Source organism: Kogia breviceps, chromosome 6 (genome assembly GCF_026419965.1).
Source record: "Kogia breviceps isolate mKogBre1 chromosome 6, mKogBre1 haplotype 1, whole genome shotgun sequence".
Classification (NCBI taxonomy): Eukaryota; Metazoa; Chordata; class Mammalia; order Artiodactyla; family Physeteridae; genus Kogia; species Kogia breviceps.
This window is the reverse complement of record NC_081315.1, coordinates 9,373,810-9,608,254: the sequence shown is the minus strand read 5'-3', so window position 1 is coordinate 9,608,254 and position 234,445 is coordinate 9,373,810. Positions and strand designations below refer to the sequence as shown.

Genomic DNA, 234,445 nt, shown 5'->3' with positions numbered 1-234,445 from the left:
GAAAGAAAAAGGAGAAGTAACAACTGACACTGCAGAAATACAAAGGATCATGAGAGACTACTGTAAGCAACTATATGCCAGTAAAATGGACAACCTGGAAGAAATGGACTAATTCTTAGAAAAGCACAACCTTTCGAGACTGAGCCAGGAAGAAATAGACAATATAAACAGACCAATCACAAGCACTGAATTTGACACTGTGATGAAAAATCTTCCAAGAAAGAAAAGCCCAGGACCAGATGGCTTCACAGGCGAATTCTATCAAACATTTGGAGAAGAGCTAACACCTATCCTTCTCAAACACTTCCAAAATATTGCAGAGGGAGGAACACTGCCAAACTCATTCTATGAGGCCACCATCACCCTGATACCAAAACCAAACAAAGATGTCACAAGAGAAGAAAACTACAGGCCAATCTCACTGATGAACATAGATGCAAAAATCCTCAACAAAATACTAGCAAATAGAATCCAACAGCACATTAAAAGGATCATACACCATGATCAAGTGGGGTTTACCCTAGGAATGCAAGGATTCTTCGATATTTGCAAATCAATCAATTTGATACACCATATTAACAAATTGAAGGATAAAAACCATATGATCATCTCAATAGATGCAGAAAAACTTTTGACTAAATTCAGCACCCATTTATGGTAAAAACTCTCCAGAAAGTAGGCATAGAGGGAACCTACCTCGACATAATAAAGGCCACATATGACAAACCCACAGCAAACATCATCCTTAATGGTCTGAAACCATTTTCTCTAAGATCAGGAACAAGACCCAGTTGCCCACTCTGACCACTATTATTCAACATAGTTTTGGAAGTTTTCTCCCCAGCAATTGGAGAAGAATAAGAGATAAAAGGAATTGAAATTGGAAAAGAAGTAAAAATGTTACTGTTTGAAGATGACATGATACTATACATAGAGAATCCTAAAGATGCCACCAAAAAACTACTAGAGCTAATCAATGAATTTGGTAAAGTAGCAGGGTACAAAATTAATGCACAGAAATTACTTGCAGTCCTATACACTAATGATGAAAAATCTGAAAGAGAAACTAAGGAAATATTCCCATTTACCATTGCAACAAAAAGAATAAAATACCTAGGATTAAACCTACCTTAGAAGACAAAAGATTTGTATGCAGAAAACTATAAGTCACTGATGAAAGAAATTAAAGATGATACAAACAGATGGAGAGATATACCCTGTTCTTGGATTGGAAGAATCAACATTGTGACAATGACTGTATGACCCAAAGCAATCAACAGATTCAATGCAATCCCTATCAAACTACCAAAGGCATTTTTTCACAGCTCTAGAACAAAAAAGTTCACAATTTGTATGGAAACAGAAAAGACCCCAAATAGCTAAAGCAATCTTGAGAAAGAAAAATGGATCTGGAGGAATCAGCCTCCCTTACTTCAGGCTATACTATAAAGCTACAGTAATCAGGACAGTATGACAAATACTGTATGCTAATGCATATATATGGAATCTAAAAAACAAACTAAAAGATGGCCATGAAGAACCTAGGGGCAAGATGGAAATAAAGACGTAGGCCTACTAGAGAATGGACTTGAGGATACAGGGAGGGGGAAGGGTAAGCTGGGACAAAGTGAGAGAGTGGCATGGACATATATACACTACCAAATGTAAAATAGATAGCTAGTGGGAAGCAGCCACATAGCACAGGGAGATCAGCTCGTTGCTTTGTGACCACCTAGAGGGGGGTGATAGGGAGTGTGGGAGGGAGATGCAAGAGGGAGGGGATATGGGGATATATGTGTATGTATAGCTGATTCACTTTGTTATACAGCAGAAACTAACACAGCATTGTAAAGCAATTATACTCCAATAATGTTTAAAAAATGAATAGATAAGGGAATACCTTGCCAAGTACTATATATATTATACGCAATGGAATATTATTTAGCCATAAAAAGGAAGGGAATCCTGCCATTTGTGACAATGTGGAATGACTCTAAGTGTATTATACTAAGTGAAATAAGTCAAACAGAGAGAGACAAATACTGTATGATCTCACTTATTTGTGGAATCTAAAAAAAAAAAAAAACAAACAAAAAAACAACTAAACCAAACCAAACCCTGAACTCAGAGAGAAAGAACAGACTGGCGATTGCCAGAGGTGGGGGATGGGAGGGGCATAACATAGTTGAAGGGTATAAAAGGTACAAACTTCCATTATAAAATAAGTAGTTCTAGGGATATTATGTTCAACTTGGTGACTATAGTTAATAATACTGTATTGTATATTTGAAATTTGCTAAGAGAGATCTTAAAAGTCCTTATCACAAGAAAAAATATTGTAACTGCATGTGGTCACAGATGTTAACTAGACTTACTGTGTTGGCTGTGTCACAATATTTACATACATTGAATCATTATGTTGTACACCTGAAACTAATACAAGGTTATGTCAGTTATATCTCAATAAAAATAAAACAGAAACAATAGAGTAAATCAAAAAAGAAAAGACATCTTACATTCACCGTAGGCAACTTTGAGAGACCCAAAACAGCTTTAACATTCTTGTCTCAAGCCTTCATTAAAAAAAAAAGAGAAGACGTGCAACTCATTCATACATACAGAAGCATTTACACAAAATGAGAACACTTGCGTTTACAGTTAGAAAGAAATCATTTTAACAAAATAAGTACATCTAGCAGTAATTCTCAAGTTTTGAAGATATCTTATGTCATAACTAGAAAACAGCCACATTACCTTAGATCCTTTAATATCTTCGAATAAACAATTCCTAAACTTAAGAAATACGTTACAAATGCATTTGCTTCAACTTTACAAATGCAGTTTTGCCAGATTGGAATTTAAACTTTAACTAGACATTAGCACACACACCAATAAAATTAAGAAACTGTCTCCATTGGCAGTTACAGTTCATTGCTTAGCTTAGAGTATGCACATCTGTGTATCGCTGGTTAAACTGAAGAAATAAGAAAGGGAATTATCCATTCAAAACATTCCTATGACTATAGGCAAAGGGACTCTGGATTTGCGTTGAAGCAGTCAAGAAATGACTTTCCCTTAAGTTTATCAGCACTTCTGCTCCTAAATCCCCGTAGATAAATCTCTCTTCCAAAAATATCTGCCCTAACAAAGCACATAGTTTTTCTCATATTTTCATGGACCCCTTCTCTCCAAATTCTTTAACTATTTCTTTTAGAACCATAGGCAGTGCAGTGTAGAAAGAAGGCAGCGTGGCGAATAATCTCAGATTGGAACGTGAGATCTTCTTTCTCATCCTTGCTCTGTCGTGGACTGCTGGTATGATTTTAGACATGTCCCTTGATCCTGCTAAGCTTCAGTTATCTCATCTGTCTTCTCCTTCCTATGATTGCATGGGTCAGTGCACATGAGACTTTTTATAAAATGTAAAGTAATATACAGGTCAAAGTTGGGCTGTTACTATATCAAGAAACCAGAGCTATATTTTATCAACCCTATGCTTAATTTCCATTATATTCTCTCTACTCTTGACAAAGTAAGAGCTTCGACCCGCCTATTCGTGAATTCCTTTGATCTTCACGGAAGGATTCTTTTTACTCAGAGCACCAGAAAGCCTTCTGTGTGGTTCATCTGTTTTATAAATGTTTGTTGGACACATAAATTTTGTTTTTCCTTCTTATGCCAATAGAAAGATTAACAATGACTTAACTTCTGATCATTATAATAATTGTTAGCTTAGTACACACCGACTCTGTGCTACGCATTATCTTAAGCGGCACATAAACTGTGTTGTTTTATTTCTCTAACAACCCCTGATATGTGACTCATAATCCGCATTTTACCAAGAAGTCAAGTAACCGCCCAAGGCATGGCAGCTGAAAAGTGACAGAACCGCCATTTGAACCCAGGTCCTTTAACTCTGAGGCTTTGCCCTCTTTCCAGGTTACCCTGATCTCATGTATTAAGTTAGATTCTTAGTTTTTGTTGACACACAGAGGTCAATTTCTGTTATATTAGAAAACTGCTTTAAATAGTTAACACAGCACTTGGTTTCAAAACAAAAGAAAGCAGTCAAATTTGCAAATGCACCCAAGGTCCTTCTCCAAGGTTTCTATATCCAGAGCAATCAGAATATCTGAAAAATTAAAGCAGCAACATTCTATTGTCTGAAAGATGAACAGTTTCACAGTACGAAGTCTATTGATTTAGTAGTTGATTTAGTCTATCAGTTAAAGAAATAGCTAAATAATTGTGCCATAAGCAATAATAACAGTTTTCAACATAAATGCTTTTTTTCATATGTTTTCATATATATTGTTAATTTCTGCCAAAAGGTTTTTCTCTACACAAGCTCCTACTGGATTATGATAAATGCCACATATTTTAAAGGAAAATTAATGCTTAAAAAATAAATTTATTATATGTTCCACAAATACTAACACTATTAATACTTAAAATAGACCTGTAATCTCATTAGAGGCAACAGTAGCAAACTTCTGTTTAAAAAAAAATTCTTTCAAGCAGAATGTTAATTTAAAAAAAAAAATCCTTGGAAGCTCTTACCTTAAAATTCTTTGCCCAGGGATATAAACTAGATGGAAGCATGTGGAAACCTCTGTTGGCCTCTTTGTAGGCTGTTTCCAAATAGTCACTTATTTTCAGAACCAGAGAAACAGGAGCTTAAGAAGGGCAAGGGGGAAAACACCCTTACAAAAGCCCTGCCATTATTCTTTCTTTGAGCGCCTAGCAACGGAAGCCCAGAGAGGGAGCAACTAAGATGCCTGAGGGCACTGACCCCTAGCCTGCCTCCCCGTCCTTTCAGTGTTGATGTGAGCCTAAGGCTCTTACTAAAAAGTATTATCCAACCTGGAGGTTTAGCCACTGCGATGCAAGTGTTCTTACTAATGCAAGGCTAAGAGAGTTTTCTCAAAAATCTTGATGGCATTATATTTTGTTAATTAATAATATTTAAGCCAATACTGAAAACAGACATAATATAGAAATCTTATTTATTAAGATTTAGACTTAATTCTACCAGATTTGGAAACAAGAAAAAAAAAAAATGGTGGAAGCTAGGGTAACCTGTTCTAGCTTTTTGTTGACACCATTACTGCAGACCTGGTTTGCATTAGTGAGAGCATTTCACAGTCAGCACCACCTCACTGATAAAATCTGCTCTAACTCTTTGCTAAGGTATTCTATAGTTTCTCACCCAGCTCCAGAGAGTGGATGGAAAATGAGTTCCTGGGAGTCTGCATCTCTGACAGAATTTTTCTAGAGCGTGGAGAAGTTTCAGGCAGCTGAATCTCTTTACACTTAGCTTCTGCCTCTGTTTCAGCATTTGTAGCATTTCTTCTGTTGAGTAAATAGAGTTTCCTCTGCAAGCTGGTGGAAAGGGCCCTGTGCTTTGCTGTCTTTTGAAATTCTCAGGCCCAGTCATGCACATGATTGCTGATCAGTAAATAATGTGTAGTTCCCTTCTGTAGCTCGGAAGCTTTGACATAAGTTTGAGTTCATTCCCATGTATATTTTGATCCCTTGAAGATTTTTCTCTCTCTGATCAGCTGAGACTCCCCAACCAAGAGCTTTACTGTTGAAAAGGTCTACAGATTAGAGCACACGTAGGTCTCTGTCTAAAACACTTTTGAAAGTTTAAAGGCATATAGATGGAAGTGTACCTAAATTGCAGTGAGTTTTCAATGTTCTGCTTTTGAGACACACACACAAAACGTCTGTTGAGCAATAAACAAACAAAACAACAAAAAAACCCAACTAGAACAGTGTTCTTTTTTAAATTTAAATTCCATTTATAGTTCAAATATTTTCATGTCCAAAAATTGTTTATACCTTTTGAAAAGAAAACAAATGGTGTTCTTTTTTCTTTAATGATGTAAGCATTCCAATAGCTACCTGACTATTATGAAATGGGTAGAACCATAACAAAGTATCATAAATCTCTCATGTGAAATAATGCAAAATTCATTCACAGATTTTATGAAAGTACAACATCTAAAAGAGCACTGCATTCAGCTCTACATTCCACTAACCTATCCTATTTAGAGTCAATCTAGAAAACTTCTGAATTGCTTTATAGGTATCTATCACAAATAGAATGAATTAAATAATAATTAATCATAGGTAAAGGAAAATATTTTTGCCTTGACACTAACATTTGACTTGAACTTATATTTTAAAATAAGAAATTATGCTTGATTAGACACATATTTTCACATAAAGTTGAAAAAGATGAAGATATTTAAAATAATAATTGTTGGAACTTCCCTGGTGGTCCAGTGGTTGACTCCAAACTTCCAGTGCAGGGGGCTCAGGTTCAATCACTGGCCAGGGACCTAAGATCCCATATGCCACGTGGCATGGCCCAAAAATGCATAAATAAATAAATTAAATAATAATTTATTAAAATAAAAATATGAAATTATTTTTATAAAAACATAACACAAGTTTGTGAATTCAGAGAATATCCTGTGGGTTTGATATACAGTATTGGGCATGACAAAATTAAGATTACACTGTAAATTATTCTAGTAAAAATATTTTTACTCAAATATTTTAAAAACATGAAAACTATATTAATGCATAATTTAGCATAAGCATATTATAAATAACATCTATGTAGTATTACATATACTATATACAGTATCTATACTGCATATACATAATATATACACATATATACATAATATACACATACAGCATGTAGTATATATACATAATTTAGTATATATAGAGATAGTGAGTGTGTGTTTGTATCCCAAATAACTCTAATCCAAGGAAAAAGAATGACATTTTTAAAAAAGCAAAAATAAATAAATGAAGAGCTATGGGAGTTATTCAGAGATTACTTTTCTTCCATTCATTATTATAAATTCGTGTTTGTGCATAGAGAGAGTGATAGAGATAGAAAAGAGAATCTCTTTATGAAAAATTAAACTTCATGAGGCAAGAGATTTTGTCTTTTTATCTCATCACTGTATCTCTAGAGTGTGGCATATTTATGTGTTTATTAAATACTTGTTGAAAGCAGTTCTCAAAAGTAATGTCAAGTTTTCTGAAGTCTTTTTAATCCCTAAATATCACTTTCTCTACTATAGCCAGAGGTAACTTATGTACAGTGTTAATCATATCATGTACGCTTTCATGGGCGTTAAATCATTGTCTTCCGTTGTGCCTAGAATATCACCCAGATTCTCAGGCACTGAATGATCTTCTTACCACTCCAATCTCATCTCACACCACTCTCTTCTTTGCTGCTGTGTCCCAGTCAAGCAGGTGCTCTCGTAGTCTCAAACTTGTCACTTTGTCATTGAACTTTTTTTTTTAGACCCCTTGCTTAGAAATCTGTCTTCCTGTTCTTCCAGAGGCTGCTTCCTTCTCAGAATTAATTCTCAGCTCATGTAGTTCTCTCTTTCCTATGAACATCTCTTTCGATATATATTTCACAATTAGTCATTCATTTACTGTTTATTTCCTTTCTACCACATGTCACTATTAGCTGTTAGTTCACTTATTTACTTGTTTTCAGTCATTCTCCCAAATGAGTCACTAAATTCCGTGATGGCAAAGGAACACACCGTCACATTCATTTGTTTTATCCTATTGCCTAGCATGGTATCTAACATACAGTAGGCGCTTAATAAGAATCGTAAATGAGTGGATTAAAATTACCCTCTGAAAACCCATCCCTCTTCATTTGTATTTCTCTTTAAACACTTAATTCTTCCAACCTTATGTTAGAGTTCTTTGGAGTGTAACTGGAAGGTAAGGTCCTCATTTTTCCAGGGCAAAATGTGTTTTGTATTTCCTATTTTGTACTCCACAGCGCAGATGCTGCTAGCAGTCTGCTATGGTAGATGCTGTGATGTACCACCCAGGCCCCTTTTCAGGAATGGAGAATTTTCTCCCAACTGCTGGAAGCCAGCCCTCAACTGTCAGTCTTCTTTGGGAATGTTCTCAGCTGAAGAGAACTGTCTTGCCCAATACATACTTCCCGGCAACAGCCTGCAGCAAATGACCAAAGTTGAGATATAAAGACCGACCACTCCCCCTCACTCCAGCTATGGACAGCTCTGAGTGGGATTGGCTTAAGTCTTTGTTGGGACTGAAGAGCAGCTCAGCTTCTCCCTCTATCCACAGCCATTCCCTTCCCCAACCTTCCGTAAAGTGTTGATCCCAGGAACACTCTCTAATAAACTCCTTTGGAAATAATCTTCATCTCAGATTATGCTTCCCAGGGAACTTGAACTGCAACATCTGAAAATATTTATTTCCCTCTTTTCCATAGTAATAGAACACCTTATTTTTAGCTGTATCACCCAGAATGAAGGATCACATCCTCATTTTCCCTGCAGTCAGTCACGGCCATGTGACTAAGTTCAGTGTGTTGTAAGCAGAAATTGTGTGCCCAACTGCCAGAAAATATCTTAAAGGAAAGAAATGCACTTGCGTCTTTCTTCACCTCTCCCTCCTTCCTGCTGGATGGAACATCTGGAGATCTGACAATCACCTGTTGTCATGAAAGTAGCGAGAGATCAAAACTCACACAGGGCAAAACGTTAGGATGGACACACCTGGGTCCCGGACATCATGATTATCATTCCAATGCGAGGCTGACCATATCCAGACTTCCTGAGTAAGAGAGAGAAGTAAACTTCTATCCAGTTTAATTCGCAGTTAATGAGAATTTCCAGTGATGGGCATCCAACTCAAATGCCAACTAACATAGTAACTGACACAGAGCTTCAAACATTGTAGACTGTCTTTGAAAATAATTTTGAAGGCTGACTCAATCAATAAATAAGTAATTATGGAAAAGTTACTATTTTATATAAATTTTTTTTTTTTCCAGTACCTGGGCCTCTCACTGTTGTGGCCTCTCCAGTTGCGGAGCACAGGCTCCGGATGCGCAGGCTCAGTGGCCATGGCTCACGGGCCCAGCCGCTCCGCGGCATGTGGGATCCTCCCGGACCGGGGCTCGAACCCGTGTCCCCTGCATCGGCAGGCGGACTCTCAACCACTGCACCACCAGGGAAGCCCAAAAAGTTACTATTTTTAAGGCAAGTTTTTACTATGATCATGACTAAAAGATAACAGTACAAAAGAAGGCAAAAATATCTTAATAATGAGAATGTTTCTTGAATGGCACCTGAACAATTTATGGTTGAAGACAGAAAAAAACATCAAATATTATGCTTTGGTTTAAATGACCTTGACTAGGACTCTAAAAATATGCATCCTCTTCCAAGTGCCACAGTTTCCCTCTTTGCTTGTGTCTCTATTATAGATATAATTTCATACCTTCTTAGATATATTTGGTAAAGTCTAAGAAAAATGGAGGGTTCTATACAATCCTCTATTAGAATTAGTCAGCTTCAAAAAGAATAAATCACGCTAAAAACTTGACATTTCTCTCTGCACTTGGTGAAAGTCAGCTGGCTCCTAAGAAACTAGTGTAATAATAGAATATAACTCAAATTTAATTTTTCATCTTATAATGGGAAAAAAATAAGATTTAGTACTCTAAAAGTTATTTATATCAGAAATGTCATCAAGATAAAATGTCATTATTCAAGGGAAGAAAGAATAGTCATGGGTGTTGAGTCTGGAATCAGTCAAATCTGAGGTCAACTGACTCTCATTTATTTGCTGTATCTAAGGCAAACTACTCAGGTACTTCTGTCTCAGTTTCCTTACCTCTTACATGGGGTGTACATAATAATGCTTTCTTCACACATCGTAGCCTGTACTAAGTTGACGTGGATCTTTCAGTCTTTTCTGATTCATGGTATTGATTGGCATAACCCATCTTACCAACTTTATTTATGTCTTCTCCGTAGTCAACCTAGTCTATTCAGTATCTCCCCATCTTCTGCATCAACTTCTGCTCCTATGTGACTCCCAAACACACAAAGACATGCAGAATGTCTTCATCATTTTTTATGACTTTGTAGTGTCTCCCACTTAAGAAATTAAGATATAATTCACATGCTATAAAATTCAAACTTTTGAAGTCTACAGTTCAGTGGTTTTTAGTATATTCACAAGGTTGTACAACCATCACCGTTAACTATTTCCGGAACATTTTCATCATCCCATAAAGAAACCCCAGCCCATTAGCAGTAAGTCTCCATTCTCCCCTGCACGCCTAGCAAAAACCAATCACTTTTTGTCACTATGGATTTGCCTGTTCTGTATATTTCCTATAAATGGAATCATACACTATGTGGCCTTTGGCTTCTTTCACTTAGCATAATGTTTTCGAGGTTCACTCCTGCTGTAGCATGTACCTGTACTTCATTCTTTTCTTAGGCTGAAAAATATTTACTTGTGTATATATACTACATTTTGTTTATCCATTCATCAGTTAATGGAGGTTTGGGTTATCTCTCTTTTTTGGCTATAATAAATAATGCTGCTATGAGCATATGTGTATAAGTTTGTGTAGGCATCTGTCTCATTTCACCTGAGAGTAGAATTGCTGGGTGATAAAGCAACTCTATGTTTTTGAGTAACTGTTAGATTTTTTAAAAATAATTTTTATTGGAGTATAGTTGCTTTACAATGTTGTGTTAGCTTCTACTGCACAGCAAAATGAATCAGCCATACATGTACATATATCCCCTCCCTTTTGGATTTCCTTCCCATTTAGGATACCACAGTGCATTAAGTAGATATTAGATGTTTTTTCAAAGTGATTACAATATTTTACATACCCACCAGCAATGTATGGAGGGTTCCATTTTCTCCACATCCTCATCAACACCTGTAATTTTCTCTCTTTTTGATTATCGTCTTTCTATTGGGTGTGAGCATCACTATTTATGTATTCCTGCTCTTAAACATATAACACAATAGGAGTCAAGGAGAATATTTTTAATTAAATTGTTAACAAATTACTCCAACATTTTCTTCTCTTTTCTGGGAATGTTCTTTCCCATTTTATTTGCCTTTCCAGATTCTACACATGCTCTTCATTTACTTCCCTTACAGAAGACTGAACCGATGATTCTATCTCATAGTTGTTTTGTTGTTGTTGTTGTTTTTTGTTTGTTTTTGTCCTGAACTTTATGGCACTTACTGTCTACACTGCCTACTTATTTACTGCTTTGCAATATTATCTTCTTATTCATACTCCTTCTCTTCCCAACTCTATCTGTATGTTGTTTGATGTGTAGAACCATGCCTCATACTTCCGAGTGTCTGCTATAGCACTTAGCATATTCCCAAATTTATCTAGGAGGGCCAGAGTAAAAGCCTTTGAATACTGCTTTATTATTAATTTGGGAATATCACAATTTCCTGGTTTTCTCTTGGCTTTTGTTTTTTTCTACATTATTTTCTAAATACTGTGAGTGTTACTTTAGCATCAAAGTTTAGCTATACTTAACTGAAATATTTATGGCCATGCTTCATTCTGTAGCCTTTTAGGATATAAAGCAAAACATTTTTTGAGAAAATGAAATGAAATATTTCTTTCGAGTAACATTCAGCCCTTTAAAATTGTTTGTCTACTTTAAAACCATTTTTAACAACCTGAGTAATTTGGGTAAGATTTGGTAAATTACTTTCAATATACTTACCATTTGACTTGTGTTTCAGTGAGCCATTGGGTAATGGTAGGTAAGATAAATAAAATAAAAATTTTTGAAGTTGGCAAAATCATATATTTCTTCGTTAATAGATGTCTTTGTCGATGTAAACAGGGAAAAGAAGAAAATAAGAAAGAAAGAAAGGAAGGAAAATCCTTCCTAAACTTTGTGCTTTCAAAATAACCCAATTCTCTGTTCTCTTGTTCAGAAAACCAGTGGACTCTCCTCCACATGTCCACTTCTTTATCACCTGGTCTTCCCACACCCCTACCAAGAGGAAGGTTTTTATTGCTTCTCATTTCAGTTGAATCAGATATTCTCAAGCTTGCCTTGACCTGGCTTCTTGGTGACCTCTTTTTGCCAAATACTAATGGTCAATTCTCAGGCTTTCTCTTATTCCAGTGATCGGCAGCATTTCACATGTTGGTGCCACGATCTTTCTAGAAATGCTTTCTTCACTTGGAACGTGGGAAATAAGACTGTCCTGAATTTTCATCTCATCTCATTGGCCACTCTTTCCCAGTCTGTTTCTTACTCCTCCTATGCTCCCAACATCTGACGTTAGAACATCCCCTAGCTTAGTACAGTTCATGGTCCCCTTGCATTCCCTGTCTCCATTTAGTACTTAGACGTCATCTCATATCCAAAAATTTTTAATATCACCTATGTCCAGTTGACTCTGACATTTATGTCTCTGATTCGGTATTTTCCCTCTGAACTCCCCACAGCCAAAGAAAATTGCCTACTTGAAATCCTCATTTAGATGTCTAATGGGTAATTTCAAAACTGAACTTTTCATTTCTCTATCCCCATGTTAACAAAACAAAACAAAACATCTCTAGCTGTTTCACTCATAGTAAATAACCATAATTCACCCAATTGCTTTCTCTCACGATGCACATCCAATATACAAACAAAAGTGATACCTCTATTTTCAACATATATGTAGAGTCTAACCTTTTCCTATGACCTCCACCATTTCCAACTTAGTATCCAAGTCACAGACTTCTCTCTCCTAGACCTCTGTGGTTCTCATTTCTACTCTGGCTTCTCTATTATAAGTACTGCACAGCAGTCAGAGTGGATTTTTGAAATGTAAGTCATATTATAAAACTTTTCAAAACTAAACACTGACTTCCTATTACATTCACTATAAAATCCAAATGCTTTGTCATAATCGTCAAGGCTCCTCATGACTCTCTGACTGATCTCATTGCCTATAATTCTCCATCTGGCTTACTTCTTTTAGCCATATTGACATTCTTCCTGCTACAAAAACACATCAAGTTAATCCTATTTCAGGACTTTTACTTACTGTTTCTCCTGGTTTCATCTCTGTGCTTTTCTCTCTTACATTTATGTCTTTTCTGACATATATCAACTTTTCTAAGGGTCCTTTTAAGACTAATCTATTACATCTATCCCTGTGTATCAGCCATAGTTCCTTGTTGCAAACAGTAGAATTCACTATAGGCAGTTTAAGAAGAAATAAATGTGTTATAAGATATTAAGTAACACACATTACACCAACACTGCAGCTCATACCAATGATGCTGGGGTCCCATTTACATCAAGATTTTGGGGAAATAAATACCATAAATGGCCAGTACTGTTCTCCTGGACTGTGTACTACATCTATCAAGAAACTCAGTGTCCTGAATGAAACAAATATCTCCAAGGTGTTCAGTTCCATATTGAAATCTTACGTTAGTGAATCTGTTTTACAGAATCCAAGATACTGCCTTGCATCCTAGATGAAAGGTGGCTGAGAAAGTAAGTTTTCTATTTTCCATTTTGGGAAGGTCAAAACTCAGTGTAGAAAATTATCAAAATGTAATGCAAGTGCTCAGAAAACTGGTCATCCTTAAATGACACATTCATTGCATATGTAAATGACATATATAAATGTATTTACTGCTTTTATGTTTTACTGCTCTATCACTTGCTGATATTATAGGATGTACCTATTTATTGCCAGGTTGTCCACCCATTGAAATACACGCTCCCTGAGAGCTAAAACTTTGTCTGTTTATATCACTGTATATTCAGCTCCCAGTATGACACTCTTTGATATTCTATGATTCTGTTAGCATGCAGATAGATATACATTTCAACTTGGAATTGAATATCATGAATTTTTTTTATTCATTTGAGTCATTGAATTTCTTGAAAGATAGAGGTGTCTGTGTCTTCAGGAGCAGCATAAGCAAAGTATCTGGCATCCACGTTAATCTCACTTTGGCATCCTCAGTTGCCTCATCTGTAAAGTAGAGATCCCAGTAGTACCTGCTTCATAAGATTGTAGTGAAGAATAAATGAAATAACCTAGGACTTAGCAAAAGTCTTTCCATCTAGAAAATGTTCAATAAATATTATATAAAGTTATTATCAATAATAATATCTATTTTATCTCTATCTTTGTATATTTCTAAGCCAAATCTCCAGCCTAGGGGGGAGAAATAAACCATCCATGTGAGAGATACATCCTTGAGTGAACACAACGACTCATTTTTTAAATTAAAGACATAAGTTAGTTGAAAGCAAGTATTTTTCTCTATTAAATAATCCGTAGAAATTTTGATAGAAAAGAATCCAGGGACTACACTGGATCATAGACAAGAAAAAACATATCAGACCACCAAAAATTAATTGATGTAGAACATACATATAAAGTTTATCTGTAAAAGTGGAGAACTGTACAGTATTTTACAGTCAAGTCATACCTGCAAAGGTGGAAAAACAATTCTAGTTGCAGGAAATTGATGTTATAATATTCAATGTCAGTCAGAGATCAGTTTATATTATGAAAAATTTATATGGTGACTTGACTATCTTAGAGTTTCAAATCCCCTCTCCCTCAAACTTGAATGACATAGATAAATTTACCATCAGTCAGCATGATTGTGGGAAAATGAGGAAGAAAAGATTAAGGTTGAGTTCAAGTTCAGTAATGTGCAATGGAAAGTGACACAAAATCATATTTCTCTGGTATTTGAAAAATGGGGTCATCAGCATCAAATAATTTTGAACATTCTCTACACCAACTGGTTTGCTCTTGAAGAGTGTTTAATAGAGAAAGGTAAAACAACACATACATAAAGAGAAAGTACTATCATTGACTTTGAGCCAAAAAGGGATGGAAATGTTTAATTTTTATAAAAACACATGTGTAACCTTTAAGGAAATATTTGAAGGAAAAAGGGAAGGCTTTGTAAAAATCCCGACAGATTTTATTGCTAAGTCTTCATGTGACCTAAGTCAAATGCTGCTTTGTAAATGTGTCACAATAATACTGGAACTAAAACCTACCATTTCTAATTGTAATATGTGGAATAAATGCTTAGTTGAAAGAACCCTGGGCCTCCATTTATCCCTGCTGGGATCATTTTCATTTTCTATGCTGTTATCACCCAGTCTTCTTTTTCCATTTTCTTTTCTCTAGCTATTTCATGTAACATTTAAATGTATCTAAGCTTTATGTGTGTAAGCTAAGCCCTGTATGATTTAAAAAAAAAATAATAAAACAGCAGATATGTGATTTAGGTGATAGTATAACGAATTAGTTGCATTAGTAATAACAATAATAAAAATAATACCAGTGCATTAATTTTGAGCCTCCTCATTTAAAGTTACAGATGATGCAGAATGTAGGATGCTTATGATTATAATTAACTGCTCAATTCTCTGATTTAGTGCTTCAGAAGATTGAAATACTTTGAAATAAGTAGATTCAAGGAAAAACTATAGGAACAGTAAAATGGTCATTTCTATTAAAGAAGTGCCACTGAGTTTGGGTATTGGTGCAAACAAGCCAATTGCAAAACCCATTTTGAAAAATCAGAGAAATTTGGCTATGGGCTGGGTATCCGATAAACAGGAATAATCTAATATAGTTATATGTGATAATGGTTTTGTAGTTACTTACAAGTATGGCTTTATTTTTAGAGATACTGATTAAAGTAGAGGGATGCAATGACTAGATCTGGAATTGCTTTAATATATTTCAATAGAGGAAAAAAGAATAATGACCAGAATTTTGTCACAATCTTGATACTTTCATTTGGGTATAGGGCATGTGGGAGTTTATTTTATTTTCTTTTTTTCTAAATATATTTTTTAAAGGAGGACTGAATGCAAAAGCAATGAAAAATTGCTTAGAAATTCATAGAAAAAGGAATGCTGATAGTTTTTAAATTGTCATTTGTTTTGCTTATTTACTTTACTTCTCATGCAGAAGGTGATTTAGACCAAAGAATTCCACTGTAGGGATTTGTGTCACTGTCTGTACCACTTGATTGCCTTTATAGAATGGTGGGTGAGGCCATACAGCTAAGTCCTGTCCATATCTGACCACAACTCTTCTCCCTGTGGGCACCAAACTGGCCTCCTTGGATGCTCTTACCTCAGGACTGTGCACAGGCTATTTCTTCTGCTAGGAACACTCTTCCCCAGGTAACCACATAGCTTGCTTCCTTACTCCTTCAGGTCTTCCTTATTTGTCCTACCATTGAGGCATTCACTGATTATTTAATTTTACTTATCTATTTTTGTGATTTTTAATTTGAGGTATAATTGACACATAAAATTGTAAGATATTTAAATTGAATAACTTGATGATTTGATATAATTATACTCTGCAAAAGGATTCCCCCATCAAGTTAACACATCCATCACCTCGTAGACTTACCTTTTATGTGTGTGAAAACTTTTAAGTTTTACTCTCAGAAATTTCAATGATACAGTAGTGTTATTGATTATAGTTACCATGTAATACATTAAATCTGATTATTTAATTTAAAATAGCAACACCCACCTCCCCTGCCCTAATAGTTGTTGTTTCTCTACTTTATTTTTATCATCTCATATACTATACAATATACTTATAACTTTGTATGTTGTTGACCCCTCCCAACAAGAATGTAAACTCTTATTCAGCCATAAAAAAGAGTGAAATAATGTCATTTGCAGCAATATGGATGGACCCAGAGATTATTATACTGAGTGAAGTAGGCCAGACAGAGAAAGACAAATATCATATGATATTGCTTATATGTGGAATTTTAGAAAAATGATACAAATGAATTTATTTACAAAAAAGAAAGAGACCCACAGACATAGAAAGCAAAATTATGGTTACCAAAGGGGAAAGAGGTGGGTAGGGACAAATGAGGAGTGTGGGATTAACATATACAAACTACTATATATAAAATAGATAACCAACAAGGACCTACTGTATAGCACAGGGAACTATACTCAGCGTTTTATGATAACCTGGAAGGGAAAAGAATCTGAAAAAGAATATATATTTCTGAATCACTTTGCTGTACATCTGAAACTAACACATTGTAAATCAACTATACTTCAATTAAAAAAAGAATGTAAACTCTATGAAGGCACCTCCATAGTTCCAGTATTGCTGACTAAATTAATAGGGCAGATTCTGAAAGATAGAAGAGTAGAAATACAGCAAGTGTTATATTTTTACCAGTGTTTACCAGACAAGAATTTGGAGAATGGGAGAGGGTATTGGAGGAAGAAGGGCAGTGTTGCAAATGTGGTTCATCCCAGACAGGCCAAGAAGCACAGAACCATTCTGCTGGTTCAAAAATATCTCAGACAACTTTTCACAGCACAAGATTCCATCTGAGAGATATTTTGGCTGGGTGAAGAATTCTAGGTTAATAGTTTTTTCTTTTAGTACTATAAAGATGTTACTCCAAAGTCTTCTAGCTTGCATTTTGCATTGTTTCTGACAAAAAAAAAAAAAAAAAAGATCTATTGACATCTTTACCTTTGTTCTCCTATATGAAGTTATCTGTGTTCTCTGGCTGCTTTAAAATTTTTTCCTTATTACTAGTTTTAAGCAATTTGATAATGATATGCACTGATGTGTTTTTCATGTTTCCCGTGCTTGCAGTTCTTGGATCTGTGGGTTTAAAGTTTTCATCAAATTTTGGGGAAAATGACCATTATTTCTTCAAATACATCTATATATATATATGTATTTTTTCTTCCTCTACCTTTAAAGATTACAGTTACACATATATGTGACCACTTGAAATTATCCCACAGTTCACTGATGCTTTGTTAAATTTTTTTTCACTTGCTTTTCACTCTTTCATTATGGATCATTTCTAGTATCATGTCTTCAAGTTGTCATCTTTTCTTCTGCAATGTTTAATCTGCCATTAACCCCATCCAGTGTATTTTCCATCTTAGATATTGTTCACCTTGTGTCTTGTTTATATCTTCTATGTCTATACTTATCATGTTAATCTTACCTCTAGCTTATTAATCATATGGAATACAGTTAAAAGTGTTCAATATCTTTGTCTACTAGATCTTCTGTGTCATTTCAGAATCATTTTAATGGATTTATTTTTCTCATCACATGAATTGTTTTTTATTTTATCTTTGCATGCCTCGTAAATCTCAATAGTATGTCAGACATTGTAAATTTTTCCTTGTTGAATTCCTTTAAATATTCCTAAGGGTTGTTCTGGGATACAATTAAGTTACTTGGAAACAGTGTGTCTGTTTCAGTTCTTGCTTCTTATATTTGTGAGGCAGAACCAGAAAAGCACTTAGTTCAGGGCTAATTTTTCTTGACTGCTGAGGCAAGACCATTCCTTATACTCTGATGCCTTGTGAAGTAGTGTGGTTTTCCACTCTGTGTATTAGGAACACACACTATTCCTGGCCCTATGTGTTCTTAGGAGTTTGTTTCCTCTAAATCTTCTGCATGGCTTTCTCCCTGGCCTCTGATTGCTTCCTCAGATGCATATGTTCAGTAGTACTCAACTGAGCACTCGAGGATGACCCTCCACAGAACTCTGGAGTTTTCTGTTTGTGCAGGTCTCTCTCTCCAGTACTCTGCCCTGCAAACTCTCACCGCCTTTGCTTCTCCAGTCTCCTAATTCCATTCACGTAACTCAGAGAGAACCCTCAGCTCTCTATGCCATGTCCTGAACCCTTTCTCCAGGTAGTAATCTCAGGCAACCATAGGGCTCACCTCATTTGTTTCTCATGTATCACTGATCACTGTTGCCTGATATCCAATGTCCAGGGAGCCATTGTTCCATATATTTTTCTAATTTTTTTAGTTGTATCGAGCAAGAGGATAAAGCCAATCCCTGTTACTCCATCTTGGATGAAATCAGAAATTTGCTAATTCATCTTCCTTTGGGGTCTATATCTGCTTAAGACTTGTAAGACTGAGGACTTGTTTAACAACATTTGGGTTCATATACTGATTTGTCAGGTTATATTCAAAATACTCTAAAATTAATTCATTACTGTGAGATTATTACCAATGAATGTCATATACAGCTAAACATAAGAGAAGAAAATAACCTTCATAAAATCTTTCCTTATGTGAGCTATCAGTAGTGTCAAGGAGATGAACATGTTTGTTCATTCTGGAAAAAATAAATGGGACTTTCTTATTTTTATTTTTTTACCATTTCTGCTTTTAGAATAACTATAGGTAAGAATCTAATTCTAAAAAGTAGTTTTACAATTTCACTACAATTTCCATGTAATAACATTAGAAAAGACTCTGACTTAAGCCAAGTTGAAATTACCGACTATGGAAGGTTAAACCACCTCTGTAAGCAACAGCATAAATAATTTGAAATAATTTGAAATGTTGCTCAAACTATGGATAGTTTTGTAACATCACAAACCTAAATTGTTCAGAACTTTCCTGGATCTCCTTTTATCTGTTAATACGTTAACAAATTCATTTCACCAACAAATCCTTTAGACAAACTGGGAAGAAGAAGGTGACAGAGATGAAGCAAAAATAATTTATATATACAGAATATTAGCTGATTATGAAAGAGAAAATAAAATAGAGGATTTAACATATTTCTTTGGAATTTTGCTTTTATTTAACCAAGACACAGAGTCAATTGTAGAATTGTTTTGTTTTTTAACATACTGAAATAAACTCAGGATTTTTTTAGTAATAAATACTCACAGACAACAATCATGTATAATTTGAATTTTCTTTTTCCTCTGCAATACCAACATTCATTTAGTAAGTTGATTTTGCTATTATTAGTACTTAATATCTTCTGGCAAAAATAAAAACCAAAACTACAGCAATTAAACAGATAATCACATAAAAATATTTTTCTTGTATCATCCAAATAATTAAAATATATTTATATTGTTTTATAAAAATTATTTTGTATAAGAATCTACAAATAAATATTTCTAGTGAATGAATAAAGTCATTCTTTTAGTTTTATCTGCTTCTATAAAATTAATTACATAGAGTATTTGAAATTTTCTGATATTTTATTTAAACAGAGGAAATTATATAATTCACATTGCTAAACAAGTTGAATATTTTAAAATACTGAATTTTATTCTTCCAAGTCTAAAATATATATTTATGTATTGCCGTAGTTACATGATCATTCATAATTGATTACCTTCATTGTTCAGAACAAAAAGCCATTCTCATCTTTAACATTTGTATACAAATTAAGGTTTATTATCTTTTGAAACAATCCTTAGTATCTCCTATATCTGCTATCTTGCTTTTCATTTTTAGTTCATTTTCACTGAGCTAAGTATCTTTTTAAATAGTTGTTAACTTTTAAATAGATACTTATATAATATTTATATTTATAGCAATTTCAAAACTATGACACATGTTATACAGTATAAAAGAAATGGCACATGTACTTGAATCCAAGTTCAGAAATATAGTGTGAATAAAGCACCATATTTTTCTCTTTTTAATGGATTGACAACATGAGCTAAATTGATCCTACACTATTTTTTCTTGAAAATTAGAGAAAGAAATTGTAGGTTTTAGGCACATGAAATTTTGTTTTTAAATAACAGATGGCAGTATCAAATTCTATATTCACTACAATTTTTTTCTATTTTTTTCTTTTTTTTACTCTTTTTTTTTTTAAACTCATAATGACTGTCTTAGCCTCAGAAACACAATTAGCTTTAATTCAGGACATACAGTTTTACTGACAATAAGTCTTGAAGAAAAATGTCTGCCATATCTTGAACAAAATACTGTTCTTTCAGAATTAATGACTGACAGCAGTTGAAAAGCTGATTGCTCAAATTTTAGAGGCATTAGCATCAAAACAAATGAAGTCAAACTCATAATCTAATTGATGACGCTAATAGCACTGGAATGCTCCACTGTTAAACCAGGATAATCTCCTCTGAGCATCAGTAGGGATTAGGATGGCTCGTGAGGGAAAAGGCTGCACTGAAGCACAGTAGGACTAAGTAGCCACTGGGAAGCCCAAGGCAGTCACAGAGATTTTTAAAGGTAAAATAAAATTTGCCAAATCGCCTTTTTTTTTTGCTCAAGAACTATAGTCTAGGGTAGAATATGTGGAAAGAGTTGAGGACAAGGAAGAAAGATGGAAAAAAAAAGTTCTCACAGAACAGAGATAGTCCAGTTTGGTGTAGAAAGAACAGATTCATTTACCATAGAATTTTGCCAAGAACATTAGTTCTTTAGCAGAAGAATTTAAAGGCAGCAACTTCATCCCGTTGGCTCCCCTCTTCTAGTCCATCCTGGAGCTTCAGGTAGTGCCAAAGGGAGCGTTGCCAATTTGAGGTGCTTATCTGTTTATCTGTTACGTCTCACTTTCAGTATTCTCAGTGGTATGCTGTGCTGTTGTGCCAGGTGTTTTTCTTCGAACAACATTCTGGAAATTTAGCCTAAAATACTATCTTGAATGATAATTGTCATCCCACTTGTTTATATCCTTTTTCCTTAAAAACACTCTTTTCCTTTCTATTTTCTTTATCACTGAACAGTGAATTATCATATGGCTCTGTGCTCATCACTTAGCAAAGCGTTAATAATTTATCCTTTTCCATGTTTCCTACCTCATTCTTTTCAAATTCTTATTATGCTTGACAGAATAGATTTCGAATATAACTAAGCTGTTTAATCCCCTTCAATGTATTTTTTCTATTTTCTCTTTTCTATATCAGAATATTGCTTCACGTGTAGCTTAGAAGAGACCTCCACTGCAGTCTATATATTCTCTCTTTTCCCTTCTCTACTGCATTTATATAAATGGTTTGTTCAAGTATTTTGACTGTACTATAAACAGTGTACATTTGCTCTGCTGATTTAATCGCATCAAGAGTAATAAGAGTTAACTAAATTTATCTATTTTCCCAGAAATGAAAAACATAAAGCTTTAAGTAAATCACTCCCCATTCTTGGTTGTGCAGACCTCTAGGATGTTATTATACTGGGATGTCATGTTTTCAAAAACAAACAAGCAAATGAACCAACAAACCAGGACAAAACTCAGTAGTGTCTAAGGTAGATTGGGAGCTGAGGACGACTCAGGTAAGGGCAGGGGTGACAGCGCTGACACAGCTGCTGGCATCCTATTAACCGTCTGGAATCCACCCAGAGAATAAGAGCAGTGAAGAAGTAGCAAACTCAAGTGTTTACAGGTGACAGATAAGCACATGTGTGAATGAAGAAAGATCAATCTTTCTTGAAAAATATAGCTATCTAGTGCCACTTTCCTATTTCTACTCTTCATACAGACGTGTTACATTAGGATTCCCTTCAACTGCAAACAACAGAAAAATGCAAAATTTCAATAACAGTGGCTTAAATAAGATGGGAATAATTTCTCTCCTGTGGAGAAATTCAGAGACAGTCAAGTGCTGGGATGGCAACTCTATTCCGGAAAGTTCTCAGAGACAAAACTACATCTAATCCACGGCTCTGCCATCTCTAGTATATAGCCCATGTCCTCAGAGTCCAAAAAGGAAGTGAGCATCAAAACACAAAGCAATAAAAAAAACACAGCACCATATCTGTGTTTCAGGAATTATATGCAGAAATATATGAAGAAGAAAGGAAGCCAAAAGGTGTGCACCAGCTTTCTTTAATGGATTGTTCCAGAAGCTGTCATGTGACACTTATGCTAACATTTAATTGGCCAGAACTTAATCTTATATCACACCTAACTGCAAGAGATTATAGAAAATGTACCTTTCTCCACTCTGCCTGGACATTATCCCAGAGCATTGCTCAACACGGAAAACTATGTAACCAATGTCAAAAAACCAGAGTGGATGTACAAATGCTGTACTAATTGTCTTTCTCATTATGGGTTGTGGCAATCAAATCCAAATGAGTTTGAATGAAACTGAAAAATGGGAAAATGCAGTATACTTTGTTGTTATGGTAACTGGAATAGTTGAAATATGTGCATTATTTTCACAGCATAAATGCTGCAGTTCTAAGCATGTATTTTGAAAAATTGCTGTAGGGTTTGCTTAATAGCCAGAATATAAAGGAATATTTGTTTCCCAGTTGGCAAAAATCACAGTTTTGACTAATTTGACAAATTTTTAGCAGCTCTGTAATTTATTTGATTTAATTATTAAATTTTCATCTTATTTTCACAATTAGTAATTTGAAATAAAATGTAAAGGTCTAAATGGGAGAAATTTAAATTTGAATATATTGGTTGAACTACTTATAATTTTCATTGGCAATTCAGTAACAGAATAAGTCATTTTACTAGGTGTGAGCCAACTCAAAGAGAACATGACCAAGTGCAAGTTCACTAGGTATTTAAAATAACCTACAGAACTTCCCTGGTGGCATAGTGGTTAGGATTCTGGGCTTTCAGTGTGGTGGCCTGGGTTCAATCCCTGGTCGGGGAAGATCCCACAAGCCCTGAGGTGCAGTCAAAAAAAAATTAAAAATAAATAACCTACAGATTAAGGCTATGTTTTTATAGTCCACAAAATGTTACAGTCCATATATTCAGAAAAACATTTTGTTTATGACATATGCATGAATGAGATGTATATATGGATAAATGGGTATAAAGTTGTGAAAGATAAGGCAAATTTTAAACTTTTGACCACAGTTGAAACTTTCAGATTTCAAAACAAAATTTTAAATATTTAGTTTTTTGATAAATGCACCACGGTTATATAAAATGTTAACACTAGGGAAAACTGAGTGAGAGATACCCAGGAACTTTCCATACTTTACAACTCTTTTGTAAGTTTCATATTTCAAAACAAAAAGGTTGTTAAAAAAGTCTAGTCTTAAATATACTAGAAACACTTATTCAGAGTTTTATTGGTGTATGGATAATATATTAATGATATTACATACAGAAAGACAGGGAAAATAGTTTGAATGTGACTCGTTTTTAGTCATTCACATTCAGCCTTATCAACTTTACCTCAAGTCAGAGTATATCACCTCCCAACTTAGATACGGTTACACTCAGCATTTAAACTAAATAGCAGGAACACTGAGATATCGAGGACTCACTATGTGTCAGGAAATGATAAAGTCCCACCACCTCTCTGCACCGGCTCCAGGCTGTCTTAGAGAAAGCACACCCTACATTCACAAGCGGTGATCTACAGCTTCAAAAGGCAAGTGTGGAAGGAAATATTTAATCCAAGGATTCATTAAAATGTTGAAAAAAAGAACAACTATTTCAGTTTTCCTTATAGCCCAAGTATTTTCCTACCTTCTTTTTCGCAATTGAAGCTACCACCATTTCCCCAGATGCCCAAGAGAAAAACTAGTTCGGATTAACGTGTGATTTTTGTAGCGCACATGTGGGTTTGTTGTTTATGTTGGGCCACTCCTCTCCATGGAACCCTCCAGTTCAGCTTGCTCTTGATCTGCACTGTCCAGCATCGGCTTCCGCATAGTCCCTACCTGTTGTCGTTGCTCATACAACTCATTCCACGCAGACCATCAGCTTTGTCTAGTGCATGTCCATGTCTCTGGACCTTCTTTGAAACATACACACCCCGCAACATACATACAAACGTATTCAAGGATTTTAAGGCCCAACGCTGAACTCTGCTTCTACTCAGTTCAACAAATCAAAAGCATATTTTACTCTAGGCTGTAGACTAAACACTTTTTTTTTTTTTTGGCCACACCGCGGGGCATGTGGGATCTCAGTTCCCCATCATGGATCCAACCCGCTTCCCCTGCATTGGAACGTGCGTTGGAAGCGCGGAGTCTTAACTGCTGGACCACCAGGGAAATCCCTAAACACTTTTATTCACAGAGAATTAAGACCAAATTCCTGCACTTGCAAAAACAGCGGGGGAACTGGCCATCTAACATTATATATATTTTTGGTATTGTCCAAATTTGGTCTATTTTAGTCCAAATGGACTGTGAATTTTCTAGATCTGCTCTACACACCTCTTTTCCCTTCATTTAAAATGCCTACCCTTTCTCTCTCATTTTCTTTACAATTATCCAGAAAGATTGATCTGAAGGATCTCTGTTGTGAATTTTTCCCTAAACCATGCAGCAACAAATGATCTCCTCACTTTCTTTTAAAGAAAACTTTTTTACACTATTACTACATGCCCTATTATGTTTCAAGATGCAAGAGGCTTGCCTTTACAGTTCCCTAATACCACTGATTTAATGCTCCTTACAGAATTACTCGTGATGCTGTCTGTGAATACTAGCTTCCAAAGACATTCAAAGGTTGTTCCTGTGTTTTGTTGATGAGGACCACTCCTGCAAGACTTTGAATGTGCGGGGAAATGTCAACCACAGTTGCTTTCCCCCTTAACAGTAAACAGTTAAATTTACTGTTGGGAATTTTATGTTGTGAACTTAGAACAACACATCTTCCGGTCGTGTCTCCTCTTGAACTCTTTAGGATATAACCACTAAACTTTCAGAGTGTGATCTCCTTCAATGTTGACTTCACCCTGCCTCTTACACACCACCACCAGAGGCAGGATTGGGGAAGGGCCAGGGACAGAGCAAGGACAGCAGCCATATTTGTGCCAAAATGTGCATTCTACCCCCACTCGGTTTAAGACCATTCATGAGAACATGACCTCACCACATTGAGGAGAAGCAAGAGAGGACATGTATCAGAAAGATCCATAGGTGATGTAGAGCAGATGTCTTGGAAACCCTCAAAGGAGATAGGTGCAGCTACCCTGGAGTCTGGAGGTATGTCTGGCTGGTGACACGGAGCCTGCCAAGTGAGTAGCACCTTGGCTGGAGGGCACACAGGGCAGAGGAAGCCTTTCAGCACTTCGGTCTCTCCTAGTGCTGTAGACCAGAGGTGGCACCCTGAAGGAAACGTGGACAGGTGAGAGGGCTTGCAAGAGCTCAGACATATGGCTCAGGACCCTGGAGCCAGCCATAGTTGGTGGCTAGCCCAGAGCCTTGAACTGGTCCTATGTCCAACATTAGTGGGTCACCAAAATAAGGCGTATTAGTGAGATCGATTCTGACTGTGCAATTGTGCACGATCTCACTAAAGAAATGCTTCTCGAAGTGATGCCATGGTGCCCTCCTGGATCTGTCCTGACCATGGGGTCCCAGAACAAAGCTATAAACACGAGCCTCGGGATTCTTAGGGGCATCTGGTCAACTCCACATGGAACAGGACTAGAGGGTTGGAGAGTAGGGAGAAGGGACTGATCAATAGGAATCCTTTTCTAGGCTGTGAGTGCCCCTTCTGGAAAGCTCCGTTGACAGATCCCAACACTGGAGGGAGACGGATTTAGAGAATTTTGAGGAAGGTACTCCAAAGGGCAGCAGGGTTAAGGGTACATACAGAGTTCTATCATGAAGAAATTTAAAAAAAATATCTTTCCCCAAAGTGGTAATAGGAAGAGGTTAAACCAAGCGTAATAAGGTATCTTTCCCAGTTTTACCATTGTTTAAATTACCCCATCTCCCCTGGGGCAGAGTAAGTGTTAGGGAAAGAATTCAGGAGAATTTAGGGAACATCTCTCCTTATGGAAATGCAAGAAAAGTGGGAAAACTGTTTGACCCTATAATAGAGATAGCTACCTTTTCCTTCAGCCACCAAGACGAAATTTTAAAAGTTCATGTACTTCTCCTCTCACCTGCTAATACCTTGGTCCCAATAATCGGAAGTGAATCTCAAAGCAACATGTATGTAATGAAGAACGTTTCCTTCACCCTCCGCACTCTCCAATCCTTGTTCTCTTCTGATCATCTTATAAGTAATGCCTATGAAACTGGCTCACTTAAATCATAATTTTTAGCTCCCTCGCCGCTACCCGTCTGAAGGTTCAGATACCTCAGTTGAGGTATTTGAACATCTTCCGTTCCTTACAGAGACTTTGTCTTTGGCCCTTGGAGCTTCTCTGGGTTCTCGGGCAGCAGCGGGGGCTCCAGCTGTTTGGATGGGAAGGAGGAGAGGACTGTGTCGGTGAGTTTATTTGGAAGGACATACAAAGCAGAGCAGGCTAAGGGCTCTGGGGAAAAGAGTTCTATGAGGACCGAAAGGAGACTAGGGGTCCATAGGGAAGGAGGGGTGGGGGGTGAGAAGAGAGACATATAGGTAGAAAACAGGCTGATTCTGGGTATAAATTAGGGTTCAGGGATGAGCATTTCCCTAAACATAGAATACAATAGAGAAAATACCTAGTGAAAAAAAAATTACAGCTTTATTTTTAACCATATAGTTAGATCTTATTTCCATAAGCAGAAATATTTAGAGATAAAGAAAATATCGATATCAGATTTCCTTTTCTCCCTACGTAATGCTAAGTAAACTGTTTTGGTTGATTTTCCTCTGAATATACTAAATCAGTGGTTTTCAGTCAGCCTGGGCTGAGGCCCAAGAATGTGCATTTCTAGCTCCTTCCCCAGGTGCCGCTGACACGGCTGACCCAGGAAGGATACTTAGAAAACCACTGAACTAAGCTCGTTGAAACAGCCAAGGCGCTGAGGTCAAGGAAACACACGTTAAAGTAAATGACAATTTGACTATTTTAATTTAAGTTTCTTTTAGCACCTAGACTATGAAAATTAGTTTTTCTTTATATTAATCCTGTGGATATGTTAAGTTATAAACATACTATGACTGCACCACTCAAATATAAGTAGAGATTGCTAACACCAACGGTAAGTGTTGATTGATATCCCATTATGGCTCACGCAGTGACCTTAGCGCTTTAAATTAAGTAACCTCATTCAGTCCTCTGAACTGTATTGGGTATTAATAATGATAATCACTTTGCAGATCAGGCAACAGAATCACAAAGCCACAGGTTAGGGCGAAGGACCCTGGTCGGGCTGATCTAGAGTCTTGTTCTTTTCCACACACTCTTGTTTTGCTTTAGGCAATGAAGCCGACAACATATTCACGTGGGAGTCATGGACATAACCTGGAGCTACTGCTCCTGTTTTTCTAGCAAGAATGTTCCCTGCTTTGGGATATCAGAGGGGGTGGGTGGGTGGTAGTATCACAGTGTAACAGCATGCTGTTAATCCAATAAAAAGCATACGGGGCTTCCCTGGTGGCGCAATGGTTGAGAATCCGCCTGCCGATGCACGGGACACGGGTTCGTGCCCTGGTCCGGGCAAGTGCGGAGCCTGTGCTCCGCAACGGGAGAGGCCACAACAGTGAGAGGCCCGCATACCACAGACACACACACACAGACATACACACACAGACACACACACACACACACACACGCAAAAGCATACAGAGCTGCTGTGCATATTTATATATTTAAACAACACTGGGTATTTTACTCTTACGGTCCATGTTCCGTAGACAATAATAGAGGCTCATTTAAATGTGTGTTTATAGGGTCTGTGGAAAGATCCCAAATGGGGAAGCAGGAGCTATATCTCAGGAATGCATGACAATGCTTTAAATTCCAGTTTGAACGCTAACCTCCTCTCACCAGTCAGGGGAGATCTGTGGTTGAAATCAATCTTAAAACAGAGGTTATTTAAAGCAGAGAAGAAGTAAGATTGAGCCTTTTCCAGTTGGTTTTTAATTAGGAAGCTTTATCATATGCATCATTCTCCGTTGGCATAGGAAGTGAATGTGTACAACTGAAGATTTTTACATCTTCACTCTGTCTCTTCTGTTTAGTTGCCACTTCTCAGGAGTCTTTCTCCGACGCTGCCATCAAAAATGGCCACTCCCCTCCCTCCGGGAACTCTCCAATCCATTCTTCTGCTTTATTTCTTTTAAAATTAATTACCTCTACCTTATATTATATAATTCTAAATTAACTGCCTCTGACCTTAGATTGTAAGCAGGTCTTTGCTCCAAACCAGTACATGGCAAATAACAGGCGCACAATTAAACCAGAATTCTAACTTAAAACTTTGAAATGCCATTTTCTATAAAATTGTCTACACCGTGCTCACTTCAAGTTACAAATATTTATTGCGTGCCTAATGCCTCTGGGCATTCGACAAAGCACTGGGAAGAAAGAAGAATAGGGTGTGCTCCCTGCATTGGAAGTGCGTATACCCCAATAGGCATAGGTATTGTAACAGAATAGTATACACAGTGACCTGTGAATGCTAAGGCCAGTTTCACAGATCAGGAAAGGTTTTTAAGAGTATTTCAAGATAAAATTTGCATCTATTTTTAAACTGCTAAATATGTTTCGAGAGACAATAAATTTATATGTTATATAACTATTATAAATAGCATGCTTTATTCAAATTAGTCCAGATCACATTTTCAAAAGCAAAATAGATTTGTCTCATATACTTTCTTTTAAATACAAAGTTCATTAACTTAAAGCATTACCAAATATGTCTTGGAGCCATCTTCTTATGAGAGTTCCTTAACATCCTTACATACTTCCAACAGAGGTCAGAAAGTCATTTGACTTCTCCCTCTCCTTCAGTTCTCACATCCAAGATATCTTTAAATCATATCCATGGGATCTCCTACGTTTCTTAAATCTATTTTCTCCCTTTATATTCCCAATGCCATTGCCTTCTCTTGAGTTCTCATAATTTCTTTCTAGACAATTCTAACAACTTCCTAACTGATTTCCCTGAACGTAGTCTTCGTCCTCTCTAAACATCTACAGGATGACATCAGAGTGTGCTCTTTAAGTGAGATGAAGCAGATTACATTGATTACCTTGCTCCCTTGTCTGAACTCTTTATCATTCTCCCTACCATTAGGATAAACATACATCCCAAAAGTTTGTCCAAATGTAGACAGTCCAGTTTTACCTCTGTTGTGCTAGTGCGATTATCTGTAGTGTTTCCTTTTGCTCTTAACAAGTATCTGGTTTGGATAGTAAGTTATGTAATTACCCTTTTCATTGCTTTCATTATTTAGTTTGAATTCTATATTTTGAATATATAAAGTCTTCACTCACAATATGAGTCCTTCTATTAGGAGAGACAAGCTTGATCTCACAGCCTGATTTGTCTGTTGTAAAATCTGAGTGCATCAAAATCATGGATTGTGTCTTAAACATTTTTGGACCTCTAATATTCAGTACCATGTTTGGCAGTGAATAGGCATTTAATGATGATTGTCAAATTTTGAATAGTTCTATTTAAAATTAAAGTTTTGTATTAGTGACAGTCTACGTGTATCATCCTTGGATTACTGAGTATAGCCATATGGTTTTTGACCTTCTTTTTAAAATGTGTATTTATTCTTTCACCAAACTGTTATTGACCACCTAATATGTACTAGTTGAGTAATGCCCTGGTAATGCTTGGAGCCAGAGAAACTGAAAAAACAGACATGTAACTAAATAAGAGCACGAGTGTTACAAGAAGACGCTGTAATTAGATTCAAGGTACAGGAAGGGCACAAAAGAGGAAGTGATCAAACATCAGGGAATGGAGAGAAAATAATGGCTTTATGAAAGAAAGGACTCTTGAACAGAATCCTGGAAGATGAGCCATTGTTTCTCTGAGGGACAATTTGGGAGAGTCTATCTAAGGTCTGGGCATGGAGGTACGAAATATGCACACTCGGAAAGGAATAACTATTCAGTAGAACTGGAGGAGGACATAAGAGGAGCCATTGAGGAGGCTAAACAGGTACCCAGAGGCCAAGCCCAGAGAGGATTATTGGCCAGTCCCTATAAACGATGGTCAGTCTCTGAGGTCTGTGAGTTGAGGGAAGGGCACGAGAATTATGGAAATTCGGAAAGAGCGGCCCGATGGCGGTGTGATGGCCATATTGAAGGAGGGAGGTACTTGTCTTGGGCGGCAAAAATTATTCCAGAGATCTACAAAGGTGAAACAGGGTGTACATTTAGACTCCACTCTGGAAAGCAGGAGGAGATCGATGATGGACAAAATATTAAGGAGGGAGATTTGAAGGACTTACTAACTGGATATGAAGAGTGAAGAAAGAGATGATCATCCAGTCAGTTCCAGGTTTTGACTTTGAAGAATTTCGTGTTTGGTGTGTGCTGCCGTTCAACAAAATGAGAGCATCAGGGTGAGAAATAAATTTTAGAGGGGTAATAAATACCCAGAGAAAGAGGAGTCTGTAAAGAAGACCAAGAAGAAAAGTAGGAAAATAGTCATAAAAGTACCATGTTGTAGAAACTCAGGGCTATGGGATTTCAAAGTGTAGAGAATTATCAACAGTTAAAAATGCTATAAGCTGGCCTTGGATTGTAAGGACTGAAAAGCATAAGAAAATATTAAGATATACACAGCTGAGTTCAGTAGTGCCTTTGACAAAACCTTGGCATAATGTGGAAACGTTTATTCAGCTACAACCCACGTTTATTGGAGTTCGTTCTTCTAGGTTTCGAGTTCTGGGCACGGAACTGGGAATAGCGACCTGTATAAGCGAAGCTCTGTTCAAGGAGTCATGGCTCCAGAGGGCAAGACAAACTTGTCAACCAAGGTAGACACTTGATGGAGCAACCTCGCCTTGATTGGATATAAATGTGTAGCTTTAAAGATGTTCTTTATTGCCTTTAACCATAATATGCCCACTTTCTCTTTCCGATACCTGAACGGAATCTGGGTAGAAATGATAAGTTTCTGACACATTTCAGTTATTAAATTTAGTCCAGGAGATGTTAAAGCTTCAGTAGCATGACCACTTCAAACTGCCTCTTCCCCCACATTAGGTCAGACCTGTAGCTCCAAAGACCTGTAGTGAGAAGAGAGAGGATGGTGTCTCTGGAGATACCCCGCCTTCCCTGGCCTTTGGAGTGTGCAGAGATGAATTCAGACACTGGTTGCCTGTACATGGTGTGTGCACATCCAAGGCCCATTTGTTTTCTTCAGAGTCTATCAGTTAATTGTAGCCTTTGCCAACACTGGGCTCTCTGCATAGCATTTGTGGGCAGCGTCACTTATTCCTGGTCTCTTTTCCTGATGGAGGAGAGGTGTCATCCCTCACGTGATAGCCCTACTCCGCATGCCTCATTAGTGACTCTCTCAGGAGCCCTATAGCGCCCTCCCGCAACCTCTGTGCTCCATCACGGGAGACATAGGAAGTACTGGAGTATGATCTCACTTGCTGTGGGGCTGCTGCAGGGAACTGTAATGGAGAGATGCTTATCCAAGTGTTCTCAGGCACACACCACCACTGTCCCTTCAAGGACTTCAGGTGGCATGTGGTTTCCGCCTTCAGAAATGTCTAAATCAGAAACTGGCTCCGGTCACCATGTCTACATCCCCCTCTTAAATGGATCCGTGTCAGAAGTCAATTTTGTTGGCCGCACCAGGTAAATCTGTAGATCCTGTAGCTCAGCAACCATCCAACAAGGGCAATAGACACAGCCTCTTGTTCTGGACATCTTTTCTTGGAGCAAGTTCCAACTTAGCTGTCCAGATCTCTCCTTATCTCCATGATATAGAATTAAAAGAAATAGATTTTCTTTAAGTAAATTCTGGAGAAAAGTGTCTAACCTGAGTTGTTGGTGAATCTCTTTAGAATGTGGGTGCTGGCACTGTTTATTCTTCAGTTTGGGGTCTTTGACAAAATTCTGGGAATATGGGAAAGTTACAGTCAATAACCTGTTAAAGAAACGCTTCTAAAATGCTATGTTCTGTATAATGATGTATGAAAACTATAAGCATATACCATCTATAAAGAATAATACTGAGGAGGTGGTAAGTAAAAATAGGGAAAACAAGAGGAAAGAAATTATGCAAATCAGAATAAGATTCCCAGCAAAAGGCAAGTCGGAGTTGGGTTTTCAAGAATGAGTAGGAATTCACTAAGGAGATTATGGTGTTCATGCTAAGAATATTCTTTTAATAATCCATTCTGGCTACTCTGTGTAAAGCGGAATTTAGGTATGCGGGATAATATTGTATAACTTAGTTCTCGGAAGCATAAGCAGGGCCATGAATTTGGGATGCTCTGTCACTCTCATTCTCTCTGTGTGGCCAAACGACATTCCCTTTGATTCTTCTCTTTTCTCGCTGTAAATGGGCCTCTTGGCTCACTCAATCTGCTTGGCCATGGCTAATCACGGCTACCTCAACAGGAAAACCAGACTGACCTTCCAGTCTAGTTCTCCAAGGACAACTGACTAGCGAGCTGTCCTTCTCTAAAATTCCCTGAAGAAAAATGCTGACTACCTGGACAGATGCCACGAATCCACTCCTAATCCAGTTACATAAGGCCAATCACTAGAAAGCAGCATAAAGGGGTTCATGGGAGGAGGTTGTGGACCAAGAAAAGTCTCTGCTAAGAGGCGTGCATAGCAAGGAAATGGCCAGGCAGCGTTCAGCCAAGAAGAAAAGGAACCTCAAACTAGTGAAGGATTTCGGCTTAGGTGTAGGTTTAAGGAAGTTCATTGTGTGTTTGTATGTTTCCCAATAACTTGGGAACTCCAGGTTAGACAGGGTTTCACTGCTAAAGAAAATTTAGGGGACCCAAAAGGATAATGTTTACAAAGTTATGTTTTATTTCAGGAAAGTGGTGCAGTATAGCAACGTTAGAAGAAGTAAAGCATCTGAGCCAAAGACTGTCCCCTGACAAGGGGTCCAGAGAGGTGAGGTGTGAGCTCCTCTCCTTCTCCCTTTAAACCAGTGAGGATAAACAAACAGGGGGCATGAACATCACCAAGTTTCACAAATGTTTTATGAACACTCTGCCCCATAATAGCTAATTCCACTGACCCTGGAACTGGCCTTCGTGGTTGGGCTAGAGTAGGAGATCTACCTGCATGTCTCTGACACCTAGTCAAGGCCTGAAATGTGGTGATGAGTAGTAGTGTTGTGTAACCATGAGGGTGAGAGAAGTTTCCGAGCGGGTTGTATCAGCTTGTCAATATTGTTCATTAACAACTATGAGTTCAACTAGTTTCCGCCTAGTCTCCGTGAGACCCCTGAAGTGTTATGCCATTAGGGATGGTTACGTAACAAGAATATATCTACATGACCAGCAAAGTATAAGAAGCGTGACCTCGATTCCATATTACACGCCCTGGTTCAGAGGAATTCTGTGTCCAAGTAGGTGGTTCCTAATCCAGGAGAGGCGGTAGACAGCCCTTACAGGGGGGATGACGGTGGGAGCCTGCACTTGACCTTTGTGGACCCCTTATTGGAAGACAGTCTTTGCTCTGATGAATACACTTACTTTACTGTTCTTGCTATGTTGTATCACTTTCCTGCAATGAAGCATACATTTATAAATATCATTTTAGGTTCTGTAAGGATTTTCTGGCTGCTACAGTTGGTAATAATATTTATTGAATTTTACCCGAGTAGTAACAGTTTAGCTATTCTAAACACGTGCATATTTATGGTACCTAAAGCATAAAGCTTTCCAATAGTGTGTACATTTTTAAGGTTGGCTGATAAACTGGTCTGGACTGCTCCTAACCCTAAGAGCATAATCTACTGGATAGTCAGTGTCAGGTAGATATGAGGCTTGGGGAAGAAGGTTTTTGTAGATAAGAGAAAAAATACTTGCTTATCCTGGTGATGGCACCATCGTGAAAGGTCTTGAGCCAGTAGTCTTATATGGAGTTATTACTCTGGGGAAAAAAATCTGACTTTCACCACTTGAAATGTTATTCTTTCTTGTGAACATTTCATGTTGACTGAGAAAGTTGCTGGAAGTGGCCATTTTTCATTCTGATCACTTCAGGTCTAGCTTTAAATCTAGCATCGTGAATTCAGTATGTTTACTGCTGGTTCCTCTGAATTCAACATATTCCCTGGATAAAAACCGAATGGCACTTTGTCCCGTGGGAGTCGTTCATATTGGAAGTAAACACTGAGTGTTAATGCATGTCAAATCTCCTCTTGCCACTTTGAGATTTTTAACACCTGCTAGCTCTGAAAGTTAAAATGTGAAATCAGGTGAAAAACACTCCAGTGCTTTTAAAATTTAAATCTCAAGGAACTGAGGACATAGTTCAAGAATTTTAAAAGTTCAAGTGTTTTGTCAATAAATAATAAAAAGGAATTTGTTGTCTTAAAGAAGGACGACAAATAATGTGATACAGCGGAAGCATTCGAGCAAGGGCTCTATTAAATGACTGAAGCCAGTTCAAAGAAACATTAGACCTATGTATGAATGTACTTGACTGTTTCTGAAAAGAGTATGAGTTAAAATTTTTCTCAAAAATTGACACTAAACTAAATGTCAAACACAAATGAGGATTTAATTTGGTATTCTTGATGTAATCATGTACTTTAACTTAGACTGTATGCCAGTTAAAAATCTACGGTGAGACCAGCCATTTTAGAAACTAATATAGCTGAGGAAATTATGACAGTTGTTATGAATTCCTACTGATGCCCATAAATACATGTACTTATATACATGTGTGTATATTTATATGTCCATATACACTTACAGATATATAGATGTATTGCAAAGCTATATGTTCCATGATTTTAAAAAATGACTATACATTAGTAGGAAAGCAACTCGAGCTTTTCACAGATCTTAAAAAGAAGCATTTGAGAAATGAATAAAGAGGAGAAGCAAGACGGGGGTGGGGGGGGAAGGGAGGAAGTAGGAGGGAGGTGGGAAATGCCCCTGGGATAACAGTGTGATAACTTGGTGCGTTCTGAAAATGTTATGTAATAGAGAAGTGACTCATGTTGGCAACTACAAATTGGACTCACAGTTTCATGTCATGACTGTGCTACGTACCAACCAGGCTAGAAATGCATTAATAGAAAAAGCACTGGGATGGGAGGCAGGAGATCTGGCTCAGATCCGGGACTGACACTTGAAGTCCTCTAAGGACTCAGTTTCCTCATGTTCCAAGTAAAAGAAAGAAAGTGACTAATGATTCATACCTCAAAATTTAATGTGAGGGTTAAATGCTATAATGAAGCAATGAGAATATTGCCTGCTGTCAGTGAGTGTTCAAGAAATACTATCCCTTCTCTTTTTCCCTATGAGAGGTGGTGGGTTCTTAATCTGTACATTTTCTTGATTGTTTTACATCCAGATAGGGAAAGGCAAGAAACGATCTCAGGGTTTTTTTAAATCTGTGATTTAGAGAAAACATGTTTTCAATCAAATTATCCTTGAGCATTGACTGTGCTATACTAGATAGTGAGAGCGTTAGTTTTCAGACTTTTGTGCAGGAATAGTAAAACAGAATTCTATACGTCGATACGTTTAAGCAGAATTTCCACTGAGCAGTTCTAAAAGAATTAAACTTTTTTGTTTAATTCTTATTTTTAATTTTTAAATCAGTTCAAATCAGTTAATTCAAATTTTTAAATCAGTTACTGAGGCAGAGACTAAAGATTACTTTTTCTTGCCTCATTGAAAGAACTACAAAAATAACATTTAAAAAATACTAAAATATTATTTGCATTTGATTACTTAATATGTTTAACATTAATTATTTTAGGTATCAGATAAGACCAATAACCTAAAAAGTTTGTTGATTCAATCTGTTTTTTATGTTCCTGAGATAAACTTTTTGTAAACTATTCTCTAATTTTATTTTCACTAGATCAGAGTAGTCTTAACTTTGTTTTACCTAAATCACTCAGTAGATTGATAAAGTTTTAGTCAGGAAAACGGGGACAATAGTCAGTTTTCAACAGAGGATATTTAATATAAGAATTGGTTAAATTGTATTGAAGGGCTGAAAAAGGACATAATACGATCGCACAAAGACTACTGAGTGCAAGAAGCAGGTATCGCTCCCGAGACTGGGGCCACAAAGGCCAAAGTTTGGAGTTCTGGGAACCTAAAATCTGAAAGCAGTCCTCCCGCCGAGTTGGCATTCACGCTTCTGAGGAGATGGTGCCACCAGGCTTGTGCTGGCATCACAGGAGCTCAGAGCTGCGATCAGACCCATGAGGAAATCAAACCCGCCAGGAGGAAGCACTGCCTAGTGGCTTAGTGGGAGAGGGTGCTGCCCTCCTGCTCCTGGAAACCCAGAGGCAAGCAATGAGTTTGGTTCTGGAAATTAAGAACAAAGCTAGAGATGAGGACCGATTGCTGCCGCTGGAATGAATGAAGATGGCTGGAGTTGGGTGACACTGACGACAGCATCAAGTAAGAAGGGTCAAATCCCTTCTCCCCAGCATCTACTATGCCTCTAAGGTCCCCATTTGGCCGAATCCAAACAGAAAGTCAGCAGGCAAGGGAACGTGATCTGTGGATCCTAGCCTCCGTACCAGAGAAAAAAAGAAAGGAAAAATAAACTTGGACTTAACAGCAGTAGCTTTGTACCTGGTAGAGTGACACTTCATAAGTTTAGCAAAATCTTTATCGTCACTTTTTTCAGCAAATTTAGTTACCCAGGTATTAATGTGTGCTTCTTTTGTAATACTCTATCAACAAAGAATTGGGTATCTGGTATTCATGGAAAACAATGTTGTCCTATAATTTCAATTCAATGTTAAATATCTTGATTTAAATACAATCAGAGAACTGTTGAATTATCATCTGTTCAATGGATTACTCAAATATGAGGATCTAGTGCTAAAGTCAACATTAGTTCTGATAAATTATTACTTTTTATCAAAACTCTATAAATATTCATTAATCAGATATATCTTCTTTTAGGACTCTGTAAAATGATGAATAATTTATTATTATAAACTATTATTAATAAATTATTATTATTACTATCATCTGTGCAAATACTCTGCTTTGGTGTTTGTTTATACAGCAGAGTCCTGTATCCTGAATCTGCCCAATGTTGAAATCAAGCTCCCCTATTTACTGCATCCAATGCTGGAAAATGTGATAGTGATTCGATTAGGCACATAAATCTATGATTTTAGTATATAAAGAAACTAGCCCTTCATGTTGGCAACATTTTTCCTGCTTCTGTAATCATCTCTGTTCCTGGTGTCTCTTTTTAGCACCTATGAGGCTGAATTTATTTTAAAGTTTCACTTGAATCACAATTTTGTCACTGAATATACATAGCAGAACACAAAGCACATTCTAACACAGTTGGAAGGATAGGAAATTTGAGAAATATAGTATAAAATTAACACAATAACCAGAGTATTCTCATTTTCCCCAAGGAATACATGAATCTGCACCCTGCTGAGAGCTGACATCCAGTATTGGATGTCAGCTCTCACATTTTCATTTTCCTTTCAGCATTTCCAATAATTTTGTCTTTGAAAAGTGTTTTTGCCAGGATTGACAGCTGCAGAACCGAGTCTGGGGAATAAACAATCCAACATCCAGGTAAAAAGAATGAAGAAAGATGAGTGAGTTCTTCAAAGTTGTTCTTTACTATTCTGATGTTTCTTCACCCTATAAAAATGAACAATTTTATCGTCTGGATAAGTTTGTTTTATTAATAGGAGAGTAAGAATAATAAAAACCAGTAAAGTAGAAAACTGCATGAGAAAAGGGAAAGAATTAAATGCCTGAACCAATCTTCTTCTAATGAAAATTTTAAATAGCCAAACAGAATGATACAATATTTTTATTGAAGTATAATTGATTTACAATATTATATTAATTTCAGGTGTATAGCACAGTGATTCAATGGACTCTATAAATTATAGTCCATTAAAATTATTAGACGATGATAGGTATAATTACCTCTGCTTTACAATATATCCTTGTTGTTTATCTATTCTGTACACAGTCATTTGTATATCTTAATCCCATACCCCTAATTTGTCCCCCCATTGGTAACCGCTAGGTTGTTTTCTATATCTGTGAGCCTGTTTCTGTTTTGCATATACATTCATTTGTGTTATTTTTTAGATTCTACATGTAAGTGATATCATACGGTAGTTGTCTTTCTTTGTCTGACTTATTTCTCTAAGCATAATTATTCTCTACGCCCATCCACGTTGCTGCTATTGACAGTATCTCACTCTTTTTTATGACTGAGTAATATTCTGATACACACACACACACACACACACACACACACACACCACATCTTATTTATTTGTCTGTTGATGGACACTTGGGTTGCTTCCATATTTTGGCTTTTGCAAATAGTGCTGCTACGACCATTGGGGTGCAGGCATATTTTCAAATTAGTGTTTTTATTTTTTTCCAGATATACCCAGGATTGGAATTGCTGGCTCCTGTGGCAGTTCTATTTTTAGTTTTTTGAGGACCCTCCATACAGTTTTCCATAGTGGCTGCACCAATTGGCATGCCCACCAACAGTGTACAAGGGTTCCCTTTTCTCCACATCTTCTCCAGCATTTGTAAACTTCTTGATGATAGCCATACTGACATGTGTGAGGTGTTATCTCGTTGTTGTTTTGATTTGCATTTCCCTAATAATTTTTTGAATAATATTTTGGATCAAAATCAAAATAGCATTTAAGTCATCTCACAAATGCAGCAGTCTGCCTTTAGGAAGCTTTTGGAGCAAATTACCAGGTTTTCAAGATAAGTACTGTCAAAATCAAAGCAGAACCCTGGTCCCTGGCAGGATTCCCTTGGGTAAGTGGACAGTTTCCTGCAAAAGGAAACGTTGGAATCCAAGGAGAGACTGAATCCTGTAAGCTGGAAATCAAGGGGTGAAGAAGTGCTTGGGAACCTCCTGGGTCCTTCCCCTGGACACATATGCCAGGCACCAAAGATAAAAGAAAGAGTGGGTCTCATTTGTTCAATAAATAACCATTGTATGAACTGAATATTTAGTAACACATAGGTCCACAATCAGAATTTCAAAGCCCAGAAAAATACATGTAAAAGATGAATGCCTTAGAATATAAAGGACGCTCTCTATCATCCTATTTAGCAGTGGACGTGCACACCTTCTATTGAGTTGTCTGGACGGTTCGGAAATGAAAGTCCTACAGGATAGAAAGTTTAAGAGTTAATGGATGCTTTTGATCTTCCAGCTGGTTATAATAAGGGTGGTGAAATCAGACAATACATTCTTTACAACCTGATTATAGTTCAGTTCTTCAAATTCTCAGTCCTAAACACCAAGGATTCTTAGGTTAACCTGTCCACCACACGTTTTTCAAGAATGAGAGCTGAAATGATGTCATATGATATCGGACAGAATGGTTTTAGAGCCTTAAATTCAAGCCTTGAAACATTATTTTTGGTTGTGCATTTTTATTTTAAAATATTCGTAGTGCCAGTTTTTGTTCTTTACCCCCAGATTTTATTCTCCACCCTCTGAAGCCTGAAAAATACAACACAAGCACTTATGAAGGAGGCGATGCACTGGTGCTAATTCTATGTATTTTATCCCCTGGCATATTTAATTATGAGAGAGGAGACGAAGGGATTAGTATGTGTAGGAAAATTACAGCCTCCACAACATCCACTGGGGTGATACTGGCTGGTTAATCTTGGACCAGTCCCATAGTTTCTATGAACTTCAGATTTCCTGGGAGAAGTATGGTGACAAGGCTCTTGTGTAGCTACGTGGTTTTATTTGAAAAGATGAGTAGCATCCTGAAGTGTGTTATCTAGAGCTACCGTAACAAAGTGCCACAGAGTGGGTGGTTTAAATAACAGAAATTTATTTCTCACTTTTCTGGGGCTAGAAGTCTGAGATCAATGTGTCAGAAGGGTTGGTTCCAGCTAAGGTCTCTCCCCTTGGCTTACAGCCGGCTGTCTTCTTCCAGTGTCCTCACACCGTCTTCCCTGTGTGTGTGTGTGTGTGTGTGTGTGTGTTTGTATCCTAACCTCATCTTCTAATAAGGCCACCAGTTATATTGGATCAAGCCCACTTCAATGATCTCATTTAAACTTAGTTACCTCTTTCGGATGGCTATGTCCAACTACAGTCGTATTCTGAAGTGCTGGAGGTTAAGAGTTCAACATACAAGTTTGGGAGGGACGTGATTCAGCCCATAACACTTGGGATATTAATTCTACTAGCTGTTAGGGCCTTGGTAAACGAAGGCCAGTATTTTAGAAAGAGAAAGTCATGAGAAACAAAAAGACAAAACTGAAAGAGAGAAAGGTTAGGGTGAAAAGAGGGAAAGAAAAATCCTGACTAAATGACAGGCTGCCTAATTAGGTAAAGCTTCTGCATTCTATCCTCTGTATTCAGAGAGATTTCTGTATTGCTCTTTACCTACATTAAAGGTCTCAATATGTCTATCAGAATACACAGTTCACATATGGGAAATTTCTTCATGATGCCTTCTCTAAATCCATAGAAAAAATAAATTTTCATTTCTGGCAAGCGTGCAGAAGCTCAACACCATTCCGGCACTGATAGAATAATTCGAAAGGATTTTAGATGAGACCTGTCATATTATTACCATCTCTAATTAGCACTCTAAAAGGTATAACATTCTTTCTATGCAATTAAGCTGTACTCAGAAAGGTGTTAAATCCATTTTTTCTTGGGGAGAGGAACGATGTGGAAGAAATCTTGGGAAGTAGGATAATAGTAATCATGAGGGTATAAATCATCCAGGCCCAAAAGCCAATGCTTTAATAGAAAAAAAAATCATGTAAAAAATAATTCCATGGATGTTAGTAATTAGTTATTATAAGCAAGAATCAATAGAATACATGTTCTGCAGTGTCCTCTTGTTTGAGCAGGAGGTAAAGAGCATGCTCCTCTCTGATAGGGAAAAGTGACTTTATCTAGACGTTTCTCCTTGGAGAGCAGTCTCTCAGATTCTGACCCTTTCCGCAATGGAGAGAAGCACTTACCTTGCTGCACTACTGCTTTCCTCTGCCACTCTGCTATCGGTCGTGTTTAGGCCATGATAATAAAAGATGCCTGAGAAACGCTGCTCATCTTCAGATAAGTCTCTGTGTACCATTGCAACATGCATCCCATAGCTTTGTAATAAAGATAGGGGACCCTCACCACTGGCAATGTCGTCAGTCAAGATTTTAAATTTCCTGAAGAAAAACAGTGTATTTTAAATACACTTAATGTTAAACAACTCTTTTAATTACAGACATATATATATGATTATTAACTAGATATTGTATATATACAAACGTTGAAAGCTCTTCAGCTGTTTCAATTGATGCAGCTGGCAGTACTGATGCAATCTGATAGATTTTGGGGGAAGCTATTCTAATAGAGCTGACTTTATGATAGGGAAAGGAAGAGAATTGTCTTGGACAAAATAATTTTTAATGTCTTTAAATATTTTCATCTCTGACAACTTTTGGCTCTTCTAATTTGTTTCAAATGTTCAAACTTCCTTAGATGTCTAGTGTAAAAGACAACAGCATATACTATGTACATGTTGTGAATGGTTGACTCTACCTCCTTCAGCTTCACTCTCGATGCCAATCATTTCTTAAAGTTTTAATTTTACAGACAATAAAATTGAATGGTTTTATATAAATTATTTTGAGAAATTAGTAATATATACAAGATACTCTTGGGCCAATACTCCTTTGTTTCTAAGTAAAAAAAAATTTTTTGTTGCTTGACCTTTGTCTTGGTGTTTTTCTGCTTAACTGGAAAAGTTTTTATAACCTCACTGTCTTTTTCCTAAAGTTAGTGGCTCTTCTATGTCCAGAACTAAAATCTGTCCCTCACTTCTGCAAGCATTATTTCACCATATGCAGCATTTGTCTCAGGAGAAGAGCAGTAAAATGATTGATTAGCCTGGTTTTTTTTCCCTAAAATATGTGTTATAAGTTAAGTAGAATCAGTTCTTTCACATACCATCAAAATAATTATTTATATACATTATTTCAGTCCATTTTCACTAAGTTGTGAGGTTGGTATAGATAACCCTTATCTTTTCAAGAGCAAAGAGCAAGCGGAGAAAAAGCTCAATATGGAGACAACATGGCTCATCGTTTACTAGTTGTGTTACATATCACATAATGAGGAAGTGACTGGGCTTCCCTGGTGGCGCAGTGGTTGGGAGTCCACCTGCCGATGCGGGGAACGCGGGTTCGTGCCCCGGTCCGGGAGGATCCTACGTGCCGCGGAGCGGCTGGGGCCGTGAGCCGTGGCCGCTGCGCCTGCGCGTCCGGAGCCTGTGCTCCGCAACGGGAGAGGCCACAGCGGTGAGAGGCCCGCGTACCGCAAAAAAAAAAAAAAAAAAAGTGACCTTAGATAACTACTTCATCAGAAATTTAACTTGGAAAATGGCGTAAATCTTTTTGTGTAAAATGCAGGAACATTCATACAGCTGTATAAAACAGCATAAAATACATTTCTTTGAGAATATGACTTCTTTCTTTTCTAAGGATGTATTTCTAGCAGTGAATTGCAGTCAAAGGTATGGACATATTGAATGGTTTTGATATATATATATATTTTAAAATTTTTTTTATAAAAGGTAATTTTTAATAGAGTCAACAGGTTATCTCATGTTGCTGGACATACTGATATTTTTTTTTCCTTTTTCTTATATTCATTTGTGTACTTTAATGAGCATATACTTTTCATGTAACAACAAAAAATAAAGGAGAATTATATTTATAGACTATCATTTCAGTCTGTCCTATCATGGCAATCCATTGATTTTTAACATATCTTGAGAGTGCTTTTTAATTATTTAAATGTTTCCTGCAGGTTAAGACCATAATCCAAGATGATCAAGAAGACTGAATTCTCAATTAATCGATCGTTGCTAAAGACTCTCATACAGAGATAAACTGAGACATTAAACAGAGGTCCCTTTGATATTAAAAGCACCTGGCAAATAACTCGACTACTTTCTTTACTGTATATAACATCTGCATTATGTGTATATGTGTGTATGTGTATTATATTTTTATGTCTACATCTTGATGATCTTGTAAGTATATGCTATTTCCTTACTTGAAAATCAGCTGCACACATTTGAGTAATATCAGTTAGATTTTTTATATAAATCAGTTTTTCCTTTTTGATGATTACATTATGTGAAGATGTCTGAGTATTATTTTTTCTTTCTTAGACATGTATTTGAAGACATATCTATGAAACATCTAGATTTCCTGTAGAAATTGGAGATTTACATATTTAGGCAGTCTATTTCTGCACTTTAAATTTTGGTAATGTAAAATGAAAATACACAACTTTGTTTTTTAATCATTTTCATAAGTTTAATAGCCAGTACTATTTTAAAAATCCTTCTTTGTGGTAATCTGATTACTTGGAGTTTCTTCTTATCCTGATCTAAAAAACTAAAACAGAAACTGAAAGCATTTAGTCCAATATTTTAAGGAGGAAAGTTAAGGGGAATTTAAATGGAAATAGGCTCAGAAAAGAATCTGTGAGTTAAAGAACAATCATTGTTTACCATAGAGAAGTTGATTTAAAAGGAACTCATTCATAATACTTTATATATGAAAAAATTATTAGACTGAATATATAGACAAGTTCTTGTCCTACTTTTGTGAAGATAATAGAAAAAATTCGTTATATTACTAAAAAGTAATAAAAATAAATTGAAAATAGACAATTGATTAAATACATGATACAGGGTAATATATTTAGGCAAAATGATATTACAACTGTGTGTTTACATGGATATGTTTTGATGTTAATGTACTTATCAAGTAACGATTAAGAAATAATTTCTTATTTTCTTGTCTTTCTTAATAATATAAATTTCCAATTTTAGGTGGGATAACTAGCTTTCAAAATATTGGTGATGTGGGGCTTCCCTGGTGGCGCAGTGGTTGAGAATCCGCCTGCCGATGCAGGGGGCACGGGTTCGTGCCCCGGCCCGGGAAGATCCCACATGCCGCGGAGCGGCTGGGTCCGTGAGCCATAGCCAAACATTAGTGATGTGCTTTTTATATAGTGTTGAAGAAAATTTCTTAAATGTCACTTCATACTGTTAAATTACCTACAGAGGAAAGTATATCAGATGCCTTGATAATTATGGTATCATAAGAAACATAGTCCTTTTGCTAATTTGTTATGATCCGTCTGTTTATGAAGGCATTAAAACTTCAGTTTAACACATCATACAAAAACATTATTAATTTTCCTGAAATGTTTCTTCATCCAGTTATTTTGTGCCTTTCTGCACACAGATGCTGTTGAAAAGTATAAGTCAATCTGTCACTGTCCCATCAGTCTGTCCATTCTTCACTCAGCTGGAACAGGAGAGGCTGAGTTTATCTCTGAACTGGATATTCATTCTGAAGCCTTCAGGGTTGCTGTCACAATGAGTCTGGCACACTTGGAACACCATTTGTTGTATCATTTTATTGTTCTCCCTTAGAAAATTAACATAATTCAAACAGAACTCTGCCACCACCCCTTTAAAAAAAACCAGGTTCCAGGAATGTAAAACTATCAATAAAGACAGTGATATATTTCTATTTCTCTAGTTTTGCAGGCTCCTGAAGCAAACTGCCCTGAGTCATGTTGTTAGTGTAACCTACACATTAAGGATAGCAAAGAGATATTGGCAGATTTTCCGCTAATGACCTCTATCGATGTCTCTTGACTCCCCAACAACTTCCATCCCTGGTTGGAAATGTTTCACTTGCCATAGTAAGGCAGAGTTATCGATGGGGAGGCATCAGATGCCTCAGGTGTGTTGTGGTGGGAAGGGAGGTTGGGGAGGGCTGGTAATAATGTTGAAAACTCCTGCAAGGAAAAACGTGTTTCCTCGGGCACCCTAAAATATAGAGGCTAGATACCAATAACTGCCACTTGTATTGAGAGATTCCACTGTGCTTGGTTCCTTCCTAAAAAGCATATTATTTATTCCTTACAACAATCACACAAGATGTCATCCCCATTTTACAGATAAGAAAATTAGAGATTACAGGGTTTGGATACTTGCTCTCAGTCCTGCTACCAAGTAGTAGAGCCTAGATAAGTCCCTGCATTTAACCTGTACCCAATTCCTCTACTCTCTGAAGTCTACCATGCTTACTCACTTCTTGAGTTCATAAATATGCTTTCCCTTCAAATATTAAAGGCATTTGAATTTTTTGTTTGTGTCATTTTTTTTAAAAAAGATACATTTATTTATTTATTTATTTATTTTTGGCTGTGTTGGTTCTTCATTGCTGCACGCGGGCTTTCTCTGGTTGTGGCGAGCGGGGGTTACTCTTCGTTGTGGTCTGTGGGCTTCTCATTGCGGTGGCCTCTCTTGCTGCAGAGCACGGGCTCTAGGCACATGGGCTTCAATAGTTGTGGCACGTGGGTTCAGTAGTTGTGGCACACGGGCCTAGCCGCTCAGCGGCATGTGGGATCCTCCCGGACCAGGGCTCGAACCCATGTCCCCTGCATTGGCAGGTGGATTCCTAACCACTGTGCCACCAGGGAAGCCCCTGTTTGTTTCATTTTTAATTTAAAAAATTTTAAAATTGAAGTATAGTTGATTTACAATGTTTCAGGTCTACAGCAAAGTGATTCAGAATATATATATATTCTTTTTCGGATTCCTTTTCCATTATAGATTATTACATGATATTGAATATAGTACCCTGTGCTATACAGTAGATGCTTGTTTTTTTAAATCTATTTTATACATAGTAGTGTGTATATGTTAATCTCAAATTCCCAGTTTATCCATCCCCCCACCTTTCCCCTTTGATAACCATAAGTTCATTTTCTATGTCTGCGAGTCTATTTCTGTTTCATAAATAAGTTCATTTGCATCATTTTTTTAGATTCCACATATAAGTGATATTATATGATATTTGTCTTTGACTTACTTAGTATGATACTCTCTAGGTCCATCCATGTTGCCGCAAATGGCATTATTTCATTCTTTTTTACGACTGAGTAGTATTCCATTGTATCTATATGTCGATGGACATTCGGGCTGCTTCCATGCCTTGGCTATTGTAAATATTGCTGCTATGAACATTGGGGTGTGTGTATCTTTTCAAATTAGTGTTTTCATCTTTTCTGGATATATGCCCCAAACTGGAATTGCTGGATCGTATGGCAACTCTATTTTTAGTTTTTAAAGGAACCTCCATACTGTTCTCCATAGTGGCTGCACCAATTTACATTCCCACCAACAGGGTAGGAGGGTTCCCTTTTCTCCACACCCTCTCCAGCATTTATTATTTATGCACTTTTTGATGATGGCCATTTTGACCAGTGTGAGATGGTTCCTCATTGTGGTTTTGATTTGCATTTCTCTAATAATGAGTGATGTTGAGCATTCTTTCATGTGCCTGTTGGCCGTCTATTTGAACTTTTGGATCCTCAGATGTTTAAACATCTTTTCTATCTAGCTTTAAAGTCTTTAATCATAGAATCTTGCATGTCTTAATATTCTTAGCACCCAAAACCACAAGGATATTTAAAATGATGTCCAACTGAATTTTACATCTTTCACATGGCACTTTCTTGTGGTTACAATTTATGGGCATCTGACATTATTGAGGATATACTACAGTCTTCATAAATACGATGAATACATTGTGCTGGAATAAATGTCCATTATTTTTTGGCTGCATGTGGTATTGTAGAAATGACATGAAGTTGTCCATGGGGTCAAATTAAATAATCTTCTCTGAACCCTATATGTCCCCTTTACTGTTTTTCATAATTCTCTGGAGTAACCCTGTCTCAAGTGCAACCCCTTTCCAAAATCACACACAGTGCCATCCCAACTGCATGCATTAGGCTTTCCCTTCTGTGCCTACTATGAAATTACAAGAGAAGCCTACCAAGATCTCACTACCTCCTGTGTTCCATGCATCTACTGAAGATGAGAGGGAGGTGCAGACAGAGAATAAGAAACAAGTGGCCCAAGAATCGACAGTACATTGCTCCTTGTGTTCACAACAAATATGGAATATTATTCAAAGATAGTATTTTCCTTACTTAAACACATTAAATCAATTCTTAACCTTCCTTTAGTATATGGTCACGGGAAGCTTCCTTATTTTTCATGTCGTTCCACTTTGCAGCTCAGGCTTACCACATGGCACACCTAAAAAATCAGTTGTCTTATGGGGAAGATAAAGAGAGCCTAGGTTAATCATGCATTTCATAGACGGTTAATCTTTAGCTAAATTACTCTATCAAGCTCAGATAAAACAATCCTATTAAAAAGTAGCAAAATATTTAGATTTCATTTGTCAAAGAGAAAACCAAACACGAGCGTAGTCATTAACAAAATATGCACATCAGTAATACCTCCCAATAGATTATCCTTCCACATTCGAGGTACAGGCCATTCAATGAGTTAATCTGGTTTTTTTTGTAGTTTAAATTTTAAAGTTATATTCAAACAGTTACAAATTTTCTCAAGGCTGTGTTGTCACCTAATGAAGAAAAGAAAAAAAAAATCTATTAACTTTCGGTTCCCTTCCCTGTCCTTGAGTAGTTCTGCCTCCTTAGGAATACTGAGCTAAGAGAATACAGGTAGAATATAAGAAATGTCACTATTAATATCACCAGTAATTAAAAGTTAATTGAATGCTTACTTGTTCAAGGCACTTTGAGGGATGAGAAGAGGAGTACGCAAGAGGGAGGAGATACGGGGACATACGTAAATGTATAACCGACTCACTTTTTTTTTGCAGTAAGCGGGCCTCTCACTGTTGTGGCCTCTCCCGTTGCGGAGCACAGGCTCCGGACGCGCAGGCTCAGCGGCCATAGCTCACGGGCCCAGCCGCTCCGCGGCACGTGGGATCTTCCCGGACTGGGGCACGAACCCGTGTCCCCTGCATCGGCAGGCGGACTCTCAACCACTGCGCCACCAGGGAAGCCCCACTTTGTTTTGAAGCAGAAACTAACACACCATTGTAAAGCAATTATACTCTAATAAAGATGTTAAAAAAATAATACTAATGTGAAGTGTTTTGAAAGGTAAAAAAAAGAGAAGTAAAACACAGACTTAAAATTTTAAATGACAAAAAATTATTTTATAATTTTCTTTTTCCTTTTTGTGGGTGATGAGGAGTCATCTTCCCCTATAATTACCAATATAGAAATGGCAACATTTCAAATATGAATGCAATGTTTTAGGACATAAATTCTCCTTGATTTCCATTGTCACCTCCAAATTCAAATGCTATTTCTAACAGAACTGGGTCCCACTTTTTACCTCCCACCCTATGCCATGCCCAGTCTGCAAGGTTCCAGAGGTTACTGCCAATTCAGGAGACAATTGTGCCTTTTGGAACAGTTCCTGCTGGATTATCTCAGCTTTACCACTTAAGAGCTATGCAATTTCTGCATTTTACCAAAATTCTTTGAGCTTCAGATTCCCTGTCTACAAAAGATACATAATAAAACTTCACTTACCCACTTGTTATGATTAAACGATCATATATTAGTCCTTTACCAAGCATAATGTAATATATAAAGGCATGGAATCATACCTCTAAGAAGCACAAAAATGTAACAACTGCTTGAAAATAATTCTCTCATTGGTCTTCACTGGGCCTAAAATATCTGTCACTTTATTCACCCCTTTGACTTCTCTTTCGCTTTTTTTTTTCCTCGGGCCTCTCACCGCTGTGGCCTCTCCTGTTGTGTAGCACAGGCTCCGGACGCGCAGGCGCAGCGGCCACGGCTCACGCGCCCAGCTGCTCCGCGGCACGTGGGATCTTCCCGGACCGGGGCATGAACCTGCGTCCCCTGCATTGGCAGGCGGACTCTCAACCACTGCGCCACCAGGGAAGCCCCCCCTTTGACTTCTCAAGGAGGTCCCTGTTAACCTATAAATATGTCATATAATTGAGTATTAAATATTCATCAAATATTTATGTTAAATAACTAGTTGTGATGGGTCACAATGGAAAACATTTATTATTGGCAGTAATAAAAAGAAACATTTGGAAGCAATAAAAAGAAACTATTGATTCATACAACAACATGAATGAACTTCACAGGTATTAGGCTGAGTGAAAGGAGCCAGAGACATATAAAAATAAATGTTCATAATATATGGTCTTATTTTTATGAAATTCTAGAATACGTACAACTAAAAGCCATGAGGGAACTTTCTGGGGGGATGAAAATGTTTTATTTCTTCAAAATGGGGAGGATAACACTAATGCATATATTTTTCAAAACTGATTTAAAGGAACACTATAAAGAGATGAGCGTACCACTGCACGTAAATTTTACTTATATTTTTAAAAGACCATCGAAACATTATTGTTTATTTAAAAATAGTTTTTATATTTTATGGATGCATGCTTAATTGCTTACAGATGAAAAGATATGCAATTTTGGGGATTTAGTAAAGAAAAATGGGAAGGGAGTAGTGGTAAAAATGGGGAGTGGATAAGAATATAGATGAATTGTGCATTGGAAAATAGTGGAAGTTGGGCGATATTCCACTGAGAGTTCTGTATTCTCTCTACTTTTGTATATGTTTGAACATTTCCCATAATAAAAAGTTGAAAAAAGAAGGATCATTTTGGTTCATCTCCCTTCACAACAGAAAACTGAACAGAAGGACATAACTTGTTCAAGCTCTCAAAGCCAGAAAGCAATCCAACTCCCAAGTTTAACCTACTTTCTCTGATCCCAAGGAAACAAAATATGAGCGTTTTGGAAAGGCTACTTTTCAAATGGGCCCACCGATAGTGCAAGGAGTTGTTTAAGCAACAAATATACTTGCTTCCAGTCTCTTTTGGTTTCAATGGTTGTTTTGTAGATTTAAATTCCTTTTTACTCACATTTCAGAATGTGAGTGCAAGGATCAGAAAAAGCTTTTTTTTTTTCCTACAAAAAAACAAACACAACACAAACAAAAAAAACATACAGCAAAGACTTCTTTTCCCCTTCCAGTTCTAAAAGCATCCTCTCACTCCAGGCAAAGAAAGCAGAGGCAGATCTGTTACGGGTAGGCGCTTGGGTCTCCATTCCGCTGTGATCCAGAACAGCTGTTTTCCCTCCAGCTCTGAAAGGTGAAACTGTATTAAGCGATGCAAAAATTGTCTTGAAACCCGTGCGAGTGTCTGCCTGTGTGTCTGTGTGTGGGATGCGGTAGGTAGCGTGTCAGCACCGAGGACAACGGGAATCAGAAGTCGGAAAGGTGAGGGGAGTGTAGAATCTCCCTTTGCAGAAGGGGCGGAAGAAATTGTACTAGCTGGGTCAGGAGCCTCAGTCACGCTGGATTTGTCTCTTCCAGCCAGGCCCTTGAATCTGGAAAGTAAATTCCATTCTGAGAACGCAAAGCCTTACAGCCGCTTGGTTTCGACGGCTGGGGACCATTCCTTCCTTGTTCCACTGATGGGAAAATCAGCGTCTGGCAGCCGCTGGTTGGTGGAAAAGAAAATGGTGAGAGTGGGCTGGGAAGACGATTTGACGAGCCTCCTCCTGCCTCTTCAACCTGTAACTCTTCTTTACTAGTCTCCTCTCCACCCGCGAGACCATCTCGGGCTCATGAGAGATTACGAGCAAACGTACACCTGGAGGCTCTTTAAACAAAAGCATCGCTAACGTTGTGTCCTACGACCACTAATCAGATTTCAGCGATCCGCGGGAAACGTGCTCTTGGCGGTGCCCATGGGAGCACCCTTCCTAGGCTGCCTGTCTCCTTCAGCAGCTCCCCGAGAGACTGGCTCTATCTTTGGTGGTCGATCGCCCAGACTTCCACTTCCCCAGGCTGGTTCTGACGTGGGGGTCCCCGTGAGGAGCCAGAGGGAAAGGCGGAGACGGGGAAGGGGGGGGGTTGGGGAAGAGGGAGAGACACCAGCCCAAGCCTAGCCGCTCCGAATCTCCGCAAGAGCCCCCGTGACCCCGGACTTGAAGTGAGCCCCAGAACACCCCACCTTCCCGTCTCCCAGGACCTGGCGGGCTGCTGGAGTCGGAGGGCCGGCCTTCCTCCACCCCCCCATCCCCAGCCGAGAAGAGGAGTGAAGAGCACGCGGCGGGGAAAGCGGCGAGAGCGCCGGGAGAGGGGCGGGGAGAGGAGCTGACAAATCAGCTGCGGCGGCGGCGAGCGGAGGAGACGGAGGAGGACGAGGAGGAGACGGAGGAGGACGAGGAGGAGAAGGAAGGACCGAGAGGAGGAGAAGGACAGGGGGCGAGCGAGCGAGCGAGCGCGGCCACGCGGCGTGAGGTGTGTGCCGGCCTTCGAGCTGCCCCGGGGGCCGAGCCCCGCCCTGCGCATCCTTGGCGCCCTTTCCCCCGCCTTCCCTGGCGACCTTCTGTCTTCTTCTCTCGAATGCTCCCGTGCGGGGGACGGGGAGTGGCAATTCGACGCCGGGTTTGCGGGTTGGCGTCCCACGGCCCCAGCCTCTCCTCGCACGGTTACGCAGACAGCCGCCTCCTCGGGGGACCGTCCCTCTTGGGGTGCCACCTCCACCCTTCCTGTGCGCCCTTCGTCCTCCCTCCTCCCGCTTAACTAATATTTGGGGATTGTTTTACATTCTTTAAAAGTGCGGGTGGGGGAAGAATCCGAGTTCTGAGGAGTCGAGGGAATCAGGTTAGTACCTGTGGATCTAAACGGGCAGCTTGGGAAATCATGGAGAAAACCTGGTGGGAGAAGAGGCACTGCGAACGCCCGGGAGGCGGGGTTGGCGCTGCAGTGAGGGCCCGCCGTAGTCGAGTGTCTCCCGGAGGTGGGTTCTTACCCCTAATGGTGAGCTTTTGGCGGAAAGTAAATCCACCTGGCTTTCCCGCTGCTTCCGGTTCTCCCCGCGTCTTGTCCTCAAAGGCTGAGCGGTCCGGATTCTCAGGGGTAAGCTGTTTCTTTGGGAAAGGCGAGGATGCTGGATGGAGTATGAGTGTTCAACTTTTTATTTTCCGCTTTCCTTAAATCCCGCAGTCCGTTCTCTCTGTTAAGTAAACAAGCTGTGTTTGGCAAACCATTAAACGGAAGAGCAAAGAGGGCCAGCCAGCAGGTGGTAAGGGGTTAACAGGTGCGGGCGCCGGGTGGCTGGCGGGTTCAGCGCGCGGAGAACGCCCCCTCGGGGAGCTGGCGCGCGTCCTGAGACTGCCTGCGGGTGGGAACGCGCGCCCGCTTGCGCAGGGTAGGTGGCCGAGGGCAGGGTGCGTGGTGGGGTGGATTAGGGCGAGTGCGGGGGCGCTGAGGTTCCGCCACACCCAGCGTGAGTAGTTCCCTCCCTTGCCCTCTTCTCGTTTGACCTGTTAGCCACCTTCGGGAATTTACTTGAAGAGACTCCCTGACCCCGTGCCCCCAGCCCCCTTTGCTTTTCCTGTAACCTTTCTTCTGAACGCACTTCTAAGTTCTGTTACCATTTGGACCCTGGGAAGTTAAAAGAGGGGTCCATCTTTTCATGTAATTCCACTTCGGAAAGGCTGTAAGAACAGCTCAGATGATTCATCCTAATCCATGTTTAGGCGGCTAGACGTTTACCAGCCAAGATGGATGGGAGATGCTAAATTTTTAATGCAAAAGCTAAAAAAAAAGAAAGAAGGCTGCTTTGTCCGATGGTGGAAATGGAGGTACACTTAAAAGAATCCCACACTTTTGGGGAGTCTACTGATCTTCAGTGGTTTTTACCTTCGGTGGTTCTAATTTCGTTTTGTTTTAGCCAAAAGTTCTCAAAGTGTATTTTGTGTTCTCCAGTGCGCTGTGAAGGAATTCATTAGCCATGGATGTATTCATGAAAGGACTTTCAAAGGCCAAGGAGGGAGTGGTGGCCGCTGCTGAAAAAACCAAGCAGGGTGTAGCAGAAGCAGCGGAAAAGACAAAAGAGGGTGTTCTCTACGTAGGTAGGTAAGACCCAAGTGTCACTTCGTTATTTATTTATGACTGATGCGTTAGGATGACTGATGTTTTAAATGCTGGTGTTTCCCACTTGATTCGGTTTTGCATCTTCACTTGTCAAAATGATGGACTGAATCAGAGGTATGTGTAGGTAGGTGAATGTGTGTGTATGTTTGGGCTACAGTAAAAAGTGGGGCTGTTTTGTTTTTCCAGATTATTTAATTTTGCAATAATACTTAGGACTTGGTTTCTTTTTTAAAATGAAATGTTTCTATGCATAAGTAACTATAGCTCCGAGGACAATTTTTAAAACTCAGTGTTAAAAAATAATCGAGACTATTTTAAGAATCAAACTCATCCATGGGCTTTTGATTTCTTTTATCATCATGTATAATACATGCTAATTTTAGTGTATTCTAATTTAAAAAATAAGACTTTGATATGGCCTTGAGATATGTAAAGAGAAACCTTCTGTGGCCCTAAAAAGGAAAGGACAAAAAAGTCTTTGGTGGAAAGACTTGCTACCACTTGGTAAGCTCAGGACTAAGCTGAAGAAAGTGCTTGAAGGCTGCTGATATCTCCGCGACATTTATATATTTCATTTGTCAAGCGATACACACAATAAATGATGAGATTGATGCTTATTATTTCTACTTGTCTATAAATTCCCACTTTGGAGTATTCTTACAGACCCTGACTCTCTTGAACTGTGTTAGGTTGGGTGTTATTTTACAAATCACCTCAAACTCTTTGGGGAAGAAGTAGGCACACACTCAGCCATAGGGATAGACACGTGCCCACGTGTACACATACACTTACCCACTGCACATCCTGCCTCTCCTCTTTCTCCTCTGAGCTCTTCCACATTCTCTGGCAGCAGTTGTAGCAACAGTAGCCAAAGCATGAGCAGTAAAGTGAGGGATGAGCATATTTAGAATCCGCTGCCTGTGTTTGTGGGGCGAGAGAAAGCTACACCATCTCTCCAATGTCGATGGGCTGGAGAAAAGTTATCCTTGGAATGATTTTTATGAATCCTTCTCATATTTTTTTCTCACTGTTGATAGACTTTTTATGTTGGCTTAATCTTACCACAAATCTCTAGTTAAATTACTCTTTACCTTAAAACATATTTTCATTGGATTAAAAATATGTTATAAGAGGGGAAAAATTGATGAGTTAACCTCAGGTTTTTTTGTGAAGTGCGGATTATATCTTTTTAGATGGAATTTGGGATACTGAATCAGTGATATGCAGATAATCAATATCTTTATATTTGTCCTCAGTTTTCCAAGTTGTGCAAGTACTTGCTTGCAACTCTTCTTTGATTTCAGTTACTTTATAACTTACTAACTTTAAAGGTTTTTTTAGTATGATAATATCCACTTTATTAGTTTTTAAGGAGCCCAGAAAAGACTGAATATTAAATTAATACATTGCAGTTTTCCAGGTAATAAGCAGGATTATCATCTGGAAAGCGTTGTATTTGTTTTCATTGTCAACTTTGAGTTTGGGCAAATAAAATTATTTTACTTTTTAGAGATTAATTCTGTTATTTGTTCTGAGATTATTATGTGAAGTTTTAATTTGTTTATGTGACACATGTTTTTTAAAAATCATCTTCAGTGTTTATTTTGGTATTTAACACATGGTGCATTCTATAAACTATTTATCAGTTATGTTTTAAAGTCAATTAAAAGTTGAATACAAATACAGGATTCAGGATGAAGAGTGACCATGTGAAGACCTAGTAGTATAGTTCAGGTGTTGGCAAGCTTTTTCTGTAAAGGGGTAGATAGTGAATATTTTAGGCTATGATATATGTTTCATCTGCTCAACTTTGCTCTTATAGTGTGAAAGCAGCCGTAGACAATAATTAGGGTGGCTATGTTCCAACAGAACGTTACTTACTAGAACAGCTGGGGAGCTTATTTGGCTCATAGGCTGTAGTTTGCTAACTCCTGATAAAGGAGAAAAAAACATAGATTTGACGTCAAACTTAAATTCCACTCCAGGCTACACCACTTATTACCTCTAGGATACCTGGGGAAGTAACTTAACATATCTGAGCATCGCTTTCCTCATTTGTAAAAATATGATTTGGATATAAATGCAACTACCTTGCAGAGTTTTTGTGAGAATGTCATAATAAAGCAGAACATATGAATAGTAACATACTTTTAAAAAATTAAAGACTTTATTTTTTATAGCAGTTTTTAATAAGTTAACAGAGAAATTGAGAAGGTACAGAGGTTTCCCATGTACCCCCTCCCCCCATACATTCATAGCCTCTCCCATTACCAACATCCTTCACTAGATGGTACATTTGTTACAACTGATGGACCTACACTGACACATCATAATCATCCGAAGTCCATAGTTTCCGTTCGGGTTTGCTCTTGGTATAGTATATTCTGTGAGTTTGGACACATGTGTCATGATATGTATTCATCATTATAATATCTTATAGAATATTTTCAGTGTCCCCCAGCCCCAGGAAACCACTGATCTTTTTCTTTCCATAGTTTTGCCTTTTCCAAAATGTCATACCATTGGAATCATATATTATGTGGTCTGTTCGGATTGGCTTCTTTCACTTAGTAGTATGCATTTACAGTTCTTCCACGTCTTTTAATGGCTCATTTCTTTTTAGTGCCAAATGATATTCTGTTGTCTCAGTGTGTCACAGTTTGTCTATCCAGTCACCTTCTGAAGGACATGTGGTTGTTTCCAAGTTTTGGCAATTAGGAATAAATCTGCTGTGCAGGTTTGTGTGTGGACCTAAGTTTTTAGCTCCTTTGGGTAAATACCAAGGAGCACAGTTGCTGGGTCACATGGTAAAACTATGTTTAGTTTTTAAAGAAACCATCAAACTGTCTTCTGCAGGGGCTGCACCGTTTGGCATTCCCACCAGCAATGAATGACAGTGCCTGTTGCTCTACTTGCCCAGCAATATTTGATGTTGTCAGTGTTCTGGATATTGGCCGTGCTAATGCGTGTGTAGTGGCATCTCGTTGTTGTTTTAATTTGCATTTCCCTGATGACATAGGATGTGGAGCATCTTTTCAAAGGCTTCTCTGCCATCTGCACATCTTGTTTGATGAGGTGTCTGTTAAGATCTTTGGCCCATTTTTTAATCAGGTTATTTGCTTTCTTGTTGATTTTTAAGAGTTCTTTGTCTATTTTGGATAACAGTTCTTTTTCAGATATATCTTTCATGAATATTTTCCTGTCTGTAGATTGTTTTCTCATTCTCTTGACATTGTCTTTCACAGAAGTTTTTAATTTAAATGAGTTCCAGCTTATTAATGATTTATTTCATGAAGCGTGTCTTTGGTGTTATAACTAAAATATCATTGCCATACTCAAGGTTATGTAGATTTTTTCCTATGTGATCTTCTAGGAGTTTTATAGTTTCACATTTTACATTTAAGGCTATGATCTATACTGGGTTTTCTGTTTGTGAAAGGTGTAAAGTTGGTGTATAAAATTATTTTTTGCATGTAGATGTCCAGTTCTAGCACTGTTTGTTTAAAAGACTGTCTTTGCTCCATTTTATTGCCTATTTTCCTTTGTCAAAACTCCATTGATTTTATTTATTTATTTATTTATTTATTTTGGTGGTATGCGGGCCTCTCACTGTTGTGGCCTCTCCCGTTGCGGAGCACAGGCTCCGGACGCGCAGGCTCAGCAGCCATGGCTCACGGGCCCAGCTGCTCCGCGGCATGTGGGATCTTCCCGGACCGGGGCACGAACCCGTGTCCCCTGCATCCGCAGGCGGATTCTCAACCACTGCGCCACCAGGGAAGCCCCATTGATTATATTTATGTTGGTGTATTTCTGGGCTCTCTTTTCTGCTCCCTTGATCTCTTTGTTTATTCTTTTACCAATATCACATTTTCTTGATTACTTTAGCTTTATAGTAAGTCTTGTAGTTTGATAGTGTCAGTCCTCTAATTTTGTTCTTCAATACCATTTTGGCTATTTTTGGCCTTTTGCCTCTCCACACAAACTTTAGAATCAGTTTGTCAACATTCACAAAATAACTTGCTGGGATTTTGATTAAGATTACCTTGAACTATAAATCAAGTTGGGAAGAGCTGACATCTTGATAATATTGTATCTTTTATCCATGAACATGGAATAGCTAGCTCTTCATTTTTATAGTTCTTTGATTTTGTTATCAGAGCATTGTAGTTTTTCTCATATAGATCTTGTATATATTCTGTTAAATTTATATGCACGTGTTTTATTTTTATTTTTTGGTGCTAATGTTAAATGGTATTGTGTTTTTAATTTCAAATTCTACTTGTTCATTACTGGTAGATAGGAAGGTGATTGACTTTTTAGCATTGTATCTTGCAACCTTTCTGTAGTAACTTATTAGCTCCAGGAGATTTTTTTGTTGTTGATTCTTGACAGTTTTATTTCTTCTTTCCCAATCTGATACCTTATATTTTCTTGTTTTATTGTATTAGCTAGGGCTTCCTGTACGATGTTGAAAGAAGTGGTGAAAGGGGATTTTCTTGCTTTGTTCTTGGTCTTAGTAGGAAAGCTTCTAGTGTCTCACCATTAAATATGATGTTAGCTATAGATTTTTTCGTAGATATTCTTTGTCAAATTGAGAAAGTTCCTCACTATTTCTAGTTTACTGGAGTTTCTTTTATCACAAATAAGTGCTGAATTTCGTCAAATGCTCTTTCTGCATCTATTAATGTGATCATGTGATTTGTCTTTTTAAGCCTGCTGATGTGATGAACTACTTAACTGACTTTCAAACGCTGAACCAACCTTTCATGTCTATGATACATCCCACTTGACTGTGGTATATAATTATTTTTATACATTGTTGGGTTTGATTTGTTAATATTTCATTGAGAATTTTTGTAAAGCACACTTTTATATATAGGAGCCATGGTTATTACTGTCAAATAAACTCTAACAGAATAATTACTTTGTCAATATATTTTCTTTCTATCATTTTATCCTTCATTACAAGAACTATTATCAATAACTAGCTTGAAAGATTAGAAATGCCTAAGGAAATGTTTCTAATTTCACTTATGGCTGAAGAAGTTTGGCACACGGTTTTCTTAAGCCTCATGAGAAAAGTAACCTCATTCCTTTACAATGTTATACTTTTGACAACTATCTTTTAACTAATTGAATAATCACCATAAGAATCAGTGTTATTTTTGTGATTTTTTTCCTCCTTTTGTGATATCTTTGTACATAAATTTTCAATCAACCTCCCTCAATTTAATGGACAAAAATTTCTCAATCATATAGTTTAGAAATTATAACTTGAGAGTCAAATTCAAAAGCAAAAAAAAAGTACTTTTTATATAATGTCAAGTATTGTAACAGTAAAGGCAAGAAAATGATCTTCAAAACCCTTCCAATGACATTCTGCTCAGTAAGTAGCAGTTGTCAAGACAGTGGATTGATATCAAACTCCCAAGTCACAATATGCTTCACCTCCACCGTATGCAGATAGTCAACATAACATGCACAATAGCATAACTGAGTCCTTGCAAAGATTAGGCATGACTTCTGACCTTCTCCACTCTGTAGCTTTGTGAAGTCCTGACAGACAAGAGGGGAATGGGTGAGGGCCACCTCAGCTCAGGGAAGCCATCAGATCTAGTGTCCCTTCAGCCATATCTATTATGAGATCTGTCTATCTATCTGTCTATCTATCCATCCATCCATCCATCCATCTATGTTACCAGTCACATAGCCACTTGGCACCTATTTTGTAGCTATATCTTTTCAATTACAGATTACTCATCAATTAAAGTTTAATCATCAATAACATATACTAATGAACAATTATGACAGCAAAAAAAGGTGATTGGTTTGATGCAAAGCAACCTCATCAAGACTTTCACATATCTTTAATTCAGGATACATTCCATGATTTAGCCAAAGATCAAATTATCAGTTATAACTGAGGTAGAGAGGAAAGACCACAGGCCAACTGTTAAAAATTTCTTTTTACTTGTCATTTTTTGAGATAAGGGGTTCAAGGAGTAGCAGGTGGGTAGTGATAAGAAATATTCTCTTAAATACAGGTTTTTCTCACTTTGCATAGTTCCAGTATACATGAACTTCAGTTACCACAGTCAGTTAAATAAAACCAGTCCCTAACAATACAGTGCAAATTTCTATCACTGCATACATAAACTGTGAGTTATTACATAAAGTACAAACTTTGCTTCTAGCTCTTTAGCCCACAATCACTACATAAGTAACAGAAACTCATTATGATCCATGGCCAAATCACATGACTTCTTTCCAAGTTTATTTGTGATCAGTCCGCTGTAACATACAGTGGCTGTATGATCTGTTGTTCAGTTCGTACAGACAGCAAAGCCCATAGTTATGTTATCTCCTTGCCTCCCAATGATAAACACAGATGATATTTTACAAAAATGCATAATTGAAAGAGGAAATTGACCAAAGAAGTGAATGTCAGCAAAGAAATGAAGTGAAAAGTGTTGAAAGTAAAATCTGAATCAGACGTAAATGTATTTATAGAAGAAATAGCTGACTGTGAGAATGTGGATACTGTTGCCATTCAGGAGACTCTTGATATGCAGCCAGAGGAACTTCTCGAAGGTGAAGGTATCAACATAAATGGAAAATGTGTTTGTGATGAGTAGGCTGAAGCTGTCCCAGAGGAAGTGGTGCCATATAAACACCTCACATGAAAGAAACCATCAGAGATATATCATGACATTAAAAATACAAAAGCTAAGATTTTGGAAACTGACCCAAACTTATGAAGGAGTATGACAATTTTCTAAGACCTGGAAAAGATGCTCAGCTCAATATTGAAAGTTATACAATGGGGAGAAGACAAGCACTGTTTAAACCACTCATACGTTTTTTACAAAGAAATAAAACACTTTTCAATGTTTTAAATTACAGTACACACAAAAATATTGCTTTACTTAGTTTTTAATTTCTCTGTACATTTTTAAATGACTAGAAGAATTTTTAATGTTTTGACAGAAAATTTTAAAGGTCATGGAACAACAGTCATTTCTATCACTGATTAATCAGAATTTTCCTCATTGATTATTAAGATCACTTTCTATAGCTTCACCTCAGCTTGTGTGCAGTCATTTTATGATTCCACAATACTATGCAAAGTGATCATTGCCTGAAAAATACACACACACACACACACACACACACACTTCATATTGCATATATGTAAAATACTATCCTGTAACCTTTAACATATTTAACAACTGCACAATTTCATTTATATGAGTTTATGATATGGTGATTTGTCCTATGTTTTTTTAAACATTTTATTTGTTTATTTATTTATGGCTGTGTTGGGTCTTCGTTTCTGTGCAAGGGCTTTCTCTAGTTGTGGCAAGTGGGGGCCACTCTTCATTGCGGTACACAGGCCTCTCACTATCGTGGCCTCTCTTGTTGCGGAGCACAAGCTCCATACGCAGGCTCAGTAGTTGTGGCTCACGGGCCCAGTTGCTTCATGGCATGTGGGATCTTCCCAGACCAGGGCTTGAACCCGTGTCCCCTGCATTGGCAGGCAGATTCTCAACCACTGCGCCATCAGGGAAGCCCTGTCCTATGTTTTAAACTGAAAATCTCTTTACAGTATTATATAAGAAAAATAATAACAATTATCACTTACTAAGTACTATGTACTAAACACTGTTTTAAGACCTATGCATGTATTTTTTGCTTTGATCTTCATGTTGATCATGTGATGTGTATTTGTTTATTATGTAGTGAATATTTAAATCCAGAAAATCAGAATCCAGAGCTCACTGTCTGAACTACAAGGCTGTATTTCGTTTTATGCTCTATATTTATTAGAGGTCCTTAAATACATTCAAATTGGAAGTTCTTAAATATACTTAAATTACTTTATTAAATGTAGAAACTCAGCTGGACTGTTTTGTACAGTATAAGTTTAAATATAATGCATGCAAGGTATACTTAATGCCTTATTTATATATTTTTATTAAAAAATTCAATGAAAAATTTCAAGATGATCATGTATATTTATTTAAATCATCTTATTGATCATCATATTATTTATATCATTGATATGTACTTCTAAATACATTTGAAACTAGAAACTGCCTCAGACCAGTGTTTCTCAGATTTGATCCATGTTGTACCTGCATTAGATCATGAGGATTATTAAAAATGCAAATATCTGTACCTGATATTTACTGAATATTGAAACTCTGACTCAACAGTCAACATTTTTTAACATTGCTTCCACTTAATTGATTCTGCTGCACTCTCCAGTTTAAGGACCAGCTTCTTAGAGATTATTTAATTAATCTTATATATTAATTTTATTGGTAAGGATTTTTATTTGATAAGGAACTGAGGCTCTCTTACACTTTTTTCCTGTTGTAAAATGTGTTTACAGTTATTTCTAGTATACTCAGTAAGGGTTTATAAGTCAGTGCATTTTAAAACTGAAGATTGGTGACTATCTTAATATCCAAATATAGGTTTAAATCACTTCCAAGTTTTTATGTCCTAATTTCCTTACATTCTTCTCTGTCTAATAGAACTACTTTATTTGACTTATAGGGTAGTTTTCAAATGAATCCTCATTTTGTTATTTTCTTCAAAAACATTTTATGAAGAAGCTGGTATCAATTACACTAAAAAATCCAACATTAAAGGGCTTATGAATAAAATTGTTCACAAACTTAGTTTTAAGGACACATATTAATATATTACTTGTGTAAAAGCTGAGTAATGGTCAAGATTTGGGGAAAATTCCTATCTTGCCACTTCTTGAAGCTGGCATTAATCATACTTGAATGATAAAATACTGCATTCCTTCTAAAGGTTTGCCTGGCTTCGTAGAAAATATGGGCTTAGGGTCATAGAGCCCTTAATTTGAATGTGGTTGTAACCAGTTATTACCTATGTGACTTTAGGCAAGTCATTTAACTTTAATTTGTAATTGCTTCATATGGAATAAAATGGGCATGATATGAAATGGGTATTACAAAGTTTAAATGAGATGAGATATAAAATACCTTTTACATAATAAGTGTTCAACAAATGTGAATTCCTTCTCTCCCTCCCCCATCTGTTTATGTTTCATGGGTTACCTAATCTCTCTTTTGTATTGTATTTTGGTAGAACTTCTGCAGTTCTGAATCCAAAATCACCTTCCCACCCAGCCCCAGTGTTATCTCACCATTTTCCCCCCCTCTGTAAGTTGATGTGTGAAGTGGGACACGAGGGGTTGAAAAGTCATCACTGTGTGCTAAAATCATAATTGGAAAGTATCCTGTTAGCTTTGCTTTCTTCTATTTGTTGCAGTGATTGCTGGATTTCTTTGTTTTAGATTTTTTGCCCCCCCCGAGGATATCTTAACACATGGGCTTCTGAAGATTGAGATACTGTTTTTCCATTAGATGTATTTCAAAGTAGCTCATTAGCAGTAAAGGCGACTTTGAGACTTATGGTTTCAATTTGTTTGTTTTTATAGGATCCAAAACTAAGGAAGGAGTTGTTCATGGTGTGACAACAGGTAAGCTTTGTGGAGCTTAATTCCAGGGATGATATTGAAAATAACTAGTAAGCAGTATAGCCCTAGCACTGATCATTCAGAATGTAATTGTAAATAACCACTCTGCCCATAGATGAGCATTCTAGGGAACATCAGCTTTGTTTAATCTTGATTCTTTTTTTTTTAAATCTCTTTAAAAAATCTTGATTCTTTATTAAATATTTTAAAATAGTGTAAGTATTTGTTGTAAATAAATAAAGCACAATGTGTGTAACTGTCAAGAATGATGACTGAATTAACCAGTTTAATTGTTTAATTTATAGTAGTATAGATTTGAGTATTCAGACCAACTTAGTGTTCTTGGCAAACCAATAGCATAAATATCATATAAGGATTGCCACTTTCAAGGAATGAATTAAAATTTTCTGTAGTGTATAATGAAATATTCTGACACTACAATATACTAACTATAACATTTCCTTGATGATTCAGAAGACATTTTAGGAAACACCCTTGGGATGATCAGTAAATTACTTATTGTATTTATCTCTGTTTGGCCTAATTTCACCAAGATTTTGAATAAGTCTGTAAGAAGATGACAATAAATGAATAGTAAAAATTATGAAAATTATGGTGGTGATAATGAGGAAGAGGAGGAGGATAATGATAGAAATAGAAAAATCAAGGGAAAAATCACAATTTAACAACCTTAAAAGCCCACAGAATTGCTGTGATTGAGTTTCATTTTGTACGTACTCCAAGCTTTCTGACAGGTGTGGTAAAACAAGAGATATAATCAGAAATATGATTCATATCATCAGAAAACAGTAAAGATAGCAAGGCTTCAGAAAATAACATGCTCCTATTGATAAATTATAAAATAGAAATTGGGAAAATCAAATGGGAATATTAATACAGTATTGTGGTTAAGGCCATAAACACTGGAGCAAGACCTCTTTAGTTCGAATTTCTGCTTACCCCTTACTAGCTGTGTGATTTTTCTGCAAGATTCATAACCTCTATGTGATTCAGTTTCCTCATCTGTAAAAGAATTCAGTGAATGAATATATATAAATACATAGAATACTGAAGGCAAATAGTATATATTATCTAGGCGTTACTTACTATCACTTGATAGTGGATCTATCTTGAGCTACATTTTTGCAGCTAGTGGAGAAAAGTATTTATATGATGATTTAATACATATTTTTGATAAAAAATTAGGGTATAAAATTAAAACAAGGAGTTCCCTGGTAGCCGTGTGGTTAGGATTCCCAAAATCGAGGCTGTGGACTTTGGGAGCAAATGTAGACTTGGGGTTTGCTGTATGCTACTGAGTAGTTTTTGATTTTTATGTTTATCTTAGTATAATTTTAGCGCTTGTTATCATTGGTGGATTTGTTTATTGGTATGGTTGCTCTCTTTTTTACTTTTTCTTAAATTTTAATAATATTATTTTATATTTTATTTAATTTATTTATTTACTTATTTTTCCTCCCTTTTCCTCTGAGCCGTGTAGCTGACAGGGTCTTGTTGCTCCGGCCTGGTGTCAGGCCTGAGCCTCTGAGGTGGGAGAGCTGAGTTCAGGACATTGGTCTAACAGAGACCTCCTGGCCCCATGTAATATCAATTGGCGAGAGCTTTCCCAGAGATCTCCATCTCAATGCTAAGACCCAGCTCCATTCAGTGACCAGCAAGCTCCAGTGCTGGTCACCCCATGCAAAACAACTAGCAAGACAGGAACACAACCCCACCCATTAGCAGAGAGGCTGCCTAAAATCATAATAAGTTCACAGACACGCTAAAACACACCATCAGACGCAGTCCTACCCGGCAGAAAGACAAGATCCAGCCTAACCCACTGGAAGACAGGCACCGGTCCCCTCCACCAGGAAGCCTACATAGCCACTGAACCAATCTTACCCACTGGGGGCAGACACCAAAAACAAAGGGAACTATGAACCTGCAGCTTGTGAAAAGGAGACCCCAAACACAGTAAGTTAAGCAAAATGAGAAGACAGAGAAATACGCAGCAGATGAAGGAGCAAAGTAAAAACACACCAGACCAAATAAATGCAGAGGTAGTAGGCAGTCTGCCTGAAAAAGAATTCAGAGTAATGATAGTAAAGATGATCCAAAATCTTGGAAATAGAATGGAGAAAATAAAAGAAATGTTTAACGAGGGCTTAGATGAACTAAAGACCAAACAATGATGAACAACACAATAAATGAAATAAAATATTTTCTACAAAGAATCAATACCAGAATAACTGTGGCAGAAGAACAGATAAGTGACCTGGAGGATAAAATAGTAGAAATAACTACTGCAGTGCAGAATAGAGAAAAAGGAATGAAAAGAATTGAAGACAGTCTCAGAGACCTCTGGGACAACATTAAACACACCAACATTCGAACTACAGAGGTCCTAGAAGAAGAAGAGAAAAAGAAAGGGACTGAGAAAATATTTGAAGAGATTATAGTTGAAAACTTCCCTAATATAGGAAAGCAAATAGTCAATCAAGTCGAGGAAGTGCAAAGAGTCCCATATAGGATAAATCCAAGGAGAAACATGGCAAGACACATATTAATCAAACTATCAAAAATTAAGTGCAAAGAAAAAATATAAAAAGCAGCAAAGGAAAAGCAACAAATAACATACAAGGGAATCCCCATAAAGTTAACAGCTGATCTTTCAGCAGAAACTCTGCAAGCCAGAAGGGAGTGGCAGAACATATTTAAGTGATGAAAGGGAAAAACCTACAACCAAGATTATCCAGCAAGGCTCATTCAGATTCGATGGAAAATTAAAATTTTATGGACAAGGAAAAGCTAAGAGAATTCACCACCAAACCAGCTTTATAACAAATGCTAAAGGAACTTCTCTAGGTGGGAAATACAAGAGAAGGAAAAGACCTACAATAAGGAACCCAAAACGATAAGAAAATGGTAATAGGAACATACATATTGAAAACTACCTTACATGTAAATGGATTAAATGCTCCCACCAAAAGACATAGATTGGCTGAATGGATACAAAAACAAGACCCGTACATATACTGTCTACAGGAGACCCACTTCAGACCTAGGGACACATACAGACTGAAAGTGAGGGGATGGAAAAAGATATCCCATGCAAAATCAAAAGAAAGCTGGAGTAGCAATTCTTACATCAGACAAAATAGACTTTAAAATAAAAACTATTACAAGAGACCAAGAAGGACACTACATAATGATCAAGGGATCAATACAAGAAGAAGATATAACAATTGTAAATATTTATGGACCCAACATAGGAGCACCTCAATACATAAGGCAAATGCTAACAGCCATAGAAGGGGAAATCGACAGTAACACAATCATAGTCCGGGACTTTCACACCCCACTCTCACCAGTGGACAGATCCAAATGAAAAGAAATAAGGAAACACAAGCTTTAAATGACACATTAAACAAGATGGATTTAATTGATATTTATAGGACATTCCATCCAAAACCAGCAGAATACAGTTTCTCCTCAAGCACTCATGGAACATTCTCCAAGATAGATTATATCTTGGCTCACAAATCAAACCTTGGTAAATTTAAGAAAATTGAAATCCTATCAAGTATCTTTTCTGACCACAACGCTATGTGACTAGATAGCAATTACAGGAAAAAAAACTATAAAAAATACAAACACATGGAGGCTAAACAATATGCTATAAATAACCAAAAGACCACTGCAGAAGTCAAAGAGGAAATAAAAAAATACCTAGAAACAAATGACAATGAAAACACAATGACCCAAAACCTATGGGATGCAGCAGATGCAGTCCTACCTCAAGAAACAAGAAACATCTCAATTAAACAACCTAACCTTACATCTAAAGCAATTAGAGAAAGAAGAACAAAAAAAACCCCCCAAGTTAGCAGAAGGAAAGACATCATAAAGATCGATCAGAAATAAATGAAAAAGAAATGAAAGACATGATAGCAAAGATCGACAAATCTAAAAGCTGGTTCTTTCAGAAGATAAACGAAATTGATAAACCATTAGCCAGGCTCATCAAGAAAAAACGGGAGAAAACTCAAATCAGTAGAATTAGAAATGAAAAAGGAGAAGTAACAGCTGACACTGCAGAAACACAAAGGATCATGAGAGATTACTACAAGCAACTATATGCCAATAAAATGGACAACCTGGAAGAAATGGACAAATTCTTAGAAAAGCACAATCTTCTGAGACTGAACCAGGAAGAAATAGAAAATATAAGCAGACTAATCACAAGCAATGAAACAGAGACTGTGATTAAAAATCTTCCAACAAACAAAAGCCCAGGACCAGATGGTTTCACAGGCAAATTCTGTCAAATATTTAGAGAAGAGCTAACATCTATCCATCTCAAACTCTTCCAAAATATAGCAGAGGGAGGAACACTGCCAAACTCATTCTACAAGGCCACCGTCACCTGGATACCAAAACCAGGCAAAGATATCACAAAAAAAGAAAACTACAGGCCAATATCACTGATGAACACAGATGCAAAAATCCTCAACAAAATACTAGCAAACAGAATCCAACAGCACATTAGAAGGATCATACACCATGATCAAGTGGGGTTTATCCCAGGAATGCAAGGATTCTTCAATATACACAAAACAGTCAATGTGATAACCATATTAACAAATTGAAGGAGAAAAACCATATGATAACTTCAATAGATGAAGAAAAAGCTTTTGACAAAATTCCACACCCATTTATGATAAAACTTTCCACAAAGTAGGCATAGAGGGAACTTACCTCAGCATAATAAAGGGCATATATGACAAACCCACAGCCAACATCGTTTTCAATGGTGAAAAACTGAAACTGTTTCCACTAAGATCAGGAACAAGACAAGGTTGCTCACTCTCACCACTTTTATTAAACACAGTTTTGGAAGGTTTAGCCACAACAATCAGAGAAGAAAAAGAAATAAAAGGAATCCAAATTGGAAAAGAAGAAGTAAAACTGTCACTGTTTGCAGATGACATGATACTATACATAGAGAATCCTAAAGATGCCACCAGAAAACTACTAGGGCTAACCAATGAATTTGATAAAGTAGCTGGAAACAAAATTAATGCACAGAAATCTCTTGCATTCCTATACACTAATGATGAAAAATCTGTAAGTGAAATTAAGAAAACACTCCCATTTACCATTGCAACAAAAAGAACGAAATACCTAGGATTAAACCTATCTAAGGAGACAAAAGGCCTGTATGCAGAAAACTATAAGACACTGATGAAAGAAATTAATGATTCAAACAGATGGAGACATATACCATGTTCTTGGATTGGAAGAATCAACATGTGAAAATGACTCTACTACCCAAAGCAATCTACAGATTCAATGCAATCCCTATCAAACTACCAATGGTATTTTTCACAGAACTAGAACAAAAAATTTCACAATTTGTATGGAAACACAAAAGACCCTGAATAGCCAAAACAATCTTGAGAAAGAAAAACGGAGCTGGAGGAATCAGGCTCCTGGACTTCTGACTATATTACAAAGCTACAGTAATCAAGACAGTATGGTACTGGTACAAAAAAAAAGAAATATAGATCAATGGAACAAGATAGAAAACCCAGAGATAAACTCACGCACATATGGTCACCATATTCTTGATAAAGGAGGCAAGAATATACAATGGAGAAAAGACAGCTTCTTCAATAAGTGGTGCTGGGAAAACTGGACAGCTGCATGTAAAAGAAGGAAATTACAACACTCCGTAACACCATACACAAAAATAAACTCAAAATGGATTAAAGACCTAAACGTAAGGCCAGACACTATAAAATTCTTAGGGGAAAACATAGGCAGAACACTCTATGACATAAATCACAGCAAGATCCTTTGTGACCCAACTCCTAGAGAAATGAAAATAAAACAAAACCCAAAATGGGACCTAATGAAACTTAAAAGCTTTTGCACAGCAAAGGAAACCATAAACAAGACAAAAAGACAGCCGTCTTAATGGGAGAAAATATTTGCAAATGAAGCAACTGACAAAGGATTAATCTCCAAAATTTACAAGCAGCTCATGCAGCTCAATATCAAAAAAACAACCAAATCCAAAAACGGGCAGAAGATATAAATAGACATTTCTCCAAAGAAGATATACAGATTGCCAACAAACACATGAAAGGATGCTCAACATCACTAATCATTAGAGAAATGCAAATCAAAACTACAATGGGATATCATCTCACACCGGTCAGAATGTCCATCATCAAAAAGTCTAGAAACAATAAATGCTGGAGAGCGTGTGGAGAAGAGGGAACCCTCTTGCTCTGTTGGTGGGAATGTAAATTGATATAACCACTATGGAGAACAGTATGGAGTTTCATTTAAAAACTACAAATAGAACTACCATACGACCCAGCAATCCCACTAATGGGCATATACCCTGAGAAAACCATAATTCAAAAAGAGTCATGTACCACAATGTTCATTGCAGCTCTATTTACAATAGCCAGGACATGGAAGCAATCTAAGTGTCCATCGACAGATGAATGGATAAAGAAGATGTGGCACATATATACAATGGAATATTTACTCAGCCATAAAAGAAACAGAATTGAGTTATTTGTAGTGAGGTAGATGGACCTAGAGTCTGTCATACAGAGTGAAGTAAGTCAGAAAGAGAAAAACAAATACCGTATGCTAACACATATATATGGAATCTCAAAAGAATAAATGGTTCTGAAGAACCTAGGAGCAGGACAGAAATAAAGATGCCGACCTCGAGAATGGACTTGAGGACACAGGGAGCAAGAAGGGTAAGCTAGGACGAAGTGAGAGAGTAGCATTGACATATATACACTAGCAATTGTAAAATAGATAGCTAGTGGGAAGCAGCCGCATAGCACAGGGAGATCAGCTCTGTGCTTTGTGACTACCTAGAGTAGTGGAATAGGGAGGGTGGGAGGGAGGGAGTCGCAAGAGGGAGGAGATATGGGGGTATATGTATATGTATAGCTGATTCACTTTGTTATGCAGCAGAAAGTAACACACCATTGTAAAGCAATTATACTCCAAAAAGATGTTAAAAAATTAAGTTAATCATCAAATTAAAAAAAACAAGTATTCAGCTTACGTTTGCTCTGTTGCAATCCAAGATATATATATATATATATATATACTGCCCTCTAGGGACCCTCTGTAAATGGGATGTTATGAAGTGTGATTTTTATAAGAAATGGATATCAGACAGTTGTAGATTATGCTGTATGAAGGGAGCCTATGTAGGGTAACAGCTTTCCATTTTAATAGTTGAAGGAGAATCCATGTGGTTGAGAAGTCAGATAAGCACATTTCAAGGTTCAGCGCTTGTGGTAAAAATTAAAGAATACAACTAATACTACCATCTAATGGAGGCTGTGGAGATAACGCTGCAAGGATAAGTGTTGACAAAGTCAGAATTTTTGAGTCTTCTCCAGAATGACAAAATATAAACATGGGTTTTGGGGTTCGTGGGTGTGTGTACCCGCACGCACGTATGTGCATGCTGGAGGTGGAGAGACATACTGAGCAAGGAACAATTATGGTGCAAAACAACAGTTCAGTAGTAAAGATATAACTAAAATTTTATGGGATCACAGGAGGAGGAACAAGGAGAGGTTTTTAACGTGGAGGTTGACATTTGAGGTGGGTTTTAACAAAGGAGTTCGAGGTCAGTGAATAATCCACTAAGATAAATCAAGTCCTACAGAAATCTTTTAAAATGTGTCTATCATTGCTATATGTAGACTCTGCCATTTTGTAATGTAACTAATTTACTAATCCTTACAGTGATAAAATCTAATAAAATTATAATGAAGTACAAAGTGCATTTTACTGTTCAGTTTATGTGTATTAAAAAAGTATATATGTATGTAAATCTAGAATTATAAAAATAAACTTTTGTGGCTGGCAGAAAAATGAATCTGTAAAAAGATCAAAATTTATATTTGTCTTTGAGATTTGGTAACAAGAAATGTTCATTTTCAAGTAAAATTTTCTATTCATGTTCTTAGAAAAGAAAAAAATGAAAACTTAAAGCCCATAATTCACTATTTTTAAAGCATCAACATTCTGTAAATGTTTAAAAACATGAGATTTCCAGTACAGCTTTTCACCGGCATTTAAACTGAACTTTGCATTGAGAATAGCTTTTCACCGGCATTTAAACTGAGCTTTGCATTGAGAATAGCCATGACTAGTTAGCAGGCATCATCCATAGCACCTGTTGTGAACTCTTCCTGGTTTTAGACTCTAAGGTCACTTCTGCTTCCCCACATGGCCTAGACTGAGGGGTGAGACTCTGTCCTTACAGACCTCTTCAGCTTCCTTGACCTACATAGTGTTTTCAAAACCCATTTGTTTTGTCCACACGATTACTGTTAAGTCACTGGCCCCTCCCAACTGGTGACACGAAATCTGTGCAATAATCATGTGACTAGCACATAACACTTAACAGCTAACATAGTGCAACTCATCGGATTCCTCAGAAAAGAAGGCAGACGTTACAAAGATATAAGTCAGAATGCAAGACCCAGGCTTTATGAGTATAAATGTTATAAAGCTTAGGTGAAGGGTTGTTTTGTTTCTCTATTGACCTTGAAATTGTTCGCAGTGCAGAATCTCATCTTTTACCTCTTTTTCATAAAACTCTTCATTTAATTGAAACAAACTTTTATTTTTTTATTTTATTTTTTTATTATTATTTTTTGTGTGTGTGGTGCGCGGGCCTCTCACTGTTGTGGCCTCTCCCGTTGCGGAGCACAGGCTCCGGACGCGCAGGCTCAGCGGCCATGGCTCACGGGCCCAGCCGCTCCGCGGCATGTGGGATCTTCCCGGACCGGGGCACGAACCCGTGTCCCCTGCATCGGCAGGCGGATTCTCAACCACTGCGCCACCAGGGAAGCCCTGAAACAAACTTTTAAATTGCAACTTCCTTTATTTGATATTTGTATGGAGGTAATATAGAAAGATTAAATCAACAGTTATATCAGATAGTCTTAGAGAATTTTTGATGTGACATTAAATCTCTTCGAAGTCTAATCCCAAACTGTTTATACCCTCTTAAAATTTTAACTTATTTTTATAAACCTACTGAATCACCATATTATATTTTATTAATGAAAAGAAATTCTAAGTGTGCTCAACAAACCATTTCATTTTCATACTTTATGTCTAGCTCTGTTGTTCCCATTAAAATGGTTGAAAATCAGTCTCATCACTAAAACGCCTGCTGTTTCAACTATCTGATGTTTCATAAAAGGATCAAAGTTCCTTCATAATCTTCCCTTACTCTGTTGTTTATTTCTGATGGTAACGTGTGAGAGCACATATGTGTTCTGTGACCCGGAAGGTGTGATGAAACAAACATGCTGAGTGAGATCAAAGAATTGGCATTGAAATGGAAATAAAGAAATAAATTTCATGCTAAGTTTGATACAACTGCCCCTGTGAGCATTGCTTTCTGTAAACTTTCCTTAATAAAAAGTAAACCAAACTGAAACTGCTTATGGTTCTAAATTTGTGATCATTAAGCTTGAAACACTTCTTAATATCTGCATGATTACAACAGACTATCTTAGTAAAGATTCTATTCATATGTTTGGCTAAGCCACGCTCACTTAGAAATCTCGGTAGCTTTTATTTCTTCTTACTCTTTAGTTATCTACGTGTGCAAATATAGGCCTTTAGAAGTTGATGTCTAGTGGCAATGAAATTATTTTAAGTGGCGATCAGTCCGTCATCCCTTAATCTGTCATTCTTGATTTCTTCCAGTGGCTGAGAAGACCAAAGAGCAAGTGACGAATGTTGGAGAGGCAGTGGTGACAGGGGTGACTGCGGTAGCACAGAAGACGGTGGAAGGAGCAGGTAGCATTGCAGCTGCCACTGGCTTTGGCAAAAAGGATCAGTTGGGCAAGGTATGGCTGTGTACATTTTTTTGTTTTATATGTAAGCTCGTGGATCACAGTGAGTTTTCAGGCAAGGCACTAGGCAGAAGTAGGATGCTTACTTGTGGGAGGGCTGACTGACCTCATAAAAAAGTACTACCTTTATATGTGTATTCTTTTTGGAGGTATTCACCCAGATAAATGCCATGAAAACTGTACAATAATCATGATTGTTTTATTTTCTGGAAAAAAGTTAATGAAATGGACAGTTTAACAAACGCCCAAAAGAACAGTGACATTCAGAAAGAATGGGTGCTTTTATGTTAGCTATGAATCTTGGAATTTCTCTTTGTTGGAGTACAGCAAATGCTTTGTGTGCAATCTCTAAGTGTTCAAAAATGAAGATCTTTTACTTGATTTCTTTATAGTGACATCATCTCTTATTAAAGGCCAGATTTGCTTATTACATAATAGTTCATTGCCAAATATATGTCTGTGGAAACTGAGAGACTTAAACTACATTACCAACCAGAGATCATTGTTTTGGGGTGGTTTTTTAGTTCTCAGAAGAATTCTGACTTTGCCTTTCTTGACAAATATGAGGCTCTAGGAAGATTATTCAAGAGTTATTATGACTTTCATTTTAAACAAGTAAGCAATAGAAAATGAAGTGTCAACTGGAAGATGAAATTTTACAAATTTCCTGACCACAGCAGCAGAATGATTCTTTTTTTTAAAAAAAAATTATTTATTTATTTATTTTGGCTGTGTTGCGTCTTCGTTTCTGTGTGAGGGCTTTCTCTAGTTGTGGCAAGCGGGGCCCACTCTTCATCGCGGTGCGCGGGCCTCTCACTATCGCGGCCTCTCCCGTTGCGGAGCACAGGCTCCGGACGTGGAGGCTCAGTAGTTGTGGCTCACGGGCCTAGTTGCTCCGCGGCATGTGGGATCCTCCTAGACCAGGGCTCAAACCTGTGTCCCCTGCATTGGCAGGCAGATTCTCAACCACTGCGCCAGCAGGGAAGCCCCGAATGATTCTTTTTTTAACTGAAGTGTAGTTGATTTACAGTGCTGTGGCAATCTCTGCTGTACAGCAAAGTGATTCAGTTATATCCATAAATACATTCTTTTTTAATCCTCTTTTCCATTGTGGTTTATCCCAAGAGATTGGATATAGTTCCCTGTGCTATACAGTAGAACCTTGTTGTTTCTCCATTCTTAATGCGATAGTTTTCACTTACCAACCCCAGACTTCTAGTGCATCCCTCCCCACCTCTCCCTTGGCAACCACAAGTCTGTTCTCTATGTCTGTGAGTCTGTTTCTGTTTTGTAGATGGGTTCATTCGTGCCATATTTTAGATTCCACATATAAGTGATATCATATGGTATTTGTCTTTCTCTTTCTGACTTACTTCACTTAGTATGATAATGTCTAGTTACATCCATGTTGCTGCAAATGGCATTATTTCGTTCTTTGTTATGACAGAGTAATATTCCATTGTATATAGGTACCACATCTTCTTTATCCATTCATCTGTTGATGGACATTTAGGTTGTTTCCATGTTTTGGCTATGGTGAAGAGTGCTGTTATGAACATAGGGGTGCATGTAATATTTTTGAATTATAATTTTATCTGGGTATATGCCCAGGAGTGGAATTGCCGGATCATATGGTCATTCTATTTTTAGTTTTCTGAGGAACCTCCACACTGTTTTCCATAGTGGCTGCACCAACTTACATTCCCACCAACAGTGTAGGAGGGTTCCCTTTTCTCCACACCCTCTCCAGCATTTATTATTTGTAGACTTTTTAATGATGGCCATTCTGGCTGTGTGAGGTGATACCTCATTATAGTTTTGATTTGCATTTCCCTACTAATCAGTGATGTAGAGCATCTTTTCATGTGCCTACTGGCCATAGATCTTCTTTGGAGAAATGACTATTAAGGTCTTCTCTCCATTTTTTGAATGGGTTGTTTGTTTTGTTGTTGTTGTTGTTGAGTTGTGTGAGCTCTTTATATATTTTGGAGATTAAACCATTGTCAGTAGCATGATTAGCAGCAGAATGAGTTTTGCTTTTTCCCTGCCATAGTGCCTTCTTGCTTTTCCTTGAACACATCAAGCATACCCTTGCCTTGACTCTTCCCACTGTCTGGAAAGCTCTTCCCCAAGATGATACATTTGTCTCACTCCCTCATCTCCTCAGGTTTTCACTCATCAACACCTTCTCAGTGAGGCCTAGTCTGACCTATTTAAAATTGGAACCATTCTCATCTCTGGTATCTGGTATTCCTAATTTCCCTACTCTTTCTTTTTTTTTTTTTTTTTTGGCCAAAACATTTATCACTTTAAAAAATAATAGCTAACTTATTTTTATGCATATTGCTTATTTTATTTCTCCCGTTCTGAAATGTGAGCACCACGAAAGTAGAAGATATTAGTTTGTTCACTGATATTTCACAAGTGTCTAGAAGAGTGCCCTGACACATAGGAGACAATTAAGGAATATTTATTACATTAAGAAGGAAAAGAAGGAAGGAAATCAGTGATAAGCAGAGTGACTTTATTTCTGTGTCTTTAGTAAATATGTGTGTACTGTAGCAACCATGGCTCTTCAACCATCCAAAAGTTATCATCCAAATGTTTTGGAATAGATATCCTGAAAACTATAAGAAAGTATCTTTATTTGCTGACAGACTACTCTGGATTGTTTCCACTCCATGTAATCCTATGTTAGCAGGCCTATCTTGATGGATCATTAAAACATCAATAAAAAGGAAGGACTGAAAACCTGTGACATATTGAGATTTTATCACGTGTAGTTACATTGTCTGGAACAATTGATGTTACTTCTGGAAAATCTGGACTGGGCTTCCAGTGAAGTTCTTCAGCTAATACTTGAATGTATGGTTGATGATAGTAGTATTTCTTTGTACAGACTATGCTTTTCAAACTATTTTATTACTCATACTAATAATTATACTAATTCCTATTTCCATCTGAAATTATAATTCTATGTATAGCTTTATTCCATTTTCAAAGTTCAGAGGGACCCTCAGATTTTAGCATAAAGGCAGTTAATGTGTTTTGTGTCCCAGATCCTTGCCAACATAATAGAAACTATGGACCCTCTTCCCAGAAAAATGTACACTCACATACATACACCAAAGGGCTTAGTGGGATCATGGAAGTCCATCAACAGACAGAGCCCGTGATTTAGATCAGTTTCCTGATCGTACAAATGAGGAAATTTACAGAGGGGAAGTAAGCGGTCCAGGGTCACGTAGCCAATTGTAATAGACTGGATACCAGCAGTGCTTTTCCATCTATTAATGTCATTTCTCCAACCCCTTCCTCAAAATTTACCTTCCTTTTGGCTTTTCATAAATGAAATTTGGACAACCAGGTTTAACTGGGAAAATTCTTTACTTCAGAATATTAAGAACCCAGGGAAGCATGTGCTGTCTGCATCTCACCCTCATTGAAGGCGTACAATGTGCATTGCAAATAAGGCACAAAACTGTTCCATTTCTTACAAAATTGGGCTTGCTTTTTACCTTTCTAAAAATATTGCTCTTTATTTTAATGTTTTTTAAAGCAGAAATCTAAGTGATGTGACAAAATTAACCATTTGGAGATATTTCTCTTATGGGTACTTGTAGGGTCTTACAAATTTCTAATATGAAAATAAAGCCATAAACCTAGAAATTACAGCATAGTTGTAGCAAAAAAAAATTGAACTGGGAGTTTAAATGGCTGATTCTCATCCCTGCTCTGTCAAGAACAGGCTGAATGACCTTTTGAAGATCTCATAAGACTTTTTCTTGTATAATGAGGGATATACTAGAAAATTGTTAAATCCCAATTTAGCAATAAAGTTCTGAGTTTCTGTAACAATTCAAGGAAGATGCTACTAAACTTTCATTTTGGCCACATCTACGGGATGCCAAAAATTCCCGAATTTAAACAAAATTGTTGAATTTGTTCGTTATGAAATTTGAAATAATTTAATCCTTCAAACTCTTATCAAAGTGATGCTGGTGAATGGAAATAAGCACTTTATTGTTGCTTTAACCACTTGTTAATGACCCCCATTTTGACACTCATTATTCATTGAAGAAATGATGCTTGCTCACTGTGTGCCAGAAACTTTGCTAGATATTGAGGTTAAAATGATAAGAAAACCATACAGTTTTTCTCTTCATTGTGCTTATAGTGTAGTGACAGAAATCAGTAGTAATCATCTAATCACCACACAATAAGCGTGTAGCTATAAACTGTGATAACTGCAATGGAGTGCAGAATGCCAAGAATATCTAACTAGAGACTTGACCCAGCTACTGCGGGGTAAGGGGGAGGGGGAGGGCAATACAAAGGCTTCCTTGGGGAAGCGATGTTTGAACTGAGATCCAAAAAATGACTAGCAATTTTCAGAAGTGAGAGTTAGAGGAAAAGCATTCCAGGTAAAAGCATCAGCAAGAGGAAATCTAATGTGGTAGGAGGGGAGCATGGCAAATCAAAGAGGACAGCTGGGACCAGAGAAAATGAGGATGTAGCCGGGCCACGTCACAGTTGGCCATGATAAAAACATTGTTCGTTGTTCTAAAACTAAAGGAACCTAGTAAAGCATTTTAAACACTTAATCTGGATGTCAGGTTATGAATTTGCCTGTGGAAATGATGTCTCTGCCTGTAGGGTGGGAAACAGATTAAAAAGAGGAAAGAGAGGAAACCAGGGACCAGTTAGTGGGCTATGATAGAAAGAGGAGATGATTGTGAATACCAAGGTGTTGGTGAGGGAAGAGGAAAGAAATGGATTAATTCAAAGACTACACAGGAAGTAATATCAAGGAGATTCAGTGGCGCATTTCACAGGGCTTGGTGGAAGAGGAATGTGATAAGCAGGGCTGCCAGGTGTTAGCTTGTTGAAGTGGATTAGTGGCTGTGCCATTCTCTTGGTCGTTGGTTTCTCCCTTTGAATATCAGGAACACTGCAAAAGGATTGGCTGCATTGGTGTTCAGCCCGCATATGCCCTTTGAGGGTATTTGGCCCATCATTCTTAGATTGATGAGGGGACAAATCTTCTTTCCTTCCTCCCTCCCTCCCTCCCTCCTGCCCTCCCTTCCTCCCTTCGTTTTCTTGTGTTTTTTTTAAACCAAGGGCTCTAGTACTCATTTTTATTTTTCTCTATTTGCTAAATTCATCTCTTCGGGAATGCTTGTTCTGGTGTAGTCATCTCTTTTTGATGAGAGGTATGACCACAGATACCTAAGTGTTTTTGAGAATTTGATCATATGAATGAAGCCACCCTTAGTAATAATTTCTAATTATAAGATACTAGATTAAAGGACAAATAGGATGTCCCGAATTTTAAGAATTTTTTGTAATCAAGTATTATTACCTTCTTTATTTAATACATCAGAATAATACGTCTACTGATCTCTATTTTTACCTATGTACACACAAAAGGTTACCAGCCATACAATTCATTTCCTGAAGCTCATTCACCTGATTAGCACAATAGAAACAAGCTACAAATGCATTGGCAGAGGTATTCAAGTTTTAAGTTCAAACAAACAGTGATGTTATATAAATAAAATTTATGTTTCCCACTTCTATTGAGAACAAATGATCTTCTTGTACCAAGAATATTATAAAGGAAGGGCACTTGAGTAAGAGTTATTATGTAGTGCGTCTGTGTTTACAATATGCAGCGGTTCACTACAGCATTTGCTCCATTCCAACCCCTCAATAGTGCTCTGCATGTGTTTGCTGCTCAAATAAATCCTTACCGAATACATGAGCATCTCTTTAATGCTATCTGGAATGCCCTAGAACAGTTGGATCCTCAGTGTCCCTGAGGTTTATATTTTTGTAATTTTCTGCACATGTAGAGAGTGAAAGCTCTGAATAAGCTATGAAGCCACTGCCTGACAAATAGTACAGCAGTCAACTTCATTATCACATCCCATTTAGGCACCGCCCTATCTACATGGAGATGAATAGGTTTTTTGGAAGAAATAAGCTTGAAATATTTATGGCCTCAGATACTTGAAATATTCAGGTTTCATCTGTTTATTTTTTTCTTCAGAATCATAATAAAGTTCCTAAACAGTGCCATTTTGGAAAAATTATATCATATTATAAACAATTTTTAATATCCCCAGCACAGTTACCCAGAAAATATTGATGTCAAATGTATAGAAGCATGCATAATCTGTAATCCTGCCTTAATTTGTAAGAGGATAGCTCACCAAATGTGTGCTAGGTTACTAAAACAAAGCAGAAATGAAAAATTTCAGATTTGACATTGTGATCTATAACATTTAAGTGTCCTTATTTCCTTTGACTTACCAGAGCTATTGGGTTTAGCTTGATGCAAATTTATTTTTAAACACTTGAGTGTTACAGACTTTCTAATTAAATGATTAATCAGATGATAAATGTTGGCATCAGCTAGCTCATTTGATGCTGATTTCACAAATAAGCCAAAGGTCACAAGTAACCTTTCAGATTTCTTTGAAGAAGCATACACATATCACAGACGTGATTTTAATATTGTTTATAAGAAGGTAATAAGAGATGTCAACATTAGTGAAGTATTTTAATTTACAGTAAACTTTTTCCTTTAATATTTATTAATGATTGATACAATGTATTTTCTCAAATAATTAGAAGTTTGAGTCTTGCCTTGTGCTTGACCTTAGAACATAGCCAACATGACTGTTAGTTGTATTTAAACCTAAACTAAAACTTCTGAGGCACAGTGCTCTGCCTGATTTGTGTTTGTGGTGGAAGCAGTGTATACGGCTAATATCATTGTAATCTTAGATGAAAGCATAATGTGGTAAATAAAGAACAAAACTAATTGACCTAATTGATTTGTTTCAAAATGAATATGATCAGTAATAGTTTGCAATGTGGTATAAAAGTCAATATTCTATACTCGTATGAAAGTCTACTAGTGTTACGTAAACTGTCTCCACTAAGAAACTCGTCTATTATGATGGGATTTCTGTGTATCTAATAATATTTCACTGGGTTCAGGATGGATGAATCATGATTCTTACTGAACCTTAATCTTGTAAGGTTGTAAGTAGGAAAGCACCCTATAATTATATATAAGATTGTAAGGGACATAGGCTTACAGTTAAATTTTCATTAAAATTCAATAGCATTCAGTCATTGAATGGGTACTTTGTATGTGCTGATGCCCAGCTGGGCACCATGGGGAAAAGGCGATAACACGTGGATGGCTCCTGCCTTCAGGAAATGTGCAATCCAGGTGGGCGACCGATGTATTTACCCCCGGGAAGAAGGAGAATCTATGGTCTTTGAGAACATGTATTTGTAACAAGTATATATCCATTATAGGGAAAAAAATGCTTTCTGTTAGAAATGAGAGAGACTTATCCTCTCAGTAAATATTATCTTTAAATTTGTTTCTGTCGGTAGACAGTGAAATTACCCCACACAGAGATAAGAGCTACAATATTTTAGCTGTTTAGACACAGCTAAAATATGAAACACTTTTCCACCTGAATCCTAGGACCAGTGTAAGCATTGTGTAATACAACAATGAACAATAAGTTTAAAAATTGTCATAAAACAATAATGTGTAAGCATTACAACCCTGCAATACATACATGAGTACAGATCCAATTTCAGTCTTCAGAAAACCAATTGTGATGATAGTTTTGTTTGTTAGAGAAATATATTATAAGAAGGGTATGATAGAACTGCTCCAAGGCACACCAACAAATAGCTTTAAATCATATTTGTGCGATTGGTTTATTCCTTCATAAATGCTTAACATGGATTGCAATTTTGCTGAATGCAGTGTGAGAGCAATACCCATACTTTTATGAACTCATTGTCATTGCGCTTGTGGCTAACGTGTATTGCTACCGTCCCTTCACATGCAAAGATGACATGATATTTTTGATAGTGTTTCATTAATCAGATACTATTATGTGTCAGATGATTTCAAATTTAGGTGTTTTTTTAAAAGCTCTATTACCTTCTGAGCCATATTTCCACCTTGTAATTCAATGAAAAACAACATTAGTAACAATAATTTTAAGTGGCAGGAATAAAGAAATAAGGTGTGTTTATTTATTATGATACACAGTAATCTTATTCCACACTTCAGTGATGATCAACTTGTGTGTTCCTAAAAAGCAAGAATAATTTGATTTTTTTGTCCCTTGAAAGAAAGGCTTTTAGTTTTCTCATTTTCAGGGAGCTGTTTGATGGTGGTGTTTGCTTTATCAAGAGACAATAGAAAAAGAGGTCCTAGGTTCTCAAAATATTCAAAATATACACAAATCTAGAACAAAATGTTTACTTGAATTTTAGAGGAACAGAAATAAGATAAATGAGATGCCGATTGTGCATGCGAATACGTAATTATGGGAACTAGAGTTGTGCGATTCATCTTATCAATCTAATTGTTCTTCTATGAGGGGAAAATGAGTAGTTTGTCAACTCAAATATGAGGTAAGTCTTTTATAAAAAAACTTTACCAAACATTTGTATATATTACAATTTAAATATTCCTCTTTACCAGGTAATTCTGGTATCACTAAACAGATGTATTAAGAAAAGTATTATTTAATTCTTATTAAAGCTATAGTGTACATTAATACGAAGAACACTGAGACAGAAATTATGTTTGTTGAGTAAATAAACAATCGAATGAACAAAAAAAATAGAAAGAATATATATTTTATCTTCCTGATTAGAGGTGGAAGCTATCTTATTTTTCTTGTGTGTTCTTCACAACTACATAGTATGATGAATGTATTTGGAACTCAAATCATAAGAATGAATTCAGTTGCAGCTTTGGGGATTGTGAAGAATAATGTGAATTTATAATTTAAGAAAATCACATAGAATTTAACTGTCTGTGCTTACAAGGGGATGATGTAAGTCTGAGAAGCCATATTAGCAAATCATCTCCAATTAACACATATACACATTTCATCCTATTTGATTGTTGGGGATCCTCAAAAAAGCAGAAAATTGCCCTTTCATTATACACTGTACTATTTCTTGCCACATGGGTTCTCTGGTACATACAGCTTTGCCTTGAGGCCCCAGTTTTTACTCAGTGGATTGTGTATTATATACTATCTGTAGCAGAAATGGAGGAGGCACATGCTTCCTACTTATGTCCCTGAATTTGGGGCTTAATATAATCATCACACAAAGCATATAATGTCATTAAAAATACTTCACCTTTAATCTCTAACATTGCAACATATGTAAAATAGGCACCTTTAAAAATAATAATCTCCACTAAATACTAATAACTGCTTATAGTAGCAATCCTTCTTCCATGGTATTCTTCCTGCAAAGGGAAGCAAACATTTGCGTTTGACGCAGATCACAAGTGTTCTGAGTAAAGCTGCTCTCTATCTGTTGTTTCATCCACCATGATAGCCAGCTGGCCTCTATCTTTGTACTTAGTTCCTGGTTTACCCACACCATTGGATTTGGTCAGCTATAGGAGAAGCATGGCTTAGTGCAGAGAGCATGTGCTTTAAATCAGGGAACATGGAGTCAGTCTTGTCTCTTCGGATGATGCCATTTTACCCCTCTAAGCATGGATTTTCTCCTCTGTGAAATAACAGTGTTGGATTAAATGAGTTCAAAATGTTTTGAGTCTGTGTTTAATGTCTTGAATTTTAGGCCAGTTTGTTCAATTTTGCATTGACAGACTTCTGGCAACTCATTTAACCTTTCTAAATCAAAACTACTCATCTGTAACTGGCCAGTCACTGCACAGAGTCAGAGTGTGAAAGAGATGAGGTATGGCAGACAAAAGATAAACAACCAACTGCAATGCATTGTAGTTATAACATTTTGCTAAGAGGAGCCTACATTTTCTCTAAGTTGTGTTAGATATTGATTATAGAAGGTCTCTTCTATATTTGTTTATATTTTGATGATATTTAACAAGTAAATTGTAAACACAAAAAAGGGAAAAACCATTCACTGAACAGTCTACTAAATAAAATAGTCATACTACTATTATTTTGTGTTCGATTTCCCCAGTACGGTTCCACTGATTATTGCATACATGTTACAATTAGAAAGAAACAATTATAGGGCTTCCCTGGTGGCGCAGTGGTTGAGAGTCCGCCTGCCGATGCAGGGGACACGGGTTCGTGCCCCGGTCCGGGAAGATACCACATGCCACGGAGCGACTAGGCCCGTGAGCCATGGCCGCTGAGCCTGCGCATCCGGAGCCTGTGCTCCGCAACGGGAGAGGCCACAACAGTGAGAGGCCCGGGTAACGCAAAAAAATAAAAAATAAAATAAAAAATAAATAAAAAAAGAAAGAAACAATTTTGGGAAACACTGGAGTAAACAAAGTTAAAAATCTCTTTTAAACTAAAGAAAATCTAGAGCCCTAACATGTTGTGTTAGGGATATAGTTGCATCTTTTCTATTGCTTTTTTGATGCAAAACCCGTGGAGAGTAGTTCTGGGTATTCTGTGGAACACAGGTTTGAGATGCCCCAGGCTAACTGAAACTGTCCCCACTCACTCTTTTCCTCCTCTTCTTACTAAGCCTTGTTTTCTGGTTCTGGATTAGAGGTATTTAGAGAGATTACCAGGACTCAGCACCCCATATCCAAATCCTCTTCTTTTATACCCATTTTCTATAAGATCCCTTGGGACAAGGCCAAAGAGAGGACTCTGTTCATATGAAGGTTTTGTACCAAATCCTGACAAAGCTCCCAGATGGGGGCGCAGGTTTAAGTAGTTTGAAACGGTGAAAATTGGCTGAGGCATCTTCTTGGCCCTTTTCCCTTTTAGTCAAAGGCAAGGAAGCCCATCAAAGGGAAGAGACCAGAGAGGTTCTGCAGCTAATTTTCTAGAACGGGAGCAGGTCCAGAGGAGGAACAACCCCATGCTCATCTGACTTGGGCATCTTCATGATAAGCGCTAAGGCCTAGTTTAATGTTTAAGGACTGGTATTTAATCTTATTTTAGTTATTTTTAGTATAAAACAGACTCATTGTATAAATATTCAGTCAAATTCAAGATTTATTTGTTGCCAGAGCTTAACATGAGCTCAAAGTTCCCTCTCCCCACGTTCACTTGGAATGGGATGGAAGGTCAGCAAAGGGTGAGAGGACAAGGGATGGGGGCAGGAATGTCCTTGCTCCTGATGGGTTCTGGTTTCCATTCCACACAGCCACTGATGTCCCCGGTGACTGTCTGATGCGGCCTCAATGTGCCTGGCCGGTCCGCTGCTCACCTCGGACGTCTGGGACAACAGTGTCATTGTCTCCTTTCTGGCTGCCAGCACTTCTTTCCAAGGCCTGATCTGGACCTATGGGAAACCTAGGAATCCTTCCCACACCAGCCTTAACTCTTAGAAGTCAGGGTGTGTGCAGGGGTGCTAGAGACTGAGCCTGAACTCTCCAGTGTTGCACGCCAGCCACCAGGTCTCCGTAGTTGTTGGCTCACACTCCGCTGGCCCTGGGAGAGCTCAGCAGGCCCCGTTCCCGGGGCAGCATCCCCCATTCCCGGGGCAGCATCCCGCCAGGGAGCAAGGCACCCGTCTCCCTGCTCACACACGTCCGCGGCGTCGTGAGGAGTGCCTCCGCGGAGGAGGGTTCCCGGCAAAGGACAAACTCTAATGCTCCCCTTCAGATCTGTTCCCCTGCAAACCTCCTTGTTCTTTTTTATACTTTACTGATGGAATAAGACGAAAGGGTCTGGTATTTGAACCTTAATGATTTAGTTTCACCGTCCCAGCTATGAGTCCCTGCGCCTTCTACTTGGATGTGGGATAGGGACCGGACCAACTGTTAGCTGGGGGTCAGCTCGTGTTACATTTTCAGCAACTTGATGTTGGAAATGTCCTTCCGACAGTATGGTTGGTGAAAAATCGATACAAATCATTCTTGAGGACATGTTGGGAATCTCTATTAAAAGCATTGAAATTATGCGTATTCTTTAAATCAACAATTTCACTTCAAAGAATTTAAATGATCATCAACTTAAATGTAAGGATGCTCACCTCATCATTGATTATAATATTAAATTTTTAAAAAATGCTAGCAGTTTGACAGTAGGGACTTCAGTTAAATACATTACGGTTGATTCACACAGTGCTTACTCTGAGCAGTCATCAAAGTGTTGGTGTAAGAGAATAATTGATGGAGAGGAAGGAAGCTCTTGCTGCATTAAGTGTAAAGAACATATAATAAAACAATACGAACAGTTTGTCTAGTAGAACCTATTTTTATCAGAAACAACCGTGTGTGTCATACGTGTGTACAGAGATCTGAGGTGAATGCACGCGGCTCTCAGTTCTTCTCAGTGAAGCACTCTTTGCACTTCCAGCTGGCTAATTCACTGTGGGATGTTCCCCAGCCCAGGGCCTCACTTAAATACCAGTAGTGTCCCCAGGCATCGTCCCAACCACAAAAAGCCCTCCTGAGGAAACGCTGCAACTGAGTGACTGTTTCTGGGTCACGGATTAGAGTCATTTTATTGTTTCCCTTTGCTTACTTACACTTTCTTCAATCTCCTGTAATAAGTATGTATTGAATTCATAACAAAAGCATAATAATAAATGGTATTTGTAATATTCCACACTATTCAACATTTATGTGACTAAGCATTCTTCTGCTTTAACCATGATGAGAACTTAAAGAGACTCATTTCTTTCCTGGTGCCCTAGTTCCTGCTTACATTTGTTCTACTGATTAAAAAAAAAATCATCTTAGCTCCATAGATACTGAAAATACAGTTGTAGTATGTGCTGTTCATCCTTCACCTGTCTATTTATTCATCCATTCATCTGATTCATATTTATTAAAATTATGCTGTGTGTAAACTGCATCATCAGAAATATAGAGATGTATAGGACCAATTTCTTATGCTCTAGGCATTGACATCTCGCTGTTAATCATGATGAGTATATGTAGGAGTCTGTTGGTGTATTAATATTGTGGACTCTGCTTGAAGATTTCTTCCCCAACCCCCTTCTCTTCCCTTTGAGTCTGAAGGAAGGCTGTCTCTGAGTGAGGTATCGTGGCATTCACAGTCTCTTATTATTTCTCAAAATATCTGGTTTAATGCACTTTTTCCATTTATTCCTCTTGATCACAATTATCAAACCAAATTAACATACTATCTCAGCAATTCTATTTTGCTATCTAATAATATTGGTTTCCACATCCAAATTTCAAGATAAATTTTAACAAAGATTTTCGAGGAGTAATGGGGTGTTCTGTCCAAGTGAATTGAATCATTTCTTTGTTCTCTCATTTTTGGCAAGTATATCTGATCATTTAGGGCCTTACTCACAATCTGACTTTGCCAAATATTATAACAAAATCTGATTATAAATATTTTGGCCTCTGAGAGAGCTGTCATCCTCTTATATTCATGTATCGTAAAAACTTTGCCTTTCTCATTTCAATATGGTGTAGCCACAGCATGCCCAAATCCCCACGCTTACAAATAAAATAACCATTCAATGTTTTTGTTAACCTGTCTCATAATATCTAGGAAGTTGTAAAAATGTCACTTTTTTGATAGAGTTTTTACTATAGTAGGTTTATTTCTGTTGGAATTAGGTAACTCCACCCACAGTGTTCAGGTTATTTTACATGGGAACAAAGGCCTTGTCCCTGGACTGGGAGGACCTTACATTCTTTAGACTCTCTGTAACCTCAAGTATCATCTCGTTAATAGGTACTGCCTTTGGTTAATAGTAACTAGCAGATCTGATCATTCCAAATGCCTAGGGTCACATTTTGAAATATTTATATTTTTAGACCTAAGGTTTATTGAAATGTAACAAGGATTGAACCATTAATGTATGTATTTGGAAGTAGAATTCAGTTGCAAATAGAAATTAGTTTTTCACACTTAAAAAATATAGGCAACTATTAGAAAAAAAAATTAAGGCTTTAAGGGGGTAAAAAATTCCACAAAGTGCCTATATTTTAGGTGATAAATATCCTGGAACTGTTTGAGAAAAAAAGTATATTTCTTATATCTAACAAATATTTGTGTTTTCATTCTTTATAGAAAGAATGAAATTTCTTTCCTCCTTTACACATTCCTTTTCCTTATGTGCAACTAATTGATTCCTTTATAAAAAGAAACTGCAAAGACTTATGGGGTGGGAGGTGCTCAAGTTATGATGGGTGGTTCAGAGTGTGTGTGTGCATGTGTGAGTGTGTTTGTGTGTGTGAATGGGGGTGTGGATTGTATGTGTGTAAAATGCGATTTATGGTAGCGTTTTCTTCAGAAATATTCCTGATCTTCTCAGAATTCAACCATTTTATAAATGCATCTCCATAAATCTCTATCTTTGGAATACATGAAATGGCTTTTGGCAGTACTTCCTTTAATATAGTATACTGGAAATTTGAAAGTTACTAACCAGGTTAGCCAGTGGCTGTCCGTTACCCATAGAATGAAGCCCCAAGGTCTAATCCTGTGATTCAAGGCCTTTCTTTATCCAGCCTTCCTTTCTTTTCAACCATATGTTTCACAATTACTAAAGAAAACTCTTCAGTCAAGGCAGACAGATGTCTTCAAAATACCTTCCAGTTACTTAACAGAATATGTACCTTTTAATTCTGCCTTACCTTTGAGAGGGCTTTATGCCTCCTGTGTGAATTTTATCCAGGCTAAAAAGCCCAGCTCAAGCCTTCAGAACTCCAAAAATTTTCCCTAGCTACTGAAATGCACAGTAATTTCACCTCACTTAGTCCTCTTAGCGTTTGCAGATATAGCGTACGTATTTGGTTGCCCGGGGCCAAAACCTTGATTCTTTTCCTTTCACATCCTCCATCCAGGCCTTTAGCTAATCAGTTTACCTGTATTTCAAAATATATGCCTGATCTCCCCATGTCTCCCTTTTCCACTGCCACCACCCTAGGTCAGGCCCTCATGATTTCTCACCTACATTCCTTCCCTCGCCTCTTAACTGATCTCCCTAATTCCACTCACACAACGTAGATAGTCTGTTCTTCACCACAGTAATTCTTTTGAAGCAAACCAAATCATCCGTCCCCTGTTCTCAATCACCCAGTGGCCCCCCATCACACATAGAGCGAATCCAGATCCTTCCTGTGGGTACAGGCCCTATGTTGTCTGGTTTTCATTAAGTTTCATTTCCTGTCCCTTTACCCCTCATACACTGCCCTCCAGCGACACTGGGCTTCTTGCTGTTCTTCAGACCTGCCAAGCACATTTCCAATACTCACGAAATAGATGTAAAATGAGTTTTATTCATTTAAATGTGGACTGCTTCCTTCTTCTAAAAGCAAATACAAATGCTACAGTTTCCTTTAAAAAAACACAACTACCCAGAATTTCTGATCCTAATTTTAAAAAGACAAACTGTAAGAATGTGTGGAATGGGAGGGTGTGGAGAAAAGGGAACCCTCTTGCTTTGTTGGTGGGAAAGTAAACTGATACAGCCACTATGGAGAACAGTATGGAGGTTCCTTAAAAAACTAAAACTAGAACTACCATACAACCCAGGAATCCCACTGCTGGGCATATACCCTGAGAAAATCATAATTCAAAAAGAGTCACGTGGGCTTCCCTGGTGGCGCAGTGGTTGAGAGTCCGCCTGCCGATGCAGGGGATACGGGTTCGTGCCCCGGTCCGGGAAGATCCCACATGCCGCGGAGCGGCTGGGCCCGTGAGCCGTGGCCGCTGAGCCTGCGCATCCGGAGCCTGTGCCCCGCAACGGGAGAGGCCACAGCAGTGAGAGGCCCGCATACCACAAAAAACAAAAAAACAAAAAAAAAAAAAAAAAAAAGAGTCACGTACCACAATGTTCATTGCAGCTCTATTTTACAATAGCCAGGACATGGAAGCAACCTAAGTGTCCATCAACAGATGAACGGATAAAGAAGATGTGGCTCATATATACAATGGAATATTACTCAGCCATAAAAAGAAACGAAATTGAGTTATTTGTAGTGAGGTAGATGGACCTAGAGTCTGTCATATAGAGTGAAGTAAGTCAGAAAGAGAAAAACAAATACCATATGCTAACACATATATATGGAATCTTAAATAAATAAATAAATAAATAAATGGTCATGAAGAGCCTAGGGGCAAGACGGTAATAAAGACGCAGACCTACTAGAGAACGGACTCGAGGATACGGGGAGGGGGAAGGGTAAGCTGGGACCAAGTGAGAGAGTGGCATGGACATATATACACTACCAAATGTAAAATAGATAGCTAGTGGGAAGCAGCCTCATAGCACAGGGAGATCAGCTCCGTGCTTTGTGACCACCTAGAGGGGTGGAATAGGGAGGGTGGGAGGGAGATGTAAGAGGGAGGAGATATGGGGATATATGTATATGTATAGCTGATTCACTTTGTTATACAGCAGAAACTAACACACCATTGTAAAGCAATTATATGCCAATAAAAATGTTAAAAAAAAGAATGTGTGAAATGGCAGATATTCTCTCCTTCAGATTTCCATGTGATTTTGGTGCATATTATTAATTTGGTATATTATAGAATATGTGCTTGTTCTAATGAAATGACTTGTATCCTTCATACTTATCACAAAAGTTTTGGCTTTTCCATACCTTTATAACCACTCTAGTTGATGGTACATGGATACATGAAGTTAACTTTCTTAAGAACAAAGCAACCGTTTCACTTATAAGGTAAATCCTGGAGATTTCAAAACTGCTTGTCACTATACATTATTCATTTTGCAATAAATATTTTCTTAGTAAACCACATAAATTAGAACGACTGTTGAACAGGTGGGCAGAACCCCAGGCATCCAATATTAAGCAGTTGGTGAGCATAAGATGCCAGAAAGAAGATTAAGACCAACAAGGCAGGGAGTTTCCCATTGCTCTTGAAAAGGGATGATCCTTTGCTTCTGACTTTTCGCTATATGTTTTCCTTTGAAAGTAATGCCTTCCAAAACAACTTTCCACGTTTCGTATCCAAACACACACTCAGGTCTTTCACATGGTAATTGATATATAAATCATAAAATGAAATGTTTAGGCAGATTGAAAAAGGAACTTCCCCCGTGCTTTTGCCTTTTATGCAAGGATGACGGCTCTGAAATGTCTTTCCTCTGTGTGGAAATCTGACAGTGTTCAGTCACAAGCCGATGAGAGGGAGGGAAAGGCTGCATATACTGAGGAACAGGGTGTCATTTCTCACTGCCTGGATTCATCGTCCATGTGGAACTCTGAGCCGTCCTGGCTGAGACAACAGACTTCTTTACTTATTTCTTCTGGAATACTTCAGCAATACAGATTTCACTAAGAGCAGAGAAAAACATTAAGGACTAGATAGCTGAACTTAAAAGCTTTTGCACAGCAAAGGAAACCATAAACAAGTCGAAAAGACAACCCTCAGAATGGGAGGAAATATTTGCAAAGGAAGCAACTGACAAAGGATTAATCTCCAAAATACTACAAGCAGCTCATGCAGCTCAATATCAAAAAACCAAACAACCCAATCCAAAAATGGGCAGAAGACCTAAATAGACATTTCTCCAAAGAAGATATACAGATTGCCAACAAACACATGAAAGAATGCTCAACATCACTAATCATTAGAGAAATGCAATTCAAAATTACAATGAGGTATCACCTCACACCGGTCAGAACGGCCATCATCAAAAAATCTGCAAACAATAAATGCTGGAGAGGGTGTGGTGAAAAGGGAACCCTCTTGCTCTGTTGGTGGGAATGTAAATGGATACAGCCACTATGGAGAACAGTATGGACGTTCCTTAAAAAACTACAAATAGAACTACCAGACGACCCAGCAGTCCCACTACTGGGCATATACCCTGAGAAAACCATAATTCAAAAAGAGTCATGTACCACAATGTTCATTGCAGCTCTATTTGCAATAGGCAGGACATGGAAGCAACCTAAGTGTCCGTCGACAGGTGAATGGATAAAGAAGATGAGGTACATATATACAATGGAATATTACTCCGCCATAAAAGGGAATGAAATTGAGTTATTTGTAATGAGGTGGATAGACCTAGGGTCTGTCATACAGAGTGAAGTAAGTCAGAAGGAGAAAAACAAATACCATATGCTAACACATATATATGGAATCTTAAAAAAAAAAAAAAAAAAAAGGTCATGAAGAACCTAGGGGCAGGACAGGAATAAAGACGCAGACCTACTAGAGAATGGACTTGAGGACACAGGGAGGGGGAAGGGTAAGGTGGGACAAAGTGAGAGAGTGGCATGGACATATACACTACCAAATGTAAAACAGAAGCCACATAGCACAGGGAGATCAGCTGGGTGCTTTGTGACCACCTAGAGGGCTGGGATAGGGAGGGTGGGAGGGAGGGAGACGCAAGAAGGAAGAGATATGGGGATATATGTATATGTATAGCTGATTCACTTTGTTACAAAGCAGAAACTAACATACCATTGTAAAGCAATTATACTACAATAAAAACGTTAAAAAAGAAAATTATAGATAGCTTTTGTGATGTGGAGTAGTCATTTCTGAATTTTGATCGAAATTCAAGAGAAAGGCTTTGTAACTTATTTTCTCTCTAGGTTATACAGCTTTATCCAGAATATTCTACTTTCAGAGTGTGTCTTTGGGTGTGATAGATTTTCTTTACAGTAAGTAAGTTTCATGGAAAACCACAGATAAATTCTGCCTCCTGTAATGTCTGATCTGGCTGAAACCATTTTAGTTTAACAATTCCTCCTTTGTAGGAGGGAATCAATAGATAAGCTACCTATAGGAAAATTAGTGTATGGGCCACTAGCTTCACAGCCAAAGCAAAATTTGCGTATATTTCCTCTTTCTTAATCCAAAATATATCTCTCAGACCTAGATGCCAGGGAAAATTGTGTGAGCAAGATGACTTGAGGACCACAGCCCCTTTCACTTCCTGTGCTCAGACCCCTTCTAATTGATAGAGTCCAATTTGAGGAGCCTGAGAGCAGGCCACTGTGCCCCCTCCATGCAGCCTCGCAAAGGGAGAGGTCATGGCAACCACAGTGCTGGCTATCATCTGTACTTGTTTTATGCCCAGATAAATTTGAATATTTGTTTGGAACTCATACTTTCTGCCACATCAAAAATTTTGGGAAATTGGTTATGTGAATCAGTGTGCCAAATTTTGTTTGATTTCTTCATTGTATTTTTTGTGGAATTATTTTAGTCCAAGATGTTCGTTGAGTTGATCTCTACCCAAACTTTGAACCCAAATCAGCCAAACACATAGAAAGAGATGGTTTTTGCTGCCCTCACGGTTAATTCCTTTTTTTAAAATAATGAATTTTTAAAATTTGGTAAAATGTGCTTTTGAAAATGTTTATTCGTGTACTGTTTTTCATGATTTCTTCCCTTTTACTTTAATTATATGTCTATATTATTTATTGTTCAGATTGATTTACGGCTTGCTTTTTTAAATTGGGATATAGTTGCTTTACAATGGTGTGTAAAGCATGTGTGTCCCCTCCCTCTTGGACCTCCCTCCTGCAACTTGCTTTTAATGTTAGTACCTATGAGCTTCTCTCTCAATTCTAAATATTTTTCTTAATGTGTTCCTTTTCAGATTATTGATAGAAGGTTTATTAGTTATTTTTTTAGAGTTGTATTTGTTACTTTAGGGAATCTGTTTTAAAATATTTAAAATGCAGTCCCCAGTTAATATATCATTGGAGTTTTTCCTGTTAGAGATACGTTGTTTTCTCTACATCTCACTGGGAGAAAAGTTGGCGTGATGCTGTTATAGTGTACTTGGCTGATATTAACTTTTCTAGGGTGCATTGTTTCTGAGAATACCATTGTTTGGTTTTATTCAGGCACACTTCTCACTAGTTGGTACAGTCAGTTCTTCTTTTCAGAACCAATTATTGTCTAGGTATTAAAACTTGCCATTTTTTATCTGCTCATTTCAGATCCTTCATGTGATCTATGTGAAACACAATTTGCATTCTTAGTTTTCATTCTTTTTAGACACTGTATTTTCACTGAAGGTTGAAGGTGATTCCCTAGATAGCAACCAGTAATGACTCTAACAGCAAAACTCTTTAAAAAGCAACCTTATAGGCAAATATAGAACTTAAAGAGCCCATGCAAATTATATTATATGAGGTCCTATTTATATTACTACCTCTTTTCACATCTAATAGTCAACTAGTATTTAATGAATTTCTGTGTAGTGCCATATGCTATGGTAACTTCTAGGATATAAGAATGAAAAAGAAGTGTTCTTACATCTTAGGAAAAAAGAACATCCGGGCTTCCCTGGTGGCGCAGTGGTTGGGAGTCCGCCTGCCGATGCAGGGGACGCGGGTTCGTGCCCCGGTCCGGGAAGATCCCACGTGCCGCGGAGCGGCTGGGCCCGTGAGCCATGGCCGCTGAGTCTGCGCGTCCGGAGCCTGTGCTCCGCAACGGGAGAGGCCGCGACAGTGAGAGGCCCGCGTACCGCAAAAAAAAAAAGAAAAAAAAAAAAAGAACATCCATCTCTATGTAACAGTTATTCTGACAAATCTCAGTAACGCCAAAGGAATAGTTTTCCCATATCTATTTTAGACACTGAGTTCCATGTCTTTTTCTCCTTATCAGACTGGAATCATTCCAAGCCTCTTAGCTTCTGGGCAACCATGAAAATGAGACAGAGAGGATACTAAAATAAATCTGCAACAAATTTATCTTGATATTCTATTCACTCTTGATTGGTAATGAAGGTCACAAATAGAATGAGGTTGTTGTTATGTGTATTTTTCTGTATTTTTCTTTTCTTATTTTGGTTGATAGGAGAAAAACATAGAACAGCAATATGAGCACAGGGCCAATATCTAAAACTAATTCTTGAGTAAATAGGAATCTTGCCCTTAAGGATCGCCATGTAAAGAGTTCCCACGTTTTCCTGCTGTCAACAGAGTAATGTATTGCATGTGGTATAGTTTGAGTTCTAGAAATGGCCCCTGCAGTTCAGGATATTTGACGTTGCCGTCTGTAGTTCTCCATGAAGAATGGAATTACACTACAGTCATTAGCAGTGTAACCATGAACAAAGCGCTTTGTTATTCAGTCACATCGTTTGCATGAAATGAGAATAATAAAATTCACATCCTGGAGGTGTGGTGACCACCTGGGGTAAATGTGGGCCCAGCACCTGGCACAAGAGGGTTTCATGTTTCTAGTTCTCTCCCATTCTTCCTGAGTGCTCCAGAGGACACGTATGTAGTACCACAACTACAGCACTGATCATACTGTGCTGTGCTCAGTTGTGAACTTCCCTGCCACACGGTGAGCTCTTTCGAGTAAAGACCATCACTGACACGGCCTTACCTTACACGTGGCGCTTTGTGATTCTCCAGTTGTTCACCTAGTGTCAGACACGCAGCATAGTTATTGAGTGCTGCTTGTTCTTCTTACAAGAGCTTCACAGTAAGATGGGTAGAAAAAAAGAAGGTATTTTCCATTTTACAGGTTCATTTTTGAGGCTTGAAGAAATCAAGTGAACCGAGGTTACATGATTAGTGAGTGACTGAGATGGAGCAAACCGCAACTCAGTGACGCGAAGCTCAGTGCGTTCGCCCCGCTACCTCATAGCGATCGTTGCATGTCCCAGGAGAGTTTCACATCTTGTATCACATGATTCTCATCTGTGTATTCGTATGTACCAGAAAAAGGGTCCTGCTCCTCAAACTTGCTGACAGTTAGCAGGTACTGACAGCCATTAGTGCTTAAATCTTCACCAAATGAAACATTGATATCAATGCCAGAATGCACGGGGAAAGGTTTATATCCTATGTACATCATTAAGTCAGCTTTTTTCAACCACGCCTTAGCTAAGCAGTTTAACTGTTAGAAAATTCTTTATATTTAGCATACAGCCTTTTAATAATTTCAATACATTTCCCCATCACCATCATAGAAAAGCAGAAACTTTGGTAACCTGATCTTTCCTTGGCCATTTGCCTATCCACAAAATAGCTATCAAACTGTAAGGCCCACTACACACCTATTAGAATGACTAAAATCCAAAACATTGACGGTGCTGGTACTGGGAAGGATGTGAAACAACAAGAAGTACCAGTTGTCGCTGGTGGGAATGCAGAGTGGTGCAGTCACTGTGGAAGACAGTTTGGCTGTTTCCTACAGAACTAAACATACTCTTCTCATGTGATCCAGCAATCTTATCCTTGACATTTACCCAATGGAGTTGAAAATATATTCTCACAAAATCCTGCACATAGATGTTTCTAGAAGCCTTACAGATAAGTCCCAAAACTTGGGAAAAACTAAGACATCCTTCAGTAGGTAAATGGATAAACTTGGTACATTCAGACAATGGAAGATTATGTGGTGAGAAAAAGAAATGAGCTATCAAGCCACAAAACACATGGACGAACCTTAAATGCATATTTCTAAGTGAAATAGGCCAGTTTGAAAAGCATACATACTATGTGATTCCAACCATATGACATTCTGGAAAAGACAAAAGTATAGAACAGTAAAAAGACCAGTGGTTGCCAGAGATTGGGGTAAGGACAGAGGCATGAGTGAATAGGTAGAGAACAGAGGGTGTTCAGGGAAGTGAAACTATTTGTAATGATACTGTAATGATGGATACATGGCATTGTGTATTTATTAGAACTCACAGAACTATACAACACAAAGAGTAAACCCTAAGGTAAACTCTGGACTTTAGTCATAATAACGTATCACATTATTATCACCACAGAATAATAAGAGTAGGGCAGAGAGAGTTTCTGAAGGGTAAAAGGAAGAAACCAGTATATCCACAAAAGAAACCAATAAAAATGGAAGACATGGGAAGAAATAACACTGAAAATATAAAAGTCTCAAAACTATGTTTGGTAACGTTTTATGGAATTTATTAAAATTCAACCTGGAGTGTATAATATTTGGCAGGCCAGGTTTGTCTTTAGAAAAATCCTTGTGAGATTTATACAAGGATTTATTAATAAAGAGCACACACCATACTCAGATTGCAGGCAGTCATGTTATACAAAACATGGACAAGAATATAATAGAACAAAGGATTTCACGACTACACAGGCAATCCTCGATTGCTTTTGTTTATGTTCTGTGAAAGGCTATCATGTACATAGTAATACAGCCACATGAGATAGTAAACTTGACATTTATGCAACTGTATGTTTGCACACACCAATATGCATGGCCTTTCTACCTAGCTGATATTTGATTCTTTTTTTTTTCTTCTCTAGTTTATTCCCTAGAACATTCTCTACAAAAACTGCTTCTTACATTTTCACGATGTAGGCCTTTATTTTTTTTAAATTTTTTTTTATTTTTGCAGTATGCGGGCCTCTCACTGTTGTGGCCTCTCCCGTTGCGGAGCACAGGCTCCAGACGCGCAGGCCTAGCGGCCATGGCTCATGGGCTTAGTTTGTAGGCCTTTATTTTAATGTTATATAGATTCCTGACTCACTGTCCTCTGAGTTTTGCTCTTTCTCTCTCAGCAATGTCAGATATTCTCAGGACTATTTTTTTGCATGTTTCTAGCAGGATCTCTTTCCTGATATACACTCTCATATGTCTTTGTCCACTGAACATATTTACTTAGATATCACACTACCACTTTGATTTCATCAACTCTAAAGTTGAACTTAATCTTTACTGCAAACAAGGAATCCCTCCATTGATTTATCACCATTGGCACAAGTATTTTCCCTTTGACCCACAATGTAAACCGTTGGTGTGTTCATAATACCCTCTTTCCCACATTTAGCCATAAAATGATTCTGGGATCCTTATCTTTTCCATTATTTCTCCCATCTCTTCCACTGTGGTTTGGGTAAGACTCTCATCAGCTTATGCCTACATCAGTGCACTAGGCTCTCAGCTCATCAGCCTGTGGCTTTCCTTTTCCTCTCAGTAAAGTTTTAGCCGCCGTATGTTCCACCTCACACATCATATCCCATTCAAACACATTTAACTGGCTCCTCATTCATTAGAAGCCAACGTTTATGTCATTAGACTGATATTTTAGTGTTTACATTTTTTTGTTCCAATGTTACATCTTTCTTCATTTGTTTATTCATATGCTTAAGAGCTGGCTAACCTTTGAACACCCACCAAGTTCAGTATCTAGCTTATGAAGTCTCTAATGACGGCTCATCCACTGTCACCAGATATATCAGGCTTTTCCTACTTCTGTGTATGTGTGTATCTTCTGTACCTAAAACCCTTTCTTAAATCTCACATATTTAAGATACACTTCTGCCCAGGATCTCAAAAATCCCTGCCATAAATTCATACAGAACCTGCTGTCTACTACTTCTGCTGAACTTCTCAGAGATGGCTGCATTGCGTCAGTTATCTTTTCAGTACAAAATCTTTTTTTCAACTTCCTTGTAATTACTTTAGTGGTACACTGTGATTTTTTTCCTCTTCGTTTCCTTAGTAGCTAATGCAATTTTTTGTTTGCATATGATAGGTACTTAATAAATGTTTCCTGTTGATTTCTACCCCTGCACTGTCCAATACGGTAGACGTTAAACTCGTGTTGCTGTTAAGCACTCGAAATGTAGTCAGCCTGAATTGAGATGCAGATGTAAAATGCACACTTGATTTCAAAGACTTAGTATGAAAAAAAACCCATAAAATTTCTCAAGAATTTTTATGTAGATTACATGTCAAAACTGTAATATTTTGAATGGTATGTCTGTTTCTTTTTACATTTTAAGGTGGCAATTAGAAAATTTTAAATTACATATATGACTCACATGGTGATTATATTGGACAGTGCTGCCCTAGACAGTAAAGCACATGAGTAATGTGTACTGAGAGTAATGTGATTAGATAAAATATTAATATTTCTCGATAGTACATTATTTTTAAACTTGTTCCTTATGTGTATGTGTTAAACAATGGTAATATGAGAGTGCAGGTTACTTACAGCTTTTCATCTTTGGACTAACTTGGAAGGCTACAGGAGAGGACCCAAGTTACCTGAATACTCAACTCAAGAAACTTTTTCATGAGCAGAATTCAGAGCGTCTTTATACGTCTTCATATTCCTTTTAATTTGCTGTCTCAGTAAAAATTTTCCTTAAAATGAATACATAGTATTCAAATATATCCTTGTCTTCTACAGTTACCTTTTTCTGGTGCTGAGATTTCCAGGAACACTTTGGGCTGTGTGCTGCCTGTTGCACAGTTTGATTGCATGTATTAAGCGCTCATTATTCTTCTAATAGTTCAAATCCCTGGGGTGCTTGAGTTTGTGTCCCAACTTCTGCTGTTTTTAACCTAAATGTTAACACTTTGATGAAACATTATGGAATCTCTAAATGGCTCAATAAAAACAGGTCTTCTTCCCTAAGGAGTGATACAGTGTAGAGTGTTGGATCTAGAGCCAGGAAGCCCGTGCCGCCCTCTGGTGCAAAGTTACGTACATGCTGTACTTCTGGTTCTTCATCTGAAAAGTGATAATAATAATAAATTCCAGAGTGTTGCTATGAGGATTCAATGAGAGTAAGCACTTAGAATATAAATGGTGCATAGTAAGCTTTCAAAAAATGTTAGGTATTGCTATTGGTATCTCAGTCCTTTAAAGATCTTAGCTTCTTCTCTATCAATAAAGCTAAAGTTAATATTTCAGATAAAACTTGTAGGTAAACAATGGAAAGTTACCAAGTGTGTCTTGGTAAAACACTTGCATGAAGAATATTTAAATGACTCTTCCAACTCAATATGAAAAAAAATTTTTAATGGGCAAAACAAGACATAAAATGCTCACCGTCATTGGTCAATAGAGAGATGTAAGATAAAGCCACAGTGAGATACCACTACACATCCGCTGTAATAGCTAGAATGAAAAAAACCATTATTACCAAAGTTGTCAAAGGTGTGGAACAACTAGAATTTTAACATACTTCTGATGAGATTGTAAAATGCTATAGTAACGTTAGGAAAGCAGTTAGCAGTTTCCTATAAAGTGGAACACACGATTCATGACCAGTAGTTTCACTGCTACGTATTTAACTAAGATTAATGAAAAATATGTCTGTACAGAGACTTATATAGAAATGTTCATGGCAGCTTCACTCCTGCTAGTTCCAACTGGTAACAACCCAATTGTCAGTCAAGTTTTGTTATAGTCACGCAGTAGAATACTACTTAGCAATAAAAATGGAATTAACTCCTGATAACCTCAGCAAGATGGATAAGCCCCCAAATTGTCATGCTGAGTGAAAGAAGCCAAGCACAAATGAGTACATACTATAATCATGGAAGACACACATCTTATCTTCAGTGACAAAAAATAGATCAGTGGCTGTTGGAGGTGGAGTGTCAGTGCAGGAAGCCTTGGGAAGTCATCCAGGAAGCACATGCTGCGACAGTGATAGAATTACAAGAGATCTGTTGGGGGCAATACCCGTGAATGGGTATGGGAGAAATGAATGGGAGAATGGGAGCAAAAGCAGGCTGGGAACGCCTTGCGACCACCATGAAGGTTTGTGACCTGTTTAAGAAGAGGCAGAAGGCAGAATTGGGCAGCAAGATCCTCAGGCTGCAGTGCAGCTCCGGGGATGTCCTAGCTTCCAGTGGGGAGCTCTGGTAAAAGGTTGCTCTTTGAGGAGTCATACGCTGAGCAGAAATGTCCAGATCCTAGTTTTATTGCTGTTCTCAGTCATTGGCTGGAGCCTGGCCTTCGTTCTTATACTGCAGTAGATCTCCTCGCTGCTGCAGTGGGAAACTGACAGCACTCCTTGCCCCGAATAAACTTTTGAATAGAGAGACCTGAGAGGTGTACCTTCATTACTACCGCACTGGGCCACCGTGGCGGTAGGGGGAGGGAATTAACGAGCAAAAGGCATAAATGAAATTTTGGGGAGATAGTGAAAATATATGATTTCTTCAATGTGCTGTTGGTTATGTGGGATTATTAATACATCAAAACTCTAGAAATGTACATTTAAAACGTGTGTATATTATTGTAGGCAAATTATACCTCAATATAAATGACATTTTAAAGTCACAGACTCTCCTTTATATATGAGAACAATCTAAAATCACCCTTCCTTCCAAAAATTAGTTGCCCTGTGATCACAGCAGAAGTCAACTTGAAGAAGATGAATGAAACATGTGACATTTAGCAAGGGAGGAGAAGATGGACCTTGTCCTAAATTAATAAACTTGAAAAGGTCTACTAATAACATACATTTGAAAGGGTTACAGTATTTTCCCATTATAAAATAGTGGATCTACAAAAGGGTTAGGTGACTTGTCCAGGGAAATAAAACCTTGAAGATCTATTGAAGAGTCTAGACAAGTAAAATAGGAAGGATCTCTTTGCTAGATGAGATACTGAACTTGCAGAACATGTGGAATAGGGTTGTGTTGGTTTTGCAGGGGTGATTTTCAACCACTGGGCCTGTGGTGAACTGCTCTTCCTCCCCCTAACTTTCCCCTCTCCTTCTCCTGCAGTCTGTTTCAGTCATCTCCAGCGCTTCCTCTCCCTCACTTCTCTCAACTTAGTCAGTCGTAACGTTCTGTGATTTTACTTTCTAGGTACCATATTTCTGGAATTCGTCTTAAGAGTTCAAAATCTCTTAGGTGGACAATTGCAGTATTGTATTTCCAACTCGTCTCTTTTTTTTTTTTCTGCTGCTGTATCCAAATCCATGTCTCATAATTGTCAGAGTTGTTACCTGCTTAACCCCCGTTGGCGTCTCTCCTTCAGATTCAGGATGCGTTCCTAAGCATCAACCTGACTGTACAAGCCCCTCTGTGTGCCAGTTCACGCCTTCTCTCCCACCTCATCTCTTGCCTCCGTTGCCCCCCATTTCCCCTCTGGTTGCTCGGTGTCCCTGGGCGTGCTCTGCATATCTTGTCATAAATATTATGGCTTTTGACAAATAGTAACTTTGTTAAATAATTTATTTCCAAAATTTGACAAGGAACTTCCTGAAAGCAAGGGTTGCACCCTTCTCATTTTAAAAAAATCCACAGCATTTTACAAAGTCCTTAAGTAGAGAGGAACCGCAAATGAGATAAATCAGTTGTTATTTAGTGAGTTACTTCTCGTTTGCTTTATATTTTTTAAATAAAAAGTAAAAGTTATGACTTTTTATTTTGTAAAATAATGCTGAGTTTGACATAAATTTTAGGAAACCTGGAGGTATTTCTTTCTCAAATTTTTCTTTCAATAATCATCCTAAATATTTTTCCATTAGGTGAAAAGTAAGAGAAAAAAATTAAGAGCTTCAGTATCTTTCCATGAAGGGCTATTTTGATGAATGAGGCTCACGAGTTACTTGAATCTCACCACTTTTTTTTTTTTTTTTTTTTTTTGGTTTTTTTTTTCACCACTTTTAATAGGGGCATATATCAAGCTAGATTTTTCTATCTTAATGTAAATTAGTTTCATTGAAGGCTTCCAAATTGGACTTTTTTGTCTGTGGTGAGGAGTTATTTTCTCTTGTAATATTAAAGAAGAGAAATTTAAAAAATTTTGGTCTATCCCGCTAATATATATTAGAAGCAATTTTAAGTGTCAATCTCCCATCCAAATTGAAACAGACTTACCCGGACCTGTAAGCAGTAGTGGCTATGTCCTGTGAAGTGAGACAGCTGACTTTTCCTCTGTCTGATGATCAAGTAGCTCAGGGTCCTTCCTGACACCCTGACAGTGGAAGTAGGAATACTATGTTCATTGCATGACTTGGTGGTATTTCTAGGGATAATACTGTATTGCAGTGGTACTCGAAGCAGTTCCATGGGACCATGTATTATGGACTTAAAAAAAAATTAATTTATTTTATTTATTTAGTTTTCGCTGTGTTGGGTCTTCCTTGCTGTGCACGGGCTTTCTCTAGTTGCAGTGAGAGGGGGCTACTCTTCATTGCAGCGTGTGGGCTTCTCATTGCAGTGGCTTCTCGTTGCGGAGCATGGGCTCTAGGTGCGTGGGCTTCAGTAGTTGTGGCACACAGGCTCAGTAGTTGTGGCTTGCGGGCTCTAGAGCACAGGCTCAGTAGTTGTGGTTCATGGGCTTGGCTGCTCCGCGGCATGTGGGATCTTCCCGGACCAGGGCTCGAACCCGTGTCCCCTGCATTGGTAGGTGGATTCTTAACCACTGTTCCACCAGGGAAGGCCTATGGACTTTTTTAACAGTTGTCAAGTCCACTCTTTATAGATCAAAGAATCCTCAATTAATAATCATGTGGTGAATGAGGCCTGGATTGTAATGTGATGAGAACTAAAATAGCTTTAAGCTTATTATTTGGGAAGTGAATAGAGGAAAAGTTCATTAAAATGCTCCTGAACTTTTATTTCTTTATTCACAAGTTCTTCTCATAGCTAATATTGTTAACTGTTTCCATTTTAAGTAAAAAGTATACAAAATACGGATCTGAGGAGGATAGCAGTGCTGGAGTCAGGGATGACTTTTTTCTCCCTCACTCTCCAGAACACTCAGACCACTGACTTGACTTTGCTTAAGTCTTTTCTCTAACTCCACCATGACAGTGTCAGTGGAGAGTCTTTAGGACCTCAGTGGTCCTTTGGACATTTACGCAAAACACTGTGCTGTGGCAGGATTGTGAAATTTGAGGGAAGTGTTCATGGCTTTCATCAGGTTCTACGAGGGTTAAGTAACACACAAAACATTAAGAACTTTTACAATAGGGAGAATTCAGAGCTTCTCCCATCCCCACCGTCAACTCAACCACCACTCTACGTCGCATTTTAGGTTCTGAAACTGAATCCGTATGGACACACAACAAAGTCAGCATAATAGTGGGCACAGCTTTAAGTGGTAGAATAAAAGGCCCCTGAGGTTCTTTACCTACCCAAGTAGCATTAATTCAGCATTCTTCAACTCCTACTTTGTACCAGTTCCTACTTTGGGTATTAGAGGTACAGAGGCAAAGCATATAAGATTCTGCTTTCATGGGACAATTAATAAATAAGTAAAGAAATAAACAAACAAGGTAATTGGATAGGTGTAGGTGCTCTGAAGGAAATGAAACAGAATGCTGTTTTACTTAATAATAATAATACTATTTGTTCATACTATATGCCAGGCTCTATGCTTCAGGAATTCACAAACATAACCTCAATGAATCCTCAGAACAACATACCCCCAGTTTACATATGAGAAAATTAGGCTTTAAAAGTCTGTATTCCCCCAGATAACAAAGCTATTAAGTAACAGAACAAAACTTTTGGCTCATTCAGAATGTAGACTGTGTGCCCATTATATATCAGACATTGTTTTGTTTTTTTGCGGTACGCGGGCCTCTCACCACTGTGGCCTCTCCCGTTGCGGAGCACAGGCTCCGGACGCGCAGTCTCAGCGGCCACGGCTCACGGGCCCAGCCGCTCCGCGGCACGTGGGATCCTCCTGGACCGGGGCACGAACCCGCGTCCCCTGCATCGGCAGGCAGACTCCCAACCACTGCGCCACCAGGGAAGCCCCAGACATTGTTTTAAGGCACTAGAATACAGCTACAAACAGAACAAATAAAAAGTCCTGCCATCAAAGAACTGACATTTTCACAGAGGTTAGGCAAACAAGTAAAAAATAGGTATAATACGGGATACTGTGTCATGATAAGAACAAAGAATGGCCTTAAGAAGCTAGAAAAGGCAAAAGGAAGCAGATTCTCCCCTAGAGCCTCCAGAAATCAACACATCCCTGCCAACACCTTGGTTTTAACCCAGTGAGATGCCTGTCAGATTATACAGAACTCTAAGCTAATATATATGTGTGGTTTTAAGCCACTAAATGTGTGATAATTCATTACAGCCACAATAGAGTAAAACTCTAACAAAATACTTACATTATAGAACAATAAAATGTAAATGTGACAAATAATATCTATGGTATTGTTGTAAATGCTAAAGAAGTGAATGGATTCAAAGCACTAAGAACAGTGTTTGACCTAAGTAATAGATGCTATAATATTATCATTATAATCAAAATATAGGCACTAAAATAAATAGCATACACATAAGGAGGTATAAGAAGATTTCCTTGCTGAAATAGAAGTTAACAGAGGATATAACGGTAGATAACAGCTATCAAATTAAGAAAAACTGCATGTCTTATTGGGTTAAATCTAATTTAAAAGGCCATATGAGATGTCTGGTAGGCTTTTAAGAGGAAAATGCAAGCTAAAGGGTAGATTAGACTCTGACTACTCTTTGTATAAGAATAAAGAGAATAAAGAGATGATGGAAATATCAAGAGAATAGGTTGACACACTTTATATACAAGTGACAGGGTCATGACCAGGGAGTTAGCAATGGCAATAAATAACTACACCAGAAGCAAACCAAGGAGGTGGTGCTAATATCAGGGAGTGTCCACAGAGTGATTCTCTGGCCAGATGCTGGGCTGCTGTTAAGGAACTGCATCACTAGATTTCACCAGGGAGAAATGGAACAAGATAGGCCTAATAAGTCAGTTATACCACTAGCTTATGGCTTAAGCAGGTCACTCAGACTCACATACCCTCTTTCCATTTGTAAAAATGAGGACATGTGTTACAGGATCTCTGAGGTTCTTTCCAGCTGTAAAATTGTATAACTTTTTCTTGTCTCCACAGTGGAAATTTGCTGTTATATTATTTGGGTTGGCCAAAAAGTTCACTTGGATTTTTCCGAAACATCTTGCAGAAAAATCTGAACGAACTTTTTGGCCACCCCAATACAAGTATTCTAAATGTATGAGATCAGAAACACTCATTTAAAAAACATTAAATATAGGGACTTCCTTGGTGGTCCAATGGTCAAGAATCCTCCTTCCAGTGCAGGGGACGCGGGTTCAATCCCTGGTTGGGGAACCAAGATCCCACATGCCGCGGGGCAACTAAGCCCGCACGCCACAACTACTGAGCCCACACACCTCAACTAGAGAGCCTGCGTGCCGCAAACTACAGAGCCTACGTCCTCTGGAGCCCGCACGCCACAACTAGAGAGAGAAAAAACCCCACACATCACAACTAGAGAGAAGCATGCACGCCACAACAAAAGATGCCACATGCCACAACGAAGATCCCATTTGCTGCAACTAAGACCCAGTGCAGTCAAAAAGAAAATAAATAAATAAAATTTTAAAAAATAAAAGAATAAAAATAAAAAATAAAATATTAAAAAATAAGCATTCTAGAAATAAACACAGATAACAGTTCGATTCTATATGTCTATTTCTCTGCAAAACGTGTCCGCAATACAAACCATCCAAAGGTGAGAAATTTTTGTGATGTATTAGTACAAGTGAAAGATTTGTTTTTCTGAAGTTGGAAAGCCCTTTTCATTTTTGAGCCCTTTTAATTTTTATAAATGAAAGCAATTTGGAGGGCTCAATATTTATGTTTGAGGGTAGTCAGGTCAAAATTACTTGTATGTAAGACAATTTTACCTGTAGGAACCATTGCCATGTAACATGGAAGCCAGCAATTCGGCAGTAGGTATATTTACACAAAGCTTGAAAATTTTAATCAGCATGATTTTGAGGCAGCAGTATATCATTACTTTGCAAATGGTTGGGGTAAAAAACCCTTCACCAGGCTAAGTGTTTATGATGGGGGAGGGTGATGAAGGGAGGAGATTTGTACTTTGTTTTCTTTGTGGAAAAGGAAACACATTCTTCGTTTTTTCACAGTACTAAATCACAGCTGTGCAGAATTTATAAGTATATTCTTCTGAGACATGAAAACTGCCACTGAAGGAAACCAACAACTTGTTCTCCTCACACCTGGAGAACAAGATGAGACACATATCTGTCAGTGACATTAGTGTTGACCTGTGGAGTAACTCCTCTTAAAAAAAACAAATTAATTCAATGACTATCGTACTTAATCTTTGACCTTTATTTTCTAAGAGATTTTTCCATATGACATGCTGAGCTGTTTCAATTTTGTCAGTGAGTCCCCTGAGAAAGGTGAGACAAGACCACAAATATTACCTAGCACAAAATCTTTAATAGGCATTATATACCGAAGCATCACTTAAATACATAGAGTACAAATTATTCTCACTAATGGCCGAGTGTAGGATAAAATACTGAATTAGGGCAGTTAAAAATATTGAATAGTAGCTAGTATTTTGAACTAGCTTGCAGTGTTCCATTTACAGTATTGAATTGATACCTGCTGTGTGTGTGTGTGCGTGCACGCACCTCTGTGTGTGTGTGTGTGTGTGTGTGTGTGTGTGTGTACGTATGTTCATGGCAGAGTTGATTTTCCCGAGGCTGGGATTCAGTTACCCACATAAGCTACTGCTAGAATTATCTTTCCACTCTTCCATTGTCCTTATTCATTGCCTGTCGTTCTCACTTTTCTTTGACCATCACTTGTCATCAAAGATGTGGTCCTTTACCTGCCAATTGCTGCTAAAGCCCTAGCGCACAGAGAGTTAAGTAGCATTCACTACCCACCAAGAACCAGACCACAGGTACTGCCCATGGTTGCTCATGAAGACTCAGTCCCTGTCTGCAGCATCTTTCCTTTTACCCTGGGACCCCCTCCTGCCTAGAACCTTGTAACTTCTCATCTTCCTATTGAGACCTAGAAAAACTTTCTACTGAGAACTAGGACAACTAGAGCTAGTAGAGAAACCTGGGTCTTGAGAATGAACTTTGGGATTTCTTGGTTAGATAGTAGTACCAATAATACAGTGTTGTAGTCTCATGACATAATAAATAAGAGAGACTGTTTTGGATTTGCCTTGGGAACTAAAAATCCCCTTCATTTAATTCCTGCGTTGGAAATACGGTCTTCATTCCAGCACATGACTTACAAACACAATTTTGGAGGAAACACATTCATAATTGAGGAGATAGTGCCCTAGGTAACAATGTTCTCTTCCTGTTATAATTGTTAAGTCATAATTGGTTTTCTTATTTATCCTCACATGTATTGGTTCTTTTCAGCCCAGTTTGGTAGTAGTATTACAGATACTGAAGAAAACTTGTATTTTTTGTTAATTTATCAAAGTACTTGATTAAATTTTTGTATGTAGTACATTAATCAGGAGATTTTTATAAGATTATTCAACATAAAGGATAAATGTTGAAATTGTATATAAAATCTAAATGATTATTGCATCTTAAACAAGATACTGCCCTGTCAGCCCTGTCTTTGAGAATTTTTGGTATCTGTTGTGAATAATCAAAGAAGGGAGTGTATTTTTAGCATGAATCTCATACCTCCTACATAGAAGTGAAGCATTTACCAAAACACTTATGAGGCAAAATGTTTCTGAATGTGTGCTATACACCTACTATAAACCTCTTTTCTTCTGTAGCTAGATTTCAGAGAAAAGCTTTGCTTCGACAAAAAAATCATGTTGGCTCACACTTATATTTTATAAGTAAGCCGCGTTTTGGTTTGTGATAAAGGAAAGGAAAAGGTGAAAACATTAGGCGCACATAATTAGGATCTTGTTGGTCATCTGAGTTATTTTACTGGACAATTGAAAAATATGTTCAGTGTTCTCATACCACCTTTAGACTGTCTCAAGCCCAGGAAGATACTTTACAATTAAGGGAACAAAAGAAGAAAGATTTAGATTTCAATCTGAGTGAAGCATTCATCTTTGTGTGCTTAATCCTGCTATTTAGAAAGGTAGTAAAAAGATGCTGGTAATCAAAGAGAATTATAAGTCCAGGCAGCCAATTCAGTTTTCTCAATTTTTTCAGCTCTTCTTTTCAATTCAGATAGACTTTTGAAAGAAATATACATGTCCACATTAGGTAGTCTCTGGGGGATGTTTTTACTACTAACTTTCAAAAATGTCACTTGCTAACATTTCCTTTCATGTAGCTTTAATTAAAAATTAATTCATCATCGTCCCTTGCTCTTCTCATTTTCCTTTCCTTCCCTCATTTCCCTTCCCTCTTGGTATGGAGACATGTTAACATGGGTGCTGGATGTCTGAGCAAGGCTTCGGGAAGGGATTGCCCTGCAGGGGTTAATTGCGGTGTGCCCAGCAGCCAAAGAAGTGGGAGAGGGGATGGAGGGGTGCAGAGATGGTGGGTGAAACATGCAACCAGAGTCATCATAATATTTGTCACACTGAACAAGTACTTGAGCAACCAATAAGTATATAATAATTTCAGTATACTCTGCCTTCATGGTAGTGTTGTATCACTGTTGATTTCCTGCTTTTGAGTTGTATTGTGTCAGTGTAGAAGAACCTTTTTATTTTGGGGATGTACATATTGGACAATTTAGGTTAATGTACCACCATGCCAGAAACACACACACACGTAGGTGGACAGGGATAGTATATATTGTTTGTGGTTTTTTTTTTTCTTTTTCTTTTTTCTTTTTTTTTTTTTTTTTTTTTTTGAGTAGTATAGGAGTCCAGTTTCATTGCTTTGAATGTGGATATCCAGTATTCCCAACACCATTTATTGAAGAGACTATCCTTTCCCCATTGTGTGTTCTTGGGGGTCTCTGTGAAAAATTACTTGGTCATATATGAGGTGGTTTATTTCTGGACTCTTTATTCTGTTCCAGTGATCTATGTGTCTGTTTTTAATTCCAGTGGCATACTGTTTTAATTACTATAGCTTTTTAATATAGTTTGAAATCTGGAAGTGTGATGCTTCCAACTTTGTTCTTTCTTAAGATTGCTTTGACTATTCAGGGCCTTTTGTGATTTCATAGGAAATTTAGGATTATTTTTCAATTTCTATTTCTGTGAAAAATGCCATTGGAATTTTAATAGGGACTACATTGAACCTGTAGATTGCTTTGGGGAGCACTTGACAGTATTAATTCTCTCAATCCATGAACACAGAATATCTTTCATTTATTTGTCTTCAATTTTTTTCATCAATGTCTTGAAATTTTCAGTGGACACATCTTTCACCTCCTTGGTTAAATTTATTCCTGAGTATTTTATTCTTTGTCATGCTATTGTAAATGGGTTCGTTTTCAATTTATTTTTTGGATAGTTGTTGTTAGTGTATATAAACACAACTGACTTTGCATGTTGATTTTGTAAACTGCAACTTTACCGAATTGTTTATTAGTTTTAACAGTTTTTTTGTGGTCTTTAGAGTTTTCTATATATAAGATCATATCGTTTGCAAATGGAGGCAATTTATCTTCTTTCCAGTTTGAATGCCTTTTATTTCTTTTCCTTGCATAACTGCTCTGTCTAGGATTTCTATTCTGTGTTGAATAGAAGTGGTGAGAGTGGGCATACTTGTCTTTTTCCTGACCTTAGTGGGAAAGCCTGAGTTTTTCACGATTGAGTATGATGTTAGCTATTGGCCTGTCGTATATAAACTGTATTATGTTGAGGTACATTTCTTCTCTACCTTGAAAATATATTTAATATGAAATGTATTATCTAGCATTTGGTATGTATGGCAGCATAGCAACCTACTGTTGTATGGCTGCGCTATAATCTATTTACCCTTCCCTTTCTTTTAACTTAAAAGAATAATAATTTTAATCACAATTACACATAAATCCATACCCATATCCAACAAACAATTAAGCAAACCATCAGTTCTGCAGTTAGAGTTCTGCAGTTCTGCAGTATAAAGAGTGTCCTGTTACAGAGAGTTCTATATCTAGAGATGGCTAACATACATTTGAGTTCCAGATCTGTCCCTAACTACTACTGTGCCTATGATCAAATTACGCAGGTCTCAATTTACTTATGAATACAGTACCACACTTTATTTGTAATTTTATGTATTATAAATAATGTTTTGATGAACATCTTTAAATTAAAATTTTTGTTTATATCTTCATTCTTAGAAGAGATTGGAGAATATTGAAGATGTGTATCTGCTGCTAAAAATATTGAAAAAATTTTGATGTACAATAAATGTATTATACTTAGTAAATATTTCTCATTTTTAATGTATTCACCTTCTTGTTTTTGCAGTAGTTTCCTGAACAAACACATATGAGGTCACTAAAGAATTAGCAGAATTTTACAAAGCCATGTAACTGAATATATCTTTTGATATCAAAGGAAATAGCTGATCCTATAGAAATAATTTAGGAATTATAATCATCACATATTTTGAGAGCTCTCTGACTTAATTCATGCCACTTACCCTCTGTAAATTTTCTGTGTTATAAGAGGATAATATTATCTATCTAGCACAGTGGTTGTGAGAATCAAATGAAAACCTGTGCAGTTTACAAGTGGTAAAACACTATATATTTTTTATTATTATCGTTAGTTTTTGATAAAATGCTCAACTTCATTGAGTGACCTTTAGTATCACTTTCAGGTTATATTAGTTTTCCTCTAACATTTCTTAAAATTAATGAATAAATATATTGACCTCTGTCTTTCAATAAATAGGATATATTTCTACAGTAATGTCAGAACATGGTGAAATTTTCAAGCTCTTTTTAGAGGACAGATTTATGAACAAGATTAAAAATAATAAAATGAACAAATGGACTTATATGAAGCATCTTCAAAAACATTTAACTCCAAGAGGGCCCAATTTCAGGAAAAATCTGACTTGTTTTTCATGGACATTTCAAAATAAACCGAGCTCATATGATACTGTTGTAAAGTGGGAAGAGGAAGGAGCCATCTGAGAATGTCTGGAATGTTGCCAAGCGGATAATTTGGCATCTCATCCCACCTTCTGGGTGCAATTGATTGGCAGCAGTTATATGATGCCAGAGGCCTAGTGGGACTAGAAGGAGGAAACCAGAGAATTCAATGTTCTGGCTCTAAAGAACAGATTGTTTCTTTACTAATAACATGTTGCCACCCCATCTTCCAAATCTGTATCGCATGATGTGTGGGATCAGTCTCTTTTATGTTGCTAGACTTTCACATTTTCTTCCCTCACTCTTAGAAGAAACATTGCTTGATAAATATTAATAGTGCCATTCCATATTTCTAAAAAAAGTTACTTTAAGGTGAATTTACGCATATGGATGAAGATGACTAAATTGCTCTTCAGATATTTAAAATAAAATATATTGTTATTCTAAAAGGAAGATTGTTGGAATCTTAAATTTAGTCAAGTAGAATGATCACGAATTCTAAATGAGTTTCTAAGATTTGTTCAGCTTCCACTACTTTGGGAAGGGACAACTTAAGAGAAATTTTGATGAAGACATCTCTTTACATACGTGGTAGTGTTATGTTTAGAAAATACTGCCATGAATATCTTATAAACATATACTAAATACCTGATAGCCTTGGGAAGCTTCAGAAATGCCAGGGAAGTTTTCAAATGTAACTGTGAATGCAGAATCATCAGTCTTAGCATTGGAATGGACCACCACAGGCCCCCATCTTCAGACCATTTTTAGACCCAGACTAATCAAGTGACTTGGCCAAGGTCATAAAACTAGGAGGTAGTAGGATGGGCGCTAGAATAAGTATTGCTTTCCCTAATGCTATCCTCTTATTACTAAGCCTTCTTTGTTTTGAAAGTAATGAAGACCCTTTCTGCTGTAGATGTCCTTTCCTTGATGTTTCATATTTTTAAGCAGTGGAGATACAATTCCTCTGTCCCCCATTTCCAACCCATCTTACAAAGAACTTAAAAAAAATTATTGTCATCCTCTCTCCTTTTGCTGCAAGATGATTGATGGTGACAACATCCAGTATAAACATTTCTCTCCAAGGCAGGGTTTCTCTGTTGATTATTAGAAATATTATACATTATCAAGTGTACAAAATTTTTCTTCAACAAGAACTTTCAAGTTTTTTTCCCTTCCCTTTATTATAGCAATCTGAGTGTTGCAGTCCCATGTTCTCCTAATGCCTGTGCTTATGTCCATTTTACTCACAAGTGAAAGAAGCACGACACATGGAATTTGTCTGAGAGGTTTGGACTGCTTATGCAAGATGGCCAAGGGTCACCAGACACAAGCATTCATCCATCCATCCATCTATCCATCCATTCCTTCAGCTGATAATTACTGACTGCTATTGAGTTGCCCTTAGATTTAGTTTCTCTCAATTTGTCATGGAGGAATCTGGGGAGAGCCATAACATATGCTTTTCTTTTTCTTCCTTTTTTAGTGTATTTCTTTTTATCTTGTCTAGCCAGACCCTGGCCTCTCTGTTGTACTTCAAGTTTCTTATTGTTCAAAGTTATTTCTGTACCATAGATTATTCTCTTGGTAACTTTGTTTCTTCACTTATGAAAGTAACTCAGAAAAATGACCCAAAGATTACTATAAATCATAGACCATAATCTATAATACTGTCTATGTCAAATTTATAGTTTAAAGTGTTTCAAATACAGACATTGAAAAATATATGCCTCATATAAATAATAAGTAGACTTTATTATTCCCCACCCCATACTGAAAACCAATGTTAAAAAAAAAGGAAAAAAAATAGCTGTCTTAAGACATTTATCCTGGAAAAAGGCCTGTTATTAAATAAAGGTTTCTTCATACAGTTTATAAACGCACAGTTAAGAATATGTTTTGCTAAGCATCCATTTACATGTTAGACTTTTAAGATTGAATGCAAGCAAATATTTGTTCTTCTTTAAAAGAAATATTTAAAAATTTTGGTGAAGGCAGATATTGAAGCTAGAGATAATGAAATGTTTAAATTATTTTTCATCCCCTTTGTGAATGAAAAATGATGAAAAGTTTTTCCCACAATGTAACCTTAACTATACCTAAATGTAGACTCTAGAAAATATAAGGCATCTTTTCTGCCATTCAGAAGCCACACTTATAGATGCTAGAACTGGGTATGAAAGCAGAATTCGTTTGGCTTGATTGCCAATGGCCCATTCACTTGACCATAAGAGCAATAGTTACAGGTAATGATATGAGATCACCAGGCTCAAGGAAGAGTGTCTGATCCACCAAAAGTATGTATGTAATGATTAGGGAGAAATGTGTATTTTCTCAAGTCACCTTTGTAAAACAAATTTAAATAGCAGAGTAGAAGTCTGACCTTGAAATGTCATTGCAGACCCAACCTGTTTGTCATTCCCGTTCCCTGGTGAAATGTAGCAGACAACTGGAGCCTGGAACTACCATTCTCATTCTTAAAAATCTTTCTTAACATTCTGTTGATAACTGACCTAAGCATAATTTTTGTCTTACCTGATTCTTCCAACATTTTATGATAGAACCTTAGAGTAGCCTTAGTTAGCAGATAAATAATAACTTAACCATTGATGGAGGGGGCAGTCAGTCCAAGGGCAATTAGAAGTAGGCTTGGAATGATAAGAAGTAAAATAATTGTAGAAGAATTTGTAGTTAAGGTGTTAGTATGACATTACCTGTCTCCCAAGCATTCAGAAACCACCACGTCCATGTCGATGCACCTTGTATTCACAAAGGACTAACCACGCGGGTTCCTGCCGTCACGCCAGAGAGACCAGTGGCAAGAGTGCCGTTCTAAAGGTTTAAAGAAATTTTTTAAAAAGGCTTGCAAGTGTTGGTTCAGCGAAAACCGGGTATTTTCAGTTGGTAAAGGCTTGTAAAAATGAAAAGAAGTTCAGCACGTAGGTCGTTAACCTTGGTTATGTTCTTTGCTGCCGTGATTATTAACCACCTGTTCTCAACTCCAAAGAGTTTTCTCTGTTCTGGATTACACTCATTCTCGCATTACTAAAATAATCTCACCATATTTAAAGACAAGAAAACTGTAAAAGTGACACCTTCCGCATCATTATTTTTAATGATGAATTCCGAATGAAATACTCCCTTCTGAGATTGAGAGAGGGACCAAATGACATTTCTGCTACTTAAGTTGATGAGTTTTAAGTGTTTATAAAAGACATGTATCTGGAAGAAAAATAGCAAAAGTCAGGTATTTGGCAGTCTCTCCTTTGAGAATTAAGTTTATAAAATAAATATTAGGAAATGTTTTCCTTTTATGTGCCTGCTTAGAAACAAAGCGTGAAGGAATTTTGAAAAAATATCTAAAGCCAGTGTATAATCCTAAAGTGAAGGGAAGTGGGGTGCCACTGTCATTAGGTAAAATAGCGCACTATTGTCTTACTGTAGAGCCATTTAACTAAGAATATAAGAAGAGGGCCTCTTGTTTAACATTAAGTGTGAGCTATAATCAGGTTTCTGTACTCACTGGGACATATAATTTGCTTTTTCTGTGAGTGGTGTTGAATGGTACTGAGATAGCCACCTCTCTTGTGACCACAGTTTGTGTGGCAGTGCAATTAGACATCTCTAGATGCTCTCCCCTTGTGTCGAAGTGATACCTGGTGTGAAGCTATGAGTCAATAAAGGCTTTGCCTTTATAAACAGAGTATAAACTAGGAAACCACACGACTTCCAGTTGCATTTTTACAGGGTAGTGAAACATATTTCACACTTTTCCTACAAGATATTGTTAATGCAAGCCTTGTTACAAACTATAGCCAGTTGATGAAGCAATCAACTGATTTGCTATTGATTTTGTATGCTACGTAAGTGCCTGTGGGAGTCCCCGTATGTGAGGCTCTCTATATAAAGAAGTATAATTGAATTCAGCAATCATTTGGGCCTCTACTCAACTGCCCTTAAGGCTTTATAGTCTAATTGGTAAGGGGAGATGAATGAATGAATGAATTTTTAAAAATCCCTTCATATGACTAATATTTTAATTTTTTGATAAATAATAAAATCAGTACATTCATAAATAAAATAAAAATATGAGTGTTATGAACAATAATTTTGGAGAAAAATAAATAATTATAGTAAGGAGTTTTTGTCTGGGAACTACATTCAATAGGGAAGTTTGATCAGATCCTTGAAAAATTTTAATGAGAGAAGTAACATGATGAAATTGAAGCTTTCAGATAATGAATCTGATGGCAACACACAGAATGCTTTGGAGAGAGAAGTTAGAGGTAGGAATGATAATTTGAAGGCCATAATAGATTCATCTGAAATCTCAAGATTTTGGAGTGATTATTTACATATTCCAACTGGCAGTCAAATAATTAAAAAATTACTTCTTGTAAGATAAAAAAATGTTGCTAACAATGGCCCATGCATAATATTGATAATTTTTAAAAAGCATTTTTCCTATTTTATGAAATGGATTTAGAAAGACTTCTGAAAAATAATTTGCGTGATACTAATTGATGGACTTTTCCAAAATGATAAGCTGATGTAGTGTTTCTTAAGGTCCCCATTATAAATAATATGTGAAATATTTGTTATTGGTTTTGAGGTATTGACCACAGACTATTCTGTACATTCAGATGTTTCCTAAAAACTCTTGAGAATTTTTGTCATCTTTGACATTTGTTATCTTTGTGTTCAGGTTTGAACTAGGGATGTACATCCCATAATAGGCAGCAAAAAGAACCATTGTCAAAGGACGTATAGCATTGGTGAGAAAACTCAGTGTCATCAGAACTCTGCACTTAGGGTTCGCCCAAAGGTGGCAGAGCACGTGGATGCGGTCCATGGTCTTCCTCAGGAAACCAGTGAAAACCACACACACACAAACCAGCGAACATCTGTGCAGCAGGGAGGGAGGGCCATGATAGTACTTCCTGGATGGTCACGAAGGAGTGGGTTTCTATTTCCACAGGAACGTGGCATGGACCCAGCCTAACAAGTGGGCACAGGTACCTGGCATTGAGGAGCAAAATTCAAGGCAGGATCCTAGGTGTACAAATTGGGGCACCTCGGGCAGGGGAGCTACGTCTCTGGAATGTAGGCCTGAAAACACCCTCTCGGGACACAACCCTGTATGCGCTACAGGGTTTTTTAAAATTTAATTTAATTTTTATTTTAAAATGTTTTTTATTTTTAATTTTTAAAATTTTTCTTTTGCGGTACGCGGGCCTCTCACCGCTGTGGCCTCTCCCGTTGCCGGAGCACAGGCTCCGGACGCGCAGGCTCAGCGGCCACGGCTCATGGGCCCAGCCGCTCCGCGGCACGTGGGATCCTCCCGGACCGGGGCACGAACCCGCGTCCGCTGCATCGGCAGGCGGACTCTCAACCAATGCGCCACCAGGGAAGCCCAATACAAGGGTTTTTATGTGTATTATGGGACACAGATAGCAAGGAGATGATTCTGTGAGCCAGGTGGCTACCATTAGCTTGTAAACAGATAATTATTCCAGGAGACTTAGATAAAAAGGTGGATGCCCGGTGATCAGTTCCCAGGTACTTCCATGATGAGCCTCATAGGAAGGTGACTTGGCGTCTAATGTCTCCCAGGTCTGACTCCAACAAAGAGAGGTTAATTAAGGACATATTATGGACAGAGAAGTAGGGGAGAGATCCAATCTATCAATAGAAATATCGTAGGTAGGCATTTGAAGCTGCTTAATTGTCTAGAGCCTTAAGTCAGGGTGGTTTTGGAAACTGAGAGGTAGGTAAACCTCATGGGAAATCCGTGGGTCCCGGAATTGCGGAAGTTTCAGAGAAATGGTGAGGGATCATTTGGTTTTGATTATAGCTAATCTCACAATAGTTTAAGACCCCAAATATTTAGTTCTTGGGAATGTCTTTTTTGATTTTAATCTTTTAGCCTCTGATTTTTAAACATAATTTTCAAGATTTAATATAATTACAAGGATAGTTTATGAACATGTGCTTCTTAATAACGGGACTTTTATCTCTATGAGTCCACAATAGAAGGTTTTAAATTTCCAGACCCACGGAACCACCCAATCTTATGCAACCCTCTACATGCACAAAACACTTGTGCGGTTCACACTATGGGTTTGAGAAACGATGAATGGTGTCATGGCATCTCAAAGTATTAGAATAAATGTGAGAGTACAATCATGGAAGTAAGAATAAAGTGATGCGAGAACACTGACAGTCAAGATTTGAACTCTGAACGAGAAGATTGTAAAAAGCTTCACAGAAGGGTTATTGAACATTAGCAGCGCCAGACTGTATCTAACCAGGCTTTTCCTACCTTGGTGCCATGTGCCGCTTTCCTTTGCCTTCTTTCCCCTTCTCTTAACAACTCTTCCCTGCACTTCAAACTTTCCGCAGGCATTGCCTTCTCCAGGAAGTCCTCCTGAACCTCTCCTCCTCCTAGTCTGGCTTATTATAGATCCCTTCTCTTTGCTCCCACGTGCACACTCCTGATCTTGCGCTTGCCAGACTGTTGTCCCCGGGGGGGGGGGGGGCCTCTCACTGCCGTGGCCTCTCCCGTTGCGGAGCACAGGCTCTGGACGCGCAGGCTCAGCGGCCATGGCTCACGGGTCCAGCCGCTCGGCGGCACGTGGGATCCTCCCGGGACGGGGCACGAACCCACGTTCCCTGCATCGGCAGGCGGATTCTCAACCACTGCGCCACCAGGGAAGCCCTGCCAGACTGTTTCACAGTGATCTGCTTATTCATCTCCCCAGTCAGACTATGAGCTTGTTGAGAGCAATGGCTATTGAGTTCACTTTTGTATCCTCAACAGCTTGCTGAGAGCCCAGGAGGGGATACCCAGAGGTGAAGCTGGGGAGTGGCTTGGGCCACGTGGTGAGTGACTCTTTGTGTGATGTGAATTTGAACTCTAGCCAGTAGGAATATGGGCACGTTGACAATTTTTCAACAGAGGTGTGGTGAAATCAAATTCAGTTTCAGAAGCAAAGCTCTGATGACACATATTGAAATAAGAGACTAGAGATGGGAATTCCAATTAAGAAATGTAAGCCCAAGTATAGGTGAGAGATCACTGAAGGTCTGAACCAGATTGCAAATGTGAGAATAGAGAAAAAAGTTAACAATTTGGGTGTGAGAAGGGTGAGAGAGAGAGAATGAGAGGTGTGAAGAATGGCTAAGTGTCATTAGAGGTGAATGAAAATTTGAGTATTTGAGCTAATCAGGCCTAATACTTGCTTTTGGACAAAATAAAATGCTTGCAACTTATCATTTCAGCCAAGGACTGTAAAAAATATAAATCTTCACAACCTTTTTCGTATACCTGATTTGACAAAACAGTAGTCTAGCCAGTTCCATTGCCTCTAAACTCCACTACAATCCTAGGCCAGTAAAACCAAGTGAATTCTACTTACCCCCAGAACTCTAAATGAAAAGTTTATTGAGTTTTTTCTCTAGTCGTGTGTCTAAGTGTGGGTAGAACTTTTACCTTATGTTTTAATAAATTTTTACCATTACCATTTATCTTCATAAATACTTCAAGCAAATAAATTGTTTCCCTAACCTGAAAAATTTACAACTGGATAAAATTATTTTTTCCATAAAAAAGAGAAATGTTATAATAAATAGTTCTGGAATTAAGTAATTATAACTTTGAAATATTTATTATATAAAATATTTCATGTCATTTGAAATGTGATATGATTATAAAAATACTTCCACTTTGTCTTTTATGTGTTTATAATGATGCTATTCACATAATCACACATTTTTGTACCACTAGTGATCTTTTCTCTAAACCTTGATAAGGCATACTTCTGTGCACTCTAGCCACTGTACTGGAATCTACATTTACATCTGAATAAACAATATTAGTTTAAGGCTGTTGTTAAAATAGTAGTAAGGATATGCATGAATTTTACCTTCAAGTAAAAAGTTTTATAGTATTTTATGTGCGATCACACAAATACAGAATTCACTTTCAAACCTTCAGAATGCCGACAAAGGAATGGTCAGAAGACCCTGGGTTGATTATTACAGATCTCACGAACTTTCATAGGTGGATTAGTGAATATCCTATAGGGAGACCCCAAGTAACAATTCACTCTGGCTGCACAATCAGAGGGTCAAAGGGACCCTGAACTATGCATGATCCAGCAAATCATCAGTATCCACGCTCTCCTGTAATGTTTTCCTGAAACTTTAAAAAACAAAGAAGACAACTTGGGAAGCACTAGATATTTATAGCCGTGGATCTTGAAGAATAAAATTATAAATGGTCAGAGTGCTAGTGAGTTGTCGAGGCAGGGCTGTCTTGGGGCTGACTCTGAGAGAGATGAAAGACACACTTGCTTTAGTCCCTTGTTTCTTCAGACCCCACTTTTTCCCCCTCCAGGTTAATACCTCTAGGCGTGAAGGCTGAGAAAAGGTACCTGTCTTGTTTTTCTTTCTCTCTTACAACTTATCAGAAGTTACACTGGGGCAATATATCTTTTTTTCCGGACTTTGGCCATGTCTCTTCTTTCGGTGAGTCAGCTTCCTTCATTTTCTTTCGTTTCATAAATATTTTTGAGTTGTCAGTACTAGGTGCTATAACACTTACGGGTGTGTTTTACAGGTCTGTATCTGTTTCCTGAAGTTTGCAGTTTAACAAAAAGTCCATGAGTAAGAATTATTAGTTCATTATTTAATCGTCATTTACTGAACATTTGTAGTTTGTCAGGGACTAGATTAATACTAGAGATTCAAAGACGAACGAGAGAAACCTCACCCTTAAATAAATTTCTGTGATAAGTTCTGTAATAGAAGTAGGTTCAAGGGACCTGGGAGCCTAGAAGCAGGTTGTGTTCTGGGCCTTCTCTTAGCTTTGTCAGATTCTTCCAAAGCAGAGTGTGATACACAGTGCAGAATGCAGGTAGTTGATTTGAGTGGTAATCCCAAGGAAAAGGCAAGAGTGTGGCAGGTCAGGAGAAAAAGCCAGGGTAAAGGTGTGCTCTTGGATGCAGTGGGGCCTTTAGGTCTCGGTTGCCTCTCAAGAACCATGTAGACAGCTTCCCTGAAGGAAAAGAGGAAGCAACATTTATCCATCAGGTCCTGTGTCCCCTTGTTGGAGAGCTGCTCTCAGGGTATCAGCTCTGCAATTCTGCAGGGTCCCATCTTAACTTGGGTGCTGGAGAAACCCCTAGGCAGAAGGCGAGAAGGCGCAGCATACTTAAGGCAAGGTGCTGGCACAGAATGGGTCAAAGCCCTTAAGAAATTGTGCCTCCAGCAGTGGCCGACAGCAGAGGAATTGGCCAGCAATATGTGGAGTGGCACTTTGGATGTTCCTTTCGTTCTGAACCATGGTTCCCCTTGTACACAGGTTAGTGAAGGCATGCTGGACCAGTGGATTAACATGCACAAAAGCATGGGCGGCAAAGAGCACAAATTCAATTCAAGAAAAGGTAAGCTGTGTGGTGCCTTCACTGACTCTGAGTCAGTTAGAAAGAGGAGAGGCATGTGGAAGAGAAGCAGGAGTTGAGATAAGAATGTTGGAGACCTAGATCTCCGGTTAGAGAGAGTTAGCTTTATCCCACAGGCGATGAGAAGCCCCTGAAGGGTCTTAAGATTTGTGTTTTAGTGGTGCCTTCTCACCGATATTAAGGTCTGACTTACAGGCAGCAAAACTAAAGTCAAGAAGACCATTCTGATGAATAATGAGGCAGCTATGAGAAACATGTCACCTTAAGCCAATGCATGATGCTTATGATACATAATCAAGAGGGTTTAACAGACTTGATATGAGAGGGAGAAAAAAAGTAGTTTATGTTTATTCTCCTTTTTTCTTTTTTTTTCTTTTTTTTTTTTTTCACTCACCCCTCTATCTGAGTGTGGATAAACTTTTAAAATACTTATATCAAAAAATTCTGGGTGTCCCTCCTACTTGTCTCTTAGATGAAACAAATAAACCTTTATATATTTGGAAGTGTGTAAACAAGTATAAATATTACGAATAAACATTTTTTTAAAGCACTAAGCAGATTTCTTTGGGCGGGGGAGACCTGGTTCAATTCTTTGCTGGCAGTGTGCTTTGTGACTTTTGTCCATGATCTTTATATCTATACTCATATTTTGCTAGTTGGAAAATGTTTCTCTTTCAAATTAGTGTTAGTGTTGTTATATGTTTTACTGTTTACTTTTCTACAATCAGAAATCAGTGATCCAAATAATTCTGAACATTTTAAAACATGCAATCTTCGGGGCCAGTATGTAGTGCATGAAGAAGAAAATGCCATCAAAATCGAGAAATATCTATGATTTATCCACCTATAAATGTGGTTGTAGCTCAGGAGAAACACAGCTGTTTATGTGTTTCAGAATCAAACTTCCCTAAATGAATACAGAGGAACAGTTATGGGTGAAGTATTGTTGAAGCAGCAGTCAGCTCTCAAACACGAAGGCCATCCCAGTAAAAATTTCTCAGCTTTTATTGCCTCAATCTAAAAGTTGATCTTTTCTGTAATGGATGAAAGCAAAATAACTGAACACGATATGTTGCAGTTTTGAAATATCTTGAAAATATATTGAGGTGAAGCCAGCTTCCCTTAAAATGGGGGACAATTTGCTGGTTGTTTGCTCTCCAGGCAGATGAGAGTAATGCCCTTTCTCTCCTTTGTCTCACCATCTCATCTGTTACTATGCATCAGAAAAGCAGGACATCATAAATGGAGGTACTGTTGAAGGAAGTAATTTGATAAGGGACTGGTAGGCAAATAAGATTGGTGTGGGAAGGGGGAAGGGTAAGCTGTGACGAGGTGAGAGAGTGGCATGGACATATATACGCTACCAAACGTAGGGTGGATAGCTAGTGGGAAGCAGCCGCATAGCACAGGGAGATCAGCTCGGTGCTCTGTGACCACCTAGGGGGGTGGGATAGGGAGGGTGGGAGGGAGGGAGACTCAAGAGGGAAGAGATATGGTAACATGTATGTGTATAGCTGATTCACTTTGTTGTAAAGCAGAAACTAACACACCATTGTAAAGCAATTATACTCCAATAAAGATGTTAAAATTATATATATATATATATATATATATATATATATATATATATATATATATATATATTCCTATAAAGAATAAAATCTGGGATTTCTACTCCTCAAAAAAAAAAAAAAAAGACTGATGTGGACAGCATATATACGGGTCTTGTTTTTGTATTCATTCGGCCAGTCTATGTCTTTTGGTTGGAGCATTTAATCCATTTACATTTAAGGTAATTATCGTTATGTATGTTCCTATTACCATTTTCTCAGTTGTTTGGGGTTTGTTTTTGTAGGTCTTTTCCTTCTCTTGTGTTTCCTGCCTAGAGATGTTCCCTTAGCATTTGTTGTAAAGCTGATTTGGTGGTGCTGAATTCTCTTAACTTTTGCTTGTCTGTAAAGTTTTTAATTTCTCCATTGAATCTGTATGACATCCTTGCTGGGTAGAGTAATCTTGGTTGTAGGTTTTTCCCTTTCATCACTTTAAATATGTCCTGCCACTTGAGGGTGTGGAGAAAAGGGAACCCTCTTGCACTGTTGGTAGGAATGTAAATAGATGCAGCCACTATGGAGAACAGTATGGAGGTTCCTTAAAAACTAAAAATAGAACTACCATATGACCCAGCAATAGCACTACTGGACATATACCCTGAGAAAACTGTAATTTGAAAAGAGACATGTACCACAATGCTCATTGCAGCACTATTTAAATAGCCAGGACATGGAAGCAACCTAAGTGCCCGTCGACAGATGAATAGATAAAGAAGATGTGGCACATATATACAATGGAATATTACTCAGCCATAAAAAGAAGCAAAACGGAGTTATTTGTAGTGAGGTGGATGGACCTAGAGTCTGTCATACAGAGTGAAGTAAGTCAGAAAGAGAAAAACAAATACTGTATGCTAACACCCATATACGGAATCTAAAAAAAAAATGGTTCTGATGAACCTAGGGGCAGGACAGGAATAAAAACGCAGATGTAGAGAATGGACTTGAGGACACAGGGAGGGGGAAGGGTAAGCTGGGACGAAGTGAGAGAGTGCCATGGACATATATACACTACCAAATGTAAAATAGAGAGCTAGTGGGAAGCAGCCGCATAGCACAGGGAGATCAGCTGGGTGCTTTGTGACCACCTAGAGGGGTGGGATAGGGAGGGTAGGTGGGAGACACAAGAGGGAGGGGATATGGCGATATATGTGTACACATAGCTGATTCACTTTGTTATACAGCAGAAACTAGCACACCATTGTAAAGCAATTCTACTCCAATAAAGATGTTAAAAAAAAAAAAAAAAGATTGGTGTGGACACAGGTGATTTAGGATTGGGGGATGATTTGGAACCAAAGAAACGATAATTAGCAGAACCTGGTGTGTGTATGTGAGTGTGTGTGTTTTCGCAGAATGCGTGTGAGAGAAAAACAGGCAGACTCCTCACTCCAGTGATTCGTCCTCGGTGAAGTCTTGGAACACTTTTATAATTTGGGGGATAAATGAATCCCTGCCTACTTCAGGTAGAATATTAGTCACTTGGAGATATGGTAAAATATAAATTTATACTCTATACTAATTAAAAACAAGGAAAGAATTCCAAGACAAGGTGGCCCCGTGATGTTTAGATCTACTATAGTGTAATAGTTCCAGTCATGGAGCCTGTTGAAGAGAAAGAGTACAGAGAAATGGTGAGATGATGACGTTTTAATTTGTGGCATAGTAGACTCTTTTCTGTGTTTGTGGGAAAGACCTGGAATTGAGAAAACATAACCAGATACAAATCATCTACGGATAGGTAAGAACTATAGTAAATTAGTGTCAGATGTAATCCAAGTGCCATTACTTAGGTAAGAACTATAGTAAATTAGTGTCAGATGCAATCCAAGTGCCATTACTTAGGTAAGAACTATAGTAAATTAGTGTCAGATGCAATCCAAGTGCCATTACTTAATATTATTAAAATATTAGGATCAGTTTGTATGTCTTACTGCTAGTACTGGTACTTTTTACTATTTAATTAATATTTATTAATTTTAATTTCTAACTAAATTCCTGAGTGAAGGGAAGACATAATACTGAGAAAAAATATTATTTACAAAACAGACTTTGTCTTTCTTTTAAGAATGATATATTAATATTATGGGCAGACTAATGCTCCTTCCTCCTGGTTTCCCACCCCCTAAGGAGGTCCACATCCTAATCCCTGGAACCTGTGAATGTATTATGTTATGAAAAAGGGAAATAAGGCGGCAGATGAATTAAGTTTGCTCATCAGCTGACCCAGCGATGGTGCGGGTACCAGGATTATCCAGGTGTGGCCAATGTAATCACAGGGGTTCTTATAAAATGAGAGAGGGATGCAGAAGAGTCAGTGTTAGAGTGATGATGCTTGAGAAGGACTCCAACAGCCATTGCTGGCTTTCCAAGAAAAGCCATACGCCAAAAGAGGCATATGCCAAGGAATGTGGGTAGACTCAGGAAGCTGGAACACACGGGAAATGGTTTCTACTCTAGAACTTCTACAAAGAAGTGCAGCCCTGCTGACACCTTCATATTAACCCGGTGAGACCCATTTCAGACTTCTGACCTGCAGAACTGTAAGAGACACACTTCTATTGTTTTAGCCACTACATTTTTGGTATTTTGTTACAGCAGCAATAGGAAACTATATAATTAAAAATCATAAAGGAAAATGAGTAGGCATAATACCAAAGGAATTTAGAAAAGATTATGAGTTTTGTTGCCAAAATAGGAATTTAAAATTCATTATTACTCTTAAAATGTAGTTCTATGAACTATGTGATGATCTCTTTTCATTTCATAAAGTATTTTTTGATGAATTGTGAAAAACAACAAATTATAATAATTTGAAATGTAAGTTAATGCTATTGAAAAAGAAACAAAGAGCATACCACACCGAAAGTCTTCCTAATGGATCTTTGTGTTATCTACCTATACACATGTTCATGGATTCAGAGGTGGGTTATGAGATCTGATTATGAAAACAAAAAATTTTAAGGGAAATGTATATTTGATTCAATGAAAACTCAATACAACTGTTATAGGCCAGCAAACATGACATGTTTGGAACATCAAACCATATTTATTATATTTAAAATTTTAGGAGAGATTAAATTAAAGTTGGTACTAGATCTTGACTTCTAATTTAAGACATAGCTAAGATGTGGAACAGTTTCATATTTGGAGGGGGATAAAAAGCTTAAAGAAATTTCAGCTACGCAGTTACGGCAGGAGGTAGAAGATACTTTGTAACTCTAAATTTTATCAATTATACGTTAAAGGAAAATGCTTCATTCCACTATCATTTGGAAAGAAAAAACAGAATTTTTACATAGTGTCCAAAGAATTGAATATCAGTATTAAAAGCAAGAAAGAGACAAAGTGTTTTTACTCACTTCTTTCTCCTGCCCCTTTTAGAAATAAAATTCAAATTTTACTTTCTGTAAAAACTGAATTGAAGACTCAGTCTAAGGAAAGTCCAAGATTTATATTTTACGTGATTCACTACAGTAGAAGTTTTAATATTTTGTTTAAAATGTCTATGCTTTGTCTTCTACCAAGCCTAGATTTGAAAACAAAGAAACCAAAAAAACCCGTTTGGACTTTTAAGTTGGAGGAAACCGATTAAGTGGCTCAATAATATCACACTTTCTTCCCTCAATGTCTTTTTTATTTTTTAATGCAGAAACAGGAATTGTATGGTTTTAGTGTTGGGATCTCACAAGTGTTGGTATTGATATTTCACTTCCCCCCATATCTTGACAGCAACTTGAAATAGGATCTCAGTAGTTGAAGCAAAATTGGGCTCTGAGATTTGGTTAAAAATTATTTGGCTGAGAGCCTGTTGCTGAGGGAAGAAATAACAAATTCTGAGCATATTTTTGGAGCCAAATTGCCTGTGCTTAGTATTGCAGCTCCAGGCTTACCCTTCAAAATGATTCTAGACAAATGCCAGAACTGTTCTGGTTCTGCGTATAGAATTCTATTCACCAGTAATAGGAAGCAAGAAGCATTATCATGATTATATGCGACCCCTCTTGTTTTTCACAGTAAGGGTCCTTTGCCTTTTTGGTCATCTACCATTCTGTTTTTTGTTTTTACATTTCATAATTTTAAGTTGATTATTTCAATAATAAGGACTTTATATATGTATGTATTTTAAACATTCACAAATGTCGAAAAGTAATAACAAATTTTGTAATGTAAAATAGATACAGGAAAAAAGTAACTTAAAACATTTTTTTCCCTACACTGCCCTACTTTGGCATCTGCATTTAAAAAATTTTCCATTATTAACTCTCAGTTTGATGAAAGTAGCTGTTACCAAGGCAACTCTGTATCTCCACCCAGATACACATGAATCTTGAATCTTGAAGATAAGTTTCTATGCCTCTGAGCATAGATTCAAGATGTTTACAATTGATTAAGCAAGAGCAGATTTGAAGATAGAGAACCACATAATATATATGTATTACATACATATATATAAGTAGAACAAGAAAAGGGTTAAACATATCTAAACTTTTTTTACCAGTTTATAGCTATACATTCATAGCTATGCATTTTTATTTTAAATTTAAATAACTTTATAAAGCAGTTGCTTCTCCATGTAAATATCTGGTATATTTTCAATAGACTGAGAGACTTACAAGGTCATTTTTGGAGCCAGCTATTTGTTTACTTTATTTCTTTCTCAATTTCACTACCCGATATTTTTGTTTAAATCTTTCAGCAAGCATTAAAATGCACGTGAAATCAAATGACAAAAATGCAGTTTCAGCCTAAGATGAAATAGAAACAGAATGCCAATTGTTCATGGAGGAAAAGAATCTACTTCTGAAATTAAAACAATTATTTTTTGTTCTATATTTTCAAATCTGTTCTTGCTTAATCAATTGTAAGCATATAAACCTACAGAAGCAATGATAACTTAAAAGAGGTTATCTACAAAGAATTAAATGAAGTACAGTAAATTCTCCTCACTTTCAAACATAGGTCCACACTCATTTTTCTATTCCTCAGATTTTGTGGGAGGAATATCCAGCAAGAAATTTAGTTCAGTGAACACTTCAAATGTCAAGATTCTTACCCACATGGGCAACAGCTATCTAAAGATTGTGCCTCTGGGTCTATGCTCGTCTATCTGCTTCTCTGACACTGGAGATACTCCTAATTCTATGTGTTCTTGAATCTGACACCTAATAATAACGTATACTATGGACTTAACAGTATTACTGTAGGAATTTGAGGAGATGGACAGAAAGGGAATATGTACACTAATTTAAAAAATGTATCCCAGTATCAGAAGCCAAAAAAAAAATGGACAATTGTGGGTCATTGAACCAAAGGAACACAGTATTTTAAACTACTGAGTTTACTATGACTTGTTAGCAAATCATTATTACCACTGACATATTGAGCATTCAATATGTACCAGGCACTGGATTATGTCCTTTACATGTATTATTCCTTTTAATCTTCACAATAACCTAGGATGTAGGCGTTTCAAGAAGTTAAAAATAACTTGGCTTTGATGAAGGGCCTAGTATTTAGAATTCGCAACATGTCCAGCTCAAAGCTCATGCTTTTAACCATTAGCTCCCAAATTTATTTGCAATGCAATCATTAAAGGGCAAGTCACAAACTTAGTGTTACCCATGTATCTACTTACTAAGCTTTATTTTCACATGGTGGTTTTATCTTAGTTTATAGATTAACCAGTATGGCATTGTTTCATCTCTTCGCATTATATAACAAGGTCTTATTTATAGATATGGAAGGGCATGGTTACAGATACACCTATTTCCTGTGCTTTTTCACAGTGGTGAAATGCAACAACGCAGCGAAACAGTTTGCAGATACCTGTAGGCCTGTGGTATCTGAATCGAAAGAAACACACCTACAACAGAGGGAGAAAGCATGTGAAGTATTTCAGTGAACAAAGGCCACTCAGTCACAGATCAGGAAAAATGATAACCAGAGCCCACTTAAATTTTTTCATGCCAATTTCACAAAAAGACCACTTTGTTTAAACAAACTGTGTTTTATGCTTAATGTTTCTGTTGAATATCAGATTTTTTTTCCCTAAGATTTCTTCTGCCTATTTCAAATTAATAGGACATGGTGTACTTCTAATTGGCCCCGATTTCTTAGGAGGCATATAGTAAAAGTGTTAATACAAGGGTCTGCGGGTTGCATTACTGGAGTTAGAGGTCTGCTTTCCCATTTGTCAACGCTGCCATCTTGGACACGTCGCTGTGCTTGTCTCCCGAATCTCCCAAGTGAAGGGTGATTGGCAGTTAGTGAGCATTCAGTGAGTATTGGATTTTATCACCTTTCTGGAGATAAAGAGTGGAATTATCCGAGTTATGTCCCTAAAATCCTCCTAAGTGACAGAAATGGAAAAATTACCAGTCTGTTTAAGAGGGCTTTTCTGGAGTCCTGGCAGATGTTTTTAGGACTTGACTGTCTCACTCTAGCTTCAAATGAGAGAGCAGACCTGAGTCTTTAGAACCCTGGAGGTCAGGCTTCTTGCCTCCATGTTGAGCTAAAGATGCACTGGTGGGGAAGAGGTAGAGTCCTTTATTTGGCTGCAAAGAATTTCTTGAAGGATGTAGACACCCTCCAGCCCCAGCTTTGAGAGTCACCTGATCCAGCCCAGTTGCCTAGCTAAGTGAAAGCAATTTTCCCCTCTAAGCAGTCTAAATTCTTGTGGTTTGGAGAGATACTAAGTCCAGGGAATTCTGTGTGTAGTAGGTTTTTATTATATAGGCCCGCGCTTCCTGAGAATATTCTGAGTCAGCGCCTGAGTCAAAGCCATGACTTAGACGCAGCATCTTGCCAAGTCAACTTGTGTGTCACTCGCATAAAAGCCCTAACTGCTGCTACCCCGACTTTCACCCCCAAGCTGTTCACGAGCTACCTACTCTGTGCTGGTCTCTGTGCTCGCCCCTGGCTCGATCTGCCTTTTCTTATACTGTTGTCTTCTGTTCCCCCACTACTCCCCAAACCATAAACATATGCAGTAAACCATGTTTTAAAACAAATTATATTTTCATCCAAAATACATATTTTATTTTATTAAAACGACTACGATAAGTTTTGCATGTACCATTCCAGAACTTTTTCTGTATGCACACATAGACAGATATACTTATCTACCTAACTTTTTTGTTGTTGTTTTTCATCTTATTGTTCTGCATCCTGAGTTAGTTCATTTTGCTTCTTACCCGATCTCCTGATACTTTCTTGAGCTAGTTGAGCATTAACTTATGTGACTCTGGACTTCTTCTAACCGGGGCTAACCTGTCCAGTATGAAGCACGGCTTGTCACAGGCTTTCATAAGTGGAGCTAGGAAAAATGCATTTTAAGATCAGCTTTTCTGCTGAAGTAAAAGAGGTAAATGACTTATGACACCTATTTTACTTTTGCAACTAGGCAAGTGTCTTGCAAGTCACATGATTTTAATTGAATGGTATCTGTGTGTGTATGTTTAACTTATGGATCCCCTTAAATGAGTTATGACACCTATTTTACTTTTGCAACTAGGCAAGTGTGTTGCAAGTCACATGCTCTTAATTATATAGTATTTGTGTGTGTATGTTTAACTTATGGATCCCCTTAAGTTACAGAAGCGTTACTGTGATAAGTACCTGAATTGAGCCAGCATCCATGGTATTCTGAATACCGCTTTGATGCAAAGAAGAGTTTTACTTGTGGATATAAGGAACCATTTAAATCCTGTTTTTGACCAGATTTTTGTTGTAAGGAACATTATTTGGAACAGATCTGTCAATGACTGAGATGTTCACCACTACATAAGCAAACGTACAGCCGAACTCCCTGATCACTCACAGCCCAGCAGCCTCGGGCTTAATCACGTGGTTTCCCGTTCCTACGACCCAGATCCATTGGGTGCCTGAGAAATTGGAGCTCAGTTGCATGGGGAAGCCGCCCCTGGGGGTAGGAGGGTGGTGAGTGGCTGAGAGTGGGACTGAGAGCCGGGCTAGAAGCCACTTTGCCGATGCCGTGGCCAAGACAGTCCTCAGTGTTGAGGACGTAGCAGCTCCCTCCTCCTCCATCCAGTCAGTCACAGGTGCCCAGAAAATGTCACTTTCCAAGTGTTTTCTGCTCCTGTCCCTCCTCCCAAGCTGATCAACGTTAACATAGCTCAGGGCCTGCTCACCTCTCCCTCCCGTGGCCTCAGAGTTCTCCACAGTGCCATTCTGCATGTCCCTAGCTAGAGCCCCTCGGTGACCTCCCACCCCAGGCAAAATAAAGTTCAAACCTCTGGTTAACACAGTCAGGTACTCTAGGCCTAGCTTTATTTTCTTCTGCAGACTAATTTTTTGCTATTGGCCTCCAATGCCGTTGAGAATGTAGTGTCATGAGTGCATGATGAATAAATTTAAAGCTGAAGATCCCAAATGTAAAGACCATGCAATGAAAGGTTTATAGTGATACACAGGAAGTCTTACAACACAGTGGTTGAAAGCTTCATTTTTACCGTCAGACCATTTGCCAACTATGAGATTTGGGGCAAGGTGTCTTAATCTTTATGGACCTCAATTTCTTCACGTGTGAGATGAGGATAAAAATTACCCCTACTTCATAGGATTGAAATAAAGTGTGGCATAGTACACTTGCTAAGTGCCAAATAAGTGTTTAGGGTAACAACTGCAAAGTCAGTGTTGGTTATTACTACAAAGGGAAGATTATTATTTTTTTAATAGGGCTTTATTGGAGTATAATTGCTTCAGAATACTGTGTTAGTTTCTGTTGCACAACAAAGTGAATCATAAATGTCCCCATATGCATAAACGTCCCCATATCCCCTCCTGTTGAGCCCCCCTCCCATCCTCGTATCCCACCCCTCTAGGTGGTCACAAAGCACCGAGCTGATCTCCCTGTGCTATGCGGCTGCTTCCCACCAGCCAACTGTTTTACACTCAGTAGTGTATATATGTCAGTGCTACTCTCACTTCACCCCAGCTTCACTCTCCCAGCCCATGTCCTCAAGTCCATTCTCTATGCCTACCTCTTTATTCCTGACCTGCAACTAGGTTCATCGGTACCTTTTTTTTTTTTCTCATTCCACATATATGCGTTAGCATATGGTATTTGTTTTTCTCTTTCTGACTTACTTCACTCTGTATGACAGACTCCAGGTCCATCCACCTCACTACAAATAACTCAATTTCGTTTCTTTTCATGGTTGAGTAATATTCCATTGTATATATGTGCCACATCTTTATCCATTCATCTGTCGATGGACATTTAGGTTGGTTTCACGTTCTGGCTATTGTAAATAGTGCTGCAATGAATATTGTGGTGCATGTCTCTTTTTGAATTATGGTTTTCTCAGGGTATATGCCCAGTAGTGGGATTGCTGGGTCATATGGTAGTTCTATTTTTAGTTTTTTAAGGAACCTCCTTACTGTTTTCCACAGTGGTTGTATCAATTTACATTCCCACCAACAGTGTAGGAGGGTTCCCTTTTCTCCACACCCTCTCCAGCTTTTATTGTTTGTAGACTTTTTGATGATGGCCATTCTGACCAGTGTGAGGTGATACCTCATTGTAGTTCGATTTGCATTTCTCTAATGATTACTGATGCTGAGCATCCTTTCATGTGCCCCTTGGCCATCTGTATGTCTTCCTTGGAGAAATGTCTATTTAGGTCTTCCACCCGTTTTTTAACTGGATTGTTTGTTTTTTTGATATTGAGCTCCATGAGCTGTTTGTATATTTTGGAGATTATACAAATCTGTATGTTTGTTGTTTCATTTGTTTTTTTGTTGTTTGTTGTTTCATTTGCAAATATATTTGTTTGTTGTTTCATTTGCAAATATATTCTCCCATTCTGAGGGTTGTCTTTTCGTCTCGTTTGTGGTTTCCTTTGCTGTGCAAAAGATTTTAAGTTTAATTAACTCCCATTTGTTTATTTTTGTTTTTATTTCTGTTACTCTAGGAGATGAGTCAAAAAAAAGTCTTGCTGTGGTTTATGTCAAAGAGTGTTTTTCTTATGTTTTCCTCTAAAGGTTTTATAGTGTCTGGTCTTACATTTAAGTCTTTAATCCATTTTGAGTTTATTTTTGTGTATGGTGTTAGGTAGTTTTCTAATTTCATTCTTTTACATGTAGCTGTCCAGTTTTGCCAGCACAACTTATTGAAGAGGCTGTCTTTTCTCCATTGTATGTTCTTGCCTCATTTATCATAAATTAGGTACCTATACATGCGTGGGTTTATCTCTGGGCAGTCTATCCTGTACCATTGATCTATATTTCTGTTTTAGTGCCAGTACCATACTGTCTTGATTACTGTAGCTTAGTGGTATACTTTGAAGTTGGGGAAACTGATTCCTCCAACTCCGTTTTTCTTTCTCAAGATTACTTTGGCTATTCGGGGTCTTTTGTGTTTCCATACAAATTGTAAGATTTTTTGTTCTAATTCCATGAAGAATGCCATTGGTAGTTTGATAGGGATTGCATTGAATCTGTAGATTGCTTTGGGTAGTAGAGTCATTTTCACAATATTGATTCTTCCAATTCAAGAACATGGCATATCTCTCCATCTGTTTATGTCATTTTCTTGTGGTGGTAAATGGGATTGTTTCCTTAATTTCTCTTTCTGACTTTTCATTGTTGGTGTATAGGAATGCCAGAGACTTCTGTGCATTAATTTTGTATCCTGCAACCTTACCAAATTCACTGATTAGTTCTAGTACTTTCCTGGTGGCATCTTTAGGATTTTCTATGTATAGTATCATGTCATCGGCAAATAGTGACAGTTTTTCTTCTTTTCCAATTTGTGTTCCTTTTATTTCTTCTCTGATTGCTGTCGCTAGGACTTCCAAAACTATGTTGAATAGGAGTGGTGAGAGTGGACATCCTTGTCTTGTTCCTTATCGTAGTGGGAATGCTTTCAGTTTTTCACTGTTGAGTATGATGCTTGCTGGGGGTTTGTCATATATGGCCTTTATTATGTTGAGGTAGCTTCACTCTATGCCCATTTTGTGGAGAGTTTTTATCATAAATGGGTGTTGAAGTTTGTGAAAAGCTTTTTCTGCATCTATTGAGATGATCATATGGTTTTTATTCCTTAATTTGTTAATGTGGTGTATCACACTGATTGATTTGCATATATTGAAGAATCCTTGCATCCCTGGGATAAATCCCACTTGATCATGGTATATGATCCTTTCAGTGTGCTGTTGGATTCCATTTGATAGTATTTTGTTCAGGATTTTTGCATCTATGTTCATCAGTGACATTGTTCTATAATTTTCTTTTTTGTGATGTCTTTGTCTGGTTTTGGTATCAGAGTGATGGTGGCTTCATGGAATGAATTTGGTAGTGTTTCTCCCTCTGCAATTTTTTGGAAGAGTTTGAGAAGGATTGGTGTTAGCTCTTCGGTAAATGTTTGATAGAATTCGCCTGTGAAGCCATCTGGTCCTGGACTTCTGTTTGTTGGAAGATTTTAGTTATGGTTTCAATTTCATCACTTGTGATAGGTCTGTTTTCATTTTCTAATTCTACCTGCTTCAGTCTTGGAAAATTATACCTTTCCAAGAATTTATCCATTTCTTCCAGGTTGTCCATTTTATTGGTATATAGTTGTTTGTAGTAGTCTCTTATAATCCTTTGTATTTCTGCAGTGTCAGTTGTGATTTCTCCTTTTGCATTTCTAATTGTATTGATTTGCATCCTCTCCCTTTTTTTCTTGATGAGTCTGGCTAAGGGTTTATCAATTTTGTTTAGCTTCTCAAAGAACTAGCTTTTAGTTTTATTGATCTTTGCTGTTGTGTTCTTTGTTTCTATTTCATTTATTTCTGCTCTGATCTTTATGATTTCTTTCCTTCTACTGACTTTGGGTTTTCTTTGTTCTTCTTTCTCTAGTTGTTGTAAGTGTAGAGTTAGATTGTTTATTTGAGAGTTTTCTTGTTTCTATAAACTTCCCTCTTAGAACTGCTTTTGCTGCATCCCATAGGTTTTGGGTCATCATGTTTTTGCTGTCATTTGTTTCTATGTATTTTTTGATTTCTTCTTTGATTTCTTCAGTGAGCTCTTGGTTTTCCAGTAGCTCACTGTTTAGCCTCCATGTAGTTGTGTTTTTTACGCTTTTTTCCCTGTAATTCATTTCCAATCTCATAGTGCTGTGGTCAGAAAAGATGCTTGATTTCAATTTTCTTAAATTGTCCAAGGCTTGATTTGTGACCCAAAATGTGATCTATGCTGGAGAATGTTGCATGTGCACATGAGAAGAAAGTGTATTCTGCTACTTTTGGGTGGAATGTTCTATAAATATCAATTAGACCTATCTGGTCTGTTGTGTCATTTAAAGCCTGTGTTTCCTTATTTAGTTTCTGTTTGGATGATCTGTCCATTTGTGTAAGTTGGGTGTTAAATTCCCCTATTATTATTATGTTACTGTTGATTTCTCCTTTCATGGTTGTTAGCATTTGTCTTACGTATTGAGGTGCTCCTATGTTGGGTGCATAAACATTTATAATTGTTATATCTTCTTGAATTGATCATTATGCGGTGTCCCTCCTTATCTCTTGTAACAGTCTTTCTTTTAAAGTCTATTTTATCAAATACAAGTATTGCTATTCCAGCTTTCTTTTGATTTCCATTTGCATGGAATATCTTTTTACATCCCTTCCCTTTCAGTCTGTATATGTCCCTAGGTCTGAAGTGGGTCTCTTGTAGACAGCATATATATGGGTCTTGTTTTTGTATCCATTCAGCCAGTCTGTGTCTTTTGGTTGGAGCATTTAATCCACTTACATTCAAAGTTATTATTGATATGTGTGTTCCTATTACCATTTTCTTAATTGTTTGGGGTTTGTTTTTGTGTGTCTTTTCCATCTATTGTGTTTCCTGCCTAGAGAAGTTCCTTTAGCACTTGTTGTAAAGCTGGTTTTGTGGCGCTGAATTCTCTTAGCTTTTGCTTGTCTGTAAAAGTTTCAATTTCTCTGTCAAATCTGAATGAGATACTTGCTGGATAGAGTAATCTTTGTTGTAGGTTTTTCTCTTTCATCACTTTAAGTATATCCTGCCACTCCCTTCTGGTCTGCAGAGTTTCCACTGGAAAATCAGCTGATAACATTATGGGGATTCCTTTGTATGTTATTTTTTGTTTTTCTCTTACTGCTTTTAATATTTTTTGTTTGAATTTAATTTTTATTAGTTTGATTAATATGTCTTGGTGTGTTTTTCCTCGTCTTTATCCTGTGTGGGACTCTCTGTGCTTCCTAGACTTGGGTGACTATTTCCTTTCCCGTGTTAGGGAAGTTTTCCACTATAATCTCTTCAAACATTTTCACAGACCCTTTCTTTTTCTCTTCTTCTTCTGGGACTCCTATAATTCGAATGTTGGTGTGTTTAGTGTTGTCCCAGAAGGTCTTGAGATTGTTCTCAATTCTTTTAATTCGTTTTTTCTTTATTATGCTTCTCGGCAGTTATTTCCACCATTTTGTCTTCCAGCTCACTTGTTTGTTCTTCTGCCTCTGTTATTTTGTTATTGATTCCTTCTAGTGTATTTTTCATTTCAGTTATTGTGTTGTTCATCTCTGTTTGTTCTTTAGTTCTTCTAGATCTTTGGTAAACATTTCTTGTATTTTCTCAGTCCCCGCTTCCATTCTATTTCTGAGATTCTGGATCATGTATACTATCATTACTCTGAATTCTTTCTTTAGGTAGACTGCCTATTTCCTCTTCATTTATTTGGTCTTGTAGGTTTTTACCTTGCTCCTTCATCTGTGACATATTTTTTTCCCATTTCATTTTTTTTTTTTTTTAATGAGTGGGATTGTGTTCCTGTTTTATTGGTTGTTTGGCCTGAGGCTTCCAACACTTGAGTTTGTAGGCTATTGGGTAGAGCTGGGTCTTGGTGCTGAGATGAGGAACTCTGTGAGGCTTCACTCCAATGAGTATTCCCTGGGGTCTGAGGTTCTCTGTTAGTCCAGTCGTTCGGACTCAGAGCTCCCACCGCAGGAGCCTCTGCCCAACCCCAGGCTTGCCAATCAAGATCCCAGAAGCTGAGTGGGGTGGCAAAAAAAAAAAAAAAGAAAGAAAGAAAAACAAACAATAACAAAGTAAAAACTAAAATTAGACTAGGAAACTAGCAGATATGTTAGGAATAATGTAAAATAAAAATATAGATTAGGGCTTCCCTGGTGGCACAGTGGTTGAGAATCCGCCTGCCGATGCAGGGGACATGCGTTCGTGCCCTGGTCCGGGAGGATCCCACATGCCGCGGAGCAGCTGGCCCCGTGAGCCATGGCCTCTGAGCCTGCGTGTCCGGAGCCTGTGCTCCACAACTGGAGAGGCCACGGCAGTGACAGGCCCGTGTACCACAAAAAAAAAAAAAAAAAAATGAATCAACAACCGGAAGGTACATCAGTACCACAATAGTAAAAAAGAGGAGGAGGGAAAAGAAAAAAAAAAAGGGGTGGTGGTGGTGGTGCTGGAAGGCCTTGGCTGTGGAGGGCGGGGCCAAGCAAGGGTGAGGTTTGGGCAGTGAGCGGGGCCAATGCTCAGGACCCACAGGGCTGGAAAAGGCCCCAGGGGCCATGGGGGGTGTGGCTTAGACTCAAGGAACAGAAGGGGCTCAGGCATGCCCCCCAGCCCTGGTCTCAGAGGGCAGGGGACCTCACCTGGGAGCCCAGCAGGCTTCCTGGGCTCGTGCGGGCGGGGCAATCACCCTCTGTTCAGGAACTCCTCCCGGAGGGCCCCTCCTGCCTGCCTCTCCTGATCTCCCCTCGGCCACCTTCCTATGCCCCCAGGACCCACACAACCTGGAGGGGGCTCGGAAGGCAGGGGATCAGCCTGGGAGCTCGGCAGTCCGCCTGGGCCTGAGTGGGCGGGGCAATCGCCCTCATTCCTCTCCTGCTCCTCCCACAGGGCCCCTCCCGCCTGCCTCTCCTGATCTCCCCAGCCCCAGGGGCGCCGATCTTGTCTGGCCTCCACTTCTCCTCCCCCCTCGGTGCCCCTACATCCTACAGTTCACTCTGGGGTTCCTCCCGTCTCCTGGGGGTCGGAGTCCTCCACCAGCTGCCGGCAGGCGCCCCAGTCGTGGAGAGACGCTAACTCCTTATCTTCCCACACCACCATCTTGACTCCTCCTCCTAAAGAACGGGAAGACTATTAACTTTATATCCATATTTAAAATGTTCTGATAGATAGAGAGGTATAGGTATAAAATAGAGGTTAGAGAATGCCCTGGAAAGAATTGGCTACAGGATGACTGAAGACAGTGATGGAAGAATAAAAGATGACGGTAAAGGGTAAACCTTCAGTGAGAGGAGGATTGCAGCCCCAGGTCTTGCAGGATCTTGGAGAAGGGAAGGACAGATCAAAAAGACTATTCTTGGGTTTTGGGGCTCTTTTGCCAAAATACAAATTAGAAATTTGGGATTTAAAAATTAGGGCAATCGTAGCATTTGGTTTCCACAGAATACTTATCCCTAAAAAGAATCAATAAGAAGCCCAAAAGATAAGAGGCAGCCATGGGGAGCATTGAATTTCAAACTCATCTGTTAATTATTAAAATAATAGTTTAATTTTCCAATATAAATTGCAAAGTAAAAGGAATGGGTTCCAAATTTGTGACAGATAACGTAAGGATAAAACCTATTAAGATATTAATTCCATCTCTTTAGAGATCAAGTCTGTGATTTATCAGTATCCAAACCTTCAGCTAGTACATTTAGACTCACCATAATTTCAAAATATTACTTAATGATGCCAATTAACAGTACAATATCTCTAGGTACCACGTAGCCCTAAAATGATTTGTGCAATTTGATTGTCAGTAAAACTGATCTACAAGGACTATTCATGCTCTATGTGAATTTATACATACATGGAATATCAATGAAATAATATCTGCCGGGATTAGAAAATGAGAACTTTCATGTCTCCCCAGTTCCTTTTTCCTCAAGGGTATGATCTTGTATAGGATAGTTCTGCATAGCAAGGTGTGTATAAATATTCTTTAGCTAAGGTTAAAAAAGACAACTTACTGGTTCCAGCATAGCTATTAAAATAAATTAGTTTGTCGTTAGGCAGTAATATGTTACCAGTTACAGCTTTGGTCTTTTTATCATTTTCCATTCTATTTTCCACAGGTGGGGTTTTTGAAGCTGAATGTCCTTTGGTACCTATAAGCTTTATTGAAAGATGTATTCATTTGTTTGGGTCTGCTGACTTTTATAATCATAATTTCACTCTTATAGATTTCTTGCAGTAGTACATATGATTTATAAATTTTGTTATGTTGTACATATTAATAGGCTTTTCCTTATGGAAAGCAAATATTGAAGTTCATCTGAAGTTTCTTAAAAGACTAATCAAAAGTGTTACAGCTTTAAATGTTCTGGAATTTGTATTTTAAAAGTTACATGTTAGGAAAACTCATGTTCTCTGGGTATATTAGAATCTATAGATAATCCACCCATCAACTCTATAAGTCTCCAACACCACCTTTCCTTAATAAATAATGTGAAATTTAGTAGTGAAAATTTATCAGTGAGCTTAACCCTATGTAATTCAATTTAGAAATTAACTCTCAATCCATTTTAAATTCAGTTTACAATTTACAGTACAATTTCCTATTCAAACTTCACTTATTCACTTAATGAAAAAATATTTGAGTGTCTGCAAAGTATAAGGCATTGTGCTTAGCCTAGAGTTTACACTGTTACATAGCTTATCCTTCAGATATTATCAAAGATCCTAAGAAGATGAAGAGAAAGGGTCTGAGAAAAGACAAAGGGTTGATTCATTTTTTAAAAATGTTTGAGGATTTTCCTTGTTTTTTGTTTTGCAAGGCATAAAGTTGCCATCTTTGTTAAAAAGAGACATTTCAGATTTAGCATGTGAGACTCAAGTTCCAATAAAGCTGATTGAATAGCTGCTCCACTGATGACACTGTTCCATGAACCCTGAGCAGTGTTGCAGAGTAGCTGCATAGTTCAGCTTTCATGATGGTTAATTCCTTCCATTCTCATTAGTGATTTTTCTGAGCTTTGGGATTCCTATAGTACCTAGGGTATAAAGGCCTATTTATCTAAATGAAAAACAAAGAATAAGATGTAACAAATATGCATAAAGTACAAATGGCTTCATCCCTTTATTGTCACAGAAAATGGATGTGGGAGACATTAAAGCTGATGCTAGAACTTATGACTGTGTTTTTAGCTGGAAAATATCTCATGCCAAGTTTTGTGTACTTTGGGGTTGAGAAAGAAATGAAATTTTATGCACTGTCCTCTCTTTTCTTGGAAGAGCTCTCTGATGAATGAGTGCCGTGTAGACAGAGTAGATATGTAATTATAGGCTTTCTCGACCCAGTTCCCAAATAGTAGATGCCATTTTAGGAGTGCCTCTAATAGCCGTCCTTTGGCTCCAAGCCATATCTAGACACACATCCAGTCTGCTCTCCACTCTCTTTTCTATCCACTGTGGCCATACTGTTCAGATAACACTGCTAGTTCTCTATTCATATAACACATATCAACTAGTCCTAATTAGGAGAGTGAAAGCTGTGCCTACCAAGGTCCATGGTGTTTGTCTATCATTATGGTTTTATGAGGAAAGGCAACAATTCTAGGTCAAGTGCCACAAGAAAGAATAACCCACTGGACTTTCAACGGACCCATTCATTTGCCCTCTCTTCACTTCAGACAGCCCTCTTCCAAACCTGCAGCTGGCACAGATCAAAGTTACGTTCAAAAAGCTTGTGGTTCTTGGCAAACCACTACCTTTCTTGGTGCAAAAAAGTTTGGGGTCTCTTAAATATTTCCTGCCTAATGCTGGTAGATTGTATTTATATATAAAGATAATAAATATACCAAAATATTAGCAAATAAATAGGATTAAAAGGGTAAATTAGGTGGAAGATGTGTGTAACTATAAATAATGGAAATGATGATAGTATAATTGTATAAAACAATCCTATTATAGAAGAGAGGGGCTAGATTATAAATGAAAGCATTATTTAGAAACATATGAATAAATGTGTCTGTGATTTAGCTTGTACCCTCTCTGTAGATATAACCTTTGTTTTTTTTTTCTTCTCATAAAAAGAATGCCAAAGTAAGCAACATAACTTTTTTTTCTATAAACATTTCTGTATGAATGCCCCAAAAGAGGGATTATTGCTTAGATTTTCTTATTACATGAGAATCTGAAAAGTGTGTGTCAGTTCATTCAGAACGATTTATTCCCAAGGGCCCTACGTGGGGGAGCCTTTCCCAATATAAATTACTCCAAAATTCACAAAATCAGTGTGGACGTGTAGGCAGAGATGCTGATATCGCCCAGCAAGGGGTTTGCCCACTTGTTTGTGATTATACTAGCACAGTTAGAGGACTAGGTAGTGTATGTCTAGACTCCTATAATAGGGATTTTTTTCACACACTGTATTATAAAGAGATTCCGTGTCAAACAGATTAGGTAATGGAATTAATTGAGTGAGGACCTTAGACTATGCACCTTAGCATCCCCGTTTTAAGCCACAAATCTGTTTCACGCATTTGCTCACTTATACTGAATCCAGCTGGATTCTGGTGGCTGGATAATATCCTTTTTCTGGGGTAAATTTTTGTCCTCTCATATAGTATTCCTAATGGTGCACAGACCAGCATTGAACAATGGTTATTGTCTGTGGCTTCCAAGACATCTCTTCTTTAATCATCTTAAGCGTTTTAGAGATCATTCTTAAAAAGAACATCCATGGTGGGACTCACATAGAAAATTTTAAAGGGGTTTTAATTGAAGGTCATTTTTTTTTTTTTTTTTTTGGCGGTACGCGGGCCTCTCACTGCTGTGGCCTCTCCCGTTGCGGAGCACAGGCTCCGGACGCGCAGGCGCAGCGGCCACGGCTCACGGGCCCAGCCGCTCCGCGGCACGTGGGATCCTCCCGGACCGGGGCGCGAACCCGTGTCTCCTGCATCGGCAGGTGGACCCTCAACCACTGCGCCACCAGGGAAGCCCTGAAGGTCATTTTTTATTGTCATTAGAGAATGTTAATCAGATTGAAAACAAACCTGTCACTGAGCGGAACTCAGAACCGCAGAGCAATTTGCCAGATGTAATCGTCTAAGATAGGAGTGCTGGCACGTGAGATGCGCGTTCTGTCACACTGGAGAGAACCTGGGTCCCTGAAGGTTTATATGAATGCTCAGCTCTTACTGAACCGTCTCCTCATAGATGACTTAGTAACTGTCGGTTTTTGCATCAGATAATGGCTGGCAAGTTAATCTCCTCCTGCTCCCCATTTTACACACACACACGCACACACACACACACACGCACACACACACACAGACACACGCACACACGCACACACACACAGACACACGCACACACGCACACACGCACACAGACACACACACACACGCACACACGCACACACGCACACACACACACACAGTGAGAGGCCCGCATAACACACACACACACACACACGCACACACACAGTGAGAGGCCCGCATAACACACACACACACACACACGCACACACACACGCACGCACACACACACACACACACACACACACACACACACACGCACACACACCTCCCTTCTTCCCAGACAGCTTATAAAGTAAAAAGGAAGACTTTGATTTCTGACTGTGTCATTGATAATCCCACCCAGTCACCTGCTCTTTATCTGCTCATCACACTGGCAGAGTTTACAGTTCCAAAGACACTGAAAACTGTGCATATATTAGGAAACTAGCAGTTTTCTGAAATAAGTTTTATTGTAGTCTTTTAAATTACCTAACATTTATTTTTACCTCATGTTTTATAATATTTGATAATAGAATTGACAAATGCAATTTTGAACTCAACTGTTTAGAATAACTATCATAGCAACCCCCCAAATGCCTAAATTTCAGGTCCTTCTTCCTTGCCATGAACATTTTGACTTGTAGCAGGTATCCCGGCCAGCTCCAACAAATTTCAGGTCGGAATTCACTGCATTAAAACAGACCTTGTTCTAAAGCCTATTTCAGGCCAAAGCTGTCAGTTTTGATTCAAGCACACCTTAAAAAAGTGACACAGAACAGTGAACTCCAACCTTTCAGAACACACACATACTGTTTTTATTTAAAGATAGCATTGCTCTTTCCTGATAGATTACATTATGCATGTATTCCTCATAGAGAGTTTTTATAAACCATTTCAACATCTCTGAAGTAAACATCTATATTTCATTCTTTCTCATTCCGTCAATGATGTCTTATCTAGAGATATTTCGGCAAGTGTGATTGATACAGTGCTTAAGAGACTGGGAGTGAAGAGAAGTACTAAACCAAACCCCCAGAGTAAATGTGTGTGAAATGTTTAAGGACTATAGACGGAAATGGTTCCAACAAGAAATATATCTGTCCAGTCCAGATTGCCTTAGCCTCAAGGTAAAGGTCTTTTCTGGTATATAGACCTGTTTTTATTGAATGACGACTGGACTTTATTATATACACGGAATTTCCATTTCTGGCCATCTTTTGTAATTAGTGCCTAAAAATTATTTGGAGAATGACTAGAATAAGAGCAACTATCTCTAAAAAGGACCTAGTTTATAAGCCCAAAGAATTTTATGCATTATTTGGGCTTATAAACTAGGTCCTTTTTAGAGATATTTGCTCTTATTCTAGTCATTCTCCAAATAATTTTTAGGCACTAATTACAAAAGATGGCCAGAAATGGAAATTCCGTGTATATAATAAAGTCAGGTCATTACCAGATGTTGATGATTTAATGGTTCTTTCCAATTATTCCACTTAATTTTTTGCTTACCCATTTGCTGAATGTCAAGATATCACAAGTGAAAAGGGGGGAGAGTATTGAAAATTTTAGACAATTACACTTAAAAGGAAAACAAAATCGGTATTTGTAAATATACTTATATTGTGTGACATCTAGAGCTTTTAAAACGTATTATTCTTATAAGTCTAGGTCTCCTATAATATCCATTTTACAGTTGAGTTCTTTAAAATATATATATTTTCTTTTAATTTGCCTTTGAAAATGCCAAATTAAAAATAGGGTAGCTAATTCTGCATTCCACAGTTAGGTCCAAACATTTAATTTTAGCAATTTTGCAGGCTCTCTGGAAAACTGTGTACCGTTTACTCTTTAAAAATGTAAGGAATAGATGACACGGGCCATCTTTCAACTCTCCCTGGGCTCTATAAAATCTTTGCTTCTTTCTATTCCCTTTTGTCCAGAGCTCCGAGGGTATAGTTTAAGTCTGACAAAGCATTTAGGAGAATATTTAAGCCTAAATTCCTTTACAGCTGTTATTCTCAGGACAAAGTAACATTGTGTGTTTTGAGGTCACATATATATTTAAGGTTTCAAGTTATTTGTAAAATAAGAATTCCTTTCTATTAAATATATTTAATAATTGAAAATTATGAAAAGTATCTACCTGTTTACACTTTCCCCATGCTAATAATCATAAAAAATTTTACCCTGTGGTCAGACTATTCTTCCTGTAGGGTATTTTTTTTTTTTTTTTTTTGTATACAAAAAATCATGTATTTGCCTTAGTAAAACTGATGAAATGAAAACAGTATATAATATTAACAAATATATGCTGAGCTATTTTCTATCAAAATTGTATGATAATTCTATTTAAAACAAGCATTTTAAATCTTCCAGTTTCTCTTGCATTTGTATATTTGTGCATTTTTATTTTCAAAATAGGTAATTTTCTAGTTCCACTGAATAATGTTTAACATGGTCTACAAATACTGCATCGTTTTCGGCAATTTATCGTCATAAGTGCAAATTACAGTTGCCTAAGCTCCAACTGGAGACTCAATGGATGACTGAACTTTATTACCCTGACGCCCCCCCCGCCCCGCCCCCCACTATGCGATATGGCCCCACAGATGAGGACACACCCCATCTGATTCACTCTCAGTGCTGTAAATGTTTTAATAGTTTTCTTGGAATCTGGAAATGGAGCTGTCCACAGATGATGCCTCCCCCTTTGAATCTCATTGTTGTCTCCTTTGCAAATCACTTAATAAAAACTTAGATGTTAAACTAGCACTTGATGAAATTTCACACAGCCCTGTTATTATGAATCTGTGGGTCAATAAAAATCCCTGGAGAAATGAAAATCTTGCTCAGGTGCAGGAATACCCACACATATCAAATACATTTTAAAAGTTTATTTATTTATTTATTTATTTTTGCGGTACGCGGGCCTCTCACTGTCGCGGCCTCTCCCGTTGCGGAGCACAGGCTCCGGACGCGCAGGCGCAGCGGCCATGGCTCACGGGCCCAGCCGCTCCGCGGCACGTGGGATCCTCCCGGACCGGGGCACGAACCCGCGTCCCCTGCGTCGGCAGGTGGACTCTCAACCACTGCATCACCAGGGAAGCCCTTGGTTTTTTGTTTTTTTTTTTTAAAGTTTAAAAAAAAAAAATTACTATCCATTTTAAAACATGTTAAATGTGATTTAGATATGAAATACTGTTTGCTTTAATTCATTTCCAGATTAAAAGGTAAATGCTTACTATCTATTTTAGATGGCAATCCCAGTGATTAAAACAGCAATTTGCTTGTCATATCTCAGCTAAAACTAATCTCTACTATCAGTTATAGAAGATACAGCGTCTTCATTGACTGGGGTGATGTTTCAAGTAGGTAAATTTATTTTAAAAATAATAAAAATTATTCCCATGCTCTGTTGAGTGTCTGTAGAAGCGAATTGGTTTCATATTGAGGGAGAAATCTAACCAATGGCCACAAGCTCTACCATGTTCACTTGCCCCTCAAATGCATCCTGCTAGGCCAGAGGAAACTAGGAGAGATCTAAGATGGCTCGTGATGGTCCGTCAGTATCACACGAGAAACAGACACTGAAAGCACGTGTCGTGCTGACAGCGTCATATGCGTGCGAGTGAGAGCACATCACTAGCCTCAAGTCAGTTGCAGGTTTTCACGGTTGAGAGTCAAGTGAAACGCTTAAATGTACTGAGTCACTGAAGTTAGAGACCGATTACAGCTGTGCTAAAATAAAGCTAGCTAAAAACCAGGCTACATTCCCTGGCCATACCAAGTCTGAACGATGCCTCACCTTGTGTTTGGGGAGCATCATTTATCCTCACTTCTGTTTGTTTCTTTGACAGCTTGCCCGTATCCATTAAGCAGCTGTGAGCAAAGGGAAAAGCACTATGTGATTTCTTGATAAGACACTGGGATTGATTTGTGGCTTTTGATAATCCCTGGATGCTGTTATCTGGTTTAGTATAGAGACAGATCTGTAACTGTAGATAATCGCTGACTGTTTCCATCCCAGGGCTCATTTACTTGACCTAAGTATCTTCGGATCTGAACAGCCTGAGTATAAACAACATTCCTCTCCATTGCAGAGTTCCATCTGCAAGGCCTAAACCTCCCCTCGGTCTCCCAGTGATTTATTGCAATCTCCAAGGGTATCTCCAAGGGTATGTGCTCAAGAACAAGGCTGCTCACTTTCACCTGCTTTCCTTTCCTTTCCTTTCTGGAATCTGCTGCCCTTGAGTTACGAAGGGAGGAATCACGCCACTGACACCCTTGCCAGTGACCTTGCCTCTCGTGCCCTGAGTACTTCAATTACGTCAATCAAACGGGCACCTTCAGCATTTGCTGCAGTTCTCTCTCTCCCTTCCCCTCCTGAAGATCCCTAGAGCCAGGTGGCAGAACAGATACTGTTTCCCCTTTTGCACCTTTACATCAGTACTTCCGTTCTCTTGAGACCACCTCCTTCTCATTTTTTCCCCAAAGCATTATAAAATAGATGCACAGAGAATGTGTAATAAGAATGGAAACCCATTAACCATTTGGATTCAGTCAGTTCCGTTTATGGAAAGTTTATATAGGAAGGTCACATTTAAATTGAGATCAGAAGGCAAGAAGGGATAAACCATGTGATGAGAGAATGTTTGGGGCTGGGGTGTTTAGAATGTGAGACAGAAGTATAGGGCAGAACAAGCTGACATGTGAAGGCCCTGAGGATGGGAGAATCTGGTGGTGTTAATGGCATGAAACGGCCAGAGTACCTAGAATATAGGGAATATGAGAGCGGAAGGAGGAGATAGAGGCTGGAGATATTGCAGATCTCATAGTGAAAAAGTTTGGATTTCTGTATAAGCTATGCGAAGGCATTGAAATTTTATGCAAAGGGAATTAAGATTGCCCTGTTTATGTCATCTATGATTTATGACCAAAAAATGTGCAAGAAAGAAAGAAACAAACAAAAAAGAAACAACAACAATGGAACTGTGTGATACTTTTGGCCACAAAATGCTATATATCCATTTTCACAATGTAAAAATCTTCTAATGGAAAGTTGGATACGCATGAGTTTATAAATATTAAGCTTTCTTGGGGTACATTGTTAAACATGGGATTTATTGCATGGATGCAACTTAACAAGTGGGAAACATCTCAATACCTATTGAGTTTATCTTCCTGGAAAGAAATTGTTAGGTATGTACATAAAACACTTTGTTTCTTTGAAGAAAGTAACTCTATAAAGAGAAAAATTATAACTGGTATGTCCTGACAGCTTCCAAAGTCATCACTCAAAAGTGAATGTGGAATTTGATTACTGAAATGGCTCAGATAACAGCCAAGTTCTCAAAAGCATTTGCTTTCATAGTTTCCCTCAAAAAACAAGGCCTCTTGAATTTAAATTGTCAAGTGTTCATCTCAGAGTAGAGATATTTTCAATCTGACTGTATTTTGTTTTGAAAAAACAAACTATATGTTTATAACGATATTATATAAAATGATTTACATTATACTTAAAAGGAATACCATCCTACTTGTGCACCTATAGTTATGTGTCTGCCTGTAGGATCACAGCTATCCATTTGCTGAAGGTTGTGAGATCTTCAGAGCATATGCTGTAATAGTAGATGTTTGAGATCCAATTGTTCATTTCATGTAAGCCTTTTAAAGTGACAGGCCATTGCCACAAAAACAGTAGCTACTTAGTACAAAATTTCACTGTTTTGTTCATATTTCTGTTTTTCAAAAAAAGTATGTTTTGCTCATACTTTTACCACAAACACCAATTTCTTTTGACTTTAAGCAATAAAGTCCAATGCTTGTTTCCTCTCTCAAAATATCTCCCTCTCCCTCTGTAAGTTTTATACTTATTCACCAAGGACTGTGCCAATATCGGATGCTAGTGTCTGTGTTTCTTCCTGGAATAAGTGTTAATTAATGTCCTTGAGTGTGTATGTAAACTGGGGGATGTGAAGGGGAGGAGGAGGAGTTGGCGAGGGAGGGAACTCCCTCATCTCTGTAGGAGAGCAGGTGATGGGTGCTCCATATGAGAAGCTTTGGAAAGAGGAAATGGAGTAGCCACTTCCCTAGGGCTTCCTCAGTCGTCAGACGCCTTCATGGCTTTAGATTCTCTGGTTTCGGTCCTTCGGAGGCCACTGGATTGGTTGGTAGCCACTGTTGCTGTTCATACTTTGTCACACCTGTGCTCTCCAGAAAAGAAGCTTGGACTGAGCTACATGCTTTCTCTGAAACCACTAGAGTAGGTAATACGTTCCAAATAAAAAGGGAAATGAAAGAGACAATACAATTCATAAAAATAATTTACAGCAACACCCTATGGGATGTATGTTTTTTAAAAAATCCACCTATTCTTGCTGAGTTCCTAAGTAAGGAAGTCAGTATGTTGAGTATGGCTTAGAGATTTGGAACATAGCTCTTTTTTCATGTATTTACCTTTAAAGGATGAAAATGTTCAAGGACGTTTACTTAACCTAATTTAGGTAACAGATGATACTAAGGAAGACTATAAATATGAGCCCCCAATATTTTCTGAGTTTTTAAATCATCTGAAATAATACAGAATGTTAAAACTAAAACAGGAAAAAGACGATTCAACAGTGCTTCAAGTAAACTTAGCAACTGGTCTTTCTATAGTGTGTTAAAGTATAGTTTTCAAAAAGTAAAAAATATGTTTCACACAAAAATAAAACGAATGCATGTCAAAGGTTTTGTTCAACTGGCTAATTAACATGGGAACCACTAAGCTGGTACAAAGGAGAATTTGAGGAATAAAGACGATAGAAACAGTGAGTCAAAGGAATTCTGCAATGAATTGGCTATAATAAATACAGAACCAGTTAATATTTTACTGGCCAACAAGCTGTAACCTTTGGGATTATGTGTTCTACTGGACAAAACTTAATTCACAACTTCAAGGTATTTGGGCTCAAACCAAATAGTTAATCACAGTCTAACTGAGATGTTTTCTTTTAGATGTTTTAATAATCATTTAAAGGACATTTAAATGTTATTTTTAACAGGCTCACCAATGATTATTAAAACATCTCCTTTCTTTATTCCCAAGTTTTTACTTTTCTCATGTGTGCAAGTACTATGAAAATTTAAATAACAGACATCACATAGGCCCCAAAACCCCTCCAAGAAAGCATTCTAGTCTATGATATATATATATATATATATATATGTGTGTGTGTGTCTGTATGTTTGCTTGTGTGTGTATATTTACAGATGCATTTGTGTATTAACAAAATAAATATGCCAAGAAACCATTATTAACTAATTTTAGAACAGGTGGTATGCTCTAATGAGAGATAATAGGAGAATGAAACAGTATTATAATAGAGGCTTGCATTGTACTCAAACTTTTTTTTTTCTTTTCCTAAACCCTTTCTTAGAAGTCAGTTAGTTATAAGATATTAGTTTCTGAGTAATGTGGCACGATTTAACATCAAATCCAGAGGGAAGGAGAGGCTTAGGAGTAGATGGTAATTGGAGAAAGTTTTTTTTTTTCTTCAATATTTCTTGTACTTGTGTTTGAATCACAGTTATAAAAATTCCCACCTAACTGTTATATTTTAAATGTACTGCTGAGATACACAGGGATAAAACTGTTAACGAATTCTGCTAAAATTTTAACGGTATTCAAGGTATAAATATTGTCCCATTTGCCTGAATTCCAACCATTAAGGTGAACAGTTTTGACACATCTAGCTTCCAGGTGTGCATAGATGCCTAAACACACACCCACATACACCCAGGCTTGTTCTGAGGGGCGATGTGGCCTGGTAGTTCAGAGTATATCTTCTGCAGCCAAGGCTCCTGGTTCCATTTCCTAGCAGTTGAGAGAAGTGGGGTAAACTAGTTATGTCTGTAGAGTGGACCTCATCCTAGCACCTACCTCCTACAGTTATGGTAAAGCCCCCAGTAAGTATATAACAAGTGGTAAATTTAAATATACATATATATTATATACTATTAATATCTAGCCTACAGTTTCATTCTATTGTCAAGACACTTCCAATTAAAACATTGTGTATACCCATTCATGTTTTGTAATTCTAAAAGGCTGCTCTTTTTATGATAAGTACTTTAAGATTGGTACTTTCTTTCTTTATCCAGATTCCTAAGCTGCTGTGGGAGTCCCGTCGATAACACCAGGAATAGAAAATGCACCATGTGTAATGAGATTTGGGAGCTTCTTTTGCAAGGGAGCAAGGGCTAAAGAGTGAAGGTCACTCTCACTGCCTTGGGTGATAGAGCCACAGGGATCAAGGCTTTTCTAGAAGTGCGTTCTCTCAGAAAAGCCGATTATCTTTTTTTCTCCCCAGATAAAAGGTCCTTTTCTCAAAAAAAGGAGACTTACCAGTCAATGTGTATGCAAAAGCCTGGGACTCTGCATTTATAATGAGGACCTCAGGTGTTATCCATGCATATTGGTGTTAATGTTCTATAACTAACTATACATAAGAGGTAAATAAGTTTTTAAAATTGTGTAAAAACGTAATATCACACAATGTATTTTTAACATATTATACAACAAATTGTGATATCTTTATGGGGTGATGGTATCTCTTTTTACTTGGATCTGAATCCTCATTTCTGCTATACAAATCACTGAGGGATTCCTATTTTAAAACAACTAAATTGAGTTAATTTTTTAGTAACTCTTTTCTCCACTGGTGTTTTATATACATTAATTTATTCATTCTTTTTTAAAAAATTTTTACTTGGTATTATTTGCTAGGCACTGGGCAAAGAACTGTAGAAGGAAAAGATGAATATGATGTCATCCCCGCTCTTGGGAACTTACAACCCAGTTGAGGACACCAGCCTACACCAATAGTTTCGAAATGGGCAGGTTCTGCTGAACTGCCTCTGTGGGGAAGGTGTTTAGGGGAGCGCCCAGGAGAGAGATTAGCTCTGACAGAGGATATCATGGAAGAATTCATAGGTGAGGTACAGCCATTCGATGAAAATTTACAAAGCAAGTACTAGGTGCATGCACTGTTCGGAGATCTAAGGGTGCTTAGAAGAAGACTTTTAGGTTACTTCTCTCAGATCCTTTCTCTTCTAGTGGGCATGTGAGCTGGCCTTAGAAAAAAATAATTAAGGAAATGAAGGAAAATGAAGCAGCTCTTATCACTCAGTTTTCTTGCTTTTGTTTGTATTTTTATTTTAATGCGGCACAATGTAATGACATCCTCCAAAGGTTAGGACTGGATGTACTCTGGTTCACATCCCTACAGCCGGGAGCCAGATCTCCTATCACTGCATTAAGTGGGGAAGGCCCCTCTAGGTAGATCTGAATTGCTCTGGGGCTAATCAATTATCAGTTTTCTTCTTGTCTACCTAAGCTGTGAAATAGTGTAAATATAACTTTGGCATCTTGATTGCAGCAAGCACCTGATTCCTATTTCTTTATTAGCTCAATTGAAATCAAATCAGAAAAGTACATTACAGGTTAAAAAATATGTGTAAAATTCATAATGACCTTCTTTAAAACATAAAGTGCAGAAATAAGATTAACGCCCATTCCAGAGACCTTTTTGAGAATATCTGTATATCAGAAAACTTGGCTGAGAAGGGACCTGTTTCTTAATGCATTTTTTTCTCTTTTGATAATGAAGAGCTAAAAATACTTAAAGATGCAGAACAGCAACGTGTCTCCAATGATCCTGTCTTAATTAAAGTGGTGATCTATGTAGAGAAAAGGGACAATTGCAAGAGTCCCTTAATGATTATCTAGCAAAGGGCTTCAGATAATTACAGCAGGAAGATTTTCAAGACACAAAACACCCTGTAAAAATTTGACCTCTCATTTTGATTCAGGCATTTTATTTAAAAAAAAAATCTTTCATGTTGATGTCTAAGCTTCACAAATTCAGCCTAATGTTAGATGGATCAAATCAAAACATTGCTGACTTCATAGTTGGAGGATTTCAATATAGTAAACCAGGCTTTTAAAAATCCTATAGTGAGAATAAGAGGACTGAATGAAAAGAAAATCAAGAAATTTTCAGGTAGAAATAAACAGAGAAGAGTGGAGTGGAATAATGAAACATATTCAAAATAAGAAGTATTAACTCTTGGCAAAGAAAAAAAATAGTCTCGATATGTTCCGTTCGTAAAGATGATCATTTAATTAGTGGTCTTGCTGGCTGAAACACTGGAGAAAACGCTGAGCCATCACATTCATGAATATTAAAATCACCCATTAGCAAAACTTCCCTTTTGCTTAATTTCACAACTGATAGTCCAAATAATATTCAGGTTCCCCCATTGTAATTAAAAAAAAAAAAAAAAAAAGCTTAAGCTATCAGCTGAGTTTCTGGACTTTATAAATTCAATCAGTCAGGAAATGCATAAAAATATTTTTTGTTAAAGCCAGCTTGCCTTCATGATCTTTCTAAATCTTAAAAAAAAAAAAAAAAAAATTCCCATCAGCCCTCTTTCTAACTTGAATAATGGTAGTGTTTTCTGAAAATGATAAACTCTCTCCTCGGTGTGCCTCAAGATAGAGTGCATAAACCATCCTTAGAGATTGTGATCCCCAGTAAGGACACTGCTTCGTATTACGTGGCCACAGCATGAAGTACAGCCAGAGGCAACACTGACTTTCTAAACACCTTTGATCCTTTTAAAAATGACTGACCTATAAATTGGATTATAAGCAGACAAATGCGCAGACGTTATGTTTCCAGCTCCCTGTCTTTTTCCCTATCTTGGCATCTACCCTCTTTTCTCAGGTGCCTTGCACTCTACGGTGGTATGTACTCACACTCACCAAGGCAGTTGTCTTTCCTGCCAGAAGTAGCTGTGAAATTTAAAGACCAGAGGAGAGAGGTGTGCTTAACACCTAAGGCTGAGTAGCTACTGAGAGTGAAATTGGGATATCACTTACAGAGAGGTTTAAGGGTAATGGATGTGCAGGTTCATCTTTAAATATTTATGGAAATGATTTCTGTTCTGAATGTGATTCAGATTAACCCATGTCAATCTTGTTCGTTAATTTATTAATCCATTCAATACATATTGTGCTTGTCCGTGAAGAACGTAAAATTGAAGATCTAAGCTTTAACATTTAGATACTCGGGGAACACTTGTTTTAAAACACCTGGTGGGTAGGTGTGTTTTGAAAGTCTCATTTTACAGGTATGCAGGTGACATATAGATTAGATAATCTGTCAAATTACAATAATTTAGCAGCAGTACCTTGAAGGTGGCTTCAAGAAGTTTCTTAACTAGTGATATTCTATTCTATCAGGCTGCTTTTTTCCTGAAGTAAAATGTTGGTATCTCTCTTTTGAGGGAAACATTGATGTAGTTGATCATTGCGGTTTTCACACCTGCTCCAAGGAGCTCCATGAATTCCTTTTATGTGCCTAAGTCCCCAGTACTGGGGGACAGGGAATGGTGGGCGGGAACCACTTATATCTGTTTACACAGAGATTTTTTTAAGTTTCTTATAAAAAGTGGTTATTTTATACTTTATAGTAACTACACTGTGATGATGATGAAAAGGTTTAAAATGACTGGATTGTCAGCTCTGGGCAGGAATTGCGCTGTGATACCAATTAGTCACAGGGAAGCTCCAGCCTGCTACTTTCTGGGCATAAACACGTGAGAACACCGACAACAGTTCTACCGCCTGGCTTTTGTTTCGTTTTGTTTGAAATATCCAACGGCCTTCAAATATTCCATTTGCTTAGTAAAATTCAACAGAGGCAGGCGTTCTTTTCCAGGGTCAGTTGCTGAGTCTGCTAGGAAAGTAAATTGTGTACACTGGCTCTTCTGCTCTAGTGGACTTTCTTATAAAATCACCTTTCTGCTGCCTGTGTCTTGGTTTCCACAGAGATGGGATTCATGGGTATTCCACACCAAATGATGGTTTGAGATGTAAAAAATGGAAATAGGAAAGCCACACAGGATAAAAGAATGCCAGCACTTAGAAAGGTTAGGGTGAAAGAAAATGGAATAGTTCCCTAGACTTAAAATTCAGAGATATCAAAATTAAACAAAATTAAGAGGAATCTAAAATGAAGGTAACCAAAACAACAGAACTTTGTTTAGAAAGAGGTTAAAACATATATAATATTCATTCAGAATAATTAAATATAGATTTATATTGAATTGCTTTTAATCTTAAAAATCAAATTTCAAGTTTGAATTTCATTTAAAAATGCATTATGCACAGTCTCCTTTATATATGTCAATTTTATGTCAAAGTGACTTTTTGTTTCCAAATACTTGGAATTATTTAAAAATTTTTATTGTATGATTTAGAAATTTGGTTGACTAGAAGGTGGTTTTGTAGACACGTATGGTATGATTTATGTGTTTTAGATTTGGCTTTTAGTTAATGTAAGATAATCTGGGCCAGCCAGATTCTTTGTTGACAAACTAGCTATAAGGCCCAGAAGGTCAGCCTAGAGGAGAAACTGGTAGTAGAACTCTCCGAAGCAGTGGTGGTTTTTCACTTCTGTATCTGTTGAGCGCTCTTACATTATTGCTGTAAAACAGTTCACAGTGAACTCAGCCCATGTGAAAGCCTAAAACTTTAGGCTAAAGAAAATCAGGATATTGGGCTGGTCGATTCAACTAACAAGTGATGGTACCCAGATTCCACTTGGCACTCCCACCTTCTCAGCAGTTGTTTTATTTCTTTCTAATTGGTATTTTATTTTTCCGAGTCCATTGTGGTCCACTTCCCTAAAGACCACAACAATTAAAAACTTAGCTTTAGCATAAGATTGATAAGGTTTTGAACCCTGCTTGACTATTAATCATCTTTTCATGACTTTAGGCAAAAATGTAATCTCTGACATTCATGTTTATCATCAATAAAATGGGATGATTGACTACCAGATTATTTAATAAATATAAGTTCCCTCCCCTGTCTTTTCTACCCCTACACATTTCATCTGTGTGATCTCATTACCATCTTACCTAGAAAATAGGGACTCCTTGCTGCAGGCTCCTTTGAGTTCTCCTGTCTCCATCCAGAAAGGTCTCTGCATGTTAATGTGTCCTGCCTCTCCCAAAGGAAACATCACCCCTGTTCTTGACTCCATCCCTTTCTCTGTCTTTTGAGATCTTATTCTATGAACCAACCCCTCCCTGCCTTGTATTGTGAAATTCTGCTCCTGTTGAAATCGTTAATAAACCTCTTCATTTCTTTAGAATAGCAAACAAAAATCAAAAACCCTACTCATCTCAAATACTGTTGCTCTCAAAATTAAATGTCCCAACAACTTTCCCTACTCATAGCCTCACAAAATTTTGTCTGCTGTCATGGCCTCCAGTGGTCTTGCTTATTTCTTTATCCCCTGAAATTTGACTTTTTCCTCCATCTTTTTCTGGACTATTCAACAAACATTGAATAAACATACATGCATTCCCCCAAGCAAAAAATGCTTAATACTGAAAGTGCATGTAATGTGGTTCTCTTCCTCATTTTCTTTTTTCATTGCTTGAAACTGCTAGCAGTAGTACCAATCCATTAGTAAAAGGCCTTTTTCATTTAGGTACTGAAACCTTGTTGCTAGCTGTTTTTCATATTCCATCTCTTACTTGGCCTTAGCTTTTTCCCTCTTTTTCCTGCCATGCCTCCTAACTCAGAAGGTTCTTCATGTGATGCCAGCTTGTCTTTCTTCACTTGCCTCTGTTTCTTGGTTTTGTGAGCCCTGACAACTTCCTCAAATACCTCTATGGAGTAAATATTCAAAACATATCTCTATGTTTCTGAAGTCTTAACTCTAGTATCACATTTTCAACATATATTTACAGAAGCACCTCAGACTCAACATAGCAAAAAATGACTTGGCCCTTAAAATCTACTTCCTCCTCTTTAACTATATTTCTATAATAATGGTCCCCGTTTTCCTAGTCAGTCAAACTCAAAACCTGTTTGTTTTTATCCTATGTCCTATGTCATTTGCCCACATCCAAGCAGTGCTGAGAGAATAAGTATCTCACATTTCTGCACATTTTGCAAGCAAGGCACCAACTGCCTTGTGTTTGAGGCTATGTTTCAAGGATTTTTGTATAGTGAACAGCTTGGAAGAGAGAAATAGTTTCTCTCTCTAAAACAAAGGGCGGATGTGCTTACAGCCTTGGTTAGAGATAGTGTCTCTTTCTGGAGCAAAGGAAAGACACGTTAACTGGTGATTATAAAAGGTTCAGGTTGCCTAAGCCGTGGATTCCTCTTCTATAATGCAACCCACTGGCTGTGTAGGCATTACCTGAACCTCTCTGTGGGAATTAGGGCTTGGGGAATCTGGTCAAGAAAATGATGATACTCTGGCTACTGCTTTTATTATGAGGAATAAAGTCATTTGTCTCTGACCCAGGACTCTTGTGTCTTTGGCCAGCATCCATAAAGCTGTGGCAGGGCTTCCCTGGTGGCGCAGTGGTTGAGAGTCCTCCTGCTGATGTGGGGGACATGGGTTCGTGCCCTGGTCTGGGAGCATCCCACATGCTGCGGAGCGGCTGGGCCCGTGAGCCGTGGAGCCTGTGCTCTGCAATGGGAGAGGCCACAACAGTGAGAGGCCCACGTACCGACTTATTACTATTTGGTGCTCATTTTAATATTCTGGAAAATGATGCTTCATTTTTCTAACCAGAACATTCAGTTCTAACCAGTTCATATGCTAACCAGACATTCAGACCCAGTTCTAACAATGTTTCCTCTAGCCAGAAGTCATCATACCCCATTCTGAACATTCTACTTTAACTTTCCTTATGCCCTTTTATCACATTTACTACCTTGTGTTTTACTAACTTTTATGTATCTTTTTTATTTATCTAGCATTTATATAGCATTGTACATTCTATGATTCCTGACATAAATACTATGCATAATTATGTTTATTGGATTTATACTGCTAATTACTTTCTTTTGATTAGTTGAGTAGGTTAATATTGGCAATATGATTGCATATTTGGTAATATAACACAAAACATAGAATCTCTATCTCTGAATTAGGCTGTAGAGAAACATTTTTCTGTATCATAGTTTTTAATCAAAATTTGGAGGTGCTCATGGATAAATAGTATGACAGAAATCATCATTTTAAGGTCAGTTCTTAATACAGAACAACTTAATTCTAAATTTGCCTTCCAAAATCTTATAGCCCTTTAAACACAAATATATTGCACATTTTTGGAAGCAAGTCACAGTGCTACCAGTGATCGTATTTACGACAGTATATCACAGTCCCTGACTTATGATGGTTCAACTTAGGATTTTTTGACTTTATGATGGTGTGAAAGTGATACGCATTCAGTAGAAACCATATTTTGAATTTTGAGCTTTTCCAAGGCCAGCAATATGCAGTATGATAATCTCACGATGCTGGGCAGTGGCAGCTGGCACAGCTCTTAGTCAGCCGTGCGATTAGGAGGGTAAACAACCAATACGCAACCATTTTATTGCTGTGCATCCATTCCGTTTTTCACTTAATTTTTTTTTTTTTTTTTTTGTGGTACACGGGCCTCTCGCTGCTATGGTCTCTCCCGTTGCAGAGCACAGGCTCCGGACGCGCAGGCTCAGCGGCCACGGCTCACGGGCCCAGCCGCTCCGCGGCACGCGGGATCCTCCCGGACCAGGGCACGAACCCGTGTCCCCCGCATCGGCAGGCGGACTCTCAACCACTGCGCCACCAGGGAAGCCCCGTTTTTCACTTTCATGACAGCGTTCTATACACTACATGAGATATTTAATCCTATATTATAAAATAGGCTTTGTGTTAGATTATTTTGCCCCACTGTAGGCTAATGTAACGGTTCTGAACACATTTAAGGTAGGCTAGGCTAAGTTGTGATGTTGGGTAGGTTAGTTGTATTAAATGCATTTTCAATATAGGAGGTTGTCAACTTACGTAGGGTTTATTGGGTTGTAACCCCGTTGGACGTCAAGGAAAATCTGTAGTAATGTTACACTATTGGTATTTGCCACTTCTAAGATCTCAGTTCTCTATATTTTCCCTGTGTTTTATTTTTTATGGCGAGGTTATAATTGACTGATCTAGCAGTCTAGAGTTTCACAGGTACAGTACTGACCCTTTTGTGAGGTTGACCCAAGAGTCTACAAAGGAAAAATCAGGGATTTTAATATATAACGTGTTCTGCTTCAATCATGAGAAGCTAGTTATTGCAAGGATTAGAGGTGTTTCTTTATCAACATTATAAATATCAAGAAAAGTATATTTATCTTCAAATACTGGTTCTGTGAATATTTCTCACCCTTGATATGGTCTAAACATAACACTGCTTCTGCTTAAAAGTCTTCATTTAAACGCAATTAGAACATTGTACTTGTAGCATTTGCACTGATAGTTCTGTAGTATTTGCCTCTTATCTAAATCACAAGGATGTACTCAGGGTGTAACAGACCCATCTATCATTTAGTACGAAAGTTTTCGGCTGTGTTTCTAGGCAGCTGAGAGGAAGGGAACAAAAAGGAGAGCCTGTGCACCAGTTCGAGCAAAGCAGAACACTGCAGTTCATTGGGGAGGCAAAGGTGGCTAGTCAGATAAGGGAAAAGCAGTCATTCTTGAGTTTTTTGTTTGTTTTGGTCTTTTCCAAGAAAAGCATTTAAAAAAAAATTAGCAAGAAGATGAAAGTCTAACAAAAACGATAGGTAATATGTATTGAGACAATATATGATGTGCATTTATTAGGCTATTTAGATATTTAACAAAAATAAAACACTTGAGACAGTTTAGCTACCTAGTAGATGCTCAGTATTTGGTACTGTGACTGTGTGCTGTGGTCATTATAGGGTAATATATGTCTATCACTTCATTTAGTACAACGCTCTGAGAAATGTTTTATAATTGCCATATTCCAATTGAGACATCTAAATTGCTGAAAATCTCACGGATATCATCTGCCACTAGGTCAGTATGCCACCAAATCCCATGTTCTTTAAAGCATATTTTCTTCTGTGCTTCCAAACTACAAATAGTACATACAGTTGTTAGAGGAAAGGGACTATTGTACAAGGTGTTCACAGTGATTGTGCAACCAGTTTCAGTTTCTCAGCAGAACTAGAATTAGGAATTATCCTCAGTATCCAGTTTTCCAACACACACACTCATACAAACACTCACACACAAGCATGTACCCACCCCACGTACTCCTTGAGACCATTAAGACAGTCGCAGCATCTTAAATGCAGAATATTCTGTGTGTTCTTTGTTTTTTCTCCCTCTGACATAAAAATCAGGAGTTATACTCAAAAAAAAAATAAAAAACCAGAACAAAACAAAACCCAAAGGGAGATATAAATGAACCAAATTAAAGAAGCGAGAATGGTTGAAAAAAATAAATATGGAGGTCTATATTGATTTACTGAGAGTTCGATAATGTAATCCAGAAATAATGGATGCTTTAAAAGTAATTAAAAGAACACAAATAAACATTTAGTGCTTAATTAAAGGTAGAAAAAAGACAATGTTAGACAAAGCAAAGACTATTCATTTGTTGTGATAAGGAAATAATCTTGTATTCCTCTCCAAATTCTCTGTGGAATAATGTGGGGTCAATAAAACATCATAACTAAGTGTAACATCTGCCCAGAGACTTACTGGATCATCACCTTTAAAAAAAAAATTTTATTTATTTATTTTTGGCTGCATTGGGTCTTCACTGCTGCTCACGGGCTTTCTCTACTTGCAGTGAGCAGGGACTACTCTTCGTTGTGGTGCGCAGTCTACTCATTGTGGTGGCTTCTCTTGTTGTCGAGCATGGGCTCTAGGCAGGCAGGCTTCAGTAGTTGTGGCACGCAGGCTCAGTAGTCATGGCACATGGGCTTAGTTGCTCTGCGGCATTTGGGATCTTCCCGGACCAGGGCTCGAACCCATGTCCCCTGCATTGGCAGGGGGATTCTAAACCTCTGCGCCACCAGGGAACTCCCTGGATCATTACTTTTTATTATGAGAATGATAAATTCTGTTGCTGGGGATTGGGAGAGATGACCATTTCCAGTGTGAAGCTATGAAGAGTAGGCCTGTGCCCCAGGCAAAAGTTTCATTGATTGGTCAAAAGGAGTGAAGAAAGAAACTTAAGTGATGATGTTTCAAAGCATTGTGAAAACTGTAATTTCTGGGCCACATATTTAGGGGAAAAAATGAACAATTTATTTCTGACAATTTTATCATTATATTCTGTAAGAACCACTCTAATGGAAAGGTCTAAACCTGAAAAATGTTATGCATTGAGTTCATAATAAGCTATTTTACACTGTAACAAAAAGTTAATCAGTTTAATGGTTGCAGATTTAATAACCATGTGGTTAAAATGATATTCTGTCTGATTTTTGCTCTTGTAAATATACCACTCACATATATATCAACAATTCTTTCAGCCTCTAACTTTTTTCTGATAACATGGTGACAAACATTTAAATAATAGTAGACATAGCTCAATATTTACTCATAACATTTTACATTGCATATTGAGAGTATTAATTTTTTGAAACTGAATTTTATCTTCTGTAAGCAGCTCAATTTAATGTTTTAGTGAGAAGCTTTTGTCAAGAAATTTCGTAAATAATATTGCATTGTAGCTAGGAGTTTGGGCTTTGGAGCTAGACGGCCTGGCTGTTCATTCATTGAAAAAGTAAATAACTGTAGTTGCTTTTTTTTTTTTTTTAACATCTTTATTGGAGTATAATTGCTTTACAATGGTGTGTTAGTTTCTGCTTTATAACAAAGTCAGTCAGTTACACATATACATATGTTCCCATATCTCTTCCCTCTTGCGTCTCCCACCCTCCCTATCCCACCCCTCTAGGTGGTCACAAACCACCGAGCTGCTCTCCTTGTGCTCTGTGGCTGCTTCCCACTAGCTATCTATTTTACGTTTGGTAGTGTATATATGTCCATGCCACTCTCTCACTTTGTCACAGCTTATCCTTCTCCCTCCCCGTATCCTCGAGTCCATTCTCTAGTAGACCTGTGTCTTTATTCCGTCTTGCACCTAGGTTCTTCATGACCGTTTTTTTTTTTCTTAGATTCCATATATATGTATTAGCATATGGTATTTGTTTTTCTCTGACTTACTTTACTCTGTATGACAGACTCTAGGTCCATCCACCTCACTACAAATAACTCAATTTCGTTTCTTTTTATGGCTGAGTAATATTCCATTGTATATATGTGCCACATCTTCTTTATCCATTCATCTGTTGATGGACACTCAGGTTGCTTCCATGTCCTGGCTATTGTAAATAGAGCTGCAATGAACATTTTGGTACATGACTCTTTTTGAATTATGGTTTTCTCAGGGTATATGCCCAGTAGTGGGATTGCTGGGTCGTATGGTAGTTCTATTTTTAGTTTTTTAAGGAACTTCCATACTGTTCTACATAGTGGCTGTATCAATTTACATTCCCACCAACAGTGCAAGAGGGTTCCCTTTTCTCCACACCCTCTCCAGCATTTATTGTTTGCAGATTTTTTGATGATGGCCGTTCTGACCGGTGTGAGGTGATATCATATCGTAGTTTTGATTTGCATTTCTCTAATGATTAATGATGTTGAGCATTCTTTCATGTGTTTGTTGGCAATCTGTATATCTTCTTTGGAGAAATGTCTATTTAGGTCTTCTGCCCATTTTTGGATTGGGTTGTTTGTTTTTCGGATATTGAGCTGCATGAGCTGCTTGTATATTTTGGAGATTAATCCTTTGTCAGTTGCTTCGTTTGCAAATATTTTCTCCCATTCTGAGGGTTGTCTTTTCCTCTTGTTTATGGTTTCCTTTGATCTGCAAAAGGTTTTACGTTTCATTAGATCCCATTTGTTTATTTTTGTTTTTATTTCCATTTGTCTAGGAGGTGGCTCAAAAAAGATCTTGCTATGATTTATGTCATACAGTGTTCTGCCAATGTTTTCCTCTAAGAGTTTGATAGTGTCTGGCCTTATATTTAGGTCTTTAATCCATTTTGAGTTTATTTTTCTGTATGGTGTTAGGGAGTGTTCTAATTTCATACTTTTACATGTACCTGTCCAGTTTTCCCAGCTCTGTTTCTGTGCCAGTACCATACTGTCTTGATTACTGTAGCTTTGTAGCATAATCTGAAGTCAGGGAGCCTGATTCTTCCAGCTCCGTTTTTCGTTCTCAAGATTGCTTTAGCTATGCGGGGTCTTTTGTGTTTCCATACAAATTGTGAAATTTTTTGTTCTAGTTCTGTGAAAAATGCCAATGGTAGTTTGATAGGGATTGCATTAAATCTGTAGATTGCTTTGGCTAGTAGAGTCATTTTCACAATGTTGATTCTTCCAATCCAAGAACATGGCATATTTCTCCACCTATTTGTATCATCTTTAATTTCTTTCATCAGTGTCTTATACTTTTCTGCATACAGGTCTTTTGTCTCCTTAGGTAGGTTAATTCCTAGATATTGTATTCTTTTTGTTGCAATGGCAAATGGGAGTGTTTTCTTAATTTCACTTTCAGATTTTACATCATTAGTGTATAGGAATGCTAGAGATTTCTGTGCATTAATTTTGTATCCTGTTACTCTTATCAAATTCATTGATTAGCTCTAGTAGTTTTCTGGTAGCATCCTTAGGATTCTCTATGTATAGCATCATGTCATCTGAAAGCAATGACAACTTTACTTCTTCTTTTCCGATTTGGATGCATTTTATTTCTTTTTCTTCTGATTGCTGTGGCTAAAACTTCCAAAACTACGTTGAATAATAGTGGTGAGAGTGGACATCCTTGTCTTGTTCCTGATCTTAGTGGTAATCGTTTCAGTTTTTCACCATTGAGGATGATGTTGGCTGTCAGTTTCTCATACATGGCCTTTATTATGTTGACGAAAGTTCCCTCTATGCCTACTTTCTGCAGGGTTTTTATATAAATGGGTGTTGAATTTTGTCAAAAGCTTTCTCTGCATCTATTGAGATGATCACATGGTTTATCTCCTTCAATTTGTTAATATGGTGTATCACATTGATTGATTTGCATATATTGAAGAATCCTTGCATTCCTGGGATAAACCCCACTTGATCATGGTGTACGATCCTTTTAATGTGCTGTTGGATTCTGTTTGCTAGTATTTTGTTGAGGATTTTTGCATCTATGTTCATCAGTGATATTGGCCTGTAGTTTCCTTTCTTTGTGACATCTTTGTCTGGTTTTGGTATCAGGGTGATGGTGGCCTCATAGAATGAGTTTGAGAGCGGTCCTTCCTCTGCTACATTTTGGAAGAGTTTGAGAAGGATAGGTGTTAGCTCCTCTCTATATGTTTGATAAAATTCACCTGTGAAGCCATCTGGTCCTGGGCTTTTGTTTGTTGGAAGATTTTTAATCACAGTTTCAATTTCAGTGCTTGTGATTGGTCTGTTCATATTTTCTATTTCTTCCTGGTTCAGTCTCGGCAGATTGTGCTTTCCTAAGAAATTGTCCATTTCTTCCAGGTTGTCCATTTTATTGGCATAGAGTTGCTTGTAGTAATCTCTCATGATCCTTTGTATTTCTGCCGTGTCAGTTGTTACTTCTCCTTTTTCATTTCTAATTCTATTGATTTTAGTCTTCTCCCTTTTTTTCTTGATGAGTCTGGCTAATGGTTTATCAATTTTATTTATCTTCTCAAAGAACCAGCTTTTAGTTTTTTGTTTTTTGGTTTTTTTTTGCGGTATGCGGGCCTCTCACTGTTGTGGCCTCTCCCGCTGCGGAGCACAGGCTCCGGACGTGCAGGCCCAGTGGCCATGGCTCACGGGCTTAGTTGCTCCGCGGCATGTGGGATCTTCCCGGACCAGGGCACGAACCCGTGTCTCCTGCATCGGCAGGCGGATTCTCAACCACTGCGCCACCAGGGAAGCCCTTATTGATCTTTGCTATCGTTTCCTTCATTTCCTTTTCATTTATTTCTGATTTGACCTTTATGATTTCTTTTCTTCTGCTAACTTCGGGGATTTTTTGTTCTTCTTTCTCTATTTGCTTTAGGTGTAAGGTTAGGTTGTTTATTTGATACGTTTGTTTCTTAAGGTAGGATTGTATTGCTATAAACTTCCCTCTTAGAACTGCTTTTGCTGCATCCCATAGGTTTTGGGTCATCATTTTCATTTGTTTCTAGGTATTTTTTGATTTCCTCTTTGATTTCTTCAGTGATCTCTTGGTTACTAAGTAGTGTGTTGTTTAACCTCCATGTATTTTTATGTCTTACAGATTTTTTCCTGTAACTGATACCCAGTCTCATAGCATTGTGGTCAGAAAAGATATTTGATAGGATTTCAATTTTATTAAATTTACCAAGGCTTGATTTGTGACCCAAGGTATGATCCTGGAGAATGTTCCATGAGCACTTGAGAAGAATGTGTATTCTGTTGTTTGTGGATGGCATGTCCTATAAATATCAATTAAGTCCATCTTGTTTAATGTATCATTTAAAGCTTGTGTTTCCTTATTTATTTCCATTTTGGATGATCTGTCCATTGGTGAAAGTGGGGTGTTGAAGTCCCCTACTATGATTGTGTTACTGTTGATTTCCCCTTTATGGCTGTTATTATTTGCCTTATGTATTGAGGTGCTCCTATGTTGGGTGCATAAATATTTACAATTGTTATATCTTCTTCTTGGATCGATACCTTGATCATTATGTAGTGTCCATCTTTGTCTCTTGTAATAGTCTTTATTTTAAAATCTATTTTGTCTGATATGAGAATTGCAGCTCCAGCTTTCTTTTGATTTCCATTTGCATGGAATATCTTTTTCCATCCCCTCACTTTCAGTCTGTATGTGTCTCTAGGTCTAAAGTGGGTCTCTTGTAGACAGCATATATATGGGTCATGTTTTTGTATCCATTCAGCCAGTCTGTGTCTTTTGGTTGGAGCATTTAATCCATTTACATTTAAGGTAATTATCGATATGTATGTTCCTATTCCCATTTACTTAATTGTTTCGGGTTTGTTATTGTAGGTCTTTTCCTTCTCTTGTGTTTCCTGCCTATAGAAGTTCCTTTAGCATTTGTTGTAAAGCTGGTTTGGTGGTGCTGAATTCTCTTAGGTTTTGCTTGCCTGTAAAGGTTTTAATTTCTCCGTCAAATCTGAATGAGATCCTTGCTGGGTAGAGTAATCTTGGTTGTAGGTTTTGCTCCTTCATCACTTTGAATATGTCTTGCCACTCCCTGCTGGCCTGCAGAGTTTCTGCTGAAAGGTCAGCTGTTCACCTTATGGGGATTCCCTGTTTATTTGTTGTTTTTCCCTTGCTGCTTTTAATATTTTTTCTTTGTATTTAATTTTTAATAGTTTGATTAAAATGTGTCTTGGCATGTTTCTCCTTGGATTTATCCTGTATGGGACTCTCTGTGCTTCCTGGACTTAAGTATTTCCTTTCCCATATTAGGGACGTTTTGAACTATAATCTCTTCAAATATTTTCTCAGTCCCTTTTCTCTTCTTCTTCTGGTACCCCTATAATTCAAATGTTGGTGTGTTTAATGTTGTCCGAGAAGCCTGTTAGACTGTCCTGAATTCTTTTCATTCTTTTTTCTTTATTGTGCTCTGCAGTAGTTATTTCCACTATTTTATCTTCCAGATCGCTTATCCGTTCTTCTGCCTCAGTTATTCTGCTATGGATCCCTTTAAGAGAATTTTTAATTTCATTTATTGTGTTGTTCATCATTGTTTGTTTGCTCTTTAGTTCTTCTATGTCCTTGTTAAACGTTTCTTGTATTTTCTCTATTCTGTTTCCAAGATTTTGGATCTTCTTTACTACAATTTTTCTGAATTCTTTTTCAGGGAGACTGCCTATTTCCTTTTCATTTGTTAGGTCTGGTGGGTTTTTACCTTGTTCCTTCATCTGCTGTGTGCTTTTCTGTCTTCTCATCTTGCTTAACTTACTGTGTTTGGGGTCTCCTTTTTGCCGGCTACAGGTTCGTAGTTCCTGTTGTTTTTGGTGTCTGTCCCCAGTGGCTAAGGTTGGTTCAGTGGGTTGTGTAGGCTTCCTGGTGGAGGGGACTAGTGCCTGTGTTCTGGTGGATAAGGATGGATCTTGTCTTTCTGGTGGGCAGGTCCACATCTGGTGGTGTGTTTTGGGGTGTCTGTGGCCTTATGATTTTAGGCAGCCTCTCTGCTAATGGATAGCGCTGTGTTCTTGTCTTGCTGTTGTTTGGCATAGGGTGTCCAGCACTGTGGCTTGCTGGTCGTTGAGTGAAGCTGGGTCTTGACGTTGAGATGGAGATCTCTGGGAGATTTTCACCGTTTGATATTACGTGGAGCTGGGAGGTCTCCTGTGGACCAGTGTCCTGAAGTTGGTTCTCCCACCTCAGAGGCACAGCACTGACTCCTGGCTGGAGCACCAAGAGCCTTTCATCCACACGGCTCAGAATAAAAGGGAGAAAAAGTAGAAAGAAAGAGGATAAAATTGAATAAAATAACAAAGTAAAATAAAGTTATTAAAATAAAAGATAATTATTACGAAAAAACTTTTTAAGAAAAAAGAAAAATAAAAAAACGGACAGACAGAACCCTAGGACAGATGGTAAAAGCAAAGCTATACAGACAAAATCACACACAGAAGCATATACATACACACTCTCAAAAACAGAAAAAGGAGAAAAAATAATATATCTTGCTCCCAAAGTCCACCTCCTCAGTTTGGGATGATTCATTGTCTATTCAGGTATTCCACAGATACAGGTACACCAAGTTGATTGTGGAGCTTTAATCCGCTGCTCCTGAGGCTGCTGGGAGGGATTTCCCTTTCTCTTCTTTGTTCGCACAGCTCCTGGGGTTCAGCTTTGGATTTGGACCCGCCTCTGCATGTTGGTCGCCTGAGGGCGTCTGTTCTTTGCTCAGACAGGACGCGATTTAAGGAGTGGCTGATTCAGAGGGTCTGGCTCACTCAGGTCGGGGGAGGGAGGGGTACGGAGTGCGGGGCGAGCCTCTGGCGGCAGAGGCCAGCATGACATTGCAACAGCCTGAGATGCGCCGTGTGTTCTCCGGGGAAAGTTGTCCCTGGATCATGGGACCCTGGCAGTGGCGGGCTGCACAGGCTCCCTGGAGGGGGAGTGACCTGTGCCTGCTCACAGGCTTCTTGATGGCGGCTGCAGCAGCCTTAGCGTCTCATGCCGTCTCTGGGGGCCGCACTGATAGCCGCGGCTCGCACCCATCTCTGGAGCTCCTTTAAGCGGCGATCTGAATCCCCTCCTCGGGTTCCAGGAAACAAAGAGGGAAGAAAATGTCTCTTGCCTCTTAGGCTGCTCCAGGCTTTTTCCAGGACTCCCTCCCGGCTAGTTATGGCGCAGTAGCCCCCTTCAGGCTGTTTTCACGCAGCCAACCCCAGTCCTCTCCCTGGGATCCAACCGAAGCCCGAGCCTCCACTCCCAGCCCTTGCACATCCTGGCGGGTGAGCAGACAAGCCTCTCGGGCTGGTGAGTGCCGGTCGGCACCAATCCTCTGTGCGGGGATCTCTCTGCTCTGCCCTCCGTACCCTTGTTACTGCGCTCTCCTCCACAGCTCCAAAGCTTCCCCACACCACTATCCGCAGTCTCTGCCCACGAAGGGGCTCCTAGTGTGTGGACACCTTTCCTCCTTCACGGCTCCCTCCCGCTGGTGCAGGTCCTGTCCCTATTCTTTTGTCTGTGTTTTTTCTTTTTTCTCTTGTCCTACTCAGGTACGTGAGGGAGTTTCTTGCCTTTTGGGAGGTCTGAGGTCTTCTGTCAGCTTGCAGTAGGTGTTCTATAGGAGCTGTTCCACATGTAGATGTGTATCTGATGTATTTGTGGAGAGGAAGGTGACCTCCGCGTCTTACTCTTCTGCCATCTTGAAGCTCGTCCTGTAGTTGGTTTTTTTTTTTTTTTTTTTTTTTTTTTTTTTTTTTGTGGTACGCGGGCCTCTCACTGTTGTGGCCTCTCCCATTGCGGAGCGCAGGCTCCGGATGCACCGGCTCAGTGGCCATGGCTCACGGGCCCAGCTGCTCCGCGGCATGTGGGATCTTCCCAGACCGGGGCACGAATCCATGTCCCCTGCATCGGCAGGAGGATTCTCAACCACTGCGCCACCAGGGAAGCCCCTGTAGTTGGTTTTTTAAATGAAATAATGCATGTGAAACTCTTCGAACAGTACAAATACAGAGTACACACTAAATAAACCTTACCTATTATTGTTATTCCATGTAAGAGTAAGATGGAAAATTAAGCATTTAACAATACTTCATTTGAATGATCTTCTGAGGATATACCCAGCCCATGATCTTTCTTGATACTCTTCTAAGTAAGTTCCGTTTTATCTCAGATTTGTTGAGACAAGGATAGAGGAAAGCTTTTCTAAGTAACCAAAAGAAACAACCATAACTAATGTGAAAAGAACTTAACAATGGTAGAAATTATAGGGTAGAGTAACTGCAATACCTATTGAAATTGTCTACTGTGGTCTGAGGGGCATTGTTCCCTCCGCATCCCATCTTAGATGCTAAACAAACATATTCCAACTTGAAGGCTGAGATCCTCTTGAAGTTTTCCTTCCAGATCTTGAAAGCCCTTCACACTGGATTGGCATCTGTTCCCAGTAGCATGGAGACTCCTGGAACCTCAGGTTACCACCTGTGCATGACCGTACTATGTTCCTGCTCTGCCTTTCTAACAGCTTTTCCTAGTCTTTGCTCTCTTAGAGGAAGAAGGCAGATCTTTACTCATTCTTTAAGCTGCTTCTTCTGGGTTTCACATGCTCCAATCTTGAAGCTCTTGCCTTCCCTGTCTGCTTCAGAGCCCTATGGGTCCTATCCACCCTTTCATGTATGAGCACTTTGTTTTGCCTGAAGTATTTTCTCCCACTCAGGTATTAAGACCAGTTTCCCACTTGTTTTTGAAAGCAGACACCGAAGGCTTGGTTCACTATGCTCTTCACAGGAATTTCCTCCTTCCCAGGAGCCTTTCAGCATTCCCTAGGTTCCCTAAGATATGAAAGCAGACTCGCTATCTCTCTCTTTGTGAAAACCTGCACTCCCCACTGATTCCTCCCCCAGTTGCTAGTTTTAGACTTGCCTCCAAATATCAATGCATTTGCAAAGATGAAAGGACTGGCTCCTTATGGGCTCAACGGAGAGGAGATCTTCCGCAGGCTGACCCACTTTCACTTTGATGATGTCTTATGCAAGCACTAGCCAAGGGGCTGATCTTCAAGAATTCTATCCATGCAAACTTAAATAATAAGCAAATATATATATATATTTAGACATATAATAATATTTTATTAATGGATGAGGAGGATTAATCTTTGAACATGAAAACTGAAAATACTTTATTCCAAGACTTCCTACTGTGTATTAGTATTTGCAACTACGCCTATATACAAGTAACATGAGAAAGGCTGGCAATTTTTGCTCTGCTGTGAAGTCTTATTAGGTGAGTCAGCTAATTATATGCCACTTTCATAAATATGGCAGTCACTGAGCTACTTGTTATGCTTACCAAGGGTGAAGATTTAAGATAGAATACTACTTTGCTATATAATGAAAATTTCTTCTAAAAAATGGTTTCACACTGATTCCTGATTTATAGACCAATTAATAGACTAGTTATTTTATAATTTATGGCTGAATGTATTTAAAACTAGATTTAAGGATACTGATAAAGAACATCCAAAAATAACACTAAAATAGATTTAATGTATTAGCTTTACTCTTTCCCCAATCCCAAACCTTTTATTAAAAACAGTCAAACTAGTTCTCATTTCATCTGTTCACTTTGTCTTCCTCTCTCTCCCTCTTTCTTTCTGAAGGGATTGCCAAGACTAAGAAAGAGGTAGAAGAGTGAAAGGCAAGAAAATGAGTAATATGCTAACAGATTATCCAAAGTAGAGCATGAATAGCTTCTAAATACATATTTCTATATAAGACTGGTTTCTCTAAAAGTATCATTTAATTAAAATGGGATTGTATTTTTAAATTATTTTTTAATTTATTATTTTATTAACTGAAGCATAGTTAATTTACCATGTTGTGTTAATCTCTGCTGTACAGCAAACTGACTCAGTTATACACATATATACATTCTTTTTTATATTCTTCACTATTATGGTTTATCCCAGGATATTGAATATAATTCCCTGTGCTATACAATAGGACCTTGTTCTTTATCCATTCTATATGAAATACTTTGCATCTACTAACCCCAAACTCCCAGTCCATCCCTCCCCCACCCCACCTTGGCACCTACAAGTCTGTTCTCTATGTCTGTGAGTCTGTTTCTGTTTTCTAGATAGGTTCATTTGTGCCATATTTTAGATACCACATATAAGTGATATCATATGATATTTGTCTTTCTTTTTCTGCCTTACTTAGTATGATAATCTCTGCTTGCATCCATGTTGCTGCAGATGGCATTATTTCATTCTTTTTTATGGCTGAGTAAGTATTCCATTGTATATGTGTACCACATCTTCTTTATCCATTCATCTGTCGATGGACATTTCGGTTGGTTTCATGTCCTGGCTATTGTAAATAGTGCTGCTATGAACATAGACAGGGGTGCGTGTATCTTTTTCAATTACAGTTTTGTCTAGATATATGCCCAGGAGTGGGATTGCTGGATCATATGGTCATTCTACTTTTAGTTTTCTGAGGAACCTCCATACTGTTTTCCATAGTGGCTGTACCAACTTACATTCCCAGCAACAGTGTAGGAGGGTTCCCTTTTCTGCACACCCCCTCCAGCATTTATTATTTGTACACTTTTTGATGGCCATTCTGACCAGTGTGAGGTGATACCTCATTGTAGTTTTGATTTGCACTTCTCTAATAATTGGCTCTGCTGAGCATCTTTTCATGTGCCTATTGGCCATATATATGTCTTCTTTGGAGAAATGTCTATTTAGGCCTTCTGCCCATTTTTCGATTGGGTTGTTGGTTTTTTTTGATATTGAGCTACGTGAGCTGTTTATATATTTTGGAGATTAATCCCTTGTCAGTCGCTTCATTTGCAAATATTTTCTCCCATTCTGTGGTTGATCTTTTCATTTTGTTTATGCTGTGCAAAAGCTTTTAAGTTTAATTAGGTCACATTTGTTTATTTTGTTTTTATTTTCATTACTGTAGGAGGTAGATTCAAAAAGATATTGCTGTGATTTATGTCAAAGAGTGTTCTGCATATGTTTTCCTCTATGAGTTTTATAGTATCCGGTCTTATATTTAAGTCTTTAATCCATTTTGAGTTTATTTTTGTGTATGGTGTTAGAGAATGTTCTAATTTCATACTTTTACATGTACCTGTCCAGTTTTCCCAGCACCACTTATTGAAGAGACTGTCTTTTCTCCATTGTATATTCTTGCCTCCTTTGTTGTAGATTAATTGACCATAGGTGCATGGGTTTATTTCTGGGCTTTCTATCCTGTTCCATTGATATATATTTCTGTTTTCATGCCAGCACCATATGGCAGTGATTTCCACCAATCTCTTCCAGCTCACTTGTTTGTTCTTCTGCCTCATTTATTCTGCTATTGATAACTTCTAGTGTATTTTTCATTTCATTTCAGTTATATTGTTCATCTCTGTTTCTTCTTTAAATCTTCTATCTCTTTGTTAACACATTTTTGACCGGAGATGTATTACAGCCACAGGCATTCATTTCTGTAAAAATCCCCCGGTCAATAATGTGTTAAACATTTCCTGTATTTTCTTGGTCTGTAACTCCATTCTTTTTCCAAGATCTTGGATCATCTTCACTATTACTACTCTGAATTCTTTTTCTGGTAGATTGCCTTTCTCCACTTCACTTAGTTTTATCTTGTTCCTTCATCTGGAGCATATTTCTCTACCATCTCATTTTGTCTAACTTTCTGTGTTTGTGGTCTCCATTCTGTAGGCTGCAGGATCGTAGTTCCTCTTGCTTCTGGTGCCTGCTCACTGGTGGGTGGAACTGGGTCTTGCCCCTCAGGTGGGCAGGGCTGGGTCAAGTGGTGTGTTTGTTAGAAGTGGCTGTGGCTCAGGATGACTTTAGGCAGCCTGTCTGCTGATGGGTGGGGCTGTGTTCCCACCCTATTAGTTGTTTGGCCTGAGGTGCCCCAGCACTGGAGCCTGCAGACTGTTGAGTGGGGCTGGGGCTGGGTCTTGGTGCCAAAATGGTGACCTCCAGGAGAGATCATGCCAATGATCATTCTCTGGGACCTCCACCACCAGTGTCCCTGCCCCCACAGTGAGCCACAGTTGACCCCCATCTCCCCAGGAGAGCCTCCAGGACTCGCAGGTAGGGCTGGCCCAGGATCCTATGGAGTCACTGCTTTGCCCTGGGTCCCAGTGCATGTGAAACCTTGTGTGCACCCTCCAAGAGTGGAGACTCTGTTTCCCCCAGTTCTGTGGAGCTCCTGCACTCAAGCCATGCTTGGCTTCAAAGCAAAATGCTCTGGGGGGCTCCGCCTCTCAATTCCAGACCCTCAGAATGGGGAGCCTGACGTGGGGCTGAGAACTCTCACTCCAGTGGGAGACCCTCCGTGATATAATTATTTTCCAGTCTGTGGGTCACCCAACTGGCAGGTATGAGATTTGATTATATCACGAAAGTGCTCCTACCATCTTGTGGCTTCTTCCTTATCTTTTGATGTAGAATATCTTTTTTGGTAGTTTCCAGTCTTTTTTGTCGATGGTTTGGTTGTTCAGCAGTTAGTTGTGATTTTGCTGGTTTTGTGAGAGGGGGTGAGCTCAAGTTCCTCTAGTCCACCATCTTTTCTCCTCCCCTTCCTGTCTAAATTGTTTTAGGCAGTTAAGGGCAGGGGCAGAAAGCTCTTCTGAGTCTACTGGGCCTTAATTGCTTTCAGCTTGAAATAATCTACCTGCCAAAGTAGCACATTTTGGGGTGGCACATTCTGCTTCTCTTCAGTTCCCCCTTTAAAACTTCTCCAAGAAGTTTCACAGTCCAGAAGTTGAGCTGGTAGATTGCTCCTCTCGCTGAACCAGTGTCTGAGTCCTGAGAATAGGTCAATTCCGTTAAAGAGCTGTCTCATTTCAGAAGGCAGTGATGCAGTTGGGCTCCCACAGTTAGGCCTTTATTGTGCAGGCAATTAGATATGCAATAAAAAAGCATTTCTGTGGAAAACAAAGAAAAACAAAGGTTAATGTTTGGAGCAGGCTGTAAACCCAGTTTGAGTCCTAAGGGCAGCCAGTTAAGAAGATTTCTAGCTGTCAGGGCCAAAACATCTTTTGCAGTTTGAATATTTCTGATATCATTGGGTGTTCAGGTAAACTTTCTGAGGGGCCCACATAGTAACAGGCATAAAGACTATCTATACATGAGCTGCTGTGATGATTTCTGGGAACTTCACATCAAGTTGTTCACATTTAGTTTGCAGAGCTTCAGGAAGAGAGCAGTTTTTGTGCATAGTGATTCCAAGTCAAAAAGTGGGTAAAAGTTGGAAATGTTAGCTTGGAGAGTTTTAGCCAAATATTGAAGAAAACTAGAAGAATTCAGGATCCAGTCCCGTTTACAGGTAGAAAACAAAACCTCAGAGACAATTAACAGCACTAGAATATGATATTCACAAAGGTATATTACTGAGACATGATTTTTCTCTCTACAGTTAGCTTCATTTCTACCAAAGATAACCATGGTAAGACTAATGTCTCTGCAGATTAAGTCTAGTTTCAACAAACTTTGCCTTATTATTTACACAAGTACAACAAGAATAGTGGCTGACCATATAGGCTCTTTTAAATCTGCTTTGTTGGGACCTTTCATAAGGAATCTCAGATTTAATTTTTAAATGCCTCTGGAGGCTAGGCAGCCAAGCCAAGGACTCACCATCAGACTTTGCCGGCAATACCTATATGTTGGGGGTAAATTCTTCTCCTCTTGAGGTCCCCAAGATATCTTGAGGTTCCTGTACCTGCCAGGAAGTGACTTTCCTTACTCATCTGATAAGGCTGCCAGGAACCCTGTAAGGAAGGTACCAGGCTGGTTTTTCAAGGGGCATTATTGGCTCCATAAAGTCAACCTTAGTTCCTTAAACCTGTCTGGTCACATCTGAGTCTGTGCACATTCTCAAATATGACATTCCAGTCAAAGCCTTGGTGTATAACCAATGTTTCCAGTTGTTTCATGTTATGAGGACAGATTCCTACTGAACTTATGCAAATAATTGTAATGCCATGAAAATAAGAATACTCACTAAGAGTCTCCAAATTCTGGAGGGATCAGATAGTGAGAAAAAGTAATTGTTGTATCTTTGTTCACAAAGGTACATTTACCAAACTGCTAGTAGCTTAAGAGAGAAGGAAAAAGGTTTCCTTAAATCTAGAAAAACAAAACCAAGGAACCAAGAATATTTCAAACAAAAAGTCATAAAAGTTGTTCTCATCCTCATCAGTCATTCACTCCCATGTAATTAATTCTTACTGATATTGATCTTTTGTTAGCAGTTTTATAGAGCCGTCAGTTTCTCCATTAGATTAATGCAAATTCTTACCCAGTTTAGTGGTATGATCAGAAAGTTATCAAAAGTGTCCATCGACAGATGAACCGATAAAGAAGATGTGGCACATATATACCATGGAATATCACTCAGCCATAAAAAGAAACGAAATTGAGTTATTTGTGGTGAGGTAGATGGACCTAGAGTCTGTCATACAGAGCAAAGTAAGTCAGAAAGAGAAAAACAAATGCCGTATGCTAACATGTATATATGGAATCTAAGAAAAAACAAAAAAAAAGGTCATGAAGAACCCAGGGGTAAGATGGGAATAAAGACACAGACCTACTAGAGCATGGACTTGAGGATATGGGGAGGGGGAGGGGGAGGCTGTGACGAGGTGAGAGAGTAGCATGGACATATATACACTACCAAGCATAAAGTGGATAGCTAGTGGGAAGCAGCCGCGTAGCACAGGGAGATCAGCCAGGTGGTTTGTGACGGCCTAGAGGGGTGGGATAGGGAGGGTGGGAGGGAGGGAGATGCAGGAGGGAAGAGATATGGGAACATGTGTATATGTATAACTGATTCACTTTGTTATAAAGCAGAAACTAACACACCATTGTAAAGCAATTATACTCCAATAAAGATGTGAAAAAAACAAAAACAAAAACAAAACCCCCTGTACTTGTTAGATTCCTTTCCAGGAGTTTCTTGAAGGTGAAGCACTTTTGCAAGAAACCTGTTCCAAAGCATCAGAGTAAAAGAGTAATTGTCTGTTAATGACAAAAGAAAAGTCACAGTTAAAGATTTGATGAGAGTTCATTATAATACAGTTGATAAGGAAATTTGATTATTTTTGTGACATACAACATTTTTAAGTAATAACTGGAATTGTGACTGAAAACAATACATATCATTTTTAGGAATTTTATACAATTTCTGGAATACATATTAATAACATACATCCATAGAAATACAACATAAAGAAGGTTTAGTATTGTTGCCTGATAATACTGACCATGTAATTGAACATCAAGTAAACTTAACTAGTTTAACATCTCTCTCTCTTTTTTTTTTTTTTTTTTTTTTTTTTTAAATATAAGGTGAGAGAACCAATCTTTGGGTATATTCCAGGGACCCTCTTGAAAATCCCAGTTATTTCAAGGACAAAAAGATTTCATTTAGAATTTGATTTGGGGGATTCAAATAGGATCATAGGTCATTGTGCTACAATATTTAGTCATCCATTTAACCAAAGTGACAACAAAATACTTTGCAGGCAGATATAGAAAGTTACATAATTGTTTAAAAAAATGAGTTCTTTTAATACAGAAGACTCAGTTTTCTTAAGTAATCAAAGACTTGATAAAGAGAACATGAAGCACAATAAATTATTTTGATAAAATACAGAATCTTTAACCTTTCACAATCTTACGAAGAGCAGACTAGTCTAAGAAAATCTTGTTCTTTTAGCAGATGAAAGAAAATTAAGTTTTACACAAATATAAGTATACTATTGTTATTAAAGCTTATTTTTAAAATATTTATAATAAATTCATTCAATTTTAGCCAGTTTGACTACACAAGGCAAAATTCTCTTTTCCTCTCCTTCCCTCCCTCCCTTTCTCCCCAACTTTGTATAGCCACTTAGTTTGTCTTTTATTTTCTTTCTTTTATTATTATTATTATTTTATTTCTTTTCTCTTTTATTTTATTTTCTTTCTCATTCTGAAATAATTAGTTACTTTATTTTAGGACAAAATTAGTCTTTTTCTCTTAATAAAAACATATCTCCATACCTCATACCTTTTCTTAGCCAAAACCACATCTTATTCCCTTGCATACAGAGTTTTTTTCTTTTATTTCTAGTAGTTTCAATTACATATATTAATTAGAATTCTTAACTCTTGTAAACTTTAATATCTAGTGAAAACTAAGTAAGCAATTGTGAACTGTCACACTATCATTCCATAGACTGGCAAATTTAGGAGTACATTTCATAATTTCTAGAAGTATATGCTTTCTCATAGTACAATTTTTTTTTTAATGTGACACAAGACATTTTACTGACAGATCCAAATATCTTCAGTTTCTCTGTAATAAGCAGCCCAAAGTGGATAAACCTATGTTCTGTATTTTATCTTATTTGGAAATGACCTCAGTGAATTTCCATCATTTAACTTAACATAGCAAAACTCTAAATTACCAAAGAGATTTAGAAAACTATTTAAGTAGCCATATCATAAACCATAATTATTTTTGAAAAGTTCACTTAAAATTTTTATCTCCCCTAAAATTATTTAATTCACTTGTTCTTAACAATTATATTTAGATTACTCATAAAATTTCATGAGACATGAAAGCAGCTAGCCATCACCTTAGGTTATTTTTCTTTCTGACAGATTCTGTAACAGAGACAACATGAGCTTATTTGACTTTTAGTAAGTAAACCTAGGTCGAATAAATTATATTTAATGCCGAAAACTCTAAAGACATGCTGATTTTAATTAAACCAACAAACTTAAACTAGCTTTTATTTACCAAAGATTGTCCCAGACCACATGAACTTGAAAAGCGTTTGGGTTAGTGTCTGTTATATTTCAGAGTGTTTAAAAATATTTAAATTGATAAGTGCATGTTTTTCTTTAAGCCAGTTAAACGAAGTCAGTTAATTTTTTTGTTTTTTTGGCAAACTAATTTTGGCAATACCATCCAGAGGTAGAAATATATCACATATATATAACATACATCCATAGACATATATAAACACACAGATACAAACAGGGACCTTAAATTTTAGCCAAGAATCAGGTACAACAATACAAAACTCATTAACTCGTAAATAACAGTTGAATCCAAATTGTGTCTCTGGAAGATGGAACAAGTGAAGGTTACCACTCAGATGGCTAAAGCATTTTACTAATTTTTGTGGCAAGTACTTTTATTTGTCCTAAGTAAGTAATCTTATGGAAGCTGTGGATTAAATTTTCGGCAAGGGAAATTTTATAGCAGTTTGTGTTTTATTTTAAAAAGCCTCTTCCCCCAGCCCCCCTTCTGTTTACTTCAGTCTCAGAGGCTTGTGGGCTGTGTATTTTAGTTATATCCTTGGGGTGTTTACATTTCAAAGACATGGAAGATTTACATCTTCAAGGGACAAAGAAAGAATGTGAGTTGTCTCCAAGGAGTTTTGGAATGTGTTCCTCTATAATTATCAGAAGTCTAGGGTAATTACTGTTTTCCTTCTTTTTAGAACACTTCTGTTCCAGTGTCCTGAGTTTTTACAATATGCGCAAGCGTTTTGAGATGCATAGGGGAGGTTTGGGTGTTGGTAGAGATATCTGTTCCCAGATATCTGGGAAACCAGATATCTGGTTTCCCAAAGGTTTGCAAGATAAGGACAGTTGATTTTAATTCCTCAAAGACTGGGTTGCAGCCTGAATACTGTCAAGGGGCTGGCCCACCCATCCAACTACATTATCTTTAATTTGCTTCCTTATATCAGGGAGATTTCCAAAGAAGATGGAAATCAAAAGATTGTTATGTTCTGGAGCTTCAGGGTTTAATGCAGTATGCCTTTTATTTATATATATTTTTTTGCGGTACGCGGGCCTCTCACCGCTGTGGCCTCTCCCGTTGCGGCGCACAGGCCCATTGGCCACGGCACGAACTCGCGTCCCCTGCATCGGCAGGCGGACTCTCAACCGCTGCGCCACCAGGGAAGCCCCTGAAGTATGCCTTTTAAAAGTCTGGATAAAGTCTTTAACAAAGGCCTTCAAATGTTTTCCTTTTCCTGAATGTACAATTCAGTCTTGGACCAGTTCACTTCAGGAGGAAAAAACCTCTACTGTTGCTTCTATTAGCCCCTGAATATTGGCCTCAAGGTGATCCACTTCCTGATTATTTATATGAGGGCCTGGGTCATCTGTTTCTTCTGTGAGAGTTCCCCTCCACCCTGCCACCGCCAGGAGCTGTCTAGTTTGTCTGTTAACTACAACATAATTTTATAATATATAATCCAAAATAATTTTTATGGAGGGGAAAAAACACACCTTGGCAGCAGTAAGTGGGATTGTGAATGTACATCAATCTTTTAAACTCCTCCCTAAATTTAGTAGGAACTGAAAGTAGAGGTAAAAGTGTTTCGTAATTTAATAGAACTACCGCCATCCATAGACATGAATTCTTGCATTGGGGGTCCAGAAAACATCTGCAAGGGACATTGCATAGGAAAGCCTGAAGCTGGCAGAACCTGATTACAGGGCCTTGTAATCAGAAAAGTAGATGGCAAAGCACAAGGAGTTGTAAGGGGCAGTGAAGACAGCCCTACCACCCATCCCAAGTGACTCTGCTAAGTCCACCTCCTGGCTTTCATGATTTACACAGGTAATCTTTACATCCTGGGCCTGGTGACCTGGACAGAGTGCTTTCTGCAGATCTTAACAGGAAAGGGAAGTTAAAACAGGCAGATGGGGCTGAACAGGACAAAAAGAATACTTCATCTGTGTTGGTGTTTTTGGCTTTAATATAGGGGAACCACAGCAAAGCTTGTGTAAAGAGATGCCAGTCTGGTGAGAACCCTGAACTCACCGGTCTGCAAGGCTCGCTCAAACAACAAGCTTATAGGACCTATGCCTGTATTCAACCCTATGATTTTCCTCCTTATGACAAACAACACAAAAGACAAAAGAAAACAATGACCTAGGAGGAAAGGAATCAATAGAAAGCAAGAATACTCGTAACAAATCTTTATCAGAGTCACTCTACCAAAGGAACTGACTCACACAAATAATGTCTCCTGCTAATAAGCTAAATCTAGAGAAAGGAAAAGGATTCTCCCCACTCTTGCTTCCACCAGATCCTGCAGGCAGAGATCCAGGAGACCGATGTGGTAAGAATTCTTACCTTCTACCAGAGCTTCCAGGATCTCTCAAGTGCAGCAACCCCAGAACAAGCCATGTCCAGCCAAAGGAGAGCCCCACATTCGACACCAAACTATCGGGGAGGAACAATTTTCCCTTCATTCTTTATAGGTTCTTTGGTTGGTCTCGTAACTAAATTGACATGAGACAGATTAACAGGAGAAAAACAAATTTAACTGCATGTGTTTGAGAGCCCCACAAAGATCTGGCACTCAAAGGCAGTGGGGCAATTGAGGTGTATCTACTACCCTGAGCTAAAGAATGGGATCAGGGCCCGAGCGTCAGAGCGGAGGGGCACAGTCACAGGAAGACGAGAAGAGCAGGGCTTTGGAAATCACATGTCTTCCCCGACATGTAGATGCCGCTTTCAGACAAACAAAAAGTTCTCTATGGTGAAAGCTCGCTTTCTGGTACAGGCCTCTAATCTACGTTCTTTTAGGCAGTTATGGAGGATGTAAAGAGCTCTTCCTGAGTCTGCTGGGCCTCGAGTGCCTTCAGTTCAAATTTATCTACCAGCCATATTGTAGGGTGCATATTATACTCCCCTTTGAATGCAACCAGTCACCACCACATAGACCCCTGTTTCTTCTACAGCCTATTCATTTCTCCCAACCCAAACCTGGATAATTTCAGAGCAATACCTAGATATCTTATTTGACCTAAAAACATTGATTTCTTTTTAAATTTATGGACTTTAAGTAAAACCCAAATACAACATCACATTTTAAAAGTAAACAGTAACCCTTTAATTAAATATCCAGTCAGTGTTTAAATTCCCGCATCTCATATTTGTTTCTCTTTTCTCAAAACAGGATTCCAAATAAGAGTGAAATAAGGTTCTTAAGTTGTAATTTTCTAATGCTCTCTGAAATCCACTTTATGTGTTTCCCCAAACTTTTGTTTTTCTTGCAGTTTACTTGTTGACGTAGTTATTTGTCCTGTATCGTTTCCCACAGTCCAAAATTTGCTGATTGCATCCAATGATGTACTAAGGTAGAGTTTGTATAGGAAAGGCAAGATACATGTTTGATGGTTTTCCTGTGCTTACATTTTTCCTGGTCAATTCTGGTTCTAATTTCTTGCTTCTATTATATAATCCATCTCCTACCTATACTGCGCTTTCCTCATACTGCAGCATCCTATTCTGACCACTGGGTAGCACTTTAGTGAATATTTAGGGCCAACAGGCTATGTGTGAAGGATATGGTAGGATGGTGAAATTATATTGCAGCACAAGACTGGATAGAAAAATAGGAAGCTGAATATCATACACCCCTGTTCTTAAAGGATTTTGAGTAATTATCTTTCATTCTGCAACTTCATCCCCACTATTTCCTTAATCCTCACTTGTTGCTCTAGCCACGCCCTTGGGGTGTTTTCTTTCTACACACTAGAGAATTCATCAGTGTTTTGATAAACAAAAGCAATTCTCACTTGTGCTTTAACTAATACTTTTTGTTTGTTCTTTCCTTCTGGGTAAACTTTTATAGTATGAAAGGTATAATGGCCCCACAGAACATACAGTGCTTCTGAATAAACTTCTTTGATGGGTTTCAGCAATCAAATTATAAGATAATTTTGTTTAGCAGGAATAGACTCTTAACTGGGTCTTAAAGGAATAGGCAAGGCATAGTCAGGGATGTGAGAGAATGTCCTATTTCTCAGTGTCTGAAATCTATAGATAGTTAAAGAAAACATTTTGAATGCCAAAATTCTTTTGGAGAAGAAGCTCAGTATAGTGGTTAAGGGCACAGAGTCTGGAGTCACCTCTGCTAGTTTGAGCAAATTACTAAACCTCTGAAGCCAAATTTCCTTGGCAAGATGTGGCTAACGATAGCCTGCCTCATGGGAGGTCTATGAGCTATTTCCACTTCATGTAATACAGTTAAAACCTTAATGATAGTTTATTAATATTAATGTATTTTTATCTTAATGAAATCAATAATCGCATTCACCAGAGAACAACACATAAAGTCTAGCAAACTTGTGAAAGCAACACATATTTATTCCTCTAGTGAGTAAAGATACCTGAAAGTATAGGCGTCTTCTTGTGACATGTTGATACTTATTGACCATCCTGGTATTTATACTTCACTTGTTTGCTCTTTTCCCCATTTATTTATGTGTCTTTACTTTTGTAGTCTGTAGTCACTTGTTCCTGTCTAATCACTTATTTGACTTCTTTTTAAATATTATATTAGCATTTCCTCTGTGGCTTCTCAAATCCTTACCCACAAGTGATACATATTTTACTTCATAAACTGTAGATATGTGGAGTATGGTTTTAAAGATTAGGTAAGTAAATGCTCAGAAATACATATACTGGGCTTCCCTGGTGGCGCAGTGGTTGAGAGTCCGCCTGCCGATGCAGGGGACACGGGTTCGTGCCCCGGTCCGGGAGGATCCCACGTGCCGCGGAGCGGCTGGGCCCGTGAGCCGTGGCCGCTGAGCCCGCGCGTCCGGAGCCTGTGCTCCGCAACGGGAGGGGCCACGACAGTGAGAGGCCCGCGTACCGCAAAAAAAAGAAAAAAAAAAACCATATACTTTTAAAAATAGCAGTTCTTATGTACTTGCAACCTAAGTAAGTCATTATTTAAAATTAATAGGGATGGATTTCACTTGATCCCAATACATGATCAGTGTAGCCAAAGAATTCACCAGCAACATTGACCATTACTTGGATGGCCTTTGAAGAATGCAACAGACACACCCAGACACACAGACACACCCACATCCAATAACATTCTCCAGTCTTAGTTTATAATTAGCACCTCAATTGTGACAGAAAGTCAGTTCTGCATATTTACTTGTCCAGTCTATATGAAAATCTTTTAACAAATTAGGTTAGAAAAATAAATCCCTAAAAGCTTAAAATGCAAAGAAACAGGAAATTTACCTTATTTTCCTCATACTTGACTATCACTAAAAGTTATCTAAATACTAATGAGAGGACTAATGAGGTCATTGGCTCCTCCCAATTTAAAAAAGTTATTGCAGCCCCACTTTGTCACTAAGGCTATTTGATGCTTAGAGAAAGCTTAAGAAACTTGTTCAACACCACAAAAGATCTAGAATCGGTACAAGCTGGGATCTGAACTCAAGTCTTGTGACATGACAGCCCTGCTGTCTAACCACCAACCAGCAGAACCTATGTTCTTGACAGGAACCAAGAGGTGAAACACTGAAAACAGTACCTTTACTCCCTGTTTGCAAGTAAGGTATTTGGGGGATGGTTTATATCTTATTTAATTTATAACTAACTCGGACTTTTAAAATTTATAAAACAGGAGTTAGGCAGAGGTGGACGGATGACTTATAAGCCGCTCTGCGCCGCTAATGTAAGAATGAGCTTTAGTTTGGCGTTTTCTCACCGTCATCCTTTTCCTTATCCCTTTCCCTACCTGTACGTATTTTCAAGGTGAAGACATTGGGAGATGTTATTTACATCAGGCATAGTTTTAAACAGAAGCCACATTGGCTGAGGGACTATTGGGTATCTTTGAGCAAGTTCATAGAGGCTCACATTGCCTCCCTGCTCTTTTAACTTTCAATCACTTCTTTTTACAATTCCTTTTCTGGAATAAATGCAAAGCAACAAAAGGTATTTAGTGAAGAACACTAATAAAACCATGACCACAACAGGTTGAATTTGTGGTATCCTAAGGAGAGAGATAATTGGAGAACTGACCAAATAGTTTTCTTCTGCCAAATATGTATGGTTTCAGTCTTGAAATTTGTTTTTTAAATTTGTTTCTTCGCCGTTATTAGAAATAAAGTATAAAACATGTATGCTTTTACATTATAAATGGTTATATAAGTTAAAAACTTACAAAAAGGTAAAAAGAACATGCATAGCTACCCAACAAAAAGTACTTTTAATATTTTGTTGTGCCTTCCTCCAAACCGTTTCACCTTTGTATCTGAATTCTACCTAGGCTGTATCCATAATATATACAACAACATTTATATACTGCTAAAAATTGTATCATAAAGAGGTTCTTATTTTTTATATAATTTTTATGTCATAGTAATAGATGTTTTCATAATAATCTATTGAATTGTTGAATGATAATTTTCCTAATTCTTCATCATGCATTGTGTATTTAGGTTAACAATTTTTACTGCTGTCATTGATCCTGTGAGAAACACCTCTGCTCTCTAGCTTTGGACTGTTTCCCGAATGGTGCATTACTTGGCCAAAAAACTGTACATTTTTAGCATTAATAACACCTCAATGTTGCCTCAGTGTTTCACCAAAGGCACTGTATAGTTTAGAATGCTAGCAACGATACTGAGTGCCATTTTTACTACATCCCTTCCAGTACTGTATATAAGATTTTTTTCAAAATATGATTGTGATTTTTAAAAGTAAATAATGGTACCTCCTCCAAGTCTTTGAATGCTTTTCATTTAAACATTAGAGTGAAGGAGCCTCCCAGGAAGGAATTCTGGAAGATACACCTGTGGATCCTGACAGTGAGGCTTATGAAATGCCTTCTGAGGTAAGAGTTCATACACATGAAACTGCAAAAATAACGTTTAAGCATTCAATAATCAGTACCCCAAATCTGTCACTGTCAGATTTCCCTTATGTCTGTCCTTAAAGAGAATGACTTACTCTCTAGATGCACAAGTTATCCAAATCCAGGACATGTATTGTGTGGACAGCTTTCAAGCTATGAATGGTTTTTACGTTTGTAAAGAGTTAAAAAAAAAAAAAAAAAAAAAAAAAGGCAACAGCACTGATAGAGAGGGTATGTGGCCCACACAGCCTAAAATATTTACAGCCTGGCCTTTTACAGAAAGAGATTGCTGGCCCCTACATTGAAGAATTATTTTACTAGAAACTTTACCTTCTAAAACAAATGCCAAAATGCAAAGTTAGAGAAATCAACTAAATGCCAAAAGTAGTAATTATTATTTGCCATACATTTCTAGTGAGATGTTTGCACAGTAAAATAAAAGTTACTTAAAAAAATTAGAGAGTAGAAATATGATAAATGCATAGTTTGCAATAATGGATACATTTCAGTCTAGCATTTTAAACAACATACTTTAATTTGAAACTAAGTTTCTTTAATAGAAAAGGTATCGCAAGAGAAATTAGAATATACTTTTAGATGAATGAAACTGACTCAGGAAGAAAGAGAAAATCTGAATAGATTTCTAATTTAAAAAGAATGAATTATTAAAAAACCCAGCCAGGGAGAGAATTCCAGGACCAGATGGCTTCACTGGTGAATTTTACCAAACATTTAAAGAAGAAGAAATACCACTAATTACAATTAATGCCAATTAACTTATCCTCCAAAAAATAGAAGAGGGATCACTCCCTAACCAATTCTATGAGAACAGTATTACCCTGATATCGAAACCAGACATCACCATTAAAAATTGAGTTAAAGTGTGTTGTAGTTATAGGTTATTCTTCTTCATGGCATTATTAAAAGGCATATTGATAATCATTCCATTTGCAGAAATTGAGCTTAAATTATTTGCCTAATTAATTTTACCAATAATTTGGGGGTCTTTTTATACATGGCACAATGCTAATCAACACTATAGAAATACAGGAAGAGTAACTGCTAGTACCAGGATGCAAGGAGTTTACACCCTAGTAGGTCTGAAAAACAGATACAATACATTTAGTCATCATGATACCCTTAACGAACATTATTGACTGCCTTTTATACACCAGGCATCACAGGGGCAAAAATATACACGGTGCACAAAAAAGGTTAACATTTTACAAGATTTCTTGAGATCAATTGGGAGAAGTTTTATAGCAGAGGTGGTAGTGATCTGTGTGGGAAGGGGTGGAAGATATGATAGGCCAAAATGAAGGGAGGACATTCTAACACAAGGAAAACGCCAAGGCATACATGGCTGAGAGTGCATGTGGGTATGTCTGAGGCACAGTGAGTACTTAAATGTGGTTCAAGCTTTGAGAATAGTGACAGATGAAGGCTGCAGAGATGGGTCAAAGACAAATTGTAAAGTACTGTAACCTGGCCATTGAAGTTTGTACTTCATTCAGAAAGCAGCTTGAGTTATTGAAAATATGTTTTTAAGCAGGAGTCTGATATTATTAGAGTTGTTTTTTAGGAGGACTAATCTGGCCACTTTGGTTAAGACCATCAATTTTTTTTTTTTTTTTGCGGTACGCGGGCCTTCACTGCTGTGGCCTCTCCCGTTGCGGAGCACAGGCTCCAGACGTGCAGACTTAGCGGCCATGGCTCACGGGCCCAGCCGCTCCGCGGCACGTGGGATCTTCCCGGACCGGGGCACGAACCCACGTCCCCTGCATTGGCAGGCGGACTCTCAACCACTGCGCCACCAGGGAAGCCCAATATTTTTATTGTGTATGTTATCCAAGTATTATAGGGGGAGAGGAGGAGCTTTGAAATAGTAATAATTGAAGCCACAGATGAAGATGATATTCCCAACTGGGAAAGTAAAAGGAGAGAAAATGTGACTTGCCTTTAAATGTTGTAGAACCAAATCAGGTGATTTCTTAGAAAGAAACTAACACTTTAGTTGAAGAAAATGAGAGCCAGATGAGATAGACCGGCTACCGTGTCCTACAGGACTAGGTCATATGATTATTAAATGGCAAATGTGGAAGTAGAATTCAGACACCCTAACGCTGACCACAAGAATAATAATTCAATTTTATATTTGACAGGAAGACAAAACTATTAAAAAGAAGAAAATTATACTGGATGTAGCAGAATAGTTCCAGAACTGTTAAGACTATAACCTTTATTCAAAGTGGCAAAAGCCATGTCCCATCTCATTTGCCCTAAAGCCCCGATTACGGGTCACCTATACTAAAACTTCGTGTTGTCTTTCCGATGTTCCTATTATTAGGAAGGGTATCAGGACTACGGACCTGAAGCCTAAGAGATATCTTTGCTCCCAGTTTCCTGAGATCTGCTGACAGATGTTGCACCCCGTACAAGTGCTCAGTTCCAACGTGCCCAGTCATGACATTTTCTCAAAGTTTGCAGTGTGTTTTGAAGTCTTCCATCAGCAGTGATTGGAGTATCTGTACCTGCCCCAACTCAGCATTTCGGTGCTTCCCTCTCACCTAATATATGATAGCAGGGTCTCTGTGTGCTGTGGATGTTGTGGCTTCAAATCTAAAATGTTAAATTAAATTAAAAACACCTAAGTGACTACCACTTATTTCTAAATCTTCACTGATTTTTTGTTGCTGATGTTGAAAAATTGTGAGCGATTTACTATAATATAAGATTTTAAGGTGTCTTTTAATGATTCTAAATATATTGATGTATTGTGAAATTTAATACATACAATACTTAAATACGTGAGCATGAAACTATGCACCTATAAATATTAACTATAAAATGTTAGTTTTGTGATGTGTTTTCTTATCTTGTGTTTGTATATAAATGGTGAAAATTAAAATAAAATGTTCTAATTACAAAAATCTTATTTTTATCCCATCTCACTTTAATAATAAAACCATGCATAGAAACAGCATGCAATGAGAGCTGACACAATTAACTTAAATATAAAGTTCTTAATGGCCATTTAAAGGAGGAGAGATTTTTAGAGGAAAGACAAGATGAAACATTAACCCTTTACTGTGGGAATTCCCTGAAACAGCACTGCCCAAAATATGTTCTGACGTGCACGAGTACCTTAAGAGGCCTTACTGAAAAAGTGGGTTCCCCTCCTACACTGTTGGTGGAAATGTAAGTTGGTGCAGCCACTATGGAGAACAGTACGGAGGTTCCTCAAAAAACTAAAAATAGAATTACCATACGATCCAGCCATCCCACTCCTGGGCATATATCCAGACAAAGCTATAATTCAAAAAGATATATATGCACCCCTGTGTTCACAGCAACTGTTCACAATAGCCAAGACTTGGAAGCAACCTAAATGTCCATCGACAGATGAATGGATAGAGAAGATGTGGTACCTATATACTGGGCTGGCCGAAACGTTTGTGTGGGTTTTTCACAAGTGAACTTTTGGGCCAACCCAATACACAGCCATAAAAAAGAGTGAAATAATGCCATTTGCAGCAACAAGGATGGACCTAGCGATTATCGTACTAACTGAAGTAAGTCAGAAAGAGACATATGATATCATTTTGTGTAATCTAAAATATGACACAAAGGAAACTATCTACGAAACAGAAACAGACTCACTCACAGACATAGAAAACAGACCTGTGGTTTCAAGGGGGAGGTGGAGTGGGGAGGGATAGAGTGGGAATTTGGGATCAGCAGATGCAAACTATTATATACAGAATGGGTAAACAACAAGGTCCTACTGTAGAGCACAGGGAGCTATCTATAGTCAATATCCTGTGATAAACCATAGTGGAAAAGACTATGAAAAAGAATATATATATATATACATATATATATATACATATATATGTATATATATATATGTATATATATATATCCTGTGATATATGTATATGTATATGTATGTATATGTATGTATATATATGTATGTATATATATACATATATATATATATATATGTATGTATATATATATGTATATGTATATGTATGTATATATATATCCTGTGATAAACCATAGTGGAAAAGACTATGAAAAAGAATATATATATATGTATATACATATACATATATACATATATATATGTATATATATGTATATATGTATATTCATATACATATATACATATATATATACATATATATATGTATATATGTATATATATATATACACATATATATGTATATATGTATATATATATGTATAACTGAATCACTTTGCTCTACAGCAGAAATTAACAACACTGTAAATCAACTATACTTCAGTAAATCAATAAGTAAAACAAAAAAGTGGGTTCCATAGAATACAGAAGTGTAAGAAATGATACTGACTACATCCTCTGTAGATATTCATAAGGCACAATAACAGTAGCACATTAAAGGCTCTGAGAGAAACTGGTTAACTTTAACCCAGGATTTTCTTTTTTTAAAATCAAATCTTTTCCTTCCAGGAAGTACCTTTAAACATCTCTGGGAACTACCAGAGAATCGCCTTAATGTCCCTAGATTTATAAAAATCTCTTGGACTTCATCAAAACATATGAATTCCAGGATATTTCTTTAGGAAAGGTTTTTCTACCTAGGGGAAATCTGTGCATTCCCCATAGGTGCTGACAATAAACTTGAATGTCAAAAGACCTATCCAAATCAATAATTTTTAAAATATTTTTAATTATTCAGGAGACAAATGGGATAGGCACTTTAAAAAGTCCCCAACAGAAAGTATAATTTTAAGAAAATATTCTAGAAGTGCTAGGCAGCTCGTATGTAATCATGAGTAATTTGATGTATGTTAGGCCTTGGCAAGGAAGGAAGGCAGATGAATATAACGAGTTAGCAGCATGATCACCACAGAAACTTAGTTTTTTGCCGAATTGGAAAGAGACCACAGAGTGTTAAGCTGCTGTGTGTGTAGTCTTAAACTGGAGAGAAGCGGTAAGTCTCTTGTTTCATTAGATACATTCATGAGGAAACCACATGGAAAATTACAGCCTTTCTGTACAAGAAGCCTTCTAGTACCAGTAGAGGCCTAGAAAATACCACGGGAAGATGTACACCAGCAGGGGTTGTCCTGAACCAAGCACTTAAACAAAATGTGTGCAGGGCACGTCAGCCTTTTCAGGATTCTCGTCTCACAGCCACCGCAGAGACAGCTACCTGACAAGTGGCCTGAGGGTCAGTCTGTTCCCAGGCTTGTTTTGCAGACATCACCGCCCCCCCCTGAGTTATTCAGCCTCATATGCTCCATGGGGCTTTAGCAAAACAGGTCAGGATGGGCTTTGGCCACACTTGGCAGCACAACAGTCTAATGTATGGTTTGGCATTCCAAGTCAGGTCTTTCTCAAAATCTCCCACCAGTGTGAGACATATTCCCCAAGCTTGTGGCTCATGCAGCGGCTATAACTGTGGGATCAGCACACACAGACACGTACACACGCTCCAGGACAGCCCTGAGTTCTCGGGGTGGTGCTTTCCGCATCCACACTGAGGAAGAAAGATGCAGCGTCCCAACGAAAAACGTGACAGGCTCCTCCGTCCACCACGCTGACGCCACGCTCCTGTTATGTGGGATGGGTTCACCCTACTGGGTTGTTTCTGTCCTGGGGAGGAGCACAACAGGGCTGGTACTTCCCTGTTTGCTCTGTCCCTGGAATTTAAATCGGAGATGCTTTTTTTTCATTACTATGTGTCAAATACAGATGTAGGTGACTTATCAGTCGTAACTTGTTTAATTCTCAAAACAGCTCCAAGTTCCAGTACTATCCTCAGTTTATATATGAGCAAACAGAGGCACCTGCAGGCTAAGCAAGGTTCTCATAGCCACAGAGCTAAGAAGTGGCCAAAACAGAAGTTCAGTCAATAGGGGCCCAGGGTCTGTGCTCTCAGCTCCTAGGTCACAGCATCTCTCAGAGTGAGGACAGACAACGATGTCTGTCGCACCCCAGAAGTCTAGAGAATGTGATAGTAGCCTTGCTTTTCTACATATAATTATTAGTATATTTCTAGCCTTCTTCAGGCATCTATGTCTAGACTAAGTCATATTCATGTATACGGAGATTTATTTCTAATTCTAGGAGAAATTAGCCAGGTCCTGATTACCCTGATTGATCCTTCCTTATAACTAAACTATGCACATCCTGTCGCTAGAACTAAGTTATTTACTTTCAGTAGAAGATAAAAATATCAACATAATAGCAGTAGTCTACAGTAAGGCAGGCTTTTTCATCTTCCTATTGCATCATGGGTACTTAGCTTCTGTCAAATGGCAAAAATACATATATATAAAGTATAAATAAAACCAGTTATACATATTAATGTAATGGCTGAATTTATAAATGAATAAACTGGAAAGTACATAAATTAATAATTTATATTTTTAAATTATATTAAGCCTTGATTTTCTAGGTATATTTTTTGATACAGTAATGCTCTATTTTACCCTTTGAGTAAACCTAGATTTCAGGAATCCAAATGCAACAGAATAGCTATAACACCAAAACTATTTCTAAATATTATTTTAGTTCCAATATCTCCTGTATAATTATCTAAGATTTTCTTTAATGTTTCTTTGCTGCTACAACACTATCTTTGATTATTTTAAACCCAGTGGTACAGATGGTATATTGGAAGCAGTTAAAAAGCATTCCTTCAAAAAAGTCCAGTCTGAGCCTCTAGTAGGTTTTGCTGATATAATATACTTCTAAAGTCAGGAAGGATTGCATAGGGGGTTTCCAAAGTTGATCCTACAACTGTGGTTAATACACTGAGCTAGCTCTTCTTATGAACCTTATGAAAAGTATTCTCAGATTCCCTTAAAGGTCAGTGACCAGAAATTCCCACTGTTTCTATGGAAACACAGCAAGATACGGTGCCTTGGAAATGTGTTGCATTTTAATTAGGTTCCTCTAGGGCTTCCTAACTGCGTTTTGCAGGTAGACTAAATACCAGGTTGCTTTATATCTTGCAGTGAGATGAAAGCTAGCCCATCTGTAAATGTCAAAGCTAAACTGGGCTCCAGTAAAGTCAAATCTAAACAAATAGAGTAGCAAGTCTATGTGTTTATCTTAGAAAAGAATACAACATTCTTTTCCAAAAATAATCAGGGGTGCTTGCTTAACTAGGTTGGTAGGAGTAGTAGTGAGGATCCTGGATTCTAAAAGTAGACTATGTGGGTTTGACTCCCAGTTATGTCATTTACTACCTGTGTTACTTTGAACGAGTTACTTAATCTCTTGGTGTTTCTGTTTCCTTGTCTGTAAAAATGCAGATGACAATAATAGTACCTCATAGCAGTGTTGTGTGGATTAAATGAGTTAATATAAGTAGAATGCTTAAGACTATGACTTGCTGATTGTAAGTGATCAATGAATCAGTGATGCTATTAGTAGTATTAGTACAAGTGGTGGTGTAGTGGTGATAGTAGTAGTAGTAGAGAACACTATATTTTTAAAGATAAATAAGAAGTAAATATTTTAAATGTATAGATATATTCATTTATATATCCTAATATAAAATTTATAATAGCCAATGCAATCTTTAAAAAGAAGAGCAAAACTGGAGGCACCATACCCCCTGATTTTAAGCTATATTACAAAACTATAGTAGTCAGAATAGTATGGTACTGGCAGAAAAACAGACAGATAGATCAATGGAACAGGATAGAGGGCCCAGAAATAAATCTGTGCATATAGGGTCAGTTAATTTACAACAAAGAAGCCAAGAATATACAATGGGGAAAGGATAGTCCCTTCAATTAATGGTGTTTGGAAAACTGGACAGCCATATGCAGAAGAATGAAACTAGACCACCATCTTACATCATACACCAAAACTAACTCAAAATGGATGAAAGACTTGAATGTGAGACCTGAAACCATAAAATTGCTAGAAAAAAAATGTAAGCAGCAAGGCCTTGACATCAGTCTTGGCAATTATATCTTGGATTTGACAGCAAAGGTAATAAAAGCAAAAATAAACAAGCAGGATCACATCAAACTAAAAAGCTTCTGCACAGCAAAGGAAACCATCAACTAAATGAAAAAGCAGTCTACTGAATTGGAGAAAACATTTGCAAATCATATATCTGATAAGAGGTTACTGTCCAAAATATACATAGACTCATACAGCTCAATAGCAAAAATTCATTTGAAAAATTGGCAGGAAATCGGAACAGGCATTTTTCCAAAGAAGACATACAGCTGGCCAACATGTACATGAAAAGGTGTTCAACATCACTAATCATCAGGGAAATGTGCATCAAAACTACAAGGAGATATCACCTTACACTTGTTGGAATGGCTATTATCAAAAAGACAAGAGAAAACAAGTGTTGGCAAGGATATGGAGAAAAGGGAACCCTTGTGCACTGTTGGTGGGAATGTAAACTGGTGTAGCCATTATGGAAAACAGTATGGAGGTTCCTCAAAAAATTAAAAATAGAACTGACATATGATCCAGCAATCTCACTTCTGGGTATTTACCCAAAGAAAACAAAAACACTAACTCAAGAAGATAGATGCAGGACTTCCCCGGCGGTCCAGTGGTTAAGACTCCACGCTTCCACTGCAGGGGGCACGGGTTCGATCCCTGGTCAGGGAACTAAGATCCCTCAAGCTGCGGCACTGCAGCCAAAAGGAAAAAAAAAAAAAAAAGGTGCATCTTCACATTCATAGCAGAGTCATTTACCATAGCATAGATATGGAAGCAACCTAAGTGTCCATCAATAGCTGAATGGATAAAGAAATTTGGTATATACAGTTGACCCTTGAACAACATGGGTTTGAACTGTGGGAATCCACTTATAGGTGGGTTTTTTTCAATAGTAAATACTACAGTACTACATCATCCACAGTTGGTTGAATCCACAGATATGGACTTGAGGATCTGGAGGGTTTGATTATAAGTTGCATAAAAATCTTGACTGTGCAGAGGATGGGCACCCCCTAACCCCTGCATTGTCCAAAGGTCAACTGTATGTACAATGGCGTACCATTCAGCCATAAAAAGAAGGAAATCTTTCCATCTGTGACAACATGAATGGAACTTCAGGGTATTATGCTAAGTGAAATATCAGACAAAGACAAATACTGTATGATCTCACTTATACGTGGAATCTTAAAAATAACCCCCCAAATGGAATTCATAGGGAATAAATAGGTGGTTTCCAGAGGTGGTGAGTTGGGGGGGGGTGTGGAATGGGTGAAAGAAGTCAAAATGTACAAACTTCCTTCCAGTTATAAAATAAACTCAGTCATGGGAATATAACATACAGCATGGTGACTACAGTTAATAATAGTATATTGTATATTTGAAAGTTCTTAAAATATCTTAAAAGTTCTCATCACAAGAAGAAACATTGTGGTAATGAATGTTAACTAGACTTATTATGATCATTTCACAACATATACAAATATCAATCCTTATGTTGTACACCTGAAACTAACATAACGCTATATGTCAATTATATCTAAATAAATAAAACATAAATAAAACAGTAATCAGGATTAGGATGATGGTAGAGCCACTCTGGAGACTTGAGCAGAGACTATTTACTAATAGCTATGGGAGGATTTTAATGGTTTAATAACCAGCATGAATATTCACAGAATATCACCTAGCATCAAAGAAAGTTACTTACTATGAGATAAATATGTACCAAATCCAAACACTGTATTTATGGGACACATCTATCTTTAGACCCAGCTATACTCATCAAGTCATACATCTTCACATCCAAGTGAGATGTGTTTGATTTGTGTTATGTGTTTGATATTTATATTTACATGATATATTCATACGTTCACTACTTTTGTTTCTGGTCACTAGAAAAAAAGACAAGCATGTATGTATGTATGTATATATATATATATAACTCACTAGTCTAAAACAGATTATTATCAACCACAAAGGAGAAAAACAGCCACTTGAATTTCCATCTATTTCCCAAATCTCATTCATTTCCCATTATTTTCCCCCATACTCCTCTCACTTGGTAACTCTCATTTTTTACCTAAAAGGAGGCAATATTTTACAAGAAAATGTCTGCATTATAAGAGAGGTAACAGAAATGCCAACAGTCACAATGGAAAAACATTGTTTCTTTCCTCTTTGTCTTTAATGTCTTTAAGCAAGTCCCTAGGATCACTGCTGAAAAAAAAGCAAGTGAGCTGGTAAGATGCTTGCCAGGGTTCTGTGCTGTCAGATCATCCTCTGAAGCATGCTAGCAAAGTCAATCAGTAGGACAAAGCACACTTGTCCTTTTACCCACTGGACTGTCTGAAACAGCCTAGGGAACAAAGTTAGAGTGGCAGAAAATTATTATTCAATACTACATTTTATAACAATGATTAACTCTTGGGGTAAAAATAACCAAGGACCAAATCCAGGCAGATGAGCATCTAGAACATTTTTTTGTCATATAAGGCATCACCCAGATGTCTATAGAAAATGATCAGGGCAAGTCTTGAGAGGCTGCCAAGCATTTGCAGTTCAGCAGGACAGACTCCTGCTGATGAAGATGGACTGCCATGTTGAATGATGAGAGACCTGGCAAGTCTTCTTGGCATGCTTCCCCAGCAGTCAGCCGTGGGCACCCCCAGCTGCTTGTACCAAGGTTTTAGCGAGGCCATTTGCCTGAGAATGATGAGTAAAAGTATGAAGCTAAGATAAAAACCTTTTTCACAATTTTCTTAATGTCATCGAAACCAAAAAACATATGATTTAAAGCATTTGTGTATTATATATTGTTAATAACTGATGCTGAGTTCTGATTATCAGAGCACTGTTTGGAGATGAAATATTGTTGGATACTTGGTGTCATTCTGAAAAAAGATTCTAGTACAACTTAAAGCCATGTCAGTCATGTCTAAGAACAGCTCTGCAAATCAATATTAAGGAGTTTTGATCTGGCTGCTCTGTACTGGCCATGGTGAGAACAGACATTCAAATGCTACACTCTTGGTTTTACACTATCATACCTCGTTCCAGGTCATTAGACATAGTTTTTAGTCAGTGTTTTCATACCAACAATTCCTGGATGCCCTAGGGACAGTTTGCTCAAAGCAATTCTTTCTGGAATAACAATAATTTCCACATAATAGTCACCTCTTCATAGATGACAATTCATATTGACAGTTTGCAAAATTGACTTGAATTCCTGGAGCAGTTTCTTTAGGGATAAACCTCTCCATCCCTACTCCCCCCCACACCTATCACCAGCTTAAGATAGACCAGTCTTGCAATCTTGCATATTTAACTATGGAATGCATGCAATATGAAGTTGTTGATGCTTTATTCTTTAACAGTTAATATCTGTAAAATGTTTCTGATTTCTGAATGCATTTTTTTGTTCATATCTAACCTACATCCAAAATATTCAGACCTCACTTACAATAACTATGAACAAAGTAAAAAAATCACTCTGGACTGTAAATTAAAGCTGAAATTTTTTAAAAAGTGAGACATCACTTATAGAGAGTGGAGAAAGAAGCCTATTGAGAATATGGTGTGGAACAATACATTTAAGCCCTACATTTAGATCTAAGTTTCTTTGTAGCCAAAATCTGAACGTGAAACACAAAGACTGCATAACTTTCAGTGCCTGCAGGAAGAAGATATTTTGTTATTGTTGTTGTTATTTGTGATTATTTTTATTATAATTTTGCAGAGGGGCAGAAGAGCCATTTTTTTCCTATTTTATGTCTACTAGAAATGTATGACCGAACAGCTCTTTTAAAAACGTAACACAGTCAAATGGAACCCTTCCAAATCATAACCCCCCATAGTCAAAGACATTCATCATCAAGTTCTTTCCTGAGGAAGAAACAGTCAAAGCCCCAGGCTCCCCTAAGGATGGATGACTGGACAAACTGACTCCCTCTTTAACGCAGGCCTACATTACGACCAGAATAGACAGAGATGGATGTTTTAATGTTTAGAATCTCTAGGTTTCTAGAGCAGTAAGGAAAAGCCTCAAGTGCTGCCTACGCAGTGGTAGAGTTAAAAACATTACTTTTCCTTAAGGGAAAGGCCCGGTGGAGTGATCGATACAAATTGTGAAGGTACCTCACAACTGTCAGGTATAGAAGGCTCAGATGCTTTGTAGTACAGAACATATCGGGAGAAAAAACATTCTGAAATGCACACATCTGTGGGAAGAAGTAAATGCTGGGAAGAAGTCTAGATATATAGGCAATAGGGAAAAAGCTATCCAATAAATGATAACGCACGAATGGTCCACCCAGGAGGCATCAGGGAATTCTGACAGCACAGCAGCACTACTCCCACCCAAAGCCAGGGAGGGGTTCTTTAGCGGGATTCTGGAGCCTTCTGTGAACTGGCAGGACCAAGGTCAGGCTACAGATCAAAAGGTTGGAGTTCTGAAGAGAATAAAAATAAGCTCTACTTAAAATGCCTTATCACCATGTCAACTCAGTAGCCTAATATGTCAGCCTTGACTCAGAGGTGTTTGGCAAAATAATAAGCCAAGTTCTTACATGATCTTGACACTTTGAAAAATTTAAAGTTTTAAAGAAGGATTATATAGAGAATTTTGTTCAGAACCAAATGATTTCATACGTATCTTAGGCCGAGGTAAAACAAAAATATGAAAAATGTAGTTTTTTCATGTATTTGGACCTCACAATCTCTGAGATACAATACTCACTTTGCAGAAGTTCACTCTTTGTTTTTTTTGTTTGTTTGTTTCTTTGGGAAAAAAATCAAAGCCCCCTAACGTACGAATTCCAGGAATCTGATTGATTGGCATTGTGCTTTCTGAAAATCCTCAAAGCACACATTTGAAAAACTTCAAATTCCTAGGTGGACTCTTAACTGAATTTATGTTGCCTGTGGTTATCTAGTTAGTTTTCTTTTCGGTGGATGCCTTCATTCTGTTAAGTTCAGACAGAAGTTGGGAATAGGATTGCTATAGTGAAATTCCCCAAGTGGTAGCAAAGAGAGAACAGTTCAAGAGAGTCTAGATTGTTAAAAGGTACAGAAAAATTAGGGGTGAGACCAAGTCAAGGTTTAGGATCTAACACAGATGTAGGAAGACTAACCAATCTCAGCAGTTCTGTATATCAGAGTCTAGCAAACAAATTAGTGCCGACAGCTCTCGCAGAAGACTGATCCCACCTTTCCTCCCCAATCAGACCTTCCCAGTGGTAAACAAACAAACAAACAAATTAAAAGCCCTCCCTGACAGCCGAGGATTGGCTGAGGATCAGAAAATCACTTTATCCTTGTCCAATGCCTTCATTTTATAAATAAGCAAACACCCAAGATTGCATGGACTTGCCATTTTGGCTAGAATTAAAGTAAACTCTCAACCAATAATACTTTATTGCTGCAAAAACTATTCCACATGAAATCCACCCTAACTCATGATAATATTCTAGTATATGTGTCTAGAAAAGATAAAAGTTATTAACACTAAAACCCAACATACCCTGGAAGCATAATAATGCTTCGAAACCTTGACAATTCTCCTATACAAGCGACTTAGGATTCACTATCTCCTTCCCCCAAACCACTATATCCATTATTACTCCCAACAACTTCTTTATTGCTTGTGCGGAAAAATATATAATTTTTAAGTAATTTAAGCATAATAAATTTACATATAAGTGTACAAGAAAATAAACACAAAATTCAATGTCTAAATTTTAAGCACAAACAATAGGAACTTAATATTTAAGAATGACCCAGTATACCCACACAAATATGATTTCATCAAGTTCCTTACTGAACACATTTTTTTTTTTTCAGTATGCGGGCCTCTCCCGTTGCGGAGCACAGGCTCCAGACGCGCAGGCTCAGCAGCCATGGCTCACAGGCCCAGCCGCTCCGCGGCATGTGGGATCTTCCCAGACTGGGGCACGAACCCGTGTCCCCTGTCTCGGCAGGCGGACTCTCAACCACTGCGCCACCAGGGAAGCCCCTGAACACATTTTTAAACTTTCATAGTACAGTTCCAGGTAGAAACTTGCTCAGAGTAAATATCTGAATGAATGACTCAAGCTATTAGATGTTCTTTCTAAATATCAAGTATCTTGTACTGGATGTATTAAGACTGAGATGGAAAGAAACACATTTGTACAATTGCCAAGCATGAAATCATGACTAAAACTTGTTATATAATTCAAGTAAGAAACTGATATAAGTATAGCATAGATAACCTTTCAAGTGCCTACTATCAAGTAGAATGGTGTTTATTTTCAAAACGGTATTTCTCTGTTCTTTAAACCATGACCAAGTTGTCTTAATCCTTTAAATAATCATTTAAATAATTCTTAATACTTTAAACTCTAAATCATTGAAAACAAAAGAGGGGAGTGCTAATCTTAGGAAAAGAAAAACCTCAGTCATCTCAGGACACCATCAGCTTTAAAAAAGACAGTACTTTTTTGGGAGTATGTTTGACATTTTCCACGTATTTCAAGAAGGTTCTATACTGATCTAAAATTGTAGCAGATGGAGAAGCAGCAGGTGTGAACTCAGCAAATATACAAGAGACAAGATTCCAAACTAGGCCAGCTACATAAGGCCTTTCACATTTGAGGTTAAGGAATGGATATACTTTAGAAAAGATATAAAATTGTGTGTGTGGATGTGTGTATGTGTAATGCATTAAAAATTATGAGAGTGTTTTTCTATATGACATGCCATGGATCTAGATCCTAGGACAGGGAACATAAGCAAGAAAAAACAAAGGTAAGAGTTAGACACAAAAGTATTAAGAAGAAACATATCTCTGTCTATTGTACAAACTAAATCAATACTTACTGTGCCTTTAAGCACAGGAATAGGCTTCTCTAAAGGCAAATTTTAATTTATTTCAACAACCTCATCCCCAAAACTTGTTCCACCAGTTATTTTGAAATTATTTTAAAATTAAAAAGATACTGACTATTTTAAAATCAGAATCCCTGTGTTTAAGTTACAGCTCAACCACATGCTAGCTATGTAATCCAAGGAAATAGGTTTGTATCTCTGAAAATTAGATGTAAATTAGAAATAATGGATTTACTATATTTGGTTATAAAAATTAAATGAACTCTACTATAATTAAATTACTCCTTATTACATATAGTATTTTTTCATTGCTTGTCTTCAATGTTACAAAAAAAGTAAACTTTTTAATAGTAAGGTGTAATAGAATCAAAATGACATAAATATTATCCAAATAAATATACACATTTGAGCTTAAATGTAGTAATTCCTTATTCTACTATGATGAATATTATAAAAAGAGAAGAAAAAAACCCAAACCCCCAAAACAAAAAAACAAACAAAACCTCGACCAGGGACAGGAGCTTCAACGTGGCGGTAGAGTAAGACACGGAGATCACCTTCCTCCCACAAATACATCAGAAATACACCTACATATGGAACAGCTCGTATAGAACACCTACTGAACACTGGCAGAAGACCTCAGACCTCCCAAAAGGCAAGAAACTCCCCATGTACCTGGGTAGGGCAAAGGAAAAAAAAAAACCAGACAAAAGAATAGGGACGGGACCTGCACCACTGGGAGGGAGCCGTAAAGGATGAAAGGTTCCCACACACACGAAGCCCCTTTGCGGGTGGAGACTGTGGGTGGTGGAAGGGGGAGCTTCAGAGCCACGGAGGAGAGCGCAGCCACAGGGGTGTGGAGGGCAAAGCAGAAAGATTCCCACAGAGGATTGGTGCCGACTGGCACTCACCAGCCCGACAGGCTCGTCTGCTCACCCGCCAGGATGGGCAGGGGCTGGGAGCGGAGGCTCAGGTTTCAGAGGTCAGATCCCAGGGAGAGGACTGGGATTGGCAGCATGAACACAGCCTGAAGGGGCTAGTGCGCCATAGCTGGCCGGGAGGGAGTCTAGGAAAATCCTGGAGCTGCTGAAGAGGCAAGAGACTTTTTCTTCCCTCTTTATTTCCCGGAGCCCGAGGAGAGGGGATTCAGAGTGCTGCTTAAAGGAGCTCCAGAGACGGGCGCAAGCCGCGGCTATCAGCGCGGATCCCAGAGACGGGCAGGAGACGCTAAGGCCGCTGCTGCCACCACCAAGAAGCCTGTGTGTGAGCACAGGTTACTCTCCACACCTCCCTTCCTGGGAACATGTGCAGCCCGCCACTGCCGGGGTCCCAGGATCCAGGGATAACTTCCCCGGGACAATGCACGGCGCACCTCAGGGTGTTTTGTTTTTGTTTAAAAAATTTTTTTCTTAATAATTATTTTTTATTTTATTAACTTTATTTTGCTTTGTTATTTTATTTTATTTTAACCTCTTTCTTTCTTTCTACTTTTTCTCCCTTTATTCTGAGCCATGTGGATGAAAGGCTCTTGGTGCTCCAGCCAGGAGTCAGTGCTGTGCCTCTGAGGTGGGAGAGCCAACTTCAGGACACTGGTCCACAAGAGACCTCCGAGCTCCATATAACATCAAATGGTGAAAATCTCCCAGAGATCTCCATCTCAACGCCAAGACCCAGCTTCATTCCATGACCAGCAACATTCAGTGCTCGACACCCCATGACAAAAAATTAGCAAGATAGGAACACAACCCCACCCATTAGCAGAGAGGCTGCCTAAAATCATAATAAGTCCACAGACACCCCAAAACACATCACCAGATGTGGACCTGCCCACCAGAAAGACAAGATCCATCCTTATCCACCAGAACACAGGCATTAGTATCCTCCACCAGGAAGCCTACACAACCCACTGAACCAACCTTAGCCACTGGGCACAGACACCAAAAACAACAGGAACTACGAACGTGTAGCCTGCAAAAAGGAGACCCCAAATACAGTAAGTTAAGCAAAATGAGAAGACAGAGAAACACACAGCAGATGAAGGAGCAAGGCAAAACCCACCAGACCTAACAAATGAAGAGGAAATAGGCAGTCTACCTGAAAAACAATTCAGAATGATAGTAAAGATGATCCAAAATCTTGGAAATAGAATGGAGAAAATACAAGAAACGTTTAACAAGGACCTACAGGAACTAAAGAGCAAACAAACAGTGAGGAACAACACAATAAATGAAATTCAAAATTCTCTAGAAGGGAAAAATAGGAGAATAACTGAGGCAGAAGAACGGATAAGCGATCTGGAAGATAAAATAGTGGAAATAACTACTGCAGAGTACAGTAAAGAAAAAAGAATGAAAAGAATTCAGGACAGTCTCAGAGACCTCTGGGACAACATTAAATGCACCAACATTCGAATTATAGGGGTCCCAGAAGAAGAAGAAAACATGACAGGGACTGAAAAATATTTGAAGAGATTATAGTTGAAAACTTCCCTAATATGGGAAAGGAAATAGTTAGTCAAGTCCAGGAGGCACAGAGAGTCCCAAACAGGATAAATCCAAGGAGAAACACACCAAGACTCATATTAATCAAACTATCAAAAATTAGTTACAAGGAAAAAATATTAAAAGCATCAAGGGAAAAAGAACAAGTAACACATAAGGGAATCTCCATAAGGTTAACAGCTGATCTTTCAGCAGAAACACTGCAAGCCAGAAAGGAGTAGCAGGACATATTTAAAGTGATGAAGGAGAAAGATTATTCTACCCAGCAAGGATCTCATTCAGATTTGACGGAGAAATTAAAACCTTTACAGACAAGCAAAAGCTGAGAGAGTTCAGCACCACCAAACCAGCTTTACAACAAATGCTAAAGGAACTTCTCTAGGCAGGAAACACAAGAGAAGGAAAAGACCTACAAGAACAAACCCGAAACAATTAAGTAAATGGTAATAGGAACATACATATCGATAATTACCTTAAATGTAAATGGATTAAACGCTCCCACCAAAAGACACAGACTGGCTGAATGGATACAAAAACAAGACCCATATATATGCTGTCTACAGGAGACCCACTTCAGACCTAGGGACACATACAGATGGAAAGTGAGGGGATGGAAAAACATATTCCATGCAAATGGAAATCAAAAGAAAGCTGGAGTAGCAATACTCATATCAGACAAAAGAGACTTTAAAACAAAGACTATTACAAGACACAAAGAAGGACACTACATAATGATCAAGGGATCAATCCAAGAAGAAGATGTAACAATTGTAAATATTTATGCACCCAACATAGGAGTACCTCAATACGTAAGGCAAATACTAGTAGTCATAAAGGGGAAATTGACAGTAACACAATCATAGTAGGGGACTTTAACACCCCACTTTCACCGTGGACAGATCACCCTGAATGAAAATAAATAAGGAAACACAAGCTTTAAATGATACATTAAACAAGATGAACTTAATTGATATTTATAGGACATTCCATCCACAAACAACAGAATACACATTCTTCTCAAGTGCTCATGGAACATTCTCCAGGATAGATCATACCTTGGGTCACAAATCAAGCCTTGGTAAATTTAATAAAATTGAAATAGTATCAAATATCTTTTCTGACCACAATGCTATGAGACTGGGTATCAATTACAGGAAAAAATCTGTAAGACATAAAAACACATGGAGGTTAAACAACACACTACTTAATAACCAAGAGATCACTGAAGAAATCAAAGAGAAAATCAAAAAATACCTAGGAACAAATGACAATGAAAACACAATGACCCAAAACCTATGGGATGCAGCAAAAGCAGTTCTAAGAGGGAAGTTTATAGCAATACAATCGTACTTTAAGAAACAAGAAAAATCTCAAATAAACAACCTAACGTTACACCTAAAGCAAACAGGGAAGGAAGAACAAAAAAACCCAAAGTTAGCAGAAGAAAAGAAATCATAAAGATCAGATCAGAAATAGATGAAAAAGAAATGAAGGAAACGAAAGCAAAGATCAAGAAAACTAAAATCTGGTTCTTTGAGAAGATAAACAAAATTGATAAACGATTAGCCAGAGTATCAAGAAAAAAAGGGAGAAGACTCAATAGAATTAGAAATGAAAAAGGAGAAGTAACAACTGACACTGCAGAAATACAAAGGATCATGAGACATTACTACAAGCAACTCTATGCCAATAAAATGGACAGCATGGAAGAAATCGACACATTCTTAGAAATGCACAACCTGCCAAAACTGAACCAGGAAGAAATAGAAAATATGAACAGACCAATCACAAGCACTGAAATTGAAACTGTGATTAAAAATCTTCCAACAAACAAAAGCCCAGGACCAGATGGCTTCACAGGAAAATTCTATCAAACATTTAGAGAAGAGCTTACACCTATCCTTCTCAAACTCTTCCAAAATACAGCAGAGGGAGGAACACTCCCAATCTCATTCTACGAGGCCACCATCACTCTGATACCAAAATAAGAAAAAGATGTCACAAAGAAAGAAAACTACAGTCCAATATCACTGATGAACATAGATACAAAAATCCTCAACAAAATACTAGCAAGCAGAATCCAACAGCACATTAAAAGGATCATACACCATGATCAAGTGGGGTTTATCCCAGGAATGCAAGGATTCTTCAATGTATGCAAATCAATCAACATGATACACCATATTAACAAATTGAAGGATAAAAACCATATGATCATCTCAATAGATGCAGAGAAAACTTTTGACAAAATTCAGCATCTACTTATGATCTAAACCTTCCAGAAAGTAGGCATAGAGGGAACTTTCCTCAACATAATAAAGGCCATATATGACAAATCCACAGCCAACATCGTCCTCAATGTTGAAAACAGAAAGCATTACCACTAAGATCAGGAATAAGACAAGGTTGCCCACTCTCACCACTATTGCTCAACATAGTTTTGGAATTTTTACACACAGCAATCAGAGAAGAAAAAGAAATAAAATGAATCCAAATCAGAAAAGAAGTAAAGCTGTCAGTGTTTGCAGATGACATGATACTATACATAGAGAATCCTAAAGATGCTACCAGAAAACTACTACAGGTATTCAATGAATTTGGTAAAGTAGTAGGATACAAAATTAATTCACAGAAATATCTTGCATTCCTATAAACTAATGATGAAAAATCTGAAAGTGAAATTAAGAAAACACTCCCACTTACCATTGCAACAAAAAGAATAAAATATCTAGGAATAAACCTACCTAAGGAGACAAAAGACCTGTATGCAGAAAACTATAAGACACTGATGAAAGAAATTAAAGGTGATACAAATAGATGGAGAGATAAACCATGTTCTTGGATTGGAAGAATCAACATTGTGAAAATGACTCTACTTGCCAAAGCAATCTACAGATTTAAGGCAATCCCTATCAAACTACCACTGGCATTTTTCACAGAACTAGAACAAAAAAATTCACAATTTGTATGGAAACACAAAAGACCCCGAATAGCCAAAGCAATCTTGAGAAAGAAAAACATAGCTGAGGGAATCAGGCTCCCTGACTTCAGACTATACTACAAAGCTACAGTAATCAAGACAGTATGGTACTGGCACAAAAACAGAAATATAGATCCATGGAACAGGATAGAAAGCCCAGAGATAAACCCATGCACATATGGTCACCTTATCTTTGATAGAGGAGGCAAGAATATACAGTGGAGAAAAGACAGCCTCTTCAGTAAGTGGTGCTGGGAAAACTGGACAGGTACTATAAAAGTATGAAATTAGAACACTCCTTAACACCATACACAAAAATAAACTCAAAATCGATTAAAGACCTAAATGTAGGGCCAGACACTATCAAACACTTAGAGGAAAACATTGGCAGAACACTGTATGACATAAATCATAGCAAGATCCTTTTTGACCCACCTCCTAGAGAACTGGAAATAAAAACAAAAATAAACAAATGGGACCTAATGAAACTTAAAAGCTTTTGCATAGCAAAGGAAACCATAAACAAGACCAAAAGGCAACCCTCAGAATAGGAGAAAATATTTGCAAATGAATAAACTGACAAAGGATTAATCTCCAAAATTTACAAGCAGCTCATGCAGCTCAATAAGAAAAAAAACAAACAATCCAATCTAAAAATGGGCCGAAGACCTAAATAGACAATTCTCCAAAGAAGATACACAGATTTCCAGCAAACACATGAAAGAATGCTCAACATCATTAATCATTAGAGAAATGCAAATCAAAACTACAATGAGATATCATCTCAAACTGGTCAGAATGGCCATCATCACAAAATCTAGAAACAATAAATGCTGGAGAGGATGTGGAGAAAATGGAACACTCTTGCACTGTTGGTGGGAATGTAAATTGATACAGCCACTATGGAAAACAGTATGGAGGTTCCTTGAAAAACTACAAATAGAACTACCATACGACCCAGCAATCCCACTACTGGGCATATACCCTGAGAAAACCATAATTCTAAGAGTCATGTACCAAAATGTTCATTGCAGCTCTATTTACAATAGCCAGGACACGGAAGCAACCTAAGTGTCCATCAACAGATGAATGGATAAAGAAGATGTGGCACATATATACAATGGAATATCACTCAGCCATAAGAAGAAACAATATTGAGTTATTTGTAGTGAGGTGGATGGACCTAGAGTCTGTCATACAGAGTGAAGTAAGTCAGAAAGAGAAAAACAAATACCTTATGCTAACACATATATATGGAATCTAAGAAAAAAAAAGTCATGAAGAATCTCGGGGTAAGATGGGAATAAAGACACAGACCTACAAGAGAATGGACTTGAGGATATAGGGAGGGGGAAGGGTAAGCTGTGACAAAGTGAGAGAGTGGCATGGACATATATACACTACCAAATATAAAATAGATAGCTAGTGGGAAGTAGCCACATAGCACAGGGAGATCAGCTAGGTGGTTTCTGACCCCCTAGAGGGTGGGATAGGGAGGGTGGGAGGGAGGGAGATGAAAGAGGGAAGAAATATGGGAACATATGTATATGTATAACTGATTCACTTTGTTATAAAGCAGAAACTAACACACCATTGTAAAGCAATTATACTCCAATAAATATGTTAAAAATATATATATATTGAATATATATACATATTCAAGTATATATATACTTGAATAACCAAAAAGCTCAATAGGCTTTAATGTTTCTTTTTTCCTATTTGTTCTTTGCATGTGAAATGTAATTATTCAACTCTATTAAATTTTATAGAAAGTTGAAAATGTAGTGGTATGATAAAAGAATAACCTAACTTTTCTCAATAATATATGTATCAAAAATACATGGGGTGTTTCCTTTTAGAAATAAGCTAGGGTTTTCTTTCATACATTACAAGATATTAGAGGCTCTGACTGCTTTTAAAGAACTTTACTGTTACTGACTGCTGTTGGAATTAGTAAAGAAGTTTTTTATTTGCTTTCTAGTAAAATTAATAGTCATATGTCAGCCTTATTTGCCTTTATATTCAGAACTTACCAAGAAATTCAGTGACGATACAAGTGACACATAAATAAGCAAAGAACAAAAGAAAACAATGAGTTCTTCAAATAATTACAAAATTTGTACTTGGTTTTTTATTTATTTATTTATTTTTTTTGCTGTACGCGGGCCTCTCACTGCCGCGGCCTCTCTCATTGTGGAGCACAGGCTCTGGACGCGCGGGCTCAGCGGCCACGGCTCACGGGCCCAGCCGCTCCGCGGCACGTGGGATCCTCCCGGACTGGGGCACAAACCTGTGTCCCCTGCAACGGCAGATGGACTCCCAACCACTGCGCCACCAGGGAAGCCCTGTACTTGGCTTTTCACAGCACAAATCATAGTTACTCTTCTGCCCATTCTATGCTGGCATAAAATGCACTGACCGGTGGAAGCCACAGCTGATTTTTTATGATTACTATAAGTGAGGAAACAGCTGACTTCAGTGGCTGTTGTGAAACACCTCTGTGGTCAAAAATAGCTCAATTTGTTTTCCCTCCTCTGATAATGACCAAACACTTAACTCCTTTAATGAATTCCTTTTGTTGGATCATGGGAGTGGAGAGTGGGAAACGAAATTGCAAGATGAAGAGACAGGCTCTCATTGTCTGAGCAGCTGACTGCTGAGCTGAAGCAACAACAGAAATGCCAAAAAACCCCCGCAACAACAACAGATTCCTTTGTACATTCAGTGGTGTGTTAGATTCAGGGCCAGATACGAGCAGTGCACAGATGACAGGAACCAAGCGTGGATGTTGGTGAGGAGATGAAAGCCTTGCTGTTTTGCACACTGGCAAATGACATCCGTGCAAACACCAGGGATTTTCCACTAGCCTCCATCTTTCTTGTCGTTTCTTTCTTTGGAAGAAAGAAATCAATTAAACTTGGTGACCTTGCCCTTCAACCTCAAGGACAAAAGCTAGGTAGAATGGCATCCCTGCTGTGAGAGCATGCCTTTCTGCCTTGAAAGAAATTACAGTGGGACGGAGAGGCAGATGTTTCTGTGAGTACAGACAAAGGAGGCTATGAAGACTGATTCCATTATGTTCCACAGGTTAAGGCAACATTACCATAATTTTGCTGGTATCCATTGTGAGTCATAATTCAATTTTAAAATTTTAACAGGAAATGTGTGTGTGTGTGTGTGTGTGTGTGTGTGTGTGTGTGTGTGTGTAAAGGTGATGACTTCTCCATGTAAGTAATATGGTTGATGAAACTAATATTGACACAGTTGATTCTAATTTTAACCTAGAAGTATAACTGAAGCTTATTTCATTACATGCAGAGAGGCTCTGTCAAGAATCCTAATGTCTACTTTTGATAAGCTTGAGCAAAAGCTATGGCCTGGAGCCATCTTGATCAGACCCTAACCCATCACATTGGCCTGACCAGGCAGATTTTCGATCAATGATAACCACTAGCTTAGCTGCAATCTATTTCCAATAGACAGAATCCAATTCCAGCATATAAGCTATTAAAATTAGCCTACTTCTATGTGCACTACATTAAAAGGGAATAAATTATGGGAATTAGTGAAAATCATCACACAGACCCTAAAAGAAATCTAATATTTACACACGTAATAAATAATTATGTTGTGCCCAACACTGAAGTAGGGGCTTACAACTCAGTTTGAATTTTGCTTAGTGGAAAAGAAAGGTATCGAACAAGAAAACAGAATGAAGTTTGATGCAATTGGTCATTATTAGACTTTCTCCAGATGAAACGGATGAAACACCAGAAAAGGGAACTGCACTGGCTGGTTCAACAAGGTTCAGTAGAAGCGCTAATTATGAGGACAATGGAATCAGATGGCTCTTTGCTGAGTGTAGCCGATACATGGAGAAGGACACTGAAAGACTGAGGGTGATTTCACAAATCAAAAGCAAAATGTGACAGTCAGAGTTCCTCTTAGGCCACATATAAAGTAACTCTTACTTTCTACAACCTAGGACAGATAAAGCAGAGGATCTGGGCTAGTAGCTCGTCTCTAAAGAAGGCTGAAGTCTCAACTACATCAAGTCAAGACTCCAGCGGGAGAGCAGTAAGACTCTGAGACATGGGGTGGGGTCATGTGGGTAGATATTATTGAAGCTTCGGATCCCTCTGAACCCTCTGGATCTACAGGAAGTTTCCACACCTCCCTGTTAGAGGAGGACTCAAAAGTTCCCAGTTATCTCTTGCTTGAAGGCAATGCAGCAGCCTCTAGATTGTACCCCTACCCCACGGTAAGAATCTAGCGCCACATCCTTTCCTAGACACCAGACCAAGTAGTAGCATCAAGCTGCATCAGAGTATGGCCAGTGTAGTGCTGGGACTGGAAGAGAGGAAATGGACCACATCTTGAAAAACTGCATGATTTAGCCTACACGTACCAGCAGGAACCTGGAAATGATATAAAGAACTGGATCCTGAGAGTGCTAGACTGTGAAGCTGGGGGGCCAGGATGGATGGTCTAGAAGGATGGCTAATGGAGAGTCTATATCGACAAGAGTATATTCTCCCATAACACAAAATCTAATAATCTGGAAAGGACCCTAGAAGATGGTGCTAATATGCTAATTCTTTTTTTTTTTAAATAAATAAATTTATTTATTTATTTATATTTACTTTTGGCTGCGTTGGGTCTTCGTTTCTGTGCGAGGGCTTTCTCCAGTTGCGGCGAGCAGGGGCCACTCTTCATCACGGTGTGCGGGCCTCTCACTGTCGCGGCCTCTCCCATTGTGGAGCACAGGCTCCGGACGCTCAGGCTCAGTAGTTGTGGCTCACGGGCTTAGCCGCTCCACGGCATGTGGGATCTTCCCGGACCGGGGCTCGAACGTGCGTCCCCTGCACTGGCAGGCACACTCCCAACCACTGCGCCACCAGGGAAGCCCCATATGCTAATTCTTAATACGCTAATTAGATGGTTCTAATTCTAATTTGGATGACACTGAGAAGTTTGGAGAGAACACTGGCCCACAGTAAGTGAAATAGAAATGGAATAACTGCAGATAGTGGAAGTAGGCATCTAGATGGATATGGACGTAAAGTTAGAAACTCTACCAGCTGAGCATGTTCTGTGGGTGGAGTTGGAGGATACTTCTACAAAAGTGATAAATTATGCTCCAGTGAGAGGGGCCACCAGCATCATTAAGACACTCAGTGATGACTTTTCCTCTGTAAGTAAGGGAAAACAGGAGATTCTATTATAAGTGGTTTCAATAATAGAATTAGGAATGATAGAATTCCAAAATAATAGAGGCTAGGTAAATGGCACTTGCTGTCAGGAGTTACAATGGACTCAAAGCCAGGCTGTTACAATGAACTCAGTGAGCTGCAAGGCTGGAGTGGCAGACAGGGACCTGAACCACAGGGCACCACGGAAATGGTTAAAAAAAACATAGCTTCCCTGAAAGCAACCTAGGAGGGTAACCAAAAGGGTATTACTCAATCCATATCATCATAAGAATTTAAGAAAGAAAGCTGAGGGCACCTGGCAATAAAATATTTCAAATTCTTTCCCAGTTTCTAGACCTGAGCCATTTTGCAGATCTGAAACATATTGACTGAAGCCCTCAGGAGGAAGGACCCTGCAAAACCATGCAAGTGGGCAGCATGTAGACAAATGATACCCACACTCCTTCCTTAAAGAGACTTCCAGCCATTTACTCAAGTAACCATATACTAAGAGGAAGGGAGTATGGAAATATTGCCAAGATTAGACACCGGGTCTGAGTTAACTTGATGCTCGGGAATGTGAAACATAATAAATACAATATTGTCCCAGTTTGGCTCACAGGGAGTTTCCCTGGGTCCCCAGAATCACCCAATGGTCACTTCTCTGGGTCCTGGCCCTGAATAATATCATAGGTATGGATACACTTGGTTGTTCTTAGACTGCCACAGAAGTTCTGTGGATAAAAAATGTCACCTGCCACATCAGTAAACAAAGGATGTTGTGGCCATCAAGCTAGCAGACACTACAGCCACCCCCAGCTATGCACCCTGAGGGGATCCAAGAAGAGAAAAGCAGGATACTGGCCCTAGGTAGCTGAGGTGCACATCAAAGGAATGATTTCAATGAACCCAGACTCCTGCATCTTCCCATACTCAGAAAAGCACTAGCTAAATTCATTAACTTGAGATGTCTGGTTTTCTTTAATTAACGTTAATCTTTTGATATTCTGACTCCCTGGTTTATGTTGCAAAAGCTCCTATGTATCCTGGCTTCTCTTTTACCTCTTTGGAGCAGTCCCTCAGAGCTATCTGAGAGGCCATCTTCTGGGCTTCAGTCCTTGGAAAATCCACCAAATAAAACATAATTCTCTTGGGGCTTCCCTGGTGGCGCAGTGGTTAAGAGCCCGCCTGCCAATGCAGGGGACACGGGTTCGTGCCCCGGTCCGGGAGGATCCCATGTGCCGCGGAGCTGCTGGGCCCGTGAGCCATGGCCGCTGAGCCTGTGCATCCGGAGCCTGTGCTCCGCAACGGGAGAGGCCACAACAGTGAGGGGCCCGCGTAACGCAAAAAACAAAAAAACAAAACATAATTCTCAACTTTTAGGTTGTGTGTGTGTGTGTGTGTGTGTGTGTGTGTGTGTTTCAGTTGACAGTTCCTTCTCCTGATTAGTAGATTATATTGTAGTGGGAAAGGCCACATGGAAACACCTGACACTGTCACCATCCCGACCCATTCCCAGTGGCCAAGTGAGTAAATCAAAAACAGTATTGCATCTTGGAGGGAATGGCAGATATTAAAGTCTCAGAAAATGCAGGGGTGAGAGTCCCCACTATTATCCCCAATTAATTCACTAATCAAGCAGATAAATTCTGTTTGCTGTGCAGAATGTGGATATTTAACATGGGCTCAGATACACGGTGTGTGGCCATTGATCTAACAAATTGTTTTCATTCCTATTTCTATTAAGAAGGAAGGTAGAAAAAAAAGTTGCCGTCATTTGGAACGGACAGCAGTATACTTTCATGGTCTTGCTTCAGGGCTACATTAACTCTCCTGCCATCTATCATAATATATTTAGAAGAGGTCTGGACCACCTGAACACTTAACAGAGTACCCCATTAGTCAGCTCTATGGGTAACATCACGTTAACAGACCAAATGAGCAAGAGGTTGCAAATATGTTAGAGGTTTTGATTAAATGCAGATGAACCACAGAGGACAGGAAGTAAAACCGACGAAGGATCAGGGCCCACTATATTGGTAAAGTTTCGAGGGGCCCAATGGCCCGAGCTACGCTGGGACGTCCCCTGCAAAACTACTGCATCTCACACCTAAGAGGACTTAGGAGTGTAGAAAGCTAAGAAGAAAGCATCTTTGGGTCTGTGGCAGAATATTCCATTGGTAACAACAGCGCTCTGACCTGTAGCAGATGTCATGAAAGACTGCCAGATGTGAGAGGGGTCCAGGGTAGGAAAATGTGGCTCTGAAAGCAGTTCTACCACTTGGGCCAGAGTCTTGTGAAACTACTATTGTTCTCACATTTCTGGATGTCCTGGCTTTCTGAATAAAGAGTGATTGAAGAGCAGTCTTAAATACAGATCTCCCCTGAGGCCATTTGTTTATATGCCAAAGTGGTGGATAAAAGCCAGAGACTTGGGGGCACCTTCAAGATGGCAGAGGAGTAAGACATGGAGATCACCTTCCTCCCCACAAATACATCAAAAATACATCTACATGTGGAACAACTCCTACAGAACACGTACTGAACGCTGGCAGAAGACCTCAGACCTCCCAAAAGGCAAGAAACTCCCCACGTACCTGGGTAGGGCAAAAGAAAAAACAGAGACAAAAGAATAGGGACGGGACCTGCACCTCTGGGAGGGAGCCGTGAGGGAGGAAAGGTTCCCACACACTAGGAGCCCCTTCACTGGGGGAGACGGGGGGTGTATGGGGGCGGAAGCTTTGAAGCCATGGAGGAGAGCACAGCAACAGGGGTGCGGAGGGCAGAGCGGAGAGATTCCTGCACGGGATCGGTGCCGCTCAGCGCTCACCGGCCCGAGAGGCTTGTCTGCTCACCCGCCGGGGTGGGCAGGACTGGGAGCTGAGGCTCGGGCTTCGGTCGGATCCCAGGGAGAGGACTGGGGTTGGCGGTGTGAACACAGCCTGAAGGGGTTAGTGTGCCACGGCTGGCCGGGAGGGAGTCTGGGAAAAAGTCTGGAACGTTCTAAGCATCAAGAGCCCATTGTTGCGGGGTGTGCGAGGAGAGGGGACTCAGAGCACCGCCTAAACAAGCTCCAGAGACAGGCGTGAGCTGTGGCTTTCAGCACGGACACCAGAGATGGGCATGAAACGCTAAGGCTGCTACTGCAGCCATCACTAAGCCTGCATTCAAGAACAGGTCACTCTCCACACTGCCCCTCCCAGGAGCCTGTGCAGCCCGCCACTGCCAGTGTCCCAGGATCCAGGGACAAATGCCCCAGGAGAACGCATGGCACACCTCAGGTTAGTGCGATGTCACACTGGCCTCTGCCGCCGCAGGCTCGCCCCACATCCTATACCCCTCCCTCCCCCCCTGGCCTGAGTGAGCCTGAGCCACCTAATCAGCGGCTGCTTTAACCTCGTCTTGTCTGGGGGAAGAACAGATGCCAGAGGGTGACCTACACGCAGAGGCGGGGCCAAAACCAAAGCTGAACCCCGGCAGCTGTACGAACAAAGAAGAGGAAGGGAACTCTCTCCCAGCGGCCTCAGGAGCAGCGGATTAAAGCTCCACCATCAACTTGACATAACCTGCATCTGTGGAATACCCGAATAGACAACAAATCATCCCAAAATTGAGGCAGTGGACTTTGGGAGCAACTGTAGACATCGGGTTTGCTTTTGGGTTTTAAGTTTATCTTAGGTTAATATTTAGAGTTTATTATCATTGGTAGATTTGTTTATTGATTTGATTGCTCTCTTTCTTTTTTTGTTATATATATATATATATATATATATATATATATAGTTTTTATTTTTTCCCTTTTCACTTTTGGTGAGTGTGTATGGGTATGCTTCTTTGTGTGATTTTTTCTGTATAGCTTTGTTTTTACCATTTGTCCAAGGATTCTGTCTGTTTGGGGTTTTTTTTTTCTTTTTTTTAGTATAGTTCTCAGTGCTTGTTATCATTGGTGGATTTGTTTATTGGTTTGATTGCTCTCTTCTTTCTTCCCTTTTTCTTTATTTTTTATAATATATTTTAAATTTTTTTCTTTTAATGACTTTATTTTATTTTTATATCTTTCTTTTTATTTTTCTCTCTTCTGAGCCATGTGGCTGATGGGGCTTTGGTGCTCCAGCCAGGTGTCAGGCCTGAGCCTCTTAGGTGGGAGAGCTGAGTTCAGGAAATTGGTCCACCAGAGACCTCCCGGTCCTATGTAATATCAAATGGCGAAAGCTGTCCCAGAGATCTCCACTTCAACACTAAGACCCAGCTCCACTCAATGAACAGAAAGCTACAGTGCTGGACATCCTATGCCAAACAACTAGCAAGCCAGGAACACAACCCCACCATTAGCAGAGAGGCTACCTAAAATGAACATAAGTTCACAGAAACCCCAAAACACACCACCAGACGTGGTCCTGCCCACCAGAACGACAAGATCCAGCCTCATCCACCAGAACATAGGCACCAGGAAGTCTACACAACCCACTGAACCAACCTTACCCACTGGTGGCAGACACTAAAAACAACAGGAACTATGAACATGCAGCCTGCAAAAAGGAGACCTCAAATACGGTAAGATAAGTAAAATGAGAAGACAGAGAAATACACAGCAGATGAAGGAGCAAGGTAAAAACCCAAAAGACCAAACAAATGAAAAGGAAATAGGCAGTCTATGTGAAGAAGAATTCAGAGTAATGATAGTAAAGATATCCAAAATCTTGCAAATAGAATGGAGAAAATACAAGAAACATTTAACAAGGACCTAGAAGAAGTAAAGAGCAAACAAACGATGACGAAAAACACAATAAGTGAAATTTAAAATTCTCCATAAGGAATCAATAGCAGAATAACTCAGGCAGAAGAATGGATAAGTGACCAGGAAGATAAAACAGTGAAAATAACTACTGCAGAGCAGAATAAAGAAAAAAGAATGAAAAGAATTGAGGACAGTCTCAGACATCTGGGACAACATTAAACACCAACATTTGAATTTTAGGGGTCCCAGAAGAAGAAGAGAAAAAGAAAGGGTCTGAAAAAATATTTCAAGAGACTATACTTGAAAACTTCCCTAATATGGGAAAAGAAATAGTCAATAAGTCCAGGAAGTGCAGAGAATCCCATACAGAATAAATACAAGGAGAAACACATCAAGACACATATTAAGCAATCAAAAATTAAATACAAAGAAAAAATATTAAAATCAGCAAGGTAAAAGAAACAAATAACATAGAAGGGAATCGTCATAAAGTTAACCGCTGATTTCTCAGCAGAAACTCTGCAAGCCAGAAGGGTGTGGCAGGAGGTATTTTAAATGATGAAAGGGAAAAACTTACAATCAAGATTACTCTATCCAGCAAGGATCTCATTAAGATTCAATGGAGAAATTAAAACCTTTACAGACAAGCAAAAGCTAAGAGAATTCAGCACCACCAAACCAGCTTTACAACAAATGCTAAAGGAACTTCTCTAGGCAGGAAACATAAGAGAAGGAAAAGACCTACAATAACACCCCCAAAACAATTAAGAAAATGGTAATAGGTATATACATATCAATAATTACCCTAAATGTGATTAAATGCTCCAACACAAAGGTACAGACTGGCTGATTGGATACAAAAACAAGACCCATATATATGCTGTCTACAAGAGAACCACTTCAGACCTAGGGACACGTACAGACTGAAAGTGAGGGGATGAAAAAGATAGTCCATGCAAATGCAAATCACAAGAAAGCTGGAGTAGTGATTCTCATATCACACAAAATACACTTTAAAATAAAGAATATTATGAGAGTCAAAGAAGGACATTACATAATGATCAAGGGATCAATCCAAGAAGAAGATGTAACATTGTAAATATTTATGCACCCAACATAGGAGTACCTCAATACATAAGGCAAATGGCAACAGCCATAAAAGGGGAAATCGACAGTAACACAATCATAGTAGGGCACCTTAACACTGCACTTTCACCAATTGACAGATCATCCAAAATGAAAATAAAAGCTTTAAGTGATACATTAAACAAGATGGACTTAATTGATATTTATAGGACATTCCATACAAAAACAACAGAATACACTTTCTTCTCAAGTGCTCATGGAACATTCTCCAGGACAGATCATATCTTGGGTCACAAATCAACCCTTGGTAAATTTAAGAAAATTGAGATCATATCAAATATCTTTTCTGACCACAAAGATATAAGACTAGATATCAATTACAGGAAAACAAACTGTAAAAAATTACAAACAAATGGAGGCTAAACAATACACTAGTAAATAACCAAGAGATCACCAAAGAAATCAAAAAGGAAATCAAAAAATACCTAGAGGGCTTCCCTGGTGGCGTAGTGGTTGAGAGTCCGCCTGCCGATGCAGGGGGCACAGGTTTGTGCCCCAGTCTGGGAATATCCCACATGCCGCAGAGTGGCTAGGCCTGTGAGCCACAGCCGCTGAATCTGTGCGTCCAGAGCCAGTGCTCCACAGCGGGAGAGCCCACAACAGTGAAAGGCCTGCATACTGCAAAAAAACCCAAAACCAAAACAAAAACCTAGAAACAAATGATAAAGTAAACATGATGACCCAAAACCTATGGGATGCAGCAAAAGCAGTTCTAAGAGGGAAGTTTATAGCAATACAATCCTACCTCAAGACACAAGAAACATTTCAAATAAACAACATAACCTTACACCTAAGGCAACTAGAAAAAGAAGACCAAAAAAACCCCAAAGTTAGCAGAAGGAAAGAAATCATAAAGATCAGATCAGAAATAAATGAAAAAGGAATGAAGAAACAATAGCAAAGATCAATAAAACTAAAAGCTGGTTGTTTGAGAAGATAAACAAAATTGATAAACCATTAGGCAGACTTATCAAGAACAAAAGTGGGAAAACTGAACTCCACAGAATTAGAAATGAAAAAGGAGAAGTAACAACTGACACTGCAGAAATACAAAGGATCATGAGAGATTACAAGCCACTATATGCCAATAAAATGGACAACCTGGAAGAAACGGACAGATTCTTAGAAAAGCACAACCTTCTGAGATGGAACCAGGAAGAAATAGAAAATATAAACAGACCAATCACAAGCACTGAAATTGAAACTGTGATTAAAAATCTTCAAACAAAAACTCAGGACCAGATGGCTTCACAGGAGAATTCTATCAAACATTTAGAAAAAGCTAACACCTATCCTTCTCAAACTCTTCCAAAATATAGCAGAGGGAAGAACACTTCCAAACCCATTCTTTAAGGCCACCATCACCCTGATACCCAAGCCAGACAAAGATGTCACAAAAAAAGAAAACTACAGGCCAATATCGCTGATGAACACAGATGCAAAAATCCTCAACAAGATAGTAGCAAACTAAATCCTGCAGCACATTAAAAGGATCATACACCATGATTAAGTGGGGTTTATCCCAAGTATGCAAGGAGTCTTCAGTATACGCAAATCAATCAATGTGATACACCATATTAACAAACGGAAGGATAAAAAACATATGATCATCTCAATAGATGCAGAAAAAGCTTTCAAAAAACTTCAGCACACATTTATGATAAAAACCCTCCAGAAAGTGGGCATAGAGGGAACTTAACATAATAACGGCCATATATGACAAATCCACAGCCAACATCATCCTCAATGGTGAAAAACTGAAAGCATTTCCACTAAAATCAGGAACAAGACAAGATTGCCCACTCTCACCACTATTATTCAACATAGTTTTGAAAGTTTTAGCCACAGCAATCAGAGAAGAAAAAGAAATTAAAGGAATCCAAATCAGCAAAGAGGTAAAACTGTCACTTCTTGCAGATTACATGATACTATACATAGAGAATCCTAAAGATGCTACCAGAAAATGTTTAGAGCTAATCAATAAATTTGGTAAAGTAGCAGGATACAAAACTAATGAACAGAAATCTCATGCATTCCTATACACTAATGATGAAAAATCGGAAAGAGAATTAGGAAACATGCCCATTTACCACTGCAACAAAAAGAACAAAATACCTAGGAATAAAACTATCTAAGGAGACAAAAGACCTGTACGCAGAAAACTATAAGACACTGATGAAAGATATTAAAGATGATATGAACAGACGGAGAGATATACCATGTTCTTTGATTGGAAGAATCAACATTGTGAAAATGACTATATTACCCAAAGCAATATACAGATTCAATGCAATCCCTATCAAACTATCAATGGCATTTTTCTCAGAAGAAGAACAAAAATTTTCACAGTTTGTATGGAAACACAAAAGACCCCGAATAGCCAAAGCAATCTTGAGAAAGAAAAATGGAGCTGGAGGAATCAGTCTCCCAGGCCTGCGACTGTACTGTACTATAAAGCTACAGTAATCAAGACAGTATGGTACTGGCACAAAAACAGAAATACAGATCAATGGAACAGGATAGAAAGCTCAGAGATAAATCCAAGCACATATGGTCACCTTATCTTTGATAAAGGAGGCAAGAATATACAATGGAGAAAAGACAGCCTCTTCAATAAGCGCTGCTGGGAAAACTGGACAGCTATAGGTAAAATAATGAAATTAGGACACTTCCTAACACCATACACAAAAATCAACTAAAAATGGATTAAAGACTTAAATGTAAGGCCAGACACTATAAATCTCTTAGAGGAAAACATAGGCAGAACTCTTTATGACATAAATCACAGCAAGATCCTTTTTGACCCATCTCCTAGAGAAATGGAAATAAAAACAAAGACAAACAAATGGGACCTAATGAAACTTAAAAGCTTTTGCACAGCAAAGGAAACCATGTACAAGACAAAAAGACAAACCTCAGAATGGGAGAAAATATTTGCAAATGAAGCAACAGACAAAGGATTAATCTTGAACATAAACAAGCAGCTCATGCAGGTCAATTTCAAAAAAAAAAAAAAAAAAACCAAACAACCCAATCCAAACATGGGCAGAAGAGTAAATAGACATTTCTTCAAAGATATACAGATTGTCAACAAACACATGAAAGGATGCTCAACATCACTAATCATTAGAGAAGTGCAAATCAAAACTGCAATGAGGTATCACCTTACACCAGTCAGAATGGTCATATCAAAAAATCTGCAAACGATAAATGCTGGAGAGGGTGTGGAGAAAAGGGTGCCCTCTTGTACTGTTAGTGGGAATATAAATTGATACAGCCACTATGGAGAACAGTATGGAGGTTCCTTAAAAAACTAAAAATAGAACTACCATATGACCCAATAATCCCACTACTTAGCATATACCCTGAGAAAACCATAATTCAAAAAGAGTCATGCACCACAATGTTCATGGCAGCTCTATTTACAATAGCCAGGACACGGAAGCAACCTAAGTGTCCATGGACAGATGAATGGATAAAGAAGATGTGGCACATATACTGAATGGAATATTACTCAGCCATAAAAAGAAACGAAACAGTTATTTGTAGTGAGGTGGATGGACCTAGAGTCTGTCATACAGAGTGAAGTAAGTCAGAAAGAGAAAAACAAATACTGTATGCTAATGCATATATATGGAATGTAAAAAGAGAAAATGGTTCTGAAGAACCTAGGGGCAGGACAGGAATAAAGACACAGATGTAGAGAATGGACTTGAGGACACGGGGATGGGGAAGGGTAAGCTAGGATGAAGTGAGTGAGTGGCGTGGACATACATACACTACCAAATGTAAAATAGATAGCCAGTGAGAAGCAGCCACATAGCACAAGGAGATCAGCTCGGTGCTTTGTGACCACCTAGAGGGGTGGGATATGGAGGTTGGGAGGGAGACGCAAGAGGGAGGGGATATGGGGATATATGTATATGTATAGCTGATTCACTTTGTTATACAGCAGAAACTAACACACTATTGTAAAGTGATTATACTCCAATAATGATGATTAAAAAAAAAAAAAAAAAAGCTAGAGACTTTTTCTTCTCCTCCCTGGAGAAAATGTGTTTATATTCCAGAGCAAAAGTCTCCTTCTGGAGAGGAGGAAGGCAGATGAGTCAGCTGCCCTGTAAGTTCTAGTTGTCCTAATTTCAGGGTTCATTTTATAGTGCAACCTCTGCAGAAGTGATCCTTGGCCCTCACTGTGTTGCCGCAGGGGGAGTTAGGGCATAGCTAAGATGCTCTGTGGGTTAACTGTTCTCTCATCCAGAAGTCTGCAGTTTCTCTTAGGAGGGAGAGAGATGGTAGATGGATAGATAGATAGACAGAAAGAAGAAAGGCCAGCTAACTTATAAGTAGAATAACATCTCAGATCCTTCACAGTTTCAGACTTAAAAATGTGAACCACAGTTTTAGGTGGAAAAAAACCATGTTGTGTGGAATTTTTGGAAAGCCCCAGTAGGAATTTCACAGCCTAAATCCCACGGGTTTTGGAGCTAGACCATGTTAGCTACAAAAAAGAATTAAACACCATGTTTAAAAACAGCTTCTAGGTTGCTTTTTAGCCCTGAGAGAGATGGAGATCATGTAGGTGATTGGCATAAATCATGAAAGAGCATGTAATTTTTATCAGAAGGCAGAGGACGAAGAGTGTAAAAGTGACAGTGGAGTGCACAGCTGTTCAGATGCTGCCTCTCAACTCTGAGCGATAAGAAGAGAGAAGATATGTAGATTTGCTTGGAAGAAGAAAAGGTTAATCAAGGTCTTTCAGGGGAAACAAGATTTCATCTAACTCCAAAGTGCACAAAATAATTTGTGAAGAGTTTTAGGATCTCTGAAGTTCATTAATAATGGAGTGGTAGATTTAGGGAAAGAATTTAGGGAGAATAGAAGAGAGAGGGGATGGCGTCAGGAAACAGAAACTTAAAGTAGTGCTAAAAAAAAAAAATAAAATAAAATAAAGTAGTGCTGACATAAGAATAAGTCAAAACCCTATTGAATCCCAGGAGTCTATGTTTGGGTGACATGTGAAAAAAATAAGGACATAGGACAGGTTGACCTTGGGTCCCAAAGATAAAAGCATGACGGTGAATGAGAGGCATCTGGTCAACATGATAGGTGATTTTATGTGTCATCTTGACTGACCTAAGGGATGCCCAGACAGCTGGTAAAACATGATTTCTGGGTGTGAAACAATGTGTGTATTTCCAGAAGAGATTAGCATTTGAATCAATAGATTGAGTAAAGAAGATCCGCCCTCACCAAAGTGGGCTGGCAACCATCCAATCCTTTGAGGGCCCAAATGGAATAAAAAGTGGCAAAGGAAAGGTGAATTCTTGCTCTCTCTTCTGGAGGTGGACGTCCATCTTTTCCTGCCCTCAGACTCACTCTGGGACTTACACCAATGGTCCCCTGGCTCTCAGGACTCTGGCCTGGGACAGGGAATCACACCACTGGGTTCCCTGGTTCTCAGGTCTTTGGCCTCAGCCTGAATTATACTACTGGCTCTCCTGGTCCTCTAGCTTATGGATGACAGATTGCGGAAATTTTCTGCCTCCATAAACACATGAACCAAATTTCCTTAGTAAATCTCCTCTTACATTATCTCTATATAGCCTACTGCTTCAAGCCCTGACGAACACAGTCAGCTCGGGACTTCACTGTCACCAGGATGGAAAGCTGAGCAATAGAAGCTACACGAGAGAGCAGGGCCCTTTTTAAACAGCCGTGGAGTGACAAGGGCATCGGAGGGAGGGGTTCCTCACCTCTCCGGGGTGGATAGGAACTCAGCTGTGTGCTCTTGTTTCCCAAACGTGCCTATTTTCAGAGAGAAGTTATCAAACTCTCGAAGTCTGCCAGGCCCACTCTTCCCTTTTAAGCACAAGTGATTCTATATCGAGCCCGTGAGACAAAAGCAAAAACCCTCAATTGCTTAGACACAGAGCTAAAGTAACTGTGTCTAGGTGAAAACGCAGGGGCCATTGTGGATGATAGTGGAACTAACCCAGTCAAATTCTTGGGGAAGTATGAGAGGTCCAGGTACACAGAGAGGCCCGTGTTGCATGCACTTACGCTATCTCCCAATGAAACTAAGCTACTCTCCCAGGGCTACCTGATGCCTGTTGCACAGGGAGACTAGATGCTGGAGAGTATCCATAAGGTAACACCCACATCGGCCTAGGTCCCCAGGTGTTCACCCTCACTGGTGCCGTTTTTCGTATGAATTATGGCCCGAGAGCTCACATTTCCTGAGGGCTTAAAATATGCCAAGCACTGGGCTGTGTTTTATAAACTTTATCTTGCTTTATACTTAAACAACTTGATTTGTTTGGCTGTATTTTTAAAACCTTATGTCACAGAAAGGAAACCAAGGTACAAAGAAGTCAACAAGTCACGCAACTGATAAACTGTAGAACTTGCTTTCAAACTCAGGCGATTAACTTCAGAGCCCGGGCACTCAACCACTAACGACGTTGCTCTGTTTCTCCTTTCTCTCTGCTTATTCCCCTTTTTCCTTTGAGAATCTCTCTGTTAGGACAGCTGCAGTTATGTGCTGCAGTCGTCATATTAGGTTTGCTCACCCAGGAATACGTGGCGAGACAGGGGTTACCAATGAGAAAGAAGTGAACGTGGGTTAATGTGAATGGAGGACAGTTAACTGCTATAGTCCGAACCTATAAAATAGGGCACAGTTCAGCTGCCACCTTAACCCTTTTCGCCAAGTTGAAAAAAGTTGCAAGTCTATTTTGGTATTACAGGTACAAAACGTAAATTTTAATTCCAGACTTTTTATTTAGTAAAAAATGGAATATTTATCACATATGTAATTTTAGGTGTTTTAATGTCCATCTGCTTGTTTAACTATGTGTCAAATATCATATGAATCTCTAAGGGACAGATTTACCAATAGATTTATCAGGCGTTAACTCCTTCTCCCTCTTATTCCTCATCCTTGAAATCCAGCCACCATGCTGTGCAGAAGCTTAGGCCACAAAGAGAGAACATGTGTTAAGTGTTACAGCTGATAACCCCAGTTAAGGACTCAGTGGACAGCAGGATCGACTCGTAAATGAATGGGCAAGCGTTCAGATGAGACCAGCACCTGGGCCACAAGGCCTCTTTCTGAGCAAAAAAAGCTATCCTTTCAACCTTCAGTTCTCCTATTAAATGTTACTTCCTTACACAGTTTTCTCTGAACTCTCAGATTAATTTGCCCTTTTATGCATTATCATAATGCCTTATGGATTCCCTCCATAATGCATATGGAATATATCTGTCTGTATAACTATTCATTAAAATTCTGCGCCCCCCTTACAAAGGCGTTAGGGGCTGTTTTTGTTCCCAGTATTCTAATTCTGACACTCAGTAGATGTTCAATGCATATTCATTGTGTAAATTAATTGTTACTCCAGTATTGTACTGGCAAGGGGCTGAGGCACAAAGAGTCTGAGTCCCTAGCAGCTCAGAAAGACTTTGGTGTTTCACACCTCAGAAGATGGGAAGGGTGATCGTGGAAGACTGCCCAAATAGCATGGTTTTCAGTTTTGCATTTATAATTTTGTAATAGAGTGTGTGGGTTTTTTTTTTTTTTTTTTAAACATAAAGAACTCATCTGAGCAGACTTTATTGTAAAATTACTTTTCTTCCTTTGGAACATACAAATGACTTCTTCCACAGTGTCCTTGCTTCTTTCTCTGCTGCACTCTGCTATCATTTATCATTCAGAGAACGAGGCTATGGTACAAAAGGTGAAAAAGAAAGGAGGGCATCCAGAAGACAGACACTGCAAATTTAATCCTGGCTAAACGGCTGATGGGCTGGGTGACCCAGACCTGGGCATGTTTTAAATCTTCCTAGATCTGAGGCTCAGCAAAGCTGTATAAGCAACGTTTTCCTGATGGAAAGAGATGCCCATTTATTCCCAGTTATACGTGTAGTGCAGTTTGATGCCACGTAAAGCAATGACAAGATCTTGGAGACTTTTTTCAGGGGCACCAGGCTGTAGTAGAAAGAATGAGCCCTGTGATGTCAGCCAGACCTTCAATCTGACTCTTCCACTTTCAGCTGGGCCTAATCTAAAGTGGTCCATACTTAGAATTAAATAAAAGAAAGCGTGTAAAACACACCATACGGTAAGCTCTCACCAACTGTAATCCCTTTACCTGATAAATAGTAAGGAATCAAAGCTATAAGTGAGCTGTTCTGTATTTTAATTGAATCAATGTAAGTATTCTGGTTGTACTATATTTTTACAAGACGTTACCTTTGGAGGAAACTGGGTAAAGAGTCCATGGGATCTCTCTGTGTTACTCCTTACAACTGTGTGTGAATCCACAATTATCTCAAAAGAAAAAGTTTAATTTTAAAAAGCCTCTAGAGAGAGGGAGGAGAACCTCAATTCATACAGTGGCAGAGCTCGGCGGGGGTGGGGACTTTAGAAATGCAATCATTCATTCCCCATCGTTTCACAAATGGTATAAAGAGTCATCCTGTAAACGATGTAAGGACGCCCAATGTACTTAGTTAAGTGGCCTGGGTAACGCATAGCTAGTCACTGACAGAAGCCGCAAAACACACTCAGTGTCCCAGTTGAAGGTTGGGTTTCTAACACAAATCCAAGTGTATTTCTGAAGAGGACTCCTTGACATCTAAGTATCCTTTATTGTTCTAACTCTGGGGCTGCTGTGTTTGTATCTACAGCCTTTACAGAGATGACTATTTTTTTCTGGACAGTCTTAGTGCTTCTCCGTACTATGGGAGAATTTCATAAAGTCCCTTCATGTTGTACTTTAAGAAAGTACATTGTTAAATTAAAGCATCTTTTGGCAAATAACCTTGAAATCCTGGACTCAGGCTTAAATAAGTAACCAGCACTTAGGATTTCTGGTGTCAATTTTCTGTTGCTGCTCTTTGGCAGAAATGCCTTTGATAGGTCGTGTGCATCAAGTCTTACCGTCTATAGGACAAAAATAATGCTGTAGCTAGTAACATATCCATCTCTTCTTTGCTTGGAATATGATGAATGGGAAAAAGTCAACATTTACAAATAAAACAAGCTGGACATATTAATTTTAATACTCAATTTAAAACATCATTCAGGGCCAAGAAGGGCTTTTGTGTAGTATGTCTTAAAGACCCCAGTGATCTCCCTCTCAAAAGGCTCTACATCTTGGACTGGGTTCTCCTTCTGTAACTTCGTTATTGTTTTTGTTCATATGGGTTACCTCTAGATATAAGCATATCAGAAAAGGATTTTTTTGTTGTTGTTACCACCAATATTTTACACTGCTTTCCAGCAGAAAACCTGCTAAAACTAACATCCTGTGGTTATAAGACACATGATAATTTTGTTGGAAGAAGCATTAAGCCACAGTAAGGAAGGGCTGTTCTTCACGGGCCATGGTGATGGGAATCTTAACGCAAGAGCACACCTGAGTTAAGGGTGTGTATGCGGGGGAAGCAGTAAATGAAAATGGGGAGAGAAATATTAAAAAGGCTTAAGAGAAGGATGTCTCAGAAATACATTCTACTATTTTACTGTTTTATTCAATGTAAGTATTTACCACCAACATAATGGTGTTAAAAATATACAGATAGTATTTTCCTAAGAATATCAAGGGGAATTTAATTAAGAAATATAAAAGTATCACGTATATAGTAAAATAAATGTCTTAACAAATGTTAGGTGTGACTCATCAGAAACAAACATACTAAAATTATTAAAATTAACATGCAAGTGATGAGGAGGTATAAGATGTACATGTTTCCCCACCAAAAATCATTTGCACATATTAAAGAACCAGACATATGTTTTAATGCCTTAACTGTAAGCTCCGATGTTAAAATGAAATCTCTTTTTCCATTAGTTGACTTAAAAATCCAGCTAGAAAAATTTATGTACGTTCCTCACTTCTACAGAAACAATTATTCAAATTTCTCTCCCCTTCTTTCGATTGTGTACTAGCACAGCTCTGCATAAGTGGATATATCACCCTGAGCCCTCGACAGATGAATCACACTTAAAGCTAACAGCACGACACAGCAGTTAGAGATGAAGAACTGCATAGTAGCTCATTCTGTGGCTGTTTTGGTACAGCTACAATCAAGCCACTGACTGAATTCTGTTTGAATTCACTGTGTTTATAACTGCATTCGAAAACATGAAAGCATTCTTTTATGTTTTTTCTCAAGTATGTGCAATTATTTATTATTGAGAATTCCACATCTAAATGCAACAATGTTTTAGGACAAAAGGATGCATGACACTCATAATGTCTTAGCATATGTAGCAATGTTTACCAAACACTATTTTCCTGATATGAGTGAAATCTCTACAATGGTGGGAAAAAAAATAAGGACATTGTTTCCACCACTACCTTGCTTCTTTACCCCCCCCCATTTTTTTTAATCATAAAAGGAATAAAACTCTAACACCTCAGAAAAAGAGCAAAACGCTATAGTCTCTTTCAAACTTTAACTCCATTTAAGGTTGACCTTCATATCATTATAAAAGTTTACTGTGTATCCTTAAACACCAATTTCTTTCAAGTTATAAACACCTACAGATCTTATACAGACAGGCACCTACATGCGCACACACACACACACAGATTTATTATATAATTTATATTGTTTTGTGACTTGTTTTCTTCACCTAATAGGTTATATCAATTAAAATTTTATTAACCATATTTGGGGTATTTCCAGTTACTTACTATTACAAACATAATGGTATGAGTATCCTCCTACTACATTTTATATATATGTAAAAATATGATTATCATACAGTTTCCTAAAACTTAATGTACTTCATCCATTTTTAACTTTGATAGATATTGCCACATTTCTTTCCAAAAAGACTAGACACATTTATACTCTCACCAGTAGTAAACCAGGGTCCCTTTCTCACCACCTCAGTTTAAATCTCACAGGCCAGCTCTTCCCAATAGAATTTTCTGCAATTATGGAATTATGTCCTATATTTGTGCTATTTAATACCGTAGCCCCTAGCTATATGTAGCTATTTATTACTTGAAATTTGGCTAGCACAATTAAGGAATCACATCTTAAATTTTATTTAAATTATTTTAAATTTAAATAGTTGCATGTGGCTAGTATCTACCACATGAATGCGATCTGGTGTAATTCGTATTTCTCTGTTTATTCACAAAGCTGATCCTTTTTCACACTTTTAAAGTGGTTTATTTTTCACTTTATCTGCTAAATTTTGTTTGTATACTTTGCAATTTTTCTATTGTATTGTCTGTCTTATTTTATTGATTTATAAGTAATATTTCTCTTGTATGCTTATTTCTATGGCATGTTTATTAACACTTAATCTACTATATAGGCTGCAAATATTTTGTTCCGGGTTCTTATTTATTCATAGATTTTTCTCCCACTAGAGAGAATTATACATTTTCTTTCTCAGTATACTATCTGGCTGGTAATGACTTGTGTATATGAAAACTATTGGGTTTTGTATATTCATTTTATATTTTGTCACTTCACAACTATAAATACTAATTTTTGGTATTTTCATTAAAATTATTTTCTACTAATTTATTTTATAAGTTCTTCTGTCTCTTTCTCTCATTCCTTTCCTGTTGGAACTCCCACTTTGTGTATGTTGTTACACCTGAAGGTGTCCCACAGGTCCCTTGGTCTCTACTCATCTTTTTCATTTTTTCTTTCTGCTCCTTACACTGAATAATCACAACAGATCTATATTAAATTTCACCTATCTTTCTTCTGTCATTACAAATCTTTTATTGAGTCCCCCTAGGAAGTTTCTCATAGATGTTATTTTAGGTTTTAAGTAAAATATTTTTACTTAACTATGTTATTATTTTTCTCTCTTTATTGATATTCTATTTGAGACATCATTCTAATACTTTCCTTTCATTCTCCAGATATAGTATCCTTTAGTTCTTGAAAGTATTTATAATCACTGATTTTAAATCTTTGACCAGTAAGTCCAATGTCTAGCCTTTCTCAAGGGCAGTTTCTGTTTTCCACCCAAGGTATGAGGCACACTTCTACATCTTTGTGTGTTTCAATTTTTTATTGAGAAATAAAACTTTCAAAATAACATATTGTGGCAAATCTGGAAACCAGATAGAAATCAGACTTCCTCCATGCTCCAGGATTTGTTGCTATTGCTGTTTGTGGTTGTTTTTTCTTTTAGTTTATTACTTTCCTTTTGCTAGTTTGTGACTTTCCTGAACGAATTCAGTTAATCTGTGTTCTCTGCTATGTGTAGCCACTTAAGTCTCTGTTCAGTTAGTTTAGTCATCAGCTAATGATTATACTGAGATTTCCTTAAATGTCTTAGACCAGTAAGTTTTATAGGGCTTCCCTTCCCTGGTGGCGCAGTGGTTGGGAGTCCGCCTGCCAATGCAGGGGACGCGGGTTCGTGCCCCGGTCCGGGAAGATCCCACGTGCCGCGGAGCGGCTGGGCCCGTGAGCCATGGCTGCTGAGCCTGCACGTCTAGAGCCTGTGCTCCGCAACGGGAGAGGCCACGACAGCGAGAGGCCCGCGTACCGCAAAAAAAAAAAAAAAAAAAAAGAAAAGAAGTTTTATAGCCTTTGCAAGGGCACCTGTGTTTATGTTTGGGCACATCTTCAACGCTCCAGCAGACAATTTACAACTCTCTCTTAACCTTCAATTCCTGGTATAGAGACACAAAGTGAGACAAAAAGCCGTAGGTGAGAGACTTGGGCCTTCTCAGGTGTTTGCTAGGCATACTCACAATGCTGCACCTGCTTGTGGCTCTCTAGATTACCAGGAATACAAGGAGCTTTACAAAGCCCTCTGAAGTCTTTTTGTTCCCCAGCTTTCCTTTTAAATTTCTTTGCCAGCTTTTTATTAGCCCCAAGTGGTATTTCCACTTCAGGAAGCTATGATTTTCAACAACTGTCAATGATTGTTTTAGACACATACCCTGGGGATATGACTGTGCTTACAGAGCAAACTCTAAATCAGGCCAAATAAAGATAAGCCCTAGATGCAAACTATTACATATAGAATGGATAAACAACAAGGTCCTACTGTATAGCACAGGGAACTATATTCAATATCCTGAGATAAACCATAATGGAAAAGAATATGAAAAAGAAGCATATATATATATATATATATATATATATATATATATACACAGACACATTGTAAATCAACTATACTTCAATAAAAAAATAAAAAAACAGAGGGGAGGGAGAAGATATGGAAAAGAAATAATGTTCAAGACTGCATAAGGTTCTTATTCAAGTGAAGGATACATGACTAAAACAGAGTTCTAGGAGGACTTTCACTTCCAGCTATGTCAGTCAAAGTCATCAAGTACATTATGTCAGTAAAGCTTACTGCATTAGCCGGAGATTAGAGATTTAGCATTTAATTTAAAAAAAAATGAGCCTTGAGAGTGGAGCTTTTCAGGTATCTTCCATAAAGGTCAAACGATGACAATAAAATGGGATGGAATTCAGGGGGAGTTCCAGGCCTCTTCTTCCCCCTCTACTGACTTCTATACTGGTGTTTTTCACAGCTACCATGGTTGCAGTTTCAAATCTGTTGCTTTTTAAAACTGCCACAGATCTGGTTAGAAGGGAATGGGAATGAGGCATCTAAAACACCATAAGGCTCACAGTTTTTACCAAGATTCAGTGATTTTTCTAAAATAAAATTTCTTCAGATTGTTAAAAGCTTTTGGTTAGTTTCCAGAGTTCTAAAAAAGTTAATTTTGATAATTTTTGCTAGGGTCTCTGCTGCTTTTGTGAAGGATTGGTTTTGGAGGGCTCTGCTCCACTCTTCCATAAGTGCTTCTCCTTCCTCCTTGTATTTTAAAACAATTATAGAAGATTAGGAAAATATATCTAGCTATAGAGAATAAAATCAAAGAATGTATAATTGACATCATTTATATCCAACAACAAAAAAATGCCAAGTGAAAACATTAATGGCAACAACTGGACATCTACATGATAAATAACAAATCTAGACAGAGACCTTACATGCTTTATAAAAATTAACCTAAAATGGATCATGGACCTAAAATGTAAAACATAAAACTCTAAAACTTCTAAAAGATAATATAGGAGAAAACCTCAATTATTTGGCATATGGTAATGGCATTTAGATATAACACCAAAGGCATGCTCCATGAAAGAAATCAATGATAAACTGGACTTGATTAAAATTTTAAATTTTTGCTCTGTGAAAGATAATGTCAAGAGAATGAGAACACAAGCCACAGATTGGGAGAAAATATTTGCAAAAGACATATCTGATAAAGGGCTGAAATCCAAAATATACAAAGTACACTTAGAAGTCAACAATAAGGAAACAACCTGATTAAAATATAGGCTGAAGACCTTAACAGACACTTCACCAAAGAAGATATACAGATGACAAATAAGCATCTGAAAAATGCTCCACATCATGTATCATCAAAGAAATGCAAATTAAGACAAGATACCACTGCACACCTATTAGAATGGACAAGATCTGGAACACTGACAGCACCAAATGCTGACAAGGATGTGGAGCAACAGGAATTCTCATTCATTACTGGTGGGAATTCAAAATAATACAGACACTTTGGAAGACAGTTTGGCCATTTCTTATAAAACTAAATATACTCTTAACATGTGATCCAGCAATCCTGTTCCTTGGTATTTACTTAAAGGATTTGAAAACTTATGTCCACACAAAAGCCTGCACATGGATGTTTATCACAGCTTTATTCACAACTGCCAACACTTGGAAGCAATCAAACTATCCTTCAGTTGGTAAATGGATAAATAAACTGTGGTACATCCAGACAATGGAATACTATTTGGCACTAAAAAGAAATGAGCTATCTAGCCATGAAAAGACATCTTAAATGCATATTACTAAGTGAGAGAAGCCAATGTGAAAAGGCTACATATTTTGAATTCTAACTACACGGCATTCTAGAAAAGGTAAAACTGTGGAGTCAGTAAAATCATCAGGGCTTGCCAGAGGTTGGGGAGAAGGAGGGATGAATAGGCAGAGCACAAAGGATTTGGGGGGAAGTGAAAGTACTCTATAAAATACCATAATGATGTATACATGTCATTATACATTTGTTCAAACCCATAGAATGTACAACACCAAGAGTGAACCTAGACGTAAACCACGGCCTTAGGATGATTCTGATGTGTCAACACGGGTTCATCAATTGTGTACCTCTTTGAGGGGGGATGCTGATAAGAGGAAGCTATGTGTTTTGGGGGGGCAGGGGGTATATGGGAATGCTGCACTTTCTTCTCAATTTTGCTGTGAACCTAAAACTGCTAAAAATAATAGTCTTTAAATACGGACAAAAATTGTTGATGACTGAAATAGATATTTTATTTTTATTAAATAGTAAATTGTTATGGGTCTTTGTTTTGCAAACAACATGCCTTTGAAATATAAAAATCTTGAGGGAGAAATAGATGAAGCTACAAGGGTCAAGGCTTTAACATACCACTCTCAGAACTAATTATATGTATCTTGAAATAATACAGTATTTCCGTATTATACAGTATTATAATAGAGCTAAACTTCAGAAACCTTTATACCTGACAAAAAAATAATTTACTTTTTAAAAAAATCTCATGAATAGTTACAAAAATCTCTCAGCTACCAAGAAAATCTCTAAAAATTCTCAAAAGTAGAATTTCAATGCATTACATTGTCTGAGCACAATAAAACTCTAGTTTAATGGAGAAAAGACAGAAAAAGTAACAAAATAAATAAACCTACCTAATCTGAAAAAAAACACTCTTCTCAAATAACTCTTAGATTGAAGAGAAAATCAAACCTGAAAAAAATTTTTTAGGAAGCTATGACAATTTTAACTTTCAAGAAAGCTTTTTTCAAATAGCAGCTATTATTCTTTTTTGGATACATTACTTTCTTGACATTCTCTGAGGATACAAATTTCATATAAAAAGTTTTCTCTTTATATCTCCTCTTTGTTAAAAGCAGATTTTGACAGTATAAAACATAATAACATCCATAATTACATTGCTCAGAGGTAACTACTTTTTCTACTTCTATTTTATGCTATTCTGGTGGTTATCTCCTTAACTCTGAATAAAATAATATCTGTTTTTTGGATTAACAATTTTAGACATTATCTGTTGTTTCCTCTCTTTGAAAGATCAGGATTTGCTCACATTAGTCTCTTCTTGCCTTTGTCATTTTTAACTCCTCTGTGGTTACCTTAGTAATTTTAAATAATATTCCTAAGCCAATCTTTCTTATGACAATAACTTTAGACAAGGATCTGAACTACCCTCTGTGTAATAAGACATTATTGATCCTACCATTTAATTTTCTTCTCATCTCAAACTTTCATGTAGTTACCTTCATTATTATAATTTCAAAGGACAATAACATTACACTTAATTTATCTGTGCTTAGTCAAAAATTTAACCAAAACATTCAAATTCAACAAACTGTAATTTCATTATTATGTCTCTGTTCACTCCTGAGCCAAGTAGTGTACTAGAATTTACCTTTCCTTCTCAATAAGTCTAATGCCACGACCCCTGAGACTCTAAAAACATCAAGCTCAGATGGATTTTTTTATTCTTATGTTCCTTTGACAAGTCAATATCAGGCCACATTTTACACTCTGTTTAATATGAGGACCATTCTTTGCGCGGCTTTATTTTTCTCCTAGCATTTTTTATTATCTTTGTGTTATTAAAAAAATCATATATTTTAGCAACATTTCCTCAAAATTATCCAGTCTTTTAGAGACCTTTTATAGGTCTCTTTTAGAGACCAAGTTATAATCTGGTTGTGTTTCTCTTTTGTGCTATTGATTTTTTGCACACGTCTGGGGGTCATTCTTGTTTCTTCGTTAGAAAGGGGAAACTAATTTAATTAATATTGGGGCTGGCACAGGGCTCTATTGTCTTTATGTATATTTGTTTCTCAAAGTATTTTCTTTCTTGAAAGGAAAAACAAAGCAATCTCTGTGCATAGAAAGGCATGTGAATTTTTAAGCTTTATTTTAGAAGACTCATGGGCAGGTAGCAGCCAGGTACACTGTCTCCCATCTCAAAAAAATGGATTTGTATTTGCTTCTGCCATCTTGGCAAACTACTAATTGGGGACCACTTTAAATTAAATTTGTATTTGGGCTATTTTGAGTCCCAAAGGCATTGTGAATTCAAAACTCTGGGAAGAATGGCTGGGAAGAATGGCCCCCACATATGCTGAAATCTCTTTCTGTCTATTGTCTAGCTTCTGATTTCTCCACTCAAATTTTATCATTGTGTGTCATTTAAATGTGGCTCTTAAAAACAACTAATTATGTTCTTTGTCTTTGATGGGGAATTTAATCAATATGTTTAAACTTTTTGCTGCCATCTTGTGTTATATTTTCTATTGTTCATGTTTTTGACTGTCATTAAAAAATTTTTTTTGTATTTAATCTAACTTTGTTACTTTTTTCTCCCAAATGAATTACATATTCTATGTCTTATTTCTACTATTCTATTAGTTATCCTTAAATTTGAAGCAAAATATTTCAATCCCTTTTTCCATCAATGTCAAGAATTAATCATTTGAATTCTGATAAATTATTATAATTATTTACTTAAGTAACTGATTATGTAAGTTTGTGTAATCCTCCTTTAAGGATTATATTAAATTTTGGAATGGCAGCCTCAAAAATTATTTAGTTAGGTGACCATTTTTCTGGCCCCTTGCTCATCACTGCTTCTTAAATCCAAAATTTTCCTCTTCCTTGGTTTGTAGTTATTTTTCTGATGTTTCCTCAAGCCAAGTGTATGGTTGCCATCACTAGCTAAACAATGGCTGTAGAAATACTCGCAACCATGCTAAAGTTTTACTTAAAATTCATGACTATGAACCATATGTGGCTGTTAATGCTGATCTGTGATCACAATACATTTCCCTATTCTATTCACTCTCCTATTTCTCTAGATCTGTGCTATCCAATAAGTCAGCCACTATCCACATTCAGGTATTTAAGTTTTAATTTAAATTAACTAAAATTAAATACAGTTAAAAATATCCTGTTCTCAGCTGTGCTAGTCGTATTTCAAATGCCCAATCACCATTAGGGATAGTGGCCACACTGCTCGAATCACTGGGTGATTCATAATCACCCCCCACAGTTATGTCCACACCCTAATCCCCAGAACCTGTGAATATGTTACCTTACAAGGCAAAAGGGGCTTTGCAGATGTGATTAAGTTTAAAGACGCTGAGATAGGGATATTAGCCTGGATTATACAGGTGGGCCTACTGTAATCACAAGGGTTCTTAAAAGTAGAAGTAGGAGGCAGAAGAAAAGATCAGAGTAATGAGACGTGAGACGTACTCAACAAGCCTTACTGCCTTTAAAGCTGCAGGGAGGCACTGAGCCAAGAGATGCGGTGGTCTCTAGAAGCCAGAACAGGTGGATTCTCCATTAGAGCCTCTAGAAAGGAATGTAACTCTGCCAACATCTTAATTTTAGCCTGGTGAGACCATGTTGGACTACTGACCTATGAAACTGCAAGACATTACATTTGTATGGTTTAAGCCACCGAGTATGAGATAATTTGTTATGGTAGAAATATAAAACTAATGCAGCTCTATATCATATAGTACAGATATAGAACATTTCCATCATTGTATGAAGTTGTATTGGAGAGCACTAATTTGTAAGATTTTAAATAATTGAAGGTGTCGTAAATGGAGCTCTCATTCACTTTCATAGTCTCTTTTTAATATATGCTCATTTTCTGGATGATCTCCTCTAGTCTCATAACTTTGCATAGATAACCATAACCATATATATATATATATATATATATATATATACACACACACACACGGGAAAATTTGACATCTCCAATGAGGTATGTAATAGACTAATAGACATCTCAAACATAGCATATCCAAAAGTGAATTCCTGATTTCCTCCTCTGTACACTTGCTTTACCTACATCTTTCTCATCTTAATGGAAACACTATTTTTAATTTCTCAGGCAAAACACCAGAGTAATTTTTGACTCCTTGTTTCTCTCATCAAACTCATAGAACCCATTAGAAATCTTGCTGAATCAACCTACAAAATGTATCTTGGATCTGATGACTTCTCATCACTTCCACTGCTACCATCCTTTTCCAAGACACCATCATCTTTAGTCTAGACTATTTTAATAGCCCTCTCTATTAGTCAAGGTCCAGTGGAATAACAGAACCTACTTTGGGGGAATTAATAGAAACCAATTAGTCACAAAAATGTTCGAATACCTGAAAGAACAAATAGAAGAGTTAAAATAATCTGGACATTAGTTACTCTAGGCAGCTGTTACCCTAACCCTAGAGGCAGTGTTACTGGAACCCAAGAGCCAAGATCATCCAACTGAAGTGGCAACCAGACTGGTCTGTCCAGCAAGGACTAGCCATAGACCATGTGCAGCAGCCACTAGAGGTACAACCCAAAGTAAATAGAGACAGGGAGTTTGGTTATCCCTTCTTCCTGTCTTTAACTTCATGACAGTGTTTATTCTTAATCAAATTCAGCTTGAAAACTTTTAGCAAAGGAGCCTGGGAAATCTACAGGTCTGATCAAAGGAAGGACAGGGAATGGATTTAGGAGAAAAGAGCACACTTCTTAATGTGTCCCCCGGCTTCCATTATACAGCTGTCTATCCACTACCACTCCCCAACACATATATTTGATTCTGATAGAGCATGCAAAAGTGATCCTTTTATAAATAAAAACGTATATAGAAAGAATAAACAACAAAGTCCTACTGTACAGCACATGGAACTATATTTAGTATCTTGTGATAATCCACAATGGAAAAGAATATAAAAAAGAATATATGGATATGTATAACTGAATCATTCTGCTGTACAGCAGAAATTAACATAATATTGTAAATCAACTAAACTTCAAAAAAAAATCACTCCAGGATTCTGCTCAAAATCCTATAATTGTCTTTCCATAACTCAGAGTAAAAGTCAAACAGATTACAGCACCTATATGAGCTGCCTCCACTTTGCCTCTTTGACTTAATCTCCTCTTTGCCTCTTTGATTTAATCTCCTCTTTTTTGCCCCAACTTAATTTTCTCCAGCTTCTCCAGTGATCAGCTTGTTGTTCCTAGAGAACACAAAGAACCTGCCTAATTCTATCTTTCCAGCTGCTGGGACTCTCTTCCCCTGATATCTGCTTGGCTTACTACTTTACCTGCTTTAGTCAAGCTCAAATGTTTTCAGGCTAAAGAATAACCCTTGGGCCTCACAGCAACATGTGGAGAACAGTTAACAAATATTGCATTGTAAAAGAACAGAACTGGGAGATCTCTGTAGTGCCCACTGCTTTTATTGATGCTGATGACTCCTTTATTATATTAAACTACGCCAACTTAGCTTTGTTGTCTTCCTCTAGGAGCTAATACCTAAGGAAAAACATTACATTCTTAATGAAAATAATAACTCTAAAAAGAACTGAACAAACAAAATTGAAATGAAAATTTAGATGACACCGAGAACACTTTTGTTGTTGATCTTGTTCAATACATTCATTTCATGATTCAATTCAGCACAGTATCCTGCTGGAACAA

At 38.0% G+C, this 234,445-nt stretch overlaps 1 protein-coding gene across 6 annotated transcripts; it reads left to right on the top strand.

Annotated features, from left to right (window-relative positions):
- The first annotated feature begins 49,422 nt into the window (after positions 1 to 49,422).
- Positions 49,423 to 185,090, top strand: SNCA (synuclein alpha). Of its 6 annotated transcripts, none has more exons than XM_059067358.2 (6): positions 49,423 to 51,705; positions 53,179 to 53,324; positions 62,825 to 62,866; positions 72,647 to 72,789; positions 182,345 to 182,425; positions 184,794 to 185,090. In XM_059067358.2, exons 2-6 carry the CDS (start codon positions 53,204 to 53,206, stop codon positions 184,824 to 184,826), a joined length of 420 nt encoding a protein of 139 aa, XP_058923341.1. In that variant the 5' UTR covers positions 49,423 to 51,705; positions 53,179 to 53,203; the 3' UTR covers positions 184,827 to 185,090. The 6 variants fall into 6 exon arrangements, with proteins under 6 accessions (XP_058923341.1, XP_066891608.1, XP_066891605.1 ...); XM_067035504.1 differs by having other exon boundaries at positions 51,597 to 52,071; XM_067035506.1 differs by lacking the exon at positions 49,423 to 51,705 and adding an exon at positions 52,177 to 52,326.
- The last annotated feature ends 49,355 nt before the right edge of the window (positions 185,091 to 234,445 follow it).

Coding starts and splice junctions, on each gene's coding strand:
- SNCA (XM_059067358.2), top strand. CDS start 53,204: ATGGATGTATTCATGAAAGGACTTTCAAAGGCCAAGGAGGGAGTGGTG. Junction 72,790..182,344: donor AAAAGGATCAGTTGGGCAAG/GTATGGCTGTGT, acceptor TTTAAACATTAG/AGTGAAGGAGCCTCCCAGGA. Junction 182,426..184,793: donor CTTATGAAATGCCTTCTGAG/GTAAGAGTTCAT, acceptor TCCTATTATTAG/GAAGGGTATCAGGACTACGG.